This window comes from Furipterus horrens, unplaced genomic scaffold (assembly GCF_987537825.1).
Source record: "Furipterus horrens unplaced genomic scaffold, mFurHor1.1.pri manual_scaffold_9, whole genome shotgun sequence".
NCBI classification, from domain to species: Eukaryota; Metazoa; Chordata; class Mammalia; order Chiroptera; family Furipteridae; genus Furipterus; species Furipterus horrens.
This window is the reverse complement of record NW_028327179.1, coordinates 74,105,163-74,393,520: the sequence shown is the minus strand read 5'-3', so window position 1 is coordinate 74,393,520 and position 288,358 is coordinate 74,105,163. Positions and strand designations below refer to the sequence as shown.

Below are 288,358 nucleotides of genomic sequence, written 5' to 3'. Positions count from 1 at the left end.
TTACACAAAGGTGGCTTCTAGCCAAGTGGTTACATCACCTGCTGAATTAGCCACTGGAAGTGGTTTCATTAGTGGTTACACAACACCTGCTGAATCAGCCACCGGAACTTGAATGCTGAATCATCTAACCAGAGGTAGGCCCAACTCCATTTTGAAACCTTGGCCACATATAGCCAGGACCTTCCCCTGACCAGGATAAGTGGCAACTATGGTCCACTGGAAAGCAATTAAAGGCTAAATGTGAGAGCCAGAGGCACCTTTGGTAGATTCTAATGAGGTCCTTATCTCTTATAGTGGAAGAACAAAGACAGGGCACAACTAAACTTGATAGTTTTGAAGAGACCCATAGCCATTTAAATGTTCAGCTAATTCAGGTCTATTAGGGTGAAGTCAAGGACTCTGTTTTAGAAAACCTGGGATACTTTACACATGGATAAAAAATATCTGATTATCTGTTCCTTAGGATTTTGGGAATGTAGACACCATTGGACACTCAGAAGTTTTTAGGTATTCCCACTATTTTCTGTAAAAGCTAGGACATCTCCCACCTGGAAGATGATATAGAGGCCAATCTCTTCTTTCTTGGGTGACAGGCTGATAACAAAAGTTAAATTCCAGCAGGACCTAGATGGGGACATAATAAACATGATAAAAGGGGAAAGAGATTAAATATAAAAGTAACAGGAAGAAATTGACTAGATAGAATAATAGCAGATTATACTTACATCAAAGAAATGCAAACCAAAGCCACAATGAGACACCACTTCTCACCTTTTAGAATGGTCATCATCAAAAAGATAAGACATAGTGTTGGTGAGGATTTAAAGAAATAGAACTGCTTTGTATTGGTAGTGGGAAGATAAATTGCTATAACCATTATGGAAAACAGTATGGAGTTTCCTAAAGAAATTAAAAATAGAACTAAACATAATATAGCAATCTCACGCTAGGGTATGTATCCAAAGGAAGTGAAATCACTATCTCAAAAAGATGTCTATACATCCATATCCCTTGTAGCATTATACACACTAGCCAGAACATGTAAACGACCTAAGTGTCCATTGATGGATGAATGGATAAAGAAAATATTATTATATGTCTATATTGATATAGATATTATATACATATATTATTTAGCCAGAAAATCCTGCCATTTATGATAACCTGGATTAATCTGGAGGGCATTATGCTATGTGAAGTAAGTCACACAGAGAAAGACAAATACTGTATGTTCTCACTTATGTGGAATCTAAAAAAAGCCTAATTTATACAAGTAAAGAATAGACTGGCGGTTGCCAAGGACTGAGGAATGACAGAAATGGGAATATGTAGATAAAGTGTACAAACTTCCAAATGAGTAAGTTGAATAAGTTCTGAGAAATTTAGCATACGGTGTGACTACAGTTAATATTTTATATTATGTACATACTTGAAACTTCTTAAGAAAAGTAGATTTTAAATGTTTTCACAACACACACAAAATATAATTATGTGAGGGGCTGTAGGTGTTAACTAACCCTGTTAGGCTAATTATTTCACAATATATATGTGCATCAAATAATTACATTGTACAGCTTAAATTTACATGTTATATGTCAATAATATCTCAATAAAGCTGGAAAAAATAACAGATTAGACACTGCAGATAAAAAGATTAGTGAACTTGAGAAAGTAATCATAAAATCTACTGAAACAAAACTCAAAGCAGAAAAGGTATGGAGGGGTAAGAGAAAGAAAAAAAATGCTGTAGGACAACTTTGAGTGTCTTGATATATATGTAATGGGATCCCTGAAGGAGATAGGCTGGTGAGGAGGGGAAGGAACAAAAAAACATTTGAAGGCATTTTTTAAAAAGGTGGTAGGCTCAGTACATAAATGGATAATGTGTGATACAACCATACAATGAAATCTTATTTAGTGCTAAAAATAAATGAGCTATCAAGCTATGAAATCACATTGAGAAATCTTAAATGCATATTACTAAGTGAAATAAGTCAATCTGAAAAGGCTACATACTCTATAATTGCATTCTATAATATTCTGGAAAAGACAAAATTATGGAGATATTAAAAAAAATCACAGTTACCAAAAATTGGGGGCTATGGATAATTATCAGGGCAATAAAACTATTCTGTATGCTACTGTAATGGTAGATACATGTTATGATATACTTGTCAAAACCCACAGAATGTATATCACCAAAAGAGTCAATCCTAATGTAACTTATAAACCTTAGGTAGTGGTAGTGATCCGCTCATGGTAATAAATGCATTGATCTGGAGCAGGATGTTGATAGTGGGGATGGTGCTGCATGTGTGGAAATGGGAACTGTATGAAAACTCTGTATTTTCTGTTCAATTTTGCTGTGCATCCAAAACTATTCTAAATTTTTTTTTAAATAATGGCAGCCCTTGCCATGTGGCTCAGTTGGTTGGAAGGTTGTTGTTCTGTGCACTGAAAGGTTGCAGGGTCGATGCCTAGATCAGAGCACATGCCTAGGTTGCAGGTTCTATCCCCCATTGGGTTAGAACTTTCTATTAATGATCAGTCATCTTCTGTTTTTGTTCAGATCCACTGAGAAGCTGACACCAAAACAGGGTTAGATGCACCATAGATTTATATTATAAATGCTCATGAAAGAAAAACGTATATAGCTGAAGAAGGTGAGAAGATTCTTTGGACACTGTAGAAGGTCTGACCTGTAGTGGAGGAGAGAGGCCAGGAGGAAGATTGAGTAGCAAGAGTCTCAGACTGCAGTACAGTTCTATGAAAGTTTCAGTTAGGCCAATGAGGAATCGTCAAGTCATAGTTGTACTGTAAAGGTGTCTCCTGTCTTGCAGGAATGAGACATAATTTTCAATGTTCTAAGCTTTTCCAAGGCTATTCCTAACTTCTTGAAAATATCTGCCCATTATAGCAAAGGGAACCAGATGAAGGAATGTGATGGACAGCTGCTTGGAAATACACCCCATGTTGGGAAAATAATTCAACATGAATGCTATAATGGTGTTGAAACCACAGAAATCTCTTCATGAAGAAATCCAGCACCTGCCTTAACACAGATAAAAGTTGCCACTGGTGGCAGCTGGGCCTTGTGTCTGGACTATATATTGATTCATTCATTATTTCATGGTCAATAGTGCAAGATTTCATTTAACCCAACAGATAAATTTGTAAACAATATCATGGAAGTAAAATGCAGTGCTAGTGAGGAAAATAAAAATAGTACTTGAGAAAAAAATGTCAATTAGGCTTATGAAATATGATAATAAATAATATGTTGCTGATTTGAATATCCTCTCAGATTAGATGTGTACAAGATGTTCTTTCTTTCTCTTCTGTTGTCATGTGCTAAAATAGCACATTTTTTCAAATTACCTTGTAATGCAATGAACTGACTAGAAAAAGTTTATCAGAGGATAAATTTACTCATCCCTCACCTCCTCCACTCATGTCAGTCTTTTCCTCCAGGTACTTGACCCAGTTTTCAGTACTCTTTATTTTCATCCATTTTCCTTGGTCTCTCTCCTCTTGTGACTTCTTCATTAGCTCCTTCAGCAATGGTAATGCTACCATACTGTAGCAAAGCTGTCTGATAATTTTTCTGTGCCTAACCTTCCCTGTATAGTTCATAGGTCACTTAATGGCTGGACACCCAGACTTTTCCTCTTTTATTTCTTTTTATTTACATTTTTCTTAACCCTCAATTCCCCAACTAACCATAATGCCTAACCAAGTCTTTACAAAGGATATTAGTAATTGTTCTTATATCTCTATTCTTCCAAACAGCTCAAGAAAATAGATTTCTATCCCCTTTCTGAGACTATGCTCTTCACTCCTCTCCTCTATCTCATCCTTTCCCATGTACCTTGGCTTTCTTTCACATTTTGTTCTTTCCTTTAAAAACATTCTCTTTCTATCTCCAGAGACTTTCATACTCTAAAACATCCTCAACATTCTCAGATGGTAAAATCAAGACAAATAAAAACCAAACAACTAGAACTAAAATTACATAAAACCCAAAAAATATTTTTGGCCTTATTCAAGCGCTCATCTTTTTTTATTTTCAATTACAGTTTATATTAAATATTCTCTTGTATTATTTTCAGTTATACAGCATAGTGGTTAGATAATCATATACTTTACAAAGTCCTCCCTTCAATATTTCCAGTTTTCACTTGACCCCATACATAGTTATTATAATATTATTGACTATATTTCCTATACTGTACTTTACATCTTCATGACTATTCTGTAACTACCAATTTGTACTTTTTAATCCCTTCACCAGTCCCCCCATCCCCTTTTTCCCTTGGCAACTATCAGTCTTCAACCTCTAATCTTTTAATGTAAAACTCAGGTGTGTAAACTCCTTTGACATTTTTGTTTTTTCTTCTGTTCACATTTTATACTTCATTTCTTTTTCAGCCATTTGCCTGAAAATCTGAAATTACTCACCAGTATATCACCAATTAACACTTTCTGACCTTCTTTTATTTTGCCCCTAATAAATTAGTGAGTGTCTGCTATATCAAAGGACTATAGTAGGCAGTGTGAAGGGAGGATAAGACAATGAACACACACACTTGCTTCAAAGGAGAAAGGTTAGGCTACTTATTGAGTGCCGAGTAGAAAAATATAACTGGATGTAAAAAGCAGAAGGTAAGAGAAATAAGAATTGTATGTGTAACAGTATAAGAAACAAATGATAATTACAGTAAGTGAAGAGTGTTACAGTACAGTGACAGAATTTCCTGGTTTCACCACTTGATAGTTCTGTGACATTAGTCAAATTTTGTATCTCCTTATATATTTTTTATGGGAATACAACCTATTATATTGGTTGTATAAAGGTTGGCTTGAGGATTTTAAAAATTTATGTAAATAATTTAGCTCATTTTCTAGCATTTAGTAAAGACTCAATAAATGCCCATTATCTTTATTATCAAATTGCCTAAAACAAATATTCCTAAAACAAAAGAATATTTGAAATAGGTATTTTGGTGTGTGTGCTATAGCACCTAGGCTGATACAATTTTTTCTGTAGTTCCTATTGTTCATCGCATTCTTTACATAGTTTATCTTACATATTTTTTGGAATTTGTGATTAAGACTGTTAGTTGCTCTCAATATCTATTTCCCCCTCCTTCTGTAGTAGCATAATCTTGATTTTCAGCTGGTCACCCTGAAGTCTATTTAAGAGACTGTATTCCCTAGACTCCTTTGCAACTTACACATGACCATATAACTAAATTCTGGCTAAAGAGATGTAAACACAGATAATGTGTAGGGTTTCAACAAATTCCCTTTCTCCATCTTGTTGCCTGGAATGTAAATATAAGAGCTGGTGCTCTAGCAACCACAATGGCTCATAAATCAGCCTGCTAAAGCTCCTAAGGCAGCATCAGTGAGGTGCAAGAAACATGGGCCCCCAATGACCATGGAGCTGTCATTTCTTCAAAGACTGCTAACATTTAGAGTCCTTTTAGGAAATATATAAACTACATTACTCAAGACATTATTTTTGTTGCTGTCTTTATGTGCAGCTGTGCCTAATTTTGACAGACTACTTTTCAATTACCCTCCTTTGATAATTTACTTTAATTTTCTCTATTTTACTTTACTTTTATCCAAGATTTCCCAAAATTTACTCACAAAAGGCAGCAGGCACTCCAATAGAGTTGAATTGCCATTTTTATTTTCAAAACATTTTCTATTAATTAGTGTGATAATATCCTATTAATTTGGTACCACAACCTCATTAATCTGTTTGTTATTCTGGTAGTAACACAGACAAACAATAGTTTTGCTAGATGAGAAAATAGAAAAGTGGATGATTAATCATACATTGGGGAGAACTGTGAAAAAACAACATTGCTAAAGGAGGTTTAAAAAAATGTTACTTTCCTTAAGAATAACTTGAAAAGGGGCCAGTTATTTTAGTATAGACTTCATCATGAGAGATAAGAAATTTTGAAAAAGTGGTGTTTGTGTTCACAATGCAGGAAGACTGCCTCCTTTAGAAGTAATTGTAGTGTATAAGTAAGAGGACAACATGAATGGAGCATAGTAATCAAGATTTAATAAGCATAGGTCACAAAGGCTGTGTAAGTCATGAGCCTGAATTTGGAAAATGAACAACACAGACCTGTAACCATGGAAACACAATGGGATAACTATAATTCTAAACCTTTGATCAGTTTTTGTTTAGTATTAAATGCCACTTGGAAAAGAAGGAAAATGGAGTGCTGAGAATATCCAGATATACACTTCATAAACCTTTTTAAAGTCAAATAAGCAGAGATATTGAATGTTTGCCATGACTAAAGGCAGGCTCATATTCCAATACTTGTCTAATCAGATACCAGAATGAGTCCCTACAGAGAAAGTGACAAGACTAGCAAAGTTTTCATTCATTCTTCTGTTGGTTTAAAAGATAGAAAATCAAATTTACTAAAGACACATGACCAGGTATGTGAAATGATTGATATAAATAAAATAAAAGTGTAGACACTTACAGACTATTTAGTCTATTTCATTGTGTATCACACTGAGAGAAGAGGGCCATGATGTTAATAAATTTCAACTTATTTCCATTCTATTCCATTAACATTCATTCTTTGGCATCTTCTATATGCTTAAGACTGTAGTTAGCAACTGCAACCTGCCTGAGACTCAGTTCTGATGGGGAAAAATCACTGTCAGGAGGCATGTGAAGATGGCCTTTGGAAAGTACAGTGCACTTCATAGAAGTCTGTGTACTCATGTTGAACACTGTGCACAAGGAAAGTCTTTCAGACCCTCATTCATAATATATTTATTATTTTACACACAGTTTGGTTAAATTTGAATCTGTAGTGACCAAGCACCTAAGCATATTAGAAGCAAAATCTAAAAAGAAAGAAACAAAGACACTGACAATGGGCACATTGACTCTGGTAAGGATGACAAGCATGACCCCTGAGTACATGAGTGATGAATGACAACAACAAAAGAGATTTAAAGACTTTTTAAAATCAATTTTGAAAACCTTGAGGATAATTAATCACAGTTATTAGTTTTAGGAATTGATGGCCCTGCTTAATTTGTCAGCCATGAAAATATATTATATAACAGAAAAATAATTGATGATAATTAACATCTACGAGTTCTTATTATGTGCTAGGCACTGGGTAGGTATTTTGAATATGTTTGTTATCTCATTTTGTTCTTGAAACAAGCATATGCTATAAATATTATTTAAAGCAAATTTATTATCTTATAGTTCTGGAGGTCAGATGCTAAAATGGGTCTGCAGGGCTGTGCTCCTTCTGAAGCTCTAGGGAGGACCTATTTCATTACCTTTTGAGCTCTTCAGAGGCTTTCCGCATTTTTTTTTTTTTTTTTGGCTCGTGGCCCCTGCCTCCATCTTCAGGGCCAACAGTGTGACATCTTCAAATGCATGTCTCTGTATCCTCTGCTTCAGTCACCACATCTTCTCTGCCTCTGTTGTCACATTGCCTTCTTTGACACCTCTTGCTTCCCTTTTATAAGGATTTCTGTGATTGTTGGGCTACTAGAATAATCAGGATACTCTTCCCATCCCAAGATGCTTAACTCAATCACATCTGCGACTTTCCTTGGACCATGTAAGGTAATGTGTTCACAGGTTTTGGGGATTAGAACAAGAGCATTTTGGGGGATCGTTGTCCTGCTTACCACAGTAGTCTTAATAGTAATGACAGAAGTAAGTTAAAACAATAAGCATTTAAAAGATATATAGGCATTCCATGTTTGTCTGGTGGGAGTATAAATGGTTAAATTCTATAAGACATTTTAGTACTATGAACCAAAGAACTTCGAAATAGCTATATCCTTCTGGTCTCCCATAATATATATTCACGATATTGTTTATAAGAAAGAAATTTAATTACAATAAATGGGCACAATGCATCATAGGATAATTAGTTAAAAACATTTGATATATCCAACAGTATTTTTAGTAAAATAATTTTGAAGGATATTAAAAGATATTTAAAAAGCCATTATGGTATTTTCATAAGTGAAAAAGTTTCACTCTACTATATACTACATGACCCCAGTATGTCAAAGTTACATATTAAAATATTTACGTACATGCATATATAAAAGTTGAATGGATATATAGCAAAATTCTTACTCTTCACATTTCAGTAGTGGAATAAGAATAACTTTAATTTTTGTATGATATTCTCTATATTTTCCAGTTTCTAAGTTGAATATGTATTATTGTAATAATAAAAAGAATACATACATTTTAGAAATTTCAGTGACCTGGCCCTGGCTATTGTGGCTCAGGGTATTGAATGCCTGAGGACCAGTCAGGGAACATGTGTGGATTGCAGGCCAGGTCTCAATTTGAGGACTCATAAGAGGCAACCATACATTGATGTTTCTCTCCCTCTCTATCTCATTCCTTTCCCTTGTCTCCAAAAATTAATAAATAAAATATTTAAAAAAAATAAGAACTTTTAGTGATCTTAATCCACTGGACTGAAGATTTTTTAGAAGTAAGTTTTACATATGTCAGCACACTAATCATAATTTCTAAGATGGGACAGATGGATGAACACACTATAGCATTTTAATTATGAGCATCAGAAATACTTTTCAGGCCTTTGTATTTCTCAGAAACACCTCAGACTTATTCTTCTGACTTTTATTTTTATATTATTATTATTATTATTAATTCTTTAAGCTTTCAACTTATGTAAAATTTAGATAATTTATTTTTCCTGTATGCCTACTTAATTAAACTCCTTTAACATATGTTAATATTGTTATTCATTATATTGCTGTCAGATTTTAGCTTGTACAATTACTATTCTAAGAGCACATTGTTTAAAAATAAAACCATGTAATTATACAGACATGGAAGAAAATTTCTGTGGCAAATCCTTGCAATGCCCCAACAATTTTATTACATAAGGAGATGAATTCTCAATTAGCCAGAAAACTTGAGGAGTAATCAAATCTTATTCCTCAATGATAGCAGATAATAAATATTTGTGTATTTAATATTTCTTTGTACCAAGTGCTTAGAAATACACTTTAAATATATAATACTCTTTCTTTATTACAGTATTCCATATAGTCTATTTTTAGTAACTGGGAGGCATTCAAGACCTTTTAATAAATCATTCAGTTATTCAGTAGTTAAGCAGCAGAGACTCAACAATACTCTTGCAAGTACCCTCCCCTGGAAGCATAATGCACGGTATCATTTGACCTCTAATATAGACCCAGAGAGTGTTAGAGCTATAGTGATCTTGGAAGTGATTTTCCTTGAAGTGAAAACATTGCTTCTGTGGTAACCCTGATACTGTTCAGTATTCAGCCCCCCAAAATAGGTATACCAAATGACCGGTTTGCTGCAGAATTAACTGAGAGTATTGTTTCATTAATTGTTTTAACATTCTAGTGACTTTCCAGCATTTTATATTTGCAGGTCTAAGAAGAGAGAATCATTAGGAATATGATAATAATAAAATAATATTTACCAGAGACCATTCAGAGTCCTGTGCCATGACTTCTATGTCCTTAGACAAGTCACTTAGCCCTTTGAGTTTTGATGTTCTCATCCCTTGAGAAATGGTCAGGAGACGGTGGTTAAGATTTCAAAGATCTAAGTGATTCCTCTAATGTCTTAGAGAGAAGAGATTTGTGATTTCTTCTGGGTCCTCTTTTGACAATTAAAAAATGTCCAGAAGAGAAATGTCCATACTAGAGAGAAAGCAGGTAAATGTCTCAAATGAGGATTTGGGGAAATTTACCTGAGAGAAGAGAAAATACAGGGAAACCTATTTTGAAATATATGCAGAGACATGGCCTGGTGGGTTGGTTGGTTGGAGCATTGTCCCATACACCAAAGACTGCGGGTTTGATCCCTGGTCAGGACAGATACTTATGTTGTGAGTTCGGTCCATGGTCAGGGTGTGTATGGGAGGCAAATGATGGATGTTTCTGTCTTATATAAACATTTCTCTCTCTCCCTTTCTCTCTCTCTCAAATCAATAAGCATATCCTTAGATGAGAATTTAAAACTTTGCATATATATCCTTCATAGAGCTGCTATCTGATGGGTCAAGCTACAAGGATCTGGAAAACATAAGCAAGTGCCAGATAGAAGATGCTACACAGACAGGACAAATGGTGCAGGTGCTTTGAAGTTGAAGGGAAGAAGATAAGACAAACTGACAGTGGAACAGGCTGCCTTACACTGGTAATAGGAGGAATACAGAGGATCTGCTATTTTATCAAAAAGAGGTATGGATCGAGTAAGAGACTGAGCTATAAGACTTTTCTAGTTTTTTTAGTCTATTTTTTAATGATCAGAACAATATTATCTTATAAATGAAGATAAACAGATTTAGTTAAAATTTATTTCATTTTACTTTTATTTTAAAAGCATAGAAAGACAGCTTGGGGAGTGGAATCAGATGGCATTTTAGTACCGGTTTTGATTCTTCCTCCTAAGTGTGTGACCTTGATCAAGTTACTTGAAGTGTCTGTTTCCTCATCTGTAATAGATAATAGCTATCTAATTTTTGAGTTTGTTGTGAGGTCAAGTTAGAAAATACACATGTATGAAACTTTCTTGTGAAACCCCCTTGCATTGCAGAAAGTGCTAGACAATCATTTGCTTCATGTTATTAATATTTTTATTAAAACCTCTTTTATTGATTATATAACAGGATTTTTCTCCATTCTCATAACCACTCCAAAAGGATTATTCACCTCTATTTTACAATTCAAAACTGAGACTAACTGCAGGTTAAATTGCTAGTCATATCTAAACCCAGAAAAAGCACAGATTTTCTTCTCAGTATAGAAATGAAGATGCTCTTTTCAGGTAAAGAAGACATTTCTATGAGCTTCTTCATTTCAATTCATGGTGCTAGAAGTTGGTGTTCAAGGTTACTGGTGTCTGATGTGTAATTTGATCAGCAAATAAATGGGTGAAAGCTGAAAAATGACAGAGAAGTAATGGGGCTGAAACTGAGGGGTAATTCATGGGGAAGAGGGAAGAGAATATTTGTAAATTGCACAAGATGGGCTGACTCCTAGGTAATCCTGACTGAGTTCAACTATTTGATGAGCAATTATGGGTTAGGGGATACTGAATTTGACATAGATTTTGTGAGACTTTAAGCTATCTCTCTATATGTCTCTTGGAAAGGTCATATTTTCAATTTCCTCAGAGGGTAAAAGAAAAATTGCCTTTCATTAACTTCAGACATTTTTTTCTTTTCTATTTGTGAAGCACTGAAAGTTCTAGAATGAAAGTAAAAGACACATTCTCTGTTACAGTAGTCCATCTCTATATCGCAGTTCATTTATTGTGGCCTCACTGTATCACAGGATTTTTAAAAATATTATATTTAATTATTTACCGCAGATTTTTCACTATATCGCAGGATTTTGCAATACTGTGTACATATGTTGTTAAAGTTACGTAGGTTTAAGAGTGTAGGATATGTTTAAGAACATAAGTAGTGTTTATAAAAATGTGGAAAAGATTAATAAGGGACTGGGAACAGTTTATAAATGTGTGGGAAGGGTTTATAAAGCCTTAAAACATATATAAATACTAAAATAAATGTAAGGTTCCTACTTCGCAGATTTCACCTATTGCAGTGAGGAGGAGTCTAGAATGTAATACTGCGATAAGTGAGGGAATACTGTACTTGCTGTTGTAACTACAAAAAACAGAAGACAAGAAGAACAGATAAGCCCCCGAGAAGATGATACGAATCCTGCCAAAAGCAGTAAAAAAGAAAAATCTGAGTTTCCAAGAATATTTACCATTTGAAAAACGTAATCGTCATTCTTAAGGAACTGAAAAAAACCATAGGACATTGAGCACTCAGCTAACCAGAGATGTTGGTCAGCTTAGAGAAATCTATGGCATGTTGTCCTTGAGCTGAGAAAATACACAAAAATATAGGGAATGGCTCCATTTACTACACTACTGGGATTCTTGGTGGATAATTTCCTTTCAAAAGATTGTCAGAGGACTTACATTTGTCACTAAGTATTAAATTGAAAGGTAAATAGGGTGGTAATTGAAAAGGAAATATTAGTCACAAAGGAGAAATGTTGAAAGGAGAGGGTAATTGGTGTGTATGATATTTTTAATGCAGAAATTTCAAGAGTTGATCTGTTTATATAATCATGATCATAACAAATACATTTTAGTTAATGGGCAGTTGCCTAGACAAGGAATATCAAATGGTTTTTTGGAAGAAAACAAAATATTTAGCAAATTTTGTTATTGTATTACTTTTTTTTCAGTTGAGAATGCCAGAGTACAAACCAAGAAAATTGATCTACAGGGGACATTTACCTGCAAACAAAAACCACGCGTGGACAAAAGGAAAGAAAAGGTCACTAGGAAAAAGACCATATTTTTATAGGGTCACTTTTTTTCCCTTTCTATAATGAAAAGGCCACCAAGCAACACTTCTCTATTTTTAAAAAACGTTCTTAGACTTCCTTTCACCAATGCTGGCAAGCTTCCAAAAATTTATGAGGAAGATATCTGACCTCTAATCTGACCAAGACAGTGGGGAACATTTCAGTTTTGTTTCTCATCCTGTGACGCCCCTTACATTGTCATGTGCTCAAGTCTTGGCTTGTCTAAAAACCTATCCCAGCTATAACCAAGACGTTTAAACTCACTGTCAACTGGAAAGAACCTTTAATTTCAGAGGTAGGACAACAATTTGGCTGTAACCACAGATGTGAAGATTAATATTGCTAACATGTGGCAAACCAAAAAGAACCCAGGCCCTGAGTCTGTGAGAAAGGTCACATCTTCCAACTTTTTTTTTCTTTTCCCTCCTCCAACTGAAACTTGTACTTGTAAAAACTCAATATATAGGTTACATCAGTATTTCTACTTTCTTAAGGTATGCTGAGATATAGAACAGAAAGGCATTAATAAACAAGAATAAACAATAATAAATTTTTGATGACTCAATATTTAGAAACTATTTTCAATTATTTATTATTTTATTTTGATCAGTGGACTTACTCATGCTCACAACATCTAAAAATGAAGTTGTGCAGTCCATTATGAGAAAGGAAACAAATTAATGACTAGCTGACTCAGATGCAAATGAAGGCTTATAGGTGGGTAAAAGTTTACTTTTTACATCAAGTTGTCTTTCTGTACATACAAAGGCTGCCTCCTATGGGGATACCTTCTTTCTTCAGTCTCCTGCCCTCCTCTTCTCCAGATTGTCCTCTGACTTCTCTAGCCTCTGTGACCCTGACAAGGTCCATTTTTTTTTTCTCAAGGCAGGGTTCAATGGCTCTGAGGTAAGGGTGAGTGACATTTCCCATGGCCAGATAGTGATAGGTTCTCACCACCCCTCAGATGACCAATAGATATATGAGAAGATGCTCAACATAACTAATCATCATAGAAATGTAAATTAAAACCACAATGAGGTATCACCTCACAACTGTCAGAATGACTACTATCAATAAATCAGCAAGGATGTGGAGAAAAGGGAACCCTTTTGCATGGCTGTTGGGAATGCAGACTGGTGCAACCACTGTGGAAAGCAGTATGAAAATACCTTAAAAAATTAAAAATGGATCTGCCTTTTGACCCAGCAATCCCACTTCTGGGAATATAGCTGAAGAAACCCAAAAAACTAATTGGGAAGAACAAAAACACCCTTATGTTATGTTCATTACAGAGTTATTTGCAATTGCCAAGATATGGAAGCAGTCCAAGTGTCCAACACTAGATGAGTGAATAAAACAACCAAGGGATATTTACACAATGGAATACTACTTAGCCATAAAAGAGAAGTTTTACCCTTTGTGACAGCATGGATGGTCCTGGAGAACAATATACTAAATGAAATAAGCCAGTCAGAGAAAGACAAATACCATATTATTTCACTTCTATGTGGAATCTAAGAAACAAACTGAACTAGCAAACAAAATAGAGACAGGATGACAGCTATTGGGGGTGGGGTAAAGGGTGGAGGGATCAAGTAAAAAGGAAAAAGGACCATGGACATGCACAACGGTGTGGTTGAGAGGGTATAGGGGGTTAGTTGCTAATGGAAAAATACAATAAAAGAAAAAAAGCAACAGGCTTTTTCCCCCCAGTCTCTTCTGCATGAACCATCAACGGCATATATTCAATTGTGTCTGATGGCAACATTATTAAACAAAGCAAACAAACAAAGTCTGTTTTACCAAAAACCTCTTCCCATCACAGAGGGAGATAGAACAAATCGTCTGATCATCCATTCTCCTGACATCTCATTACCTCGTCACATACTTGATAAGCATCTACTTCAACAGACTTTGTGATGCCGTCCTAATATTGGTTCTAGAATTATTTAGGCAAATTATAGAGTCTTGTTTTTAAGTTGATGTCATCTTGAAAATAAACTGCTATAATTTCCTTTATCTTCTGAGGATGGAGAAATTGGACCTACCTAATATTAAAATACCTTGTCAATTTGGTTAAAAAGCAGTCAGTCTTATCCCTTATTATAATGGCGAAAGCCTTAATATTATAAAATTTGTTTTTAGTTTTATTTTCACTGCTTACAGTCTCTCAATAAAGCATTTATGTTCCACTCTTTCACTGGGTTGTTTTAAGGACAAAATGAGATGATGTAGGAGAAAGTGCTTTGAAAAGTGCAAAAAAGAATTATGTAATAGTGGAGTAGTGTGTTCTTAAAATAAGCATTCAGAAGATTTTTCCCCCATTGTAGGTTGAGTGCGAGAGAATACTAGCAATGCCATCGGTATTTAATATCCCTTTTCCTTCTTAACAGAACTTTGATTTGGTTGAGATAGCAATGTCCTCAGCTTTATAAAAAATCACATTCTCAAGCTCCTTTTTAGATGAAAGCAACCACATGTCACAGTTCTGATCACTCGGGTATGGATATAAGTTACTTGTTAGAAGCTCTGGAAAATCTTTAGAATAACTAAACTCACTGGCTTGTGTTCTTTGTCATCTTCTCTTGTTCCTTTCACCTTCATTAAGTGTGGGTGCTTTGGATGGAATCGTAGCAACCATTTTATGACCTTGTGGTAACTTTAAGGCTGGAAAAAATCAGAAATACAGTACAGTGGAAAAGCCTAGAGTACCCTGGCTCACTGATCATAACCAGGAGCTGATACACCATGTCTTGAAATATCCAACTTCAGATTGGTCATGCTACATAGAAAAACAACCTTCTATCTTGTTTAATTAACTTTTTCACATATTTGTTTTTCACAATCAGAACAGTTTTTACTGGAAACAGAGTAATTGTACCATCTATAGTTTCTATAAGTTGAGTTCTTTTTTTCCTTTTTAAAAAAAAAAAATGTTTTATTGATTATGCTGTTAAAGCTGTCCCAATTTCCCTTCTTCTGCTCCCCTCCACCTGGTGGCCCCCCTTCCTCCAGTTGTCCCCCTTTTTTAGTCCATGTCCATTGGTTGTGCATATAGTTCTTTTCAACTGCTTTCTGTCTACTTAATTCCCTCCTACTATGCTTCTTAATTTCTGTACCGTCTTCTTCCTTTTCCCCCTTCCCCCTCCCTGCATGTTCTTCATACCTATAGTTCTTTTTCCACTCTCGTTGCCTATTTAGTTTGCTTTGTTTTGATTTCCTAGCTTCTGTTGTTGGTTCTTGTGATGCAGTTTTCATTTCATTTTATTTATTTTTTTAATTTTATTTTTTGATTTTTCAATTACAGTTGTCCCATTTTTCCCCCATTGCTCCCCCACCACCCAGCCCACCCCTTACCCCACAATCATATCCCTCCCCACTGTCCATGACCATGAGTCATTTATACGCATTCCTTGACTAAACCCCTCCCTCACTTATCCCCCTTCTCTCCCTCCCCACTATTGACTGTTATTCTGCTCCTTGTCCTATTTAGTTTGTTTGCTTATGTTGTTCTTTAGTTTCCTGTATTAGGTGATATCATATGGTATTTTTCTTTCTTTGCCTGGCTTATTTCACTAAGCATAATTCTCTCTAGTTCCATCCATGTTGTTGCAAATGGCAGGAGTACCTTCTTTCTCTCTGCTGCATAGTATTCCACTGTGTAATGTACCACAGTTCTTGGATCCATTCATCTACAGATGGGCACTTAGGTTGTTTCCAGCACTTAGCTACTGTAAACAGTGCTGTTATGAACATAGGGGTGCATAAGTTCTTTTGAATTAGGGTTTTAGGAGTTTTCAGGTACAATCCTAGCAGTGGAATGGCTGGTTCAAAAGGCAGTTCCATTTTTGGTTTTTTGAGGTAATCCCATACTGTTTTCATAGTGGCTGCACCAGTCTGCATTCCCACCAACAGTGCAGTAGGGTTCCTGTTTCTCCACATCCTCGCCAGCATTTGTTGTTTGTTGTTTTGTATATGACGGCCATTGTGACTGGTGTAAAGTGGTATCTCATTGTGGTTTTTATTTGCATCTCTCTGATGGTTAGTGATGTTGAGCATTTTTTCATGTGTCTATGGACCTTCTCTATGTCCTCTATGGAGAAGTGTTTGTTCAGTTCCTTTGCCCATTTTTTAATTGGGTTGTCTGTTTTCTTGATGTTGAGTCGTATCAGCTCATTATATATTTTGGAGCTCAGTTCCCTGTCTGAGATGTCATTGGCAAATATGTTTTCCCATATGGTTGGTTTCCTTTTCATCTTGCTGATGTTTTCTTTTGCTTAGCAGAAACGCTTTAGTTTGATGTAGTCCCATTTGTTTATTTTTTTTCTTTATTTCTCTTGCCCTAGGAGATGTATCCGTGAAAATATTGTTACGTGGGATATCTGAAATTTTCCTGCCTATGTTTTTCTCTAGGACTTTTATGGTGTCATGGCTTACATTTAAGTCTTTGATCCATCTTGAGTTTATTCTCGTGCGTGGTGTAAGTTGGTGGTCTAGTTTCATTTTTTTTACACGTCCCTGTCCAGTTCTCTCAGCACCATTTGTTGAAGAGACTCTTCTCACTCCATTTTATGTTCCTTCCTCCTTTATCCAATATTAGTTGACCATATAGTCCTGGATTAATTTCTGGGCTCTCTATTCTGTTGCATTGATCTATATGTCTGTTCTTCTGCCAGTACCAGACTGTTTTGATCACAGTGGCTTTGTAGTATTGTTTGATGTCTGGTATTGTGATTCCTCCTGCTGTGTTCTTCTGTCTCAAGATTGCTTTTGCTATTCGGGGTCTTTTTTGGTTCCATATGCATTTTTGGAGTATTTGTTCTAGGTCTGTGAAATCGTTGGCAGCCGTCCGTCTGGAGAGACGATGGTGTAGCTTCTTAAGAGTCTATCTGCACCGCCGAGAATGGCTGTGCAGTCTGACTCGGGAGTGACATCGTATCTGTCTCCTCCTGTGTTGAATTGACATCTTGCGATGACACTGAAGCTACAGAGCCTGGGCAGGGTGATATGGAGGGTCTGCTGTTGCCCATGCAGCAGACCCCCCCTCTCTTCGCAGCTGAAGGGTCCAAGGGAAAGACGGAGTCAATACAGCTTGGCTTCAGGTGCGCCGCAGGAGTTGCCGGTGTTGACTACAACGTCAAACCGCCTTAGGGACTCCGGCTCCGGATTTTCTGTCGGGGTTTACTCCCTTAGCCTTTCCCCTGAAGAGGTATGCCGCAAGGCAGCGGAGGTTTTTTGGAATCAGAGTTTTCCTTCTCTGATGTGCCCTGACTAGAAGATCGAACCAGCGACACTTAGCTCGCAGGCCGACGCTCAATCCACTGAGCTAAACCAGCCAGGGCCATCTGTGAAATATGTCATTGGTATTTTAATAGGGATTGCACTGAATCTGTAAATTGCTTTGGGTAGTATGGCCATTTTGATGATGTTGATTCTTCCCTTCCAAGAACATGGTATTTGCTTCCATTTATTTGTATCTTCCTTAATTTCTTTCTTCAATGTTACGTAATTTTCAGAATACAGGTCTTTTATCTCTTTGGTTAAGTTTATACCTAGGTACTTCATTTTTCTTGTTGCTATAGTAAATGGTATTTTCTTTTTTGTCTCTGTCTCTGATATTTTATTGGTGCTGTACAGAAATGCCCTAGATTTCTGTATATTTATTTTGTACCCTGCTATTTTGCCGAATTCACTTATTTTATCGAGTAGACTTTTAGTGGAGTTTATAGGTTTTTCTATGTATCCTATCATGTCATCTGCATATAATGATAGTCTTACTTCTTCTTTCCCAATTTGGATGCCTTTTATTTCTTTTTATTGTCAGATTGCTGTGGCTAGGACTTCCAACACTATGTTGAATAGGAGTGGAGAGAGTGGACATCCTTGTCTTGTTCCTGATCTCGGGGGGTAATGCTTTCATTTTTTGTCCATTGAGTACGATGTTTGCTTCAGGTTTCTCATATATAGCCTTAATTATATTAAGGTATGCTCCCTCTATTCCCATTTTGCTGAATGTTTTCATCATAAGTGGGTGTTGTACTTTATCAAATGTTTTTCTGTATCTATTTATATGATCATGTGATTTTTGTCTTTCATTTTGTTAGACGATGTATTATATTTATTGATTTGCGAATATTAAACCATCCTTGCATCCCTGGGATGAATCTCACTTTATCGTGGTGTATGATCTTTTTGATGTATTGCTGGATCCTGTTTGCCAATATTCTGTTGAGGATTTTAGCATCTCTGTTCATCAGTGATATTGGCCTGTAGTTTTCTTTCTTTGCTGTGTCTTGACCTGGTTTTGAAATTAGGGTAATACTGGCTTCATAGAAAGAGTTTGGGATTTTTCCCTCTTCTTGGAATTTTTAGAATAGTTTGAGGTGGGTAGGAGTTAGTTCTTCCCTAAATGTTTTGCAAAATTTGCCTATGAAGCCATCTGGTCCAGGGCTTCTGTTTGCCGGGAGATTTTAGATTACTGTTTCAATTTCCTTCTTAGTTATTTGTCTGTCGAGACTTTCTACTTCTTCTTGATTCAGTTTTGAAAGGTTATATGTTTCTAGAAATTTGTCTATTTTTTCTAGGTTGTCAAATTTCTTGCCATACAGTTGTTTGTAGTAATTTCTTACCATTCTTTGTATTTCTGTGGTATCAATCGTGATTTCTCCTTTTTCCTTTCTGATTTTGTTTATTTGGGTCTTCTCTTTTTTTTCTTGATGAGCCTGGCTGAAGGCTAGTGGATTTTCTTTATTGTTTCGAAGAACCAGCTCCTAGCTTCGCTGATCTTTCGAATTTTTTGTTTGGTCTCTATGTCATTTAATTCTGCTCTGATCTTGATGATTTTCTTCCTTCTTTTTGCTCTAGGCTTTGTCTGTTGTTGTTGTTCTAGTTCTTGTAGCTTTAGGGTTAGATTTTTTATTTGAGATTCTTCTATCCTTTTCAGATATGCCTGTATTGCTATGAACTTCCCTCTTAGGACTGCTTTTGCTGTGTCCCATAGGTTTTGGGCTATTGTGTGTTCATTACCATTAGTTTCTAGAAATTTCTTGATTTCTTTTTTGATGTCATTGTTAACCCATTCATTATTTAATAGAATGTTATTCATTCTCTATGAGTGTGGATGTATTTGATTTTTTTTCTCTGAGGTTGATTTTTAGTTTCAAGGCATTGTGGTCTGAAAAGATGCTTGATATGATTTCAATTTTCTTAAATTATATGAGGCTAGTTTTGTGTCCTATCATGTGGTCTATCTTTGAAAATGTCCCATGTGCATATGAAAAGAATGTATATTTTGCTTCTTTGGGATGAAAAGTTCTATATATATATATATCAGTTAAGTCCATGTGGTTTAGTGTGTTGTTCAATGCCTGTATATCCTTGGTGTTTCTTTGCTTCGAAGATCTGTCTATTGTTAATAATGGAGTGTTGAAGTCCCCTACTATGAGTGTGTTGTTGTTAATATCCTTCTTGTGGTCTTCTAGTATTTTGCTTTATGTATTTGGGTGCTCCTATGTTGGGTGCATATATGTTTATCAGTGTTATATCTTCTTCATGGATTGTTCCTTCAAGTATTATGAAATGTCCTTCTTCGTTTCTTTTTATTGCCCTTGCTTTGAAATCTGTTTTGTTTGATATGAGGACTGCTACCCCAGCTTTTTTTTAAATGTCCATTTGCTTAGAATAGTTTCTTATATCCGTGTAAATCTTTTATTTTGAGGTGTGTTTCTTGTAGACAGCAAATATGTGGGTCCTGTTTTCTTGTCCATTATGTTACTCTATGTCTTTTAATTGAAGCATTTAATCCATATATGTTTAAGGTTATTATTTACATGTATTTATTTATTTCCCTTTGTACCTGTGTTCCTCTCCTCTTTTTTTTTTTTTTTCCTTTTCTTAAAACATTCCCTTTAACATCTCTTGCAATGCTGGTTTGGTGGAGATGTATTCTTTTAGTCTTCCTTTGTCTGGGAAACTTCTTATTTCACTTTCCATTTTGAATGAGAGCCTTACTGGGTAGAGTATTCTTTTTTTTTAAGTATATTTTATTGATTATGTTGTTACAGTAGTTCCAATTTTTTCCCCTTTACTCCCCTCCACCCAGTATCTCCCTCCCCCAGCATCCCCCCCCAAGTCCATACCCATGGTTCGTAAAAAATAACTATCCCTCCCTCTCAGATATTAAGACCCTTTGTAATCTTGTAAAGGACAATGGGCGAAGGTCTCAAGCTCCTCTAGCTGCTTCAAGCTGGACATGGTCGTCGTCCTACCTACCCTTGGGTCCAGAAATCCCTAATAAGAGTGGGGGTGTGGAGGGGAGGGTGGCCTTCCCACATGGGGAAGGATCGTGCAGACTCCAGGTCAGTTGGCTGTCTCCGGACAACGGCGTGCTTGGTTTAGCAGGCTGGCATCCTTGTTGTGTTCTGGGGGCAACAGATTTGGCAAAAAGGGTTAAAAAGCATCATTCAATCCATAACTACTAGGTGGCAAAAGGCAGGGATTAATTTTTCAATGTTCCACATTAGGAGAGAAAAAAAAAAAAAAAAAGGGCTTCTTTGGAGGAACGTGTGCTAGGCACATCTCTCCTGACCAAAACCCTTTTGCCCATTTTATTTAGTTTGGGCTGAGGGAAATAGTTTATGTTTCCCCCCTCTCAGACCTCTGGGCCCTTTCTGTCCAAGCCATTAGGATAGAAAAGAGAATTCAGTTTTAAAGTGAAGCCCACAGACCACCTCATTCTTCACCAACTCAGCCATTTAGTTCAGCCAAACTGTTGAGTCTCCGGAGGCAGCGCTGCAGAGAGGATTAAGTGAGGTTTATGCGTACAGACAATCACTCAGGTAATGCGGTCATAGGCTTATGCCCTTTGAAAACAGAAAACACATGTTAATTTATGTAACATAACCAACAAACAAGTCTCTAAATCTGTAAGACTGTCTTATTGGGAAGACATACAGTTGCAAGGCACTTGACATTCTACTTGCCTGCAAATTGAATCTCTTTGGTGATATCACAGATATGGTTTAATTTTCAAGTGAAACCATTTTTTAAATGAGAAGAAACTTTTAAGACGGTTAGCTGCCCTACTTTACAGTCTGCCACTGATCATTGTGATTTTCCTTGAATACTGATTTTTCTCCCTAAGATTACTCTCCTTGTCTTTAAAGGGACTACATTAAGTCCATTTTTAATTTATCCTGTTCATTTGCATAAGCATAACAAGAGCAGCAAATGATCACTTATGATCTTTAGTTCTGTTTTGCTGGAACTTACCCAAGGAACATTTAGGGTGGCCCTCAGTCTGCTCTTCAGTGCACAGAAGCTGGGCCACATAACTGGCATTCATCCTTGCCTGTACACACCTGTCCTTTCCAAGTCTTTCTGGTTTTCCATTGTGCCTTAAGGTCCCTTCTAGCCATCTTTCAGGAAAACAACCTTCGTTCCTTCCCTGGAGAGATTGCTGTGGACCGCACAACCAACCATGGCAGCAGGCCTTTTATTTCGCGGGCTTTTATTACCTTTGAAAGTCATTCCCAGTTCCTTAGGGCTTTTTGGTAACAACATGAGCCCAAGCATGTCTCCTTTAGGCTTGACATTCCAGTCAAAGGCTTGTTCAGAAAAAGGAACCTCTATTAACAACTGGTCTTATTAGTTCTATGCAAAGAAACTTAAGTCATTACTTACTTGTTTAGAATGCCAAACTCTGGAGAGATCAAATAGGGAGAAAAATATACAACGTGAAGGAAAATCTTTGTCCTAATATTCACTGAACTGGCATTTCCATTCTTCATATTTTCATTTTCCCCCACTAAAAAAAATTTTTTTGTTTGTTTTTCCATTACAGTTGTCTCACTTTTTTTTTTTTCCCCTCTTGCTTCCCTGTATCCTGCCCCTCCCTTCCCCCACATTCAGTCCCCACTCAGTTGCCCATGTCTGTGGGTCATTTATACATGTTCTTTGATTTGACACTTCCCCTTCTTACCCCCTTTTCTCCCTCCCACCTCCCCCCTTGTTACTGTTAGTCTACTCCTTGTTTACATACCTCTGGTTCAATTTTGCTCATTTGTTTGTGTTGTTCATTAGTTTCCTGTAATAGGTGACAGCATAACGTATTTTTCTTTCATTGCCTGGCTTATTTCGCTAAGCATAATTCTCTCTAGTTCCATCCATGTTGTTGCAAATGGTAGAAGTTCCTTCTTTCTTTCTGCTACATAGAACTCCATTGTGTAAATGTACCACAGTTTTTTGATCCACTCATCTACAGATGGGCATTTAGGTTGTTTCCAGCACTTGGCTATTGTAAATAGTGCTGCTATGAACATTGGAGTGCATAGGTTCTTTTGGATTGGTGTTTCAGGATTTTTCGGATATAATCCCAGTAATGGAATTGCTGGTTCAAAAGGCAGTTCCATTTTTAGTTTTTTGAGGAAATTCCAAACTGTTTTCCATAGTGGCTGCACCAGTCTGCATTCCCACCAGCAATGCACCAGGGTTCCCGTTTCTCCGCATCCTCTCCAGCACAAGTTGTTTGTTGATTTGTTGATTATGGCCATTCTGACTGGTGTGAGGTGGTATCTCATTGTGGTTTTTATTTGCATCTCTCTGATGGCTAGTGATGTTGAGCATATTTTCATATGTCTATGGGCCCTCCGTATGTCTTCTTTGGAGAAGTGTTTGTTCAGGTCCTTTGCCCATTTTTTAATTGGGTTGTCTGTCTTCTTGGTGTTGAGTCGTATGAGTTCTTTATATATTTTGGAGATCAATCCCTTGTCTGAGATGTCATTGGCGAATATATTTTCCCATATGGTTGGTTTCCTTTTCATCTTGCTGATGTTTTCTTTAGCTGAGCAGAAACTTTTTAGTTTGATGTAGTCCCATTTGTTTATTCTTTCCTTTATTTCCCTTGCCTTAGGAGATATATCAGTGAAAATGTTGCTACGTGGGATATCTGAAATTTTCCTGCCTATTTTTTCCTCTAGGACTTTTATGGTATCACGGCTTACATTTAAGTCTTTGATCCATTTTGAGTTTATTCTGGTGTATGGTGTAAGTTTGTGGTCTAGTTTCATTTTTTTGCATGTCCCTGTCCAGTTCTCCCAACACCATTTGTTGAAGAGGCTCTTTTCACTCCATTTGATGTTCTTTCCCCCTTTGTCAAATATTAGTTGACCATATGAACCTGGGTTTATTTCTGGGCTCTCTATTCTGTTCCATTGATCTATATGTCTGTTTTTATGCCAGTACCAGACTGTTTTGATTACCGTGGCCTTGTAGTATAGTTTGATATCAGGTATTGTGATTCCTCCTACTGTGTTCTTCTTCCTCATAATTGCTGTGGCTATTCGGGCTCTTTTTTGGTTCCATATAAATTTTTGAAGTATTTGTTCTAGGTCTGTGAAATATGTTGCTGGTATTTTAATAGGGATTGCATTGAATCTATAAATTGCTTTGGGTAGTATGGACATTTTAATGATGTTGATTCTTTCCATCCATGAGCATGGTATATGCTTCCATTTATTTGTATCTTCTTTAATTTCTTTCTTCAATGTTATGTAGTTTTCTGAGTACAGGTCTTTTACCTCCTTTGTTAAGTTTATTCCTAGGTATTTTATTTTTCTTGTTGCTATGGTAAATTGAATTTTTCTTTCAGTTTCTATCTCTGAGTTTTTATTGTTGGTGTATAAAAATGCCTTTGATTTCTTAATATTGACTTTGTATCCTGCTATTTTGCCGAATTCACTTATTAGGTCGAGTAGTTTTTTTGTGGAGTCTATAGGGTTTTCTATGTACACTATCATGTCATCTGCAAATAATGACAGTTTTACTTCCTCTTTTCCAATTTGGATGCCTTTTATTTCTCTTTCTTGTCTGATTGCGGTGGCTAGAACTTCCAAGACTATGTTGAATAGGAGTGGGGAGAGTGGACATCCTTGTCTTGTTCCTGATCTCAGGGGGAATGCTCTCAGTTTTTGCCCATTGAGTATGATGTTGGCTTCAGGTTTCTCATATATGGCCTTTATTATGTTGAGGTATGCTCCCTCTATTCCCATTTTGCTGAGAGTTTTTATCATAAATGGGTGTTGTACTTTATCAAATGCTTTTTCTGCATCTATTGATATTATCATGTGGTTTTTGTCTTTCATTTTGTTTATGTGGTGTATTACGTTTATTGATTTACGAATGTTAAACCATCCTTGCATCCCTGGGATGAATCCTACTTGATCGTGGTGTATGATCTTTCTAATGTGTTGCTGGATCCGGTTTGCCAATATTTTGTTGAGGATTTTAGCATCTATGTTCATCAGCGATATTGGCCTGTAGTTTTCTTTCTTTGTTGTGTCTTGACCTGGTTTTGGAATTAGGGTTATACTGGCTTCATAGAATGAGTTTGGCAGTCTTCCCTCTTCTTGTATCTTTTGGAATAGTCTGAGAAGGATAGGAGTTAGTTCTTTCCTAAATGTTTTGTAGAATTCACTTGTGAAGCCATCCGGTCCAGGGCTTTTGTGTGCTAGGAGTTTTTTGATTACTGCTTCAATTTCACTAGCTGTTATTGGTCTATTCAGACTTTCTGCTTCTTCTTGATTCAGTTTGGGAAGACTATAGGTTTCCAGGAATCTGTCCATTTCCTCTAGGTTGTCAAATTTCTTGCCATACAGTTGTTCATAATAATTTCTTATAATCCTTTGTATTTCTGTGGTATCAGTTGTGATTTCTCCTCTTTCATTTCTGATTTTATTTATTTGGGTCCTCTCTCTTTTTTTCTTGATGAGCCTGCTTAAAGGCTTGTCAATTTTGTTTGTTTTTTCAAAGAACCAGCACCTACTTTTGTTGATCTTTTGAATTGTTAGTTTAGACTCTATGTCATTTAATTCTGCTCTGATCTTGATGATTTCCTTCCTTCTACTTGATCTGGGCTTTGCTTGTTGTTCTTCCTCTAGATCTTGTAGCTGTAGGGTTAAATTTTTTATTAGATATTCCTCTAGCTTTTTTAGGTAGGCCTGTATTGCTATGAACTTTCCTCTTAGGACTGCTTTCGCTGTATCCCATAGGTTTTGGGTTGTTGTGTGTTCATTATCATTAGTTTCCAGAAACTTTTTGATTTCTTCCTTGATGTCATTGTTAACCCATTCATTATTTAATAGCATGTTATTCATTCTCCATGAGTTTGAATGTTTTTGAGTTTTTTCCTTGAGGTTGATTTCCAATTTTAAGCCATTGTGATCTGAGAAGATGCTTGATATAATTTCAATTTTCTTGAATTTGTTAAGGCTTGTTTTGTGTCCTACCATGTGGTCTATCTTTGAAAATGTTCCATGTGCACTTGAGAAGTATGTATATTTTGCTTCTTTGGGGTGAAAACTTCTATATATATCGACTAAGTCCATTTGATCTAGAGTGTTGTTCAGTGCCTCCATATCTTTGGTGTTTCTTTTCTTCGAAGATCTGTCCATTATTGACAATGGGGTGTTAAAGTCCCCTACTATGAGTGTGTTGTTGTCTATATCTTTCTTGGAGTCTTTCAAAAGTTTCCTTACATATTTGGGTGCTCCTAAGTTTGGTGCATATATATTTATAAGGGTTATATCTTCTTGATGGATTTTTCCCTTAAGTATTATGAAATGCCCTTCTTTGTCTCTTTTTATGGACTTTGCTGTGAAATCTGTTTTGTCTGATATAAGTATTGCTACCCCAGCTTTTTTTTCATGTCCATTTGCTTGGAATACATTTTTCCATCCCTTTACTTTCAGTCTGTGTAGATCTTTTGTTCTAAGGTGGGTCTCTTGTAGACAGCATATATGTGGGTCATTCTTTCTAATCCATTCAGCTACCCTATGTCTTTTAATTGGAGCGTTTAATCCATTTACATTTAAGGTTATTACCGATAAGTACTTATTCATTGTCATTTTTCCCCTTTGTACTCGTGTTCTTCTCTGTCTCTCTCTGTTTCTTTATCTTCTTAGAGCAGACCTTTTAGCATCTCTTGCATTGCTGGTTTGGTGGAGATGTATTCTTTTAGCCTTCTTTTGTCTTGGAAGCTCCTTATTTCACCCTCCATTTTGAATGAGAGCTTTGCTGGGTATAGTGTTCTAGGTTGTAGGCCTTTGTTTTTCATTGCTTGGAATACTTTTTGCCATTCCCTTCTGGCTTGTAGTGTTTCTGCTGAGAAATCTGATGATAGCCTTATTGGAGTACCCTTGTATGTTATTAGTTGTTTTTCTCTTGCTGCTTTTAGGATCCTCTCTTTGTCTTTGAATGTTGCCATTTTAATTATGATGTGTCTTGAGGTGGGCCTGTTGGGGTTCATCTTCATTGGGACCCTCTGTGCTTCCTGGACTTGCGTGACTCTTTCTCTCGTCATGTTAGGAAAGTTTTCTGTCATTAGTTTTTCAAAGAGGTTTTCTATCCCTTGCTCTTCTTCTTCTCCTTCTGGAATTCCTATGATACGGATATTATTACGTTTCATGTTGTCCTGCAGCTGTCTTAGAACCTCTTCAGTCTTGTTCAGTCTTTTTTCATTTTGTTGCATTGTCTGGGAGTTTTTGTGTAGGTTGTCCTCCAGCTCGCTGATCCGATCTTCTGCTTCCTCTAGCCTGCTTTCAATTCCTTCTACTGTGTTCTTCAATTCAGAGATCGTATTCTTCATTTCCTCTTGGCTCTTATTGATAGCTTCTATGTCCTTTTTCATGCTCACGTAATTTTCTGTGAGTTCCTTGTAGTTTTTCTGGAGTTCTTTGAAGTTTCCGCTGAGCTCATTCAGCTTCTCCATAATCCATGTTTTGAATTCCATATCTGATAGTTCGCTCCCCTCTATTTCATTTAGCACTCTTTCTGGGGATTCTACCTTTCCTTTTGATGGGAGGTTGTTTCTCTGTCTCCCCATTTTTTTGACTCCTATTGTTTGTTGGTGCTTCTTGGAATGATCTGCACTTCCTGGATCTGCCTCTGGTGGCGTCAGATCATGTACCAGTCTGGCCCTAGGCAGCCTGTTGGAGACTTCCAGGGATCTACTGCTGTTGTCTGTCTTCTTTGATTGTTAATCTATTCAATCTGTGATTAGCTGTCAGGCTTAAGGACTGTGGGTGTGGCAGCTTAATTCCTGTAGGCAGGGCTTTTGCTTCCCCTCAGGCTGACGCCACTTGGAGGGGAATGGTCTACCCGCAGTACTGGGGATGAGTCAGCACTAGGACCCAGTCAGCTGCTCCTCCAGTTCTCCCCTCAAAGCCACCGTGTCAAATTCTCCCCAAGTGTCTCCAGTCCTCTCTGCCTTCCCTCTGCTTGAGCCCAGGGTAAGTGGTGGCCAAAATATTTTCGTATGTGAGCCACTTAAGAGCTCTTTTTCTCCTGCTGTTTCTCTCCGGCTAGCAAGAAAGCCTGTGGCTTTTCGCTTTTCACAGCTGATACTATTTTACTTTCCACTCTGTCGCTGTAGGCTGGGAAGCCCAGCTGGGGGTTTAGACCCTGCCCTTCTCAGGGGGAATCCCCGGCTGCTGAGCTGTTTCTCAGTCCCTTCAGCAGCCACCCGTGTGAGCCCAGCCAGCCCTTCCGCGTCTCCGCACTCCCTACCGGTCACGTTGTGATGTAGCGGCCTTTTCTGTCTCTCCGTGGTTATAAGACTTCTTTCCAGCTAGTGTTCCGTTGGTTATTCCAGATGATTTCTCCAAAATTAAGTTGTAAATCCAGACTGGTCCTGGGAGGAGGTTAGTGTAGCTTCCACTTACTCCTCCGCCATCTTGGATCTCTCTGGGTAGAGTATTCTTGGTTGTAGGCCTTTGTTTGTCATTGCTTGAAATATTTTTGACCATTCCCTTCTGGCTTGTAGTGTTTCTGTTGAGAAATCAGTCGCTAGCCTTATCGGAACTCCCTTGTATGTTATTTGCTGCTTTTCTCTTGCTGCTTTTAGGATTCTCTCTTTGTCTTTGAATGTTGCCATTTAAATTATGTGCCTTGGAGTGGGTTTTTTGGGATTCCTCTTCCGTGGGACTCTGTGTGCTTCTTGAACTTGCATAACTTTTTCTCTCATCAGGTTGGGAAATTTTTCTGTCATTACGTCTCCTATCAGCTTTTCTATTCTTTGTTCCTCTTCTTTTCCCTTTTTAGTTCTGATGATTTGGATATTATTTTCCCTCATGCTATCCTGCAATTCCCTTTCATCTTCTTCATACTTGTTCAATCTTTTTTCATTTTGTTGTATTGTTTGGGAATTATTTTCTACATTGTCCTCTAACTCACTTATCTGATCCTCTGCTTTGTTTAGCCTGTTTTTGATTGATTCTACGGTGTTTTTTTAGTTCAGAGATAGTGTTCTTCATTTCTTCCTGGTTCTTATTAATAGTTTCTATGTTCTTTTTTATGCTGGTGTAGTTCACCATAAGTTCCCTGTGATTTTCTTGGAGCTGTTGGTAACTTCCCTGGATGTTGTCATAGTTGTTTTTGAGGTTGTCGAGTATATTGAGCTTCTTCACCACCATTGTTTTGAATTCCATGTCTGACATTTAGGCTATGTATATTCCATCTACCTCTCTTTCTGGGGATTCCTCTTTTCTTTTCATTGAGAGGTTGTTTCTCCATCTTACCATGTTGGATTCTTCTTCTTTTTTTTTTTTATTTTTTATTTTTTTTTATTTTTTTATTTGTCTGCTTTGACTTCCCACCTTTGTGGTATGAGATTATTTATAGGAGATCTGGGGGTTTTGGTGGTGCAGTCTCTTTGCTCTCCTTAGCCTAATGTTCTTGGGTTACCCTTTATGTCATTTGTTTATGCTCTCTGGTTATATTTCAGATGCTCTTTGGTAGGATCTTCCCTCTGGCTAGTTGATTGAGAGTCACTCTATTCATTTTGTCTTGAGTTATTTTGTGGAGATGCTGTTAAAAACATAAACACACAGCCCAGGCAGGAGACTCACACTCTCAAAAATATCCCCCACCCTCTATCCGCTATCATCAGCAAATGAGCCACTATTAATATATATGTAGAGAGATTAGGGCTTTTATACTATAGGAAGAATAGATAAGAGTTGTTTTTAAAGAGGAAAAATATGATTTTTGAGAGAGGGGATGATAGATTAATAATAGTAGCAAGTAGTGTCGAGACTATGCAAGATAATAGGTAATATTTACATTGTATGTTAATAATAATAAAAGAAAAAGAGGGAAAATGCGGAATATAGTAAGAAAGTGGAATTGTATAGTATTAGATTTATATAGTAGTTATATTCTATTTATTTAGAGTGAAAGGGAAGCTAAACTAGACAGACAAACAAACAAAAATTAAAGAGGAAGGATGAGAAGGAGAAATGTTGTGAAACAAATTAAAGAGATAGTTTAAATTTTTTTAATGTAAAAATTAAAATTAAAAATACTGTATTTAAAAAAAATTAAAATAAAATAAAATACAAATAAAAAACTAAAATAGAAATAAAAAATTTTTAAAAATACAAAAGGAAAGTTTTTACTCAGTTCAGCCTTTGTGTGTTGTCTTCTTTTTCTGGATCCACAGCTGGTCTAATGAGGCGGACCAGAGCTTCCTGATCCTTGCAGCAACGGTGTGTGCCCGCAGTGGCCAGTGTGTTCCTTTGGCGCCTGTGGGAGCCGGCGGGGGTGTTTGTGCGCTCTCAAGGTCACCTGCGCACTAGCCTCAGGCCTGCCAAGCTGCGCACCGGGAGCTGGTCTCTCTTCCCTTGGTGCGGGGCCTCGGACACTTGTGCACAGTGGAAGTGAGCGTCTGTGAGTCACCGCTGCCCGTGGTTCCAGCGCAGAAGCCGCCCGCTGTTCCCGCACCCGCCTGGGCGGGCATGAGCAGACCCCGCGCAACTGGTATGCGCTTTGACCTGGCGCCCACTGGGACTGGCCAGGGGTGTCTGCACATGGTCTTCTGCGTGCCCAGTGGCCCCTCCCTGTGCCCATTGGGGCACAGATCTTATGTCTGTTGGGGTGTGTCCAAGAGACACCTGGACATACGGCCCCGCGCACCTGGACCAGTGAATGAGGGCACTTCCCTGTGCGCGCCCGTGCAACCCAAGCGGAAGGTTGGAGAGTCACAGTTTTCATTTCAATGGTCATAGTTTTGATCCTCCTTCTTCTAAACAAGACCCTTTAACATCTCATATAACAGTGGTTTGGATCTAATGAACTCCTTCAGTTTTATTTTGTCCTAGAAGCACTTTCTCTGCCCTTCTATTCTGAATGACAGTTTTGCTGGATAGAGTATTCATGGTTGTAGTTTTTTTTGATTTTCATTACTTTGAATATTTCTTGCCAGTCCCTTCTTGCCTGTAGGGTCTCCCTTGAGAAGTCAGCTGATAGTCTAATTGGGACCCCTTTATACATTCTTTTCTTCTTTCTTGCTGCTTTTAAGATTCTCTATCTTTAACTTTTGACAATTTGATTATAATGTGTCTTGGAATGGTTCTCCCTGGGTCCAGTTTTTCTGGAACTCTCTGTGCTTCCTGGACCACTAAGTCTATTTCCTTCCCCAAGTTAGGGAAGTTCTGCTTCATTATTTTTTCACAGAATTTTTAAATTTCTAGTTCTTTTTCTTCGCCCTGTGTCAATCCTATAATCTGAATGTTCTAGCTCTTATAGCTGTCCCAGAGGTTTCTGATCCTCTACTCACTTTCTTTTCTTTTTGTTTCCTCTTTCTGCACTGGTTGACTGTTTGTTTCTTCTCTATGTTCTGGTTTGTTGATTTGATCTCTGGGTTTTATTTCCTCACCACTTGTCTCATATGTGTTTTTGTTCTTTTCAGTATGAGTGGTTTTCTTTCCTTCCCTGTCCTGTTCCAAATCTTTTGTTAATTCTGTAAGCCACCTTATAACAATAGCTCTGAACTGAGCCTCTGACAGGTTTCTTATTTGTTCATCTGTCAGGTTCTTCTTCTGCTGCTTGGTGAGCTGCATCAGTGGGATTTCAATCATTGTCTCCTTCATTTTGACAGATTTGTGTTTTGCTTTGCTTTCTGGGCAGGCTGTAGGGGGCAGAGCCCCATGTTCTCATTACTACCTGGCGACTGGTGGTGATCCCGACCTTTTTTGCTGCGCTGAGGCGCTTTGTGTGGGGGCGGGGGTTCAAGATGGATTCCTGCCATTGTTCTCTGCTGGGAGACTGGGATCCGTCCTCCTACCCTCTGGGCCTCATCGTCCAATGTAAAGGTGGGTATGCCTTTCCCCACGTTGGGGTCATGAGCTGCTGGGGCTTGACTGCAGCTGAGATTGCTCCCCCTGCTGCTCTCTCCACTGCTACTGCAAAGAGTCCCACCCAACCTTTCTGTTCTGGTTCCAATTTTGCCCCTCCTACCCATCCAGGTGAGCACTGCTGGTTTATAACTTCATATGCTGGGCTTCCATATAGTTTTATTTTCTTGAATTTCTTGTTATCTTTTGTTTTGAGGTAGTTGTATTCCTTTCTAGTTATAGAGGGAGACTGAGTGTGTCCATCTAAGCCTCCATCTTGGCCGGAAGTCCCCCAGGGGTATCTCTATTAGTTGAGTTTAGGTATACATATACCCAATGTTAATATCTGATATTTCTACTTGCAACTCACATGTATTTTATATGTCCCATTGACATTAGACATGCAAGGACTCTAAGGTTTGAGGCTGACTTCTTTCAAAAACTCTTTCTTATCTTTCACTCTTATACTCACTGAAAAGCATCATTATTCTCTTTGTCAGATAAACCAAAATATGGTGTCATCTTCTCACCTCTTTAAAGATATTAATTATACCTTCATGTTATCAGTTCTTAACCCATACTTGGTCTTTAAACCTTCTTTATTTTTTATGCAGTTTCTAGTGATCCTTTTATACTGCATGCATGTCACTAACTTAAATTGAATTTGAACTCTTTACTACCTAGAAGAGTATATCTGTACTATTTCCTTTTCTCTTATCATGGCATACATAGAATACATATATATGAAATCTTGGGGTAAATGGATGAGATTACTCGTCTAGAGTGAGATCTCTGGGAGCTTCTATTGCACCTTCATCCCCCAAGAGCTGAGTTGTTCATGGACTGTGTACATGTAACAGATTCAACGTATCAGTTGAACTTGGTACACTGTTTAGGAAACTTTGGCTTAGAAAATACAAAGTCAGAATATTTTAACATGTCATACAAAGTTCTCCCAGGACCTAGTCTTTGCCTTCCCTTCCAACCTTATATCAAACCTCATTATTTTTCTGCTCCTTCTCTTACCATGGTTTTGTTCCTTCCCCTCCCTAATCCATAGTTGTATATGTATAAGTATATATGATATATTATATATGTGTATAAGTACATGATATATATGTGTGTTGTGTGAATCTTTCACTATCTATATCTACACCTGTACCTCTCTAGCTATTATAAATTTTTATCATAGAATGTGTCAATTTTTTCTTTATTCTCCTGGCCTCTGCTTTCTCATGTCCTCCCCATTTTTAATGTATAATACATGTTAAATATCTTTTCAAATTTAATTCGAGTTGTCTCTACTAAAAAGTCTTTTCACCTCCCTCGATATAATTGATCTTTTCTTTTGTATATCCATTGGTCCTTGTTAACACTTTTATAACACTTCACTGCTTTTTAAATTAACATATTCTCCCTGTATAAGGCTACACACTAACAAAAGTCAGGAGCCACGTATCCAGTATATATTTACAAGAGTGTCTGATTCATAACAGATAACGTATAAGTATTTTTCAAATATTGTTTATTGACTTAAACACATACTTTGGGAAAATGTTTAGAAAAAGTTGTTAATCATATTTATAGATCTTACTGACAGAAAAAATTTCAAATTTCCTCTGCTTAAGACCTTATCATTAATTAAAAATATCCCCCCCCAATTTTTTCCCAAATGTATCCCCTGACTATATTACTCTGTGGGCTGTGGCTCATTTAAAAGACAATGCTTTATAAATTCAGGCCATTAACCTCTCATCAGATGCATTAGAGAATATGTTCTCCCATTCTGTGGGTTGTCTTTTTATTTTGTGGATGTTTTCCTTTGCTCTGCAAAAACTTTTTAGTTTGATGTAATCCTGTTTGTTTTCTTTTGGTTCCCTTGCCTGGGGAGATATATCTGATAAAATAATGTTAATGGTGCTGCCTGTTTCCTTCTAAGATTTTTTTTTATGGTTTTGTTTCTCATATTTAAGTTTTTAATCCATTTTGAATTTATTCTTGTATGTGGTGTAAGAAGGTAGTCTGTTTTCATTTTTCTGCATGTACCTCTCCAATTTTCCCAATACCATTTATTGAATAAGCTATCTTTAGACCATTGTATGTGCTTGCTTCCTCTGTTGAATATCAATTGACTGTAAAGGTGTGTGTTTATTTCTGGGCTGTCTATTCCATTCCATTGATCTATGCATCTGTTTTATGCCAGCACCATGCTGTTTTGATTACTATGGCCTTATAATATAGTTTGATATTAGGTAGAGTGATTTCTCCAACTTTGTTCTTCTTTCTCAGGATTTCTGTTGTTCTCTGCAGTCTTTTGTGGTTCCATATAAATTTTTGAAATATTTGTTCTAGTTCTGTGAAACATGTCATTGGTATCTTGATGGAAATTGCATTGAATCTATAGATTGCTTTGGGTAGTATGAGCATTTTGATGATGTTAATTCTTCCTATTCATGAACACGGTATGTGCTTCCACATATTTGTACCTTCTTCAATTTCTTTCTTTCATGTCTTATAATTTTCTGAGTACAAATCTTTTATATCCTTAGTTAGGTTTATTCATCTCAGTATTGTATTCTTTTTGGAGCAATTGTGAATGGGATTGTTCTCCTAATTCCTTTTTCTGTTAGTTCGTTATTGGCATATACAAATGCAACTGATTTCTGGATATTAATTTTGTATTCTGCTACTTTGCTAAATTCATTTATCAGTTATAGCAGTTTCTTAGTGGAATCTTTGGGTTCTCTATGTACGGCATCATGTCATCTGCAAATAATGACAATTTTACTTCTTCCTTTCCAATTTGGATGCCTTTTATCTCTTTTTCTTGTATGATTGCTGTGGCCAGGACTTCCAGTACTATGGTGAATAAGTGAAGTGAAAGTGGACAACCCTATCTTGTTCCCATGGTTGTAATTTTTACCTGCCAAGATATAGAAGCTGCCCAAGTGTCCATTGGTAGATGAGTGGCTAAAACAACTATGGAACATTTACACAATGGAATACTACTCAGTCATAAAAAAGTAAAAAATTTTACTCTTTGTGACAGTATGGATGGACCTAGAGAACATTATGCTAATTGAAATAAGCCAGTCAGAGAAAGAAAAATACTATCATGATTTCATTAATATGTAATCTAATAAACAAACTGAACTAAACACAAAATAAGGAGAGACTCATAGATAGAGAGCAAAACAGTTATTGAGGATGGGTGAGCTGGGGGTGGATAGATTGAGCAAAAGGAAAAAGGACTTATGAACATGGACAACAGTGTGATGATTGCAGGGAAGGAATAAAGGGCTATAGGGGACTAAATGGTAATGGAAAAAAATACAACAAAATGTATGAAAGGAAAAGTAAAATCTGAAGTAAAAAAAAAACCAAATGTTACATTTGAAATAATTTTTGTATCATTTGGCCTTTACCACTCTGGTTATAGACATAGCTTTAAAATGTAAGGCTTTGAATCAGTTGTCTCTTGCATACACAAACAGATGCTCAATTTGCTTAAAGATCTGTATATCTCTGGTATTTGGTATTCATTGAACACCATGAATTTTACTGTTGACAATTGAAAAAATTATTTAGCAGTGCTTTAAAATCTTCAGCCCACCCCAAGAATGACAATGACTTTGGAAATAAGAGCAAATGGAAGAAGAATTTGATGAGCCACAAAATATCTGCATATTGAGTTAATTAACTTTTATAAAATACATGGGAGCAAGTAATTTTCTACCCCCCTTTCCACATTCTTTTTATAGTTTCCAATGCATTGACTACATTCTAAATGTGACCTCTCATTAACACAAGGATGTTTATATCTCTAAAGAACAGGAAAGTTTGTTCTGACAAGGTAGAAACACCTCTCATAGATTTGTGATTCTCATAAGTAATCTACCATTAAAGAAATTTATTGCTGGAGGGAAAATGACTATCAAAACTTAAAATGCACCTCCCTTTAATCTAGCAGCTGCACTTTATCAAAAACATTGTTTTTACTATCAAGAGTTGGAAAATAAATGTCCAATAGGGGACTAATTAAATATGCATTATGGCATATTCACTTTTATATAAACCAATATGGAAATATCATAATAATGCTATGTTATGATATTTGGTGAATAAAACAGGTACAAAAGAGTGTGCATAAAGTGCTGTGGTTTATATTAAAAAGCAGAGTTTGTATGTATAGTTTGTAAAGGCATAATATTTCTTTAGAAAGACACACAGAACCTGGTCAAAAGCATTGGCTCCGAGGAGAGGGGCCTGGTAACCAGGGAAGGGAAAAGAGATTAAAAATCACCTTTTACTGTTTATATATGTTATCTTTTGAATATCATATGAAGTACATTTATTTCCATTGAACAAACAAACAAGCCAACAAACAGGAATGTATTTCACAGAAACCATGTACTTATTTCAAAAAGAATGAAATTCATATATCTATAACCAGATCTTAACTAGTCAGGTTTGATAAGCTACATAGAGATTTGGTGGCAAAATATTAGGATGACAGAATTTATCTGTGAATGATTACTAATCAAGAGTCTATGTTCTTGTGTAAGCAGGATGTACATATTGTTTAAAAGTCTACCATAGTTTTATCAATTCTGTAAACTTGGAATATATTTATTTATATTTATATTTATTTGTATATATATGGTTTTCTTCCCAAACTAGATGGTATCTTTAAGTTAGTGACTTTATTTTTATTTTTAAATGCATTAAATACCTAGCATAGTTTTTTATATATGCATTTATTGATTGGCAAGAAAGAGATTAGCAATGGGCACAGCATCTAGCTGTGTGGGATCAAAATGTAGTGGTTTATTTCAACGCCTGCAAATAAACACTTTACATCTGCCACCTTCTTTAGCAATTAAGTGTCTTTGAGAGGTATTAGCTCTTAATTGGATTTATTGAGTGTACTCCTCAAATAGACCTCTATATATATTCATAAAACTATGAAATAAAGGTAGAATAGTTGCTGATTGTAATAAAAGTCCTCTAGAGGTTAGCTATAAAGGCAGCTGGTGATATAATCTGGCATGTATATCCTACTGCTACTTATCTAGTTTAGAAAGGGAAATGAGCTTAATGTTCCTCTTACTGGCATGCTTATCTTTCTTAACATATTGTCTTTACTCTTCATCCTATATAGCTTTTTAAAATGGTATATTGGATATTTTGAAAAGCCTCAGTAAGTGCTCATTGAAGGAATTAATGTGTACAGACTACTTCCCTTGTGATTTAAGGTTCAAACAAGCCCTTTTGGGCACACTCTAAAGGGATTGATCTGGATTGTTTGGCATGAGGATTTTTTGTTTATGACAATAAAGGGAGAAGACTTCAGTGCCAGAGGGGCTCAGGTAAGATGGAAGAGAAAAGGAGGAAGTGAAGGAGACAGTGCACTGTGAGTCTATAGCCAAAACTTCTATGGGAGGAGGGATGGGCACAAAAGAAGAATGACCTATTTCCAGGAAGAACACATGAAATGACAGATCTACAACACTGTGAGAAAGTTGGTGTCCCTTGGCTCCCCTGGCCCTTTCTAGGGAAAATTCCAAGGGGAAGAAATGTGGTGAGGCAGCAGTGATTTCTTAAAGAATTAGAATTGTTTAGAACATATGTTATTCATGAGAATCCCAGAAGTAATGACGAAAATCTGTATGGTTGAATTTTAGTTGATGGGTTGACAGGAGTGAAATGAAGCATTACCATCACTCTATCTCCATCAAAATCATAAGTTGGACATTTATAAATAAGTGTAGTTAAGGCATACTCAAACATATGAATGAATTCAGTTAAAATATAGCACCACGGGCTTATATTCATAACATATTAACTATTTTTTCTGAATAAAAAATATTAGCCTGTTATTTTGGCATAAAATCAGGCTAGGTTTCCTGTTGTATAATCAAGTGTTAAAACTCCTGATAAATAAATTAATTAATTTATTTCAATTACAGTTGAAATTCAGTATTGTTTTATAATAGTTTCAGCTGTACAACATAATGGATAGACATTTGTATAGTTTACAAAGTGATTCCCCCAATATCCACCTGTCTTCATACATAGTTATTATAATATTATTGACTATGTACTTTACATCCCCATGACTATTTTGTAACTACCAACTTTTACTTCTTTTTTTTCTCATTAAACTTTGTTTAAATGGTTCTCAAAAATTCTGTGACAGATTTTGGTCAAGTTGTTTCTACTAAAAAGTACTGATTTTAAAAACTAATAACTTAAATGCCACACACACACACACACACACACACACACACACACACACACACACACACACACACACACACACACACACACACACACACACACACACACACACACACACACACACACACACACACACACACACACAAAATGGTCCACAAAATTCTCCTTTCCTTCTGAAGGTTTTACGATGCATTGTAATCATTAACCAGTCCTTTACTATTAAACTTAAATGGCCAGTTGAGACAAACAGTTCTGAGACTGTTCTTCCACCACTGGGGTGGCAGGTGTTGGAGATAATATTCATTTAGCCTTCTGAGCTTTCGGGGCAGACTTAGTGACTTTGCCAGCTCCAGCTGTCTTCTTGTCCACTGCTTTGATGACATCCACAGCAACTGTCTGTCTCATGTCACAAACAGCAAAGTGGCCCAGAGGAGGATAGTCAGAGAAGCTCTCAACACACATGGGCTTGCCAGGAACCATATCAACGATGGCAGCATCACCAGATTTCAAAAACTTTGGGCCATCTTCCAGCTTTTTCCCAGAACGACGATCGATCTCCTCCTTCAGCTCAGCAAATTTGCAAACAATATGGGTTGTGTGACAATCCAGAACAGGAGCATGTCCAGCACTGATTTGGCCTGGATGGTTCAGGATAATCACCTGAGCTGTGAAGCCAGCTGCTTCCATTGGTGAATCATTTTTGCTGTCACCAGCCACATTGCCACGACGAACATCTTTGACAGACACATTCTTGACATTGAAGCCCACATTGTCCCCAGGAAGAGCTTCACTCAAAGCTTCATGGTGCATTTCAACAGACTTTACTTCAGTTGTAACATTGACTGGAGCAAAGGTGACCACCATGCTGGGTTTGAGAACACCAGTCCCCACTCGACCCACAGGGACAGTACAAATATCACCAATTTTATAGACATCCTGGAGGGGCAGACGCAGAGGCTTGTCAGTTGGATGAGTTGGTGGCAGGGTGCAATCCAGACCTTCAAGTAGTGTGATTCCACTGGCGTTGCCATCTTTACGGGTGACTTTCCATCCCTTGAACCAAGGCATGTTAGCACTTGGCTCCAGCATGTTGTCGCCATTCAAACCAGAAATTGGCATGAATGCTACTGTGTCAGGGTTGTAGCCAATTTTCTTAATGTAGGTGCTGACTTTTTAAACAATTTCCTTGTATCTCTTCTGGCTGTAGGGTAGCTCAGTGGAATCCATTTTGTTAACACCAACAATTAGCTGTTTCACACCCAGTGTGTAAGCCAGAAGGGCATGCTCATGGGTCTGCCCATTCTTGGAGATACCTGCTTCAAATTCACCAACACCAGCAGCAACAATCAGGACAGCACAGTCAGCCCGAGATGTGCCTGTAATCATGTTTTTTATAAAGTCTGTGTCCTGGGGCATTGATGATGGTCACATAATACTTGCTGGTCTCAAATTTCCACAGGGAGATATCAATGGTGATACCATGCTCACATTCAACTTTAAGTTTATCCAAGACCCAGGCACAGTTGAAGGAGCCCTTGCCCATCTCAGCGGCCTCCTTCTCAAATTTTTCAATGATTCTTCTGTCGATCCCACCACATTTGTAGATCAGATGACCAGTAGTGGTAGACTTGCCAAAATCTACATGTCCAATGACCACAATATTGATGTGAGTCTTTTCCTTTCCCATTTTGGCTTTGATTTAGTAATGGTGGTTTTTGCAACACCTGTGTTCTGGCAGCAAACCCGCTGCAAAAAAACCAAAAAACAAAAAAAACCCAATTTTTACTTCTTAATCCCTTCATCTCTTTCACCCAGTGTCAACTCCCCTCCAATCTGGCAGTCATCAATTTGTTCTCTGTATCTATGAGGCTGTTTTTGTTTTGTTTATTTATTTATTTTATTGTTTAGATTCCACATATAAGTAAAAATCATATGGTATTTGTCTTTCTCTAACTTATTTCACTTAGTGTAATACCCTCTAGGTCCATTCATGCTGTCACAAATGGTAAGATTTCATTCTTTCTATGGCTGAGTAATGTTTCATTGTATACATGCACTTCCTCCACTTCTGGGTATTATCTGAATAAGTCTAAAACACTAATTCAAAAAGATTATATTTATTGCAGTATTTTTTACAAAAACCAACATATGAAAGCAACATAAATACCCATCAATAGATAATTGGATAAAAAATATCATCCTTGTAATAAACTTCATAGTATTTTCCTACTAAGAATGTTTTTGTATTCATAGGAACAAATGTAGTAATGAGATCCTGAGTTTTTCTAGGTTCTTCTATTAAAAAATATTGTGCTTAAAACATACATACATACATGTATATTTACACATCTGTGTATCCTTTTGTTTACAAAATGGGAAAATGTAACATTTATGTTCTATGCTGAGCTTTTGGGTAAAATTCTCTTCACAGTGTGAAAGGAGTTGCTTTCAAAGCAATGCTGTATTTTTTGTATTTTTCTTATTTAACCATCAAGCATTCAATGTTTCTTTGAAGTATCAAAAAACTTATTTGAGATGGCAACTGACATTTTCTCATATTAAAAAAATAAATTCTTGAGTTGACAGACATCCAACAAAAGAGAAGGTTTAGGCTGCCAGTTGCTTCCTTGCACAGGCTTTTAATTACAGAGCCAGCATGCAAGCTTCAGAAGCCCTCAGGAGTCCAGAGCTGACATTGACTGTCATTTAACCCATTGCTAGAATGGTAGCAGGAAGAAGTGTGGCAATTAAAGGGTTTCAGCAGGAATATAGAAAGTATATACCCGTTCTAGGACAAAAATCTTAATTTCTCTTTTTATTTACTTATTTTTTTTTTATTATTGGATATGCTGTCACAATTGTCCCAGTTTACCCCCTTCGCTCACCTCCACCCATCCTGCCCCCCACTTCCATAGCCAATCCCCACACCATTGTCCATGTCCATGGGTCCTTCATATGTGTTCTTTGACTAATCCTTTTACCCTCTTTTAAGCTGTCCCCCCTCTGCCCTCTCCCCTCTTACAGCTGTCAGTCTGTTCCATGATTCTATGCCTCTGGTTCTATTTTGCTCATTAGTTTATTTTGTTCATTATATCCCTGTTATAAGGAAGATCATGTGGTATTGGTCTTTCACCTACTGGCTTGTTTCACTTAGCATAATAGTAGGAGTCTTAATTTCATTTAGAAAAAAAAAGACCATTCACTATTATATTTAGCCATTTAGATATTTAAGTCAAATATTTTAAATATATGTTAGATCTTTTCCTGTCCTATTAAGTATAGTATTCTGAAGAAAATATAAAGTTCTTTTATGGAACCCTTCGATAAATTTCAATTGGTCCAGTTTTACTATGAACATAATGCTGTATTATTCTAGCTGTGAGTCTTCTATCATCTGTTATTTCTCAGCATAAGTTTCTAGCACAAGAGTTCAGTTGGTCTTTCTAAAAGATTGTTTCAGTAGTGTAGGAACACCGATGACCAAGTTAAATATTTTAAAAAGGTTCTTCATCATTGTACTGTAAATCAGTGGGTTTTTTATCTAAGGAACACTTCTTTTCCTGTGGATACAAGCATTTTATTATTGCCACTTTTCCAAAATATGTTCAGGGCATGTATTATGTGTCAGACATAGGGGAGTTTGCTATAAATGTGTCCTCTCGATGATCTAAATATTACTGAAATTAGATACTTTGGGAGGCCAGGGGGTGGTTTTCAGTATTTTTACCCAGGCCCTTCACATCTCCAAAAACAATTAGAAACTTTTGCCTTTTAAGATTTTCTACCTTTTGCAGCTTCAGCAGGGATTGAATATGACCTCTCCAGACTTCCAATTTTAGAGTCAAAAGCATAGTGCTTTCTGTGGCATGTCATCCTTTACAGTCCTGAGACCTTCCTGGGTCTGGTCCTGAGATGACAGTATAAAGAATTCTAGTCCACATCACCACACAAGGATATTCATCTGTGAGTTTCACATCTAAATTAAGATGGCTCATTCTTAGTTTCTCTAAGTTTGTCTCTTCCATATGCTTGCTCAAAAATAAAGCCCCACGTGAATTTTGGTAGACCAAATTTATGAAAATACATAGGAGTAACAAACATGAAAGGAGATAGGGATTTTTGCATCATTAGTTTATCTTAAAATTTTCACGGAATAAAAATACATAAACAGACTCCTGGTCCTATAGCTTTCCTTGACTCTTCAATGTTCCCTTTTAGGAAAAATCAAGGTTTTAATCTTGGCTCTTTTTAGAAGCAACACTCTAGCCCAATTAAGTTAAAATCAGAGATAGGTAGATAACTAGGTAGATAGATAGATATAGATATTCCAATTAAAACTTCCTAGGTGACTCTAATATATGGCACCGAGTTCAATTAATTTAAAAGGCACAGTGGCTAGACATTGATTTTGCAAAGTCTCATTCCAAACAGACATCTGATATTTTTAACTAATCTAATTTCTGAGACAACTCTATTTAAACAAAGTAGAAACAAGTATGATTTTTAAAAATACTTGGAAAATTTGTAAATCAAAAGCAACATATCAGGGGCATACTTTTTTCTCCAAACTGGCTAATCATAGATTGTAAAATTTGAAAGCAGTATACCATAATTTTACCCTGGCTGGTTTGGCTCAGTGGATTGAGCATCAGCCTGCGAGCTAAGTGTCGCTGGTTCGATCTTCCAGTCAGGGCACATCAGAGAAGGAAAACTCTGACTCCAAAAAAACTCCGCTGCCTTGCGGCATACCTCTTCAGGGGAAAGGCTAAGGGAGTAAACCCCGACAGAAAATCCGGAGCCGGAGTCCCTAAGGCGGTTTGACGTTGTAGTCAACACCGGCAACTCCTGCGGCGCACCTGAAGCCAAGCTGTATTGACTCCGTCTTTCCCTTGGACCCTTCAGCTGCGAAGAGAGGGGGGGTCTGCTGCATGGGCAACAGCAGACCCTCCATATCACCCTGCCCAGGCTCTGTAGCTTCAGCTTCACTGGAGAGGACACTCCAGCATCATCGCAAGATGTCGATTCAACACGGTAGGAGACAGATACCGTGTCACTCCCGAGTCGGACTGCACAACCATTCTCGGCGGTGCAGATAGACTCTTAAGAAGCTACACCATCGTCTCTCGAGACGGACGGCTGCCGACGATGATGATACCATAATTTGACATTTTAATAATGGTTATTAATCATAGCCTTACATTTTTACTATTGAAAAACTACCATTTAAATAGGTAATGATGGTTTTACATGTCTATACATATGTAGTCTAAAAGTAGATATAGTTCATATCCTAACTTGAATTAACTTCAAATTGAAAAATCTTTTGCTAAAAGTAATCTGGAACAGAAGAGATATTGTGCAAGGCACTAAAAATGTATTCTCTGGAAAGAAAAGTAGGTGAGCTAGTTTCCACCTATTTTAATTACTTTTTCTTACAAGGATTTCATATAATAAAATGGTGATTTATAAAATAATATTTCAGGAAGAAAGTGACATTAGTTATTTTTTACTATATGGAAACTTTAAATGAAAGTGTTATGACCTTCTCCAGGGTACTTAGGATTCCTTAACTAATAAAAGTTTAAGACTGTTTGAATTGAGAGAAAATAATTTTCTAGCTTCTTTAGAGAAATCTATACAATATCCTTAAAAATAAAAAAATCACATTAGAAAGCATCAGAACTATTTTTATGGTAGTTCATTTACTTTCAGATCAATTTTTGGAACTCTTTTGGGTAGAATTAAAGTGGCTCCATACATTTAAAAAAACAACTAAAAACTGAGAGTGTCACAGATGGTTTTCCATGTGAATAATAGTGACTTGAAATTATTTAAATTTCAGGAAGAGATGTGTCTAGTTTAACTCAACAATGAAGGCTTGTCTACAGACTAATGGGGAGAGGTAGGATCTCAGAATATCATTGTAGCTGAGCATCTATTCCTGATGCCATTGCCTCTAACTGATCATCTGTCATATAGAAATGAGGCACTGAGTGGTTGTTAACCTGCTACTGAGTGTCTCAGAACCTGCCTCATAACCGTTGACCTATACTGCCTCTCTAGGCCATTCAGAGATCCAGAATCAGATAACAGGAGGGCCAATGGGGAGCCTAGAAAACCCAAGTCAGGAAAATAGCTGTTATCCACTTAGGAGCCAGGGCACAAGCTATAAAACTTTAGAATTTTTGTACATTTGAACTTATCTTGTTTATTTACCTTATTTCATTTACTGAAGTTATTAACTGCAAAAAAAATAGAATAAAAAACAGCTACTTTACAAATATACTGTTATAAAGTGCAACTAAGTGAGGAGAAAATATCTCCAATTAGAATCACTGGGGTGACCTTGAAGCAGAGGGAACAATTGGGCTTCTCCCTATTGCCCAAAAGGTAAATAAGAATATCCTTACACTTGACTCAAGAGAGCCAAAATCTAAACTCTGCTTCACAAGTTCACAGTGGGGAATTACAAGTAGGATGCTTTCCCTTCCTTCCTTCCTTCTGCCTTCCTTCCTTCCTTCCTTCCTTCCTTCCTTCCTTCCTTCCTTCCTTCCTTCCTTCCTCTCTCCCTTCCTTTCCCAGCCTAAGCAAGAGGCTGTTTCTTCACCCAAGGCAAAAGCTTGTTGCAGGGGGTGGCTCATAGATTGTCTGGGGCTGGGATGGAGAGCCTTGACAAAGAAGAAAGTAAATGGGAGAGATAGATCAGGTCTTAAAAAGGATTGTATGAAAAGAGGGAAAGGGTCCATTTTTGACCAGTAGTCTGAGACTCTTGCTACTCAATCTTCCTCCTGGCCCCTCTCCTCCACTACAGGTCAGACCTTCTACAGTGTCCAGAGGATTTCCTGCCTTCTTCAGCTACATCAAATTTTCTTTCATAGGCATTTATAAAAACTAAATATATCATGCATCTAACACTATCTTGGTGTCAGCTTCTCAGTGGATCTAAACAAATACAGGAGATGAGTGATCCTTAATATAAAGTTCCAACCCAACAGAGGATGGAACCTGCAACCTAGGCACATGTCCTGACTCAGGAATCAAACCTGTGACCTTTTAGTGCACAAAATGACACTCCAAACAACTAAGCTACCTGGCCAGAGCTATCATTTTTAAAATAGATTTATTTTTTTAAGAATGGTTTTGGGTACACAACAAAACTGAACAGAAAATACAGAGTTCCAATACCGTTACTATCTCCACGTGTGCAGTTGCCTACCTGCAACACTGATTGAACTGGTATCTTATAACATCGCATTTTCCAGGATAAGTGATTTATGGCTTTAAAAAAAAAGAAGGTGATCACTTTAGACTGAGAAGGAGATTATGGAAGCTAGTCTGAAATAGGTATTATATCTACTTGAGAATGCAATGCCTTGAAATTGATGTGTTAGACAGAGAAATGAAGAGGAAACCAACCTTCTTATAATCAATGAAACTTCATCACATTTCTAAAAGTTAAAAACTCAATTTAAAAAATAACCTTAATGGTTTATTCCCTTGAATAACCAACAAAACCTGTTTATAGACTTTCAATGTCAATCTCATCTTTGTTCTTGTTTCTCTTAATTCCCTTCTTTTTAAATGTTCTTTTTTGGTAAAAGGCTCATATTCCTAAGATGTATGTGGCAAAACTTGGGTTACACTGTACACTGATAAGTTAAGAAATGAGATTTTGTGGACCCTGGTCTCTTCCTGATGATCTCCTTATTTGTTTGTGAGTACACAGAAAAGCCAAATTAAATTTTCTAGTCTACTTCCCCCCACACAGGTGAATTAGATTTAGGCAGTGTTATGTGAGATTCCTGGAATGAAAGCATATAAGAAACTCTACTTGAACTTGCCAGCTGAAAATAATTTTTATCTTTCATCCTCAGACATACAATTTATTTAGATATTAGAGTCCTTCTTAAAAAGACAGCTGAGTTTTGTTATGCTTAGAATTAGAACAGAACCTTGACACTAGGTCTCATGAAAACTGGGCTGCCAAGATCAAGTAGGTTCATGTTACACTGCCATAAGACATTTTTCCCAAGAATTTCACACATAACACTGTGCCAGGGATGAGGGAAGAGAATATTGTTTTATGGTTAGAAAATGCACGTACAGGGCTTGTAGATTTGGGGGCTAAGCAGAAACCTAGGTTAAGCAGAATGCAGCATTAGGAAATACTATTAATGTCGACTTTGATTTTTATAGGAGAATACTCATCAATCATAGAGGATAAAGGAAAGGGTGTATTTACTAGGTTAACATGTTGACAGCATACCTGCATGTAGAAAGAAAGGTCAGCACCTGGTCTACCAATGTGTTAGACTTAGGGGACATTGACAAGGGTCCAATCAGCCAGGCATTGTGAAGTGCAGTTTAGTGAAAGTGAAATATTAAGCCAATGCAGCCCTCAAAGATGGGTGGGAGTTTCTACAAAGTGCAGATATTCCTCTTAACTCCGGAATTCTTGCTATTAGTGAAACTACTCCTTAAGTATAATAATAAACCAGCAATGCCTCAGGTCATACAAAACATTATGACTGGAGCTGCAATCTAAATGTGAAGGTCCAGAGGTGAGGTAGACACAAGTCAGGCTGCTGAAGTCAGATCCCCAACCAGCTAGATCTTGGTGAGGTGGGAGGTAAATCCTTATCCTGAGTCAACACCCCCAACTATCCTGGCATCTGGGTTGTACCATGTACCCCCCAGATTTGCTTTCCCAATAGCAGAATGTTTCCCAATTGAGATTGTTGATAGCACTTCAGCACAAGTCTCTTGACACTTCGCAAACTTCAGCGTGATTAGCATATTTGGAAGCAAATCTGAAAATAGCAAGACTCAAGAGAGGGAAATACCCCTTCATCCAGCTCCAATTTGTTCACACAGCAGTGAGGAAGGACAACTAATGATAGTGTGCAATCTGTCATTCTCCCATGGAAGGAAGCTAGACCCATTAGCAGAGAGAAATTCAATGATGTTGTTGCCATGTTGGTTTTCTGGATAGTTCTCCATTTCTAGTCTCAGTGCAGGTTAATTTTCATGTAAGTCCTAAACAGACACATACATACAAACACTCAAATATAGACTACATATACATATATTCATACCTGTGGGTATTGTGCATCTACGCCATAGTAAATGTTTGTATACAATATTGTATTATGTAATATATATCTAAAGTATGGGTACTTCCCAAGGTAACAAAAGGGTATTTATTTATTTGTTCACATTTTTTTCTCAACAAATATTCACTGAACACTTATGATGATTCAGATACTGTTTTGGGTGCTAAGAAGATAAGTCAGACAAAGTCTCTCCTCTCATACTCAATTTTGGAGAGACATAAAATAAACAAAGGAATGTTAAAAGAAATTAATTCCAGGAATGATAATTTCTATGAAGAAATTGAAACAGAACCATAAAACTGAGAATGCCTGACATGAGATGAGCAAGTACTGAGATGAGTCTGACAGGTTAGGTCAGACCTTGCAGAGCAAGATTTTACTTGAAATCTGAATAATAAGAGTCCACACATTCATGGGTCTGGAGAAAACAGATGTATAGAAAGTCTGAGGCAAGAGCGAGCTTGGCCTTTATCAGGAACTGAGAAAAGGTCCTGGACAGAAGGAAATGAGTGAGAAAGTTGAGGAGGTCAAGTGGAAGAAGTAAGAAAAGTCAAATCACTGAAACTCAAAATTTGATGACTATTATAAGGGGGAAGGATTTTATTCTCACAGCCCTTAGAATCTAATGAAGAACTTTAAGCAGGAGAGTAATATGTTCCCATTTATGTTTTAACAAGTAAGTCCTTTTAGTTGTACAGGATAGAAAGAATGGAATTGGGGAGATAGCACTTGCAGTTTCACACACACCACACTAGAGGTGCTTGGAAAACATTATGGACACTTGAGATTTATAAGAAAAAAAAAAGAAAAGTAAAAGCCTGCTCAAATTCAAGGTGATCAGGCTACATGTGAATGATCTAGTCACAGGAAGATGACAGAATCCAGAGTTTTTATAATGTATCATCCTCAAAGCCCAGTATAAATTATTAAACTTGCAAAGAAACAGAAAAACACTAAAAAAATGTCAGTGACATTGTCCTCCAAACAGCCCACATCTTAGATTTAGAAAACAAATATGTTTAAGTAAGATTACAAAGGTTATGGAAAATATGTTCAAATAATGAAAGAAAAATATTTCTTCATAAGGAAACAAATAAGAAATCTCAGCAGAGAAATAAGATCAATTTAAAAATGGCAAATTCTAAAATTGAAAAGTTTAGTAACTAAAATGAAAAATTATTTGACTAGGCTTTATCTGAAGATTTGAGAGCGAAAGAACAAGTCAAAAGTCTTTAAAATATATCAACAGATGTTTTCCGGTCAAGACTATACTGAGAATAAGATTGGAGAAAAATGAGCTGTCCCTTGGAAATATGTGGGACAATATTACAGAGTCTAATATTCATTTTACTGAAGTCCCAGGATAAGAACAGAATAAGAATTGGTAGAAGAAAATATTTTAAGACAATGACCACAAGTTCTCAAACTTGATGGAAACCTAAACATCCAAGAAACCCAGTCACCGCAAGCTGGATATTTTTTTCTTTCAACTACTCATTCAGCAATTTACTTAATATTTGTTGAGTGTTTATTCAGTCAATATTCTCCTATCAGAGAAGGAAAACTCTGACTCCAAAAAACCTCCGCTGCCTTGCGGCATACCTCTTCAGGGGAAAGGCTAAGGGAGTAAACCCCGACAGAAAATCCGGAGCCGGAGTCCCTAAGGCAGTTTGACATTGTAGTCAACACCGGCAACTCCTGCGGCGCACCTGAAACCAAGCTGTATTGACTTTGTCTTTCCCTTGGACCCTTCAGCTGCGAAGAGAGGGGGGGTCTGCTGCATGGGCAACAGCAGACCCTCCATATCACCCTGCCCAGGCTCTGTAGCTTCAGTTTCACTTGAGAGGACACTCCAGCGTCATCGCAAGATGTCAACTCAACACAGGAGGAGACAGATACCGGTTATAAGCTCATCCGATTGGCGAAGGAAACGAGCGCCAGGGGTCTCCTCTGACGGTGGGAGAGGTCATCGCACCTCACTGGACAGCTACCGTCTCGCCATGGCTCGCCTGCCCCACTGGGTGCGTGGGGATCAGAGAGGCGCCTCTCGAAAAGTGGGCCACAAAACACCCGCACCAGTTAATTCCAAGCAAACAACAAGAAAGAAGCCTCTGGCTCTTCGCCTCGCTAGCTGGAACATCAGGACCATGTGCCCCGGACTTACTGCAGACCTTCCGTGGATCAAGGGTGCCAGGAAAACCGCTGTCATCGATAGGGAACTGGCACGACTAAACATCGACATTGCGGCTCTACAGGAGACCCGGTTGGCCGACAACGGAACTATCAGAGAAACCAACTACACCTTCTACTGGCAAGGGAAGTCTCCGGACCAACCAAGACAGCACGGTGTTGGGTTCGCTGTGAAGAACATGCTTGTTAACTCCATAGAGCCACCCACAGGAGGCACAGAGAGATTACTTACCCTCCGATTGTCAACAACTTTCGGCCCAGTCAGCATTCTTAGCGCGTACGCCCCAACCCTCTGCGCCACCACCGAAGAGAAAGAACAGTTCTACCATGCACTGGACGAAGCGTTATCCAAGATTCCCAGAAGTAACGCTCTCTATCTCCTTGGAGACTTCAACGCAAGAGTAGGAGCCGACCACATGGCCTGGCCCACCTGCCTTGGAAACTTTGGGAGAGGAAAGATCAATGAGAATGGTCAGCGACCGCTTGAGCTTTTGTGTCACCACGGCCTGTGCGTGACAAACACATTCTTCAAGTGCAAAGAGATCCACCAGGTGTCATGGAGGCACCCCCGCTCCCGTCATTGGCACCAGCTTGACCTCGTCATCACCAGAAGAACGGATATTGGCAGCACCCTCCTCACCCGCAGCTACCACAGTGCAGACTGCGACACGGACCATGCCCTCGTGGTAAGCAAGGTGCGCATAATGCCGAAGAGGTTGCACCACTCCAAGATGAAGGGTCGCCCACGCATCAACACCAGTTGTGCCAGCAACCCAGTTAAGACCCAGCAATTCATCAACAAGATGGAAGATGCACTCGGCGAGGGAGTGGCGGCAGATGACATTATCGAATCCAATTGGCCACGTCTCCGCGACGCCATATACAACTCCGCCATTATTGCTTATGGGAAGAAAGAGCGGAAGAACGCTGACTGGTACGAGGCTCACTGGGAAGAAATGGAACCCGTGATTGAGGCTAAGAGGAAGGCCCTACTGGCTTACAAGGTCACGCCCACTCCCAGTACACTTCAAGCTCTACGGGCTGCCAGGAACAAAGTCCAGAAGACCGCCCGCCACTGTGCCAACACCTATTGGCTAAACCTGTGCAGAAGCATTCAGGAAGCCGCCGATATAGGCAACGCACGAGGAATGTATGAGGGTATCAAGAAGGCAACAGGCCCAATCCCCTCCAAGATCGCCCCCCTTAAGTCCAAGACAGGTGAGGTCATCACTGACCAGGAACAGCAAATGCGGCGGTGGACCGAGCACTACCTCGAGCTGTACACAACGAAGAACACCGTAACAGACACTGCTCTTAAAGCCATCCCAGACCTACCAGTCATGGAGGAGCTAGACACCCCACCTACTGCGGCAGAGCTCAGCAAAGCCATCGACCGCCTTGCTTGCGGGAAAGCACCAGGAAGCGACGGAATCCCTCCAGAAATCCTAAAGAGCGGGAAACCAGTCCTGCTACAGCCGCTCCACCATCTACTCTGTCTCTGCTGGAAGGAGGGTTACATCCCCCAGGATATGAGAGACGCCAACATTATCACCATGTACAAGAACAAAGGAGACCGCAGCGACTGCAACAACTACCGGGGCATCTCTCTCCTCAGCGTCGTCGGCAAAGTATTCGCCCGGGTCGCTCTTGCCCGCCTGCAGACCCTTGCTTCCCGCGTCTACCCAGAGTCCCAGTGTGGCTTCAGAGCTGGCCGATCAACAGTGGACATGATCTTCTCCCTATGCCAGCTGCAGGAGAAGTGTCACGAGCAGCATAAACCACTCTACCTCGCCTTTATTGACCTCACGAAGGCATTTGATCTGGTCATTCGAAGCGGACTCTTCAGCTTGCTACGGAAGATTGGCTGTCCACCACATCTGCTTGCTGTGGTCATGTCCTTTCACGATAACATGCACAGCACGGTGTCCTACAACGGCGCAACCTCTGAGGCCTTCCCAGTCAGCAGCGGAGTAAAGCAGGGCTGCGTCCTCGCGCCTACGCTGTTCGGAATCTTCTTCTCCATGCTCCTCCAATACGCCTTTAAGGACTGCAGCGAGGGTGTCTTCATTCACACCAGATCCGATGGCAAGCTCTACAACCTGGCCCGTCTACGAGCCAAGACCAAAGTCAAAGAGGTGCTCATCCGTGAGATGCTCTTCACCGATGACGCAGCTTTGACATCACACTCCGAAGAGGGACTCCAGCAGCTAGTCACTTGCCTTTCCCACGCATGCAAGGAGTTCGGACTAGCCATCAGCCTGACGAAGACGAATGTTATGGCTCAAGGCACAGGGACTCCCTCATGCATCACCATCGACGGGTACACCCTGGAGGTTGTCAACGACTTCACTTACCTCGGGTCCACCATCTCGAGCTCTCTGTCAGTCGACTTGGAGGTCAACCGGAGAATCGCCAGGGCAGCCACAGTTATGGCCAGACTGAACCGGCGAGCGTGGAACAATTCCAGCCTCACTGAGAAAACCAGACTGCGCATCTACCAAGCCTGCGTACTCAGCACTCTCCTCTATGGCAGCGAGACGTGGACCACCTACGCAAGGCACGAAAGGAAACTCAACAGCTTCCACATGAGGTGCCTGCGACGCGTCCTGCAGGTCGCCTGGCAGGATAAGGTCCCCAACACCGAGGTGCTGAAGCGAGCCAATATGAGCAGTTTGCATGCAGTTCTTAGCGAGAGACGCCTCAGGTGGCTCGGCCATGTCAAAAGAATGGATGCAGGCCGTATCCCCAAAGACCTCCTCTACGGCGAGCTAGCAGAAGGCAAGAGGATGACAGGGCGCCCAAAACTGCGGTTCAAAGACATCTGCAAAAAGGACATGACACAATGCTCCATCAATCTCAACACATGGGAAGTTCAAGCAGACGACCGCCTAGCCTGGAGGCTCGCGGTCAGGCAAGGTACGTCACGCGCGGAGGCTGCGCGCAACGAGGAGGCGGTCCAGAAAAGATCGAGGCGGAAGCAGCGTCAGCAGCAGCAACAACAGCCATCTGCCTTCACCTGTACCAAGTGCAGCAGGGATTGTCACTCCTGAATCGGACTGCACAGCCATTCTCGGCGGTGCAGATAGACTCTCAAGAAGCTACGCCATCGTCTCTCGAGACGGACGGCTGCCGACGACGACGACGTTATACAAAACAAAGAACTAGTACAAAAAGAGGGGGTTAGGTATCAAAAATTAAAAATACATACTATTAACTAGACCACCAACTTATGCCACACACCAGAATAAACTCAAAATGGATCAAAGACTTAAATGTAAGCCGTGACACCATAAAACTCCTAGAGGAAAAAATAGGCAGGAAAATTTTAGCAATCCCATGTAGCAACATTTTCACTGATATATCTCCTAAGGCAAGGGAAATAAAGGAAAGAATAAACAAATGGAACTACATCAAACTAAAAAGTTTCTGCTCAGCTAAAGAAATCAGCAAGATGAAAAAAATACATACCATTACATTTTTTAAATTAAGAGAAATATATTTATTAAAGCAATTTCATCAAAAGTATTACATATTAATATGAATTAAGTAATGTTTTCTTTGTCATCACTACTAAGCCCCATTAACTAAATGCATTTTCTTTTTGAGAAGATATCATCATCCTCTGAAATTTCTCCAGCATTATCTTGATTTCTAAACCCTATTATTTGCAAAAAAAATCTGTTATTTTAGATTGCTTGCTTTTAGTTGAAAGATCTTTATAAATTTCATTATATGGTGCTAAGCACTTTTGAAGTTCTCTCTTAAACTTTGTGCTCCTTTCAGTGCAAAGAACTTCATTTAAGAAATATGACTAACTGTTTGGCTAATTCTAGGCCTTTCTTTATGCTTTTTAGAGTAAACTGTTTAACTTCTTCTTTTTCATCAGTGCTATCATACCCTAAGTTATCTTGGCACATTGCAGATGTCATTTCCACCAAAATTGCTTCATCAGTTTCTTCTTCTACCAGCAATTCTTGGATATCTTTTACAGTCATATCATCAAAACCTCCCCCTCCTAAAGGCTTAGCAAGTTCTACTAATGCATCCATTCTGTTTTCTGCTGGCTTGATTAGATTTTCACTTTGAATTGACTCTGGCCATATATTTTTCCAACAAGCATTTAATGTTGTTGGTTTTATTTCTTTGATGGATGAGTTTATTAGACTAATACAGTTCAAATTTTTATCACATTCAGTATTGTATGGGAATTTCCCTACTCTCCTGTTATATGGGACTTTTCCCCAATTTTCTAACCATGTTAGAGCAAAACCATGTTATAGAAGTATCATGTTATATGGGGTTTTCCTAATTCTCTAATCCTGTTATAGAACTACCATCTTATATGGGGGATACCTGTACCTTCTTCTGATTAGATGGACATTGTCATAATTATTATGGAAATATTAATACTCGAGTTGAGGGTGAATATGCATAATCAACATTCTTAAAAAGTTGCAATCTATGAACACCAATTCAAGTGAGTAGCCAAACATACACCAAAGGAATAGACTTTCCTCTCAAGAAAATACATGAGATGCAGGAAAAATGGAATGTTGTCAGTCAAACAGTATAAACTTTAAATTTTAAGGTAAATAAGCTCTGGGGAATCTAACAATACTGTATTGTGTACTCAAAAGTTACTAAGAGCGGCCAAGATGGAGGTGTAGACAGACACACTGCATCTCCCTCCACAACTAATAAGGAATACAACTACCTCAAAACTAGAAACAACCAGAAATTCCAGAAAATCAAACTGCATGTAAGTCCAGCAAACAAAGATATAAAGAAGAAATACTCATCCAGACAGGTAAGAGGGGCAGAGCCAGGGTGGAGAAGATGCGGTGTGGTGGTGGCAGTGGCAGGCCAGCAGAAAGTGCAGTCACATGTTTTAAAAAGTCAGGAGGGACACCTGGCGAGCATTCCCAGCTCCTCACTGGACCTTTCAGCCCAAGGTCCCAGCACCAGGGAAAATCAAGCCTCATTGCTTCTGACTGTGCAGACCAGTGGGGGTTGGGGTGAAGGCAGAAACTGCCAGTCTCAGCAGAGTCTGCTTGTTTAAAAGGCCCCCACAGTCCTAGAACATTCGCAGACCCACACACTCTGGGAACGATGGCCAGGGCAGCAGGTAGAGGGGTGCCAGTCTGGTGTGGAAGTGAGAGGGGTGCCTGGAAAAGGGCGAGTGCTGGCCAAGCGGCATTGTTTCCCCTCGGACCCTTCCCCACATACAGCACCACAACATGGTGAAACAGGTCACCTTGCTCTGACAAATCCCTAAGGCTCTGCCCCTTACAACATAATGGGAGTAACAGCTCTACCTGAAATGTGGAGGCAAACAAACACAGTAGCCTGTCAGAATGAGGAGACAGAAAAATATGGCCCAAAATGGAAAATGGATCAAGCTTTCAGTGGGAGAACAAAGCGAGAAGAAGATAGCCAACCTAACAGATGAGGAGATAGACAACCTAATAGACGCAGAATTCAAAACACTGGTGATAAAGATGCTCACAGGCTTGACAGATATGCTTGAATATGGCAAACGCATAAGAGAAGTGAAGTCTATGTTAAGTGAAATGAAGGAAAATCCACACAAAACCAATGGTGAAGGGAAGAAAACTGGGGTTCAAATCAATAATTTGGAACATAAGGAAGAAAAACACAGTCAACCAATGCAGAATAAGGAAGCGAGAATTGAAAAAAATGAGGAAAACTTTCCAAAATTTGCGAAGGAGATGGACATACAGGTCTGGGAAACACGGAGGGTCCCAGACAAGTGGGATCCAGGGAGAACCACACCAGGACGCACCATGACTGAGATGCCAAAGGTGAAATATAAAGAGAGAGTCCTGGGGGCAGCAAGAGAGAGGTGGAGACAGGGGGGTGCCTATAGGACTATCAGCTGATTTCTCAGAGGACACTTTGCAGTCAGGAAGGGACTGGCAAGAAGTATTCAATGTGATGAAAAGCAACCTACAACCGAGATTACTTCATCCAGCAAAGCTATCATTTGGAATGGAAGGGCAGATGAAGTGCTTCCCAGACAAGGTGAAGCTAAAGGAGTTCATCATCACCAAGACATTATTATATGAAATGTCAAAGGGACTTAAGAAAAAGAAGATCAAAACTATGAACACTAAAATGACAACAAACTCACAACTATCAACAACTGAATCTAAAAAAAAAAGCAAAACCCAACTAAGCAAACCAGAATCGTAGGTATGGGGATTATTTAGAAGGTTATCAGCTGGAAGTAGGGAGGGGGAGAAATGGGGAAATGATGCAGGGACTAAGAAGCATAATTGGTTGGTACAAAATAGACAGGGGGATATTAAGAATAATATATGAAAGGGTGAAGCCAAAGAACTTATATGCATGACCCATGGGCATAAACTAAGTGTGGGGGGGTGGGATTGCTGGAGGGAAGGGGGTACTAGGCAGATGGGAGCAAAGGGGAAAAAAATTGGAACTACTGTAACAGCATAATCAATAAAATATACTTTAAAAAAGTTACTAAGAGAGTAAATCTTGAATATTCCCACCAAACACACAAGAAAAGGTTACTATGTGAGATGATGAAGGTGGTAACTAACTTTATTGGAGTTATAATTTCACAATACACACATACATTGTACACCTTAATCTTGCATCATATTATATATAAATTGTTTTGCAATAAAGCTCAAAAAAGGAAGAAAAAAGCACATAGGAATACTAAGAAACCACACTTTTTAGGAAACATAGCAGTTCTGTGAGTGGTTGTCTCTGAGAAATTCATAGAGAAATAGCAATTAAGGCAACTGTCTTGCCTAGAGGGTGGGTAATTTTTGATGACTGCTGCTAGAAACAAAAATTCTATAGGCTACAATTTGTGCAGAGGTCTCATGGATGACTGCTAGGAAATGAAAGATCTGACTATTGGGAAGTGAACTCCTTTCTAACTTATACTTTGCTTGTATGATTAGAAATATACAGAGTGATTTATACACAGAAAATTGTTCCTTAAGCAGCAATTCTTTTATTTGTTAGGACAGGTGTTCCAATTGCATGGATGAGAGTTGATTTCCATTCAGACGCAATTCATCTTAGTTTCCATTAACCAGCTTGGAGCCTGGTTCAAAATGCAGTTAATTTTATTTATGTGATGCTTTCTGGCTTCTGGGTGCCTAAAGAAACATAACTCAAATCATGTCTTAAGAACAAGGTATTAAATAAGCTTCTCAACTGCCCCCGGCCCCAAAGAAGTGCCAGGGTTAAAAAGTGGGAGAGTTTAAGCTGAGAGTGAAAACCAGCCTTTGATTTTTGATGAGAAAATTCATTTGTGATGTATGAAGGGGGAAGAAAATTAGCACCTCCATCGTTGCATATCCTTAAAAAGAAGAAAAATTTCTAGGGTTTCTGCTCTATGTCTGAGCATAAAGCTAGTGTCTACAAACTACTTACCCTTCATAATATCACTTGAACCTTATGGTGACTTGGTTTCTTTTGAAAATGAGTTTTGTGCCTTCATCACGGTAGTCAGTGAGATTGGGAAACCATACTGACATCATATAGTTTTCAACAAGTACTAGGGTGAAGATCTGACTTAGAGGAAAAACTTCTCAAGTGAGATAATCCTGTGGCTAAACCATCTTGTAGGAAGTAAAATAAGTCAATTTTCCACCAAATTTTGTTTGGTAGAAAATCATACTGTGGAGACATTATTGTTCAGCAGTAACCAAAATGGACCCAGGACCAAAATGGCCCTAACTTTCCCCCCAGTATGCCCGACTTTAGACAAGATTCTTTCTCTCTCCTTCCAGATTCATAATCTCTTTTCTTGTAGCATTTACTTAAAATTTTTTAAAAATAGTTTCTCTACCCCTTTGAGATATAAACATTTTCAAAGCCTCTTGCCAATTGTAAAACCCAGGACCTCACCCCCATACCAGTGTCTTCAGCACAAAGTATTCTTTTAGAGCCGCATGCACATTTATGCTCCTTAAGAAAGCTCTTAGTAATGATCCTTTAAGAATTACAGCATAATGGTTTGCTTTCAAATATTCTCATTATAAATTAAGTCTAAAATCTAATGACATTGTTTTATCCTGGTGTTTAGTAAATTTCTTTACACCATTAGTTTCTATGGAAAATGAAGAATCACTCAACCATTATAGTTTTTATAAAAGTTTCCTTAGATTTTTTTCTAAGTATGAAAGTATTTCTACCTACCCAACTAAAACTTTAAAGAGTGTATTAAAATCAGATTCCTTTCTATCATAAAAATTAGATACTTGGAATCCAATAGTATGTTGAAAAGTAAAAACTGTATTGCGACCTGGAAAAAAATCATCCAACTTTAATAAAAAAGAAGAATGGGAGAAACTTGATATCAACTATCATATGATATCTGAAATAGAGGACTTCATGAAATACTTTTTTCTAATTTTTTTTGTAAAAAATGCAATTAAGCAGTTAATCTGTGTCTCTGAATTAATGAAACAAGCATAATTGTGTTGTCACCTATTTCTAGAGCATTGGAGCAGGATTAACAGGATAATGGTAGCAAATTTCTCTGAGAACCTCAGATGAAGGCATTGAGTAAGAAAGTAATTAGCTAAGTACTGGACAAAATACACTCACACAAATGCAAATGTGCACACACTCAAAACACACACATCTGTGTATATGGTGATGTCTGTCCAGAAAAAGGCCAGCCATTATTAATACAATGAGATTGGCTTGTGTGACATCTGGGTAACCTGGCAGCCAAAGACAGTGAACTGGAATGCTCTTGTGTGAACAATGAAGACTTCACTGTACTAGTCAGTGGGGACAGTAGATGCCATTGAGTGAGCATGTGTACCATGTGGCTATCGCATTCAAAATGACTGAGTGATTAGAGCAAGAAATCTGCAACAAATTTTGCATTAAGCCTGAACACTCCTCTGAAAAATCTATTGGGATGATTCAGAGGTCTGTAGCTATGGGCAACTGGGGATTGGTAGCTTCATCATGACAATGCACTCACTCATGCATCATGTCTCATGCAGTTTTTTGGTGAAACATCAAATCATCCAGGTGAATCAGCCCCTCTACAGCCCAGATTTGATGCCCTGTGATTTCTGGCTTTTCCAAAAACTACAATCACCTTTGAAAAGGAAGATATTTTAGATGAGATTCAGGAAAATATGTTGGGACAGCTGATGGTGATTGGGAGAACTATGTGAAGTCCCAAGGTGCTTACCTTGAAGGCAGCATTGTCCTATGTTCAAGGTTTCTTGTTTCTTGTATCTTCTTCAATAAATGTCTCTATTTTTCATATCACATGGCTGGATTCCTTCTGGATAGACCTTGTACATGTGTCATAATTGCTTCTACATGTCCTTGTGTTATCTGGAGCAGGATTTCTCAACCCCAGCACTATTGATACTTTGGGTCAAATGATTTGTTGTGGGATTTGTCCTATGTATGGCAAGATGCTTAGCAGCATCCCTGGTCTCTATCCAGTGGATCTAAATGGGCATAATAAAAATAATAAAACATTTTTAAGGTGATAGTTTAAAGAAGATTTTTTGAAACAGTATGGTGACCCAAAAATTTATATTGGAGAAAAAATGGACAAGAATAACTTAAAAATTGGAATAAAATTTATAGGGAAATTTCCCTTTTGATTAGTTTTTATATTAATGAAGGCAGTGTACTATTGAAACAGGAATAGTCAAAAAGACCAATGAAACATGATAAAAAACCTAGAAAAACACATGACCACAAAACACCCTAACATTTGTGAAATCTGGGGCAAGGGTATAAATGAAGATCCATATAATATCCTATATGTTTAAATATTTCATCAAACTAGTGAACAATTAAATGAAATATGTTTTATCTTTTTATCTTGACATATACATTTTTATAGTGACCTGGAAGGCAAGGTTTGGGTTTATAATTTTTGGATTCCTGGAGTTCCTATGGTGGCATAGGAAAAGCAGATCTCTAAATCTAACTCCTGAGCCTTAGCCTGACTCTGTTTTGTTTCTGTTCCCAAAGATCTCATGCCAACCCTCATGCTTTTTGCTGGTATGGTCTGCTCTTGGTGGAAGTATATTGTGCAGGTCCTATAAGTAGTCTAAGAGTAGCTTGGGCAGGAAATGTTAGGATACAGGCCATCTATCACTAGGTAGGCTTAAAAATAAGACATGGGCTCTGGATGAGAAAGACCCTTGCCTTGCCACCTCCTCTCACCACAGGCAGTATATGGTGGGAGAGGGACCAGAGCAGACTCTTTTAAGTATGGGTCCTAAGCTAGAGGTTCCTGTTCTTGGAGTCTATGGGTGGTTCTGCACAAACACATAGGGAAATATTTTTATATGACAAAATCTTTCAAACCAGTGGGGAAATATGGGAGCAAACAACAAACAGCATTGTGATAATTAATTATTTATATAGAAAAACTATCTTTTCCTTATATCAGTACAAAATAAATTCAAGCTATATTAAATACCAAAATGCTAAAAGCAAAGTTTAAATCTTTCTTTTTATTTTTTTAAGTGTAAGAGAATAAATATAATCTCAGGGAGGGTAATATGTTAAACCACAGTGGAAAATAATATGAAGAGAACCAAAACTATTACCAGAGGTTTATAATCAATATCCTGGTGAGACAAATAAAGGAATATTCAGTTATTCTGCAAACATTTATTAGAATAAAGTTTAGAATCTCAATGCAAAAAAGAGAAGTCTTAATTTGTTTTAATTAACAATGTAATTGTGGCCACCCTACTGAGGTGAGATTGACTATCTCTCCTCCCCCCAGATTTGGATCTGACATCAAGCTGATCAGCCACACAAGCACCTAGAGGGTATGGAAAGTTGCACTACTCACCTAATGAAGCCTTCTGGAGAGAGCAGGGTAGGCCCCCAAACATATTTTTAAAGAAGAACCCCATCTAATCATGAAAAACAAGCTCTAATAGAGTAACAACCTACAAAATGCCTGACCCAAACTTCTCAAACTGTGAACATAATCAAAACAAAGAAAGTGAGAGAAACTGTCAGCCAAGAGAAGCCTAAAGAAATATAATGACTTATTGTAATGTGCTCTTCTGGATGAAATTCTGGAACAGAATGAGGATATTAGCTAAAAACTAAGTAAACATGACTTACAGGACTTTAATTAATAATTATCTACCAATATTGGTTTATTAATTACAATAAATATATCCTACTAAAAGGTGTCAATAATAGGTGAAATTGGGTACAAAACATATGGGAACTCTATATTTTATGCTATCTTTTCAATTTCCTGTAAATCTAAAATTATTCTGAAAGTTTATTAAAAACTTTATTAAAACTTTCTACATTCTTTATAAAAATGAAGTATGTGTATTATCATGTCATATTATATATATTATATATATTGTTAAGGTTAAGAAAAATATATAAATTAAAGAAATATATATGAACATGAACAAATGATAAGCCAACTTCAAATCATGTTTATTTAGACATATAACAGATCCTTAAAATTTGCATTAATTTAGTTTAAATAACAATAGAAAATGCAAGAAAGATTTACAAAAAAAAGAAAATGCAAGAAAGATTTACTAAATAATTTCTAAATATTTACAAAAATCTTCCTTTCATTGACTAAAATAGGTGAAATTTTACTGAAAAAGTATACAGTAGTCTGAAAAAATTGAGAAAATGACAAAACTTAGAATTAAACTAATTCATACGATGTCTATATTCCTTAAGTTTGTAAAGATGATAGCAACATTTTACTTGAAGAAAAGGACTGTTGTGTCTTGCTTTGTTTTTGTCTCTGACATTCCTGCCCTCTGCGCAGTTTCTAGAGCAGTCACTCTAAGACTGCTGACGAAAGAATGAGTATTGCATCTCAGTCACTGTAACACAAATGCTGAACAGCTAGCTGCTACGCCCTGGTGGCTATAATGCAGTGTTCTTGGTCACATTAACATTATCCCCATGGACTTAATTATTTAATATTTTTGTCAATATGATCATTATTAAAAATGTTACTTGTGTTTAAATATAGAATTTCAAACCATATTTTGTTATAATAGCCATCCTGCTTTCTGCAGTTATCTTTTATAAAGTAGATTAATTAATATTATCTATAACTTAAAATAAACATAATATCTATCAGTGGTTCTCAAATGGAGGTAATCTTGTCCCCCTGGGGACATTTGACAAAGTTCAGGGATGTTTCTGCTTATCACAAATGGAGGACATTTGCTAATGGTATCTAGAGGGTTAAAAGATACAGATGCTGCTAAACATCCTACAATGTAATAACAGCCACACACACACACACACGCAGGACTTATCTGGACTAAAATGTCAATGGTGTTGTTTTTGAGAACCTTGATTTATATTGAAGGGAAAGACATTCAAAGACTAACTAGTAAGCTAGTTCTTCAAAGTGAAAAAATGGGTAACAGAAATCAGCATCTCCTAGAAAAAGAGATTCCAGTGCATGTTTCTTTGATTGGTTGAGATGCCCCTGTCCTCTTCACTATTTTGTAGGATAATGGGAAGTGGGGTAGATACTGGCTGAGGGCAAACACTTATACCTGTAGTGATTAGAAAGGAAAAAGTTTTGTCCAGACTAGAGAAAACTAAGAGCAAGTCTAAAGAATTTGACTCAAAAGAGAGTTAAAATCCTGCATCCCTTGGCTCTGCAACCTGTAGATATATCATGCAGCTAAAAAAATGTAAGTGGAAGTACATAATTATCAACATTAGGAAATAATCATCTATTGGAGGTCTTAGTTTACAGGAATAAGGCCAGATCCTGCTTCCACAGAGTATATGAGATTACATATGTTCTTTTCCCTTATCTAGTTGAACATGAACAAAAACTATTAAATAAGCATGCAAAGGCAGGGGAGATAGCTTTAATAAACAGTACCAAATGGATGGAGAAGGAAATAATTTTAAAATTGGACAGTTATTTATAATCTTGTATGGTCGACGGAAAGACTTTAAGTGTACTAATGGCAAAAAGATAAATTACTTTGGCTGACTTTTCATATTTTCCTATAGCCTATGCAAAAAAAAAAAAAAAACAAAAAAAACTAAACTAAACTAAAATTAGGCTACTCTAAATGTTATGGCAATCTTAACTTAATTTTAACCATAAGGGCAAGTAGAAAATGCCAAAACATGTTTATAACTAACTTTGCTGACATTGAATCTGAACTAAAATAATTTTTTCACCTTTAAAATATTGGTAGGACAAACATCAAATATATCACACTGTAGGAAGAAGGTTAAAAATGTTACTATGACTACCATGTAAAAAATATCCACATCCAAAATATGTGAGTAAATACATGCAAATCTCCCAGAACCAGGTCTTCTGCACAATAAACACTCTGTAAGTGTGAGCTATTATTATTACTAATGCTAAGATCCATTATAGCTTTGAGTGAAGTATCTTGTATACTGAACGAAAGAAGTATAACTGAATAAAGGAAGCATAATGAAGAAATATCTCAGCCCAGGAGTCCTCATCTTGCTGATTCTGAATATTAGAAAAAACATCTGAGGAAAATCCATATATATAGAAGAAGAATATATTCTTCTAAAATATCAGTACCAGCAACAGCAATGCACAATTGTCATTCTTTGTGTTCAACTAATGTTTTTCAAGCAACCCCTTTTCAGAGTCAGAAAAAGAATAAGTAATCTGAATAAGAACAGAAATCTGAGTAAGAAAAATCAGTGACACATGCCACCTCCCAGGAAGAACAGATGGGATGACAGTTTTTAGCCATGTTGAAGCAAATGAAGAGAGAATATACTGAATATAGTGGATCAGTTGAACATTATATGGAAGTCCACAAAAAGAGTGGCTCAGTTGAAAAGTATTTGTTCTGCTAATAATAACATCAAAAACAAAAACCATCATGAGACCTATAAGAATAAAACTGTAGAATCTTATTAATGCATACAAAACAAGAGCCAAACAAATGTAGTGGAAAAGAAAATGCATATTGAATGTACCCACAAATCAGTTGGAAGCAATAAGTGCCAAGAGCATGAAGATGTTATTGGCGAGTAACATATAGAACATGTGTAACATACACAACAGCATAAATCATATGACTTACATTGCATTGAAGTTTATTAGAAATGTTTTTAAAAGTCTGAATATATGAGGTTATTGTGAATTGTCTCTTTGCTATTAGCTACTAATTTTATTGCATTGTAATCAGAAAACTTTGCATGCAGTTCTTAGTGAGAGACGCCTCAGGTGGCTCGGCCATGTCAAAAGAATGGATGCAGGCCGTATTCCCAAAGACCTCCTCTACGGCGAGCTAGCAGAAGGCCAGAGGATGACAGGGCGCCCAAAACTGCGGTTCAAAGACATCTGCAAAAAGGACATGACACAATGCTCCATCAATCTCAACACATGGGAAGTTCAAGCAGATGACCGCCTAGCCTGGAGGCTCGCGGTCAGACAAGGTACGTCACGCGCAGAGGCTGCGCGCAACCAGGAGGCGGTCCAGAAAAGATCGAGGCGGAAGCAGCGTCAACAGCAGCAACAACAGCCATCTGCCTTCACCTGTAACAAGTGCGGCAGGGATTGTCGCTCCCGAGTTGGACTGCACAGCCATTCTCGGCGGTGCAGATAGACTCTCAAGAAGCTACGCCATCGTCTCTCGAGACGGACGGCTGCCAATGATGATGACGATGAATCAGAAAACACTGTATAAAATTTGTTTGTTGTAATTTATTGAGACTCATTCTGTAAACTAGTTCATGATCAATTAATTTGTTAAAAAAGGGAGACAAGTTATAGCTTAATACAGTAGATAAAATAACAAGGATTATATAAAACTTTAATAATGTTTGATAACTTGAATTTATTTATAGCATCAAAGTAGAATTAACATTTACTTACTTACTAACCAAAAATGTAGTTGAAGAGAGGGATGGACAGAAAGACATATATGTGATAAAACAAGTAGACTAAAATGTTAATGGTAGAATCTGGGTCATAGGGGTGTTCCCTAAAGGTCTGTCAACTTTATTATTTATTTGAGAGTTTTTATACTAAAGTGTTTGGAAATATTTTTAGATACTTATGTAGGCATTTTTCTCATATTTTGGAAGAAAAACAGTCCATATCTAATATAAATGAGTCTAGAGAATAATAAAAGTGGGAAAGATACTCAACTCACATAATAAGAATAGTAGAACCTTGATAACGAAATTGGGCAAGAGTTAAGCGCCTTTATTATGACATTTAACAGAGAGGGAAACTGGGCATTAAGGAGTTAAATAACTGAGCCAAAGTTATGCAAGTAGAAAATGGTACTATTCAAGACCTGGTATTTCTTACTCCAAAATCAGGCTCTTAACTCTTATATTTTACATTCTTAATCTCAAATTAGACAATGGTATTCTGGCAAATTACCTAAGTGCAAAGGCATTTTGATAATATTTTAGTACTATTGTAAAAAATCTTCCTGTTGCACTTTTTATAAGTCTCTTTACCTTGCTTCCCCTCCCTCTGGCCTTTACACTCCACTCAGACATTCAAACCAAAACCTTGGTCAGACCTTCTTTAAAATCAACTGACCAATGAGCTTTTTATATCAAAGATCTTAATGCACTCATTTTTATCCAAGAAGTATAAATGTGGACTAAATGGTCTTTTCCAGAAGCCCATTGTTGATTTTTTTGTCCCTAGGAGTAACAAGAATATTTATTACAATGATGCATTGTCATGAAGAACTAGAACACATCACAAGGTCTTGCTTTAAAACAGTGCTTGGTACGTTGGGTTATATCAGCTTACAACTAATTCTAACCTCTGAACAAGGGGAAATACCTGATTTTCCAACTCTTCCTAGAATCTTTGGACATACTCTCAGAAGAATTTAGAACACTAACTTGAGAGAGAGAGCACACTCTTAAATCATCATTTGTTATATTTTTCCCCCAAAGGACTAAAAAGAGTGATTAGAAAATGTCAGCAGGACATTTTTAGAAAAACTCCTAATTCACAAGTTGACATTTCTTTATAGAGAAGTTAGAAGATATACTAGCAATGATTGCTTTGATAATATCAGATACTGTTGCTTTACCTCTTAGAAGGCACTCAGTCAGACTATAATAAAAATGAACAATGTGAAAAGTCCTTGAGAACATGCAATTATGGTGTGATGCATTTTTCAGTTCACACACTGACATTCTGAGTGCTTTAAAAAGCTACTCCATCAGTCATTCAGATAGCAGGAATGAAAAACAGATGGATTCAGAAGAACAAAAAAATAAAGAGAAAAATAAGGCTCAATATCACTCCTGCATGTGCAGAGTATTGCATCCCTTTCTTCAGCTCACAGAAAGTTCAGGTGTGGCTGGGGAGTGTTGCTGAACCTCTAAGAGCCATCCTTTGTTAACCATAATTGATGTTTGTAGCGAGAGGCATTAGAATGATGTAAGGAATAAATATGTACAGCTACTCTCACAAAACTCTTTTCACCTCAATAATGCAAAACTTCACCAACACTGAAGAGGGACTCAAGGCATGCCTGGCCAACTTGTGTCACCAAAGACACTAAGAATTACACTAAACCTGAGACTTTAAAAGGATCCAACATAATACAAAGCAAAGTTTGTTCTTTTCAAATGCTGATAAGAGTCCATGGTATGAATGTTTCACAATGTGCTAAACCATTCACATTGTGAAGGATACCTGGGTTGTTTCAAATTTTCCAATTTTTGTTTTTTACTAATAAGCTGCTATAAATATCTGTAGGTAGATTTTTGTTTGAGCATACATTTTCATTTCTCTGGAATAAATGCCCAGGATTACAATTGCTGAGTTATATGGCAGTTTTATATTCAGGTTTTGTTTTGTTTTGTTTGTTTTTTGGTCAAGAAATTGACAATTTGTCTTCCATATTGGCTGTGCTACTTGTATTTCCATCAACACTGTCTGAGTGATTGAGTTTCTCCACATCCTTGGCAGTATTTTGTGTTCCCACTATTCTTTATATTTGTCTTTCTATCAGGTGTGTAGTAATGTCTCATGTAGTTTTAATTTGCATTTACCTAATGGATACTGTTGTTGAACATCTTTTCATGTGTTTATTTAACACCTGAATACATTTCTCTTCAAAATATATATATTATTTTTCTGCCATTTTCTTTTTTCCTCTTTATTTTTATTTTTAATATTTTTTTTCAAATTTTTTTTATTTTTGGTTTTTCAATTACAGTTGTCCCATTTTACCCCTTGCTTTCCCCCACCCAACCTACCCCCTCTCCCGCAATCATATCCCTCCCCGTTGTCCATGTCCATGAGTCATTTATACAGGTTCTTTGACTAGACCCTTCCCTTACTTATCCCCCTTCGCTCCCTCTCACCTTCCCCCTATTGACTGCTATTCTGCTCTTTGTTCTATTTAGTTCCTTTGTGTTGTTCTTTAGTTTCCTGTATTAGGTGATATTATATGGTATTTTTCTTTCTTTGCTTGGCTTATTTCACTGAGCATAATTCTCTCTAGTTCCATCCATGTTGTTGCAAATGGCAGGAGTTCCTTCTTTCTTTCTGCTACAGAGTATTCCATTATGTAAATGTACCACAGTTTTTTGATCCACTCATCTACAGATGGGCACTTAGGTGGTTTCCAGCACTTAGCTATTGTAAACAGTGCTGCTATGAACATAGGGGTGCATAAGTTCTTTTGAACTGGTATTTCAAGATTCTTCGGGTATAATACTAGTAGTGGAATCGCTGGTTCAAAAGGCAGTTCCATTTTTAATCTTTTGAGGTAATTCCATACTGTTTCCATAGTGGCTGCACGAGTCTGCATTCCCACCAACAGTGCAGTAGGGTACCCATTTCTCCACATCCTCGCCAACATTTGTTGTTTGCTGATTTGTTGATGATGGCCATTCTGATTGGTGTAAAATGGTATCTCATTGTAGTTTTTATTTGCATCTCCCTGATGGCTAATGATGTTGAGCATTTTTTCATGTGTCTATGGACCTTCTGTATGTCCTCTTCGGAGAAGTGTTTGTTCAAGTCCTTTGCCCATTTTTAAATTGGGTTGTTTGTTTTCTTGATGTTGAGTCGTATAAGCTCTTTATATATTTTGGAAATCAGTCCCTGTCTGTGATGTCATTGGCAAATATGTTTTCCCATATGGTTGGTTTCCTTTTCATCTTGCTGATGTTTTCTTTTGCTGAGCAGAAACTCTTTAGTTTGATGTAATCCCATTTGTTTATTTTTTTCCTTTATTTCTCTTGCTTTAAGAGATGTATCCGTGAAGAAATTGTTACATGAGATATCTGATATTTTCTTGCCTTTATTTTCCTCTAGAACTTTTATGGTGTCATGGCTTACATTTAAGTCTTTGATCCATCTTGAGTTTATTCTCGTGTGTGGTGTAAGTTGGTGGTCTAGTTTCATTTTTTGCAGGTCCCTATCCGGTTCTCCCAGCACCATTTGTTAAAGAGGCTCTTCTCACTCCATTTTATGTTCCTTCCTCCTTTATCAAATATTAGTTGACCATAGAGGACTGGGTTTATTTCTGGACTCTCTATTCTGTTCCACAGATCTATATGTCTGTTCTTATGCCAGTACCAGACTGTTTTGATCACAGTGGCTTTGTAGTATTGTTTGATATCTGGTGTTGTGATTCCTCCTGCTGTGTTCTTCTGTCTCAAGATTGCTTTTGCTATTCGGGGTCTTTTTTGGTTCCATATGAATTTATGGAGTATTTGTTCTAGGTCTGTGAAATATGTCATTGGTATTTTAATAGGGATTGCATTGAATCTGTAAATTGCTTTGGGTAGTATGGCCATTTGGATGATGTTGATTCTTCCCATCCAAGAACATGGTATTTGCTTCCATTTATTTGTATCTTCCTTAGTTTCTTTCTTCAATGTTATGTAATTTTCAGAGTACAGGCCTTTTATCTCTTTGGTTAAGTTTACTCCTAGGTACTTTATTTTTCTTGTTGCTATATTAAATGGTATTTTCTTTTCTGTCTCTGTCTCTGATATTTTATTGTTGGTGTACAGAAATACCTTAGATTTCTGTATATTTATTTTGTACCCTGCTATTTTGCCGAATTCACTTATTATATCGAGTAGTCTTTTAGTGTTTATAGAATTTTCTAGGTATACTATCATGTCATCTGCATATAATGATAGTTTTACTTCCTCTTTCCCAATTTGGATGCCTTTTATTTCTTTTTCTTATCTGATTGCTGTGACTAGGACTTCCAACACTATGTTGAATAGGAGTGGAGAGAGTGGACAACCTTGTCTTGTTCCTGAATTCAGGGGGAATGCTTTTAGTTTTTGTCCATTGAGTATGATGTTGGCCTCAGGCTTCTCATATATAGCCTTAATTATGTTAAGGTATGCTCCCTCTATTCCCATTTTGCTGAGTGTTTTCATCATAAATGGGTGTTGTACTTTATCAAATGCCTTTTCTGCATCTATTGATATGATCATGTAATTTTTGTCTTTCATTTTGTTTATGTGATGTATTATATTTATTGATTTGCGAATATTAAACCATCCTTGCATCCATGAGATGAAGCCCACTTGATCATGATGTATGATCTTTTTGATGTATTGCTGGATCCTGTTTGCCAATATTTTATTAAGGATTTTAGTATCTATGTTCATCAGTGATATTGGCCTGTAGTTTTCTTTCTTTGTTCTGTCTTGACCTGGTTTTGGGATTAGGATAATACTGGCTTCATAGAAAGAGTTTGGGATTTTCCCCTCTTCTTGGATTTTTTGGAACAGTTTGAGGAGGATAGGAGTTAGTTCCTCCCTGAATGTTTTGTAGAATTTGCCTGTGAAGCCATCTGGTCCAGGGCTTTTGTGTGCAGGGAGATTTTTGATTACTGTTTCAATTTCCTTCTTTGCTATTGGTCTGTTGAGACTTTCTACTTCTTCTTGATTCAGTTTTGGAAGGTTGTATGTTTCTAGAAATTTGTCCATTTGTTTTAGATTGTCAAATTTCTTGCCATACAGTTGTTTCTAGTAATTTCTTACAATTCTTTGTATTTCTATGGTAGCAATCGTGATTTCTCCTTTTTCCTTTCTGATTTTATTTGGGTTTTCTCTCTTTTTTTCTTGATTAGACTGGCTAGAGGCTTGTCGATTTTGTTTATTTTTTCGAAGAACCAGCTCCTAGTTTTGTTGATCTTTTGGATTGTTTGTTTAGTCTCTATGTCATTTAGTTCTGCTCTGATCTTGATGATTTCGTTCCTACTTCTTGCCCTAGGCTTTGTTTGTTGTTGTTGTTCTAGTTCTTGTAGCTTTATGGTTAGGTTTTTTATTTGAGATTCTTCTATCCTTTTCAGATAGGCCTGTATTGCTATGAACTTCCCTCTCAGGACTGCTTTTGCTGTGTCCCACAGGTTTTGGGCTGTGTGTGCTCATTATCATTAGTTTCTAGAAATTTCTTGATTTCTTTTTTGATGTCATTGTTAATCCATTCATTATTTAATATCATGTTATTCAATCTCCATGAGTTTGGGGGTCTTTGATATTTTTTCTCTGAGGTTGATTTCTAGTTTCAAGGCATTGTGATCTGAAAAGATGCTTGATATGATTTAAATTTTTTTGAATTTGTTGAGGCTTGTTTTGTGTCCTATAATGTGGTCTATCTTTGAAAATGTCCCATGTGCATTTGAAAAGAATGTATATTTTGCTTTTTGGGGGTGAAAAGTTCTATATATATCAGTTAAGTCCATGTGGTTTAGTGTGTTGTTCAATGCCTGTATATCCTTGGTGTTTCTTTGCTTGGATGATCTGTCTATTGTTGATAATGGAGTGTTGAAGTCCCCTACTATGAGTGTGTTGCTCTTAATATCCTTCTTGTGGTCTTCTAGTATTTGCTTTATGTATTTGGGTGCTCCTATGTTGGGTGCATATAAGTTTATCAGTGTTATATCTTCTTGATGAATCGTTCCTTTAAGTATTATGAAATGTCCTCTTTGTCTCTTTTTATTGCCCTTGCTTTGAAATCTGTTTTGTCTGATATGAGGACTGCTACCCCTGCTTTTTTTTCCGGTCCGTTTGCTTGGAGTATTTTTTTATATCCCGTTACTTTCAGTCTGTATAAATCTTTTGTTTTGAGGTGTGTTTCTTGTAGACAGCAAATATGTGGGTCCTGTTTTCTTATCCATTCCGTTACCTTATGTCTTTTATTTGGAGCATTTAATCCATTTACATTTAAGGTTATTATTGATGTGTATTTATTCATTGCCCTTTGTACCTCTGTTCCTCTCCTCTCTTGTTCTTTTCTTCTTTTTTCTTAGAACACACCCTTTAGCATCTCTTGCAATGCTGGTTTGGTGGAGATGTATTCTTTCAGTCTTCCTTTGTCTGAGAAACTCCTTATTTCACCTTCTATTTTGAATGAGAGCCTTGCTGGGTAGAGTATTCTTGGTTGTAGGCCTTTGTTTTTTATTGCTTGAAATATTTTTGACCATTCCCTTCTGGCTTGTAATGTTTCTGTTGAGAAATCAGTTGATAACCTTATCGGAGCTCCCTTGTATGTTATTTGCTGTTTTTCTCTTGCCGCTTGTAGGATTCTCTCTTTGTCTTGAAATGTTGCCTTTCAATTATGATGTGCCTTGGAGTGGGTTTTTGGGTGTTCCTCTTCATTGGTACTCTCTGTGCTTCCTGAACTTGTATCACTTTTTCTCTCATCAGGTTCGGAAAATTCTCTGTCACTATTTCTCCTTTCAGTTTTTCAATTCCATGCTCCTTTTCTTCTCCCTCTCTAATTCCGATGATCCTGATATTATTTCTTATCATGCTATCCTGTAATTCCCTTACATCTTGTTCATATTTTTTTAAATCTTTTTTCATTTTGCTGTATTGTCTGGGAGTTTTTCTCTACATTATCCTCTAACTCACTAATCTGATCCTCTGCTTCGTTTAGTCTGCTTTTGACTGATTCTACTGTGTTTTTCAGTTCAGAGATTGCATTCTTCATTTCTTCCTGGTTCTTGTTGATAGTTTCTATGTCTTTTTTTATGCTGGTGTAGTTCTCTGCAAGTTCCCTGTAATTTTCTTGGAGCTGCTGGTAACTTCCTTGCAGGTTGTCATAGTTGTTTTTAAGGATGTCGAGTATATTGAGCTTCTTTACCACCATTGTTTTGAATTCCATGTCCGACATTGGGCTATGTCTATTTCATCTATCTCTCTTTCTGATGATTCCTCTTTTCTTTCCATTGAGGGGTTATTTTTGCGTCTTACCATGTTGGATTCTTCTTGTTTTTATTTATTTATTTATTTATTTGTTTTTTTTGGGGGGGGATGGTCTGCTTTGACTTTCCTCCTTTGTGGTGTGAGATTCTTTATGGGAGATCTGGGGGTTTCAGTGGTGCAGTCTCTTTGATATCCTGAGCCTGATGTTCTTGGGTTACCCTTTATGTCATTTGTTTATGCTGTCTGGTTATATTTCAGAAGTTCTTTGGTAGAATCTTCCTTCTGGCTAGTTTATTGAGAGTCACTCTATCCACTTTGTCTTGAGTTCTTTTGTGGATATGCTGTTAAAAACATAAACACACAGCCCAGGCAGGAGACCCACACCCTCAAAAAAATATCCCCCACCCTCTATCCCGCTATCGTCAGCCAACGAGCCCATAGTAATATAAATGTAAATAGATTAGAGATTTTATACTATAAGAAGAATAGATAAGAGTTGTTTTTAGGGAGGAAAAATATAATTTTTGATAGAGGGGGTGATAGATTAATAATAGTTGAGACTATGAAAGCCAGTAGGTAACATTTACATTGTATGTTAATAAAAATAAAAGAAAGGATGGAAAAATGCATAATATAGTAAGGAAGAGAGATTGTATTGTATTGGGTTTATGTAGTAGTTAAGTTCTATTATTTAGAGTGATGGGAGGCTAAACTAGACACACAAACAAATAAAGATTAAAGAGAAAGGATGAGAAGGAGAGGTTATATGCAACACATTAGAGATATAGTTTGTTTTTCTTTTCCTTTTTTCTTCTCCTCCTCTCCTCTCCTCCTCTCTCCTTTTTTTTTTTTTTTAGAAGGGGAAAAGAAAACAAAACTAACAACAACAAGAAAAAAGAGAAAGAAAATAAGAAAGAAAGAAAGAAAGAAAAGAAAGAAGAAAGAAGAAAGAAAGAAAGAAGAAAGAGAGAAAAAAAGAGAAAAAAAAAAAGGAATGTTTTTACTCAATTCAGCCTTGGTGTGTCGTCTTCTTTTTCTGCATCCGCAGCTGGTCTAGTGTGGTGATTCAGAGGTTCTTGTTTCTTGCAGCAATGGTGTGTGCCCATGGTTGCCGGCATGGCGCACTCCCTTGCTGCCCGCTGGAGCCAGCCGAGGTGTCCTTGTGCACGCGTCCCTGCACGGGCAGGGCAGCCGAGAGCTTGCCCCAAGATTGGCGGCTATTGTCGCCGGGCTGAGGTGTTTTCGCGCTCACATGCCAGTATCCTTAGTCCTGCTGAGCCGAGCTCCGGGAGTTGGTCTCTCTCCTCTTAGGGCGGGGCCGCGGACACTTGTGCTCAGTGGAAGTGAGCATCTGTGAGTTGCTGCCGCCTGCTGTTCCAGCGCTACAGCCACCCGTCTTCCCTCACCCATCTGGGCGGGCTCGAACAGAGCCTGAGCAAGTGGTCTGAGTTCCAACCTGGGGCCCGGCGCCCACGGGAGCTGGCTAGGGGTGTCTGCACACGGTCCTCTGCGTGTTCAGTGGGCCCTCCCTGTGCCCGTTGGGGCACTGATCTTATGTCCATTGGGGAGTGTCCAAGGGATGCCTGGACTCACTGCCCCACGCACCTGGGTCAGTGAATGAGAGCACTTCCCTATGCGCGCCCGCATAACCCAAGGGGAGGGTTGGGAGTGGATGAGCGCGCCTCTGCACCTGTGCTCAAGAACGGCCTACCACCCCCTAACTTTCCTTCCCTCTCCACCATCCAGTAGAGAAAAATATAAAGGAGAATTATGTTTTCACTTGCCTGGCAGCACGCTGTCTCCTGTCCTTCAGCACCAATGCCACTTGGTCGAGTCCCGTCTCTGCCAACGGGCAGAGATCCGCTCTCCTCCCGACTCTTCTCTGGTATTTTTAGCATGTTATTGTTTATGCTAGTACACTTATCCCACATTTTCCCCCTTTGTTTCCTCCCCCTAGCCCATACCCCACTTCCATAGTCAGTCCCCACACTTTTGTCCATGTCCATGGGTTTTCCACATATGTTCTTTGATTAATCCTTCTTTCAATTGGTCTCCACCAGTCCTCTCCCCTCCTACAACTGTCAGTCCCTTCCATGATTCTATGCCTCTGGTTCTGTTTTATTAATTAGCATATTTTATTCATTAGATTCCAGTTATAAGTGAAGTCATATGGTATTTCTCTTTCACCAACTGACTTATTTCACTTAGTATAATAGTCTATAGTTCCATCCATGCTTTTGCAAAAGGTATGACTTCTTTTTTCTGCTGTGTAGTATTCTATTGTGTAAATATACCACAGCTTTTTAATCCACTCACCTACTGATGGGATTTAGGCTGTTTCCAAATCATAGCTATTGTAAATAGCACTGCTATGAACATAGGGATGGATATATACTTCTGAATTTTGGGGTTTTTAGGCTATATTCGCAGCAGTGGAACTGCTGGATCAAAATGTAGTTCCATTTCTTATTTTTTGAGGAAATTCCATACTGTTTTCCACAGTGGCTGCACCAGTTGCATTCCCACCAACAGTGCACTAAAGTTTCTTTTTCTCTACACCCTCACAAGCACTTGTTCTTTGTTGATTTTTTATTATTGTTTTTCAATTACAGTTGTCCCATTTTCCCCCATTGCTCCCCCCCACAAGCCCACTCCTTCTCCCACAGCCATATCCCACCCTGTTGTCCATGTCCATGAGTCATTTATACATGTTCTTTGACTAAATCCTTCCCTTACTTATACCCCTCCTCTCCCTCCCCCCTCCTTCCTGATAACTGTTATTCTGTTCCTTGTTCAATTTTGTTCATTTGTTTTCATTGTTCCTTAGTCTCCTGTATTAGGTGATATCATATGGCATTTTTCTTTCATTGCCTGGCTTATTTCACTAAGCATAATTCTCTCTAGTTCCATCCATGTTGTCGCAAATAGCAGTAGTTCCTTAAAAGTGTGAGGTGATATTTCATTGTGGTTTTAATTTGCATCTCTCTGATGGCTACTGATGTTGAACATTTTTTCATATGTCTATGGGCCATCTGTATGTCCTCCTTGGAGAAGTATCCATTCAGTTCCTTTGCCCATTTTTAAATTAGATCATTTGTCTTCTTGATGTTGAGTCATATAAGTGCTTTATACATTTCAGAAATTAACGCTTTATCACATGTATTTTTGGCAAATATGTTCTCCCATACAGTGGGTTCCCTTTTGATTTTGTTGATGGTTTCTTTTGCTATGCAAACCCTTTTTAGTTTGATGTATTTTCATTGTTTATTTTATCCTTTGCTTCTCTTGCCCTAGAAGATACATTGGCAAAAATATTGCTGTGAGAGATGTCTGAGATTTTACTGCTTATGTTTTCTTCTAGGATTTATATGGTTTTGCAACTTATGTTAAAGTATTCAATCTATTTTTAATGTATTCTCATATATGGTGTAAGAAGGTAGTCTAGTAATATTGTTTTGCATGTACCTGCCCAATTTTCCCAACACCATTTATTGAAAAGACTGTCTTTACTACATTGTATTCTCTTTCCTCCTTTGTCAAATTTTAGTTCACTAAAAAGATGTGGGTTTATTTCTGGGCTCTCTGTTTTGTTCCATTGATTTATATGCTTGTTCCTATGTGAAATCCTGGCTGTTTTGACTGTAATGGTCTTCTAGTATAATTTGATATCAGCTGTGATACCTCCAACTTTGTTCTTCTTTCTCTAGATTGCTGAAGCTATTTGGTGTCTTTTTTGGCTCCATATAAATTTCTGGAATATTTGTTCTAGATATGTGAAATATATATTGGTATTTTCATATGGATTGTATTAAATCTATAGATTGCTTTGGGTAATACAGACATTTTAATGATGTTAATTCTTCAAATCCATGGTTAATTTTATTCCTAGGACCTTATTTTTTTCCATAATAGTAAATGGGATTGTTTTCTTAATTTCTCCTTTGGATATATTATCATTTGTGTATAAAAATGCCACCAATTCACCAATTTCTGAATATCAGTTTTGTATCTTGACACTTTGCCAATTTATTTGTTAGATCTAATAGTTTCTTTGATGGCATCTTAAGGTTTTCTATATACAATATCATGTCTTCTGCTAATAATGACAAATTTACTTCCTCTCTTCTAATTTGGATGCCTTTTATTTCTTCTTTGTCTGTATTTTGTGGCTAGAAATTCCATTACCATGTTGAATCATAGTGGTGAAAGAAGACATCCATGTTTTGTTCCATCTGGAAACCACATAGTCTTTGCACCAAGCAGACAGTTACAGACTACATCAGAACATCATTCAACCACCTCCACAAGCCATGGAGGGAGGTGATTGTGGGGCAGGGGTCACAGCCAGTCTTACCAGTTCTCTAGATTGGGTAAATCCCTCCCATTGACCTACTGACAACAATCAAGACTCATCTACAAAATGAGAAAATACTCAGCCCACATGGAGGGTGTATGTCAAGTACTCAGCTTGGGAATAGGGGAGACTGTGACACGGGACCTTACAGGACACCTGCCACATTAGGCCACACTAGCAAGACACAGAGTCAAAGCAGCTCTACCTAATAAATAGAAACAAATACAAGAAGGCTGCCAAAATGAGGATACAAAGAAAAATGGCCCAAATGAAATAATAGAACAAAACTCCAGAAAAAGAACTAAACAAAATGGAGATAAGCAATCTATTAGATGCAGAGTTCAAGACACTGGTTACAAGGATACTCAAGGAACTCAGTGGTTACTTCAACAGCATAAAAATGATACAATCATAAATGAAGGAGACACTAATTGAAATTAAAAAAAAATTACAGGGAATCAACAATGGAGTGGATGAAGACAAGAATCAAATCAATGAGTTGAAACATAAGGAAGAACAAGACATCCAATCAGTACATCAGTATAGCAAGAAGAAAAAAGAACCCAAAAAATCGAGGATAGTGTAAGGAGCCTCTGGTACTACTACAAATGTTCCCATATTCACATCATAGGGGTGCCAGAAGAAGAGAAAGAGCAAGAAAATGGAAAGCTATTTGAAAAAAATAAAGGAAACTTCCCTTCCTTAATTTGGTAAAGGAAATAGACATACAAGTCCAGGGAACACAGAGAGTCCCAAACAGGATGGATGCAAAGATGATTACATCAAGACACATCATAATTAGAATGCCAAAGGCTAAAGATAGAATCTTAAAAGCATCAAGAGAAAGCAGATAATTATCTACAAAGGAGTTCCCATGAGACTCTCAATTGATTTCTCAAAAGAAACTTTGCAGGCAAGATTTTGGCAAGAAGTATTCAAAGTGATGAAAAGTAAGGACCTACAACCTAGATTACTCCATCCAGCAAAGCTATTATTAACAATTGAAGGGCAGATAGAGCTTCCCAGGCATGGTAAAACTAAAGGAGTTCATCGTCACCAATCCATTATTATATGAAATGTTAAAGGCTCTTATTTAAGAAAAAGATAAAAGCTATAAAGAGTAAAATAGCAATAAATGCATAACTATTAACAATTGAATCTAAAAAACAAACTAAGCAAACAAACAGAACTGAAACAGAATCATAAATATGGAGAACATCAGGTTGTGGCCACTGGTCTGGAAAATGAGGGAAAAGATACAGGGATTAAGCAGTACAAATTAGTAGTTACAGAATAGGCAGGGGGGTGTTAAGAGCAAATATAGGAAATGGAGTTGCCAAAGAATTTATATGCATGACCCATGGACATGATGATCAAAAGAGGAGGGACCACTGGAGGGAGTGTGGGGTATTGAGTGGAGGGGGACATAGTAGGAAAATGGAACAGATGTAACAGCATAATCAATAAAAAAAATTAAAATTAAAAGCCAACAAGAATTATATATTTTAGTGAAAGCCAAAAACAACTGCTGATAACAAAAACCAGATGCACCTCACTCTCCCAGTGAGGGTTTCATATGTAAGGTGCACAGAACTTCAATTAAAAACTATAAGAAGAAGAGAATAAGAGAGGGGATCTAAAAAACAACTACCTAAGTTGAAGTTGACTAAGTTAAACTCTGAAATTTCTTAAAATATTGAAATAACTAAATTCACTTTGATTTAGTTCAAGTATTCTGCTGCCAGGAGAAATGGGTGCTTGAGAGCTAAATTAAAAGTCCTTTGTCTCCTTTGAATTTGCATCTTATGCTTTTTCCTGTATTTTAATTATAGTTCTTTTTTAAAAATCTTGTTAAAAATATTTCTTCAGTAGGACTTGAGACAAAGATGGAGGCTTAGACTGACACACTGGGTCTCCCTCTACAACTAGAAAGGAATACGACTACCTCAAAACAAAAGATAACTAGAAATTCCAGAAAATAAAACTACACAGAAGCCCATTGTACAAAGTTATAAGCCAGCGGCGCTCATCAGACAGGTAGGAAGAGTGAAAGTGGATGGTGCTGTTTGTGGTAGCACCAGGGACAGTGGCAGGGAGAGCAATCCCAGCTGCAGTCGAACCCCAGCAGCTCCCTACCCCAATGCTGGGAAAAGCAGTCACCGCATTGCCTTGTACGGTGAGGCCCAGAGGCGGGAAGATGGATCCCAGTCTCCCAGCAGAGAATAATGGCAGGAATCCATCTTGGACCTCCGCCCCCACATAAAGCGCCACAGCGCTGCAAAATAGGTTGCAGATCACCACCGATCGCTGGGTAATGACAAAGCACCACAGTGCGGCGAAAAAGGTTGCGGATTGCCGCTGATCACTGGGTTGTGACGAGTACACAGGCCCTGCTTCCTATAGCCTGCCCAGAAGCAAAGCAAAACGCATATCTGTCAAAATGAGGCAGACAAGTATAGAAATCCTGGTGACGCAGCTCACCAGACAATAGATGAAGAATCTGATAGATGAACAAATGAGAAACCTATCAGAGGCTCAATTCAGAGCTATAGTTATTAGGTGGCTTACAGAATGAACAAAAGATTTGGAACAAGACGAGAAAGGACTGAAAGCCACTCATACTGAAAAGAACAAAAACACATACGAGACAAGTGGTGAGGAAATAAAATCCAGAGATCAAATCAACAAATCAGAACATAGAGAAGGAACAAACAGTCAACTAGTGCGGAAAGAGGAAACAGAAAGCAAGGAAAATGAGGAGAGGATTAGAAACCTCTGAGACAGCTATAAGAGATCGAAAATGCAAATTATAGGATTGCCAGAGGGTGAAAAAGAACTAGAAATTGAAAAATTAAGTGAAAATATAATAAAGCAGAACTTCCCAAACTTGGGGAAGGAAATAGACTTACAGGTCCAGGAAGCACAGAGAGTTCCAGAAAAACTGGACCCAGGGAGAACCACTCCAAGACATATTATAATCAAAATGTCAAAAGTTAAAGATAAAGAGAGAATCTTAAAAGCAGCAAGAGAGAAGAAAAGAATTATGTACAAAGGGGTCCCAATTAGACCATCAGCTGACTTCTCAAGGGAGACCCTGCAGGCAAGAAGGGACTGGCAAGAAATATTCAAAGTAGTGAAAATCAAAAACCAACAACCACGAATACTCTGTCCAGCAAAATTGTCATTCAGAATAGAAGGGCAGAGAAAGTGCTTCCAGGACACAATAAAACTGAAAGAGTTCATTAGATCCAAACCACTATTATATGAGATGTTAAAAGGACTGGTTTAGAAGAAGGAGGATCAAAACTATGAACATTAAAATGAAAACTGCATCACAAGAACCAACAACAGAAGCTAGGGAATTGAAACAAAGGCAAACTAAATAGGCAATGAGAGTGGGAAAAGAACTATAGGTATAGGGAACATATTGGGGGGAGTTCCTCAAGGAGGGGTAAGGGGGTAAGGGAGAGAGATGGTACAGGAATTAAGAAGCATAGTAGGAGGGAATGGAGTAGACAGGAAGAGGTTGAGAAGAACTATATGCACAACCAATGGACATGGACTAAAAGGGGAGGACAACTGGAGGGAGCGGGCGCCACCAGGTGGAAGGGAGCAGAGAGGGAAGGGAAATTGGGACAACTGTAACAGTATAATCAATAAAACATATTTAAAAAATATTTCTTCATATTTCAATTATAGTTAACATACAATACTATATTAGTTTCAGGTATACAACATAGTGATTAAAGATTTATACAACTTACAGAGTGATCACCCCAATAAATCTAGTACCCATCTGACACCATAAATAATTATTACAATATTATTAACTATTCTCTATGCTACACTTTATATCCCCATGCCTATTTTGTAAATAAAATTTGCATATTTTAATCCCTTTCCCTTTTAAACTCACCACCCCAACCCTCCTCCCATCAAGCAACCATCAAAATGTTCTCTGTATCTATGAGTTTTCTTATGTTTCATTTGTTCATTTATCTTGTTCTTTAGACTACACATGAAAGTGAAATCATATTGTATTTGTCTTTCTTTGTCTGACTTATTTCACTCAGCGTAATATCCTTTAGGTCCATTCATTTTGTGGCAGATAGCAAGATTTCATTCTTTTTTATGGCTGAGTAATATTCTATTATACAAAATCTGTCCAGAAAAAGTCAAGCCATTTTTAAAATAATGAGAATGTTTTGTGCAACATCTATGTAACCTGGGAGTGAACTGGAATGCTCATGTGTGAACAATGATGACTTCACTGTACTAGTCAGTGGGGTGGTAGATGTCATTGAGTATGTGTACTGTGTGACCATCACATTCAAAAGGACTGAGTGAGCAGAGCAATGAATTTGCATCAAATTTTGCATTAAACTTGAACATTCCTCAGTGGGAACTATTCAGATAATTCAGAAGGCCACAGCTATGGGCAATTGGTAATCGGCAGCTTCATCATGACAATGTTCTTGCTTATGCATCATGTCTCATGCAGAGTTTTTTTTTTTTTCCTATTTTTTGAGAAATATCAAATCACCCAGGTGACCTAGCCCCTCTATGGCCCAGATTTGGTGCCCTGTGACTTCCGGCGTTTCCCAAAACTACAATAATCATTGAAAGGGAAGTGATTTCAGATCATTGATGAGATTCAGGAAAACACAATGGGTCAGCTGATGGCAATTGGGAAAACTGTGTGAGGTCCCAGGGTGCCTACTTTGAAAGAAACTGAGGAATAATTGTCCTGTGTACAAGGTTTCTTGTATCTTGTATCTTCTTCAATAAATGTCTCTATTTTTTCATATTACATGGGTGGATACCTTCTGGACAGCCCTCATTTATATGTACCACTTATTTATTTATTTATAGATGGGCACTGAGGTTTCTTCCCTATCTTGGCTATTTTAAATAATGCTACAGTGAAAATTGGGGTGCTATGTCTTTTCGAATTAGTGTTTTGGGAGTCTTTGGATAAATACTCAGAAGTAGAATCACTGGGTCCTTCTTTGTCTATTGTTATAGCCTTTATTTCAAAGTCTATTTTGTCTGGTATAAGTATTGCTACAACAGCTTTTAAAAAAAATCTATTCTAATTAAGTATCTTTTACCATTCCTTTACTTTCAGTCTGTGTACACTTTAGATCTGAAGGGAGTCTTTGATATACAGCACATATAGGGAACTTGATTTGTTATGCATTCAGCCACCATATGTCTTTTTAAAAAATCCTCACCCAAGAATATATTTATTGACTTTAGAGAGAGAAGGAGGGGAGAGAGAGAGAGAGAGAGAGAGAGAGAGAGAGAGAGAGAGAGAGAGAGAAACACTGGTGTAAGAGAAGAACATCAGTGTGATAGAGAAACATTGATGTGAGAGAAACACATCAATCGATTGCCTTCTGTACGTGCCCTAACAGGGCACCAAACCTATACTCTTGGTATGCGCTCTGACTGGGGGTCAAACCTGAAACTTTTTGGTGCATAAGATGATGCTCCAAACAACTGAGCCACCTGGCCTGGGCACACCATATGTCTTTCAATTGGAGCATTTAATCTCTTTGTATCTAAAGTAATTGTTGATAGATATGTAGCTACTGCCATTTTATTATTCATATTATTTTATCATTTTTTTCTCCTTCTTAAAGAAGTCCCTTTAACATTTCTTGTAACACTGATTTGGTGGTGATGAACTCCTTTAGCTTTTTCTTGACTGAGAAGCTTTTTATCTGTCCTTGTATTCTAAATGAAAGCCTTGCTGGGTAGAGTTATCTTGTTTTAGGTCCTTGCAGTTCATCATTTTGAATTATTTTGTGCCAGTCCTTTCTGGCCTTAAATGTTTGTGTTTAGATGTCAGCTGACAGTCTTATGGGAGCTCCTGTATAGGCAATTCACTGCTCTTTTCTTGCTGCATTTAAGATTCTCTCTGTCTTTAACCTTTGGCATTTTAATTATAATGTGTCTTAGTGTGGGCCTCTTGTTTGGAACTCCCTGCACTTCCTGAACTTGTATGTCTGTTTCCTTTGCCAGGCTAGGGAACTTTTATGTCATTATTTCTTCAAGTAGGTTTTTAATTCCTTGTTCCCTCTCTTCTCCTTCTGATACTATCTATGATGTGAATATTGGTACCCTTAATGTTGTTCCAGAGGTCCCTTAAACTATCCTAATTTTTTAATTGATTTTGCTGTTTCAATTGGGTGTTTTCTGTTTCTTTATCTTCCAAATCTTTGATTTGATCCTGTGTTTCACCTAATGTACTGTTGATTCCCTCTAATGCATTCTTCATTTTGATTATTATATTCTTCATTTCTTTTTGTTTTCTTTGTCTGTTTCTATTTTAATGTTTCCTATCTCTTTGTTGAAGTTCTCACCGAGATCATTGAGCATTACTATAACTATTGTTTTGAACTCTTCATCTGTTAAGATTGCTTATCTCCATTTTGTTGAGTACTTTTTTTGGAGTTTTGTTTTGTCCTTTCATTTGGGACATAATTTTTTGTCTCTGCATTTTGGCTTCCAAATATGTTTGTTTCTATGTATTAAGGAGAGCTTCTGTGTATCCTGGTCTTGGTATGGTGGCCTTATGCATTAGGTGTCCTGTGGATCCCAGTGGCACAGTCTGCCTGGTCTCCTGAGCTGGCTGCTCCAGGTGTGACCATTGTGTGAATTATATGTACCTTCCTGTCATAGTTGAGCCTTGATTGCTGTTGGCACATCAATGGGAGGGATTGGCCCAAAGGTTGATTGCTTGTGAGGACTTCCATGACTATAGTTGGGGAGCTGTTGTGTAGGGGCTGACCTTACAAAGCAGGATTCACTTTAATGGGGCTCTGGTGCCTGCTGAGTCTGCCTTTTGGGTGTGTCATTTGTGGAGATGTTGAGTAGTGCTTTGGTGTGATCTGAAGTTGCCACCTAGTATGTTGGTTTTGGGGCTTCTTGGGAGAGGCTCTGGTGCAGACCAAGGTTAGCCTCTTCCTGTGCCCTGCCTGGGGCCACTTGGTATGAGACGCAAAGTGATTTTCAGATGTTGTCACTTGTGCTGGGATCGGAGGTGCCTGGGAGAGCCTAAGCTTTGAAGTGAGGCTGACTATTGCTAGTCCTGGGTTTGGGACTACTTAGCAAGAGATACAGATACTACTTGTTTGGGGTTTGTGAACCTTTGAGAGATTTCAGGTAAGTCTGCAATATGAGCCAAGACATGTTGTTTGTATGGAAAAGCCACTGGAACTGGCTTGGGTGTGTTCACAAGTTGGGTGGGGCAGGGTATCTGGGAATCTCCACAGTAGAGTGAATGATGTTAACCAGATTAATGGAGACTCAGATATGGTGTCCACCTGTGTCTTCAAGGGAAGGGCTCAGCAAAGGAACAAGGACTTTAGCCAGCACTTCTGTCTGGAAGAATGCTGCTTCTCCAGCCTTACCTCTGAAGGCAGCCAATTCAGTTCCTCTCCATATGGCCCTGGCATCTTTTGAGCTGCTGCCCCAGCACTGGAGCTCAGAGCATGTGAGTCTGTCAGCAAATAAGTCCATGTGTGGGAACCTTAAGAGAAATACCTGGACTCCAGAAGCCCTCTGTCTCATCCAGCCCCAATCCCTGCTGGTTTTTACAGCCAGAAATTATGGGGATTTCTCTTCTCAGCACTGTAACCCAAGGCTGGAGAGCCCTGTGTGAGGCTGGGACCCCTCACTCCTCAGAATGACCACCATGGCAAGATATCCCTTTTGATTTTTAATCCTTGCCCACTTTCATTGCTTTTAGAGAAGTGGGGAGAGAGAAGCATTGATTGGTTGACCTCTTGATTTTTAACCATTACATATGGATGTGGGACCAGCCTGTCTGCATCCCTGTTCCACCTACCAATGTCAATGTGGCCTCTTTTTAAATAAGATTTTATTTATTTAGTTTAGAGAGAGGAGAGGGGAGGGAAGAAAAGAGGGAGAGAAACATCGATGTGAGAGAGAAGCATCAATCACTTGCTTCTCACACACAGGGACCAACCCTCAACCCAGGCATGTGCCCTGACTGAGGATTGAACCAACAACCTTTTGCTTTGTGGGACAAGGCCCAAAACTGAGCTACACCAGTCAGGGCTAGATGTAGCCCCTTTTTTATGGGAGACTGTTCAGCTAGATGTCAGATGGTTCTTAAAGATGGTTGTTGGTGTTTTTAATGCATGTGTTTATGAATTTGGTTACTCCACATTTTTTATTTTCATGCATCTTTCTTTAATTATTTTTCTTTTTCCTTTGATACATGCATTAGAAGTACATTCCTAAGCCTTGGTCCATGGTAGCTATTTCACTTTTTGTTGGCCTGAAAATTCCTTAGTTTCCTTTCATTCTTGAAACACAGATTTTTTTAGATAAATAATTCGAACTTGACAGTTTATTGTTTTATTACTTGAATATACTTAACTGTTTTCAATTTTTCTTGAGGAGGTAGCCTTAGTCTACATGTAGTTCTTTATATGTAGCCTGTCTTCTTTCTCTATTATCTCTTCTTTTTCTTGAGTGTTCTACTATTTTATTATCATGTAGGTAAGTGTAGATTTCCATTTTTTAAAATTTTAAATCCTGCTTTGGATTCATAATGCTTCTTGAAAATCTTGATTTCTTTTAGTAGTGTTAAAAAATTGTCAAGGAATGAGTATAAATGACTCATGGACATGGACAACGGGGAGGGATATGATTGTGGGAGAAGGGGTGGGCTGGGAGGGGGGAGTAATAGGGGGAAAATGGGACAACTATAATTGAAAAAGAAAAAAATAAAATTAGAAAAAAACTTCACCATTGTATCTTCAATGATTGTGTCTTTCTCATTCCTTTTATTTCCCTCTTTTCAAATGCAGATTAAACAAGTCATAATTATCACTCTAGTTTGCATTTTTCATAACTTTCCTCCCCGAGTTTCATTTCTTTGTCTATCTCTGCACTGCATTCTAACTATTTTTTGAAATGGGTCTTCAAGTACACGTACTTTCTTTTCTGTCTTTTATAGTGTGCTATTTAACCTATTCATTATTTTTTTAATTTGTCACTATACTTTTTATATCTAAAGTTTTTATTTGATACCTTTTCATAGCTATCTGGTCACTTTTCAGTCTCCTGTTCCTTATTGTACTTGTTTGTTACTGTTGCCTTAACAAACTTCCACAAATTTAGTGGCTTAAAACAGTACTTATTATCTTAAATTGCTACAGTCCAAAACAAGTCTCATAGGACTAAAATCAAGATGTCAGCAGAGCTATGTTCTTTACTGGAGGATCTTAAAATGAATATACCTTAAGGCTTATCATGTTGTTGACAGAATTCAGTTCCATGAAACTGTAGGACCAAGGCCTCAGTTTCTCCTTCCTTTCTCTGAGAGGTAATTCTCAGCTTCCTGAGGCTGCCTGGATTCCCTAACTTGTGACTCTGTTTTTGATATTTGAATTCCCAAAAATTAGTAAATTTTAATTTTGACTGAAGTGTTTCATTTGGGAATAACATGGTTCACACTGCCCTTGAATAAGAATTTTAACTATTTCCTTTTTATATTATGTTAGAGTAATAAAACAGATACTATTTGTTTTCATTTACTCTTTAACTGCTAGTACTACCCTGCCCTCCTGAAAATAAAAAAAATTTAATTTGGTGAAATCCACAAGGTCTAATAAGATTATAGTCATTCATTAACTAAACCAAGAAAACTCTGGAATGTGTAATTACAAAGTTTTTATCAAATATTTAGGCATGTCAGAGATATTATATATCTAACAATAACCTTTTATATATATACATATCAAGATACAATTAATATACCATGGTACTATTTTACCAAATTTTGTGAAAAGGTTTAACTAGTATTATTGGCTAAAAGTGTACTCCTCACCTCCCAGGCTGAAGAGGACAAAACAAAACTCTGCATACCAAATAAGGCGGAAACAATGCACGCATCTGAAAGAAAGTCTGAAATCTAGAGATGCTGACATTACAGAGAGAGCTGAGGTGAGTGAAGGATGACCATAGGCCAGTAAAACCCTTTTGGTACTCAGATAAACAGATGGTACATAGGTACTTAGTGAAATTGCTACTCTTACCTAGACAAGATCTAATCCTAAGTAAAGTATTGGGATTTACAGTGACAGAGGTTTCTAGTTAACCCTAAGTAAGGATCAAGATAACAAAAACGCTATCTACCACAGAGTGAGAGGACAAAGATTTGTTTGATCTTCTGTTAAGGCTGTCTTTTGGAAACTTTCAAAGACAGTATGCAACTCTCAACCTAAAAGAGCTTGAGAACTTAATGTAAATTGGGGAAATGTGAAATGGGTGAATTATGTCATTTTTGATATAGCAACCAAACATAAAAGATATAGCAAGAGAACTAGGTAGCTCACTTAAACAAATTTTGACTGTTATTTTTCCTGTACTCAGCTGGCAGCTTTTGGAAGTAATTCATTAAGATAATTCAAGCTAAAATGTTTATATTATTTTCTTGAGAGCAAAATTTATTCATTATAATCTGAAAAATCATTTTATCTTTTCATCATAAAAATGAATACATCATATAATTCAACAGTGATAAATTGAATGGCTAGAAGAGAGTAGAAATGTAATAAATACTATTGATCATAAATAAATGTGTAACATATGATAGGGAAAGGAACAGGTGAACGAACATAGAAAATATACACAAAGAAGCAATATTATATTTTAAGGTTTAAATGGACAAATTTTTCCTTGAAAGAAATGATTAAGTTTACATTGATTGATTAATAAACAAATAATAAAAATGGGTAATCTATCATATAATTTCTCAAATAATTGTATTCCTTTTTAAAAAATTCATCTTTATCTAGTTTACAAAAAAACTAAAGCAGGTCTGATAACTTTCATAAAAATGAAACAATGACAAAGGTTTTTTTTTAATCATGTTTTTATATTAATGAGCCAAGTATATAAGTAAACTTTATTTTTTTGTTGACACTATTACAGATGTTCCCATTTTTACCCATTTTGGCCACTTCCACCCAGTCCCGAATCCCCTTTCCTCTGTCCATTACCACATGGTTGTCTGTGTTTATGGGTTATGAAAATATGTTCTTTGGCTAATCCCTTCACCTTCTTTCATTCAGTTCCCTCTTCTCTGCCTCTCTGACAGTTGTCAGTCTATTTCTTGTATCCATGCCTCTGTTTCTATTTTATCAGTTTATTTTGTTCGTTACATTCTACATATAAGTGAGATTATATGGTATATGTCTTTCTTTGACTGGCTTATTTCACTTAGCAAAATAATCTCCAGATCCATCCATGCTGTTGTAAAAGGTAAGAGTTTCTTCTTTTTTATGGCTGCATAGTATTCCATGTGTAAATGTACCACAGCTTTTTTATCCACTCATCACTGATGGGTACTTGGGCTGTTTCCAGATCTTGGCTATTGTAAATAACACTGCTATCAACATGCATGCATATATTCTTGCAAAATGATGTTTTGGGATTCTTAGGATATATTTCCAGAAGTGGGATCACTGGCTCAAGGGGCAGTTATAAAACATAGCAAAGGTGTTTTTTTTTAACTGTACACAAGTCCTTTTTGTTTTTGATTGTCATTTTTTTCCTTTAGTCTAATTTTGAAATGCCAATAGACTTTATTCTTCCACATCTTGAGAGCTAGAAGGCTACTTCTTTCTACTTTTGTTTGAGTGTTCATTTCTTTTCTCTTTTTGGTTTGCCCATAAATAATTTATTTTTCTCTTTGTAAATACATTAATAGTTTTAATTTTTCATTCTTTGTATTCCTTCCGTTTTTTCATTTCAATGTTGATATAATGGAATTATGTGACTTTTTTCTACATATGTAGACTGAATGATAATTCATTTAAATTTCAGAATCCCCTTTTTTATATAAGATGATATGTATTTATAAAATAAACACAATATGTATTTCTAAGATAAACACACATAAAATTGTTATACATATATACATAGGTGCATTAATAGTTTTACAGTGTTCAGCTTTTTTTTCCTAACAATACTGTATTAATCGTGCAAATCATACATGTACAAAATGTATTTTTCAGTGCACTGAGATCATATTACTCTAACCATAGGGTCAAGTACAAATTGGTCCTTATATATGAGTTTTCTGTTGTTTAGTGGATTCACATTTATTTAACTTAAACTTTACTTTTGTACCACTGGATGACCACAGCTTTGGTTTTTCAGAAAATTCCCTTTAACAACACTAGAGAAATAATTTATCCTAGTACCTAATTAACTTGCATATATTATTTTCTACTTAATAGCTTCATTAGAAGTTTCTCAAATAATAAATTGGTATTTGAAATGTTATACTGAACCCAAACTGTAAGATGAAGCAAATGACCTAAACTCTTTGAAGGTTAAGTTATAAATCATTCTTATGATGAAGCAGGATACATAGTGGTCCATGAGCAAAATCACACCGTGGGCTTCTTGATGAAGGCACTCAGAAACTCTGGCTACATGTCAAAGGAAATGTGGACTCTGAGTTATGACAACAGGTTTTGGGGGTTCATTGAAACTGCAGCAGCTACACCAGGACTGATTTCAAATGTCAGTTTTTCAGAGATAAATTCTTCAGTGAATCCTCAATGGTTCCCAAAACTCACCACAGGATGGCCATAGCACTGATGTTATCATGGCATGGTCTCATTACTAATTACAGGAGCCCAAGAAGGGTAAGTATGGAGGTCAAATATGGGCACAGTCCAGGTGAACATGCCAAGCATCACCACAGCAACACCCACAATTTTAATGCCAAGTCCAGCTTTAACCTTGAACATGAAAAAGAGCATAAATGTCAGTCTTCCAAAAAGAAAACCTATGGGAGAATTGGAATACCATTACAGAAGGTATCTGTCATATTTACAGGTGTACTAAATGATTAGTATAAAATGTTGATTTCATAAAACAAGGAGTTCTTCCACTCATGTCACAAGAGAATCTGTCCCCAACTAAATGCCACTTACCTGAAGAGTCTCAGAGAGGTTCCTGTTAGGAATATACTTACTGGTCATTCTGATTAGAGAAAAATCCCTTTAAAAATCTACCACTTCATGTTAAATCACAATTTGAGTTTTGTGGTTTTGTATTTTGTGGATAAAGTTCAGATCACTATATGAAAACTGGATCCTTCAAAGTCAGTATTATTAATAGTTTACCCTTCAGTATTCTCTTATTGAGATTTAATAATGCCACATCTATTCATCTTTCTTAGAGTTCCCATTTTTCTAGCTCTGACATCATGATTCTGGTGTTCGTTAAACAATCTCAAAGTTGCTTCCTATCCATTAACAGGCAAACTACTGCCCATGAACTGTTTTTGTGAATAAAGTTTTGTTTACATATTGTTGTTGACTGCTTTGTGATACAATGGCAGAGTTGAGAAGTTGTGACAGAGACCATATGGCCCACAGAGCCTCAGATATTTACTATCTGGCTCTTCAAGAAGAAAGCTTATCTTTGCATTCTCTGAATTAAGTTATGGAGACTCAAAGCAAAAGGAGGGTATCTAGCAGTGATTACTACAGAGAGGCCCTTTTCTGTCCATGCAAGCTACCCATTTATTTCCAGAACCTTTTTCTAAATTCACATACATAGAACATTGCTTATGTTATGCACATTTTCTTTACCAAAATGATATTACATAACTTCTGCATAGAGGCATTTCCAGAATTTTTACCTTGCAGGATTTTTGCAACCCATGTGGAAGAAAGGGAGCTGGATTTAACTTGGAATTACATTTGCATGTCAAACTCATAGAATTTACTTTGGTTATTATATTCTTGTTTGTTTTGGTTTGGAAGTTGGCAATCAAAATTGAAGGGAGACTAGAATATTCTCAAGCTAGTTTTTGACTATCACAATGTTTGTATTTGGCAAAAATGTGCGTGTTTTGTCACTTAAATTTTCTATTATTACTTCTCTGTGCTTGCATTTTAGGTGTTGCCATTAGAATCAGAACAAGATGACTTCATCAGGCAGGCACTGAATCTCATGTCTCTTTCAGAGCAAATGTCAATTGCATAAATATTTGTGATAGCAAGTCACAGTGCTTGACTGCTAAATTTCATTAACCCTATATCTTCATTTGCCTAGGTCAAGTTAAATCTAATCTTGCTGTGTAAGTTTAAGCCGTTGTGTTTGGCATACTTTATGCTCTCTTCCTTCTTTCAGGGCATTACTGATACATTCTATATCTCTGTATTCTTGAATGTAAATTCAATGACATGATTGCTTCTGTTATCACTCTTAAAAATGATTCTGTGGCCCATCATACAATCACTCTCAGAAGCAGAACTCAAGCCATGCTTTTATGGTAGTTGGTTAATTTGCCAAAGGAGAATTTAAGACATCACACACACACACAAAAACCAGCCACTGAATCTAACAATATTCTTTCAGCTTACTCACCATGTCCATAACTTTTAGATGGCCATAGGAAAAAACAATAGCATTTGATGGATTTGCTACTGGCAGGAGGACTGCAAATGAAGTACACAGAGTGGAAGGTATCAAAATATAAAGAGGGTTCACGTGAATGGCTTCAGCCTGTTAGAAAAGATAAAAAGGAGTCTAAGTAAAATTTTGAGATGCACCAAGCATCAAAAGGAACAAAATTATAATAAGCTTTCCCAGAAGCAGATTGAAACCTAGAGACATAAAATTATATATATACATGCAGTTATAACTTCAAGGATATTTTTTAGAATGCATCTCTTCTTATTGTTCATATGTTTATTATTGTCCATTTAAGTATTATAGCTCAGTTTATTTAGAAAATAATGTTTTATTTATTCAAAAAAAACTAAATAAAAACAACCATTTATTATTTATTGAATACTAAGTGCTATGCTATGTTCACATATATAAAATATGTGTTTATATAATATACCAAGTTTACATATATTATAAATAATGTATAAATAATATAATAAACTGTATATGTACATTTATATAACTCAGTTTTCACAATGACCTTATGAAATAGCTAGTATAGCCCCAAATAACAGATAAAGAAACCAGGGCTCAGAAAGTCTAAAGTAACTTGATAAGCACACGGCTGACAAGCTCTTCTCGTCATTTCATTAATTTTCCTGCCTCTGTGACAGATATAATTTAAAATTTGCTTAGGGATCATCACAGAAGAAGAATTACTATGATTCTTAATTCATCACATAATTTTCTAAATGCTCTATACTGAGAATTAAAAACCAGAAAAAAATATATTTTGACAGTTTAAACTCTGAACAGTTTTCTAATTTGAAGCAGCAGCTCAAGAACGCCAACATATGCCCCTTGAGCCAGTAGCAGAAAAGTTTCTGAAGGGCAATTCTTCTTAATTTAAAGTGTCTTCCTTTCACCAAACCCATCTATCCTAATAAGAAAAACATTTACTTAAAGCTATTTCTTGCAATTGCTAGCTAGGTAGGGAGAAGGAAAGACAATTTCTCCCTCTCTCTCCTTGCAAATCTGCTTCTTACTTATCTTTGAAAAATTTTCCCTGCGTAATAGAGAACTATCTCCAAGATATTTAAGCTTGAAGCCTGAAGTATAAGCCTAGATCTTCATTCACTTGCAAATCATATGAAGCACTTCTCAGAAATAATCTTCTGAAGAAGTGTCAGAGTTAGACGTCTAAATACTGAAGTTGCCAGGAAACATTGAGGCCCAGAGTCTTATAGCTGGAATATATATAGGTTAATCTTCCCTTTTCCCTGCAAATAAAAACCTGGGTGGAGAAAAAGTAAGTGGTTAAGATCCTGCTGCTTGATGGAAGAAAAGAGTTTTCTTGAGCTGAGGTGTCCTAAAAGGTATTAATGCAAACCAAGACCACTCTATAAGTTACTTCCAGCAGGATCATTAGGGCCCGAAATGATTCTATACCACAAGATGAGAACAAGTCAAGTAGAACATTTTTCTTTTGATGAAGAGTATAAATGGGATAAATGAGATACTCACCAATGGAGCTAATATTGGGAGAAGGATAGTGATGGTAGCTGCATTGCTGGCTACTTCTGTTAAACATGTGACGAGTGAAGAGGAGATCAGAATTATTAGCCATACTGGTAATGATCCTAGAGGTGATAGTTTATTTCCTATCCACTGAGATAGTCCTGACTCCTAAAAAAACAAGTTTGCAATATTTGTTATTCATTAATAATTCATTTTAAGAGATACAATTTAAATGTATAAAAAGCATTATTTGCTCTAAGAACTCAGTTTCTAAACCATAATTTTAATTTTTCACATATTCCTTTGGTTTGGTAGATCTAAGGGCTTTGGCATGTAGAAAATATCAGTTATTCTTATTTTAACAGTACAAATTCTTTAGGAAGTTTAAATTGTCTCCTAGTTTTTTCAATTAAATTAAATTTTATCTAGTTAATATATGTGGACATTTTAACAAGTCAAGTAGTATTTATTATAGGGCTTGAAGAAAAGAGCAGCCCTTCTGATCTACCTCCCTCCACTCCTATATAGTTTCCCTAGAGACAACAGCTTTGACCCAATATGTTATTTAGAGATATTTAGGTATTTATAGTAGTTTTCAAAATTAAATTTTCCTAATTTTCAAATTCAGACATTATTTACTGACTTATGTAAGCATTCAGCTTTCTTACACCATCCACCATACATACATTTCCTCTCCCTCCATTCCTTTACACTCATATATCAACATTTTGTTAACTCAATATTTAAAGCTTACCATTATGATTATATGAATATTGTTCACACCCAATCACTTAGTGTACTGTGATTATATTTACTTTTCTTTTTTTTTTTTATTATTGTTTGTTTTTCCAGGGAATAATGGCCTCATTCTTTGCTTGCTATTCTAAGTACCTATCACTAATTCTTTAGCACACTCTCCAGTAAAATTGGAAAACCAGGCTCAAGCAGACAAACACATAGGTCGTTTTTCTTTTTCAATTTCCCTCGTGGAGATGTCCATCGTGGAGTACTCCCTCCTTCTACTCCATCTAGATTAGTTGCCCTTTATATCTAGTCTGCTGCTGTTGTTCTGAGACCTCTCTTCTCAAGTGTACTACGTACTCTCTTTACCTCCTTCTCGCATGGGAATCCTTTCTTTTTAATGCTGGTGTGTTGGTGGAGTGCCTTCTTCTATGCCCTTCTGAGAACTGGTGCATGGGGAGTAATTTTTTTTTTTTTTTTTTTTAGTTTCTGCATGTCTGAAAACCTCTTTATTTTCTTTTCAAACTGTTTTGATAGTTTTGCTTTTATAAAATTCTAGACTTGAAAGAGTTATCACTCAGCCAGAAAGTCTGATGACCTTCTGATCTTTGATTCATTGTAGCAGTACAAAGAAATCAGCTGTTCTCAAGTTAATAGTTCTGTTATTCTGTTCCTTTCACCCCTCCTGACAAATGGAAGGGAAAATCCTCCATTTATGACACTTCAGTGAGCTACTGGATGTATGAATTTTTATGCCAATGTCAAAGTAGTATTGGCATCCTTTAGAAAAGCTCTAATTACAAGCAGATCAAAAGCTGGTAAAACATCCCTAGATATGGATACCAGATATTATATATGTTATTTGTCATTTTCTCGCCCTGGCTGGTTTAGCTCAGTGGATTGAGCGTCGGCCTGCGAGCTAAGTGTCGCTGGTTCGATCTTCCAGTCAGGGTACATCAGAGAAGGAAAACTCTGACTCCAAAAAACCTCCGCTGCCTTGCGGCATACCTCTTCAGGGGAAAGGCTAAGGGAGTAAACCCCGACAGAAAATCCGGAGCCGGAGTCCCTAAGGCGGTTTGACGTTGTAGTCAACACCGGCAACTCCTGCGGCGCACCTGAACCCAAGCTGTATTGACTCCGTCTTTCCCTTGGACCCTTCAGCTGCGAAGAGAGGGGGGGTCTGCTGCATGGGCAACAGCAGACCCTCCATATTACCCTGCCCAGGCTCTGTAGCTTCAGCGTCATCACAAGATGTCGATTCAACACGGGAGGAGACAGATACCATGTCACTCCCGAGTCGGACTGCACAGCCATTCTCGGCGGTGCAGATAGACTCTTAAGAAGCTACACCATCGTCTCTCGAGACGGATGGCTGCCGACGACGACGATTTGTCATTTTGACATATTTTTGTTAGTTTTTTGGTTTTGACTTCTAGATGGAAAAAAGTCTGCCTAACATTTAAGTCATATTAGCACACATTTATCCTATAATATAACTACATGTATTTTAAGAATGGATTTTTTCTATGTCTGATTAGATGCTGCTGGAATAGGTTTCTTCACATATTGTCACTCCATCTCTGGAAACCATTGGGATTATACCATCACGTGAAATGCTTTGGTATGGGGCACTCCATAGCTCTCTCAGTTCAGAATTTCAAAGTCTTCAGTTCTGGGAAATTTCTTTTATTACTTTTTTTGAAATGTCTTTCTACTTCTTTTATTTTTTTCTTCTTTTTCTGAAATTCCTAGTTGTTGGCTGTTGGATATTTTGGATTGATGCTCTAATTTTTTAATCTCTTTTGTATGTTACACTTTCTTCATCTTTTTGTTTTATTTTCTGGGATAAGTTCAGACTTCATCTTCTAACTCTGCTACTGAATTTTCAAATTTCTGTTACAATATTTCTCATCTTCAGTGGGTCTTTCTTATTTTCTATCCTTTATGTAAAAAGTAACATTCTCTTTTAGTTTCATGTCATTAATGTTTTTAAAATCTCTCTGAGGCATCAATGATAATTTTAAAAAACTTTCTTTTGTTTCATACATCTTCTTTGCTTTTATGTGTTTCTTTTCAATTTTTCTTCTTTATTACTGATTATTGTATCAGAGGCTTTCCCAAGTATCTGATGACTCCAGACTGTCTATTCATGTGTAAAGGGGAGGAAACAAAATAATGATTGAAAGCTCTTGGTGCCTGGGCAACGATTATGAAGAGCATATTTTATGGTAGGGGACTGAGCTGTGAGTCAGTGTCTCATTGATTTAATTTTGTTACGGAGTAAATTCAAATTTTCTACTAAGGAGGATAAAGAGTAGTTGCCTGTCTATTCAGGACTGGAGAGAATATTTGTGACGCTCAAAGCTCTTTATACACTTTTGAAACCATTTTCTACTTTTAGTACTGGTTTAAACCCTAGCTTTCTGTCAAAATGTTTCCAGTTTCTAAATTCTTCCAGTCTCCAATGGATGAATCAGTGGATGAAATAGTTTGTTACTTGTTGGCTATCCTTTTTCAGGCCCATAGATTTCATCTTTGTTTACTATTTCTACAGAACAAAGTTAGTTGCCCCTCAAATATCCTCTTTCCATCTTTTAAATTTTATTAACATATCTTATATGTTACTATTCTTCCCAAAAACTCTTTATCTTTATAGACTGACAATATTTTGGTTCTGTTATTGCCATTTCAGTGGGGAATCTGAGAAAAATAGTAGTCTTCCATGTTTGACTCAGGAGACAAATTTTGAGGACTGTGTAGAAAAAGAAGAGGAGGACTTATTCACTGATAAGAATTTGAAAGTGACTATAAGCTCATCTGAGAGTCTAATCACTTTAAAACATATTAAGCAGCATTTAAGAGAGAAGGAATTGCAATGTTGTGAATTTTTTAGTAGCTGCTATCACACAGTTCCCAATTAGAAGTGTTCTTTACTTCTGGACATTGCCAAACTAATGATAATATGGGAAAAATATTTTAAAAATTAATTGTCTTCAAATCTTAGTAAAATTAGTTTCTAGGGGCATACTTGCCCATAACCAGATTTTTGAAGCTCGTGGCTTCAACCTCACCTCTCAGGGATAGGGTTATTCTGGGGAACCCACAGAAATCTGAGTCAATGTAGTACTAGGATTTTCATAGCAAATTAGACCTCCTTCCATGGTTTTCCCATCCTTCCAGCAAGAGAGCCTACTGCATCAGGCTAAGTCCACACCTTTTCATTTCCTTAGACTTTGCTAGACTATGGCCAATGCTTTTACAATGACTATGAGTGTCCAGTCCACGCGGATACTCTGGGAAGGTGAGATAAAGTTCACAACAATGTCAGAACTGCTGATTCTGATTACCTGACAATTCAGATGAGCAGGCACAGAAATGAAAGTTATTGATTCAGAGAACTCAGATCTCATTACTGCTGGGCTAGCAGAAAACTGTATTTGTCTTATATTTCTCTCATTTATATTTGAGCAGTCTCTAAGGCAAGCCAAATATAGACTGGAAACAACTTTGCAAGTGGCACTCAGAATTTCACCTATTACTAAGTTTTATTGCTGAAAGCTCAGTATCCAAATACAATACAGAAAAATTGACAATAAAGTCAGAAGCAAAAATCAGTCTCCCTATAGGTTATTAAGATGAGACAGAATAGGTAGTTTTTTTTTGTTTTGAGAAGTATAAAGATTTAACTTCCCAGAAACTGAACATCTAGACACAACATCTCTCACAATCTTTTTTACTTTGATGACGGAATAAGAAAATAGAACAGCTAAGAGCCTTGAGTATTTCACAGAAGGCTATAAAATACAGAAATGAGGGGTTTTTAATTTGCCAAAGACAAGAGGATTTTCATGGAATTTTTGAAGCAACCTCATGAACCAGGACAATTTTGAGAGACAATGACCTCCCCAGACTTCTACTTTATATCGACAAGGTAGATAGGCCAAAGAAATAGCCAACTCTAATCCTCATGGTAGTTTTACTTCTCCCTAAAATTAGACAGAACACAATATTAGCCATGGTTATGTAAAATTCTTTCAGGAATTTATTCAATAAATGTGTATTCAGTAATTTTAATATACTTAATATGTAATAAATAATATAATAAACAAATAATGTAATAAATTACTATTACTTCTTATTCTCCTTTGAAAACATTAGATCCATGATGTATTGCAGAGAACTAACTCTGAGAGCTGCTCAAATTCATCATGAAAAAATGTAAATATATAAACAAAATAATGTTTCACTAGGAGTCACTCTATGCATGACTTTTATGATTTTCTGTATTTAAATCCTTAACTGAGGAAACATTTTCATTGATTTTAGAGAGAGAGAAAGGGAGAGAGAAAGAGAGAAACATTAAAGTGACAGAGAAACATTAATTGGTTGCCTCCTATATGCACTCCAACCAGGAACAAAACCTCCAACCTAGATATGTGCCCTGACTAAGAATTGAACCCACAACCTTTTGGTGTATGAGATGACACTCCAACCACTAAACAACTCAGCCAGAGCTATAATTTTTTCTTATTAAGTTGGTTTTTTGGTACTATTTAATAGATTAATAATTTTAATCTTCACTGGCTGGGTGGCTCAGCTGGTTGGAGCATCACACCCATACACCAAAAGGTTATGGGTTCAATTCCCTTTCAGGGGACATACCTTGATGTTTCTCTCTCCCTCTCTCTTCCTTCCTCTCTCTAAAATCAATAAAAATATATCTTTGCATGAGGATTAAAAATAAAAAGTATTCTAACTTTCTTTTCTTTCTTTTGACATGCTGGTACATTATTGAAAATTGATGTTTTATTCTTGTAGCCTGTAAAATGTTTTGAGCTATGATCTCACCTCATCTGTGTGCTGTACTTATGCATGGCTATTGGAACCTGCATCGTTAAAATGATAAGATAAGGTAGAGTATTGCAAAATCTCAAATGTCTCTGTGTTCTCCTTTGGAACAGCCTAGTTAATTGTTAAATATCTTAGACACAGATTATTACCTTACAGCCATCTGCCAAGGCAAACCCTCCACCAACAAGAATGGCTATATCCCACGGCATGAATGACTGGAATTCTTTCCAAGTAATTAGTGGAGAGTAATCAAAAGCAACTGCAAAACAAAAAACTTATAGTTACTATTGCTTAAAATAATAGGATACTTTTTCTTCATTATCATAATAGCCATGTAACAAGAAGGTTTTAACATTCTTAGATTGTTTTTAGGTAGGGGATCTGGACTTTAGCAATTTCTACCTGGCCTAGGTGGAACATATATAACTTAAAAAAAATTATAACTTGGGGAAGTCCTTTAGATTATATTATAAAACAAACATAGATACATTATAACATTGTCATTTATAATGCTATTCATTCACTTGATTCCACTAACATCTTTGCCTACCATTAGTAACATAGTGCATTGGACTATACTATTCTTTGTTATGCAAAATGTCTGGCATAGTCCAGTGGTTCTAATAGCATTGGTATAGCATTATTATTCACTAGTATTTATTTCAATATTTTATTTATGTTTTTCAAATCATAAGGGGGTTTATAAGAGATTCATCGGGATTCTAGGTTAATTCAAAGTTCAAGTTAAATAATTTAAGTATCATTTAAGAGACCCCTAAAATGCTCATAAAGCAATTATCTTAAAGATTTCTCTTGACATTTAGGTTCTGATGGCTCCATAGATTTGTTGAAAAATAAGGTCATCCATGAACACATTATGCCTATTCAACATTTATGTGTACAGGAAGCCTTCTAAGTGAGATTCTATAGTTACTAATAAGCTTCCTTCCTATCACATTTCCCCAAACCTAGCCTTTATGGTTGACTGAATTTTGCTTTTTCTTACTTGAATTAAGGCTATATAGCCTGTTAAAATACAAACATCTTTGAAATGTACCATTCATGTAAAATTTTACATATTATGTATCATTTGCCATTTTTAAACCTACTATGAATAAGTTTATCAGGGAGAAAAACTGTTGAAGAAAGAGAATGGCAGACAAGAGGCAACACTCTCTCTGAGTGGGATTCAGATGTGGGAAACAAGGGTGTTAAGTCAAGCATTGGTTCCTCAACAGTTGCCCCTACCAGGCCATGGGGCTCTGACTGCAATGGTCAGAGTTCTCAGGGTCTCATAGGAATCATTACTCTGTACTTCAACATCTCCTTATAATATACTTTGAGATGTTCTAGTCTCAGTGAAGAACAAAAGGCATTTATTTCTATGTTATACTGTTTACACTTATCATGGCTTAGAAATATGACTCATCAGTCATTTATTGATTCTGATTCAAGGAGCCAGGTGAGTCAATCCAAGAAGAGCATGAATCCCAGTTCCATCTCAGTAAAAAAATAAAATAAAATAAAAAAGAAAGTGAGCCTTTAACTAAGGAAGACTTCTTTTCCTGTGGATTCAAGCATTTTATTATTGCCATTTTTCTGATCAATTTCCATAATATTTACAGAGCATATATGATGTGCCAGGAATGGGGTAGTTTGCTATAAGTGTGTCTTTTGAAGCAGCAAAGTGCTGCTGAGCTCAGATACTTTAGGAAGCTGAGAGGCAGGTTCAGTATTTTTTCCCCCTGCCCCTCCAAAAGAGAGAGAAAGCAAGGGAGAGAAAAAAAGAATGGTAGAAAAGAATAGAAAGAAAGGAAGGAAGGAAGGAAGGAAGAAAAGGAGGAAAGGAGGAAAAGAAGAAATAACAGTGAAAAACCACACTCTATAGTGGTTGTATCAGTATGGTGGTTCCTCAAAACACTAAAATTAGAGTTACCATATGATCCAGCAATCCCTCTCCTGGGAACCTACCTGAAAAATTCAAAAAAATTTATTCACAAAGATATATGGACCCCTATGTTCATTGCAGCATTATTCATGGTGGCCAAGGCATGGAAACAACAATAATGTCCTTTGACAGAGGATTGGATAAAAAGGATGTGGTACATATATACTATGGAATACTACTCAGACATAGAAAGGATGAAATACTGCCATTTGCAACAACATGGAAGGACCTTGAGAATATTACACAAAGCAAAATAAGTCAGTCAGAAAAAGCTAAGAACAATATGATTTCACTCATATGTGGGATATACATAGAACTGAAACTTATAGACACAGACAACAGTATGCTGGTTATCAGAGGAAAGGGGGTAGGAGTGGCAGTAAAGGGTAAAGGGGGCCAAATATATAGTGATGAAAGATGACTTGACTTTGGGTAGTAGGCACACATAATTGGTAAGTACAAAATAGGGAGGAAGTCAAGAATAATATAGGAAAGGATGAAGCTGAAGAATGTATATGCACAACCCATGGAGATGAATTAAGGGGGGTGGGATTGCTGGAGGGAAGGGGGTACTGGGCAGAGGGGAGCAAAGGGGAAAAAATTGAAACTACTGTAATAACATAGTCAATAAAATATACTTAAAAAAAAAGAAGCATGTGTGTGTTGTGGGGGGGCGGGTATCCTCACATAAACATGCACAGCTCTTTGTCCATGTATTATAAAGACAATGAACATTCCCACTGAATATTTTTTTCAGTTGTGACACTAGGATATGGGCTAGGTTAAGGGCTGATTTGCATTTTCTCCAGGACTACTATGAGGCTGTAAATGCTCTTTTCCTTGAAACTCCTCACCTTAGTAGATCCTCGGCATCTAGTACCAAGGGCTCACATGAAGTAATAACTTCCAAGTTCTTGTTCCTATGTTGTCATCAATAGTAAGTTTGTTTTGATTATGATAGAGGGAGTGGGCTTACCATGGACTAAATAGTATCACTCATAGCAGAGTTCTACCCATGGAGTGTAAGAAAATCTACTTCTCACTTCTGCAAAGTAAGGTGATCCTTCTTATAACAGAAGGATGTGTAATGCCTGAAAAAGAGGAGCAGGTGTTTGCAGTACACAAACAGGATGTATGTCAACATGGCCGTGCTCTCTGTTCAAAGTGCTAACTGAAACCAGTGGAATTTTGTGTATAAAAAATACACAAATTCTGTCAAATTCATTCAGAATAATAAATAATACTCAACCAGTTTCTCCTGTAGGTGTAGTTTTAGTCAATTTCTTAGCTGGGATAAGAAAGAATAGGAGTCCTATAAGTAAGGCAACAGTTGAATCTGTAGCAAAACCAGGATACCTGAAAAAGGACAAATGTGTACATTAATAAGTGGCATCCTGAATTTGTGGGAACTAAACACTAATTACTATGCTAATAGCATACAACTAGTAGTGGTGGTATACAGTGTTTTTTTCTGGAGACTCTGCTCTAAAATCTATGGATTTCCCACTAAATTAGTGGAACTGAATTGAGACCCTGTTCCCATTGTTTCCCTATACTTCTCTTTATTTTTAAAACCATGTATACATATGATGACCTTAGGTAAAGCTTACAGATCTGGTAAACCACCTTTTCTTTTAATTATTTCTTTTAATTATATTGGCAGAGAATTGATGTTGAAACAATTGCTAGCCTAGGCAAAGCCTCCTATAATTGATTTATAACATCCTAGTATTGAATTGTGGCAACGCATGTATATATTTCTAGAGTCCTTGGAAACTCTTCTGTAAATTGTGAAAGTGAATGATATGTTTTTCTAAGATGTAACATCTGCTTCTCTGATTATAAGCCCTAGCCATAACATATAGATCAAATCAACACACTTAATGCTTTGCACCATATGAAACTTAAAAATATTAATTATTAGAATGGTTTATGAGATGCTTATAAGTGATCATTGTTAAGAGTGATTCAAGAACAGATGAGGTCTTAAAATCAACAGGCCATTCCAGCAAATAAGACAGGTTCCCAGAAACCCCAACAGTTCAGAAGCTCCTGGAGATTAGATATGAATGAAACAGGCATAAATAATTAGAATTCAGTTTTAAAAGTCAGAAATATTTTAACTAGTATATCTTTGGATTCTGAGAAGACCTCCTTACATCCTAAAGGTTATTTTGCTAGCTTGTAACTCAGTAATGCATACATACTGTAGAAGCTCTCTCCTCCTGTAATTTACTTGAATTAAATAATAAAAAAATGTATTATTTTATTCAACTTGAACATTTTATAAAGCAGTTTGTTTTCCAGAAATATAGATTTTCTTCATTTCATTACTGAGTAAAAAAGCTACCTTGGTGTAATTTATTTGATAAACTTAACCAATATTTATTATTTTATTGTTCCTTATTTCTTTTATCTCAGTTATAAATTTTAGTTGGATTTTTGTCAAATTGGGTCAGGCATCATGTAATCTGATTTTGTTTTTATGAAAAGACGCACTGGATTCAGTCCAATATCAAACAGATGGAATGCAAACATTAGGTGGTAGCTATAAATCTTGATCTATCATTCTAGCTTTGAAACAACTAAATGCCTAAAACCTCTACATTACAAGTATATTCCACAGAATATATACATAAAATAAAATAAAGCTACAAATACTAAAATAATTTATTTTCAAAAAAGACTTAAAATATATTATTATGTTTAGTGTAATTTTAGTTTTAGTTCATTATAAACTAATTTAGGTTGTCTCAGTAATATAAAATATTAAGGTTATATAAATTTTATTTACCTTAAGTTATATATTTTTAAGTCTCTTCTTCTCTCAAACTTTTGTTTCTTTTCTATTGTTTTTGCTCAGCATTCTAGGTATCATGCACACCTGCCCATAGCAAATACACTCTGTTTTCCTGCTTCAAACAAAACATCTCCTGAATTACATTTTACTCTTATAAGGAATACAAATTAGAAACTGATTATATTGAGTTTCCTATTAGGATTTCTGCCTGGTTTTTATTAGCCACTGCTTGATTTCATTTAGTTTTTATATATTGGTGTTTGGAAAAGACTCTCCTTACTGAGGATGGTAGAAGTGGTTATTTTTAAAGGAGGAAGAATTATTTTTTATGTTGGCCTAGGTCCTATTTCAAAACTACATGGTACCATCAAACTTTAAACAACAGTTTACTTTAAGCAGCTTGCATTGAGTAATTGGAAGCTGTCATTTGTTTAGACCTCTCAAAAGTAAAAATTTTTAGTCATAAATGAAACAGAAAGTTTATAAATATGAAGCTGGTTCTTTGAAACATGCTCCCACCTTGTATTGCTACATTTGTGTGCTCACTAGGAATTTGGACTCAGATTCTGTGTCTTTAAAAAGTTCTGACAATGTCTGTATAACCAGAAGGCTCTGGCTTAAGAAAAAGAAATTTTTAAAAATCTTATCTGGGAAGAGTACATTTGTTTCAAATAATTTTCATTTCTGCCCCTAAATACATGGATTCTTGCTGGGGAATATGAGACACGAAGTCCAAATCAGAGATCTTCTGAATTTAGCAAGCAGATTAATTCAGTGAAAGATAGATTGGGAACACAAATCTCAAGCCCAATTTATAATGACATTTAGGGTGGTCCTTAATTTAGAAAATTATGCTACAATTTTCCTCCTCATTTCACATGACTCAGCAATGACTGCTGGTATATAAGATGCTGGGAGGTAAAATTAACTCTAACCCAGCTTCTAACATTAGTTTGTAAAAGCAGACACTAAATCAGGAATCCTTATCTACACAATAGGGGCAAGCATGGGTTTATGGTGAGTTAGTATTTAATGGACATAAATAGAGAAAAAGACAAGATATTGAACCAAATAATTCCCTATAGAAGTAAAAGAAAATAAGTTGGCAAAAATCACAGAATATGAATTTGTATCAGGTTATTAAGAAACATTGAGTGAAATTTTACATAATAATCACTTATATTGCACTTCATATAGCTAGAAGGGCAAGCACTGTTCTCAGTGCTCATGAGCTCCATTTCACAGATAAAATTCAGAGATGTGACTTGTCCAAAGTGGAAGAGGTAGAATGGAACCCAAGTGGTATGGATCCAAAATTTACACTCTTAACTACCACAGAACATGGCTTTCTTGCTTACTATATTTCTAATTGTGTAAGGATGGAAATGGCCTTGTCTAAAGGCACCTGATTTTTAGTTACACAGTAGTTTGGTTATCTTGTCTGAGGCCTGATCTCAGATTTCATTCGTTTTTTTTTTTTTCTTGAAAAGATTAGAATTTAAAAAATCTTTTAAATGGAAAGGAAGAAGAAAAATCTCACACAACATTTCAGAGTTATAAGAATCACTTAGGAAGAGGATCCAAGATGGCGGAGGAGTAAGTGGAAGCTACACTAACCTCCTCCCAGGACCAGTCTGGATTTACAACTTAATTTTGGAGAAATCATCTGGAATAACCAACAGAACACTAACTGGAAAGAAGTCTTATAACCACGGAGAGACAGAAAAGGCCGCTACATCACAACTTGACCAGTAGGGAGTGCGGAGACGCAGAAGGGCTGCCTGGACTCACGCGGGTGGCTGCTGAAGGGACTGAGAAACAGCTCAGCAACCGGGGATTCCCCCTGAGAAGGGCAGAGTCTAAACGCCCAGCTAGGCTTTCCAGCCTACAGCAACAGAGTGGAAAGTAAAATAGTATCAGCTGTGAAAAGCGAAAAGCCACAGGGTTTCTTGCTAGCCAGAGAGAAACAGCAGGAGAAAAAGAACTGTTAAGTGAATCACATATGAAAATATTTTGGCCACCACTTACCCTGGGCTCAAGCAGAGGGAAGGCAGAGAAGACTGGAGACACTTGTGGAGAGTTTGGCACGGTGGCTTTGAGGGGAGAACTGGAGGAGCAGCTGACTGGGTCCCAGTGCTGACTCATCCCCAGTACTGCGGGTAGACCATTCCCCTCCAAGTGGCCTCAGCCTGAGGGGAAGCAAAAGCCCTGCCTACAGGAATGAAGCTGCCATACCCACGGTCCTTAAGCCTGACAGCTAATCACAGATTGAATAGATTAACAATTAAAGAAGACAGACAACAGCAGTAGATCCCTGGAAGTCTCCAACAGGTTGCCTAGGGCCAGACTGGTACATGATCTGATGCCACCAGAGGCAGATCCAGGAAGTGCAGATCACTCTAAGAAGCACCAACAAACAATAGGAGTCACAAAAATGGGGAGACAGAGAAACAACCTCCCATCAAAAGGAAAGGTAGAATCCCCAGAAAGAGTGCTAAATGAAAGAGAGGGGAGCGAACTATCAGATATGGAATTCAAAACATGGATTATGGAGAAGATGAATGAGCTCAGCGGAAACTACAAAGAACTCCAGGGAAACTACAAGGAACTCCAGAAAAACTACAAGGAACTCACAGAGAATTACACGAGCATGAAAAAGGACATAGAAGCTATCAATAAGAGCCAGGAGGAAATGAAGAATACGATCTCTGAATTGAAGAACACAGTAGAAGGAATTAAAAGCAGGCTAGAGGAAGCAGAAGATCGGATCAGCGAGCTGGAGGACAACGTACACAAAAACTCCCAGACAATGCAACAAAATGAAAAAAGACTGAACAAGACTGAAGAGGTTCTAAGACAGCTGCAGGACAACATGAAATGTAATAATATCCATATCATAGGAATTCCAGAAGGAAAAGAAGAAGAGCAAGGGATAGAAAACCTCTTTGAAAAACTAATGACAGAAAACTTCCCTCACATGAGGAGAGAAAGAGTCACGCAAGCCCAGGAAGCACAGAGGGTCCCAATGAAGATGAACCCCAACAGGACCACTTCAAGACACATCATAATTAAAATGGCAATATTTAAAGACAAAGAGAGGATCCTAAAAGCAGCAAGAGAGAAACAACTAATAACATACAAGGGAGCTCCAATAAGACTATCATCAGATTTCTCAGCAGAAACACTACAAGCCAGAAGGGAATGGCAAAAAATATTCCAAGCAATGAAAAACAAATGCCTACAACCAAGAATACTCTACTCAGCAAGGCTCTCATTCAAAATGGAGGGTGAAATAAGGAGCTTCCAAGACAAAAGAAGGCTAAAAGAATACATCTCCACCAAACCAGCAATGCAAGAGATGCTAAAGGGTCTGCTCTAAGAAGATAAAGAAACAGAGAGAGACACAGAGGAACACGAGTACAAAGGGGAAAAATGACAATGAATAAGTACTTATCGGTAATAACCTTAAATGTAAATGGATTAAACGCTCCAATTAAAAGACATAAGGTAGCTGAATGGATTAGAAAGAATGACCCACATATATGCTGTCTACAAGAGACCCACCTCAGAACAAAAGATCTACACAGACTGAAAGTAAAGGGATGGAAAAAAGTATTTCAAGCAAATGGACATGAAAAAAAAGCCGGGGTAGCAATACTTATATCACATAAAACAGATTTCACAGCAAAGTCCATAAAAAGAGACAAAGAAGGGCATTTCATAATACTTAAGGGAAAAATCCATCAAGAAGATATAACCCTTATAAATATATATGCACCCAACTTAGGAGCACCCAAATATATAAGGAAAATTTTGAAAGACTCCAAGAAAGATATAGACAGCAACACACTCATAGTAGGGGACTTTAACACCCCATTGTCAACAATGGACAGATCTTCGAAGCAAAGAAACACCAAAGATATTGAGGCACTGAACAACACTCTAGATCAAATGGACTTAGTCGATATATATAGAAGTTTTCATCCCAAAGAAGCAAAATATACATACTTTTCAAGTGCACATGGAACATTTTCAAAGATAGACTACATGGTAGGACACAAAACAAGCCTTAACAAATCCAAGAAAATTGAAATTATATCAAGCATCTTCTCAGATCACAATGGCTTAAAATTGGAAATCAACCTCAAGGAAAAAACTCAAAAACATTCAAGCTCATGGAGAATAAATAACATGCTATTAAATAATGAATGGGTTAGCAATGACATCAAGGAAGAAATCAAAAAGTTTCTGGAAAATAATGATAATGAACACACAACAACCCAAAACCTATGGGATACAGCAAAAGCAGTCCTGAGAGGAAAGTTCACAGCAATACAGGCCTACCTAAAAAAGCTAGAATAATCTCTAATAAAAAATTTAACCCTATAGCTACAAGAACTCGAGGAAGAACAACAAGCAAAGCCCAGATCAAGTAGAAGAAAGGAAATCATCAAGATCAGGGCAGAATTAAATGACATAGAGTCTAAACTAACAATTCAAAAGATCAACGAAAGTAGGAGCTGGTTCTTTGAAAAGATAAACAAAATTGACAAGCCTTTAACCAGGCTCATCAAGAAAAAAAGAGAGGACCCAAATAAATAAAATCAGAAACGAAAGAGGAGAAATCACAACTGATACCACAGAAATACAACGGATTATAAGAAATTATTACGAACAACTGTATGGCAAGAAATTTGACAACCTAGAGGAAATGAACAAATTTCTGGAAACCTATAGTCTTCCCAAACTGAATCAAGAAGAAGCAGAAAGTCTGAATAGACCAATAACAGCTAGTGAAATTGAAGCAGTAATCAAAAAACACCCTGCACACAAAAGTCCTGGACCGGATGGCTTCACAAGTGAATTCTACAAAACATTTAGGAAAGAACTAACTCCTATCCTCCTCAGACTATTCCAAAAGATACAAGAAGAGGGAAGACTGCCAAACTCATTCTATGAAGCCAGTATAACCCTAATTCCAAAACCACATCAAGACACAACAAAGAAAGAAAACTACAGGCCAATATCGCTGATGAACATAGATGCTAAAATCCTCAACAAAATATTGGCAAACCATATCCAGCAACACATTAGAAAGATCATACACCACGATCAAGTAGGATTCATCCCAGGGATGCAAGGATGGTTTAATATTCGCAAGTCAATAAACATAATACACCACATAAACAAAATGAAAGACAAAAACCACATGATAATATCAATAGATGCAGAAAAAGCATTTGATAAAGTACAACACCCATTTATGATAAAAACTCTCAGCAAAATGGGAATAGAGGGAGTATACCTCAACATAATAAAAGCCATATATGAGAAACCTGAAGCCAACATCACACTCAATGGGCAAAAACTGAGAGCATTCCCCCTGAGATCAGGAACAAGACAAGGATGTCCGCTCTCTCCACTCCTATTCAACATAGTCTTGGAAGTTCTAGCCACAGCAATCAGACAAGAAAGAGAAATAAAAGGCATCCAAATTGGAAAAGAGGAAGTAAAACTGTCATTATTTATTTGCAGATGACATGATAGTGTACATAGAAAACCTTATAGACTCCACAAAAAGACTACTCAACCTAATAAGTGAATTTGGCAAAATAGCTGGATACAAAGTCAATATTAAGAAATCAAAGGCATTTTTATACACCAACAATAAAAACTCAGAGATAGAAACTGAAAGAAAAATCCCATTTACCATAGCAACAAGAAAAATAAAATACCTAGGAATAAACTTAACCAAGAAGGTAAAAGACCTGTATTCAGAAAACTACATAACACTGAAGAAAGAAATTAAAGAAGATACAAATAAATGGAAGCATATACCATGCTCATGGATGGGAAGAATCAACATCATTAAAATGTCCATACTACCCAAAGCAATTTATAGATTCAATGCAATCCCTATTAAAATACCAGCAACATATTTCACAGACCTAGAACAAATACTTCAAAAATTTATATGGAACCAAAAAAGAGCCCGAATAGCCACAGCAATTTTGAGGAAGAACACAGTAGGAGGAATCACAATACCTGATATCAAACTATACTACAAGCCACGGTAATCAAAACAGTCTGGTACTGGCATAAAAACAGACATATAGATCAATGGAACAGAATAGAGAGCCCAGAAATAAACCCAGGTTCATATGGTCAACTAATATTTGACAAAGGGGGAAAGAACATCAAATGGAGTGAAAAGAGCCTCTTCAACAAATGGTGTTGGGAGAACTGGACAGGGACATGCAAAAAAATGAAACTAGACCACAAACTTACACCATACACCAGAATAAACTCAAAATGATTCAAAGACTTAAATGTAAGCCGTGATACCATAAAAGTCCTAGAGGAAAAAATAGGCAGGAAAATTTCAGATATCCCACGTAACAACTTTTTCACTGATATATCTCCTAAGGCAAGGGAAATAAAGGAAAGAATAAACAAATGGGACTACATCAAACTAAAAAGTTTCTGCTCAGCTAAAGAAAACATCAGCAAGATGAAAAGGAAATCAACCATATGGGAAAATATATTCGCCAATGACATCTCAGACAAGGGATTGATCTCCAAAATATATAAAGAACTCATACGACTCAACACCAAGAAGACAGACAACCCAATTAAAAAATGGGCAAAGGACCTGAACAAACACTTCTCCAGAGAAGACATACAGAGGGCCTATAGACATATGAAAGTATGCTCAACATCACTAGCCATCAGAGAGATGCAAATAAAAACCACAATGAGATACCACCTCACACCAGTCAGAATGGCCATCATCAACAAATCAACAAACAACTTGTGCTGGAGAGGATGTGGAGAAATGGGAACCCTGGTGCATTGCTGGTGGGAATGCAGACTGTTGCAGCCACTATGGAAAACAGTTTGGAATTTCCTCAAAAAACTAAAAATGGAACTGCCTTTTGAACCAGCATTTCCATTGCTAGGATTATATCCATAAAATCCCGAAACACCAATTGAAAAGAACCTATGCACTCCAATGTTCATAGCAGCACTATTTACAATAGCCAAGTGCTGGAAACAACCTAAATGTCCATCTGTAGATGAGTGGATCAAAAAACTGTAGTACATTTACACAATGGAGTTCTATGTAGCAGAAAGAAAGAAGGATGTTCTACCATTTGCAACAACATGGATGGAACTAGAGAGAATAATGCTTAATGAAATAAGCCAGGCAATGAAAGAAAAATACCTTATGCTGTCACCTATTACAGGAAACTAATGAACAACACAAACAAATGAGCAAAATTGAACCAGAGCTATGTAAACAAGAAGTAGACTAACAGTAACAAAGGGGGAGGTGGGAGGGAGAGAAGGGGGTAAGAAGGGAAAGTGTCAAGTCAAAGAACATGTATAAATGACTGACGGACATGGGCAACTGAGTAGGGACTGAATGTGGGGGAAGGGAGGGGCAGGGTACCGGGAAGCAAGAGGGGGAAAAAAGTGAAACAACTGTAATGGAAAAACAAACAAAAAAATTTTTTTAGTGGGGGAAAAATGAAAATATGAAGAATGGTAATGCCAGTTCAGTGAATATTAGGTCAAAGATTTTCCTTCACGTTGTATATTTTTCTCCCTATTTGATCTCTCCAGAGTTTGACATTCTAAACAAGTAAGTAATGACTTAAGTTTCTTTGCATGGACCTAATAAGACAAGTTGTTAATAGACGTTCCTTTTTTTTGACCAAGTCTTTGACTGGAATGTCAAGCCTAAAGGAGACATACTTGGGCTCAAGTTGTTACCAAAAAGCCCTAAGGAACTGGGAATGACTTTCAAAGGTAATAAAAGCCCACGAGATAAAAGGCCTGGTTCCATGGTTGGTTGTGCGGTCCACAGCAATCTCTCCAGGGAAGGAACGAAGGTTGTTTTCCTGAAAGATGGCTAGAAGGGACCTTAAGGCACAATGGAAAACCAGAAAGACTTGGAAAGGACAGGTGTGTACAGGCAAGGATGAATGCCAGGTATGTGGCCCAACTTCTGTGCCCTGAAGAACAGACTGAGGGTCACCCTAAATGTTCCTTGGGTAAGTTCCAGCAAAGCAGAACTAAAGTTCATAAGTGATCATTTGCTGCTCTTTTTATGTTTATGCAAATGAACAGGATAAATTAAAAATGGACTTAATGTAGTCCCTTTAAAGACAAGGAGGGTAATCTTAGGGAGAAAAATCATTATTCAAGGAAAATCACAATGATAAGTAGTCGACTGTAAAGTAGGTCAGCTAACTGTCTTAAAAGTTTCTTCTCATTTAAAATATGGTTTCACTTGAAAATTAAACCATGTCTGTGATATCACCAAAGAGATTCAAGTTGCAGGCAAGTAGAATGTCAAGTGCCTTGCAACTGGATGTCTTCCCAATAAGACAGTCTTACAGATTTAGAGACTTGTTTGTTGGTTATGTTACATAAATTAACATGTGTTTTCTGTTTTCAAAGGGCATAAGCCTATGACTGCATTACCTGAGTGATTGTCTGTATGCATAAGCCTCACTTAATCCTCTCTGCAGCGTTGCCTCCTGAGACTCAACAGTTTGGCTGAACTAAATGGCTGGGTTGGTAAAGAATGGGGTGGTCTGTGGGCTTCACTTTAAAACTGGTTTCTCTTTTCTATCCTAATGGCTTGGACAGAAAGGGCCCAGAGGTCTGAGAGGGGGGAAAAATAAACTATTTCCCTCAGCCCAAACTAAATATAATGGGCAAAAGGGTTTCGGACAGGCGAGATGTGCCTAGCACACCTTCCTCCAAAGAAGCCCCTTTTTTTTTTTTTCCCCTAATGTGGAACATTGAAAAATTAATCCCTGCCTTTTGTCATCTAATAGTTATGGATTGAATGATGTCTTTTAACCCTTTTTGCCAAATCTGTTGCCCCCAGAACACAACAAGGATGCCAGCCTGTTAAACCAAGCACGCCATTGTCTGGAGACAGCCAACTGACCTGGAGTCTGCACAATCCTTCCCCATGTGGGAAGGCCACCCTCCCCTCCACACCCCCACTATTATTAGGGATTTCTGGACCCAAGGGTAGGTAGGACGATGACCATGTCCAACTTGAAGCAGCTAGAGGAGCTTGAGACCCTCGCCCATTGTCCTTTACAAGATTACAAAGGGTCTTAATATCTGAGAGGGAGGGTAGTTATTTTTTACGAACCATGGGTATGGACTTGGGGGGGGATTGCTGGGGGAGGGAGGTGCTGGGTGGAGGGGAGTAAAGGGGAGAAAATTGGAACTATTGTAACAATATAATCAATAAAGAAAAGCTGGAAAAAAAAGAGAGAATATGCCTAGGGAAAAAAAAAAGAAAAGAATCACTTAGGAGAAAAGCAGAGTGCATTGGGTTGGCCAAAAAGTTTGTTTGTTTGTTTTATAAGCTGGGTCTAATAATGCTTAGGTATCTTCAACTTCATTCAAAACAATTTTGTTAGATTGCATTGTGATAGTTGTCATATCAGCGTGCGTTTAAAAAAGTTATCAGAACTGGCGAATTTTTGGGTAGCTGTTTTAATATTTAGGATGGAAGAAAATAAGCAACATTTTCAGTTTTATTATTTCAAGAAAGGTGAAAATGCAACCGAAATGGAAAAAAAAAAGAAAGATTTGTGCAGTGTATGGAGAAGGTGCTATTATTGTTCAAATGTGTCAAAAGTGGTTTGTGAAGTTTTGTACTGGAGATTTCTCACTGGATGATGTTCCATGGTTGGGTAGACAAATTGAAGTTGATAGTGATCAAACTGAGACATTAATTGAGAATAATCAATATTATACAACGCAGGAGATAGCTGACATACTCAAACTATCCAAATCAAGCACTGAAGTTAAGAATCATTTGCACCAGCTTGGTTATGCCAATTGATTTGATGTTTGGGTTCCACATAGGTTAAGCATAAAAACCTTCCTGACTGTATTTCTGCATGTGATTCTCTACTTAAATATCATGAAAATATTCCATTTTTAAAACAAATTGAGACAGGTGATGAAAAGTGGATACTTTACAATAATGTGGAACGGAAGCGATCATTGGGCAAGTGAAATTAACCAACAACAACCACACTAAAGGCCAGTCTTCATCCAAAGAAGACAATGTTGTGTATACTGTGGGATTGGAAGGGAGTCCTCTGTTATGAGCTCCTTTTGGAAAATCAAATGATTAATTCCAATAAGCACTGCTCCCAGTTAGACCAACTGAAAGCAGCACTCGATGAAAGCATCTGGAATTAATCAATAGAAAACGCATAATCTTCCATCAGGGTAATGCAAGACTGCATGTTTGATGACCAGGCAAAACCTGTTATAGCTTGGCTGGGAAGTTCTTATTCACCAGCTGTATTCACCAGACATTGTACCTTTGGATTTCCTTTTATTTTGGTCTTTAAAGAATTCTCTTAAATAGAAAAAATTTCAATTCCCTGGAAGACTGCGAAAGGGACCTGGAACAATTCTTTGCTAAAAAAAAAAAAAAAAAAATGTTTTGGGAAGATGAAATTATGATGTTGCCTGAAAGATGGCAAAAGGTAGTGGAACAAAATGGTAATAAGCTGTTCAATAAAGTTATTGGTGAAAATGATTAATACATCTTATTTTACTTAAAGAACAAATGAATGTTTTGGCCAACCCAATAAAACCCTAAGTGTTGACAAACATAACATGTAAGGCTTACTTGTAAAAAAGTGTAGACCAACCAGAAACAAAACCAGGATCTCGGCTAAACCACAGAATGGACATCACAAAGAAGAGGGCCAGGGTGATAATTTCCTGATACCTGTGGAAAAATTTCAGTCCTTTCATTTATTTTCTCAGTTAGGATGTTTGTAGAAACTCCCTGAGCTATTGTGAGGAGTAATCTTACCAGAATACTAAACACTAAAAACTGCATGTGTCAATAATTTGAGAGAATCAGTGCAGTTAGAAAAGGACTTTCTTCTTCCATGAGTCTTTCAGCTCCTTGTCATTCCATCTGGTAAATTTTATTTAGAAAACATATGTATTTGGTCATATTGAAGTTAGCACCTACTTTTTTACAAAGGATAGCACACTTGGGGCCCTTATCAAGTATTATAAATAAATTATGTACTTATTTGCCTTTAATAAATACAGTGTGTGTATGTGTGTGTGTGTGTGTGTGTGCATGCACACACATCAATCTTACCTTATTGGCCCAAGTTTTTGGTATTCTTGTTTAATCACATCAGCACAAGCCTTTTGTTTGACCGTCTTGGTCTTGCCACAGTTAAACATCGCCTTAAAACTGAAAAGAGTGATTAGGCTGGTTAAGCAAAGAATTCTCACTTTATAGAAGATACTTGTGTGAAAACTTCATAAAACAAAAACCCTCCTAATAATAGAAACCTGTGCCTTTTGCCTACACCTCTAAATCCTTCTTTAAATATTCTCTACCCTCTTTTCTATATTTGCCTGATTTGTTCAATTTTCAATGCTTTATTTTTGTTCCATGTTTTCCATGCCATATTCCACTGATCTCTTCCTTTTCCAAGTCCTTCTGTACCATTAAAATTTTGCTATGTTCCATTTATCTTTAACACTTTATGTATCTGACTGTTTATATATTTTAATATATTTATTATATACCTTGATTGTTAATCCTTGCACATGACTGAGTTTTATCTCACTATTAGATAAATTATTTGAGGGTAGAAGCAGTGTCATAGATATTTTCTTTGGCCTAACATCTCTAAACACTGGCACATACAGTAAATGTAATTCAACAGTACCTTTATCAAATTTATGAGACACTTCATTGTTAGATCCATCAATTGTCACAAATGTGCTAAACTCAAGTTATACACTAGGACAGGGAAGTCACAGGAATTGATCATGGATGTAGTCCAAACTGGGTCTTTTCTCAAGACTAAAACCAATGTTATTACATTTTTCTTCAAGTTTCTTCACCTCTTATGCCCTAATAGCCTCCACTAGATAATTTTCCAACTTATTTCCAATAGTAACTGCTAATTTCTATTCCTTTTAGCTGCTTATTTTAGTGACCTTTTCTCCTGATAACTAACTTTTTTGTCCTGAAGTTCAGGGTCTTCAAAACTTTCAACAGTTTTTTGTGAAGTACTTTCTACACCTATATTAAAAAAAAAAAAAAATCCCTCCAGAGGAAGAAACAAATGAAAAAATGTTTAGATTCTTGGGGATTATCTCTTGAAATGTCTATAAGCAGCTCAGTTAGATTATATTATATGTAGGTATAAAAAATACTTCCAAATATATAACCAAAGGAATGGAAATCTGAATTGAAAAGAGATGTCTGCATGCACATATTCAGTGCAGCATTATTCACAATAGTCAAGGTATAAGCAACTTAAATGTCTATCAACAGACAAACGGATAAATAAAAAGTGGTATATACATACAATGGATTTTATATAGCCATAAAAGCGAATGAAGTGCTAATACATGCTACTATGTGGATGGACCTGAAGGACATCATGCTAAAGTGGAGTAAGCCAGATACAGAAAAACAAGTACTGAATGATCTTATTAATATGTGGAATCTAAAATACTCAAACACATCGAAGCAGAGAGGAAACATATTGGTTGCCAGAGGTTGGGGGAGGGGGTAAATAAGGAGGTGTCAGTCACAGGGTATAAAATTTCGATTATGTAAAAGAAGTTCTGGAATAGGGCCCCTGATTAAAAATAACTTATAGTATACTTATAACTTTACTAAAGGGTAAATGTTATGCTAAATGCTTTTACCATGAAATGAAAATAAAAAATAAAAGGGCGCAAGAAGAATCTTTTGGGGTTGGTGGATAAGTCTCTCGGCAGCCTTCCGTCTCGAGAGACGATGGTGTAGCTTCTTAAGGGTCTATCTGCACCGCCGAGAATGGCTGTGCAGTCCGACTCGGGAGTGACACGGTATCTGTCTCCTCCCGTGTTGAATCGACACCTTACGATGACGCTGGAGTGTCCTCTCCAGTGAAGCTGAAGCTATAGAGCCTCGAGAGACGATGGTGTAGCTTCTTAAGAGTCTATCTGCACCGCCAAGAATGGCTGTGCAGTCCGACTCGGGAGTGACACGGTATCTGTCTCCTCCCGTGTTGAATCGACATCTTGCGATGACGCTGGAGTGTCCTCTCCAGTGAAGCTGAAGCTACAGAGCCTGGGCAGGGTGATATGGAGGGTCTGCTGTTGTCCATGCAGCAGAGCCCCCCCTCTCTTCGCAGCTGAGAGATCCAAGGGAAAGACAGAGTCAATACAGCTTGGCTTCAGGTGGATAAGTATGGCATTGATATTAATGATGGTTTCATGGATGTATAATTATCTCCAAACACATCAAGTTTTGTATATAAGTATCTATAGCTCTTCCTATGTCAATGATATCTGAATAACACCATTAAAAAAATAAAAGTAGGAGCATTGTCTTCTGTAAAATTGCTGGGGTAAACATGGATGTTTATGAGGGAGTAAATAGGAAGACTGAAGTGGCATGAATGTAGCTATCACACATTTTATTTATGTATTTTTCTGTAACACTTATTTAAACTTTTTTGCACTATTATAACTTTGGAGCAGCAGAGTTTCTTCAATTCTTATATCATCCACCCTACACATTCATAATCACTGTCCTGCAGACCCTCCAACCATGAACATCCATTTAATTATAGGATGTTGTCACATTTCAGATCAACTTAATTTCTGACTAGTGTTGGTATCAAAATTTTACCCATTGTCACAATACAAATGCTATTATGAAAAACTAATCAATGGACTACTTTGAGAATCATCTGTAGAATAGAAAAGTAGAGTTAAAGAAAGAAATGATTCTCCTTATAAACTGATTCCCACCCTATAGACTGCATTTGTATTTTGTCACTTTGGTTGGGGAACATAAATAGTTAAGTCAAAAGCCAAATTGGCTTTGTTATAAATGAAGGTTAATGCCTTTGCAAAGGAATTGATGAAGCATATGACAATGCATCAACCACTTCATTTAAATGAGTTTGGTGGCACTGATAGATGAGCTTCTTCTTACCAAGTATGCTGGGGTCATTTATAATGTGAGAGTTAACTGTGTTAACAGCCAACACACTAATCAGAATATATGGGGCTTGCCAGGGGAGTGGCTGATCATTTCTGTTTGTCGATCTAAAACCTCTGGAGGTGGACACCCTGAGAGACTGAAAAGGACACTGAAAAATGAGCTGGAGCATGAAGCTGTGCAGTGACTAACCAATAGTGGACAGCAAGGGGACTGTTTAAACATGCCACTGGTTGTGATTTATGGACTTTGCCTAATGTATGCACTTCACAAATTTTTTTTCCTCATGGAGAATACATTTGAATACATCTTCCCTTTATCTTTTTAATTTCTCCTTTTTAAATAGGGAGGCCATTTCCAAATAATGACAATAATTATATAGATATTTTATAATGTCATTTATATATAGCAGAAAAGAAGGACCCCTGGTTGGGTAGCTCAGTTGGTTGAAGCATTGTCCCATACACCAAAGATTGCAGGTTCAATCCCTGGTCAGGGCACGTACCTAGGTTGTGGGGTCAAGCCCCATTGAGGGTGTGCATGGGAGGCAACCAATCAATGTTTCTCTCTCACATAGATGTCTCTCTCTCTCTCTCAAATCAATAATAATAAAAAAAAATCTCTGGTGAGGATATAAAAAAAAAAAGGAAGCAGCTATGGGTCTGTGAGCTGATGCTTTCTCTATTGGTGTAGCTTTCCTGTCCCCTGCAGCTTGCATTGCTACTCGTACAGCTGAATAGATCCCCAAAGGCTGGGATTTTCCAGGAAGGAGCATTTACTATGCAGCAGGCCTCTCCCCACTGATGCCCATCTGCGGAAGTCAGTGACATTCCACACATTTGTTTCAGCAGGAGCACTGTCACATGCTGTTCCCACAATCTGGACAAATAGATTTTTTAAAAAATCATCAGTACCATCTCCCCACTACTAATGAAATAGCAGCAGTTCTGGAGAAAAACAAGGAAGAGGAATGGAGAGGGAAAAATATCAGTCCTTACATGACTAGATTTTGAAAATTTGGGCGCGGGCATGGAACAGCATCCAATCACGGTATTCTGTTTTTCAAGGGAAGTACAAATAGCTGATGTCAGTATCACCTGCTTGGTGGATAACATGCTATTTTATACATTGACCCTTGAAATTATTTAAATAAAATGCTATAAAAATGAACTTCAATTGCTTTATTTTTCAGGAAAAAATCCTCAAGATTTGACATACAACCTTTTCATCTTCCTTTTTTTGAATATTGTTATATGTGTTGAATATATAATGCTACATTTTTATGTTCTGTGGAACCCTTCATAATTTTAACTACTGGCTGTTTTTTATGTCAGGTAACTCATTGATACCTATGAATCACCAACTTCAGTCCCAGGCAAGGTAATGTTTGCAAATTCTCCTTGAATACATACATTTGACATTTTAGCAGCTCTTTATTGACCAGTGTTTCTTACCTTGGCTTCTGTGTGTTCAACTTGGACTCATATGTGTTAGAATTACAGAGTTGGGAGTGATGTTACTGATATTCCAGCTAAATTCCACTGTTTTACAGTTGAAGATGCTGAGACAAAGAATGGATCAGGACTTGCAGAGGTAACTTGCCTGGCTTGTAGAAGCCATGACTTTGTTCCTGGTCTCCTGATTCCAAAACCAATGTTCTTTGCACAGAGCACACTCTGAGATCTTTATTTTTTCAAGGACATATCAGTTTTGGTGCTAGGATAAAGCAGGGAGCCCTGCATGTTATAGTTTAAAGTAACTTAATAACCTGAGGAATTTCCCATGTTAAACGAAGAGATAAAACCTCTTACAATTTCACTCTCATCATAATGAGCTCCTTATGCTTCTCTGACCTGTTATTGGTTTAGGACTCAGATTTGGGAAACCAAGACAGAATTTCTTCCACAAACTTTTTCATAGCCAATGTTGTTTACATGGTATTCTAGAATATCTTCAAAATATGTGTTTGTACGTGTCAATTTTGTGAGAAATAGAAATGCAGAAATACAGCCTTATTAATAGGTGAAAGAGCACCACATGAGGAGCTGAGGACTCAGAACATAGACACCCTCATTTACCTGATAAACACAATTTACTTACTTGAATCCTAGGAAAAGCCACTGAAGCCAGATCCAGGACAAGAGTAGAATAATAACAGCAGCCGGAAAGGAAAGCATAAACCACGATCCAAAGTTGATGCACTGACACTTAGGGTAGCGTCTGTGTGGAAACAAGAAAAAGTGTTCAGAGAAGCACAGTGGAATCCCTCCTGACAGTCATGGGAAGTGTCAGTGCACAGCTCTCCTGTGCTACCAGCTGCAGGAAGATGTAAGGAGGGTTCACCAGCCAGAACAGAAGTGCTTCTCCTTATCTCTTGATTCATTAGTGCATACTTGTTGCTACTTCTTACAAAAATGCGAGTTGCTTTGTTATGATTTTTGTTCCCTTGACTCAATCTGTAAGTACATGCTTAGAAAGAACTTAGCACAATACCTCTTGCTCATTTAATGCACAAGAAATGGGTATGCATGTGTGTGTCTGTGTTTTGTTGTTAGTACTAAAATCATGAATGCATGACTGAGGAAAGACAAATAAGCAAACTTGGGAACAGATGAAAATTAACGTAATATTTCTGACTGTCTGTTACCATTGCACATTGGTGGCGAGCCTGCCAGCTACCTAGGAAGCTGTTTTCCTCTTTTTTTTTTTTTTTTTTTGCCCCCAAAGCAACTGCAACCATCAGGCCAGACATATGTTAGTCCTTTCTTCCTAGAATTAGACAGTGCTTTGGAGCACAGTCAAATGGAATAAATCTAGACCAGTTAAATTAATTAAAAGTGGAAAACATCAACTTTTCCTTTATCTCTCCTAGTTTTTTTCCAGCTTTTTAGCTCACATTATAACAAAATAGCCACAACAAAGAAAAAGGTCAGGTACAAGCACAGTGTCTTTGGTAACCTCACACTTGTTGTTTTAAAATGTAATCTAAATTCCATATAAATTCTCATATAGTTATCTATTTTATTACTTTGGGGAATAAAAACAGGAAAATTGAGAAAGACAGAGTTGGAAATCCAGAAAGTACAAAAATATACAGCAATAATAAAAACACCATTAACATATTTGTATTATTTTTGAAATCACAAAATACAGAAAGCTTTATAGACATAATAAACTTTTAAATTAATATTTTATTTAAAGCACATCTGTATTTTGTCATTTAAAAGATTTAAATAAAGAGTTTCATGATAAATACATCAAAATAAGCCAAATTTATGTATTATATCTTAAAGCATTTTTTGTTTTATTTTGGGATGATTCCTAAGTAATGCAAAAACATTTTTAAAAAATATGTTTTTAAAACTCAAGATTTTTACAGTTTCTTTGAGTTTATAAAAAGTTGCTGATCTCCCTAAGTCCTAGAGATTTTATTGATAACTTGAGGATGATTTTTATCTACCTTGAAGAGATCCAAAGACTAGCTTGCATATTTATGCATTAGAAAGTGACAAATGATAAATAAGAAATGCAAGAGAATGCAAGGAATTGGTGAATGGAAAGATGCTTTATCATGTCCATGAGGTTCTATTGAGAATTGCTTGCTTAAAAAAAAAATGTTGTTCCCAGTAGAAAATAAAATAAGGGGAAAGGCTTAAGCTTATTTCCCATAACTTTGTTAGACTTGGATTACAGGTTGATGGCCTATGTTATCCTGTTCAGCTAAAAGACATTTAGAAATGCTACCTGGTTCGGGGTCAAAACAGTACCCCAACCCAGTTTTATTTCTACTACCTGTGGCTCGTACTATGCAATAAGGCTGCATTTCCCCCCACACACTGCAGAGAATCCTGTACGATTTGTTTGGCCGAAAAGGGGTTTTTCAGAATTTTTGCCTGGAAGAATAGTACATTTAGAAAAATTAAAGCCTGCAAAAGCTAAACTCTGTTTTGTTTTTGCTTCTATCTTCAGTAGTAAGAAAGTAAACACCACACTGGACTATTACCTCCATTATTACAACCCTTACACTTCTACCCAGGGTGAATATTTTGGATAAAAATGGAATGAACAGCATACTGTAAGGGATTAGTTTCACTGTGGTGCCTTTTCCCACTTCCTCATACCCTAAAGGTGGAGTGAGTGTGAGTATCTGCCTAGAGCAAATGTAGATCTCTTCCATCGTGAATCACATAAGTATATGTTCTGATAGATCCTCTTCTTTCACCCTACACTATGTTTTGGGTGTCCACCATGTGCCAGGTACTCTTCTAGCTATTGGAGATATAGTGGTAAATTAGATGGACATGATCCAGGCTCTCTTAAAGTTTATGTGTAAATGAGGAGCACAGATAATAAACAGGTAAACATATAATAAATCAGAAAATAAAACAAAAGTAATGTAATAAAAATTATTAGGGGGAGGGAGAAATTTTACAGAATGTGGTCAAGGGAGGCGATATTTGAGATGAGATCTAAATGGCAAGAAGGATGCAGTCATGTAAATAACTGTGAAACAGCATTACAGACAGGAAACTATAAGTGCAAAGGCCCTGAGGTGCGAATGAATTTGGAATGTTTGAGGCTTAGACAGAAGCCAGTGTGGCTGTGGGTAGTGAGCTAAGGTTTCAATGAAATAAAGTCTAAGAAGTAGCCAATAGAGGTCAGATCATATATAAACTTGTAGGCCATCAGAAGAAAGTTGAATTTTAGTACAAATGGAATTAGGAGTAGTTGAAACATAGTAAGTTAGTGGCATGATATAATTTAAAATCTAGGTAAAATTGTTACTTACATAAAACATGTTAGCTAGGTGAATTCTCAAGAGTAGAAAGAACAAGAGTGGAGGCCAAGGTGTGGTAGGCAGAGTTCAAGATAACCCCTAAGATATATGCCCCTGGTATACATGCCTTGTATAATCCTCTCCCCTTCTGTGCAGACAGAACTTGTAAATATGCTGAGATTTCAGCTCTGTGATTAGATTCTTTCAAGGCTAAAGTGAAGGGATTTTGCAGTGGTAATAAAAGTCCCCATCATTTGACTGAGGTAATTTTAAAAAGGGGGTTGGAGCTCTCTTGGTTAGGCCTGGCTTAATCAAGTGAGTCTGTAAAACATATTTTCCTGCTGACTTAATGAAGCAAGCTTCCATGTTATCAAAGGAAGGGTCCATGTGGTAGCTGGTAGTTTCTTAGAGTGACCCCGTGCCAACAGTCAGCAAAAAAAAAAATAGGCGCCTTGGTAATCCAACCACAGGAAACTGAATTCTTTCAACAATCTGAAAGGACTTGGAATAAAACTCTGCACTTCTGTGTTTATTACAGGCTCAGCTGACATTTTTCAGGCTGGCAATATGTTGAACAAAATACCCAGCTAACCTATGCCTAGACTCCTACCCTGACCCACAGATATGATGAGATAACGAATGCGCTGTTTGAAGCCACTAAACTGATAGTAATTTGTAACATAGCAATAGAAAACAAACACATAGGGGAATCTATTAGCAGACAGAGGAAGTTTTGCATAGGAATACAGAAGAGTGAGAGTATAGTCGATTTTGCTTTAATTTATATTGATAGCGGTGAAGAGGAACAGAAGGCAATAGACTTTGATATATTTGTGATAAAATGTAGGAAATGGAGAAAAGGTTCCATTTATTGAAGTGATGTCTGAAGGAAGAATGGGTTGGTGGACGTGTAAGGGAGTGGTGATCAGAAAAATTGCTGTGGGCCTGTGAAGTTGAATTGTCCCTTATTTTCCAAAGTGGCCATGTCGAATAGACAGTTGATAAATGAGTCTGGAATTGAGAAGAGAAAGCAAGTTATGGATATAAAATTGGTAGTTACCAAACATATAGTGGTTTCATAAACCATAGAAATGGGTATGATAATTTGGGGAGTAAATGGAGATAAAAGGAACCAGGAATGCACCCTGGGCCAGGCAGAGGTGTAAGAATGAGCAGATGATCTAACAAAAATCCTGTGATAAAAGTATTGTATTTCCATTTTACACAGGAAGACATTGAGTCTCAGAAGTTTAAGTGAATTGCTCAAGGTGACGGACTGTGCCATTAAGCTGGATTTTTAACTGAGGAGGAGTGTTTAAAACACAACCTCTTTTCATTAAAGCATAGTGCCCTCAACTGCAGCTCCAAGGTGAAAATAGAAAATTCCATATATATTGAAAAATATCCAGGGACTAGAGTACAAACTTGATGTTTTAAGGACATTTTAGAGAACTATAGAAATGATTGTTCCCTAACAGAGATATTCTTTAACCTAAAGCATATATTCTTGTCAATGTTGAAACTTAGGAAGATAGTACTGTCATTGCAGATCTGTGTCCAACTACAGATGATAAACAATTCTAATGAAAGACACAGAAATGGTCTCAAAAGCATGAATGTAGCTATGAAAATTTACAGCCTGGAAACAGATTTGGGTCACTAGAAGCTCATGTCAACACAGATCATAGTCTTTTTGATTAGTGACTGTTTTGATTATTTCTGAGTCAAAGCCACTTTTCAGTTTTGTATTTGTGTACTTTCAGAAGTCCCTTTTCAAATAGTACCTACTTATTATTTATAAACCAGGCTTATATTTCTAACAGCAATTACAATAGTAGAAGCAGCAGCAACAACATTACAATTATTGACAGTTTCCTATGTGCCAGGCCCTTCGCTTAGAGCCACATATGCATTATGTCATTTAATCCTCACAATACTGTTTTAAATTAGTTTTGTTCCCATTTCACAGGTGAAGACATAGATGTTCATAGAAGTTAAGCTAATTATTATATAGCAAGATTGAAATCTGAATCAAAGCCTGAGTTCAAACTCTGTAATAACCAAATTTATTCTATAGTATTGGCTAGAGAAATTATTTCTGAGAAATATATATTGCTCATTTCTTCAGGGGAATATCATGGTAACTTTTGAAGGTAGCTATTGCTAGGTAACTAGTTCACTTTTCCTTGTGTAACTAGCCAAGAAGAGAGGTTAGGGATGTGGACTTTTAAATTTAGGGCACCTATAAACTCATTTCTTTTACCATGTATGGGTCTGTGAACCTATAGTAGTTATTATTTAACATGTAATTAGTAACTGACTTTACTGATCATTGATAATACAACTACCTTCCAATCTGCTTTGTACACCCACATATTTCACAGCAGACACCCACAAACTGAATAATATACTTTTTAAATCAACAAGCTATGAAATTTTATTTGTGAGAATCTTTCATTCTTAATCTGGTAGATTTGGTTTTTTGTATTTAACTAATAGCTGAGATATTTGTTAAGTAATATTGATTCATCAACGCTACTCTTGTGAAAACAGTAATTGTCCCTAATATGATTTCCTTTTATAACTCTATTTTATTATCAAAAAGTTACTTAGTTATTTAGATGATTCTCAAAGGTAGTCAGCAATTTGTTTATGCCTTGGTACAGTTCATCTCAAGCAATATTTATTAATCTCCTGCTGTTCCCTTGTGGGCTAAAAGAATAGGAATGAAGCCTTTACAAGCTTACAGTCATTAAGTGTGGTGGTTGTGCATGTGTGTGAAGACAAGTTTATAGACATGTTAATATAGTTTATGATAAGAGGAGATGGGAATAGCAATGTAGGAGGAACTGAACAGTTACCAATGGCACAGCATCCACACAAGTTGAGAAAAAACTTGGCAGAACTGGTGGGTATTTCAATAGCCAGAGTAAAAAGAAATGGGTTAATTACAGAGTGGTATTTATTAACAATAGTGTTAGTAATGAAAGAGATTGGGTGATGATTGAAAGAATTTTCAGTGGAGCAGTGGATAAAGATCAGGAGGTGACACCCTCCCCTCCACACCCCCACTCTTATTAGGGAATTCTGGACCCAAGGGTAGGTAGGATGACAACCATGTCTAGCTTGAAGCAGCTAGAGGAGTACAAGACCTTTGCCTATTGTCCTTTATAAGATTATAAAGGATCTTAAGTCTGAGAGAGGGGAATTGTTACAGAGCAGGGTTCCCCCCCAAAATAAATAAAATAAATAAATAAGAAGTAGGAAAAAAGATCAGGAAGCAATCATTTTGAATTAGAATTTTGCCAACATGCCCCTCTCACATATGGTCTGTGAGGCAGTGAGCCTACAGAGAGAGTGGAAAAGGCATTGGGCCTTGGGCGACCTCCTTCACCTCCCACTTCCTCACTGACAAGTGAGCATCACATTAACGCTCTGAGATTCAGCTTCCTCATACAGGAAATGGGGGAGTTGTCTACATGATTTGAAATTTCTGTCTTCATGTGTTTTCTTCTTCCCTCACATTATCACTCAGGAAGCTACGTCTTTCTTTTCCAAGACTAATATTTCTACTCTTTTTAAAAAATAACTTTTTATTTTTCAATTACAGTTGGCATACAATGTTACATTAGTTTTAGGGTGATCATTTCATTATGTTTATATAACTAATTAAGTGATCACCCTGATAAATCTTGTACCAATCTGATACCATACATAGTTATTAGAATATTATCAACTATATTGCCTATGCTGTACTTTACATTCCTGTTACTATTTTGTAACTGCTAATTTGTACTTCTTAATCCCATCAACATTTTCACCAATTCCCCTAATCCCCTCCTCTTTGTCACCTACCAAAATGTTCTTTATACCTATGTCTACTCTTGTTTTTAATTCCATGCTACTTTTACCAGACTCTCAGACAATCAATATTTTCTATCTCTTTTTTTTTTCAAAATTTTACATCTCTGTTTTTTACTGTCTCCTTTCTCTGAGTGTAAAACCAAACTGATACATCCCCCTCTGCCTCTAGTTATACCATGCTTGTTATTTTCTTCTTTGTCAAATTTGAAAGAATCATTTAAACTAGCTGCCTTCCCATCCCCACTATGAACTTTCTTCAGTATGAATTCTGCCTTGATCCCCATCATTCTACTGAAACTGCCCTCTTATAAGACACTGATGAGAACCAAAGCCATTTCTCAGCTGTTACCCTATGCGACCCTTCACCCACATTGCATGCTCCTTGCTCATCCTTCAGTTTGGAAATGCTGTTCTCCAGCAGCCTTAAATGACACACTAGATCAAGTGGATTTAATTCATATCTTCAGAACATATCACTCAAAGCAGTAGAATATACATACTTCTCTAGGATAGACCACATGTTGGGACACAAAACAAGTCAATAAATTTAAGAAAATCAAAATCATATCAAGTATCTTTTCTGATCACAATGCTATGAAACTAAAAATCAGTCACAAGAAGAACATTGAAAAATACATACATACATGGATGCTAAATAACATGTTATTCGACAATGAATGGGTCAACAATGGGATCAAGGAATAAATCACAAGATACCTTGAAACAAATGAAAATGAGGACACGACAATTAAAAATCTATGGACACTGGGGATGCAATCCTAGGAGGGAAATTATAGCACCACAGGCCCATCTTAAAAAACCAGAAAAAGCTCAAATAAACAATCTAACTTTACACTTAAAGGAACTTGAAAAAGAACAACAAAGCCCAAAGTGATTTGAAATATCTCTAGGATTTTGATATCTGTACTGTTATATAGCCCTACATTGATAACAAACTTGAACAATGCATTTACAAATGCCTGCTAAAAATCTCCTTATGGACAGGTAAGTAACAGGCCATTTCGATATATCCAAAAATGAAATTTTTATTTCTCTTATAAACCTGCCTTGTCTTCTCTAGAAGTTCATGGCATCACTATCTATACAGCAATACTGGCAAAAATTGCCTTGAATTTTCACACCTGATTACTCACCACCTCTGACTTCATAGTGTCCCAAGTCTAAGTCCTATCATTTCACAACTAGCCCTGTTCTGTCCCATCATCATTTGTCAACACTTGGTAATAGACTCCTAACTGGTCTCCCATCCCAGGCTCAATCTGCACACGGCTGTTCTAACCTGTGCAAAAAGATGCTGAGATTATTCTACTACATCCCTAAAAAAACTATTATAGACTTTTTGTGCTTTGATTTTATGAATTATTTGCATTCATTTCTTCATAAACGTGGTGTTTGCCTCAATTGGATCACGTTATAAGAACAAGTTTTCTCTAGTGATCAAAGGCTGTTGCCACATCAAATAGCAGCTACAGTTACAGTCCTCTTTTAGGACACATGTTCCATTATGTTTCTAGGGAGTTGGTTTTTAGGGAGACAAACTATGGGGGTCTGATTGATCTTCATTTGGTTCTCTCTCTGCTAAGCTGAACCTCAACTATCTCAACTCAAATAAAAATAACAAGCATTTATTGAGCACATTCTCTATGATAGGCACTGCTCTAAGTGCTATTTATTGGGTTGGCCAGAAAGTCCATTTAGTATTTTTCATAAAATAAAAGTCACATTTAAAATTTCCCCCAATAGTTTTATTGATTTGGATATTTTGTGTATATTGGCTATCTCCTGCCATTGGCTTCCAGTGAGTAGAGGCCAGGGGTGCTGCTAAACATCTTCCAATGTATAAGACAGTCCCACAGCAAATAATTATTTGGCCAAAATATCAATAGTACCAAGAAACTTCACAAACCACTTTTGACATATTCAATCAGTCACAGCACCTTCTCCACATGCTGTACAAACCTTTTTTGTTTTTGCAATTTTACCTTTCTTGAAACAATGAAGCATAACACACTGAAAATGTTGCTTATTTTTTTCCATCTTCAATATTAAAATGACTACACAAAAATTCACCAATTTTGATGTTTTTAAAAATGCATACTGATATGACAGCTGTTACTATACAATCTAATAAAATTGTTTCAAATGAAGTTAAAGACAACTAGGCACTACTAGAGCCATCATATGGAAAAAAATTAATGAACATTTTGGCCAACCTAATATTTTATGTAAAACACAAAATATTGCTAAGACAGGAATATTATTATCCTCTTTTTTCTGGCAAGGTTAACAAGCTTAAAGAGATTTGTCCAAAGTCACCTACTTTGTAAACTGAAGACTGGGATTTGAACATAGATATTTTAACCCCAGAACCTCTGCTTTTAATTACCATTATACACAATTTCCACAGCAAAGATATATAGGACATGTGTACACTAAAACGATGTAAATTGTCTGGCAAGAGCTCAATACATGTCACTTTACCTTCTCCTCTGTATGTCAAAAAACCAATGTTATTAAAGTTTATTATAAATTAATTAGCTTAAAAAATAAATGTTATGTTTTTTAAATTTAATGGTTTTCACATATATATGTTTTGTCTAGGCAATTAGATGGAATCTTCCTTCTGGCAGGTTTTACGTTTTTCATTCTCCAAAAGAATTCCAAACAGTGCCTTATACATTGTGAGTCCTCAACAAATGTTTGTTGATTGGCTGAGTGAATGAAAGTCTCTTTTTATTTGTACTGAATAAAATTTAGTGTTCTCAGAATTCATAGTTTTTATTTCTTTTAAAAAAATTTATTTATGTATTTACTTGTTTGTTTGTTTATTTTACTTTTGGAGAGAGGGGAAAGGAGAAAGAGAGGGAGAGAAACATCACTGTGTGGTTGCCTCTCACTCGCGCCCCCAACTGGGAACCTGATGTACGACCTAGTCATGTGCCCTGACTTGGAATCGAAGTAGTGACACTTGGTTCGCAGGCCGACGCTCAATCCACTGAGCCACAGCAGCCAGAGCTTATTTCTTATGTGAAAAAAAAAGAACAAAAACATTATATGTAATATATATAAAAATAGATGACAGAGAGATAGATAGATGATAGGTAAATATATAGATGATAGATGGATAGGTAGCTAGATAGGTAGATAGATAGGGCTTTGAAATTTGTTATCCTACCTTTTCCTCCCATAGTTTATTTGTAAAATGGTGCCTTTCTCTAAATGCCAATGGTAGAAAATCATTGACTCTCAGGCTCATGTACCCTTTTAAACTGGGCGAGATCCAAAATGAGTTTGTACAAAATAATCATTGATATTGCTCAAAAATATGTCAAGAGAAAAAGGTGAGATTATTGTACTGGATTCGGAAATAAAGGGCAATTTCTCTCCAGCTTCAAACATCCAGACAACAAAAAAAATCCTTTTTTTCCTGCAGTTTTAAGTTTGTGAAACTTTTCCTAATAAAATTAAACCACTTATTTAATTATTGTTTTGCAATGCTGTTATATTTTTAGGGTCAATATTTAAGAAAAAGTTTAGTTTGTTTAATAATATCAATTATATTTTGTCACATAAGTTTATTTTTCCCTTTCCTAGCCTAATATTTTCTATCAAGAGGGGCACTTTAAGGTTTTTTTTTAGTTTGAATAAAATTTCTAATGTTAAAACAAACTTTGAAGGAAATTTAAAGTACGTTTTAAGCATTTTCTAAATTTAAAGACTATTTTGGCCAAATTCCCAGGGAATTTGGAGAATTAGAAGATTAGACAATTAGGAAAAATAGTCATTGAAACATTTTGCTGAAAATGATATACAATGGTTTCAATGTGTCATTACAAATGGATTAATGCATTCAAAATGTCAAGGGTACAGTTAAATAAAAGAAAAAAAATTTGGTTGGTACACTATGCAAGAATACAAAAACCAAAGGCAAACTCAAATGATCTGCCATAGGAAAACAAATTTGGCCAAGCAAAGATTGAAAATTATAAAAACTTACTTTACAATAAATATTTTAACAAGTAAAAAATATGGAATCTGTTGATGATATCAAGTACACAGGAATAGAGGAAACCATCAGTTATCTAATATCAACATAGATAAAATAATAAAAATTTGGTCACAATTTTAGAAAAAAAGAGATTGTAGAGAGGACTAAGATGTGGGATCTCCTTGGGGGAATTCATGTCAAAGAACAGAAATCTACTTTCAAGTATACTTCCTGATTTGAATAGGAAGACAGATCATTTCTAGCACTGTAAATTTCAGATGTCTCCCACTTTTAACCCAAATGTCTTTCAAAGGTTCCTTTCTAAGTTACCTGTTGAGTATACATGATGAATGTGTACTCATAGAAACAATAAGTACACATGGAGGTCTGTGTTGTATGGTCCCTAAACTGCTATACTAGTTTTCTTTCTATGCAAGTTCTCATTCTTCCCAGAACAAAGACTGATGATATCTTTTGAATCTTGGATTTCTTGGAAAAGCTATGAATGCATAACATTTTGAAATAATTTTAGTAAGTTCATAGTCTGTGAATCTACTTCTTAAAGTGTAGATTTCCTGCCTCAAACTTTAATCTTTCTGTGATAAGTTCCTAAATCCTGTTTCAGGACTTCTCAGTGCTGCCCACCTTCCTGGAACTCTGACAATAGTTTGTCCTATTAGTACTCAAAAATATAATTGGGGTGCAGAAACAGTTTCAGCTTTCACATAAAAGCATGGACTTTCAAACTATTGTTTCAATAGTTCTTACACAATGCCAAGTGTTTTTACATAGTTATCTCATTTAATTCTCACAATAATCATATAAACTTTGTGTATTTTATATATTTAAAAAAATTAAATCTTGGAGAGTAATGTACCTTTTCATGGTTCAAATTCAAATAGTAAGTGACTGAATATTTTGGAATTTCTACTCCAACTGATCTGATTATATCCACAAATCCCCCATTTTCAGGAATGAAGTGATAACATAGTTACAAAATTATATTTAGGGTCATATATCTGTCCTTAGAATACTTTATTACTGTCATTACTTGTAATTGCTTAATTTTTCAAATTTTTTTTAGTTCAAAGCCATATTTTCTGTAATTAGTACCTCTGTTTGGCATTCATCATTTAAGTTCAAATGCCAGTTTCCAAACTCTATATAAATTGTACCATACAAATAACCCTTTTTTATTTCCTGTAACTACCATTTGCAGTATTATTTTTAACTTAAAATAATTTCCCTGTTTGATTAGAATGGTCAGCCAGAAGTTATTTCTTCTAAATTGACCTGAAGAAACTATAGGCACCTGTTAATTTACTATGTCTTCTATATTTAACTCTCAGTAGAAGGGAAGGTCTCTAGACCTATGAATGCCCTGATGGGGAACAGAGGAGAATTACTTCAATACAGCATTTCTGTCCCTGGATTTTCTAAATGAGGTTAGTTGCATGCTATCCATTTATTAAATCACCAGTCCAATAATATTACTTACGTATTGAAATGCTCGGCGAAGATCAAGTTGGTGGTGGTACCAGTGATTGTTGTCAGTCCACCAACAGTAGAAGAGTAAGTAATGCACAAACACATAAGTTTACACATCATGTGGTTCTCCTTCGTTCGATATTTAGTTCTTGTATCTGAATTCTGTCCAACAAGAAAATGTACCATAAGAACAGTTCTATTTGTAGTCATGACAGCAGTAAAAGCTTTGTTATGAACTGAATGTTTGTGTCCCTGGAAATTTCATATGTTAGAGCCTTACCTCACAATGTGATGGTATTTGGAAATGCGGCCTTTGGAGGTCAGTAGGCTTAAATGAAATATAATGGTGAGGCCCTAGTCTGATAGAATTAGTGCTCTTATATGAGGAGATAACAGAGAGCTTGATTTCTCTCTGCCCTGTGAGAAAACTGAGAAGGTGGCAATCTGCAACCCAAGGAGAGATACCTCACCAGAAAAAGATCCTGCTGTATCCCAAGCTTAGATATCTATTTCCAGAATTATGGGAAATAAATACATGCTGTTCAAGCCACCAGTGTATGGTATTTTGTTATGACAGCCCAATAGTTTAGCATTTCTTTCCATTGAAAGAAATGTAACAATAAAAATATTTAACCTGAAACCATTGGAATATTTTATAACCTGTTTTATTCATTTGCTCATACTTCTTTCTTATTTCCCAGCCAACCCACTCTTCCTTTCTATCCTTCTCACCATCACTCCCAAATCTTTCTACTGTTTTTCTGCTGAACTGGTAGTATATGGCAGTAAGTTCCTCAAACACTTTTTGACTGGATAACTATAACTTGCTAATGAATAATTATTTAAATGTACTGCTCTTACAGATTTGTTTTTATCTCATTTCCAGAGACCTTCAACTCTGCTCTGCCTCAGTCACTGTCCCCTATAGTCTTCTCTGGACAGTAACACATCCTCAAATGGCTCCATCTTGGAAATCCTATTTCTAATGTGTTTTAGTTAAGAATAGGACTTCCTAGGGTGAAAGACAAGTGCAACTTCATTCCTTTTCTCACTGATAGCCTATATAAAAACACTCTGTTGGTCTGATTTTTGCTGTCCTTGGGGTGAAATCTAGAACAGAGTCTATAATTTTTCTGGTCACTTTGTTTAATAAATTCTTTCAATTACATTTAGTAAAAAAGCAACCTTATTTGAGTAGTTTAAATGAAAATTCTTTCATTTAATAGTAAAAATCCCACTTTTAAAGTTAAACCTTCTCCCTTAGATCTGACCTGCTGAAAAGTTGGAAAGAGGTTTGTGGGTTTGGCTTTCACTCTCTCTTCTGGCTCAGTTCCTTTCACAACTTCCTACTGTCAGCTTCTAAATCCTTCGTATTTGGAGTGGCAGAGGTTGGACAGGATCAGGAGAGGAGTGGTAAGGATTAGAATTTATTTGACTGTTATAATAAATATATAACATTAGTACTCTTTAATCTTGATGGATGGTCAAAATGACTCCTACATCTGATGGTTTCTTTTATGGGTTCTATCACGCAAATAGAAGTATTAGAGTCATGTTCCTCCTTTGTAAGTAATGTATCTCTTCCACTTGGTTGCTAATGATACACCTATGGTTTCTGCATGGGATGGTCCACCCACAGCTCTTCATGCTGAGGTCAACTTTCCCCGTCAAGATGCTCTATTGGAGAAAGTTGCTTTTTAAATGACCACAAACACCACTTTTGCCATATGTTCCTGACATTTGATCCATGGAAAATGGGCACCTCTGCCCCATTGGCAATGAAAGTGCAGCTGAAACTCCATTAGGTAAGGAAATTCAGCCATTGCCTTTCACTTTCAAATTCTCCAAGTGCGTGTCAAATACTAGTCCATTGATCTCTTCTAAGTCTAGGGAACAGATTCTCAAGTTCTCCAAGTGGCAGTTTCTCTAACTCACTATCTTAAGATAAGTAGAGGACTCTTCCTTTCCCTTCCCCTTGGTGGTACAGGTTAGACAGGGTTTGGGAAAATATTCCAACTTGCTCCAAAGGTAGACTATCACTCAACCTTCTCTCATTTTAAACACCAAGTTTAAGAGTCTAGAAGTTATTTTTGGTCATTTTTTTTGCAAGTGTTGTGTAAGTTCAATATGGGGATACTTATGGTATGGTATGTGCTTGATATTATAGTTCCTCAGGGATATGAAAAGTTTTATTTTACTACCCTACTAACAAAGTCTGCTCCTTTACCACAGCTTTATCTTCCAACTTTGCTGTTGAATTACTTATATCTCTTCTCTTCTTAACTCTATTGGCAAGTCTAGGTCATAGAAGCATCTATTTATTCCCAGTAGATTGGTCCACTTCCTTTCTTATCCAGTTCATATTCTGTGGTAGACAAATAAAATACTTTTTCAGGCTTTTAAAGCCATTTTGTTGAAGTATGATTGACAAGTAAAACACTATACATACTTAATGTATACAATTTGATGAGTCTTGGAATAAGCATACACCCATGAAACCATCACCACTATTAGTAACTTTCTTAACAAAATCCTAAACTTTCTTTCTTGTTTCTCTTTAAATGGTAGTTATTTAGCAAAATTTCAACTTTGGATGAGCCCAACAATTTACTTTTTCTGTGTCATGTCTGCCCCTGAGCAGCCACGTACTATTGGTGGGAATGACACACATAGCAGAGGAGATTGGGTTCCCTACATTCGACTGCAATGCCCTTGCTGCCCCTCTACCTTACTGTGTTTCTCTGTCTTCACCAGAAAACTAAAAATCTCCCCTATTCTCTTTATACCTCCCCCTCAATGTTCCCCTAACTCTTCACAGGTAGCTTTGCCTCCAGAAGAAAAAATAGATGTCAGCAGCCAGAGGCCTCACTGTGAAATACAGAAGCCAACCTGCATCTGGTCTGCCTTCTCATCCTTTTCTACATACATAATGTCTCCCCTCCATTTTTTCTTTTTTAAAACTTTCTGGACCCTAATCAGTCCTTTTCAGAAACCTTATACAATAGACTTTACTGAAATTTTCCCATCAACATTTAATCACTTTCAAATAATCTTTACAAAAGGAAGCAAAAAACTTCTTAATTCTCCTCTCAATTAAACTGCAGTACTAATCCACCTACATTTGCACAGCTAAACTACTCAAAAGAGTTGTGTACCTCACTGGCTCCATTTCTGTAACCATTGCAATCTAATTTCTGTCTCCACAATCCACCCAAAATGCACTTGCTATGATTATCAATGACCTTCGTATAACAAAATGCAACAGATACAGTTCTGTCTCAATTTTGTACACCTGTCGGCAGTACCTAAAAGAGTTAATCACTCCTTCCTGCTGGAAGCTCTTCTTTGAACTTCCCTGATATTTCACCCTTCTGGTTTTTCTTCTACATCTCTGCCTGTTCCTCTGTCTCTCTTGCCAGTATATTTTCCTTTATCTTTCTTCAAAACTGGAAGTTTTTGAAACTCTGTCATGGGTACTTATTGCATCGCATTGTAATATTTCTTTTTAAGAAAACTCATGTATTTTTATTGTTTTAATGAACATAAATATACTAGGTGAGATTTCAATATGACTTCAGAGTAGATGGAAACTACACTCACATGCTCCCAGCCCCAAATCAGATTTACAGCTAAGTTATAGAAGAGTCAACCTGAATAACCAACTGAAGGTTAACTGAACTTCAATGTTACAACCAAGGATTTACAGAAGAAGCCACATAGAGATTGATATACCACCAATTCTAACCTGAAGGAAGCCGACCCTTATACACAGATTGGCCCCTTCACACAAATATGGATCCAACAGATGCAGCCATAAACAGTGAACAGCATGGTAGCTCCTGACAGGTAGCCCAGGCCAGTTCTACACAACATCTGACATCAATCTGTACCTAAACCCCATCCAACTGGACTCAGAACCAGAACAATCAGTGGTAGGTTTCAGACTACACTAGAGCTTGACCCAACTAGCCACACAAAAGGCATACCCAGAGGCGGATTCTGGCAGGCACCAGACCCTGCTGGGAACAACTCTACCTCAGAGGACATTTCCTGAACAGCATCTCACACATGATTATTAAGGTTTACTCTTTATAGTCAGCCAACATGAAGGGTTAACTCCACCAATGAAAGAGCTAAGAGCACTTAAAACTTAACTACAAGGTGGTTATGTGCACATAACCCACAAGAAACATTCCTGGAGCAAGGAGCTCAAGTGATCTGGAAGATTATGCCACTGAGCCCAACCAGACGCCTTCATCATAAAGCCATCATAAGAAGTTTGGGAGTCAGAGAAGATTTACTTAATACACAGAGACTAAATGGGGAGACAAATAAATATGCCCCAAATGAAAGAACAAGAGAAAAAAAATTAAATGAAATGGAAGCAACAAAGGTACCAGATGCTGAGTATAAAACAACGGTTACGAGCATGCTCAGTGACCCTAGGGGAAGAGTGGTTGATCTCAGAGAGAACTCAAAGAGATAGTAAACATTAAAAAGGACATAGAAACCATAAAAAAGATCCAGTCACAAGTGAAGAATACAATATCTGAAATGAAGAATACACTAGAAGGAATCAATAGCAGGTTAGAAGAAGCAGAGTACTGAATTGGTGGTTTAGAGGACAAGATAACATTAAGCACACGAACAGAGCATCAAGAAGATTTGAAAATTTAAAAAGAATGAGGAAGTCTAAGGAATGTCTGAGACAACATCAAGCTTAACAACATCCACATCATAAGGCTACCAGAAGGAAAAGTGAGTGAGCAAAGGATAGAGAATGTGTTTGAAGAAATAATGGCTAAAAATATCCCTAACTTGGTGAAGGAAAAAGTCACACAAATTTGGGAAGCACAGAAAATCCCAATCAAGATGAACACAAAGAGGTCCACAACAAGACACATCATAATTAAAATGAAAAAGGCTAAAAACAAAGAGATACTCAAGGCAGCAACGGAGAGACCTTTAGTTACCTAAAAGGAAGTTTCCATAGAACTGTTAGCTGATTTCTCAGAGGAAACACTTCAAGTCAGAAGAGATTGACATGAAATAGTCAAAGTGATGAAAAGAAAGGACCTGTAACAAAGACTACTTGTCTAGCAAGCCTGTCATTTAAAATTAAACGTGAAATAAAGAGCTATCTCAGACAAAAAAAAAAAAAAAAAAAGGCTAAAGGATTCCATTACCACCAAACCAGTATTGTAAAAAATTGTAAAAGGGCCTGCTTTATGAAGAGGAAGAAATAAAGAGAGAGAGAGAGCAACATAAATATAATTTATAAAATGGTAATAAATAAGTACCTATCAATAAAATCCTTAAATGCAAATTAATTAAATGCTCCAGTCAAAAGACATAAGGTAGCTGAATGCATTAGACAACAAGACCCACGTTGTATGTAAGAGACTCACCTCAGAACAAAAGATACACACAGACTTAAAGCAATTGGATGGAAAAAAGAATTCCATGCAAAAGAAAACAAAAAGTATGGGTGTAGCTATATTTAAATCTGACAAAATAGTCTTCCAAACAAAAGCCAAACATAACAAGAGACAAAGAAGATCACTACATAATACTAATGAGATCAATCCAATAAGAGACAACAACCCTTATAAATATATATACCCAACATAAAAGCAACAAAATATATAAAGAAAATCATGGTGGACATTAAAAGAGAGATAGAGAAAAAGATCATACAGGGGATCGAAGATGGTAGAGGAGTAAGTGGAAGCTACACTAACATCCTTCCAGGACCAATCTGGAATTACAACATAATTGTGGAGAAATCACTTGGAATAACTAACTGAACACTAGCTGGAGAGAAGTCCTAAACCATGGAGAGACAGAAAAGCCTACTTCATCACAATGTGACTGGTAGGAAATGAAGAGATGTGAGAAGGCTGGCTGGGCTCCCACAGGTGGCAGCTGAAGGGACTGAGAAACAGCTCAGTGGCTGGGGGTACCCCCAGAGAAGGGCAGGGTCTAAACCCCCAGCTAGACTTCCCAGCTTATAGTAACAGAGCAGAAAGTAAAATAGCATCCAGCTATGAAAAGTGAAAAGCCACAGGGTTTTTTGCTGGCCTGTAAGAAACAGCTGGAGACAAAGAGCTCTTAAATGGAACATGTACAAAAATATTTTGGCACCCACTTACCCTGAGCTCAAGCAGAGGGAGGGCAGAAAGGACTAGAGTTGCTTAAGGAGAGTTTAGGGCAGTGGCTTTGAGGAGAGAACTGAAGGAGCAGCCGACCAGGTCCCAGTGCTGACTCATTCCCCATACTGTGGAAAGACCATTCCCTTCAAAGTGGTGTAAGCCTGAGGGGAAACAAAAATCCTACCTGCAGGAATTAATCTGCCCCACCCTTGGGCCTTAAGCTTGATGGCTGATCACGGATTAAATAGATAAACAACTAAAGGAGACAGAAAAAGGCAGTAGATCTATGGTAGTCTCCAACAGGCTGCCTAGGCCCAGACTGGTATGTGATCTGATGCCACGAGGGAGAGATCCAGGAAGAGCAGATCAATCTAAGATGCAGAAACAAACAAGAAGAGTCACAAAAATGGGGAGAGAGGGAAAATATCCACCATCAAAAGGAAAGGAGAAATCCCCAGAAAGAGTGCTAAATGAAATAGAGGAAAGCAAACTGTCAGACATGGAATTCAAAATATGGGTTATAGGGAAGCTCAATGAACTCAGTGAGCTCAAAGAAAACTACAAAGAACACCAGGGAAACTACAAGGAACATACTGAGAATTACACCAGCATGAAAAAGGACAAAAAGCTATCAGTAAGAGTCAGGAGGAAATGAAGAATACAACTTCTAAATTGAAGAACACAGTAGAAAGAATTAAAAGCAGACTAGGGGAAGCAGAAGATCAGATCAGCAAGCTGAAGGACAACATATAAAAAAATTCCCAGACAGTGCAACAAAACGAAAAAAGACTGAAAAAGAACAAAGAGGTATTAAGAGAGCTGCAGGACAACATGAAATGTAATAATATCCATATCATAGAACTATCAGAAGGAGAAGAAGAGGAGCAAGGGATAGAAAACATCTTTGAAAAACTAATGACAGAAAACTTCCGTAATTTTACGAGAGAAAAAGTCATGCAAGTCCAGGAAGCACAGAGGGTCCCAATGAAGATGAACCCAAACAGGACCACTCCAAGACACATCATAATTAAAATGGCAACCTTGAAAGACAAAGAGAGAATCTTAAAAGCAGCAAGAGAGAAACAGTTAATAACATACCAGAGAGCTCTGATAAGACTACCATCATATTTTTCAACAAAAACACTACAAGCCAGAAGAAAATGGCAAAAAATATTCCAAACAATGAAAGACAAAGGTCTACAAGAAGACTGCTCTACCCAGCAAGGCTCTCATTCAAAATGGAAGGTGAAATAAGGAGTTTGCCAGACAAAAGAAGGCTAAAAGAATTTATTTCCACCAAACCAGCATTGCAAGAGATGCTAAAGGGACTGCTTTAAGAAGATGAAGAAACAGAGAGAGACAGGGAGGAACACAAGTACAAAGGGGAACAATTGTAATGAATAAGTACCTATCAATAATAACCTTAAATATAAGTGGACTAAATGCGCCAATCAAAAGACATAGGGTAGCTGAATGGATCAGAAAGCATGACTCACATATATGCTGTCTATGAGAGACCTACCTTAGAACAAAATATCTATGCAGACGGAAAGTGAAGAGGACATACTGAGGGTCCATAGGCATGTGAAAGAATTCTCAACATCACTAGCTATCAGAGAGATACAAATAAAAACCACAATGAGATACCATTTTACACCAGTCAAAATGACCATTATCAACAAATCAACAAACAACATGTGCTGGCGAGAATGTGGAGAAAATGGAACCCTAGTGCACTGCTGGTGGGAATGCTGACTGGTGAACCCACTATGGAAAACAGTATGGAATTTCCTCAAAAAACTAAAAATGGGACTGTCTTTTGAACCAGCAATTCCACTGCTAGGATTATACCCAAAGAATCATGAAACACCGATTCAAAAGAACCCCTGTACCCCTATGTTCATAGCAGTGCTATTTACAATAGCTAAGTGCTGGAAACAACCTAAGTGCCCATCTGTAGATGAGTGGATCAAAAAACTGTGATACATTTACACAATGGAGTACTATGTAACAGAATGAAGGAATGAACTCCTACCATTTGTGACAACATGGATGGAACTAGAGAGAATTATGCTTAGCTAAATAAGTCAGGCAACAAAAGACAAATACCATATGATATTACCTAATACAGGAAACTAATGAACAACACAAACGAATAAGCAAAATAGAACCAGACACAAGTAAACAAGGAGCAGACTGACAGTGACCAGGGGGGAGAGGGGAGGGGAGAAGGGTAGAAAGAAGGAGAAGGGTCTAGTCAAGAAACTAGTATAAATGACCTATGGATATGAACACGTACAAGGGGGTGGGGATTGACTGTAGGAGAAATGGTGGGCAGAGTGGAGGGAAGAAATAGGGGGGAAAGTGGGACAACTATAATAGAAAAACAAACAAACAAAACATTTTGTCCCTCTTTTGTCTGGGAAAAAAGAAAAAAAGAGATTGACAGCAATATCATCATAGTAGGGGATTCTAACACCTCATTAACATTAGTGAATTTATCTTCCAGACAAAAAATCAACAAGGCAACAGCAACCCTAAATGACACAATGGATCAAATGGGTTTACAGAATATTTCATCCCAATGCAGAAGAATATATACTTCTCAAGTACACAAGGAACATTCTCAAAGATATATCACACGTTAGGACACAAAATAAATTTTAACAAATTTAAAAATATTAAAATAATATCAAGAATCTTCTCTGACCACAGTGGCATGAAACTAGAAATCAACTACAAAAAACAAAAACAAAAAAATATTCATGAACTTGGAGATTATATCGTCGTCGGCAGCCGTCCATCTCGAGAGACGATGGTGTAGCTTCTTAAGAGTCTATCTGCACTGCCGAGAATGGCTGTGCAGTCCGACTCGGGAGTGACATGGTATCTGTCTCCTCCCGTGTTGAATCGACATCTTGCAATGACGCTGGAGTGTCCTCTCCAGTGAAGCTGAAGCTACAGAGCCTGGGCAGGGTGATATGGAGGGTCTGCTGTTGCCCATACAGCAGACCCCCCCTCTCTTCGCAGCTGAAGGGTCCAAGGGAAAGACGGAGTCAATACAGCTTGGCTTCAGGTGCGCCGCAGGAGTTGCCGGTGTTGACTACAACGTCAAACCGCCTTAGGGACTCCAGCTCCGGATTTTCTGTCGGGGTTTACTCCCTTAGCCTTTCCCCTGAAGAGGTATGCTGCATGTTATTAAACAATAAACGATTTAACAATGAGATCAAGGAATAAATCAAAAATTATCTGGAAACATGAAAATGAACACACAAAAACCCAACATCTATGGAAAACAGTGAAAATTGTCCAGAGAGGAAAGTTCATAACATTACAGGCATGCTTCAAAAAGAAAAAAATATCAAATAAAAAAATCTAACCCTACACCTAAAAGAACTAGAAAAGGAACAACAAACAAAGCCCAGAGTAAATAGAAGGAAGGAAATAATAAAGATCAGAGTGGAAACAAATAAGATAGAGAATAAACAAACAATACAAAAGCTCAATGAAACCAAGAGCTGTTTCTTTGAAAAGATAAGCAAGATTGACAAACCTTTTTTTTTTTTTTTTCACTTAAGGATATGTTTATTGATTTTAGAGAGAGAGAGAGAGAGGTGAGAGAGAAACATCGATCATTTGCCTCCCATATGCACCCAAAACTGGGACTGAACCTGTAACCAAGGTATGTACCCTGACTGGGAATCAGTCTCACAACATTTTGGTGTACAGGATGATGCTACAACCAAGCCACCCAGCCAAGGGAAATTGACAACCTTTTAACCAAACTCATCAAGAAGTAAAAAGAGAGAAGATACAAATAAAAATAATAAATAAAACAGAAATAACAACTAACATCAAAGAAATACAAAGGATTGTAAGACAATACTACAACTATGTGATAACAAATCAGACAACCTGAGAGAAATGGATAAATTCCTGGAAACATATACAATCTTCCAAAATCGCATTAGGTAGAATCAGAAAACCTGAGTAGATTTATTAAAACTACTGAAATCGAAGCAGAAATCAAAACAGTCAGCAAATAAAAGTCTGGGACCAGGTGGCCTCACAGGTGAATTTTACCAAGTACTCAAAGAACTAGCACTTACTCCTCTCAAACTAATCCAAAAAATTCCAGAGAAGGGAAGGCTTCCAAGTTCTTTTTATGAGGCTAAAATCCTCAACAAATTATTAGCAAACCAGCAACACATTAAAAAGATCATATGCCATGATCAAGTAGGATTTATCCCAGGGATTCAAGGTTGGTACAAGATTCACAAATCAATAAACGTGATACATCACATAAACAAAATGAAGGATAAAAATTACACGATTACATGAATAGATGCAGAAAAAGCATTTGATAAAATCCAGCACTCATTCATGATAAAAACTCTCAGCAAAGTGGGAATAGAAGGAACATACCTCAATATAATAAAGGCCCATATGACAAACCTACAACCAACATCATACTCAATGGGAAAAAATACTAAAAGCATTTCCCTTAAAATCAAGAACAGTACAGGGATGTTTGCTTTTACCACTCTGATTCAACATAGTACTGAAATTCCTAGCCACAGCAATCAACCACAAAGAAGAAATAAAAGTCTTCCAAACTGGAAAGGAAGTAAACTGTAATTATTAGTAGGTGACATATTGAATCGGTAGATAGAAAATGCTAAGACTCCACCTAAAAACACTAGACCTAACAAATAAATTGGCAAAGTATCAAAATACAAAACTGATTTTCAGAAATTAGTGGCATTTTAACACACTAATAATGAACAATCAGAAAGAGAAATTAAGAAAATCATTTACTATTTCGGCAAAAATAAAATAAGATAGCTAGGAATAAATTTCACCAAAGAGGTAAAAGCCCTGTACTTGGAAAATTATAAGACATTGAAGAAATTGAGGAAGATACAAATAAGTAGAAGCATATGCGGTTCACTTATTGTGGACGCACTGTATCGTGGGATATTTTTAAATATTAAATTTAATTATGTATCGCGAATTTTTCACTATATCGCGGGATTTTGCAGTACTGTATATGTATGCTGTTAAAATTACGTAGGTTTAAGAGTGTAGAATAAATGTAAGGTTCCTACTTCGTGTGGGGGGGGGGTGTCTGGAACATAATACCCGCGATAAGTGAGGGAATACTGTATGCCATGTTCATGGATTGGGAGAATTAACATCATTAAAATATCCACACTATCCCAAAAAGTTCATAGATTCATTGTAATCCCTATTAAAATATCAATGATATATTTCACAGATCTAGAACAAATATTCCAAAAATGTATATGGGACCAAAAAAGACACTGAATAGCCTCAGTAATCTTGAGAAAGAAGAACAAAGTTTGATGTTTCACACCTGATATCAAGCTATATTACAAGACTATTGTAATCAAAACAGCTGGGAACTGGCATAGCAACAGGCATATATTTAGATCAATGGAACAAAACAGAGAGCCCAGAAATAAACCTTTATGGTCAATTAATATTTGATAAAGGTGACAAGAGCATACAATTGAGTAAAGACAGTCTCTTCAATAAACAGTGATGGGAAAATTGGCACCAGCTTGACCTCGTCATCACCAGAAGAACGGATATTGGCAGCACCCTCCTCACCCGCAGCTACCACAGTGCAGACTGCGACACGGACCATGCCCTCGTGGTAAGCAAGGTGCGCATAATGCCGAAGAGGTTGCACCACTCCAAGATGAAGGGTCGCCCACGCATCAACACCAGTTGTGCCAGCAACCCAGTTAAGACCCAGCAATTCATCAACAAGATGGAAGATGCACTCGGCGAGGGAGTGGCGGCAGATGACATTATCGAATCCAATTGGCCACGTCTCCGCGACGCCATATACAACTCCGCCATTATTGCTTACGGGAAGAAAGAGCGGAAGAACGCTGACTGGTACGAGGCTCACTGGGAAGAAATGGAACCCGTGATCGAGGCTAAGAGGAAGGCCCTACTGGCTTACAAGGTCACGCCCACTCCCAGTACACTTCAAGCTCTACGGGCTGCCAGGAACAAAGTCCAGAAGACCGCCCGTCACTGTGCCAACACCTATTGGCTAAACCTGTGCAGAAGCATTCAGGAAGCCGCCGATATAGGCAACGCACGAGGAATGTATGAGGGTATCAAGAAGGCAACAGGCCCAATCCCCTCCAAGATCGCTCCCCTTAAGTCCAAGACAGGTGAGGTCATCACTGACCAGGAACAGCAAATGCGGCGGTGGACCGAGCACTACCTCGAGCTGTACGCAACGAAGAACACCGTAACAGACACTGCTCTTAACGCCATCCCAGACCTACCAGTCATGGAGGAGCTAGACACCCCACCTACTGCGGCAGAGCTCGGCAAAGCCATCGACCGCCTCGCTTGCGGGAAAGCACCAGGAAGCGACGGAATCCCTCCAGAAATCCTAAAGAGCGGGAAACCAGTCCTGCTACAGCCGCTCCACCATCTACTCTGTCTCTGCTGGAAGGAGGGTTACATCCCCCAGGATATGAGAGACGCCAACATTATCACCATGTACAAGAACAAAGGAGACCGCAGCGATTGCAACAACTACCGGGGCATCTCTCTCCTCAGCGTCGTCGGCAAAGTATTCGCCCGGGTCGCTCTTGCCCGCCTGCAGACCCTTGCTTCCCGCGTCTACCCAGAGTCCCAGTGTGGCTTCAGAGCTGGCCGATCAACAGTGGACATGATCTTCTCCCTACGCCAGCTGCAGGAGAAGTGTCACGAGCAGCATAAACCACTCTACCTCGCCTTTATTGACCTCACGAAGGCGTTTGATCTGGTCAGTCGAAGCGGACTCTTCAGCTTGCTACGGAAGATTGGCTGTCCACCACATCTGCTTGCTGTGGTCATGTCCTTTCACGACAACATGCACAGCACGGTGTCCTACAACGGCGCAACCTCTGAGGCCTTCCCAGTCAGCAGCGGAGTAAAGCAGGGCTGCGTCCTCGCGCCTACGCTGTTCGGAATCTTCTTCTCCATGCTCCTCCAATACGCCTTTAAGGACTGCAGCGAGGGTGTCTTCATTCACACCAGATCCGATGGCAAGCTCTACAACCTGGCCCGTCTACGAGCCAAGACCAAAGTCAAAGAGGTGCTCATCCATGAGATGCTCTTCGCCGACGACGCAGCTTTGACATCACACTCCGAAGAGGGACTCCAGCAGCTAGTCACTTGCCTTTCCCATGCATGCAAGGAGTTCGGACTAGCCATCAGCCTGACGAAGACGAACGTTATGGCTCAAGGCACGGGGACTCCCCCATGCATCACCATCGACGGATACACCCTGGAGGTTGTCAACGACTTCACTTACCTCGGGTCCACCATCTCGAGCTCTCTGTCAGTCGACTTGGAGGTCAACCGGAGAATCGCCAGGGCAGCCACAGTTATGGCCAGACTGAACCGGCGAGCGTGGAACAATTCCAGCCTCACTGAGAAAACCATACTGCGCATCTACCAAGCCTGCGTACTCAGCACTCTCCTCTATGGCAGCGAGACGTGGACCACCTACGCAAGGCACGAAAGGAAACTCAACAGCTTCCACATGAGGTGCCTGCGACGCGTCCTGCATGTCGCCTGGCAGGATAAGGTCCCCAACACCGAGGTGCTGAAGCGAGCCAATATGAGCAGTTTGCATGCAGTTCTTAGCGAGAGACGCCTCAGGTGGCTTGGCCATGTCAAAAGAATGGATGCAGGCCGTATCCCCAAAGACCTCCTCTACGGCGAGCTAGCAGAAGGCAAGAGGATGACAGGGCGCCCAAAACTGCGGTTCAAAGACATCTGCAAAAAGGACATGACACAATGCTCCATCAATCTCAACACATGGGAAGTTCAAGCAGACGACCGCCTAGCCTGGAGGCTCGCGGTCAGGCAAGGTACGTCACACGCGGAGGCTGCGCGCAACGAGGAGGCGGTCCAGAAAAGATCGAGGCGGAAGCAGCGTCAGCAGCAGCAACAACAGCCATCTGCCTTCACCTGTACCAAGTGCGGCAGGGATTGTCACTCCCGAATCGGACTGCACAGCCATTCTCGGCGGTGCAGATAGACTCTCAAGAAGCTACGCCATCGTCTCTCGAGACGGACGGCTGCCGACGACGACGACGATATATAAAAAACACATAGACACAGTGGGGGGTGCTATTTGGAAGTGGGCAAGGGGGCAAAACAGGGATGAAAAGAGACTTTACTTGTGGCTTTGAGTGGACAATGCAGTGTGCAGATGGTGTTTTATTGAGTTGTACAGTTGAAACCTGTATTGTTTTGCAAGCTAATATTAGCTTAATAAATTCAATTAAAAATTAATTAATTAATATATCAGAACACTAAACCCCTGTCTTAAGCCCAGACTTCTCCTTTTAGACCTATATATCCAATTTTATGTTTAACATAATTTGAATGTCTTAAATAACACTCTAATCCTCAAATGTTCAACCAAACTTATTTTTTATTTTCTCAAACCTAGTACTTCTTCGCCATTACCCATGTATGATAATAGCTTCACCATCATAATTACTAACTCTTATAATGTGCTTAGTATGTAATAAACATTATTTTAAGTTAAAATATTATAAATATCTTAACTCATGTTATTCTTACAACACAATGAGGTTAACATTATTATTATGCCACTCTACACATGAAGACGTGAGACCCAGAGAGATTAAGTGGCTTGCCCAAGGTCACTGAGCCTAGAATGACCAGCTTAGATTATGAAACCATGTAGAGCTCAGCCACTATACTAGATTGTTTGTACTTCTTGAAATCATCCTCTTCCTCACCCCACCAACTCCTCTCAATTTTATCTATTTAAATATTTCTGGACTCTGTTTGAGTTTTTCCATCCCCATTATTGTGTTGGTCTAAGTTGACATCATCTGTGATTTGGGTTACTGTAATAGCCACCATATGGGCCTCCTTGCAACAATTCTGGCCTATTTCAGATCTTTTCTATACAATGCAGCCTTGCAAAAAAAAACCCAAAAAAACCCCACTAGATTTATTTAAGAAATATACAAACAGGAGGATCACCCTGTTTCATAGCTGAATGTGACATTGAAACTGAAAGATCTTTTTGAGGAATCATGATAGGGAAAATTCCTGCTAACTAAAAGCCATCATGGATAGGGGAATGGCAGTTAGCATGACAGGGGCAGGTACATTAAATTGTAATTTGCCTTTTGCTTTCTAATTAACTTAAAGGTTAGCCCCCAGGGTTATCTATTGTTTACCCCAAATAAGTTAATATACAAATGTCTCCTTTTCTAGATGAAAATGATTTGTATTCCATATGGTAAAAGTTTCCATTGAAAATTTGAGAAAAAAATGGTAAATAAATAAAATAGAAAATAAATGTATAAATTCTTATGAGTGAAACAAAGTGAAATTTACAGCTTAAGTATTATTTTACTATAGGGAAGACTTTAACCACAAACCAGAAAGTGATGTATAATTTGGATATTATTAAGTTGGTAATAAGAATGAAAACTTAAAGAGGTGAAGTTTATATAATTTCCCATTGTCACATTAAAACTTCCAAAAATACAAAGAAAAAATTAATTATATGTAAAAACTTAATGGCAAATATATGCACACATATATATATACAACAATCATTAAAATGAACTGGAAGATATAAAATTTAAAATTAAAATTAAAAATTTTAACATATTTGCCATGCTTTATCCCTTATGGATTTCCTACACTTTTTTCTTATATAAAGACCTTTAAAACATACACTAATGCACATAGGTAATATTTATGCAAATATCACAATTTAGAAATGTATTAAAAACTCAAGGTAAAATCAGATTCTACAGTAACTTGTAACAATGTCATCATAATGCATGGTTAAGTGGAGGTGTTTGGGAGGTGGGAGGGACATCCCTTATGTTATCTAGCCAGTAAACCTGAGTACCACACAGTCAACTCTATGGTTATTTTTGCTTAGGGCAGGTGATTGCTGGACTGAAGTATGTATTTGAAGAGATGATACTATAATAAGATGTAAAGACTGAGGACCAGAGGGCCAGTAGTAGAGGGCAATGGGCAGAAAAACTGAGCTCTTGGTAAGCCAGAGATGAGCCACTAATTAAGCTAACTATGGATACGAGAACCACAAAAAGAACGGGGAAGAGTCCTCTGCAGATTAGTGTTCCACTCCACAAGGCAGTAGTTTCCATCTGAGACCCAAGGTTTGACCATAGCCTAAGGAGTTGGAATGCCTTTTGGGGTAGAAAGCAAGACCTGACCTGAGGGCATGTGTTTGCAGATATCAGCACAACAAAATAGTAAGTACATTTCTCTGTAAGTGGAGAAGAAATTGTGTGTGTGTATATATTATGTTTTCTCCCTTATAAGTTTGGGAGAGGGAAAAGAATCCAAAGTAAAGTAGGAAGGAAAAGCAAAACGTGTAAAGGGTGAGGCTGAAGATAGTCAGAGGTGAAATGGCCAGAGAAAATCTCCCCTGCTAGTAACCTAAGGGCATAGCCATGGATATTTTGTGAATGGATATGTGCTTGTTTTGTATGTTTCACAATATAATTAAATATACATAATTATGTAATTTTCAAAAAACTATCCATATATACATGTGTGTTAGAATAAGATTTGAAATGAATTATATTAAAATATGAACAATGGGATTATGGGTGGGGGAGGATATCTGTTAGCTTCTTGATACTTTTTGTATCTTCCACAATCATAAAATGGTTTTTAATATATAAAAGTATCATAGACTAATAGGGCAGAGAGATATTTAGAGATTATCTAGTACATGGACCTAATTCTTCAGAACAGCAAAATGAGTCTCAATTTTGACATAGCAAATTGAAACCAGAATCCATGTATGAGTCCCTCTAAATGATTTCCCTTGTATCATCTTACCTCCCAGAACACTTTTTACTCATGTGAGTTTTTAAACCTACATCTGAGACTTTATATTTAATTAATTTCACATAGCTTTCACCGCAGCAATTGTAGCCTATTGTATTTTTATTCAATCCCAATTGTGTCGACATTCATATTTCACACAAAGGCATCTAAAACTTTTATGAATTCTATAAATTCTCCTAAGTGACTGAAAAAGTTTTGTCTAGGACATGACCAAATTCAGAATCCTATGCATGATCACATGTATGCTGCTCAAGGGACATTTCAGAACAGAAATTCTGCAAGTAAGACATAACTCACTATTGCCACCTGGTGGCAGTGACTGCAGATTCCAGGGGCGTGTTCCACATTTCCAACCTCAGGCACTGACATGAATCATAATTGACTTAACTAGTGGTCTCCACAGCGCTGTAGGAAATAACTCATTCGGGTGAGTGTGGTATGAAAACATTATGGTTTCTATTTATATTTAAATAATTATGTAATTAATTGCACAAAAAATTATGTTATAGTTGCCAAAGACAAAGACTTTAAAATAGTCTAGCTCTTTTTGGATATTTACTTGCACTTACCTTTATGATATTACCTCTCGATTTCAAAGTTGTAAGCATGACAATTAAATTTCCACTATGTTAGATGTGAATTGAGTGTCCTTTCACAGCCTCCTCCACCAAACACACTCTTGCTTTTCATGTCTCCATCATCCTCCCGTATGGCTAGTTTATAACTTTGCTTAGAGCAGAGTTCAACATTCAGAATGTTCAGAATGTTGTCTAGAGATATATTATCAGCCTAGCACTAGGATATATATTACTTTTCCTATTTTTCACTTCCCCCGCATCCTTACTTGCTTAGTTTTCTATGTATTACTAAAACACTGGATTTAGGTGATCTTTTAGAATATTCAAATGATAGGATACCTAATCTACCTCGAGGGGAAGGTGCCTCCAACACCCTAGGCTCGGTTGGAAACTGCTCTGTCCAACAGAGGTTTCATGACCATGGTAGAACAAATCTAACCAGGACACTTTATTATTTCTGGCAGGAAGGAAGGTGGCTGCTCTCTCTAGGGGAGAACAGCAATCAGATCTTCGTCTCTCATGCCTTTTATTGAGGAGGATACACACAGGAGATACAAGGTTAAAATTCATGAATCATCAATAGCTTTTAGGAGTTTGGATTACAGTTGACAATAACAGATTACATGTACCAATACAGAGGGCACAGTGACCAGTCTGTGTCAGGGTCTTTCAAACATCTTGATGCCACACTGGCATTAGGTGCAAGGTTTCATGCATTCCTTGCTAGAGATTGTTTATGTTACATTAAAAGATAAGAAAAGCAGAGCAAGTTCTAAAGCATAAGTATTCTTTAAATCCAATTCCCACAGAAACCCTGTGAGTGGCTTTCGGTTATGTCTCCCGTGCAGCCTTGAGACTGAAAGACAAGCACAACCGGAGTGCCGGAGTGCCAGTGGCAGGTTATGCTCAGGCCGGGGCTACAATTTCCTAAACCACAAGGAGTGGTTCCCTACACTACATCAAATAGTCTACTAATTTCATTGCCTTAAAGATATCACTTCCAGAGCCTTCCTGCCTTCTCTAAATCTAGTCATTTTTTTCCTAGGCCTGCAATGACCTATCTAGATATTAGTTTATCCTCTCACTTCATTGATAGCTTGATAGATATAGATATTTAGATTGGAAATAAATGTCACTCAGAGTTTTGAAGACATATTTTTCCCTATTGTCTTTGAGTTTCTAGTGATGTTATTGAGAACTCTTCAGCGATTTATATTTTTATCCTTTTTAAAGAATCTTTTTTTCTTCATTTCTGGAAACATTTAGGGTCTTCTCTTCACCCACAGTATTTTGAAATCTTAATGTCCTTTCTTATAGGGGACTCTTCCATCTCTTATGCTGACACCTAATATGTCTTGTAGTCATAAAAACCATAATCTTCATTATGGAAACTTTCTTGAATTTTTGATGCAAAAATTTTTGTTTTTCTCTATTGTTTTACTGAAACTCCTATTATTTTCTTATTTTCTCCTATTTTTTTCTACTAAATTTTCAACTTATATTTTATATATTTATTTTATATTTTATTTTTGTCTTCTTTTTTAGAATGTCATTCATTTCATAATTCATTTACCTTTCTGAATAGATTGATAGCTTCTTTTCTTGGATTTCCATTTTCTTGCACAGTCTTTGTTTCCTGCAAATCTCTCTTTTATTTTTGTTTGTTTGGGACTCTCTCTCTGTGCCTGAGGCTTTCTTCAGATTTCCAGGAATTCTTAATTGTTTGCTCTTACTTAAGCTGGTTGGAAGCTCTTTATATGTGTTTTGGGATTTGATGTTGACTGTGGGCTTCAAGGCAGTATCATCCGACTGGGCTTTTCTTTTTGAGATAACCCAATGCTGTATACTGTCATCTTACCTCTTGTGCTGATTGTCTTCCCCAAGGAAGAACCTTCTGGTCTCCTGTCTGCTGACACCTGCAGGGTATAGAAAGGCTTGGCTTCTGGACCAGGTGGAACAGAAGTCAGGGTTCTCACCTTCAGCATAGAAACTGCCAGTCAATGCCCCTATTTTCATTGTGAGACCTCCCCCCAGCCCTGAACTGCTTCTGGTTCCCCTTACCCTCTGCTTCATTGTCTCTAAAGACTGCACTTCTCTTTGGTGAGGAGGAACAGTTTCATCCATGCAGAGTTGGGAATGAAATTTGGGGATTTAACTGCTTCATAAGCAATTTTTTACTCACCTCCACTTTTCAACATTTTAAAAAACTTGAGGGCTCCTGCTGTGTTAATTGGATTATTTGTTGTCATTCCTCCCTGCTGATTTAGGATTCTACTTTTGTGGGATAACTGAATCATTTCCCACCCATTCGTTTACTTTACAACTTCCAAAAGGATTATGCTACCATCTCCTCTCTTGACATTTATATAATCATATCTTAGGACCTAAAAGATTTGCCTGTTCTTGTTTTAATGGAGATTGAGGACAGTGTGAAGGTAAATGGGCCTATCCAATCTGTGATCTTATTGCAAGATGCAATATTTCTATTTTTATATTTTAAAAAAAGAAATAAATGGACATAAACAAATAATTTTTGCACAGATTGACCTTGGTGGTGCAAACATTGGTGGATGATGTAGGTAAAAGCGAAGTGAAGAGTAAAAGCTGCAGGTGTGCAGAGGATTGACACTGGGACACTGTCTTCTTTGTTTGCTCTCAGTTTATTGAGTTTACAAGTGCTTGGTTAAGAGGTTATGGATAGCAGATTATGTTTTCTAATTTTAATTAAACCAGCCCTCCCATACTGTGCATATGGCATTAAGTGATTTCTATAGAAAGTGATCTATGTAAAGAAGTTTCAGAATGAAGATAATAAGTGAACAGGAGAAAATATAAGAGGAGATTCTCTAACTCTTGATATGATCTCTTCATGAAGATCTGGTAAAGCTGTAATTGATAATAACCTGAAAAACTCAGGGAAGTTGGTAACAAAATTTAAGTTATCAATAAAACTCCTTGAAATGTGATTTATAGCCACTGTAGTTAAGAAAGAATTATGTTGCATATTGTGAATTATGATATTAGCTTATACAATATTAGTATGATGAATAGACAGATATTAAAAACTTAGCACTCCAGACATGAGGACTCTTCATAAAAATTCTGCTTTTTCAACAATGCTGAAAGTCAATTAAATCCAGAATTAATTTTACAAAATGATATTAGTCTAAATGTTAAATATTTAGAAGCTTCATTTGTCATTTCTTAGTGAAGAGCAAAAAACAAAAATATATCTGTTATTAGGGAAAATTTCATGTGTTTTTATAGTGGTAAAAATGACTGAAATAATATATAAATAACATAGTAGATATTTTTATCCAGCTGCACGATGAAACAGATTCCATGTTAAATGAAATGCTGTTTAAATTATTTAAAAGTACCTTTTAAAATGTATCACTAATCTGATACAAAAGTAAGAAATTGGCCTTGATCTCAAAAAAGTGAAATTGGAATCTTACTGACTGAAGAGGCAGTGTTTTGATCTCAGGGTTTCAGTTTATTCTTTTGCAGGCAGAGCTGGAGACAGCAGACGATGCCTAAGGCTCTTGCTATGCAGGGATCCTTTGCAAAAGGATAGACAGCAAGGAAATCTAATGCTGATTTGGGGAAAACATAATGAACCCTGAAAACCTGTAACTACAAGCATTTTTTACTTTAATTGGTTTGTGTATTAAAATTAAACTTAAAATTAAAAAGAAAAGTAATATAATTCAAAGCTCTTCCATGCAGCTGCAACCCAGGACTTGAGGAGTTCCCATAGAAGTTTCAAGGAAAATTAGCATCTCAATATTTTAAAGCACAAAACACACAGGAAAATCAGGTAACAAAAAGGAGAACCAACAGGAAACAATAGGTTAAAGGGAGAGACCCATGAGACTTCAAACACTAGAGTTAGACACAGACTATAAGTACATTTATTTATGATTAACCAAATTAGAGAAGAGATGGATAATATGGAAGAAGAAAGAAACTATAAAAATTACTAAGCAAATCTTTAAAAAATGCAAACAGAATTTAAGAAATTAACATTTAAATAACTGACTTTAAAACTCAGTGAATGGGTTAAACAAAACACACATAGCTGAAGGAAGAATCAATGAACTGAAAGATAGATCTGAAGTTATTATTTATGGTGTAGTCCAGCAAGCTTATAACCGGTATCTGTCATCCGATTGGCGAAGGAAACGAGCACCAGGGGTCTCCTCTGACGGTGGGAGAGGTCATCGCACCTCACTGGACAGCTACCGCCCGCCTCAAGCTGGGCAGCCCCAGCCAATTAGGTGCCGTCTCGCCATGGCTCGCCTGCCCCACTGGGTGCGTGGGGATCAGAGAGGCGCCTCTCGAAAAGTGGGCCACAAAACACCCGCACCAGTTAATTCCAAGCAAACAACAAGAAAGAAGCCTCCGGCTCTTCGCCTCGCTAGCTGGAACATCAGGACCATGTGCCCCGGACTTACTGCAGACCTTCCGTGGATCAAGGGTGCCAGGAAAACCGCTGTCATCGATCGGGAACTGGCATGACTAAACATCGACATTGCGGCTCTACAGGAGACCCGGTTGGCCAACAACGGAACTATCAGAGAAACCAACTACACCTTCTACTGGCAAGGGAAGTCTCTGGACCAACCAAGACAACACGGTGTTGGGTTCGCTGTGAAGAACACGCTTGTTAACTCCATAGAGCCACCCACAGGAGGCACAGAGAGATTACTTACCCTCCGATTGTCAACAACTTTCGGCCCAGTCAGCATTCTTAGCGTGTACGCCCCAACCCTCTGCGCCACCATCGAAGAGAAAGAACAGTTCTACCATGCACTGGACAAAGCGTTATCCAAGATCCCCAGAAGTAACGCTCTCTATCTCCTTGGAGACTTCAACGCAAGAGTAGGAGCCGACCACATGGCCTGGCCCACCTGCCTTGGAAACTTTGGGAGAGGAAGGATCAATGAGAATGGTCAGCGACTGCTTGAGCTTTCGTGTCACCACGGCCTGTGCGTGACAAACACATTCTTCAAGTGCAAAGAGATCCACCAGGTGTCATGGAGGCACCCCCGCTCCCGCCATTGGCACCAGCTTGACCTCGTCATCACCAGAAGAACGGATATTGGCAGCACCCTCCTCACCCGCAGCTACCACAGTGCAGACTGCGACACGGACCATGCCCTCGTGGTAAGCAAGGTGCGCATAATGCCGAAGAGGTTGCACCACTCCAAGATGAAGGGTCGCCCACGCATCAACACCAGTTGTGCCAGCAACCCAGTTAAGACCCAGCAATTCATCAACAAGATGGAAGATGCACTCGGCGAGGGAGTGGCGGCAGATGACATTATCGAATCCAATGGGCCACGTCTCCGCGACGCCATATACAACTCCGCCATTATTGCTTACGGGAAGAAAGAGCGGAAGAACGCTGACTGGTACGAGGCTCACTGGGAAGAAATGGAACCCGTGATCGAGGCTAAGAGGAAGGCCCTACTGGCTTACAAGGCCACGCCCACTCCCAGTACACTTCAAGCTCTACGGGCTGCCAGGAACAAAGTCCAGAAGACCGCCCGTCACTGTGCCAACACCTATTGGCTAAACCTGTGCAGAAGCATTCAGGAAGCCGCCGATATAGGCAACGCATGAGGAATGTATGAGGGTATCAAGAAGGCAACAGGCCCAATCCCCTCCAAGATCGCCCCCCTTAAATCCAAGACAGGTGAGGTCATCACTGACCAGGAACAGCAAATGCGGCGGTGGACTGAGCACTACCTCGAGCTGTACGCAACGAAGAACACCGTAACAGACACTGCTCTTAACGCCATCCCAGACCTACCAGTCATGGAGGAGCTAGACACCCCACCTACTGCGGCAGAGCTCAGCAAAGCCATCGACCGCCTCGCTTGCGGGAAAGCACCAGGAAGCGACGGAATCCCTCCAGAAATCCTAAAGAGCGGGAAACCAGTCCTGCTACAGCCGCTCCACCATCTACTCTGTCTCTGCTGGAAGGAGGGTTACATCCCCCAGGATATGAGAGACGCCAACATTATCACCATGTACAAGAACAAAGGAGACTGCAGCGACTGCAACAACTACCGGGGCATCTCTCTCCTCAGCGTCGTCGGCAAAGTATTCGCCCGGGTCGCTCTTGCCCGCCTGCAGACCCTTGCTTCCCGCGTCTACCCAGAGTCCCAGTGTGGCTTCAGAGCTGGCCGTTCAACAGTGGACATGATCTTCTCCCTACGCCAGCTGCAGGAGAAGTGTCACGAGCAGCATAAACCACTCTACCTCGCCTTTATCGACCTTACGAAGGTGTTTGATCTGGTCAGTCGAAGTGGTCTCTTCAGCTTGCTATGGAAGATTGGCTGTCCACCACATCTGCTTGCTGTGGTCATGTCCTTTCACGACAACATGCACAGCACGGTGTCCTACAACGGCGCAACCTCTGAGGCCTTCCCAGTCAGCAGCGGAGTAAAGCAGGGCTGCGTCCTCGCGCCTACGCTGTTCGGAATCTTCTTCTCCATGCTCCTCCAATACGCCTTTAAGGACTGCAGCGAGGGTATCTTCATTCACACCAGATCCGATGGCAAGCTCTACAACCTGGCCCGTCTACGAGCCAAGACCAAAGTCAAAGAGGTGCTCATCCGTGAGATGCTCTTTGCCGACGACGCAGCTTTGACATCACACTCCGAAGAGGGACTCCAGCAGCTAGTCACTTGCCTTTCCCACGCATGCAAGGAGTTCGGACTAGCCATCAGCCTGACGAAGACGAATGTTATGGCTCAAGGCACGGGGACTCCCCCATGCATCACCATCGACGGGTACACCCTGGAGGTTGTCAACGACTTCACTTACCTCGGGTCCACCATCTCGAGCTCTCTGTCAGTCGACTTGGAGGTCAACCGGAGAATCGCCAGGGCAGTCACAGTTATGGCCAGACTGAACCGGCGAGCGTGGAACAATTCCAGCCTCACTGGGAAAACCAGACTGCGCATCTACCAAACCTGCGTACTCAGCACTCTCCTCTATGGCAGCGAGACGTGGACCGCCTACGCGAGGCACGAAAGGAAACTCAACAGCTTCCACATGAGGTGCCTGCGACGCGTCCTGCATGTCGCCTGGCAGGATAAGGTCCCCAACACCGAGGTGCTGAAGCGAGCCAATATGAGCAGTTTGCATGCAGTTCTTAGCGAGAGACGCCTCAGGTGGCTCGGCCATGTCAAAAGAATGGATGCAGGCCGTATCCCCAAAGACCTCCTCTACGGCGAGCTAGCAGAAGGCAAGAGGATGACAGGGCGCCCAAAACTGCGGTTCAAAGACATCTGCAAAAAGGACATGACACAATGCTCCATCAATCTCAACACATGGGAAGTTCAAGCAGACGACCGCCTAGCCTGGAGGCTCGCGGTCAGGCAAGGTACGTCACGTGCAGAGGCTGCGTGCAACGAGGAGGCGGCCCAGAAAAGATCGAGGTGGAAGCAGCGTCAACAGCAGCAACAACGGCCATCTGCCTTCACCTGTACCAAGTGTGGCAGGGATTGTCACTCCCGAGTCGGACTGCACAGCCATTCTCGGCGGTGCAGATAGACTCTCAAGAAGCTACGCCATCGTCTCTCGAGATGGACGGCTGCCGACGACGACGACGACGACGACGACGACGATGACGACGACGACGAGTCCAGCAAGACACAGAGAATAAGGACATAGCCCTGACTGGTGTGGCTCAGTTGGTTGAGCATCAACCCTCAAAGGGAAGAGTTGCCAGCTCGATGCCCAGTCAGGGCACATGCCTGGGTTTCAGGTTTAGTCCCCAGTTGGGATACACACGAGAGGCAAACTATTGATGTTTCTTTCTCACATTGAGGTTTCTCTCCCTTTTATTTTACATCCTTTCCCCTCTCTCTAAAATATAAATAAATAAAATATTCAAAAAATAAAAGTACATAGAAATATTAAAAGTGAAAGAATATAGGAGATGCCAGGTAAAAGCCTAAAAAAAGGCTGGCATGCTACATTATCATCAGACAAATAAACTCTGAAACTCCAAAACATTAGTATAGATTGAGGGGGCACTGCAAAATGGTAAAAGTGTTAATTAATCAGTAATATACAAACACTCCAAATTGGTAAGGACATGACCACATAATCTAAATAATATAAAAATATATAGAAACTAGAACTGACTGAAGAAATAGACATATCCATATAATAAAGGAAGATCTTAACAAAACAGTTTCAGTAAATGCTGGATTAAGCAGGAAAAAAATGGTTAAGTCACAGATGGTTTGAAAAGCATAGCTAGCAAACTTGATGGCACAGATTTTGAGGAGGGCAGAGCAGAGGTAGAAAGAGTCAGGGTCATCTTAATTATGAGGCCACCATACAAGCCTATTTTTATCTTCGTAGAACTATTGCTCTTTAGAGTCTTTGTTGTAGTGAGCAAGTAACTAGTATTAGTGTTAATACTGAAAAGAAAACAGGGGCATGATTAACACAAAATTCTAGACTGTGGCTATCTTAATAAGGGGATGGATGTAATTGTGTGAGAAAAGGAGTTGGAATCAAAGAAGGGTTCACAGGACTCTCTAGAAACTATGTTCTATTGCTTAAGCTGAGGTATGACATATTGCATTTTATTCATTTTATTAATTCTTAATTATTTTTGTTTTATTTTATAAATATGTATAAAATATTTCATAAACAAAATATATAGAAAAACAATTTGGTGACAAAATAATGTATTTATTTGCTAGGAGATACCATTGAAAGATACATAGAAAAACATTGCTGAGGATTTTAAGAAACAAAATACAGTATTAGAATACCTAATATAGTGTGGGGGGCTTACTGTATAATTAGAGGAAAAGTACAGATACTTCCAACATGGCTGAGCTTATGTTATTTGCTTGAAGATATATGGAGACAAAATATCACCAACAGTCAATTACTTCTTTAACAACAAAATGTTTTGTGGAAACAGCTAGTTATAGTCATCAACAGAGTTAGGCTTTGACTAAAATAGAAACTTAAATCTGGAGTGAGGTCATATCTACTGGTTGCTGCTATGATTCCTTTACTTAATGAATGTTAAATAAACTCTTTATTCGGAAGTGAATTTACCTCACCAACTGTTGCCACCACTTCTTTCTCTTTCTGGAAAATACACTTGGCAGAATTTCAGATGGATTAGGTTTTACCTACTGGTCTATATCCAGGTATTTACCTTCACTCTAAATATAGACTCCATGCAGAGCAAATTGCATCCCCATTATATTTCAGAAATGTAATCATTTCTCCTGATATAATACTATTGAAAACGAAGCTTCTAAGTTCTCAGTTGAATGGATTGAGTTTTCTCTCTTAAATTGGATTAGTGAGAAGAGTCATTATTTCCTTTAAAAGTTTAACTTCATCTTGTGTTCCTAGAGGCACAGAAAACTGCCACGTTAAAAAAAAAAAAAGTAAAGAGAGCAAATTTTCAGGTATATGATGAATGTGGACTGAGGAACCAATGCAAAACATGGCAAGTACAGTTGACAACACTACATTGCACATTTGACACTTCCCAAGAACATACAACTCAAAATTTCCAACAAAATAAACAAATAAATAAATAAATGAGGTGATGTATGTGCCAATCAACTAGGGAGGGGTGGGATCCTTTTATCATGAATGAATACATCTATTATCATGATGTACACTTTAAATATCTCACAATTTCTTTATTTCTTTTTTTTTTAGGACTTAACGTGAATTTTATTTATTTATTTATAGTATATTTTATTGATTATGTTATCACAGTAGTCCCAATTTTTTCCCCTTTGCTCCCCTTCTCCCAGTACCCCCCTTCCCTCCAGCAATTCCACCCCCTTTAGTTCATGTCCATGGGTCATGCATATAAGTTCTTTGGCTTCACCCTTCCTTCCCTATTAAATATCTCTCAATTTATGTCAACGTTATTCAGGTATAATTGACAAATAAAATTGCAAGATATTTAAAGTAAACATCATAGTGATCTGACACGGTTATACATTATTAAAGGATTACCTTCATCTAGCCAATAAAACACCATCACCTCACATCTCTTTTCTTTTTGTTGGTGAAACATTAAAGTACCACTCTCCTAGCCAATCTGAACCATACAACAGTGTTATTAACTATAATCATCATATTTTACATTAGATGCTCAGACTTTATTTTATAGCCAAAAGGTTGCACCCTGTTATAAACCTCTCCCTATTTACTCCACCTACCAGTCCCTGGCAACAACTTTTTGTTTTATAAATTTTCCTTTTAAAAAATTTTTAGGTTACACATATAAATGATATCAGGCATTATTTGTCTTTCTATGGCCTATTTTACTTAGAATAATGTTTTCAAGGTTTATTTATCTTGTCACAAATGACAGAATAATATCCCATTGTATATGCATAACATCTTTTTATCCGTTCATCCACAGGTGAACACCCAGGTTGTATCCATGTCTTGGCCTGTGTGAATCATGTTACAAGGAACATAGAAGTGCAGATATCTCTCTGAAATGGTGATTTAATTTACTTTGGATAAATACCCAGAAGTGCAATTGCTGGATCACATGGCAGTTTTATTTTTAATTTTTTGAGGCACCTCCATGCTATTTTCCATAGTGGCTGCATCAATTTACATGGATTCTGTTTTTTCTACATCCTCACCAACATTTGTTATCTCTTGTTTTTTTTCCTGCAGTTGTGATTACTAAGGGATGTATAGTAGTCTCTCTGTCTCATCACCTCTCTATAAACCATAGGAATTGGCTGGATGTGTAAAAGGAGACACCTAGGATGTGTCAGGTGAGGACTGAGCAGCAGCAACTATTGGCTTTGTCACATGGTTTTACCCAGTCTAGGAAAAGGAAATAGTAATCAAGGAGAACTAATTTTTGTTTGTAGCACGTAACTGGCCTGATCTAAAATACCTTTATCATATTTAATCCATGGGCTAGATATTCTAGAATTGATATTGCCTTACACATTAATGTTTCCCTCCCTCTCTTCCTCTCTCCCTTTCCCTCCCTCTAAAAATAAATAAAATTTTAAAAGTAATAAAATAAAAGCATGCTGATGTTTCAATTCCTCTTATTCAAAGATGGCTAGAAGTTTAGAAATTAAGCTAGTACAGAAAATGTGAGGCATCTCTTTGAACAGTAGTGCTTCTAAGGAAGAGGAAAATATAACAACTTGGTTCTTCTTTTGGTATGTAGAAATTAACTTTTGGATACCTGGAACTCAGTTCTCATGGAAATGATGGAAGTGATGATTGGTCTCCCAGTTATTCCACTGGAACCTGACAAATAGTTGGCCCCATGTACTGTCAGTGTCCCTTTTGGGTCTTCTTTTCTTTTCTTTTTTCTTTCCTTCTCTAAAAATATTTCAGCTACTTCTGGAGTTATGCAGGATCTATGGGCTACATACCTACCCACCACTTTTATTCTGGGCACAAGTGAAGAGCTCTGCTAATTTGGGGGCTGTGGAAGCTTGGTGAGTCATGGAAAACATCTCTTTCTAAGTATGCTGCATAGAAATCTGACTTCTAGATATGCATACTCCTTAATCAGTTCCTGGAATCTGAGAAACTACTGAATATTCATCATCTTCAAACTAATATATAATTATCACCATCAGCTGCAGTAGCAATGGCAAAATTATCTTCATTATCTACAACAGAATTTTGCAATTCTAGTAACAAGAATTTTAGGGCAGATAAATTTTAGTTCCAGATCTTTATTTCCTTTCAATCAAAAATAAAATTAATCTCCTCAAATTGCCAAAGCAACATTGAGGAAAACAAAGCTGGAGATACCATACTTTCTGATTTCAAAGTATATTTAAAAGCTCTAGTAATCAAAACATATTGGTACCGGCATAAAAATAAACACATAGATCAATGAAACAGAATTGAGAGCTCAGAAATAAACCCTCACATATATGGTCAACTAGTATTTGCCAAGCAAGCCAAGAATACTTAATAGGGAAAGGATAGTTTCTTCCATAAATGGTGGATATCTACATGCAGAAGAATGAAATTGGACCCTTATCTTATCCCACTCACAAATGTTAACTTGAAGTGGATTACAGACTGAAACATAAGAACTGAAACCATAAGATGCCTAGAAGAAAACATGAGAAAAGCTCCTTCACATTGGTCTCAGCAAGGATCTTTTTGATATGACACCAAAAAAACAAAAAACAAAAAACAAGCATAAAAACAAAAGTTAATAAGTGGGACCACATCAAATAAAAAGCTTTTTCACAGCAAAAAAACCCATCAACAAAATGACAAGGCAAGCTATGTAATGGGAGAAAATATTTCAAATCATATATCTGATAAGGTGTCAATGGGGAGTAATATCCAAAATATGTAAAGAACTCAAACACTTCAATAGCAGCTAGAAAAAACAAAAACAAAAATACCCAGACAAATTATATGTGGAATCTAAATAAGCCAAACTCATAAAAACAGAGTAGAGTAGTAGTTACCAGGGGCTGGGAATAAGAGAAATGGGGCGATGTGGTACAAAAGGTACAACTTGCAATTTAAGATGAGTAAGCTCTAGGGATCAAATGTGTAACAGTATAATAATACTTAGATACTTGAAAGTGTTAAAGAGATTAGACCTTAAATTTTTTCAACACACACACAATTAATTATGCAACATAATGGAGGTGTTAACTAACACTAGGGTGATAATCATTTTACAATATTTAAGTGTATCAAATCAACACATTATGCACCTTAAACTTATACAATATTATGTCAATAATATCTCAATAAAGCTGTAAAAAGATGATATTAGTCTAATCCATGGTTTTATCTTTCAACCTTTATCAATTTGCTTCTTCTATTATTAGTTTATATTGAGAATGAGTTGTTTTAATCTAATTGTAATTATTTAAGAGAGATATTACTGAACTTATTTACTCAACAAATATTTACTAAATGCTTACTCTATGACAATTAAGTAGATATTTGAGGTACACATAAACAAACAGACATTTTAGTGGAAAAAAAACAGTGTAAAAGAACAAATAAAAATTAAGTAAACTATAGTTTGTAAAAAGGTAATATATCCTTTGGAAAAAGTAGGGCAGGTTTAGTGGGATTAGGAGGAGGCATGTATTGCCTACAGTGAAAATGGGTTGTAAGTGCAGGCCTCATAAAAGGCAATATCTGAGCAAATGTTAAGTGTATATTTCTTAATCAATATTATTATAATAACCCTGGCTGGTTTGGCTCAGTGGATTGAGCGTCGGCCTGCGAGCTAAGTGTCGCTGGTTCGATCTTCCAGTCAGGGCACATCAGAGAAGGAAAACTCTGACCCCAAAAAACCTCCGCTGCCTTGCGGCATACCTCTTCAGGGGAAAGGTTAAGGGAGTAAACCCCGACAGAAAATCCGGAGCCGGAGTCCCTAAGGCGGTTTGACGTTGTAGTCAACACCGGCAACTCCTGCGGCGCACCTGAAGCCAAGCTGTATTGACTCTGTCTTTCCCTTGGACCCTTCAGCTGCGAAGAGAGGGGGGGTCTGCTGCATGGGCAACAGCAGACCCTCCATATCACCCTGCCCAGGCTCTGTAGCTTCAACACGGGAGGAGACAGATACCGTGTCACTCCCGAGTCGGACTGCACAGCCATTCTCGGCGGTGCAGATAGACTCTTAAGAAGCTACACCATCATCTCTCGAGACGGACGGCTGCCGACGATTATTATAATCACTAAAATAAGAACTTATCTGGTGGTAACTCTTAATTTTCTTCTACTATTGGGAACTTTCTGCTTACTACACACCTAATTTTATATAAATCATTGTGTAAGTTATTGCTTTAAAGCAAAATATACTGTATAATTTTTAAAAATGAAGTAAGAATATGATTCTAAAAGATGAAGTGAGCTTCTTGATCATCTTGGATTGATTTAATTGTATTAGCAAAAATATTTTAATTAAATTCAGGAAAAGTCCTTAATTTTTTACTAAGCAAATGGTGATTAAAATGTATGAAATTGTAGTAATTTTCATGAGAAATCAAACCTAATTTTTTTTAGTAGGAACATGGAAAAATGATGCAAATTACCAAAAATCTAACCCCTTCATTTTTCTCTCTTTAAAATTTATTTGAAAGTATTCCCCCTCAGAAGCAGTAATGTTTTAATTTTTTTTGACTTGTAGTTCAAATTCAAAGCCAAACCAAATATCATTTATTTTTGTTCAACAGAATGTCTCATTTACTTCAAGAAGAAAACAGACCAAAACATTTTAAATGCAAATATTCCTTTCTTTTATAGCTACATGGAATAGATACAGATTTTTCTACATAACCATTTTGTGTTAAATTACCTAGTATAAAAACCTGCAAGAACAGGTATAATTTATTATAATCATAACACAAACCATATAATATGTTGATTCATAAAAAGAGATTTATAATTGTTAAAAATCAAACCATATCTTACTTAAATGTGCAATATGGAAAATACTTTCATGATATTTCTTATAAAGAACATTTTGTAGAGCAAAAAGTTATCCCTTAATTTCTTTTTTACATAGGGCTGAATTTTTGTACATCTGGTTCTAGAAAGACCATAGAATCATTGTTCAAAGGCCTTACTCTCCTCTTCTAAACTCAGATCTCAATTTATATTTCCTCAAGTGTACCCAAATTATCTTACTTTTCTCCATTAAAAACATATTCCTCCATCTGTGCTCCCCATCTCATTCAGTGGCATCACGAACGATCTTTACCCACTTCACTGCAGCAGGGGCATCTTCTGGTCTTCTCTTTCTCTCATCTCCAAAGTCTGATCAATCAAAAAGTCCACTTAGGTCCAGACTCTCCTCCCATGTGGCCCACAGTAAGTTTCTCAAAGGGCAGAACTTACATGTCTGCCACCCATTTCAAAGCTCTCTATTCCCCCTGGGATAAACTAAACTTTTCACATTACAAATAGCTATTTTTAACTTGACCCAACCTAGCCAGACATTTCACTTACCACAACATACATCCCTAGCACCTGCACTAGAAGTGTTTCCAAAACAAACAAACAAAAGCCCTGTTCTCTACATATTCGGGTCTTTGATTTCATTGTATTCTCTGAATAGAATACTTCTTCCTTTTTCACTCATTCTTAATTAATACAAATAAACAGTCACTGAATATCCTCTCTGTATCAGGCAATGGATTCCTGCCAGGGGATTGAATGGAGAACAAAGCAGACATGATTTCGCAGGTGTGGAGTTTGCACTCCTGACTGCACAGGCCCCTTCCTTTCAGACTCCGTTCTCTTTACCTCATGCTCCCCCTGCACTAAGCCCAGAGTGAGCTAGTTGTGCCAGTCTCTGGAAGACTTGGCCTCTGCACATGCCTTTGTTGTGGTATTTATGTCACTTTTTTAAAAGTTGATATTCCCCACTAGACTCTAAGCTGCTTATAGTAAGGAGCAGATTTTTCCATTAATAGACCTGTCTATAATGCCTAGGACAGTGTTGGCTGTCGAAGCAACTTGAAGGGATCAAACCCAAACTTTAGGCACCATGCCAGAAAACAGGGTTTCTAAACATGACTACAGAAAGTTAAAGAGTGTAAGTATATTCTTTCTGTTTAGGCTTTCCAATTTTTATAATGGTTTTAAAAGCCTATGAGTAATGTATTCTTCTGCAATCTACCTGGCATACTGTTAATTTTCTGTTTTAGAAGAATTACTTCTATCCCTAAAGATGCTAATGGTTTTAAATATATATTCAATTCCAATCTTAAAACCCTTATTGTACACTATAACTAATGGCTTAAAACATATCTTTGTATTTGTTTTCTCTAGACAGAGAAATCACTCTTTCCTTGAAGATTTCTGTAAGTAATATGGGGGTTTTCTCATTGCTATTGAGTTGATGGGAATGCATTACAGCTTGAGGAAGGAGCATATGCCCCTCTCTCTTATTCTTAATGCCATGATTACCTTAGGACTATTTCTATGCAGGATTATTTTTCAATGGTCTTGAGATATATCATTGTCAATACAACCTAGTATAGTATTTTTATATAGATTTATTCTGGAGAAGTATATCTATGGGGTAGTTTACAAGAGTCTCCTTACTTCCTTTGATAACTAGAATGGCTAAAACAACTTTCCCAACTGTATTTGAAAGTAGCAACTCATGAATTCTGCATTGAATTTTTTAGTGGCAATGGACACACTAAAAGACAACTGGAATTGCTTTCACTTCTTAAGGTGGAAGAAATGAGGATGCACCTAATGAAAATCAAGCTATCAGGCCAGCAAGGTTTTAATTAAAAAAAATATTATCCTGAGACTGAAATTACATTTCTTTAAACTACATATGCTAAATGCCACCACCAAGAACCTAGTAAAAGGAGAAAATAATGATGCTAATTTTCAGAGCATAATGTTTTCTAGTGAATATTGATTTTGGTCTATGCATGAAGGCCTATCCAACCATTACACCAGGAGCTTCCAAAATGTATGTAATCTCCTCCCAGGAACACATCAAATTTATACCTACAGACAGAGCAATTCCTCCTGAAGAAGAACTGAGAGCTGACTGAAAAGCTTCTGCACAGCAAACAAGAGAGAGAGCACACAGGTAGGAGAGCCATAGACAGCACACTGTGGACACCCCACCCAACACACTGGCCTTCTGTCCAGAGGGATCCTGGAAGTTCCCACACAAACTTGCCTGCACTGGGGCACAGCAGAAAAAAACAGTGGTTTAAAGGAGATCTAGGCTATACAGGAAGAAAATCCATTTACTAACCATAGAGTATCTGCCAACTGGAAGGGGAGCTGTGGAACTCTCCCTAGGGATAGAAACACCAGAGCACTATTTGTACCCCTGCCTTCCCCGTTGATTGCAAAGGCAGAGGTTTGATCCAGGGACTCTATCTGCAGGCCCATGCTGTCCCAGTGTTCCCAGGTCCCAGGCCCATGGCAAATCTAATACTTATCCCCAGGTCTCCTGCAGCCTGCTCCAGTTCCAGTTTCTAGCCGGCCTGCCAAGACTGCCAGGAACTACTTGTTCCCAAGACTCCTCAGCTTCGCACCAGCCCTAGTACAGCTCCCCACCAAAGTGTGGCTTGTTCTGGGTCTTTCTGTGGCTTGCTCCAGCTCTGGCTTCCTGGAGGAGCAACTTGTATCCAGGACTCTCCTCAGTTTCACACCTGACCTAGCTACAGCTCCTGCCCAGGTACCAGTGTGTCTCCAGGGCTTCGTGCAGACCCACCCACTTCAGCTCCTGGCCACAATGCGGCTTGCTCCCAGGACTACCTAAATCCTGAGCCCACTTCAGCTACAACTTCAATCAGCCTGCCAAGGTGTCCCATGCAGCTTGTCCCCTGCACTATCCTTGGCCCGTGCTCATTTCAGCTAGCTACAGCTCAAAGCCCAAGTGAAACTTGCCTGCCCCCAATTTCCTTTGATGCACAAATGCTCCAGCTCCAGCTTGCCTGCCAAAGACACATGGCTTGTGCAGTCTACAGAGTGGTTGGTCCTATATTAGGCCACTCCTTCAAGACCAAGAGAGGTTGTTGTCTTACCTAATTAATTGAACACAGAGAGCCAAAATTATTAGAAATATTTTCCAAATGAAAGACCAGGACAAAACCCCAGAAAAAGAACTAAATGAAATAGACAAGAAAAATGTCAGATAAAGAGTTCAAAACAATTATTATAAGGATGCCAAATAAACTTCAGAAAAAAATAGATGAACTCAGTAAGAACTTTAATAAAGAGATAGAAATCATAAAAATAACCAGTCATAAATGAAAACTATAATAACTAAAATGAAAAAACATATTAGAAGGAATCAATAGCAGATAAGTTGATGCACAAGGAGTCGGTGATCTGTAATGCAAGGAATTGGAAATCATCCAATCAGAACTGCAAAAAGAAAAATGAATTTTTTTAAATGGGCATACTTTAAGGGACCTCTGGGACAACATCAAGTGTACCAACAATGGAATCAGAGGGTTCCCAGAAAGAGAAGAGAGAAAGAGACAGAAAACCTATTTTTTAAAACATCATGGCTGAAAACTTCCCCAACCTGGTGAAAGAAACAGACATCAGGTCCAGGAAGCACAGACAGTCCCAAACAAGATGAACCCAAAGACACACCAAGATATGTAATTAAAATGCTAAAAGTTAAATGAACAAGGATTTTTAACTTCAAAGTTGGAAACAAAGAGAAACAATCTATATGTAAATAACTATATATAAAATGGTAACAAACATATTAAAGAAAAATGGAAGAGAATCCAAATAACTTTAGCTACAATACTTTCACTACCCTCAGTCTGAAGATAAAAGGACCAAGAGGACTGCAAAGAAAACTTACATTTGACTTAATAGGTTAGTAGGGTTGTTGTTAATAGTGGCGTGGGTGTAGCAATTCTGAAGCAAGTTTATTTAATTGTAGAATTGAACAAAGGAGTAAATATAGTGATAGTGTTGGGATCCAGGCTTCTCACAGTCAGAGAAACAAGTTACAAATATAAAATGGTGAAAGGCAAGAATGATATTAAATGGCTATTTTCCCCAGTCTGCCCACTGAAAGGACATGAGCAATGACACCTCAGTGGCAATAAGCACACCTAGCTTCTAGATCTTGTGTTGTAATATCACAACCCACTAAAAAGTACAACAGGTCCTTAGCAAAATGACTGAATCCAGGGCTGGGGCTAGAGAGAAAGCTTGGACCATCTTGTGTGCAAGTAAGAATGATAGGCACAGAAGCCAGTTTGAAGAGGCTCCTATTGACCAAATCTGGGACAATCTGAGCATCAACATAAGTAATAATACTAATGAATTATAATCCATTGAATAATATAAAAATCCATGCATCCATTGACAGAAGTAAATTAATAAGGGAAAAGGAAAACTTTTATGGTAATAAATGTGAAAGGAATGACAGAGTTAAAATCACCATTTGGCAACATTATAGTAATTTGATTCAGGCAAGAGTCATCAATTACTATAAGGAGCAGAATATTCACACAGTTTAAATAATCTCCCCACAGGTTATTAATTACAAAAGGGAAAATTGTAAACTTGGAGGACAAGTCCAGAACTTGTTGATCAAATTTAACATCACCAATAAGGAACAAGTCACAATCACCTGCCGCCTGACAGGATCATTGTGAAGAACATAGTGTCACTTCTGGGGTATTCCTGCTACTTAAACATGACCTGAATCTAATGAAGTGTCAGATGAACCCAAATCAAAGGACATTCTGCAAAGTAACTGGCCTCATCTCTTCAAAATGTCAAAGTGGAGAACAAAGAAAAATGGATGAAGACTGATCCAGATGAAGGAAGGCTAAAGAGACATGACAACTGAAACACAACAGGTGATCTTGGATTGGGTCCTGGACCGGAAAAATTCTTACTACAGAGGCCAACTAGGGCAATGGGTGACATCTGAATAAAGTCTGTTGGTTCGATAACAGTGATTTATCAATGTTAATTTCCTGATTTTGACACATTTACATGCTGGTTATTTAAGAGAATGCCCTTGATTTTAAGAAACACACTGAAGTATTTAGAGGTTAAGAAAAAGAAAAGCATTACAGGCTCTGGCTGGGTAGCTCAAGTTGATTAGTGTCCTTCAGATAAGTCAAGGTTGCATGTTTGATCCCTGGCCAGAGCACATGCAAGAAGCAGCCAATGAATGCATAAATAAGTGAAACAGCAACTTGACCTCTCTCTCTCTCTCATCAATAATTTTTTTTAAAAAGAAAGAAAACCATTAAACTGAGGTTTGACTTAGGCAAGCAAAGTATTTTATAGACAAGGAAGCAAGTAACAGTTTTCAAAATGTGTACATATCTAATTATAGATCTAATATAATTTCATGTATCATTATTTAGAAAAAAATTTAATGTACCTCTTCCAACTCCATCTTGCTTGAAGTTTTCTCTGCATCATTACTGTGTCTGAAAAATAAATTGATAGTTTATAATTTTATTAAAACATAATTTAGAAAATCCTAATAAAAATATCTATATTCTTTACCCTGGAACTGGTTTTGTTTCCTCTTTCTTCTCATTTGTTTCATGTCCACTAACACATTCTGGAAAAACATTAAATAAAAAAAAAATTTTTAATGAAGTGTTATTAGTGTGTGTGTGTGTGTGTGTGTGTGCGTGTGTGTGTGTGTGTGAAAGAGAGAGAGACAGAGAGAGAGAGACAGAGAGAGAGAAAGGTAAGCATTACTAGAAAATGAAAATAAACACATTCACTTGTTCCGACACAATATTCTTCTTAATAATGTATTTTATAAACACTTTTCACTGCATCAGAGCAACTTACTAAAATGAGATGCCATTTCCAAATAGAATGTAGGAATTAAAGATTTCCAGTATTATGCAGGAAAATAATTTCAATACAAAAGAGTAACCTGGAAGTATACTGATAAAGATATGAGAGAGAGTTCTATCTGACTGACTGGCTGCAGGATGAAAAGAGCATGCTTTCTTTTGCTAGAGACTGTAAATTCAATCATTAATTAAGGTAAATATATAGGTAATATAAGTCCCTTGTAGAAATAAATATAGAAAGAGGAAGGTTAAATTCACATCATGTGTGTATGGACAGTTAATTCAAAACATAACCCAGAATTATTGAGTTTATTGCCCATGTGACTAGACCCCTGTGGCCGTAGCTACAAGTGATACCATCCATTTCCAGTCCATGATTGATTGATCCACTGGCACAAGTCCTGTGAGTGGCCTCGACCAGTGCTTCAGCATTGATGATCTGCTGCACCACAGCCTCCACGATGGGCATCACCATGGCAGCAGTTGAGGTGTTGCTAAGCCACATAGATAGGAAGGCAGTACTGCACATGAAGCCCAACGTCAGCCTGAAATGAGAGGACTTGAGTACGGGTTGTGCTCCTAGCTTAACTCTGTATTATTTCATTTTAAAGGATACTGTTCATGAGTTGAGAATTCATTTTTCCTCCCAGATGACAAACTCTAGAAACAGTCATAGCCAATAGAAATCAAAGTGGCAGAGGTAAGAGTGGTGTTCTTACAAGATTTGTTTCCCAGGAAACTATAAAAGCTTTCTCTCTCAAAATAGAATAACGATTAAACATATAACCAGAATGCATGGTGTTAGATAGTGTAACAGCTTCTAATATTACACCAACATTTAAATGCCCTTTAGAGATGACATATGCCTTAAAATCCTAGTAAGATAAGCTGCAATACACTTTTGAATTTAGGATACTTTATTCTTTCTTTTACCTTTTGGTCATATCTCTGTTTATTAGTATGTTGCCAAGGAGGCATAGGACAAGGAGAGAGATTAGTTTTTATAAATCTGCCTTTTACTTGTTTACTACTTGGGTTTAATATGTGGTGGGTGAAGGAATTGGTTAAAATCAATGGCAAAAATGAGGTTTCAAAATTTTCTGTACATTCTATTATTTATGCTCTCTTGAATCTGACATTCCTGCCTATTGTCAAAAACTGGGTATATTACATTGTCCTCTCTTATAAATACAGTAGTTCTTCTCCCTTAAAAATAGTGTACCTAAAACTATAGAATTTTAAACCATGTCTATAAACTTTCAGAATCACACTGGAGATAAAACATGATCTCTTTTGAGTTGGCAATTCCAGAAAATCTTTCAAAAGCACATCTTTTCATAATGAACCAGTTATTAAATTCCAATTCCTTTTAAAAATAGATCTACAAGAAAAATTTTACACTATAAATTTCAACTTCAAAAGATTACTGTTAAATAAAACTTCCTACAAATCTGCTTAAACAAATAACTTAATAAAAAGAAAACAATAAGAGGATATAGGGGAATAAATGGTAATGGAAGGAGTCTTGACTTGGGGTGGTGATTACGCAATACAATATACAGATAATGTATTATAGAATTGTACACTTGAAACTTATACAATTCCATTAACCAATGTCACATCCAGTAAATTCAATTTAAAAAGAACTAGAAATGCTTTTAACATAATGCATTGGCAAGACACACTATTTTCCAATAAAAAAAGGTTGGGATCAGATAAGGTTTCTGTGTGATAAAAAAAAACAAAACAGCAACCTTAAATTGAAAAGCCATTTAGTAGCATAAGGGACAGGAGTCTTGCTCCATTGTGTAATGCACTACACCATCCCCTGGGGTCAAGGGAAAGAGACATTTCTATAGCACCCCAAGGAGCATGGAACACCATTTCACTCTTAAAGAAGTAAAATGCCCTTAATACATACATATATGTTACAAAAATTTTTAAGTAAATTTTTAAAAAATGTGTCTCATCTGAGTTATTTAATTTCTTTGTATTTAACAAAACAATTTGTTCCATAAGTGATAAGCACAGATGTGGTTATATCCTAGAATTAATTATATAACAGAATCCAACAACTTTTTCATGTTTTCAAAGAAAAATGAGAAGGGAAGACCACCTAAGGTTTTAGAACATAATACCATGATGCAAATAATTCTGACACTGGAAAGTTTTTTTAGCTTACATCTATAGTATTAAAAACTGCAATTAAAATTAAAATATCCAATTAATTTAATTGAAAAACATTATTTCGGTGGGGAAAATGAGACAAATGAGTGATTTTACATTTTATAGAGGAAATTTCTTAATTGATTATTTCACTTTGCAACAGTTCATTTAAAAAGAAAAATATTCACCTTGGAATTTTTCTGCACATATTTGCATTTTGTTGGTAATATCTTTGTCTTTAGTTCCTACCACCCTCCCTGTGATTAAAAATGCTCTTGAATGTGTAATCAGGAGAATAAACAATATGAAATCTACTCTGAAGTCTATCGATCTTGTCTGTTGAGGTTCAAGGTTTCTCTCAGCTTTGATTCCTGTGGTGCAAAAAAGGTGAGAGAGTTGTGTGCAATTTCCCTGTAATTAGACCTTCAGTGAAAAGAAAGTTTTCTTTTTTCTCCTACAACTCAAATGCACTTTATATCACTTTCATATTTTCAGAAAAAAGTCATGAATTATTATACTGCAATACAAATGATTGCCTAGATATGCATTACTTTCTTTGGTTATTTGCTCTGCAAAAAAATGATCTGTTCAGCATATAAACTGGAAACAGTAAATGCAGTGCTTACCATGCTGGGTTCACACCCACCATCATCACCATTTTCAGAGCAATCCTTTTGTGCAAATTCCATTTTTCTATTGATGTTGCTAAACAGATGACTCCAATTAGCAGTAGGTGAAAATCTTTGAAATAAGAAGATGCTACCTGAAATTACAATTAAACTCATGATTATTTAGGTTGGTGGGGAAAAAATAACGTTACACAAGAAGGACATTATTTTGTTGCTCTTAACTCTGACTTGCTACTACATAACTTTTCTCCTTCGTTGAGAGATATGTAGATGTGTTTGACTACAAATTTATATTTGTTCTATATCCTACCCAGAAATAGTAGCGTTAAGGGAAAATGTACAGGAAAAAAAGAGTATCCAGGATTCCAGGTTTTTAAAGAGCAGAATAACATCAGACAAAGGACTTCTATGCGTTAATTTCTCCATCTGTAAACCAGGGTTAATTGGTTTTATGCTCTTATCATAGAATGTAAATGACTGTGATTTGAGGAAGTCCTGAGTCAAGCTTCCAACTCACCAATATCTTCATTTCCATTTGTATTTTAAACAGTTTCACCTTCAAAATTATTTACTATAAAATAAATACCCTTGAATGGGGTCAACATTTTAAGCCATTTTTAGGTAACATCATTCAGATTTAGTAGCTGTACAGACAAGGTCAACCATTTGAGTCAGTATTTACCAAAGAATGCTCTGAAGTATGTCAGATACAAAATATTTTCCTTGAATAAGCTTAGAAAACAGAATTCTGAAACACTAGACTAGTCTTTCTTGTAGGCCTCTTCAAAAACCTTTAAATATTAACATGTATTGTCATTGTCAAAGAACAAGATTCCACATATAACTTTTTTTTCCAAACTTATCTAACCCTAGAAACTTTATTTTTAAATTTTTAGGTGGAGTACCTCATGGGACTGAAATTTAAGAAACTGACTTTAGGAAATGCTTGGTTACACTGAATCACAAGGCTGTGCTGAAATAAAAGGACTATGAGAGAAATTATCGCTTTTAAAAAATCAAATAATATCTAATAAAGAATGGAAGAGTTGGAACAAAACTATTCTGATATTATGAAACCATAGATAAATAGGACAATCAACTCTCACAATTATTTTACTATTTTAAACTGCATCTGCATTTTTAATATAGCTTACTAAGCTTGGCTTCATTTTAAAAAAGTAAAAATTGAAAATTAGCCTTGCATAGAAGTGGACAAGTGGAGATTTTTATGTTTTACAAAAAGTTAATCTATCATGTTTTTAAAGTTTATATTTACCTCTTTACATTTTGTAGTGATTTCATAATAAAAAGTAAATAATTACTTAAATTTTCTTATTTCATTTATTAATTACTCTATCATTGAATAAATATCTACAATGAATCAAAACTGCTATATGAGCAGGGGATATAGGTTTTCCCTCTTCACACCTCTTTGATACTCAAATATCAAACTTTTCTAAGTAGATCCTACTATTTGACTGTATTGCAGAGCCCTGTTTATTTTCTTCCTAGCACATCACATTGTGTAAAGACAGTTTGTTTACCTGCTTGTTACATGCCTTCTCTATTCCACTACACATTCTGTCTTACTAGCCATTGCTCTTTTGGCACCTAGCACAGTCCTGCTGTGGAGCAGGAGCTCAGTAAATAGTATTGGATAAATGAGAGAGGGAGGCAGAGAATCAATAAATAAGCTATGGTCACTGAGCTCCTGAGTCCCAATCATCTACACTCTCTTCCTGAAGTTCTATCCTCCTAATTCCCTCAACCCTTACTCTCAGTATAAGTATTCTTTCAATTTATTAACCTACTAATGCTGTCAGACCATTTCTTCTCCCTTGTTCTATTCCTGCCTCTCTGAATTTTTCTTCTTGGCCTTCTTAGAAAATTACTTTTCTTCTGCCCTTTTCTTAAATGCTGATATTCAACAAGGTTTTTTTCTGCAGTCATGTTTTATACACCCATGGTTGAATCTTATGATTTCAATTTCTATCTCTATGTGACTAAAGTAATGTCTGGTCCACAGTAGGCATTGAATACATACTCGTTGAATGAATGCTGAAGACACTAAAATCTTTATATCCAGGCTATACAAAATTCTAAATTTCTAAAAACTCAACGTACCCTTTTTGTGGTGATTGAAACTTTCATCTACTCAGTTCCTCAAGCCAGAAACCTGAGAGTCAGCCATGACTTCCTTCTCAATTTTCAATATGTGTGTATTAGTCACCAAATCCTATAATTTCTAACTTATTCAAATCTTTTAAATTTTTCCACTTCTTTCTCTTTACACATGGCTACCTTCATTAAGCTTCTCACCATTTCTCATTTGGTTACTGTATGATTCATCCTTGTCTAATCCATCCCTTATGATTGTCATAGTCACTTTTCTAAAGTGTAAATCTGATCACATTATTGCCCTTCCTATATTACTTCAGTGGACCCCTTATCTTTTAAAACCAAATCTAATCTTCTCAATGTGACTTACAAGACTCTTCATTATTTAGTCCCATCTCATCTCTCCAACTTAATCTTTCAGCTCCACCAGACTTTTCCTATGTATCCAGTCCCCAAACACAGAAATGTTTTAATACCTGCTTGCCATTTAACTGGAATGATTCCTTTCTCTCACCTTGGTTACTCCTCATCTTTCTTCATGAATGAACTCAGATGTCAATTTTTCCAACATGCCTTCCTTCACCACCCCAGAATTGGTGGGATGGTACTTCCTCTTATTATAACACATCTTAATCTATATAGATATCATTTCTTTACCTAACCATCCCTTTCACTTGACTAGACATATTTTGAAGCCACAGATGTGTCTTATTGATAACTGTATTTATAGACTTAGTACATGCCTGGCACACACTGACACTCAACAGATGTTGAATTAACAAATCTAAACTCAAGGAGTTTACAGGTTATTGGATGAGAAAAGAACAAGTTAACAGAGAACTCAATAATGTATCACAGGTGCATGAGAGCTACATCTTCAAGGTATAGTTGAAGTTTCAAAGAGTAAGTGACTACTTTTTCCTAGGGGAATTTGGAAAGTCTTACAGGACCTAATACTTGATTTGATAATTGTAAGATAAATAGACATTTGAGCATTCTTCTGCCCTTATCCCTTTTGTAGTTCTGCTCATTGAATTAAGCCCCACTGACTATCTCAATAGTACTCTATACTTAAATGAGAGGAAAAAGGCAGTATTACTTAAAAAACAAAAAGGATTCAAAGTGATGAAAAGCAAGGACCTACAACCAAGATTACTTTATCCAGCAAAGCTATCATTTAGAATAGAAGGGCAGATAAAGTGCTTCCCAGACAATGTAAAGCTAAAGGAATCCATCATCACCAAGCCATTATTATATAAATATCAAAGGGGCTTACTTAAGAAAAAGAAGATAAACATTATGAACAGTAAAATGACAACAAACTCACAACTATCAACAACTGAATCTAGAAAACAAAAACAAACTAAACAAATAACTAGAACAGCATCAGAATCATAGATATGAAGACCATATGGAGGGTTATCAGAGGGAGGGGAGTGGAAAAAATGGAGGAAAAGGTAAAGGGATTAAGAAGCATAAATTAGTAGGTACAAAATAGACAGTGGAATGTTAAGAATAGTAAATGAAATGGAGAAGCCAAAGAACTTATATGCATGACCATGGACATAAACTAAGGGGGTGGAGAATAGCTGAAGGGAAGGGGGTACTGGGTGGAGGGGAAAAGGGGGGGGAAAAGTTGGGACAACTGTAATGGCATAACTAATAAAATATACCTAAAAAAAAACAACCCACAAAGGAATACACTGAAACAAGCCATTATTAGTAAATAATTAAACACAGAAAGAGGTCCAGAACTATGGTGGATGTGCCTGACACACCCTAGGCTTGGTTGGAAGCTGCTCTGTCCAGCAGAGGCTTTGTGAACACGGCAGAACAAACTTTTACCCAGAACATTTCATTATGTCTGGGGGAAGGAAGGTGGCTGCCTCTCTGATGGAGAACAGAGATTAGACCTTCTTCCCTCATGCCTTTTATTGAGGAGGGTACACATGAGAGACACAAGGTCAAGATTCATGAATCATCAATAGTTTGGAGGCATTAGCATTACAGTTGACAGTAACAGATTACATGTACTAGTACAGAGGGTACAGTGACCAGTTCTGTGTCAGGGTCTATCAACATCTTGATGCCACATTGGCATTAGGTGCAAGGTTTCATAATTCCTTGCTAGAGGTTGTTTATGTTACATTAATGATAAAGAAAGCAGAGCAAGTTCTAAAGCATAATAAGCATTCTTTAAATACAATTCCCACGGAAACCCTCTGAGTGGCTTTCAGTTATGTCTCCCGCACAGCCTTATGTTGAGACTTAAAGACAAGCACAGCCAGAATGCCAGTGACAGGTCATGCTCAGGCATAGGCTACAATTCCTTAAACCACAAGGAGTGGTTCCCTACACAGAACCATGAGATTTGCTATTATAATCTCTTCAGTTTATACTAGCAGTTGAAAGATTTTATCTACAAAAAATTAGATAATAAATAGTTTTGGTGTGAGTCTTATAGTTTCTATCATAACTACTCAGCCTGTCTTTGTAGCACAAAAGTAGCCAAAGATAATATGTAAATGAATGACCATGGCTGTGTGTGCTTCCAATAAGACTTTTATTTTTCAAATTGGGTCACAGGCCCCCTCAGACTCATGGTTTATCAATTCCATAATAGAATATGTAAATAAATTATGGCTTGCAGCCCAATTGTCTAAATGAAATTAGTTGTTAAACCTAAGAAAGGATTTTTTGCATTCTCTGTTATTCATTGTATTACACATTCTTTGTTTTTCATCAGAGTTAGTATATTTGAAGAACATTAGCCACAGGCAGATGTGTATGTTTATAGTCTATTGTATAGGAGGTAATAAGAGAAAGTGTTAATGGTTTATAAGTGACACTGATAAATATAACTATTTTCCAGGCAAAATTGGTATGTTAAATAAAATTCTTAATAAAATTTGAAGTCCATTTGCAACATCAAGATAGTCATATTGTGACTTCCGGCCAAGATGGAGGCTTAGACTGACATGCTTGGTCTCCCTCTACAACTAAGTAAGAATACAACTACCTCAAAACAAAAGATAGCCAGAAATTCCAGAAAATAAAACTACATGGAAGCCCAACATATGAAGTTATAAACCAGCGGTGCTTGTCCGGACAGGTAGGAGGAGCAAGAAACCACGGTGCTGTTTATGGTAGCAGCGGGGGTAGCAGCGGGACTGCAAGAAACACCAGGAGAGCAATCTCAGCTGCAGTCAAGACCCCGCAGCTCATGATTCCAAAGCTGGGAAAGGCAGCCCCCCCACCATTGCCTTGGACGGTGAGGCCCAGAGGGCAGGAGGACGGATCCTGGTCTCTCAGAGGAGAGCAACAGCAGGAATCTATCTTGGACCCCTACCCCCACACAAAGCGCCACAGTGCGGCAAAAAAGGTCGCCGATTGCCGCCAGTTGCTAGGTAGTTACGAGTGCATGGGGCTCTGCCCCCTATAGCCTGCCCAGGAAGCAAAGCTAAACACAAGAATGTCAGAATGAAGCAGACAATGATTGAAATCCTGGTGATGCAGCTCACCAGGCAGATGCGGGACCTGACAGACAAACAAATAGGAAATCTTTCTGAGGCTCAATTCAGAGCTATAGTCATAATGTGGCTTACAGAATTAACAAAAGATTTGGAACAAGACAGAGAAGGAATGAAAGCTAGTCCTGCTGAAACAAATGAAAACACATACGAGACAAGTGGTGAGGAAATAAAATCCAGAGATCAAATCAACAAATCAAAACATAGCGAAGGAACAAACAGCCAACAAGTGCAGAAAAAGGAAACAAAAAGTAAGGAAAGTGAGGAGAGACTCAGGGACCTATGGGACAGCTATAAGTGAATGAACATTCAAATAATAGGATTGCGAGAGGGTGAAGAAAAATAACTAGAAATTGAAAAATTATGTGAAAAAATAATGAAACAGAACTTCATGAACTTGGAGAAGAAAATAGAATTACAGGTCCAGGAAGCACAGAGAGTTCCAAAAAAAACTGGACCCCGGGAGGACCACACCAAGACACATTATAATCAAAATGTCAAAAATTAAAGATAAAGAGAGAATCTTGAAAGCAGCAAGACAGAAGAAGAGAATTACACACAAAGGGGTCCCAATAAGACTATCAGCTGACTTCTCAAGGGAGACCCTGCAGGCAAGGAGGGACTGGCAAGAAATATTCAAAGTAATGAAAATCAAAAATCTACAGCCACGAATACTCTATCCAGCGAAACTGTCATTCAGAATAGAAGGGCAGAGAAATTGCTTCCAGGACAAAGTAAAACGGAAGGAGTTCATCAGATCCAAACCACCGTTACATAAGATGTTAAAGGGACTGGTTTAGAAGAAGGAGGATCAAAACTATGAACATTAAAATGAAAACTGTATCACAACAACCAACATCAGAAGCTAGGGAATTGAAACAAAGGCAAACTAAGTAGGCACCAAGAGTGGAAAAAGAACTATAGGTATGGGGAACATATTAGGGGGAGGCCAGCAGGAAGAGGGAAGGGGGAAAGGGAGGGAGATGGTACAGGAATTAAGAAGCATAGGAGGAAATGGAGTAGACAGGAAGAGGTTGAGAAGAACTATATACACAACCAATGGACATGGCCTAAAAGGGGGGGACAACTGGAGGGAGGGGGGCTACCAGGTGGAGGGGAGCAGAGGGAAAAGAAATTGGGACAGCTGTAACAGCATAATCAATAAAACATATTTAAAAAAAGATAGTCATATTTCTATTTCAGATGAGTTTCATCAAAAAACATGGGGTTTTGTGATCAGAGTACCTGGGTTCCCTTAGTTATGTAACTTATACCAGTTTAGCCACCTTCCTACAAATCAATATATTTACTCATGAAAGTCAATACTTTAAGTTTGTGAAATAAGTGAGATGTTTTGAGTACTTTGTCAGTTCTAATGTGTATGATTATAAAGACTATATTTTGATAATATATTTAAGAGAATATTTACTTGTGTTGGTAAATCTAATGGTCAATTTCCAGTTTTCACATTAATTGATCTCTTAGAAGATTTGACATATTGGATAATTGCCTCATTCTTAAAACATCTATTTCACTTGCACTTCAGAACCCCACACTCTTGGGGTCTTCCTCCTACCTTTCATTTTCAGTCTTCTTTGCAAACATTGTCTCTTCTCACCAACCTCTCAATGCTGTAGCTCTCCAGAGCTCAGTTCTTGGTCCTTTTTGCTTTTCTATCTTCACTTGTGCCCTAAATGATCTCATCAAATCTTAGGCTTTAAATACCATTTATGTGCTGATGACTCTCAGTTCTATATTTACAGCTCAGTTATGTCTCATGAACTCTGGACTCATTTATATCTAACTGCCTACTCAATATCTTCACTTAGATGTAAAAGAGGTCATTCAAAATTAATGTTCAACACTGAACTCCAGGTGTCAACCTCTCTCTTGCAACAAGCCTACTTTGTTTATAGTCTTCATTCCAATTGATGGCAACAACACTTTTACAGTTGGAAGGTCAAAAGCTGTCAGGATCTTAAATTTTTTCCCTTCTTTCATATGCCATATCAAATCATTCAGGAAATTATTGATAAAATATATCAGTAAAAATAGATATAATATATTCAACATCCCTATTACTATCTCGGGTGTAAATTTCCATGTTCTCTCACCTGGATTATTGCAAAAACCTACTAGGTACTAGTCTCCTTTCTAACTTCTTTTTTTTTTTATTTTAAATGTGTTTTATTGATTATACTGTTACAGTTGTCCCAATTTCTTTTCCCTCTGCTCCCCTCCACCCAGTAGCCCCCCTTCCTCCAGTTGTCCCCCCCTTTTAGTCCATGTCCATTGGTTGTGCATATAATTCTTCTCAACCTCTTTCTGTCTACTCCATTCCCTCCTACTATGCTTCTTAATTCCTATACCATCTCCCTCCCCTTTCCCCTTCCCCCTCCCTGCTGGCCTCCCCCCAATATGTTCCCCATACCTATAGTTCTTTTTCCACTCTCATTGCCTACTTAGCTTGCCTTTGTTTCAATTTCCTAGCTTCTGTTGTTGATTCTTGTGATGCAGTTTTCATTTTAATGTTCATAGTTTTGATCCTCCTTCTTCTAAACCAGTCCCTTTAACATCTCATGTAACAGTGGTTTGGATCGATGAACTCTTTCAGTTTTACTTTGTCCTGGAAGCATTTTCTCTGCCCTTCTATTCTGAATGACAGTTTCGCTGGATAGAGTATTAGTGGCTGTAGGTTTTTGATTTTCATTACTTTGAATATTTCTTGCCAGTCCCTCCTTGCCTGCAGGGTCTCCCTTGAGAAGTCAGCTGATAGTCTAATTGGGACCTCTTTGTATATAATTCTTTTCTTCTCTCTTGCCGCTTTTAAGATTCTCTCTTTATCTTTAATTTTTGACAGTTTGATTATAATGTGTCTTGGTGTGGTCCTCCCGGGGTCCAGTTTTTTTTTTGAACTCTCTGTGCTTCCTGGACCTGTAAGTCTATTTCCTTCTCCAAGTTTGGGAAGTTCTGTTTCATTATTTTTTCACATAATTTTTCAATTTCTAGTTATTTCTCTTCACCCTCTGGCAATCCTATAACTCAAATGTTCATTCGCTTATAGCTGTCCCATAGGTTCCTGAGTCTCTCCTCACTTTCCTTACTTTTTGTTTCCTCTTTCTGCACTGATTGACTGTTTGTTCCTTCGCTATGTTCTGATTTGTTGACTTGATCCCTGGTTTTCATTTCCTCACCACTTGTCTCGTATGTGTTTTCATTTCAGTATGACTGGTTTTCATTCCTTCCCCATCTTGTTCCAAATCTTTTGTTAATTCTGTAAGCCACCTTATAACTATAACTCTGAATTGAGCCTCAGAAAGATTTCTTATTTGTTCTTCAGTCAGATTCTTCATCTGTTGCCTGGTGAACTGCATAACCGGGATTTCAATCATTGTCTGTTTCATACTGGCAGATTTGTGTGTACTTTTGTTTGTTGGGCGGGTGATAGGAGGTGGAACCCCATGCGCTTTGTGTGGGGGTGGGGGTGATTCCTGCTGTTATTCTCCGCTGAGAGACCATGAACCTCTTTCTCCATCCCCACGCCCTCTGGGCCTCACAGATGGAGGCAATGGGGTTCTGCCTTCGCCAGCATTGGAATCGTGAGCTGACGGGGCTCTACTGCAGCCAGGATTGCTCCCCTGGCTTTTCTCACAGTCCCATTGTTGTCCCCACTGCCACCACAGGCAGCACTGCCCCGTTCCAGTTTCGGCCCTCCTACTTGTCCAGATGAGCACCACTGGTTTATAACTTCATATGATGGGCTTCCATGTAGTTCTATTTTCTGGAATTTCTAGTTACCTTTTATTTTTGAAGTAGTTGTATTCCACCTTAGTTGTGGAGGGAGACAGAGCATGTCAGTCTAAGTCTCCATCTTGGCTGGAAGTCCTTTCTACCTTCTTAACATAGCAGCCTATGTTATCCTTTTAAAGTAAAATTTGAATCAAATCAATCATATTACCCTTCTACTCCAAGCTCTTTAGAGCCTCTATCTTCATTAAGAGTTAATACCTTATTGTGGCCTACTTTGGCTCTACATAGTCCAGTTCCTCTTCATGTTATCTCTCTGACATCATCTTTTATTATTCCCTCCTTCACTCACTCTGCTCAGTCACACTGAAGGCATATGCCTGTCTTAATTAAGGTTCTTGCACTGGGTATTTCCCCTTCATCACTGGTTGTTCCCCTCATATGCAAATGGTTCACTTCCTCATTACCTGTAAATTTTCATTCATGCATGGATTCCTCATTGAGATCTACTCTGCTCATTCTATTTGAAACTGCAACCTTTTCCTGCTCTTCCTTCTCCTGTTGCATTTTTTATAGCACTAATTATCTTCTAACTCATTAAGTAATTTACCTATTCATTAAGTCATATTGTTTATCATCTCTTTTCTCCTAGGAAGGCAGGTATTTTGTCTGTTTTTTATTCATTGATATGTTTTAAAGTGCCTGACCAAGTCCTAGCATGTAAATATTTTTTAAATGACTGAGTAAGTATGTAATATAATATTTTATGATTTATATGTGTATCTTTACATTTAAATCTAAAATTTATATATACTTCTGTTTTTAATAGTAATAACAATAATTGTATTCTAGGATATCTACTGAACACACTAAATATTTAGCATTTCAAATGTTATTTAACCAATGAGAGAAATTGAATATTTGTTGAGATTTTGCTACACAACAATGGGGTCTGTAAGATACAGGTATTTAGCATAGACTTGATAAATAGGTAAAATTAAAAGTATAGTGGCTAAAAAGAGAGATATGTAGGGCTCTAAACTTAGATAAGGATATTATAGATATATTATTCTCTTCAGTGTAGAGAGCTGAGATTCCAAAATGCTGCCATAGGCTAGAATGATAGTTTTATATTATCAAACAAACTTTAACTATGAATATTAAAATGCATAAGAATACTTGATACTTAATTTGCACTGTTGTTTTACATATATGATTTGATTTGATTGTTATAATCCTTGGGTTGTGCGGCATTATCATTCCACATTTACAGATGAGAAACGAAGAGTTGTTAAGGGACATGATTAGGATAATACAAGTAATTACTGGTGAATATTGGTTTTAAGCTTAGGTCTTCTGACTAATTCTCTAGCCCTTTCCTTGTAGCTTGGGTCAGCTATTTCTGAGTAACAGGTCAGTTACCCCGTCTGGACAGAGGATCACAAGACTAAAAATATTTTCTCCATGAAAGGTCTTAAGAACTTTGATTTGTTTCAAGTTCCAGTTAAGCTTAAGAGGAGAAAAAAGTTACAAACTTTAAAACGAATTTAGGGTGAAATATCTGAAGGGAGATGATATGTTCACTTTGGCTTTGCAGCAATCAGAATTTTTCTAGAGGGGAACAGCGGGCAGCCCCCTGGGGATGCCATGTCCCTGGGCCTGTGGTGTGGTTGCATCCTATGGGGACATTGTCTGAGCCCATCCGCTTTTGAATGAAAGAGCCAGACTTCTCAAAGGTCAGTCTGTTCAACAAGTGGGACCTCTTATATGTTCAGCAAAGAGAGCTGAACTGTGACCTCCCCAAAGGATGGCTCCATCTGCATTCTGGGTTCTGATGATGCAACCCCTTGTCACATTGTGGTCTTGAGGCACACAGGTAATGGGGCTACCTGCTTGACACATTGTGATGGAACCTACACCAAAGCTGAGGTCCCCTTGATCATGAACTCCCTAAAATCCTTTTCCAGCCACACTCAATGTGGAAGACTGGAAGTGCATATCATGAGCAGCTTCAGTGATAACTGGCAGTTGTCACAAAAACTTACTCATCAACTTCTTAGTGAATTTGACAGACAAGATGATAACATTCCCTTAGTGCCATTATATGTAGCAAAATTAAATGACCTGGAAGAAAATGAAAATCACTTTCCAATAATTCATGGCATTGCTGTCAACATTAAAACTGCAGATATTTATGGAGCCTCCTTCTAAGATCAGGGGTCAGAGAGGAGCTGCATGATCATTAACAAGAGGACCAACAATTAGTATTCATGATGCAAAGACAGAACAACTTCATGTGGGACCGAACTCCTACATGCTACTTCCACATGTGGATTTCTGTGCAGCAAGACAATAAGCAAATACTAGATAACCTTTACAATTCACCTCTGGCCAAGACCCTCACTTTGTTGAATATATTATATCTACCTGATGTTTAAAAAAACACCTATCTCAAACAAATACACTATATCCTGGAAACAGTTTTACTGTACAAGAAAAAAAAAAAAAAAGAAAGTGGCTTATGGGAAAAAATCCTTTCTCCAGGAAGCTAAAAATAGGAATTACCAAAGAAAGCAAGTTTTTGGCATGACCAAGACCATTGGAGGGTTGGACAGGATATGAATTTAGGATTTACATCCATTGAGTCTTAGTCTCTTTCAAATGACTTTCAGAATAAAATCAATAAGATTTTGGCAAAGAAAAAACAAAAATATTTCTAAAGTGATCTATTCATTTTGTCAGTGTACAAATAATAATACTAAAATTGACTAATGTATATTGTGTGCTTACTATGTGAAAGACATTGCATTTATTAACTGTCAATTGACAAACCAGAAATAGTGTTAGCAAGGGAAAAGAAGATGGTGGTGATAATGGAGGTGGGGTGATGGAGTTGAAGAAGGGAAATGAGGTCTGGAAATCATAAAGCCTGGAGGTGGGAAGACTTGAAGAGGAGATGATATTTATTTTTAAATCTAAGCAGCAATATCATGTGAAAGAAAGATGAGGTTTGATTTGTGAAATCTTTGCTGTCAGAGAAGAGTTTAAAGAGTCAAAGTGACTGAGTTTCATACTTGGGCTCAATAAAGTTGAGACACTTAACTGTTCAAATTATTCAAAAATGTTATGGATTTTCTTGTGAGGTATATTAGGCCTACACAGAGGAAGCCTTTAAGTACTTCCTGAGTGATATCTATAAGAAATATTGTGGAGGAGAATCCCTGGCCAGGTTAGAGTGACTCAGAAAAGTTCCCTTCCCTGTTTAAGATTCTGCAACTCTTAAATTAGCCTGAGACTGACACATTGGGAGTAAAGGACTCTTGGAGAGCTATTAGCAGCCTGAGTAATGCAACTGTCATTGGAGCCTAGAATTTTCCTGCCTCTTATTTCTTTGGCATCTTCCACAAAGCCAGGCCTTCCTAGGTACCCTTTTCCTTCTGTCTCCCTCTAGCCTGCTTGCTATAGAAATGACCCATGAATCAAACTAAAGAGTTTCTGCTCAGCAAAAGAAAACATCAGCAAGATGAAAAGGAAACCAACCATATGGGAAAACATATTTGCCAATGACATCACAGACAGGGGACTGATTTCCAAAATATATAAAGAGCTGATATGACTCAACATCAAGAAAACAAAAAACCCAATTAAAAAAATGGGCAAAGGACCTGAACAAACACTTCTCCGAAGAGGACATACAGAAGGTCCATAGACACATAAAAAAATGCTCAACATCATTAGCCATCAGGGAGATGCAAATAAAAACCACAATGAGATACCATTTTACACCAGTCAGAATGGCCATCATCAACAAATCAACAAGCAACAAGTGCTGGCAAGGATGTGGAGAAATGGGAACCCTACTGCACTGTTGGTGGGAATGCAGACTGGTGCAGCCACTATGGAGAACAGTATGGAATTACCTCAAAAGATTAAAAATGGAACTGCCTTTTGAACCAGCGACTCCACTACTAGGATTATACCCGAAGAATCTTGAAACACCAATTCAAAAGAACTTATGCACCCCTATGTTCATAGCAGCCCTGTTTACAATAGTCAAGTGCTGGAAACAACCTAAATGCCATCTGTAGATGAGTGGATCAAAAAACTGTGGTACATTTACACAATGGAATACTATGTAGCAGAAAGAAAGAAGGAACTCCTGCCATTTGCAACAACATGGATGGAACTAGAGAGAATTATGCTTAGTGAAATAAGCCAGGCAAAGAAAGAAAAATACCATATGATATCACCTAATACAGGAAACTAAAGAACAACACAAACAAAGGAACTAAATAGAACAAAGAGCAGAATAGCAGTCAATAGGGGGGAGGGGAGAGGGAGAGAAGGGGGATAAGTAAGGGAAGGGTTTAGTCAAAGAACCTGTATAAAAGACTCATGGACATGGACAACGGGGAGGGATATGATTGCGGGAGAGGGAGTGGGATGGGTGGGGGAGAGAAATTAGGGGAAAAGGGGACAACTGTAATTGAAAAAAAAAAAAATGACCCATGATTCCAGTTAAACTTGCTTCTATCTAAGCCTCTTGTAAAAGGTTAATTTAGTCAGTTTGATTATTATTAAGTCATAAGAGACAAATATGGGACCATTAAACTTAATTATCTCTGACAGTGGGCCCACACAAGCCAGCAAGACAGAGGTTACTAATTTGACACCCTACTTTTTCAGAAATTTCCAACCCCTTCTTTTTATAGTTTTTTTTATTGATAGCCATATAACACCTTGGAACATTTGAAAAACTTCTTAGTTTATAGTTCCTGGATTTGTGGGGCAGCAAAGCTTCAGTTTGGGGGTGAGAGGAACTAAAGTACAGCCCTGATTACATTCTCCTAAATCAATGGTGCCTAGGAGGAGATGCAATAAGAGAAGCAAGAAGGATCATAAATGCAAAATGAAAAAAAAAAAAGGACTCCCAAATGGGGAGGAAACATGAAAATAAAGAAAGAAGTAATAGGTTCTCCCATAGAAAGAAAATATTGTATCATGGGTTAGTTACAAAGAAAATGTCCACCTACATCATAAAACAGATTAGCTCTATGATAATAATGTTGAACCCTGGCAGAAGAAAGAAGTCCCAAGGTAATAAATTACATAGACTAATGTCTCGTTCTTGACATCTTTCGTGAGAGAGTTTTGGCTGGGTTTAGGCAGTTGTGTGCTGGGTTGGCTGCAGACTGTGTAGAGATAAGATATTCTGGTTTAATCCATTTCATGCTTTCAATGGGAAACTGAATTCACTTTTTTAAGATGGGTACACTTAGATTGTATAAAGGTAAAAAGACCTTTCAGCACAACAAAATCCTCTCAGCAAGAACAAAATAGAAATACATATGAAAGTTAATTTGGCTTTATCTTTTTAAATAGAAGGTATCTGTAAAAGAAAACATGGAAAGTTCTTCTTCATTAAAAACAGAAATTACTTTTCTACACTGTGTGAGACTGAATTTTGCTATATACAAAATGCTTATGCAAGATATGAAAGAATTGGCCTTTTTGTTGAGAGAGATGCACCAGGCTAAGATGTCAGCCTGGAAAGATTGGATACATTTCTCCTACAGACATGCATAACTCAAGAAGCTGCAGCATGTGTTTTATTCTTGTCCATCTGAAGGTAGATACACATGTAGAATTATACAGAAGAGAAACAACTGAAAGTCTGGAGAACTTACATGGAAGCATTATTAACAAGATTATTACTCCCTTTGAATATAACTTTTCTCACTGAAAATATCTGCACAAAACAAGGAATCTAACTATGACAAAAATTTGCAAAACAACTTACCTTCTGAGAAGGCATGATCCCAAACAATGGCAACATTAGCCCAGGCAGCAAAGCTGTTATGGACAGAGGCAAAACTTCTGTAAGCCAAAATATGGCAATAACAAAGAGTATGTAGCCACATTCTGCTTCCTGGAAAGAGAAAAATACAAGGTGAAATAGTGAGGCTAGGGAATGATCATTCAAATCACAACCACATTTGTCACAGAGAAAGTAAGAAGAAACTCTGAGCCCTGACCAGTGTGGTTCGGTTGGTTGAAGCTTTGTCCCATAAACTGAAAGGTCATGGATTCAGTTGCTGGATGTGGCACACACTTGGTTTCTGGGTTTAGTCCCCAGTCAGGGGTACTCGAGAGAGGCAACTGATAGATGTTTCTCTCTCACATTGATTTTTCTCTCCCTCTCTCTCTCCTTCCCTTTCCCTCTATCTAAAAATCAATCAGCATGTCCTCAGGTGAGGATAAAAAAATAAAGTAATAAAATAATAAAGAAGAAACTCTGTGGCCTCTGCACTTTGATTAAGGCATTAAACTGTCAGTTCTTATGGGTTCCAAGAACAAAAATTTAATACACATGAAAAACCAAAAGCATTAAAAAAATCCTTATTCATTAAGTTTCCTTCACATTTCCTTCAAAACAGATAACAGCATATAGTCAACTTTCTGTGCTCATATCAGTGCATCCTGGTTTTCAATTTTATTCAGCAGATGAAATGCACTCCCAGTCTTCTAGAATACAGAAATGGTCAAGTTACTGCCTTTCCTCTGGGGGCAGGACACATCTTCCTTTTAATTACATTCCTTGGTGCCTGGTTATTTGGAACTCACACAGATCTGCTTTCCTTTCCTTCTACTAAAAGGAGGAAATCAACCTAGAGGAAAATTTTTTCTGTACTTTGTTTCAGAGAAAAAAGGACAGTGCCAACTTACATGGCATGGATGAGGCTGAATTATCTCCTAAGTGGTGTGAATCTGGAGGTGAAGAATCTTCTGTCTTGCCTTTTAGAAAGGCAGCTGACATTCTCAGGAGACATGGAGACTCACCAGGATTGAGATACTTAGTAGAATCTGCTGCTTTGCTAGGTATAAAACTGTAGGTTTCTCTTTTGGGGCATTGTTAGGAAATTGTTGTTATTGAGATCCAAAATGGCAGAAGAGTAAGTGGAAGCTACACTAACCTTCTCTCAGGGCCAAAATGGACTTACAACTAAATTATAGAGAAATCATCCAGAATAACCAACTAAACACTAGCTAGAGAGAAGCCTTATAACCAAGAACAAACAGAAGAAACCATGTCACCACAACAAGACTGGAAGGAAGTGCAGAGGAGACAAGAGGGCTGACTGGGCTCCCACAGGCAGCAGCTGAAGTTCCAGAGGGATATTTCAGTGGCCAGAGGGTTCCCCTTGAGAAGTGTGGGGTCTACACCCCAAGCTGGGCTCCCTAGCCTACAGCACCAGAGCTGAAAAGGAACCCAGATAACATTCAGATGTGAAAAGAAGCAGGGTTTCTGTCCACCAGGGAGAGATGGCTAGAGATGCAAAAGCCTCTTAAAGTGCTAATGTACACAATTTCATTTGCAACCACTTACCCTGGGCTCCAGCGGAGAGAGGGAAGAGTGGATTAGAGATGCATGAAAGGATCTGGGGTTGGTGGTTCTTGGGAGATAATTGAAAAATAGCTACCAGGATCCTTGTGTCGAGTCATTCTCTATAGAAGCCATATGTAGAAGCCATATTTCTTGGGAAGAGAACTTTTCTTGCAGCAACAGCCTAGGGGGAAGTAATAGCCCCACCCTCAGTAATCCCTCTCACCCCAAACTGTGGAACTAAAGCCTGGCTGCTGAACAGTACAGCTGGAGGCCATTTCAGAGATGAAGCCTAACAGAAAGCCTTCAGGCAAAGGTGGATATCTAGGAGTTCTGAGACTTTAGCTGGCCCAAGCTCAAGCCCTGTGCTGGTAAAAGCCAGCTTAGGTGCACAGCCTATTTTTTTCTGCATGCACCCAGGACCAGCAGAGGAAGCCATAAGCTGTGGATTGCTGATCGCTCTAAACAGGTTGTCCAGGGCCAGTCACAAGCAGCTTATGACATAGGACAGCACCAGAGTCTGTGCAGATCTACATAACACATAGAAAAAAATACAAAGAAGCCACCAAAATGAGAAAACAATGAAATGGACCCCAAATGAAAGAACAGGAGAATTCTCCAGAAGAATAACTAAGTAAAATAGAGGCAAGTGATTTATCAGATATAGAGTTTAGAGTAAAGATTATAAGGATACTCAACAGCATGTAAAAAGACATAGGAACAATAAAAAAGAACCAGTCAGAAATAAATAATGCATTATCTGAAACAAATAATACACTGGAATAAACAGTAGGTTAGATGAATCCATGACTTGGAAAACAAGGTAGACAAAAACACCCAAGCAAAGCAAAAAAAAGAAAAAGAAAAAGAAAAAAATTTTTTTTAAAAAATGAGGAATGCTTAAGAAACCTTTGAAACAAGATGAAGTGTAATAATATCCACATCACAGGGATACCAAAACAAAAATAGAGTGAGCAAGGGATTGAGAATGTATGTGAAGAAATAATGACCAAAAACTTCCCCAGTTCGGTGAAGGAAAAAGACACACAAATCTAAAAAGCACAGAAAGTCCCAAATAAGCTGGACCCAAAGAGGCTTACACCAAGACACATCATAATTAAAATGGCAAATCTTAAAGACAAGGAGAAAATTCTAAAAATGGCAAGAGAAAAGCAGGTAGTTACATACAAGGCAAATCCAATTAGACTGTAATCTTATTTCTCAACAGAAACCTTTAGGCCAGAAGGAATGGCATAAATATTCAAGATGATGAAAAGGAAGGACATACAACCAAGATTACTTTTACCCAGCAAGGCTATTATTTAAAACTGAAGGAGAAATAAACAGCTTCCCAGGCAAGAAAAAGCTAAAGGAATTTGTTAACAACAAACCAATACTGCAGCAATGTTAAAAGTCTTGCTTTAAGAAGAAAAAGAAAAAGAAAAAGAAGAAAGAAACAGAGGAAAATGGTTTTAAAATAAGATGGCAATAAATACATATCTATCAATAATTACCTTAAATGTAAATGGCTTAACTGCTCCAAAGAAAAGACTTAGGGTAGCTGAATGGATAAGAAAACAAGACCCATTAACATGCTGCCTCTAAGAGACCCATCTCAGAAAGATACACACAGACTAAAAGTAAAGGGATGGAAAGGAAAAAATAAGCTGGGGTAGAAATACTTATCTCACAAAATAGACTTAAAATCCAATACAATAGTAAGAGACACAAAAAGATACTACATAATGATAAAGGGAACAACCCAACAAGAGTCAATAACCCTAGTAAATATTTATGCACCAACAAAAGAGCACCTAAGTATGTAAAGAAAATCTTGATGGACATAAAGGAAAAGATCAACAGAAAGACAGTCGTAGTAGGGGATTTTAACACCCCATTGACTTCAATGGATAGATCTTCAAGACAGAAAATCAACAAGAAGACAGCAGCCTTAAATGACACACTAGGTCAAATGGATTTAATTGGTATCTTTAGAGCATTCAACCCTGAAGCAGAATATACATACTTTTCAAGTGCACATGGAACATTTTCTAGCATGGACCATATGTTAGGATACAAAACAAGTTTTAATAAATTTAAGAAGATAGAAATCATATTAATCATCTTCTCTGACCACAGTGCTATGGAACTAGAAATAAATCACAAAATAAACACTGAAAAATACAGTCATAGAAGTTAAGTAACATGTTATTAAACAATGAATGAGTCAACAACAAGATCAAGGAAGAAATCAAAAGACACCTGGAAACAAATGAAAATGAGAACACAACAATCCAAAATCTGTGGGACACTGGGAAAGAAGTCTTAAGAGAGAAATTAATAGCATCACAGCTCTCTCTCAAAAAAACAAGAAGCTCAAATAAACAATCTAACTTCACACTTAAAAGAACTTGTAAAAAGAATAACAAACAAAGCCCAAAGAGAGTAGAAGGAAGGAAATAATAAAGATCAGAACAGAAATAAGTGAAATAGAGTCTAAAAAATTATACAAAAGATCAATGAATCCAAGAGCTGGTTCTTTAAAAAGATAAACAAGACTGACAAAACTTTAACCAGAATCATCAAACAAAAAACAAACAAAAAAAAAAGGAAGAAAGAGAGAGAGAGAAAGAAAAAGAAAGAAAAAAAATCTAAATAAGTAAAATCAGAAATGAAAGCAGAGAAATAACTGATATCAAAGAAAAACAAAGGATTGTAAGAAAACATCATGAACAACTATATGCCAACAACTTGGACAAACTGGGTGAAATGAATACATTCCTAGAAACATACAATCTTACAAAACTAAATCAGGAAGAATCATAGAATCTGAATAGACAGATTAAACCTAGTGAGATTGAAGAAGTAACCAAAAAACTCCCAACAAACAGACACCCTGAAACAGAAGGCATCATAGGTAAATTTTACTAAACATTCTGAAAATAACACCTCTGCTTCTTAAACTATTTCAAAAAATTCAAGAGAAGGGAAGGCTCCCAAGCTTATTTTACAAGGCCAGCATTATCCTAATTCCAAAACCAGATAAAGACATTACAAAGCATAAAATTATAGGCCAATATTCCTGTGAACATAGATGTTAAAATCTTCAACAAAATATTAGCAAACTGAATACAGCAATACATCAAAAAGATAACATACTATGGTCAAGTAGAATTTATTCTAGGAATGCAAGTTTAGTACAGCACTGGCAAAACAATAAATGTGATTCACCACATAAATGAACCGAAGGATAAAAATCACATGATCATATCAATAGATGCAGAAAAAGCATTTGAAAAATCCAGCACCCATTTATGATAAAAACTTTCATCAAAGTGGAAATAGGAGATATGTACATAAACATAACAAACACCATATATGACAAACCCACTGCCAGCATCATACTCAATGGACAAAAATTACAAGCGTTTCCCTTAAGATCAGGAACTAGACAGGGATATCCACTTTCACTTCTCTTATTCAGCATGGTATTGGAGGTCCTAGTCATAGCAACCAGACAAGAAGGAGAGATAAAAGGCATCCTAGTTGTAAAGGAAGAAGTAAAACTGTCTTTATTTGCAGATGATATGATACTATACATAGAGAACCCTGAAGATTCCACCAAGAAACTACGAGAACTGATAAATGAATTCAGCAAAGTAGCATAATTCAAAACTAAGATCCTGAAATTGGTTGCATTTTTATATGCCAATAATGAACTAACAGAAAAGAAAATTAAGAAAACAATCTCATTCACAGTTATTTTAAAAATAATAAAATACTAAGGAATAAATAAAAGCAAGGATGTAAAAGATCTGTTCTCAGAAAATTAGAAGACACTGAGGAAAGAAATTGAAGAAGATACAAAAAAGTGGAAGCACATACCATGTTCATGGGTAGGAAGAATTAACATCATTAAAATGTCCATGATACCCAAAGCAATATATAGATTCAATGCAATTTCTACCAAGATCCCAATGATGTATTTTACAGGACTGGAACAAATATTTCAAAAATTTATATGGAATCACACAAGTCCCCCATAGCAACAGAAAATCTGAGAGACAGGAACAAAGTTGGAACAATCACGCTCCCTAATATCAAGCTATACTATGAGGCCATAGTGATCAAAACAGCATGATACTGACATAAAAACAGACACATAGATCAATGGAACAGAACAGAGAGCCCAGAAATAAACCCACACCTTTATAGCCAATTAATATGTGACACAGGGTGCAAACACATACAAGGGCTAAAGATGGCTTATTTAATAAACAGTTGGCAATATTGGACAAATACACTCATAAAAATGAACCTTGACCACCTTCTTAGACCACACACAAGAATAAATTCAAAATGAATTAAAGAAAAATATTAAACCCCAAACTATAAAAATGCTAGAAGAAAATATAAGTGCCAAAGTCATGGACATTGTTTGTAACAATATTTTATCTGATATATCTCCCCAAGCAATGGAAACAAAAGAAAGAAAAAAAAATGGTACTGCATCAAACTAAAAAGATTTTGCATAGCAAAGTAGACCATCAACAAAATAAAAAGTCAACCCACAGAATGAGAGAACATATTCACCAATACATCTAATAAGAAGTTAATATCCAAAATTTATAAAGAACTTATAAAACTCAACACCAAAAAAAAAACAAACAACCCAATTAAAAATGGACAAAGGACCTGAATAGACACTTCTTCAAAAAGGACATACAGTAGGCCAATAGGCACATGAAAAGATGCTCAACGTCACTAATCATCAGAGAAATGCAAGTTAAAACCACAATGAAATAGTATCTCACACCTGTCAGAATGGCTATCCTCAATAAATCAACAAACAACAAGTGCTGCCAAAGATGTGGAGAAAGGGGAACCCTAGTGCACTGTTGGTAGTAATGCACACTGGTGCAGCCACTGTGGAAAGCAGTATGGAGATACCTCAAAAAATAAGACATTTTGCAACAGCATAGATGAAACTGAAGAGTATTATGCTTAGTGAAATAAGCCAGGCAGCAAAAGGTAAATACCATATGATCTCCCCTAATACAGGAAACTTATAAACAAAACAAACAGGAAGAACAACAGAGGGGAAATGGGACAACTGTAATAGAACAGTAAAAAAAGAAATTTTAAAAAATAAAGAATGGATCTGCCTTTTGACCCAACAATCCCACTTCCTGGAATATACCTGAAGAAATCCAAAACACTAATTTGAAAGAACATAAGTACCTCTATATTCATTGCAGTGTTATTTATAATCTCCAAGATATGGAAGCAGCCCAAGTGTCCATAGGTGAGTGGATAAAACAACAACTGAATATTTACACAATGGAATAATATTCAGCCATAAAAAAGAAGAAAAATTTACCCTTTGCAACAGTACTGAGAGACTTGTGGGACATTATGTTAAGTGAAATAAGCCAGTCATAGAAAGACAAATACCATATGATTTCACTTATATGTGAAATCTAATGAACAAACTGAACTAACAAACAAAATAGATGGATTCATAGGTAGAGAGCAGATGACAGCTAGTGGGGAGGGTCAGAGGTGATGGGTTGGAGGGATTGAGTAGAAAGGAAAAAGAACTCATGGACATGCACAACAGTGTAGTGATTGCAGAGGGGTGTATAAGGGGGATTAAATGGTAATGGAAAAAACATCATAAAAATCTTTAAATAGAAAGAAATTGCTGAAATTTATGTTAGTTGGCTTACAGAAGTAATTTTCATATGAAATCATCTAGAACACACTGATTGATAAAGATTAGCATCTATTATATATAGCCTTGTTTTGTTTTCATACTGCTTAATGTCTGCAAATTCAGAGCTGAATTTGACCATTTACAAAAAGTGTCTGAGTTAAATCAGGTCTTTTATTTAAGATTTTCCTAGAGCAATACAATTTCTAGCTCTGTTGGCCTCTTATTCACCTACCTCATGGTGTCTCCTCTGGGCTTGGTATTTACTCACCCAGCATTCCTGCACTTTCAGTGGGTCTCTAAGAAATCCTTAATAATCCAGAATTGTGTCATGGTTTGTTTTTTTGTTGTTGTTCAATGATTTTTAAGTTTGTTTTTGTTTTATTTATTTATTTATTTTAATGTTTTTCTATTACAGTTGTCCCGCGTTTTCTCCCATTGCTTCCCCCCACCCCACCCACCCCTTCTCCCACAATTAATCTCCGCCCTGTTGTCTACATCCATGGGTCATTTATACTAGGTCCTTGACTAGACCCTTCCCCTTCTTACCCCAATCTCTCCCCCACTCCCTTGTCACCATTAGTCTTCTCCTTGTTTACATGTCTCTGGTTCAATTTTGCTTGAATTGTGTCATGTTCTTATTGTTTGTTATCTTTTCAAAGGAAAGAGAATAAAGGTGTTTTGATGTTCACAGTTTTTACAAAGTCCGACTCTATAATCTTGAACAAACAATAAAACAAAGCTAAGCCTTGACCGAATCTCCCTAACTTGTTCTGCAAAGAACTTGTGAATCCCAGCTTAATTTAAACTGCCTGTGGAGGAGAAAAACCAGGCTGCACTTTCTTTTAATAGAACACACACGAGTAACCCAATATTTCCTCCTGATGACTTTGTTTTCTATCATAGAAAAGTATCAAGAACCTAGATTTCAAAGACAAAAATGGACCCTTTTACTATCTTGCTATTTAGGTACATCAAATTATTCTCTTGATCCTCTATCTTCATATCCTTTTACCTCTCAGATCTGCCTCTCAGCCTTGACCCCACTTCTTCCACTGTGGGCAAGACTGTTTCAAAACCAGATCATCTTCCAAGAATCCACTTTGATTTTTGTCATTCCTTTGCATAAAGCCAGACTAAGAGGCTAGCCAACCTGAGAACTATGTGGAGCACCAATCCATAAGGGACTGCTAAAACATAAAAATAAAAAGGGAAGGGATGGAGGGAAAGGAAAAAGGAAGAAAAGGAAGAAAGGAAGGAAGGAAGGGAGGGAGGAAAGAAGGAAGGGAGGAAGGGAGGGAGGAAGAAAGAAAGAAGAAGGAAAGAAAGAAAGAAAGAAAGAAAGAAAGAAAGAAAGAAAGAAAGAAAAGGAGGAAAGAAGGAGAGAGGAAGGAAAGAAAGAAAAACAAAGAAAGAAAGAAAGAGAGAGAGAGATAAAGAAAGGAAGAAAGAGAAAGAGAGAAAGAAAAAGAAAGAGAGAGATAAAGAAAGGAAAAGAAAGAAAGAAAAGAAGAAAGAAAAAAGAAAGAAAGAAAAGGAGGAAAGAAGGAGAGAGGAAGAAAAGAAAGAAAAACAAAGAAAGAAAGAGAGAGAGAGATAAAGAAAGGAAGAAAAAGAAAGAAAGAAAGAAAGAAAGAAAGAAAGAAAGAAAGAAAGAAAGAAAGAAAAGAAAGAAAGAAAGAAAGAAAGAAAGAAAGAAAGAAAGAAAGAAAGAAAGAGAAAGAAAGAAAGAAAGAAAGAAAGAAAGAAAGAAAGAAAGAAAGAAAGAAAGAAAGAAAGGAAGGAAGGATGAAAGAAAGAAAGGGAAGGAGGAAGGAAGAAAAATATATATCGTGTTAGCTCATTCTGTTCATCACACATAACCCCTGCCATGAGGGATGAAATATTATTTCAACATTGATCTGTTTCATCTGGGCAGACATATTCTGCTCAGATAGAGCAACTTTGGGGACAGAATAAAAAGCATAACTTACAGTATTAAATTACTAGATTTCCTGGAATACTTATATTTTTTAACAGGCTTGGTCTGATTTAAAATAATCAAGTCAGTGATTTTTAGTAATTGACTGAAAACAATTCAATTTCCAGACAACTGTGTATTTTTAAAGAATCTTCTTTAAATGTTTTCTTGACATTTATGTTGTGATACCTTGTCTCATCATGCATCCTTTACTAAACTCTGGTCCATAATATTCAATAGGAAGTCATAGCAGTAAGTCCCCAGATGCTCTTAAGTGCCAGCTACTACTGCCTGTGACCATATTTTGGACTCCTGAACTATTTGACCTAGTGTGACTCTTTAGATGAAGCAGTTGCAAGCTCATGGCCAAGTCTAGCAAGAAAATACAATTTATTTGACTCAAAATAGTGTGTGTGCGCTTGAGTCAGGATTTAAATACCATATTTAAAATAAAATATGTATTTCTGGCCTCTTCCATGTCAATGATTCTCCAGACCTGAGAAAAGCTTACCCTTTACAGGCTGACATGTACTTGCCAGTTCTGTACAATACTACCACTCCATTCACACATTATCTTACCTGCTTGGCTTTTCTCAGTGTTTGGATAAAATCTTTGTTAAGAAAAATGCTTCCCACCTGCTCTGCCTTGGAAATCTTACTTCACCATCCCAGAATCAACACTTGGATTGATTGATTGAATTTCTCTGTGTAGCCGCTCCATGGACAAACAGCATTAGCATGATCTGAAAGCTGTGAGAAGTGCAGAATCTCAGGCCCTTCCTCCAACTTATTGGATCAGGAACAGAAATTTCCTGAGGTTATTCTTATATAGTGTAAAGTTTTAGAAGCATGGTCTACTTCCTTTTTCAAATCTTCCATTTTATCTTTAACTCTGTACTCAACTTTCAGACAGAAACTTGCTTCTAGGTAGTGTCCTTCCACCGAAGCTGAATCCCTAGATTAATAACCTATTTTGAAAACCTGCACATCCTTCAGATTTATATCTGAAGGAGCTTCCCCCAACCACTTATGTACATTTCATATATTTGCATATGAGTCACTGGTTAAGGCACCATAACTGCATCGGTCCTAACAGCTGCCTCCCAGGAATTTTATCCTGGATATTTCATTCATAGAGACAGCTTTGAGTTACAGGGGAAAAAATGTTTTATTTTTTCACTGAAATTCTTAGTGTGTCCCATGACCTCTAGCTATACTATCTTTGTTTGCTGTTGATCTTTTCAAATTTTTTCTCTTCTCTTTCTCCACCTTCTTAGGAGACCCACTACTCCTAAAGCAGGAACACATCACCATTACCACCACTACACACCACCACCACTACTGCTACCACAAGTAGACAAGGATAAACCAATTTTTTTAAAAAAGGCTAATTGTCAAGTACAATATGTTAGACTATGGGTGAACTGTTTTCCTTTTCTTCCAACTCTTCTCAAGACCAGTCAAAGTCACAGCTATATCTCATAGATTTATTTACATTAAATCTGCAACCATAACAAGTAAAAATTTAAATCAAGTTCTATTCTAAAAATAGCACAGCCTTTTAGTATTATGAATTCTTGAACTGAATGACAGCAATACAAATATCTACTTTTGTTTATTGTAAAGGAAAATATAGAAAGAAAGCTGATTCAAAATTATGACCAACACTGCTCTTACAAAAAGACTTTTTAAATCACGATTCCTTCTCAGAATACATGAAACAAAGGGCAGGGGGAAAGTCCAGGAAACTTCCTGAAAAATAAAAATACAATTTCCTGTTCAAAAATCTATATACCCCCTAACACTTTCAAAAGTTACATTGAGTTCAGCAAACAAACCACATCCAGTCAGACAGAAGCAGCTGTGCAGAATACAGATGTTGTAAATTTCATTACCTAGTATGAGGTGTGATGTCACTTAACTGGAGTTTTCTGTTCTGTATGTGTACATTGTGTCTCCCTGGGTCATTTCAGGCCATCTCAACTTTTCCTATTGTAAGAAGCATCTCTCATACTCCCGGGGAGATGATAACCAATATAGATAAAAATTTTCTGTTCCTACATTAAAATTTTTTCAAAATGTTAGAACCGTCTAACAGTATATTTTTTCAAAGAGTTTTTAAAATTATAAAATTTAAAAACATGGAAAAGTAAGGAACAAGCTTGTACACTTGATCATATTCTTTAAATGTTGACATTTTGCTACATTTGCTTGAATTTCATGAAGTAAATAGAACATTCCACATACACTTCAATATTTATATATACCACTCCTTCATTTCTTTCTCTTCTGTCAATCCCCAAAGTCAGCAACAATCTAAAATGTGATCTGTACTTACTATGTTTTTGTGATACTACATGTAGACATTAATACATTAATAAACAACATGGTTTTTAAATTAAATAAAGCTTATTGTATATATTTTTCAAGTTGTTAATTCAATATTTTATATATTTCAAATTCATGTTGCTACAAGTAGACCTATTATTAATTAATTTTGAATGTATATAGCCATTATTTTTATGGGTGTATTATAATTCATTTGTTCATTTTTCTCCTGATGGCTGTTTGGGGCTCTTGCCTCCAATGTTTTATTATTATAAAGCTATAAACACTTTTGTATCTAGCTACATATGGATAAAAAGAGATTTTCTAATCTGGAGTATAGAAGTTGTAGCAGCGAAGTTTCTCAGTGGAAGGGTGCATTTGAACTTTAATGTTTACTTTCTGTTATGTTTCATGTTTTTACTATCTTGCATAAGAAACTCTTCCAATATTATATATTCTAGTATTTTTTTAATGTTTAAAATGTTTAAGGGTAGGGCCTTAACTTATTTGTATAGAAAGAGGATTCCTCCCCTTCCCCTCAAGTGGGTAACAAAAATGACCTGACTTTTTAAAATTGGATGTTTCATTTTATGCCCACTGATTCATATTACTACATATGTCCTGTGCCAGATTTCTACAAATGCAGGCACATATGTATTTGGGCTTTTATTTTTGTCCCTCAATCACATTGCCACACTACCATTTTTTAAAATCAGTTATTTTTATTTTTTAATATTTTAATTAAATGTATTGGGGTGAAATTGGTTAATAAAATTATATAGGTTTCATGTATGCAATTCTACAAAACATCACCTATATATTGTAATGTGTTTACCACCTGAAGTCAAGTCTCCTTCCATCACCATTTATCCCCCTTTACCCTTCCTCTTCTACCTCCCCCAATGTCCCTACCTCTGGCCATCACCATACTCTTGTCCATGTCCATGAGTCTTTCTTTTCATCTTTGAGTGAGGAGGGTGAAGGGTTTAAGTAAAACTCAGTTCTTAAAACATTACTATAGCTTTTAAAAAAATGTTACCAACTGTATTTCAAGTCCCTCATCTTACATTTTTCTCAAAGTTGTCTTAATAGTTTTGGATTTTTTACTCTTGTGTTTGAACTTTAGATTTTTATTCAAATTACACAACATTTATAGAGTAAGACACGGCTTAAAATATTCCTATCTATGGGACTTCCAGTCAAGATGGAGGCATAGATAGATATGCTTCACCTCCTCATGCAGGCATAGAAAGAATTACAACTAGATGTCAAAAACAAATAACAACCAGAACTTTCAGAAAGTCAAGCTATATGGAAGTCCAACATTTATCACTTTATTTATATAAAGAAGCCACAATCATCCAGATGGGTAGGAGGGGCAGAGTCGCAGAGATGAGGTGAAGAAGTGGTGTGGCTCAAACAAGCAATGATGATGGCAGAATGGACGGTCCAATATTGATGTGTGGTGGGTAAAAATCAGGAGGGATACCCTGAAAGCAAGCGATCCCAGACCGAGGCCAGACCACACAGCCACTGGGAAACTAAACTCCATTACCGCTGGCTGTAAAAACCAGTGGGGGTTTGGGTGGCAGAAGAAACTGCTGGATTTTCACTGCTATAAGGGCCCACATGGTCTTAGAATGTACATAAACCCCAGGACAGCAAATGGAAGGATGCCAATCACACAGGAAGTAGGTGGAGTGACTGGAAATGGGGCGAGTGCTGGACAAATTGCCAGAAACCAGGCAGTACATTGTCCCCTCTCCAAGCTCTCCATCACAAACAGAGCCACAAGGGGAAGAAACAGATGGCCCTGCCCTGGAAATTACCTAAGGCTTCACCCCATAAAAATTACAGTTGCCTTTGCTACATAGGCCATGCTAGTAAGACAGGGAGTAAAAGCAGCTTTACCTAATATGCAGAAATAAATAGAGGAGGCAGCCAAATTGAGGACGCAAAGAAATATGGTCCAGATGAAACCCTGGAAAAAGAACTAAATGAAATGAAGATAGCTGACCTATCAGATGTCGAGTTCAAAACACTGGTGATCAGGATGCTTAGAGAACTAGTTGACTACAGCAGAAGAATAAAGGAAGAAATGAAGATTACACAAAGTGAAATAAAGAAAAATCTACAGTGAACCAACAGTGAAGGGAAGGAAGCCAATATTCAAATCCGCTATTGAAACAAAAGGAAAAAATTAACATTCACCAGAACAGAAAGAAGAGGAAAGAATGTTAAAAAAAAAAAAAAACAAGGAGAGGCTTAGGAACCTCTGAGACAACTTTAAATATACCAACATCTTAATTATAGGGGTGCCAGAAGGAGCAAAGGAAGAGCAAGAAATTGAAATCTTATTTGAAAAAATAATGAAAGAAAACTTTCTTAATTTGGTGAATGAAATAGACATACAAGTCCAGGAAGCTCAGAGTCCCAAACAAGTTGGACCCAAAGAGGACCACACCATGACACATCCTAATTAAAATGCCAAAGGATAAAGATAAAGACAGAATCTTAAAAGCAGCAAGAGGACTTCTGGCCAAGATGGAGGCCTAGACTGACATGCTCCATCTCCCTCCACAACTAAGAAGGAATACAACTACCACAAAACCAGAAATAACAAGAAGTTCCAGAAAATAAAGCGAAGTCCAAGGTATGAAGTTATAAAGAAGTGATGCTCGTCCAGACAGGTAGGAAGGATGAAGCCGGGGCAGAGAGGTCAAGCTGTGCTGGTGGCGGCAGCAGTGGCAACGGTGGCAGGATGGTGGCAGAACGGTGGTAAGCACAGACACCGGTATATAAGGGGAGGTGAGAAGCGCCTGGGGGGCACCCCTGGCTGCAGACCAGACCTGCCAGCTTGTCATTCCAACGCCAGAGAAGGCAGACCCCCATTGCCTTGGACTGTGAGGTCTGGAGGGGGTGGGGATAGAGCAGGAGGCTCCCAGTCTCTCAGCAGAGAGTGAACAGCAGGAATCCATCTTGGACTGCCACTCCCACAGAAAACGCCACAGAATGGTGAGAAGGGACGCCTGCTTGTGACAAGTGCATGGGGCTCTGCCCCCTATAGCATAGGAGATGTGACAGCCCTGCCCAGGAAGCAAAGGTAAACACAAAACTGTCAGAGTGGCACAGATCATGATAGAGATCCTGGTGATGCAGCTGACCAGACAGCAAATATCTAATCTAATGAAGCAGCAGATAGGAAATCTTTCTGAGGCACAGTTCAGAGTTTTGGTTATAAAAACGCTTACAGACCTAACAGCAGATCTTAAACAAGACAGGGAAGGAATGAGCAAAAACACATATGAAACTAGTGGTGAGGGAAAGAAAACCAGGGATCAAATCAACAAATCAGAACATAGGGAAGGAACAAGCAGTCAACCAATGCAGAAAAAGGAAACGAAAAGTGAGGAAAATGAGGAGAGGCTCAGAAACCTATGGGACAGCTATTAGCAGGCCAACATCCAAATCATAGGGTTGCCAGAAGGTGAAGAAGAAGAACTAGAAGTTAAAAAATTATGTGAAAAAATAATGAAGTAGAACTTCTCTAACTTGGGGAAGGAAATAGACTTACGGGTCCAGGAAGCATAGAAAGTTCCAAAAAAACAAAACAAAAACTGGACCCAGGGAGAACCACATGAAGACATATTAGAATCAAAATGTCAAAAATTAATGATGAAGAGAGAATCTTAAAAGTGGCAAGAGAGAAGAAGAGAATTATGTACAAAGGGGTCCCAATTAGACTGTCAGCTGATTTTTCAAAGGAGACTCTACAGGCAAGAAGGGACTGGCAAGAAATATTCAAAGTAATGAAAAGCAAAAACCTACAGCCATGATTACTCTATCCAGCAAAACTGTCATTCAGAATAGAAGGGCAGAGAAATTGCTTCCAGGACAAAGTAAAACTGAAGGAGTTCATTAGATCCAAACCACTGTTATATGAGATCTTAAAGGGACTGGTTTAGAAGAAGGAGGATCAAAACTATGAACATTAAAATGAAAACTGTATCACAACAACCAATATCAGAAGCTAGGGAATTGCAACAAAGGCAAACTAAGTAGGCAACAAGAGTGGAAAAAGAATTATAGGTATAGGGAACATATTGGGGGGAGGTCAGCGGAGAGGGGAAAAGGGAGGGATGCTGCAAGAATTAAGCATAGTAGGAGGGAATGAAATAGACAGGAAGAGGTTGAGGAGAACTATATGCACAACCAATGGACATGGACTAAAAGGGGGAGGTCACTGGGTGGAGGGGAGCAGGGGACAAAGAAATTGGGACAGCTGTAACAGCATAATCAACAAAACATATTTTTAAAAAAATGAAAACTGTACCAGAATAACCAACAACAGAAGCTAGGGAACCAAAACAAAGGCAAACTAAGTAGGCAATGAGAATGGGAAAAGAATAATAGGTATGGGGAACAGTATGGGGGGAGTTCAGCAGGGAGGAGGAATGGGGGAAAGGGAGGGAAATGGTACAGGAATTAAGAAGCAAGCCCTGGCTGCTGTGGCTCAGTGGATTAAGCATCGGCCTGCGTACCAATCGAACTGGTTCGATTCCCAGTCAGGTACATGACTAGGTTGCACATCAGGTTCCCAGATGAGGGTGCGAGTGAGAGGCAGCTACACAGTGATGTTTATCTCCCCCTCTTTCTCCTTTCCACTCTCTTTAAAAATAAATAAAAATAAACAAACAAACAAATTAATTAATTTTTTTTAAAAAAGAGGCATAGTAAGAGGGAGTGGAGTAGACAGGAAGATGTTGAGAAGAACTAAATGCACAACCAGTGAGCGTGGACCAAGGGGGGGGACAACTGGAGGGAGGGGAGTCACATGGTGAAGGGGAAGAATGGGAAAAGAAATTGGGACAACTGTAACAGCATGATTATGCATAAAAAAAAAAGCAGCAAGAGAAAAGCAGAGAGTTATCTACAAAGGAGTTCCCATAAAACTATCAGCTGATTTCTCAAAAGAAATTTTGCAGGTAAGAAGCATTCAAAGTGATGAAAAGCAAGGACATACAACCTAGATTACTCTCAAAACTATCAACAACTGCATTAAAAAAATAAAAAAAACTAAGCAAAGAACTAGAACAAGAACAGAATCATAGGTATGGAGATCATTTGGAGGTTATCAGCTGGGAGGGAGAAGGGGGAGAAGGGGGTGAAAGGTGCCAGGATTAAGAAGCATAATTAATAGGAACAAAATAGATCAGGGGATGTTAAAAATAGTATACAAAAGGGAGAAGTCAAAAAACTTACATGCATGACATATGGACATGAACTAAGGTGGGAGGGTGTATTGCTGGAGGGAAAGGAGTTACTGGGCAGAGGGGGGCAAAGGGGGAGAAATTGTGACAACTATAATAGCATAATCAATAAACTATACTTTAAAAATATTTCAATCAATAAATTTTTTCATTCATTTAGGTATTAATTAAACTCTGTTTAAAATATTTTCTGGCTTTCTACATGAGGGTCTTATTTATCTTTGGTATATTACTTCATTAATGTGAGAATAAGAAATTAATCTAAATGTCGTTCCTTTGTAGAGATTTTTTTTCCTGTTTGGTAGCTTGAAATTTTTTTCTTATTCTTTGATTGTCTGAAGTTTCATTTAAGATGTATCTAAATATGTGGTAATATTTAATTAAATTGTTTTTTACTTAGAAATGTATATTCACATACATTTATATTATATATTTTTTTAATTCTGAAGAATTCAATTATTATAACTTTAAATAATCTCTCCTATATTTTTCTCTTTTTTAGGAATGCCTTTTATATGTATTTTGGGAACTTTGGATAAATCCTTTAAATTATTTTTCACTTAAAATATATTTCTTTATTCTCTTGCCTGATTTTAGATTAATTTCTAATATTCTCTCAGTTCACTGATTGTCTTCAAGTGTACTCAGTTTAAACTTTGTAGTTTATTTCATTTGTTAGATTTTTTTTTTATTTCAGAGACTACATTTTTCATTTCCAGAATTTCTCATTAGTGCTTTTTTTTAATATTCACCTGTTCTTCTTTCATATTTTTTAAACCAGCTCTGGTTGAGGTATAATTGATGTACAAAAATATATACACATACTAAATTCATACAATTTGCTGAGTTACAAACATATACATCTGTGTGACTATCACCACAATCAAGGTAATAAACATATCCATCCCATCCAAAGTTTCCTCATGTCCCCTTATGCTTTTTTGTTTGGTTTGGTTTGTTTGAAGTAAAAACACTTAACATGAGATATACTCTCTTACAAAAATTTTAAGTACACAACAGAGTATTGTTAATTCTAGACACTATAGTGTGTAGTAGATCTCTAAAACCGAGTCATCTTACATAACTGAACTTTATACCTATTGAAGAATTCTCTATTTCTCTCTTCACCCAACCCCTGGAAACCTTCATCCTACTCTCTACTTCTATGAGTTTGACTGTTTTAGTTACCTCATAAAAGTGGAGTCATGCTGTATTTGTCTTTCTGTGCCTGGATTATTTATCTTAGGATAATGTCCTCCAGTTTTATCTATGGTGTTGTGTATGAAAGGATTTCCTTCTTTTTTTAAAGGCTGAAATATATTACATTTATATATGTTACATGCATATATACCATATATGTGTGTATATATATATCTCACATTTCTTTATCCATTAATCCACTGATATACATTTAAATTGTTATTTTGGATGTTGTTAATAATGCTGAAATAAACATGGGAATACAAATATTTCTTCAAGATACTGATTTCATTGTTTTTGGATATATACACAAAAGTAAGATTGCTGGATCATATGGTAGTTCTATTTTTAATTTTTCAGTGAAGCTTCATACTGTTTTCCATAGTGATTGCATCATTTTACATTTTCATCAACAGTATACAAGGGTTCTAATTTGTCTATATTATAGCCAAGACAATCATTTTACTTAATAAAAGCCATCTTAATAGGTGTGAGGTGATAATTCATTGTGACTTTAATTTGCATTTCCATTATGAAATCAGGACACTTAATGCCTCAATCTTTGTTCTTTTTGCTCAGATTGCTTTGGTCATTCTAGGTCTTTTGTGGTAACATATTAAGTTTCAGAAGTTTGCAGCTATGAGCAACTGGTGATTGGCAGCTTCATCAAAAAATGCACCCACTTGTGCATCACATCTTGTGCAGAGTTTTTTGGCAAAACATCAAATCACCCAGGTGACTCAGCCCCTCTACAGACAGCCCAGATTTGGTGCCCTGCAACTTCTGGCTTTTCCCAAATCTAAAATCACCTTTGAAAAGAAAGAGATTTCAGACTGTCGATGAGATTCAGGAAAATATGACGGGGCAGCTGATGGTGATTGTGAGAACTGTGTGAGGTCCAAGGTGCCTACTTTGAAGGCGACAGAGGCATCTTTGCCCTATGTACAATGTTTCTTGCATTTTGTATTTTCTTCAATAAATGTCATAGTGTATGGCTGGATGCTTTTTGGACAGACCTTGTTTTATTTAATCAGGAATTCAGACCTGTAATTTTCTTTTATTTTAATGTTTTTCTTTGTGTAGTTTTGGTATCAGGATCATAATGTTAGCCTCATAAAATCAATTTGGAAGTGTTCCCTCCTCTTCAAGTTTTCAGGAGAGTTTAAAGAGAGAGGGCAAAGTCTGTGGGGAAATGGAGGACATCTATAATAGTGTCAACAATAAAAAAATATTTGGTAGGATGCACCAGTGAAATTCTCTGGTCCTGGGCTTTTGTTGTTGTTTGGAGGTTTGTGATTACTGATTCAAGTTCCTTACTCCTTATTGGCCTGTTCAAGGTTTTCTATTTCTTTATTATTTAATCTTGATTGGTTGTATGTTTTTAGAAATTTATCCATTTCTTTTTTGTTATCCATTTTGTTGGTATGTAATTGATATATCTCGATTTGAAAAAATACTTTGTTACTATTTTTGTGGATTTTCCCCTTTTCTTACCTGCTTATTTTCATTTCATTTTGTGTTTTCATCTCTGTGTTGATTTCCTTGTTGGTCTTTCTTAATTGTCATATTGTAATGTGAGATTTAATTTTCAGATTTATCCTGGGTGGCAGTAGTCTTTTCAATGCATCTGTGTTTCTTTTTTCTGCATTCATTATTCTTCTCTAGAAGTTTTATAATTGCGTCCAACTAGTCCCTAGCTTCCAATCCAGAATCTGCTTTATCCTGGCAGCCTGAGTTCCTATCCTGCCAGGAAAATGCAAAACTGCTCTCTAGCCCTTAGTTTGTGGCATTGAACTTGATTCTGACCCCAGAATGATGGGGGAGCATTTGAGACCACAGTGTCTCACCTTTACTCCACTTATGTGCTTTTCTGACCCATTCTGATCTGCAGAAATATTTGTTTGCTTTGTATTTAGAGTGGAGAAGGGAGTTGGGTGTCGGGGGAATAGTAATTGTATAAACTTCATCTAGACTCCTGATCATAGCCTTTATAGATAGAAAAGCTTATTTAATAAGTGAAGATATTTGCCAAGTAAAACCAACCTTTTCTTCTGATTTATGGTTAAAAGAATGGATGCCTACTACATGCCAGATAAAATTCTTGGTGCTTCACAAGACTTATTTAGTCTCCACCAAAATTCCATGTTGAACTAGGGATCAACGATCACATTGCTCGTATGTGGTAGAGTTGGGACTCAATCTAAGCATAAATTCCCAAGAGTATACCTCATTTTATTTACTTCCCTATTGCCAGCACTTAAAACAGTGCCTAGGGTGTAGTAAATGTTCAGTAATACTTAATGAAGACCCTGGCTGGTTTGGCTCAGTGGATTGAGCGTCGGCCTGCGAGCTAAGTGTCGCTGGTTCGATCTTCCAGTCAGGGCACACCAGAGAAGGAAAACTCTGACTCCAAAAAACCTCCGCTGCCTTGCGGCATACCTCTTCAGGGGAAAGGCTAAGGGAGTAAACCCCGACAGAAAATCCGGAGCCGGAGTCCCTAAGGCGGTTTGACGTTGTAGTCAACACCGGCAACTCCTGCGGCGCACCTGAAGCCAAGCTGTATTGACTCCGTCTTTCCCTTGGACCCTTCAGCTGCGAAGAGAGGAGGGGTCTGCTGCATGGGCAACAGCAGACCCTCCATATCACCCTGCCCAGGCTCTGTAGCTTCAGCTTCACTGGAGAGGACACTCCAGCGTCATCGCAAGATGTCGATTCAACACGGGAGGAGACAGATACCGTGTCACTCCCGAGTCGGACTGCACAGCCATTCTTGGCGGTGCAGATAGACTCTTAAGAAGCTACACCATCGTCTCTCGAGACGGACGGCTGCCGACGACTTAATGAATGAATGAATGTTTCTCCTCTGTGTTGTTTTTACTGTTGTTTTTATTCATATATCTTGATCCCTATGTAAAACACTCAATCACTGCCCTAGACATAAAGTTCTTTAGCATAGGAACCTCTTTTATTTGTCTTGTTCTCTTTTCTGTTTTATCTCCTACTTGTCTGGCACCAGATATCTTGACCCTCTCCCCAGTGGAAGAATGTCTCTACATTTTTCCTGGAGCTCACATCTCTCTCGCCAACAAACTAGAATTGGAACTAAAATTTTTACCTGGATAGGCTAATTCCCCATAGTTGACATTCTCCCACTTCCCCAGACCCCATTTAATTGTATCATAGTCATATTTCATTTTAACCACCTCAACTACACACAGCCAGGGCACTTGCTGCACATGGGGAAAAGGCAAATGAAACTTATGACTAGGCAATTTGGGTAATGGTTGCCCTTTCCCACCAAGATCTGATTGTCAACTTACCTTGGCTGATAAGACTTAAAAATCACTTCGGTTCTGCTTTAAATTTTAGTTCCAGATGGAACTGAAGTAAAAATTTGGCTTTAAAATATAGTTTTTTAACTCTTGTCCCCATTTTTAATGATATAGTAAATGATATTAGGAAGTAATTTGGCTGATGAATTAGTATGTATGTGGATATGATCTTTCAGCACAGCTTGAGAAAAGTAGGACCAATCACAGGCCTCACTCATTGCAATTGTTTTTCTAAAGAGAATACAAAGAAAGAAAGGAGAAAAACCATGCATTCTTAATCCATGTGCTACAAGAACAACACTATATTATTTGACAGAGCCTGTAAAGAGCTCTGCATGGTTCGTGATACACCTACCTGCCACTAATGCTGCAATGATTTCTCAAGACCTAAACCATGTATACTGCAAAGCTTTAAATGACTCGAAATATCCTCATCTTGGATGACGGAGTGTAAGGAGGAGCTAAACTACAAAGTCAAGAAAAATTAACTAGCATTTCTTGTTAACTTTTAGCCATGATGGAAATCAAGGAAAAGCAATTGGTGGTTGCCAATTACAAGAAAAATTTTAACCTTTCTTTTCATTTCATCTCTGCAACTAATTAGCAATGAACACATACTATCTTTACTCCTCATGTGCACAGTGGAACCGGAAATAGCAACAATGATCATTTCGTTCTCCAACTTGATTACGCTGATCGAAATGTAGTCCATGGATTAACTGCTTCAGAAACGTTAGGAGTCTGTTAAGTGAGCAGCATCGTGGACTTCACATCTAGAGGCTGTGATTTTAAGCAAGTAGCTTGGGTAAATTTGGGGAAGCTGGTCCACACAGATAACAGTTAAAACTCTTTTATGGGTCCTGTTCTTTTTACTGAGGAAATGAACCAAGGGTAGCACAACAGAATCATTTGAGGAGGATTTTTTGTTTGTTTGTTTGTTTTAATTTTTTTCAGAATATGTCAGATAAAAGACAGTTGAGGCTACATGGTGGCAAAACTCCCTGAATCTCAGCAGTTTAAGCAACCAACGTTTATTTCTTGCTTACACTACTGGTCAGTTATGAGTTGTGGTGGCTGCGCATTCTAGGCAGAGGGAGCCTCATCTCAATACATGCTTTTGAAATTGCAAGCGCAGGAACAATGGAGTAAGGCAACCCATGCTCAAGCTTTGGAAAGGCGGATGTAAATACCACTAAAAAAGCAATGTCATCGATGGCATCGGGAGTCAGACAGACTTGTGTTTAAATCTTCCTGCTTCCTTTATAGACTGTGTGACATCGGTCAAATTTCTTAACCTCTTTGAGTCTCTGCTCATCTGTAAAATGGAGTGGAGATGATAATACTTACATTAATTACTGTTACCAAACTAAATATAAAAATATATTATGGAAGGAAAAGAAGACTGTGGAGGAGACACCCCCCTGTTACACCATCATTCTTGTCTTTCTTTCAGTAACTGTTCACTGTATTTGAAGTTCCTTCCTTTTATTACTTTCTCTTTCTTGCATGCTATCCTTCCTACAAAATCTGGCTTTATCCTCCATATCTTTCTGTCATGAAAGATCATCAGTTCACCTGCCCAGCAGAGTTATCTACTATCTACTATCTACCATGTGACAAGCACTGTGTTTGGTGCTGAAGAAACAAATTAAATAATATATTCCATGTTCTTTAGGTATCTTCAGTCTAGATGGGAAGCAAAAAAAGTAAAATGGAATGTATACTCTAATGATGGCCCATGGATCCATGATACAATGAGAACATGGAGGATGCTACTCAGTTCTGTAACAGCCTGAGCTGCCCTTCTCAAAAGGAGAGGGCATTAGAGGATGCAGCATGTGCAAGGATAGAGGCACTAGTCATGGGTATCCTAGAACTGCAAATAGGGAAATATTGCTAGCGTGGAAAATGTGAATTGGGGGCTTTGGAGAGGGCTGTTAGGACAATTAAATAGCAAAATCTTAAAAATCCATCCGTGTATACATGTTTGGTTTAAGTATTTCCTCCTGTATTTAGAAAGGATCCTCTGAAGAAGTTTAACCAGGGGTCTAATAGGACCAAGGTGGTATTTTAAAAGTAGTACTCCACCTGGAGACTTTGCAGGAAGAGTGTGCAAATCATCTGTTAAAGAGAGAAGTGAAGTTAGCCTCAAGAAGACAGTGCCAGCTGCAATGAAGATGGGGAAGCAGATTGGGTGGGGGTGGTGTACAAGTATGACAGGTAAATTAACACAGCCTGAGTGATAGGAGCTTAGAAATACCTAGAGCATAGGAGAGGACATGCATTTTTCAAGCCTAGAAATTGGGTGGTGGATAGAAGATTCTCTGAGATAAAGAAAATAGGAGCAGCAGGTCATGAGCAAGTAGAAATTTTAGAGGTTTATCCATCTGTTAATTACACATTTATAACACAAATGATTTGTATTTGTATACAACCTTATTGTGTGACTAACATTTTCCATAGTATATATTGACTTTTCAGCAATTGTATAGCTACTTGAAAGCATTAACATTAATTTAAACATTTGCTTAGGTCCCACAGTTCACTTAGCACAACACTTTGGGCTTAGCAATTTCTCATAGAATATTCACGAGATAAAAATATATCAAATGTAGATTTTCTTGGTTTTGTTTATCTATCACATTACTATTAGCATGAGTTCTATTTTCTCTTTTTTCTTGCCCTCCATCATTTTGATGTGCTCTTTTGTTTAAAATATTCACTCTTAGAGTTTATAGCATTTTCCCCCTCCCTTATATCCCTACCATATTTAAAATCAACATTTAAAATGATATCAGGAGGGAGAGAAGAGGGATAAGTAAGGGAAGGGTTTAGTCAAGGAACGTGTATAAATGACTCATGGACATGGACAATGGGGAGGGATATGATTGTGGGAGAAGGGGTGGGCTGGGTGGGGGGGAGCAATGGGGGGAAAATGTGACAACTGTAATTGAGAAATCAAAAAATAAAATAAAAAAAGATATCAATTGTTTCTAATTAAAATATTTAATTATTTGATTGGACCCTTTAAAAATTCTTTGTTTCCTTGGAATATACTCCCTCCCTCTTTTTTCACTTGGAGTTGATTTAATTCTTCTTCCCCTCATTTTCATGTTCTTCATCAGAGTTCTAAGCAGACATTTATCCCTTCAAAGTTTACAATTCTTTACAAGCACTACGTTTATCCCATCTCTTTAGTTTATTTAGATTCAGCACCATAAGTCTCTCATCGTGTATCATTTTGAAACTCATAATGTACAAAATAAATATATTATAAAGGTAACATGTGAAATAGACTTGGGCGTGAAAGCTGGATTCCTCCCTCCTTAACCCATGCCTTCTGGCAAATAGTTTTGTTATGTGACTTGTCTGGGCTTAGGGCTAAGGATTCAGGCTTGGTTAGGCTTCTTCCTTGAATCTTTTGGGGAGCACTAACGTCCTGCTGTGTTGACTCTCTCATTCTCTTATTTTTTAAAGTTTCTCTTGGTGTAAAATATTTTCTAGAGAAATCCAGATGTCCCTGAGAGAAAACTGAAACCTGGTCTTGGTTTCACAATGAGTCAACTAGGAAATGCTGCTCAATAACTGTGTGGCTGTTTCCCTATCTTCTTATCTCAAGAAGGGGTTCTAATTAATGGGTAGACTAGACAGATACAGACACATCTGGAAGAAATGTACTCTACAAACAAAAAATATTACTATTCAGCTTTTCTCCTTTTACCACTCCTCACACAAAACTTCCCTTCTTTTCCATCTTTTTGTTTCATTACAGAAACACAAAGAAAAGCCAAGAACTGAAAAAATAAAGTAAGGAAAAGTAGTAGAGAACTGAGAAGAGTAAAAATGAACAAGATGTTAGAAATAGTCACAAAGGAACAATGTTGCACAGAGAATATCATTGGAAGGATGAATGTAGCCTAGACCAGTTTTAACAAGTTTTTTATCTAGGAATATTTTAAAAAATTATCCCCAAAATGAGAAAAATTCAGTACAATTATTAATATCATTCAAATATTTATGTAAATAGCAAGTACATTACAGTCTTGTTTTACTGATCAGTAACTACTAATTGGGGGAGGACTAAGGCTACCTTGATGTCTATGTAACAATGAAAAAGACAGCATTTCTAACAATTCAGTGTTAAACAATAAGGGAATAGAATTCCATTAGTAAAGTGACATTTACACCAGTGTGTTGGGAGTATAATTATTACCACTCTGAAAGTAGTAAGGATACAGAATTCAAATGTGTTTGAGATCACTCACTCTAGAGTTAGACAGATGTTGATTGGAAGTGCTAGCTAGGATAAGAGTCTCATGGTGTGGGCCATTCTTACTAAATGCTATTCTTGCTAAATGTTAGATGTAGTGCAGTATTTTGTATATCAGCTGTAACCAGGATGAACTTGACAGGTGTAACCAACTGCAAAGAACAAATCAACAGGTAATTGACCAGTATACATAAGCGATGGTTGAGCTCCCCAAGAGGCCAACCCCTAGAGTTCAGTTACAGAAATATCTATATAGCCACATGTTGTCAACCTATTTACTTGTTTCTGTCTCTGTTTCTAATCTGTAAAATTTGACTAATAATAAAACCTAAATCATAAAGATAAAATTTGAGTTCCTATTTGACTTATGCCCATGGGCTTCTGGGGTGAGGCATACTCTCCTTTGCTATAAAATATCATTTCTATGAAAACTAAAACACACAGTTCTAAGGTCTCTTCCAGCTTAAAGATAGTAAGATACCAACTTAAATCCATGACTCATGGTGAGCATTTGATATGAAAGGGAAGGGGCATCATATCCTGACAAGCTGAAAATGACCAGCTTGTATAGCTGGGACTCTGGGACATTCATCAAATGCCACATAAGAAGACCAACCACTACTTCAGTTCTCATGGGCTGCTAGTGGAGAAATACAATGGAATAAACATTGCTAAGAGAGTCACTTTAAAAGAGTCAGGAGGCTAATAAGGAAGTGGGGCCAATGAACACCTTGAGTCTCAGTTTCAGGACTGCTATTAAGTTGCTATACCTTTTGCTACAGTCAGTTCAAGGCTGAAGTCATTAATAACCTGGAACAACTGCTGTATGGACACACAGAGACTTGACCTCCTTGTAATTTTCATCTTCCTTGTTTGCATATTGGAACTAACCAATTACTGTTAATCTAGTCAACAATCCCTCACTTGCATGAAAGAATTACTTTTTGTTCTCTTCAGAGCACAGTTTGATTTGCTACCTGAATCTGCCTCTCCTGGATTGCAATCCTTTTGCTAAAATAAATGCCTATGTTCTTTAGTACGGCCTGAACCTCTCCTCTGGTTAAAAGGCCCACCCCCAGTGATTAAACTTACTGCAATTTTCTGTCTTAAAGACATTGAGTAGCATGAGGTCAGTTGAGGAAATGGCTATGATATTAACTCTTCTGTGGCTTAAAGCATTATCATGAAGAGAAATGCCTGAGTGTTGATAAATGATTATCAAGCCATACTTTATGTAAAATTTCAAAACACAGAGTAGCCCCGGCCAGGTGGCTCAGTCGTTTGGAGCATCACCCTGTGCGCCAAAAAGTTGCGGGTTCAATCCCTGGTCATGGCACATATGGAGGCAACAAAGCAATGTTTCTCTTTCATCTCTCTCTCTTTTGCTCTGCCCCCTCCTCCCCTTCCTCTCTCTCTAAAATATATAATAAAACATATCCTTATTTAAAAAGATTAAAGGATTAAAAATATATAGAGGGAAAATCTTTAAAGATACAAAATATAGAAAAGACCAAAAGAAAACCACTGTTGAAGCATAAATTAGGAGTTCTGACAGAACCCAAGCTCAAATCCAGTTTCCACAACATCGCTGTGGCCTTTGTTGAATCACATGCCTTTGAGCATAATTTTCCTCAAATGTAAAGTACAAATGATTAAAACAGGTGATAGTCTTATTGTTTATAATAAGGTTAAATAAGATAATTTAGGTAAAGCTGAGTGAATCCCTTTTTTTCCCTTTGAATATTACATTGAAAAACCACGGAGGGTCTCTCATCACTGATGCCACCTTTTAACTAGAGATGGAATGAAGATAATAGTTAATGTCAGTCTATACAAACAACTCAATAACGAGTTGGAAAATGAAAAAAAAGTAAATAATTAATTGTTTGTTGGCTCTAGGTCATGTAGATTTACTGTGTTTTTATAAATCAAAATTGACTTTTTGTTTTGCTCAGATCTTTAATTGTTTTGTTTCTGTGTGTTTAGAATCAGTTTGGTAACCTGAAAGTTATAATAAATTGGTTTGTATCTATGTGAAAGTAAGCCTTTACTTAAATTTTATACCCCCCCCCAAAAGCCCATTATCTCTGGGGAAAGTTCTGTTTTCACTGTAAGCAACCACTAAAATAGTATTCTTTGAATTTAATTGGCAATTGATTAAATGATTAACTGCATTTAGATTAGCCAAAACATGAAATCATGCTATTGTACTAGGAAAAACATCCTCTCATTAACATTACTTGAGTTTTAACAAATGAGTCGATTAGAGAAAAAGGAATGAGGAACACAGTTCACTAAATGCCAGGCCCCTACTTTCCTCACAGACCTAATGTACTCTTATCACAGATCCTTGAAAAAAAATCAATGACTGCATTTCCTAGCAAGAATATACCTTCCAGTTAATGAATAAATCATGCACTGAGATCATTGCTTTTTATTTATTTACTTGCTTTCTCTTTCATTTTCTCTGAAAATTATGGAAGATAATCAAAGTGTCCTGGGTTTACATGTCGAAGAAGCAGCACAGATGTGCAATCATGGTCTAAGTTTGTTTTAACTAGTTTAATTTCTCATTTTTCCTGCTCTAAAGTAAGGACCTATGCTGAGACTAACAAAGAGATATTATACTATAGCAGAGGTCTGGATATGAACCAGGATGTGCTCATGGTAGGATCCAGCTAGGTGCAGGGGACTTCAGAACCAGTGGAGTCAGAAAGAGGCCATCATGCATGCTAGATGGAGTAGCAAGTCTTCAAAGAGGATTGGAGGCAGGCATTCAGATTAAAGCTCTATGTCTGAGACTCAAATTTTTCCTCTATTGGATGCCAGAGACTCATAAAGGAGTGATCAGAAGTAGCTGGAGTGGGACGGGCAGGGAGGAGAGAGGAGGCTCGTCACACAGAATTTGAGAAACAATACCAACCCAACTGAAAACAATCTGACTACTTGCTGTTTTCACTAGAAATCCTGTAAGAATCTGGGGGCTCAGAACAATGTTTGACCAAAGCAGGTGGGTAGTTCTTCCCTTCCTCCACTGAGGCCTTCTAGTTCTAGGCCTCAGTTCCTGGAGAGGCCCAGTCTGGGAGGTGACAGCTGGATGGTTGCCCCTGGCAGCAGACAATCTGCAGCTGCTGGCAGCAGAGGCTGGTGCCTTTGCCAGGTTTGCCAGTAGAGGAGACCTTGGCAGAGTCAAAAAGAATTTTTCATTAGCTCACACGGATTTCCCTCAGAGAGTCCCAGATTGGTGTCTAACTTCTGAGGGAGACCAGAAGATCCATGGTATTATAATTACCATGATTCTCTTTTAACTCAGGATGGTATAACCTTGATTAATACTTGCTTTTCTCTCCTTAGAGAAAAGGCATCATAGTGGGAATTGCACCAGCTGTGGAGTCAACACATTTGGATAGACTCACACTGCCCCATTTACTGTATACCAGCCACTGCTTTAGTGCTTGATGAGTCATTTAATTCCCACAAGAAGCCTGTTACTGTCCCAATCTTATATATGAAGAAACAGAAGCACTGAGAGGTTAAGTAATCTGCTCAGGTCATACAGCTTGGATATGATCAATCTGGGACTTAAAGCAGAGAGTCTGGCTCCAGGGTCTCTTACCAGCAAGTGACATTCGTCATGCCTGGCACAGAGAAGGTGCTCACTAATATTCACTGATTCAACTCATTTTACTAAAGAATTAAAAATGCACTGAGTTTATCACTTTGGACTTAACAGACTGACTACACTTAAAAGCAAACAGTAAAATGCTTACAAGTATGCCAAAATCTGAACCAACAATGAAGGACAATTAAATAAATCAGGAAATCCACCCATCTGTTCTCCAGGTTCACTTACCTTTGTTTGGAGGATAATAGGTAGGGGCAGGAAAATCAATACAGTGAAAACTATGAGGAGAAACCGGCGATAAACCAAAATATAACTGAAGAGTTTCATTGTCCTGAGTGGGTGCCTTTGATGGTGTGCTCCTCAAAATGAGGCTGAAGTTAAATAACCAGTCTGGATTAATATTTCTCTAGCTCATCATCTTCGCCTGCTGCCCTAGATTGACCAACTTGAGTTAAAATTAAATCTCAATCTTTATTGTTTTACTGTCATAATTACTATGGAGAGATAAGCTCAATAAAGTTTCCAAGAAATCAAAGACCATCTGCAGGTATGGCTATTGAAAGATAGAACTGTTCTGTCCCTATCTTCTATGTTCACATTAACTGGCCAAGTCTATGAGAAGGCAAAACAGTAAGGTTGGTTGAATTTGGCCAAAATGAGGCCCCTCCACCCTTTTTGATGTCAGCTAACTTCTAGGTGCCTAATGGGAGTAGATACCACACTTCAGTAGTGTCTTTGGCCGGGTGCCTCCAGTAGCCTGAGGAAGAACATTTTTGACATGTGAATTGACACAGCAATTCCAATAGTAGGAATTTCAGTGAAGGGGAAGTGTTTGGTACAAAGGATTTTTTCCAGAACTTCTCAGGTAAAGTTTGAGGCAATCTTCTACACTCCCAATGTGAAATTGGACCCACAGAACTCCTGATCTCTTTCATTCAGGAAACCTTGGTTCACATTCAAAAAATAAATAATGCTGCTTCCAAAATTGAGTAGCATTTTTCTCTCCCAAACTACACTCAATTGTGCAATACTTTCTTCATGATTTGTGTATTTCCTGGATACCATTGCCTCTTTTGATAAGAAACCAAAAGTTATTGTAAAGCCTTATATAAGCACTCCCCTGAAAGACTTTTTCAGGATTGAGTTGATATTATTCTATTGATACTAGATAAACACCAGAGAATCTGCACAGAGATGAGTCATGAGGGTGTGTGTACATGTGCATGTGTGGGTATCTGTGAAGATGGGAACTGTTCTGATAGTGATATGGAGGACGTACTTTGAAACTCCACAGGGCTAGGGACTCTGGTTTGTTTCTCACTGTGCTGTAAGTTAATCATCCAATAAACCTCAACTGAGCCACTACTGTGCACCCAGCCCTAGGTATAAATAAAAGAAATTTCCTTCTATAATTTATAGTCCATTTCTTTTGGCACAAATAAGAAATTGTTACCATTTTTATCTAATCTATGGTTACTATTTAGGTCTTATTTTTGATTCCACACTAATGTAACTCTACTTTCTTTTCCATCAAGGAAAATAATTATTTCACCAAAACCCACTGTATTTTTAATGTAAATGAAAAAGCATTTTTTTCTCTAAAAGTATAAATTTCTTGAGATATATTATACATACTGATTCAGGAAAATCAGAATAGTAAACAGAAAAAGTGTCCAAACTAGAAAGGCATGTTATATCTTGAATTTCTCAGATGAAAGACAGAGTAATTATAAATAATAATAGTCATAAATAATGAGTAGCAATAAATAGGCAGTAATAATAAATAGTGTTTAAAGTCACATTAAAGGAACTGAATTACTTAAAGCAATTTCAATACTTATTTTTTCTATGTAACAGTTCATTGGTTTATTTTTTTCTTTATTTTTATCCCCCACTACAATCTTTGTTTGTTTGTTTTTCTGTTACAGTTGTCCCACTTTTTTCCCTATTGCTTCCTTACATCCTCCCCACCCCTTCTGCCATAGTCAGTCCCCACCCAGTTGTCCATGTCCATGGGTCATTTATACATGTTCTTTGACTAGACCCTTCCCCTTCTTACCCCCTTCTCTCCCTCCTCCCTCCCTGCTTGTCATTTTTAGTCTACTCCTTGTTTACATACCTCTGGTTCTATTTCGCTCATTTGTTTGTGTTGTTTGTTAAGTTTTTTTAAACGCTGTTTTTTTGGAAGAAAACATTTCTGTTCTCAGATTCCCTCAGTCACCTGGTAAGAACATGTAAGCCTCACTCCCTCATCAGAGAGGATTTTACTTTGTGATATGACACCAGAAAAAAAATGGCATTTGTGTGACATTTAAGGAAAATGAGGAATTTAAAGTACAGGGAACAAAAATATTCAAACCAGACAGAGACTAAAGGAAAAGCACTTGACATTTGTCAGTGCCCCTTTTCTGTGCCCTACTTTCCTGATTCTGGTGCCCATTTCTCATCACGTGAAGGCTTGCAGGACCCTCATATTATGTCCTGTGGTTCTAGCCAGCTCAATCTTCTGTGGGTGCCCCTTATTATGGAATGGTTTCAGCTTTTCTTTCTGTCCAGTCAACCTCCTGTTCCTCAGCACTTTTCCCTCCACTGTCACAGAGAGATAAGATCTGAAAAATCACTCACACTAAACGTGAGTGACTGATATAAGTTCCATACCTCCGCACAAGTCAACAGGAGACTTTGGGTCTCTTGGAAACATATCTTAGGGTATCCTTTAAATCACATTACATTGTTAACCAGTTCCACAATTAAATTTCACCTCTTTTTTTCATACAGAAAAACATCAATATCTCTTAATACATCACAACTGTGTGGTTTTATCTATCTGACCTAAAATGAATCACACCATTGTGTAATCATGGATTAGTCCACTTAAAACATGTTCTTTACAAATATTAAAAATATTACAGATATTGTTCACTCATTAACAGATATATACTATGTGAAAGGTAACCCTGGCTGGTTTGGCTCAGTGGATTGAGCGTCGGCCTGCGAGCTAAGTGTCACTGGTTCGATCTTCCAGTCAGGGCACATCAGAGAAGGAAAACACTGACTCCAAAAAACCTCCGCTGCCTTGCGGCATACCTCTTCAGGGGAAAGGCTAAGGGAGTAAACCCCGACAGAAAATCCGGAGCCGGAGTCCCTAAGGCGGTTTGACGCTGTAGTCAACACCGGCAACTCCTGCGGCGCACCTGAAGCCAAGCTGTATTGACTCCATCTTTCCCTTGGACCCTTCAGCTGCGAAGAGAGGAGGGGTCTGCTGCATGGGCAACAGCAGACCCTCCATATCACCCTGCCCAGGCTCTGTAGCTTCAGCTTCACTGGAGAGGACACTCCAGCGTCATCGCAAGATGTCGATTCAACACGGGAGGAGACAGATACCGTGTCACTCCCGAGTCGGACTGCACAGCCATTCTCGGCGGTGCAGATAGACTCTTGGGAAGCTACACCATCGTCTCTCAAGATGGACGGCTGCCGACGACGACGACTATGTGAAAGGGAGTTTACATTTACCACCTTGATTAATCTTTGAAAAGTATAAGTTATGTATGTATATGTTGTTATTATTTCTATTTTACAGATTTGGAAACTAAAATTCAACATGGCCAGGTAAAATGTCCCAGGTATAAGTGGTATAACAATGATTCAAATCCAGTTCCTTCTGGATCCTAATGCATGTGTCTACTATACTGACTATTAATTTGACGCTGAACACTAAATCATCACATTTAGAGTTTGTATACAGGCACTGAGTTTGGCTGGCTTAGGGATTGTAGCCGTAGAGCTTGGTTTTTTAATGTCCATTGAACTTTATAATTAGACACAACTAATGAAACTCAAGTTCAAGCATAAAGAGAAAGAATGATATTTTTTTCTTTATATGCTCTGTTTAACTTCATAAAGAAGTTAGATTGTCCAAGATGCTTTACTTGTATTGACAATCAACATGAGGGGGGTGGCAACCAGCTTTTATGTGGCCATCTCATTCTTTCAGGCTTGTTTTCTGGTTGCCCTTTCTTAGTTCACATTTACTCCCAAATTTGGGCTTTTCTTAGATCTTTCCCTTTACCAAGAATATGTTTCCCTTTTCTGTTTTGAAATATCACCCATCCTTGAAATTAGGTCTTGTAGCCTCATCTCAAATCTCCTGCTTTCTATAAATTCATCCTGACAATTCCTGTCCTTTTCCAAACCCCGAATTCTCAACTTTCCATGCATTTACTCAGGAGGTTCCTTGATTCAACTGCATCGAGATAATCTGGGTGCTTGAAAAAAAAATGCAGATTTTCTGCACTATTGGATCAAAATGTGGCTTGGGAATCTTCATGTTTCATTGGCTAACTACATAGTTTTATGTGCACTAACTTACAGGAGTCATTGAATTAGTTTTTCTAAGTCACATTTTGGCCCATGAGGAGACTGAAATATTTTTTACTACTTTAATAATGCATGTAAGTCTTAAACCTTCAATAAGATTGCTAACTCTTTGATTACAGGGGACATTAATTTATTTCCCTTGTGTGCCTAGCAAAGTGCCAGGGATAAGTAAATACTCAGTGAAAAGTTTATCTAAAGTTAACTCTAAATATAGATAAAGAGAAACCAATTAGCCATACTGCTTATATATTATAGCTTACAAGAGTAGTCATCAATAGAGTATTTAAGTTTACAAAGAGATATGGCTGGTTCAGTGGGGTACTATTTGCTTCAATGCAAAATTACCCATAAACACTTAAATGAGAATGTGCATATTCAGTATACATTTTGTCTAAGGAGGAAAAAGGGTCAAAATGCTTTTACTGTTGGTGAAAGCAGCCAGGTGCATTTGTATATAAAGTCAATAATATTATAATAAATATATACAGTGTCAAGGGGTGGTCACTTTGTAAATTTTATAAACATCTAACCACTGAAACTAATATACTATTAAATATCAACTAATTGAAAAATAATATACACATAAACAAAGAAAAAAGACACTGCATTTGCTTCAATTATGCTGTTTTTTTTTTTCTGTAAGAATTTTTAGAGTTCAAAGTACATACCAGTTTTAGTCAATTGCTGATGTTGATACTATCAAGTCAAGGAATTTAAGTTGGATTTTCTCTTGACAGTCAGTTGTTTCTTAGCCTCAACTATTCATTAATTCTGAAAGTCACTCATGGTGAACCCCCATTTATATATCCAGTTACCTTCATAAATTCCATAGCTTCCCGACACTGTTCTGTGAAGGGTTTATTCTTTGAGGGCCATATGTGAGCTGTGCCCTTAAGCACTTTTAGATACTATAAAAATGAGATAGTTTTACCCTCTTTTTAACTGGCATCCAGGATCATTTACCTTGGTACTTTTAATGTTTCAATGTCTTCATGTTTGTCTCTCTATTTCTTAAAATGATGAATCTCCTTGATGAAAGTAAAATGTACAGATACTGTATACAGTAAAATTCCCAGGCCCTCGTCAATTAACTAGATCAGTTTTTATTTTCACTTCCTAAAATAAAGGATAAAGTCATTATCTAGGGTAGGATAATATACCCTAGAGACTCCGGATTCATGCACAAGTCCCTAAACACCGAATTAGTATCATTTATTATTAACCACAACTTCAATAATCATTTCTCCAATGCCTTGAAGTAAATGACTGACTGAACAGATGAATATTGAACTGTGTTCTGTGAAGTGAGGACCTTCCCATGAACTGATTCTCAGTTCATGAACTTCCATGAACTGAGGATCAAAGCAAATTCCAAATGAGGGGACCTGTCTCCAGCAAAAATAGTAGTTCTCAGAACACCTGAGCTCTAGAGCCCAGACAGGGCTGCTCACACTCTCCATCAGGGTGGGGGGTAGCCTTTTGCCTTGACTAAGTCTTATGGTGGCTTTATCTTGGGCTCTCTGGGGGATGAAAGAGGAACATTCAGGGATGGAAGGCGGAGGGATACTGGGAAAGGAGGGAAGAGGAAAAAGAATATTCTGGGATACATACCACACCATTAGGAAAAAAAAAATTGAATAAATCTACGCTAAAATTTCTGGAGCCCTCTTTACTCCTGCTCCTCTCCCTGCTTATCCCTCACTCCTCTGCCCAGTCACCTTACAAACTAGTCCTATGCCAGCATTCTGGACACATGGGACACTATTATAACCCTCACAGGTGCTTTTAGGGGATTAAAGGTTAACCCAGAACTCCTGGATGTATCATTTATTGTCAGCACCTGGATGTGAAAGCAGACCAGAGTTTAAGGTGCTCTAAGACGATTTCTATGACTCTAGGACCCTTAGAAATGGAAACCAAGGATCCACCAAAATAGATCAATGGAAGTACCATATGATCCCAGCTGATTCCCAGAGTGTTCACTCCTCTTCTAAAGTTGGTATAGTTCAAATTAGTCAGTCAGAAACTGCTTTTGGTTACAGCTAGAGAGACCATTTTAAAGAAACTAGTGACATTAAAAATATCCCCTGGTAATCTCAGTTCTGCTGTGAATTCACTTTTGCTCACAGCTGAATAGGTCCATTTTTCTGTCAGGAAAAAAAAAAGTATTTCTCTCATGATATTTACCACCCAAAATATTGGCTCTTCAAACCTGAAGCATCTCTTGTCCTGTATGACAATGAAAAGATAAAGTGTTAACATAGGTTTTAATGGTGATTACATTTTAAGTGTAGTAGGTGACATTTAATACAATCCAGTTTACTGTCAAGCTGACCCATCTTCCTTGGAAATTACTTTTCACTGCAGTGTAGAATATGTCATTAGTATGAATACAGACAGGTAGGCTGCTCTCTTGCAGTAATTATCTGTTGGTATACCTACAGCATTCACTGCTCTTCACCACTGGGCTTCTTTTATTATTTGGGCTTGGTGACTTCTGATTGAAAGTGGTTGCTTATAGAGGAGATTCACTGTTCAAGGAAGGAAACGTGTGCCCTGCGACTACTCCTGACCTACTGAATAAACACGGCACCATTTAGTCTAAGCTATTTACTCTTACATTTTGTCCATTTTCTTTACCATAGAGTCACAGAGGTCCATTTCAGAAAATATTTTCTTCTCAATGTATGTGATTGTATAGTTAAACCATGTAATTGACCGATCATGAGGTCGCTGGGTCAAAAGGCAGATCCATTTTTTATTTTTTGAGGTATCTCCATACTGCTCTCCACAGTGGCTGCACCAGTCTGCATTCCCACCAACAGTGCAGTAGGGTTCCCATTTCTCCACATCCTTGCCAGCACTTGTTTGTTGATTTATTGGTAACAGCCATTATGACAGGCTCAGCCTGTTCTCAAATGCCTCTAATCATGGCTGATTCATCCCTCATACCATATTTAAATATTCCCTCTACACTCCTTTAGATTTTTTCCCTGACATTGAGCCAAAATCTGTCTTCCTGTAGCTTCCATTTATTGTTTTAATTTTGCTTTTGGGGATCATTGGGGAAAAATAATCAAACTACTCTTCAATATGATAACCTTTATATATTTGAAGCCTTATCCATTTTCACTATTGCTCATGTCTCAAATTTTAAGTGTCTTCACTATCTTGGACACTCCTCTGATTAAGAACATGGACTAATTTTTTTTCATATCCCTGGCATGGTTCCTGAGTTCAATCCCATCTTGCAGTTACTGTTTGGCAGAGAGAAACAGGGCTGGACTATCACCTGCCTTATTCTAGATGTTGTGCTTATAGTAATGTAAGCTGCATTGCAGAACTTCTTTGAATTTCCCATTACCTGGCTGACATAGTTTGAGCTTACTTTCCAATAAAGATTCAAAATATTTCTCTATGTACTATAGCTAAGTAATCTAGATCTTGTCATACTGATAAATATGGTAGAATTTCCCTCTTAATTTCTGTCTTATCAGATTTTTACATATGCTTTAAATTGCCATCACTTCTATCATTGATCACATGCAAGTTATATATATATATATTTCATGATAGAGCCCTTCATATTTTTATCCAAAATCATTGATAAAATATTCAACAGTTTCCTTTCTCCATATGCCTTCCTTCGAGTTGACATTCTTACAATAGAAAGGAGCTGTTGGAGGCTATTATAAACTTAGGTCTACTGAATGGTCTCCTTTTAGTAGTCTATTCTAGAATCTTGTTCAAGATAAACATTTAACTCACTGATGTATGGTTAATAGCAATTGACTTTCACTTTGTTGACAATCACAATGGCACTTGGCTGTCTCCTGTTTTTGAGCACAAATCCTATAAAATGTTTAAATTTGGATTACATATCTGATTATGTCCATCCCTCCATTCCCTGGCTAACATAAACATACAAAATAGACACAGTTTTTTCTAAGATGTAAGTTACTCTCAACCTCACTAACCAGTTATTTCTCTATACTTTGAAATATGCATTTGTCTGAATAAGAAGAGTACTTAACATAGCATTAATATTTCCAAAGAAAAAGGACTATCCTTCAATAATTATTCAAAAATTAGAAATGTTCCTATTTTTTAGAAAGGAAATGCCTATGTATACCTAGGGAAACACATGTGGAGTAAGCATGAACCTAGTAGTATCAGAAATCACTTGTGTATTTCCTCCTCTTTTGTCCTCTAGGTATGTTACTCATGGGAAAACTCATCATTAGCCACTCAGGGATCTCAGTGGAGGCTTGTGGGAGACAGAATCTGGGCCAAGAAAGACCAAGGCTGAAAAGTGAATGGAACTCAGCCTTCCATCAAGAAAAGGAATCACCACCCAGAATTATAAAGATCCTAGGAAAGAAAGTCAAATTTCTTATGGCTAACATATATCGGTTATATTATTGATTTCCAACAACAACCTGATTTTTATAGATAAGGCTTCAAGAAATTAAGTAACATGCTTGAGGTCATTCAAATGAAGTCCAGTTCAGATTTCTTTGACTCCAAAGTTCACTCACTTATAATTCTGACTGCATATGGTTACTATAATCGAGAGCCATCTAATAGGAGGGCACAGAGCCCATGGCTCTAAGAATGAGGATATCTAAAGACAGAGGGACTAGAGTCACTTCTGAATAGTCTGTCTTGTTTGCTCTTTCTTGCCAGAATGTGGGAAGCAAGGTGCTGCAACTGGGAGGAGGGGTCTGTAGAGCAACCTGGCTAATTGCACTTTGGTCAATACAGCTGTCCTGGCCTGGTGAGAAATTTGTTTTTAGAATAGAAACTAAGAGAGCAGATGCATTAAGTAAGGAAACTTGGCAGAGATTGAAGAATGTTGTGGCAGCTTAATGACCAGGGAGGTGCCTGGTGGTGGTGACTTAAAGGGTCAGCATATCAGGTTCATGGCAAAGGCGACAATTTGTACCAATTTTCCCAGGGACTGAGAGTTTTCTTGGTCATGGGACTCCCAGGGATAAAATTAGGAGAGTCCCAGTCAAACTGGAATGTATGGTCACCCAGTCTTCATTAATCAGAGATATGAGCCTCATCCTTTGTCCTCTCATTCCCACCCCTCATTCCATGCATCATCAAGCCTCCTCATTTTACTGTTTGCAATGCTCTCAAATATCCCTGTCTCCCCCATCTTTGTGATCAGTGCTTTTTTTTTTTTCAGACTCTCATCATCTTCTACTATTACTGGCCTCCTTTCTGGTCTCTGTGTCCATTCCTGACACTGGCCTCAACGATGCATCTTCCACAATGCTGCCAGAGAGATCTTCCCAAATGAATCTGACTGAATTATTTTCCTGTTTGGACATATCAATGGCCCTTCACTCTAGAAAAAAAAAATCCCAATAGCCATATGTAACTTAAAAGGCCCTACACACTCTAAAGTTAGCCTGTACTCTCAGCCTTACCTTTCTGCATTGCCCTGCTTCACGTTTGATGTTCTTCTATAAAGCAGTTATCCCCAACAAATTATCTGCAGTCTTCTACCCTGCAAAAACCCATGTTCTCTTACACCTTCAAGCCTCTGCTTATAAATTTTCATTCACTTAGAGCATTATCCTAAGCTTTGGCCATGTACAAAATTCATCTTTGAATAGCCAATTTAATATCTTTCAACATCAAGATCTCTCCATATCTAAAACATTCAAGGCAGCCCTGGATGTGTAGCTCAGTTGGTTAGAGCATCATCCTGATACACCATGATTGAGGGTTCAATTCCTGATCAGGGCACATTTAAGGGTCAACCAATGAATGCATAAATAAGTGGAACAACAAGTTGATGTTTCTATCTCTAAAATCAATCAATAATTTTTTTTTTAAAAATTGAAGGCAGCTGTTTGCTATTCCCCACCCCACAATAAAAGACTGCTGCTTAGTTTTTATCTTTTATTGTGATATACTCTTGGTCAATAGCCTCACAGTAACTTTTCTCATCTTAACCTAGTTCCTGTTGCCTTAGCTAATGTATCATGATAGCTGACAGGTCAGCTCTTTCATATTGGGAGAAGCACTCTGTTGTTTACTAGATAGATTCTCTAAATATGTATTGTACCTGGATAGTCACTACTAGTTTGAAAGTTCCTTCATTTTCCAATGTTTTCAAGACCTTGAATATAGCCTCTTATCACCTTTTTCACTGCCTGAATACATGAGCATCCCTCAGATAAATAAATTTACCTTTGTAGATTTTCCTATTCTCCCTTTAAATATCAAGGATTTACATTATATAACCCCACATCTCTTCCAGCACTTACATTCTATATTTCCAGAAATTATTTATATTCAAAGAATTTCTTTTCAGTACACACATTAAATTTTTGCTTTCAATAAATGTAGAATCCTCAACAATTCTTTAAATAATTTAGAGATTTCTATTTATTGATGTTATATTTCCCCTAAAAATAAAAGTACTATTAAAAATATGAGTGCCCTCATCCACTGGCCCAGGCACGCAGCCAGGTCTCTGGCCGCATGTCCGGGTGCCCCTCAGAACCACCCCAACAGGCATAAGATCAACACGCCAACGGGCGCAAAATCGGCATGCTGGGCACGCAGGAGACCTTGCGCAGACACCCCTGGCCCGCCCCAATAGGCGCCAAGTTGGCTCACAGCCCACTTGCGCAAGCTCTACTTGTGCCTGCCCAGGCGGGTGCAGGAACAGCGTGCAGCTGCAATTCACAGATGCCCACTGCAACCGTGCACAAGTGTCCGGGGTCCCGCCCCAAGGGGCAAGAGACCAACTCCCCGGACATGGCTCGGCAGGCCTTAGGCTAGCACAAAGGCCACTGTGCCCATGCACGTGCACATGCATGGACACCCCCGCCGGCTCCAACAGGCATGAAATGAATGCCTTGGGTCACCGTGGGCATGCAGGTGTTACCCGGGCACGACCCAGCGAACACGAGGCTAGCTTGACCACACTGCACGCAGGAGCACACCGTTGCCGCCAGGATAAGAAACCTCTGGCCCACCTCAATAGACCAGCTGTGGATCCAGAAAAAGAGGACTGCACACAAAGGCTGAACTGAGTAAAAACTTTCTTTTTTTAAATTTTATTTCTATTTTAGTTCTTTTATTTGTATTTTATTTTATTTCAATATTTTTAAATTTCTTATTTTTAATTTTAATTTTTAATTAAAAAAAATTTTAAAACTAACTCTAATTTGTTTCATACCATCTCTCCCTCTCATCCTTCCTCTTTAATTTTTGTTTGTCTGTTTTGTTTAGCCTCTCTTTCACACTAAATATATAGCATATGACTACTATATAAATCTCATTGTCGGCAGCCGTCCGTCTCGAGAGACGATGGTGTAGCTTCTTAAGAGTCTATCTGCACCGCTGAGAATGGCTGTGCAGTCCGACTCGGGAGTGACACGGTATCTGTCTCCTTCCGTGTTGAATCGACATCTTGCGATGACGCTGGAGTGTCCTCTCCAGTGAAGCTGAAGCTACAGAGCCTGGGCAGGGTGATATGGAGGGTCTGCTGTTGCCCATGCAGCAGACCCCCCCTCTCTTCACAGCTGAAGGGTCCAAGGGAAAGACGGAGTCAATACAGCTTGGCTTCAGGTGCGCCGCAGGAGTTGCCAGTGTTGACTACAACGTCAAACCGCCTTAGGGACTCCGGCTCCGGATTTTCTGTCGGGGTTTACTCCCTTAGCCTTTCCCCTGAAGAGGTATGCCACAAGGCAGCGGAGGTTTTTTGGAGTCAGAGTTTTCCTTCTCTGATGTGCCCTGACTGGAGGATCGAACCAGCGACACTTAGCTCGCAGGCCGATGCTCAATCCACTGAGCCAAACCAGCCAGGGACTCTATATATAAATCTAATACTATATAATTCCACTTTCTTACTGTATTCTGCATTCTTCCCTCTTTTTCTTTTATTATTATTAATATACAATGTAACTATTACCTACTGCCTTGCATAGTCTCGACACTACTTGCTATTATTACTAATCTATCATCCCCTCTCTCAAAAATCATATTTTTCCTCTTTAAAAACAACTCTTATCTATTCTTTCTATAGTATAAAAGCCCTAACCTCTCTACATTTATATTAACACTGGCTCATTTGCTGATGATAGCGGGATAGAGGGTGGGGAATATTTTTGAGGGAGTGGGTTTCCTGCCTGGGCTGTGTGTTTATGTTTTTAACAGCATCTCCACAAAAGAACTCAAGACAAAGTGGACAGAGTGAGACTAGCCAGAGAGAAGGTCTCACCAAAGAGCATCTGAAATATAACCAGACAGCATAAACAAATGACATAAAGGGTATGTCAAGAACATCAGGCTCAGGAGATCAAAAAGATTGCACCACTGAAACCCCCAGATTTTCTATAAAGAATCTCATACCACAAAGGTGGGAAGTCAAAGCAGACAAATCCAAAAAACAAAAACAAACAAGAAGAATCCAACATGCATGCTAAGACACAGAAACAAACTCTCAATGAAAAGAAAAATCCCCAGAAAGAGAGGTAGATGGAATAGACATAGCCCAAATGTCACACATGAAATTCAAAACAATGGTGATGAAGAGCTCAATATACTCGACAACCTCAAAAATGACTATGACAACCTCCAAGGAAGTTACCGACAGCTCCAAGAAAGTTACAGGGAACTTATGGAGAACTACACCAGCATAAAAAAGGACATAGAAACTATTAATAAGAACCAGGAAGAAATTAAGAATACAATCTCTGAACTGAAAAACACAGTAGAATCAATCAAAAGCAGGCTAAACAAAACAGAGAATAAGGTCAGTGAGTTAGAGGACAATGTAGAAAAAAATTCCTAGACAATACAACAAAATGAAAAAAGATTGTAAAGTATGAAGAAGGTCTAAGGAAATTACTGGATAACATGCGACAAAATAATATCCAGATCATTGGAATAAAAAAGGGAGAAGAAGAAGAACTAGGGATCGAAAACCTGATAGAAGTAATGACAGAAAGTTTTCCGAACCTGATGAGAGAAAAAGTCATGCAAGTCCAAAAAGCACAGAGTCCCAATGAAGATGAAGCCCAACAGGACCACTCCAAGGCACATCATAATTAAAATGGCAACATTCAGAGACAAAGAGAGAATCCTAAAAGCAGCAAGAGAAAAACAGCAAGTAACATACAAGGGAGCTTCGATAAGGCTATCGACTGATTTCTCAACAGAAACACTACAAGCCAGAAGGGAGTGGTCAAAATTATTTCAGGCAATGAAAAACAAAGGCCTACAACCAAGAATACTCTACCCAGCAAAGCTCTCATTCAAAATGGAAGGTAAAATAAGGAGTTTCCCAGAGAAAGGAAGAAGAAAAGAATACATCTCCACCAAACCAGCATTGCAAGAGATGCTAAAGGGAATATTTTAAGAAAAAGAAGAAAAAAAGAGAAGAGGAACACAGATACAAAGAGAAATGAATAAATACATGTCAATAATAACCTTAAATATAAATGGATTAAATGCTCCAATTAAAAGACATAGGGTAATGGAATGGATAAGAAAACAGGACCCACATATTCGCTGTCTACAAGAAACACACCTCAAAACAAAATATTTACACAGACTGAAAGTAAAGGTATACAAAAAAGTATTCCAAGCAAACAAACATGAAAAAAAGCTGGGTTAGCAGTACTCATATTAGACAAAACAGATTTCAAAGTAAGCGCAATAAAAAGAGATAAAGAATGACATTTCATAATACTTAAGAGAAAAATCCATCAAGAAGACATAGCACTGATAAACATATATGCACCCAACATAGGAGCACCCAAATACATAAAGAAAATACTAGAAGACCACAAGAAGAATATTAACATCAACAGACCCATAGCAGGGGACTTTAACACTCCATTATCAACAATAGACAGATCTTTGAAGCAAAGAAACACCAAGGATATACAGGCACTGAACAACACACTAAACCACATGGACTTAACTGATATATATATATAGAACATTTCACCCCAAAGAAGCAAAATATACATTATTTTCAAGTGCACATGGGACATTTTCAAAGATAGACCACATGGTAGGACATAAAACAAGCCTCAACAAATTCAAGAAAATTGAAATCATATCAAGCGTTTTTTCAGACCACAATGCCTTGAAACTAGAAATCAACCTCTGAGAAAAAAATCAAAGACATCCAAACTCATGGAGAATAAATAACATGCTATTAAATAATGAATGGGTTAACAATGACATCAAAAAAGAAATCAAGAAATTTCTGGAAACTAATGATAATGAACACACAACAGCCCAAAACCTATGGGACACAGCAAAAGCAGTCCTGAAACGGAAGTTCATAGCAATACAGGCATATCTGAAAAGGATAGAAGAAGCTCAAATAAAAAATCTAACCCCAAAGCTACAAGAACTAGAACAACAACAAACAAAGCCTAGGGCAAGAAGAAGGAAGGAAATCACCAAGATCAGAGCATATTTAAATGACATAGAGACTAAACAAACAATTCAAAAGATCAATGAAACTAGGAGCTGGTTCTTCAAAACAATAAAGAAAATCCACTAGCCTTTAGCCAGGCTCATCACGAAAAAAAAGAGAAGACCCAAATAAACAAAATCAGAAACAAAAAAGGAGAAATCACGACTGATACCACAGAAATACAAAAGATTGTAAGAAATTACTACAAACAACTGAATGGCAAGAATTTTGACAACCTAGAAGAAATGGACAAATTTCTAGAAACATATTACCTTCCAAAACTGAATCAAGAAGTAGACTGTCTCAACAGACCAATAACAAAGAAAGAAATTGAAACAGTAATCAAAAATCTCCCAGCAGCACACACACAGAAGTCCTGGACCAGATGGCTTCACAAGTGAATTCGACAAAACATTTAGGAAAGAACTAACTCCTATCCTCCGCAGACTATTACAAAAGATCTAAGAAGAAGGAAGACTCCCAAACTCTTTCCATGAAGCCAGTATTACCCTAATTCCAACACCAGGTCAAGACACAACAAAGAAAGAAAACTACAGGCCAATATCACTGATGAACATAGATGCTAAAATCCTCAACAAAATATTGGCAAACAGGATCCAGCAATACATCAAAAAGATCATACACCACGATCAAGTGGGATTCATCCCAGGGATGCAAGGATGGTTAATATTCGCAAATCAATAAATATAATACATCACCTAAACAAAATGAAAGACATAAATCACATGATCATATGAATAGATGCAGAAAAAGCATTTGATAAAGTACAACACCCATTTATGATGAAAACACTCAGCAAAATGGGAATAGAGGGAGCATACCTTAACATAATTAAGGCTATATGTGAGAAACCTGAAGCCAACATCACACTCAATGGACAAAAACTGAAAGCATTCCCCCTGAAATCAGGAACAAGACAAGGCTGCCCACTCTCTCCACTCCTATTCAACATAGTGTTGGAAGTCCTAGCCAAAGCAATCAGACAAGACAAAGAAATAAAAGGCATCCAAATTGGGAAAGAAGAAGTAAGACTATCATTGTATGTAGATTACATGATAGTATAGATAGAAAACCCTATAAACTCCACTAAAAGACTACTCGATATAATAAGTGAATTTGGCAAAATAGCAGGGTACAACATAAATATACAGAAATCTAAGGCATTTTTGTACACCAACAATAAAATATCAGAGACAGAAATAAAAAAAGAAAACACCATTTACTATAGCAACAAGAAAAATAAAATACCTAGGAATAAACTTAACCAAAGAGATAAAAGACCTGTACTCTGAAAATTACATAACATTGAAGAAAGAAATTAAGGAAGATACAAAAACATGGAAGCAAATACCATGTTCTTGGATGGGAAGAATCAACATCATCAAAATGGCCATACTACCCAAAGCAATTTATAGATTCAATGCAATCCCTATTAAAATACCAATGACATATTTCTCAGACCTAGAAAAAATACTCCAATAATTCATATGGAACAAAAAAAGACTCTGAATAGCAAAAGCAATCTTGAGACAGAAGAACACAGCAGGAGGAATCACAATACCAGACATCAAACAATACAACAAAGCCACTGTGATCAAAATAGTCTGGTACTGGCATACAAACAGACATAGAGATTGATGGAACAGAATAGAGAGCCCAGAAATAAACCCAGGAATCTATGGTCAATTAATATTTGATAAAGGAGGAAGGAACAGAAAATGGAGTAAGAAGAGCCTCTTTAACAAATGGTGCTGGGAGAACTGGACAGGGACGTGCAAAAACATGAAACTAGACCACCAACTTACACCACACACTAGAATAAACTCAAGATGGATCAAAGACTTAAATGTAAGCCGTGACACCATAAAAGTCCTAGAGGAAAACATAGGCAGGAAAATTTCAGATATCCCACATAACAATATTTTCACAGATACATCTCCTAAGGCAAGAGTAATAAAGGAAAAAATAACAATTTGGAATACATCAAACTAAAGAGTTTCTGCTCAGCAACAGAAAACATCAGCAAGATGAAACGGAAACCAACCATATGGGAAAACATATTTGCCAATGATATCACAGATAGGGGACTGATCTCCAAAATATATAAAGAGCTTATACAACTCAACATGAAGAAAACAAACAACCAAATTAAAAAATGGGCAAAGGAACTGAACAAACAACTTCTCCGTAGAGGACATACAGAAGGTCCATAGACACATGAAAAAATGCTCAACATCACTAGCCATCAGAGAGATGGAAATAAAAACCACAATGAGATACCACTTTACGCCAGTCGGAATGGCCATCATCAACAAATCAACAAACAATAAGTGCTGTTGAGGATGGGAGAAATGGGAACCCTACTGCACTGTTGGTGGGAATGCAAACTGGTGCAGACAGTATGGAAAACATAGGCAGGAAAATTTCAGATAAACCACGTAACAATATTTTCATGGATACATCTCCTAAGGCAAGAGAAATAAAGGAAAAAAATAAACAAATGGGACTACATCAAACTAAAGAGTTTCTGCTCAGCAAAAGAAAACATCAGCAAGATGAAACGGAAACCAACCATATGGGAAAATATATTTGCCAATGATATCTCAGACAAGGGACTGAACTCCAAAATATATAAAGAGCATGTATGACTCAACATCAAGAAAACAGACAATCCAATTAAAAAAATGGGCAAAGGACCTGAACAAACACTTCTCCAAAGAGAATATATGGAAGGTCCATAGACACATAAAAAATGCTCAACATCACTAGCCATCAGAGAGATGCAAATAAAAACCACAATGAGATATCTCTCTCTTTTTTTTTTTGTTTTTTTCAGTTACAGTTGTCCCCTTTTCCCCTAATTTCTCTCCCCCACCCATCCCACCCCCTCTCCCGCAATCATATCCCTCCCCGTTGTCCATGTCCATGAGTCTTTTATGCAGGTTCTTTGATTAAACCCTTCCCTTATTTATCCCCCTTCTCTCCCTCTCCCCTCCCCCCTAAGATATCTCTTTATACCTGTCAAAATGGCCATCATCAACAAATCAACAAACAACAAGTGCTGGCGAGGATGTGGAGAAACAGGAACCTTATTGCACTGTTGGTGGGAATGCAAACTGGTGCAGCCACTATGGAAAACAGTATGGAATATCCTCAAAAAACTAAAAATGGAACTGCCTTTTGAACCAGCCATTCCACTGCTAGGATTATACCCGAAAACTTCTAAAACCCTAATGCAAAAGAACTTATGCACCCCTATGTTCATAGCAGCACTGTTTATAATAGCTAAGTGCTGGAAACAGCCTAAGTGCCCATCTGTCGATGAATGGATCAAAAAGCAGTGGTGCATTTACACCATGGAATACTATGCAGCAGAGAGGAAGAAGGAACTCCTGCCATTTGTGACAACATGGATGGAACTAGAGAGAATTATGCTTAGTGAAATAAGCCAGGCAAAGAAAGAAAAATATCATATGATATCACCTAATACAGGGAACTAAAGAACACCATAAACAAATGAACTAAATAGGACAAGGAGGAGAATAACAGTCAATAGGGGAGAGGGGGAGGGAGAGAAGGAATATAAGTGAGGGAGGGATTTAGTAAAGGAACATATATGGAGGACTCATGGACATGGACAACAGGAAGGGATATGATTTTGGGAGAAGGGGTGGGTTGGGTGGGGGGGAGCAAGGGGGGAAAATGGGACAACTGTAATTGAAAAATCAAAAAATAAAATAAAAAGAAATAAAAAATAAAATAAAAATATAAAAGAAACTATTCAAAATTGACTCAAATAAGTAGTCAAGTGATTTGCCACCCTGCCATCCAGAACCTCAGGAAATCCAATGTATATAGCATAAGGAAACATTAAGATGCTTTTCCACAGAATCATACATTCTTTCATAGACTTAGGAGTTTTCCATGATCACTTATCCTGGAAGATGTTTTCATAGAGATTAAGTAAACTGTTTCTCAGAATTGACTTCTTTGCAAATGTTTTTGTTACAGAACCCATGGGCTGCTCCAGTTGAAACAGAACCCACGGGCTCTTTAGTTAGGGGCCCGATTGCCCGCCGCCAAAATTATAACTCTCAATACCAGAGCTTAGTGAAAAGAAAAAGAATTGTTTATTTAACAGTTACATAGATTTAGATTATTTGCGGATTTCTGCTGTTAAGTCTTATGTTCTTTAAAACACCCATAAACACATATCCTAGCCTCCCCCTACCAAACCTGGCCAGTCTTAGGAAGGTCAGAAACACCGTTTCCCTACTTTCCAAACACAGTTCAGCTTTACCAGCAGCTGCCAATCACTCAATTCTGATTGAGGAGGTCCTTTCTGTGCTGTGGTGCCCTCCAGCTCTCAATGCAGAACCGCCTGGATTCTCAGCCTCCTTGTAAACTGCTTTCTTCCTGCAAACTGCATGGATCTCCTCTCCTTCTCAAAACCACATGACGAGAGCCTCTTAAAGCAGCCCGGAGACCCCTTCTCTAAGCCACATGGAGGGAGCGCACGAGAGCGAGAGAGCTAAAATGTCCGCAGCTGCTTATATATCCCTGACTGCATCGTCTGACGCAGTGGGCGTTGCAAACAGTTCTGACCATTCACAGAACCTTACATAGGCTCTGTGTGCTTTTTCCATACCATCCCCTGGTTCAAGACCCCTCCCATCTACCTGAGGCTTTGGATTCATTAAAGCCATTTTGCATAATAAAGACACTAGCCACCAGCCTCAGGCATGTGGAGGCATTCTGAAAGCTGCTTCCTTCTCCCATCCCCCAGCCGCAAACTCTGGGGATTTTTGGACTCCCCTGTTTCTGTAACATTTTCACTAATTACCTATCAGACACTGCTTTGTCTGGGAAAATGCACTTTGAACTTAGGTGAAAGGCACAACCAAGACTAACTTGGAAGCAAGAAAAATTAGAGCAAAAATAAGATTACTTTGATGAGTGAGTGTGCCAAGACAACTCATAGGGAAAGAAGAGTCTTTCCAGCAAATAGTGCTGGAACAGCTGGATATCCACATGCAAAAAAGATGACATTGAACCCTGTGTCACACTACAGACAAAAATTAACTCAAAATGGATCAAAAGATTAAATATAAGAGCTGAAACTATAAAACTCTTAAAGGAAACGTAAGTTTAAATCCTTTTGATTTTGGATTTGGCATTGGAATTTTTAGCTGTAACACCAAAAACACAAGCAACCAAAGAAAAACTAGACAAATGGAATTTTCTCAAAATTAAAATTTTTGTGCTTCAAAGACACTATCAAGAAAGTGAAAAGGTAACCCATATAATGGGAGGAATATTTACAAATCATGTATCTGATTTCTAAATAGAATATATTTTAAAAACTATTACAACTCAACAATAAAAAAACAAATAAGACATTATTTTTAATGAGCAAAGGATTTGAATAGACATCTCTGTAAAGACAATATACAAATGGTCACTATGCATATGTAAAGATGCTCAAGATCATTAGACAACAAAGAAATACAAATCAAAATCCCAATGAAACTACTTCATAGTCACTAGGATGGCTATAATAAAAAAGACAGAAACCAATGCATGTTAGGAAGGATATAGAAAAATTAAACTTCACACATGGTTAGAGAGAGTATAAAATTGTGCAGCCACTTTGAAAAACAGTTTGAAAGTTCCTTAAAAGTTAAACATAGAGCTACCATATGACCCAGCAATTCCACTCTTAGGTATATACCCAAGAGAAATGAAAACATGTCTGCGCTAAAAATCTTGTACATGAATGCTCATAGCAGCTTTTCTCATATAACGTTGAAAATTGGAAACAACCCAAATATTTATCAAATGATGAATTGATAAACAAAATGTGGTGTATCCATACAATGGAATGTTATTCAGTCATAAAAAATGAAATTCTGATACATGCTGCTACAATATAGATAAACCTTGCAAACATTATGCCCACCAAGAAAAATGAAATGCCCAGGAGAGGCAATTCCAAAGAGGCAGAAAGTGGATTTAAAAAAAAACAAAACAGGTTACCAGAGCTGGGGAAAGGGGAGAATAAAAAGAGTAAAGGGCAAGGGGTCTCTTTCTTAATTACGAAATATTCTGGAATTAGACTTTGTGATGGTTGCACAACTTTGTGAATATACTAAAAATACCTGAGTTGTTCACTTTAAGAGTGAACATTATAATATGTGAATCTAATTTTAGAGAAGGTTAAAGTCAAAATTACATAATAAATGTGAAATTATTTGAAAAGTTTATATAAAGCACTTCATCAGCAGATCTCAAACTTTTAGTCTCAAAAACCCTCTACACTTTTGCCTAAAAATTGTTTCTAATGCCTGATTAGAAAGTAAAGTTGAGAAAAAAATTTAATGTTTAGAAATTTGTTTAAAACAACAACAAAAAAAATAACTCCACTACATGCTAATATAAATAACATTTTTAAGAAACATAAATTTACTTCCCAAAAATATTGTGAAAATAGTGGTATTGTTTTACATTTTTTACAAATTTCTGCAGAGAATCAAAGCTATTAGATTCTGCCTACAATCTCTGCCATGTTATGTGTCATGTTGCTTCTGGAAAACTCCCCTGTATACTTACGGGAGAATGAGAGAGGAAAAAGCAAATAATGTTTTGACTTCCAAAAGAGTCTTAGGAAACCACATTTTTAGAAGTGCTGAACAAATATGAGATAAGCTATTGTTATTAGAAAGAAGTTTGTCTTATGAGAAGGCAGTTAGACATGTCCACTAAACTTGATGTTGATAAAATGAAATATTCGTACTCAAAGAAGACTGCTATTAAATAAGAAAATTACTATTGCTAAATTCTAGAACATGGCCTATTTTGTATTATAATAATTACACAGATATTATGAATCGAAGTAGGCAGGGGTAGGGTAGCTGTATATTTTATTGTTCCAACCTGGACAGTTTTGAGAATAAAAGGGATGCTGTTAGTAATTACTATGGGATTGTCCCAGGCAAATTGCATCATGTGGTCCCCTAAGCCAGGGGAGCAACTGAGAGTTAAGCTGAGTCTAGAAATAAAGATATTGTATAGTTGGAAGATGTGGGGAGAGTGTGCTGGTCAGAGGGAGAGACATATTGAAATGAATGGAAGCTGACCTGAGTGGTTAGTTCATGGTATAGAGGACTTTCAGAAATCCAGAGAGCTCACAGAATTTTAGGATTAACTACAAATTTTACTAAGAATTTTAAACACCTCAAGTATTCTATTTTTTTGTGTCAAATACTATTTTGAGTGACAAGACTGTTTCTATTAAAGAAGGATATTATCTATGATCCTGCTCGATATCCTAATTCTTAGGCCACAGGGCTTAATGGGTTAAGAGAATAAACACATTTGTGGTGAGAGTAACTGAGGACAGACCAGAGAAGGGAGTACTTTAATTAAGGCTGGTATCCTTTTCTGGATAACAAATAAAAGAGCCCTTAAGCAGAGATTGCAAACACAGAAGACTTCAGATACCAGACTGTCAGATACGGAAGGGAAGGCAGCCTGGGACATTGGTAAAATAACAAGTAGGTGGCACATGGCAGGGGGCCACCATCCTCAGGACCAGTTTATTGGCATGGCCCCAGGTTATCAGACTTTTCTGAATATTCACAAAATGTTGAAACATATTCTTTGATCAGAAAGACCCTAATAATTTAAATGCTGGCAACTGATTTAATATGATACTAGTAGAATTAAAGGGATGAGTGTGATCGTGTTTGTGATTTTTCAAAACAAAACTTTGTCTTGTGACCTGTAGGATGAATATAAACCTAGCCAGCCACACTGACTCCCAGCATTAATCATCACCATTAATTTACGGGTCAATAGTATCCTTGTATCCCAAGAGAAACACAGTTTATTGTACATTGTAGTTAAACAATCTCTGGAATATAAGATGAATCTACTGTGACTGATCCTTCCTAATGCTCTTATGGTTGCATTTGTATTGCAGCACTAAGAAGAGTTAGACAAAGGTTATAGAGGTCACACTGAAGTTGGAGCCATTTTCATCTTTGAATACAAACCCTTATGTTAAAGATGAGCAACTTGAGCTTCATGGATGAGAAGGGACTTAAGCCATGGTCATACTAAGAAAATGCTTTTCTCAAGTCTGTTTCCCACTGTAATTTAACATCACATTATAATGTAAGCGTTAAGGTACAAACATCCCAACAGTGTATCCTATGTCCATTCCTTACTTAATATTATAAGTTAAAATCATATCAAATATATACACATATAATAACATACATTAAGATTATATTAGAGTGCTCGCTTTGGCAGCACATATACTAAAATTGGAATGATAGAGAGAAGATTAGCATGGCCCTTGTGCAAGGATGACATGCAAATTCCTGAAGTATTCCCTATTTTTTTAACTGGCACAATACATTTCATATGTGCTTATATATGATTTGTTTATAATAAAAGTTAAAGAAAAAAAGATCATATTAGACAAAATAATATACTTTTGCAGGAAAATGTGTAATGTTGACTTTGTCCAACATTGGCCATTCTGACCTTTGCTCTAGACCACCCAGGACCTGAAACACAATGTTTCTTTCCACAGAGTATTTATCAGAACATCAGCAGGATTCTCTTACTTTATGGGACTAGACAGACTCAGTCAGCCAGTGAGTTTGATAATAGATTAAGGTCAGTCAGTACTTTGAAACTAGCCCCTGCAGGAAAATCTGAATGGACTAATCTAGGAAATCTCCATGCCGCCAGCAGCTTTAGAGAGAGGAAACATCTGTGCCCAAGTCACTCAATTTAAAGAAAAGAGGGGGAGGGGGAGAAAAGGGAAAGAACAGATTGAAATCCAGCTGTAGAATCATTCAACTCAACCTATTTTAGACTGAAATCTTTGCAGTTGCCCAAACAAACTCTTAGGAAGCTCTCTTTGGTACTCTTCGAAAGTACCAAGTAGAAATCAAAGCCAAACAAGCTTGGTTTGCAGCAAGGCCCTCTGACCTGCACCCTCATGTGCATCCAGGCTGAGGATACAAGCAGTGAGCCCTGGCTCATGTTGGAGCTGCTTTTGGTAGAGGGCCAGATGGAAGGCAACTCAGAAACCCAAGGAAATGGTTGCTACAGGGACCAACTGCTTTGACACATGATGGGTGCGCTTTCCACCAGAAAGGCAGAGGGATGAAGGAGCAGTAAATGATCAACTAGGTTTTAAAACCTTTTAAAAGTTTTAAAACATATCTGTTTGAATTTCTTTTGCTTTTATTCCATCTAATTTGCATTATTTCTTTTTGTCATTTCTAGTGCATTTTATAGCTTTCTATGTTCTTTTGGTGGCATTTCTTGGTTCATCTCACCTGCAGATATGACTTCAACTGCCTTCTAACAGTAGATGACTCTGCTCTTTCTCTTGGCTCTCTCTCCAACTGCCCGCCAGGGTGACTGGAACTCCTCTGAAGTTAGTTGGAAGTCTGCAAGTAGCAGCAAGTTGTTACTTCTTCCCCTTTCACCAGTTTCTGTTTTCCAATGACCACATAAATCACCATTTACTGCAAAGTTCTATAAAATATGGAACTCTTATTTCAGTTCGAGTTCCTTCCCATCCAGCTCTTTGGTGGCTTTCTTTCACTCATACCTGCTCTCACTTTCTGTGTGTGGTGTCAGGAGTATTTGTTTCCATTTCTACTCATAGCACGCTTCCCTTTGCATCACTCCAGTTCCCGTTTCATTCTAATTCCCAACATCTTGCTTACTGGGCACACTTTGCTATAAAAACATCCACTATGTGCTTGCTACTCTTGATTTAAAAGAATCTTCTCCTTATCAACTCCCTGGGCTAGAAGAAAGGCAGGGTCAAGTAGTAATTGGACTGTATAGATTATGCTATGATTTTGAGTTTTGGAAAATGTAAAACACAAATACTTTAAAAGTAATCTAAAGCAATAAGTGTTTAAGAATGCTAATTCTGCTGCAGCTTTCAGAATGAATTAGAAGGGAGCCTTTTATTTTTTAAAAAAAGTTGAATTTTCTCATTGTGTCATTTCTCAACTGCTTGTTTTCATGTCTCCCGTTTTTAACTTTCAGTCACTTGTAATTTTTAAAGTAACATTTTTTTTTTTTTTGTGATCCTGTCTCTCTGGTATTGTCTATACATCTAGCTAGCAAGCTAGCATCTATCCATCCCCTAAAAATATATGCTAAATCCTACTTCCTTTGGAAACACTCCCTTTTAGTGAAAGAGTAAGTAGGGGAATGGACAAGAGGAAAGAGAGATTGAAGACCAAGAAAAAAAGAAAAGCCAATATGTTACAGAAACAAGGGAGTCCAAAAATCCCCAGAGCTTGCAGCTGGGGGATGGGGAGAAGGAAGCAGCTTTTGGAATGCCACCACATGCCTGAGGCTGGTGGCTAGTGTCTTTCTTATGCAAATGGCTTTAATGCATCCAAAGCCTCAGGCAGATGGGAGGAGTCTTGAACCAGGGGATCGTATGGAAAGCACACAGAGCCTACGTGGGGTTCTGTGAATGGTCAGAACTGTTTGCAATGCCCACTGCATCAGATGACGCAGTCAGGGATATATAAGCAGCTGCAGACATTTTAGCTGAGACTCTCTCTGGCTCTCGCTCATGCTCTCACTCTGAGACTCTCTCGCTCTCTGACTCGGGCTCTCACTCGCGCGCTCGCTCTCGCTCTCTCGCTCTCTCGTGTGCTCCCTCCACGTGGCTTGGTGAAGGGGCCTTCTCCATGTGGCTTGGAGAAGGGGTCTCCAGGGTGCTTTAAGAGCTCTCGCCATGCGGTTTTGAGAAGGAGAGGAGATCCGCGCGGTTTGCAGGAAGAAGGCAGTTTGCAAGGAGGCTGAGAATCCAGGCGGTCCTGCATTGAGAGCTGGAGGGCGCCACAGCACAGAAAGGACCTACCCAATCAGGATTGAATGATTGGCAGCTGCTGGTAAAGCTGAACTGTGTTTGGAAAGTAGGGAAACAGTTTCTGTGACTTTCCTAAAACTAGCCTGGTTTGGAAGGAGGGGAGGCAAGGATATGTGTTTGTGGGTATTTTAAAGAGCATAAGACTTAACAACAGAAATCCGCAAATAACTAAATCTATATAACTGTTAAATAAACAATTCTTTTTCTTTTCACCAAACTCTGGTATTGAGAGTTATAATTTTGGCGGCGGGCAATCGGGCCCCTAACTAAAGAGCCCGTGGGTTTGTTTTCAACTGGAGCAGCCCAGGGGTTCTGTAACAAAAATACTGCTTTCATTAGAAAAGGTGTGGTAGCAACATTTGAGGGACTTATCATACTTTTATTGTTTTTTTTTTTTTTCATTTATGAGATGTTTTGGTTAGTCCTAAGGATACAAAGATTAAGAAGACATGGTCATTGTCCTTAAGATTAGAGTATAGTAAAGGGAAACAAACTGTGTGAACAATGACAAGAAACTACTTTAAAGACTCTGATCAAATACTCTTTAGGGGACAGTTCAGACACAGAAGAGAGTGGTCAAATACATTAGGGGAGGGAGAGGAAGGACAGAAATGCTTAGTGGGAAGGAGATAACTGAGTAATTATCTTGTTAACTGAGTAGTACTTCCAGGAGAGCATCTGAAGGAAGAACTTTTTATTTTATCTTTTTTTTTTTTTTTAGTCTTTTTAAAAATTGTTGTTCTATTACAGTTGTCCCATTTTCCTCTGTTGCTCTCCCCTGCCCCACCCACACCACCCTTCTCCCACAGTCTATCCCCACTCTGTTGTTCAAATCCATGGGTCATTTATATTAGTTCCTTGACCATCCCCTTCCCCTTCTCCCCCCACCCTCTGGTCACTGTCAGTCTGTCCCCTGTTTCCATACCTCTGTTTCTATTTTGCTCATTTGTTTATTTTGTTCATTAGTTTCCTGTATTAGGTGAGATCATATGGTATTTGTCTTTCACCACCTGGCTTATTTCACTAAACATAATACTTTCCAGTTTGATCCATGCTCTTGTGAAAGGTAGTAGTTCCTTCTTTCTTTCTGCTTTGTAGTATTCCATTGTGTAAATGTAACTTATAGACAAGAAATAGAGATATCAGTTTCCCTTGGTGATAGAGATGCTTAAGGAAGCACTTGGCTAAGGTAAGTGGAGTGTGAAGAGGGCACAGGAAGGGATAAAGCTGGATGAATTAAAAGGACTAGGTAAATTAATTCACTCATCTGTTCATTTATGATATATTAAGCTACTATCAAGTATCACGCACCGTGCTAGTGTAACAGAACCCACAGGCTGTCTGGATTAAAACAGAACCCACGGACTGTTCAGTTATTAGGGTCATGATTTCCCGCCACCAGAAGCATAACTCTCAATACCAGAGTTTGGTGAAAAGAAAATGAATTGTTTATTTAATGGTTATATAGATTTAGATTATTGGCGGATTTTTGCTGTTAAGTCTTATTTTCTTTAAAACACCCACAAACACATAGTTCTGCCTCCCCCTACCAAACCGGGCTAGTTTTTGAAAAGTCAGAAATACAGTCTTCCTACTTCCCAGACACAGTTCAGTTTTACCAGCAGCTCCCAGTCATTAGAGCCTGATTGGGGAGGTTTGTCTGTATTGCGGTGTTCTCCAGTTCATAATGCAGAACCACGTGGAGTTTCCAGCCTCCTTGTAAACCGCATGGAGTTCTCCCTTTTCTTTCAAAGCCTCGTGGTGTTCTCCCTTTCCTGCAAACCATGTGGACCTCCTCTTTTCTCAAAGCCACATGGAGATCTTCTCCTTCCTTTCCAAGCTGCATGGAGATCTCCTCTACCCTCCTAGCAAACTACGTGCGTGGATCTCCTCTCTTCTTCTCTTCCTCCCTAAAATGGTTGCCACCTATTTTTAAATCCCTGACTGTGTCCTGTGATGCAGCTGACATAGTAACCAGTTCTGACCATTCACAGAACCTCAGGCAGGCTTTGTATGCTCTTTCCACACCACTCCATGGTCAAAACCCCTCCCATCTTCTCGGGACCTTAGAAGAATCAAAGCCATTTGCAAAACTAAGATGCTATCTACTACCCATAGTCATGCAAAGGCATCTTAAAAGGTGTTCCCTTTTCCCCACCTCCCAATCAGCAGGCTCTGGGGATTTTTGGAGACCCCCACTCTGTAACACTAGGAGTGGGAATAATGCAGAAGAATGGTACATAGTTCCTGCCTTTGAGAGGCTTACTACCTGGTAGGCGAGGCTAGTGTCTAAACAAAAATTTCAACAATGTGATAAGTATTAAAAGAGATGCACAGAACACACTGTGGGAGGACAGAGGAAATATTTATACATAACTCTGCCAAGGAGAGTTGTGGGGAGTAAAGGTCAGGATTGAGCTAAGGCATAAAGGATGAGTGGTGTTTACTGGACAGACAAAAGTGAAGTTAGTTAGGGGCATTCCAAGAAAAGGGTGCAGCATTAGAGAAAATGGCATATAGTGAGTCTTACATGTTGCTTTATGTGCCTGGATCATAGTGTCTGCACCAGGAGAATAGGAGGGCAAGAAGCTTGAGGAGTGATGGAACCCAAAAGGTGATGAATGCAGAATGCCAGGCTTAGAACTCTGGACTTTATTCTGTGGGTAGTAGGGAGACCCGAAGAAGTGTAAGTTGTGGAGTGAAATGGTCAGGTGTACATTTCAGAAAGATTACTCTGGGGTTAATAGGGGTTAGAAAATGCAGCTGACTATACTAAAAGGATACTGGGTGATTCCTGGAACCCCTGGGAGAACTAAAGAACTAGGCTTAAGGCTACTTTGAAGAATGACACCCTAAATCATGTTTCATTGTGTGAGAAATGCTCACAATAAATCACCAGGACACAGGACTTGAGCAGCAAAACAAGGCATTTATTCACGAGCCTGCAGAGTCAGGTGCACTGCCAACCAGGAGCATGTGCATGTGAAGTAGACAAAGAAAACTGGTTTATAGTAACGTAATTAGCTCCTTCTCCCCCATTTCTCCATTACTGGTTAATCCAGGTTCATTATCTAATACAATTAACTACTTAACTCAGGGTGTGATTAACTAAGGGTAATCTAGTTATAGATCTATTTCCAATTTATTTGCAAAGTTATTTAGCTACATCTTCCCATTTCTCTGTGTTTGCTGATGACAATCTTCCTCCTTTCAATCACAGAGATATGTGTGAGGAGCTGCAGAATGTCAATTCCTTGCCCCCTTTCCATGTTAATTATCTCATATTGGTTTGAGAGTCACTGGCTTTTTTATCCCTAACAATAGGAGCCTGGCCATCTGAGCCATGCATAAACTTCCTCCTACAACACTCACCAGCAGAAGGAAATTCCTACTGAGCTTCCCTCCTTCACACACTCACTTCAAAATCCATGTATTGAATTAATAGAGCTCAAGTCCTGTGCTTGTGCCCTTGCAACCACGGAGCCAGAGAAGGTAGATTTCTGCATTCTACCTTAGGAAGATGGATTCTATAATGTTGGAAGTTTTCCAAGCACAGCAAGCCTGGCCCAAAGGTGTTGTACTGTCAGGGAAGACAGTTAACTCATCTTGAAATAGAATTAATGATGAGTTAGAAGTAGGTAATCCTGCAAAGAGTTTAAAGTATTCTGCAATGATTCAGGTAATACATGAACTCTGATGCCAAAAGTGGGAATGGAGAAGAGAAATCAAAACTAAATATGTAAATTTTAAGGAGGTGGGGTCTATAGAACACAGATTAGATTAAGGGATCTGAGCGACAATAGGGCCAAAGGGACTCTGCCTTGAGAGATAGGAAGAGAGCTAATCTTAACTGAAAGTGCAAAAAGAAAAGTGATTACATTAAAGAATGGTGAAAATGGAAACAAGATAATATATATTTTGACATTTAAAGAGTTTGCTTTTAGTGATCTTCAAATTTGCTTTTTAGGTTATTTTGCTTTCTAATAATACTGACTAAATGAGATAATCAGATATTCATAAAATCCTGTGTTCAAGGAATTGAGATGCTCACCCAAACTTTAAACTATTCACTTCATTTCTCTGGAATAGATATGTATTATATTTTTGCAAATTTAGGACACAGATAGGGAGAAGTGTTAAAAAAATTAACATTTTCAACGAATCTTCAGATGTTACCATTCCTGGCATTTAGTTCTATCTAGTTAGTGGCTTACTTACTTAAATATATAGTTTTTGTTCCAAATTAATATCTATAAAGAGCAATTCTCTCTGAATTGTTTTGTGGTTGTGAGAAACGCTCACAATAAAAACCGGGACACAGGACTTGAGCAGTAAAGCGAGGCCTTTATTCACGAGTCTGCAGAGCCGGGCGCACCCTCACAGCCAGGAGAATGTGCGCCCCAAGTAGACAAAGGAACCTGGTTTTATAGTCTTAGCTTCCCCACCCTAACGCAACTAGTTTCCCCTCCCCTCTCCTCCTTCCCCATTTCTCCATGACTGGATACTCTGGAGGTACAATCTAACGCGTTCATCTAAATGCCCCTATTGTGATTTGTGAATATGCTAATGTTATCCACTCCCTTCTCAGAGACCCTTCAATTACATTTGCCTTTTGTTACCAATGACTTTGCTACTGGTTTGGGAGTCACTATGACCTTGTTTCTAACAATTTCCCCCTGTCTCTTTTGGAAAATTGACTACTCAAACCATTCTATTTATTCCTCCAAATTTAAGGAGGATTTCTTGACTTTCTTCCTCATGGTTAGGATTCCCTTTGGTCTCTCGGAGGAGGAGATTATGAAAAGTTGCTGCATCTGTTTAGTTAGTGCAGTCTCAATTAGTCTTTGAACTAAACCTCTGATGCATGGAATACAGCAGCCTAAAGCTGTGAGGATGCCTGTTACCACTATGAGGGATACCAGAGCTGATGAGATTATTCCTTTCCAGTTGCCAAACCAATTTTCTAACCATTCTGTTATGGGATTGTCAATACCTGAGTTTTCTGCTAGCTTATTTGCTAAGGTAGTTAGTCCCTGCAGAGCCTTAGTGATAGATTCATCAGGGGCTGTATTATTAGGGATAAAGGTGCAACACTGCCCCCCCAAGCATTACACATACACCTCCCTTTTCTGCCAGCATCATATCCAGTGCCATCCTGTTCTCCCAAGCCACTCAACTGGTGGCATTTAATAAATAAATCAACAGAAGAGCACTGACTCAAACCCTGCTGCTATTTGATTTCTAGCTTTAAACTCATTTGGAACTCCTCTGGGGACCCCAATTGCGTCAATATAGATATGAGGATCAAAGGATCCACCAGGCACCACTGACCTCTTTTCCCTAACAGGGGCAGTCTAGTCTGGACCAGTTTTGGAAATGCTAGGGTAAATGGGATAGCCAATTGAACCAGGGCACAGGTTCCACTCCACCTGTCAGGTAGGATTTTCCAGAGACTCCTTTGCCCACAATACCACCAGACATCTGCTCTGGGGACTTGGAGGGGAATATAGTCGCCGGCCCCACTGTGAAGGTGGCTCGCATTTCTGGTATGAGTGCATGTTCGGAGTTCTTCCACAGGGGTACCCGAATTCGCTTCCCACCTAGAGAGGCAAGAAGAGTAATTCATGGGCCCCACTGAGTATGAAGGGAGGGATTGAGTCCCATTACTCCTTATAGAGGGAAGAGGAGAGACAAGCTTCTGCAAGTCCCATTTCCCCATGCATTCTCATCCTGGTAGAGAGCGAGCATACAGGCCATTCCCGAGGGGTCAGAGTCCCAGCCTAGTGGAAATGGTACGACTTGTGCCTGGGGTCTCCCTGTGGTACAAGCATAACAGTTGCTTTTATTCAGGGAATTAACAGCAAATTTGACCCATTCTACCCAAGCATTTGCGTCTCCGTACCCAGTCTCTATCTCTAAGGTTTGTCTGAGATCTAATACCTTAAAAACTTTTACCTTGGCTGGATTATTCTGGAGTCTTTTCTGAGGTGTAGCTGAGAGAAGTTAGATTTTCTAGGGAAGGAGTAGTTGTCACTAAGTGAAGACCTAGCCACCCTACTGGATTTATGTCAGATACATTAGCTTTTAGGCCATAAACTCTGGCAGCCACATGGGGTTCCTGACTTAAGGTCTGTGGCTTGTTCAGTGTCAGAAGAAGAGGGTTGCACTGGAGAGGCTGGCAGTTTCGGGAAGGAGCTCCTTGGTGAAAGTTATTTTAAGCAAAAGAGAGACCAGTTTAAAGTGAAGCCCACTGACCAACCCATACTTCGCCAACCCAACCACTTAGTTCAGCCAAACTGTTGAGTCTCAGGAGGCAGCAATGCAGATGGGCTTCTTAAGTGAGGCTTCTATGTACAGACAATCACTCAGGTAATGAGATTATAGGCTTATATCCTATGAAAACAGAAAGAACACACACATGTTTATTCACACAACACAATTCACAAACCAGTCTTTAAATTTGCAAGACTGTCTTATTGGGAAGACATCCAGTTGCAAGGCATTTGACATTCTTCTTGCCTGTAAATTAAGCATTGTTGATATCACAGACCTGTTTTAACTTTCGAATGAAAACAAACTTTGAATTAAAATGAACTTTATAGGCACAGTTAGCTGCACTAGTTTATAGTCTACCACTGAGCATTGTGATTTTCCTCAAATCATGATTTTTCTCCCTAAGATTACCCTCCTTGTCATTAAAGGGACTGCATTAAGTCCAGTTTTAATTTAGCCTGTTCATTTGCATAAACACAACAAGAGCAGTGATTGACCACATAAGATTTTTTTTAAGTCTGCTTTGCTGGAACTTATACAAAGACTCTTCAGGTTGACCTTCAGTCTGCCCCCTGGGCAAGAAGCTGAGCCACACACCTGCCATCTGGCCTTGCCTGTAAAACCCATGCTTTCCCAAATCCTTTGGGTTTTCCATTGTGCCTTAAGTTTCTTCCTAGCCATTTATTAGGGAAGCAATCTTCGTTTTTTTCCCTAGAAAGATTGCCATGGACCGCACAACCACCCAAGGTGCTAGGTCTTTCCCTCATGGGCTTTCACTAGCCTAAGCATGCCTGCTTCAGGCATGACATTCTAGTCAAAGCCTCGGCTGACATAACCACCATTAGCAACTTTCTTTTTAGTTTTATGCAAAGAAACCTAATGTAATTACTTACTTCTTTAAATTGCCAAGTTCTGGAGGGATCAGGTAGGGAGAAAAATATACAGTGTGAAGGAAAATTCTTGTCCTTCTAATATTCCCTAAAATTGCATTTCCATGCCTTATACTTTCTTTTGTTCACTTTCCTACATGTGAAGTTTTTTTAATTTTCTCTGGGAAACCTCAATTTTCCTTTCAGATTATATGGCCAGTACCAATACAGAGAATTCCAGATTCTTCCTAGGCCTCAGAGAATTCTAGGTCTCCAACAGCTAAATGCCAAACCAATACAGGGAATTCCAAATGACCTTTCATAGGTCCCCAATGGCTTAATGCCAATACAGAGGTACAGTAACCATACAATTAGACCACAAGTAGTTGAGGTTTCCCTTTTCCCAGGTTTAAAAACTTTCACAACCTTTCTATACATTTTTATGACTTTCCACAGACTTTCTGCAACATTCACAAACTTTCCATATATTTACCCATTCAGATTTAACCATAACCCATTTCCAATTCTTTTCCACACTGTAAAGGACTCTACCCAAACTCAGTATTTAGCAGCTAAAATTTCCCCAGATTTGTAGATATTCTGCAGTTTTCTGAAGCTTAGACCTTGCAAACACCTGTCATGCAGCAATGACTTGAATGTTTAGACATATACCATTTTGCAAACAAAGCACATCACATTAAGAGCATATCTAACCCACCATTTTGCCCACTTCAAAGATGGCGGCAGCATTACATGCAGCATCTTTGAAGACGGTGGCACCCATAAGTACCACCCACAAGATGGTGGCAAACCCACATGACTTATCCACCATGGTGGAGTACTCACGTGGCTTACCCTAAATGGCAGTATACCTATGAGACTTAGTGTCCAAATCACAACCTTCATGCAGGCTCTGGAGGGAGAGACCCATTTCTCCTCCTGCAGAAGTGGAGTCATTGGCTTTGCAGTCACTTCAGAGGCCATAACCAAAAGGCGTGCTGAGAGGGAAGTCCCTTGAATCTGCAGACGGGTGGGCACTGCAGAAGCCACGCTCACCTGCAGAGGGGGCTGCGCCCCAGGAGCCTCCGATGCGGCCGCGGGAACCGCCCCTACCTGGGGAGAGGGCTGTGCTGTGGGAACCGCCCCTACCTGTGGAAGGGGTGGTGCCACGGGAGGCGCCTTTACCTGGGCGCAGTTTGGCACCAAAACAGTTCCTTTGTCTCCCGGATTTAGAGAGTTAAAGAGGGCTACTTCCTCATTCTCCTCCTCTCTTCTAACATACACTTTCTGAGCTTCCCTGAAGAGTTTTTCAGTGGCTTTAATTGGCCCATTCACTTACTTTTTGCAATTTCTTACAAATATTTGGCCAGTTTCTGTTACAATGGTGACTTTTAAGAGTCCCTGTCCCACAGCATTCTCTGGGTTTAGACCAGAATACTTCCTCATTTTGTCCCTGAGCTTCTGCAGGGATCCGATGGAGCTGTATTTCGAATGCCTTGGAGACATTCTGTGCATGGGGAACGGACTCCTTGATTTCCCTGATGACGAAGCTCCTAAGGTCTTTCATTTGAGCCCTAGCCTCCAGCCTGTTATCCCAATCAGGGTCTATACTGGGAAACTTCTGTTAGGCCGGGACAATTTCCTGACCGGGGGGATGTTCCCTTTCCCATATCCTCATAGCAGCCCGTCTGATCACTCCCTTCTCTTCCCCACTGAAGATGTCTAGTATAGACATTAATTCTGTCCACATGTATATGCTGGGTCCGGGGAACTGATCTAATTATTCTGCCAGTCCAAGGGGGTCCTTTACCAAGCGCTTCATATTGCGTTTGAAGTTTCTAACTTCAGTGCTTGTTGAAGGAGCATTTGACATATCTAATATGTCCTGGACCCCTGGAGACTTCCCTAAGGGGAAACCGGCTGCTCTGAGGGAACGGGGAAGTTCTTTAGGTCTTGCTTACATTGTTTCAATTCCTTTCTTAATTTAGATAAGTTGCCATGGGGGCGGATACTGGTGGGGTATCTGCTAGGTGTTCCTGGCCTCTTTCATCTGTACTGTCCGTCCACGGTGCCTCTGTCCAGTTGGCTGCCGGCTGGCCAGGGCTATAAGGCAATGGGAGACAGGACAGAGGGTCCCAGGCCTTATCTTTTTCTTTTTTACTGGGAAGAGACCTGCAGATCTGCTGGTAGGTGGTGATCAGCAGAGAGTATATTCCCTCTCTTCCTTAAAGGCTGATGCCTGGCCCTGGCTGTTGTGACCCAGTGGACCAAGCACCAGCCCGCGAACCAAGTGTCGCCGGTTCAACTCCCAGTCAGGGCACACGACCAGGCCACATGCCAGGTCCCCAACTGGGGCACGAGCGAGAGGCAACCACACAGCGATGCCCCCTCTTCTCTCTCCAAAAACAAACAAACAAACAAATAATCCAAAAAAGCTGAACACAAATATAAGACCAGGGCTTAACAAACCCAACATTCATCAGACCCAAATCGGGGCTAGAAGACAGATTTCCCCTAAATGGGTTCCTTTGGCCAAAGGAAACAACAATAATTTACCATTGTCTGTTCTTCCTTACTTTTGGTCTCCACCCCTAGGCCTAAAATTTCCATTTCCCATCCTCAGCTGATTCCCGTGGCTGAATCCGGCTGTGTTCTCAACCTAACGGACCCAGCAGAGGGGCACTCCACACTCGCTTACTTGCACACAGACCGAGATGCTTCGTTCATCTCCGGCCGCTTCCCTCACAGGACAATGGACCCAGCGGAAGAGCACTCCGGCCGTTTCCCTCACGGGACAACGGACCCAGCGGAGGTGCACTCCGAGCGTCTCCCTCACGGGAGGACGGACCCAGCGGAGATGCACTCCAGCCGTTTCCCTCACGGGACAACGGACCCAGAGGAGGTGCACTCCGGCCGTCTCCCTCACGGGACAGCGGACCCAGTGGAGAGGCACTCCACACTCGTACCAGCCACACACACACAACTCGTACCAGCCACACGCACAACTCGTACCAGCCACACGCACAATCAGCTTCCCGAGGATGCCCAACCACCAAGGCAGTACTTAAGTCCAATTTTCCTACCTTGGCCCGTGCACGAGGTTGCCTGGTTGCCGCGGTGTTTGCTTTTGTTTCCCCCTGCGTCGATCCACTGCTGTCCCAACAAGAAGTCTCGGGTCGTTTCCGGACACTGAGGCGGGTGGGCCCTGGGTCAAGCGGGCCACCCAAAAGCGGGTAGGACGCGTCTCCCCACCTTGGCTCAGAGCCCTTCCCGCACACAGGCGGAGGATCCCGGACGAGCCCCCAAATTGTGAGAAACGCTCACAATAAAAACCGGGACACAGGACTTGAGCAGTAAAGCGAGGCCTTTATTCACGAGTCTGCAGAGCCGGGCGCACCCTCACAGCCAGGAGAATGTGCGCCCCAAGTAGACAAAGGAACCTGGTTTTATAGTCTTAGCTTCCCCACCCTAACGCAACTAGTTTCCCCTCCCCTCTCCTCCTTCCCCATTTCTCCATGACTGGATACTCTGGAGGTACAATCTAACGCGTTCATCTAAATGCCCCTATTGTGATTTGTGAATATGCTAATGTTATCCACTCCCTTCTCAGAGACCCTTCAATTACATTTGCCTTTTGTTACCAATGACTTTGCTACTGGTTTGGGAGTCACTATGACCTTGTTTCTAACATGGTGATAGCTAGTACAATCTAATCTAAGCAGTCTGAACTACAAAGACGAGTGACAGGAAGAATGAATTGTTATTTGTCCCATGTCTACCATGAATCTTTTCCACTCAGTCAGGCATTCTGTAAATTTCTTGGGAATATCACTGGGGAGATAATGGCCCTGATCTGCCTCACCTCCAGCAAAATGGCAGCCAATTAACATGATCCTGGGCCATGTAGAGTCAACACTGATTGGCAGACACAGCTTCCTTCCTGGCCAGATACAAAGAGAGAGTGAGTACCCAGAGCAGTACAGAGACCTTCTTATATGTTGGCTACTTCCTCAGAGCTCCCACTGGTTCTTTGATAAGCCAGTACTCTTTCCTTTTTATCAGTGGAATTTGGGCAGTGAGAAGCCTCTCTTCTTTATATATTTTTACTTAAAAAACAAACAAACTTTTTGGCCAACCCAATATTTGAACCTAGGGAGTGTAGGAGTTCATTTCCTCTTGGAAGCAATTACTGCATAAAGAAGTTCCTTCCAGCTCTGTACAAAGGTCTATCTTCATAGTTTCCTTTCATCTAAATGGTCCTTCCTAGCTATTGTGATATGGACTGAAAAAGCTATCCATTATGTTCGGATTCCATTGTTCTTATAAAACAAACCACAAAGTGTTCCCGACATCTTTGAAAATATCATAAAACCTCAACAAGTGATTCTGGATGTATCAGAACACCCTATATGTAGTTGCATACAAAATACACTCTAATGAAGAAAATATTAGCTGTGACATGATGGAAAGAGGCTCAGGTTTGGAGTCAACAGCCTTGGGTTCTAATGTTGATTCTGCAGATTGATTTTCAGCTACGTGAATGTGGGGAAGTCAGTTGGCATCACTGACCATTGTCTAAGAGACAGGACTATTCCAAGGATGTTGAGATATTGTGAAAGTATTTTGTTACCTGCCAGAGATGCACAAGCAGATGTGTCATTGATGCAGCACAGGAACAGACTGGATGTGACATACTCAGGACTCAGTATGCCCTACAAGTCTTGAGTAATTTGGCCACACTGAGGAAATATTGTCATCCTTCACCCTCCATCACCCTCTCCTAACTCACTATGCTCAGTCACACGCTGGCCATGCATTCAATGTCAGGGCATTTTACAGCTGCTCTCTTTGACCCAAGTTCTCTGCATTTCATTCTTGCTTCTGCTGCCCACCTGTTTCCCATCCTGCAGCTTATGGCCTAAATGTCAGTTCTTCAGATAAACCTTCTTGGATCTCCAGAATGAGCTTGGTCTTTCCCAACTGGATCCTCATAGTTTCTGTGCTTCAGCTATATGGCATTTCTCAGAACCGTAATTTAATGAATATTTTTGCAATTCATGGAATAATATCAGTATTTATAATCATATTATAATTTCTATAAGAGCAGACTGCTCTTAGGTATTTGGGTAGTGCCTGGAATATAGAAGGCACTCAACAAGTATTTGTTGAGTGAAGAAATGAATATACCCACCATGTGACCTCACACTTTCGTGTGTTTACATATACTAACACATCTGGTAGGGGGAGCCTCCTCCCTGCTTTAACTGGATATACCTTCTTCTATGAACAAATCAATTCAAGACTCTCTTCTGTCAAACATCTGTTCTAGGCTCTAGGTAACTCCTAACTGCTCCCACAGTAACTTGTTTCATATGCTACTATATTTACCTGAGTGTTGTTAAAAAATTACAATGTCTGGGCACCACCCCAGACCAGTTAAACCAGTATTTCTTCACTGTAGTCCAGTATTATAATTTTTTTAAAAAGTTTAATATTCTGAAGCCAGGATTTAGAACCACTGATTAGTATACTATATCCTTATCATCTTTTGACATATTTATCTCTGCCAGGATGGCTCAGGTCTTTAAAATAAGGCTGCCTTATTTATTGTTCTACTCTCAGTACCTAACATAGACCTGAGCATTTCGTGAGTACTCAAAAAAATGTTTTTGAATGAATGGTTAGATAAATGTACCTCGTAGAACTAGGAGTACATGTCAACACTGGACTACTATTGCATCAGATATGAGTGGTGAGGGAATTCTTTAATAAAAATATTGACTTTTATGCATTCTCATCAAGGCATTCTCAACTGAGTAAGAAAAACCTATAGTGACAAAATTAAAGATGCTCTTTTCCTTCTTGGGTAATACAACAGTATTCCAGTCATATACAGAGCTTTCCAGAAGTTTGTGTGAGAGAGAAATTATTTTGAGAACTACAGTGAATTGAAGCTGATGCATGTACAAAGTTTCACACACACAAATAGGCAAACATATGCCAGCAGAAAAACCATGTTTTCATTTTAGTACTAAATATGTGACAGTGGAACAGGATAGTGTTTCGAGAAAATAAAGGAAGTTCAGTTTTTCCAAAACCAATGCCAAGAACAACACTGATTTAATCAGTGGAGACTCTGGTCAAAATACAAATAAATAGGTTAATGTGTAGGGCATTCCACTTCCCTGAAACACTTGGAGTTTTCCATATCTTAGAGTAGGAAACTGTGAACTTTTTGAATTCATATCTATGTTCATTACTTTTTCCTAGGAAGACAAAATATGACTTTCATCAAATTCTCGAAAGAGTACATCATCCAAAAAAGGTCACTGCTAGAGGGAGTTTGGCAATAGCTTAGTGTGGACCTGGAAACCTGATCAGGTCTTCTGACCCAACCTGGGCAAACCTGAGACTCTTCAGACTTGTCCACAGTCTCTGGTTCAGCCACTCAAACACTCTGAGGATTGGTCTGCTTTTCTATGTCCTTATTTTACACATTTACCATTAGTTTCTATGCAGTTTAAATCTACCTTATTTAATTTAAATGTCCCTGGATTTTTATCATCCCAATACTCTTCCCTCTTCTTGTTCTTGAGCACTCTTTTTGTCTCTAAAAGAGCATCTTGTAGATTATGTTCATAACATACGTAGAAATATTTCACAACATGGTTTTTAATGAGCAGATAGAATAGGAAATTAACAAATTTATTTTTTTTTATTGTACCTATCATTTATTTTAGAAAATATTTCTCCTTCAAAGGAATACTGGTAAGCCAACTAGTGTCATGTTTACTTTGAATCTTCACTTTTCTTCCCTGGGAAGGGAAGAAGTTTGAGTACCATTAAATTTAAGAACATAAATGTGTAAAAGGAAAGAAAACCACCATCTGAGAGGTGGGAGAAGAACTGTAGAGAGATGAGGTCAAGAATAGGGTCAACCACCAAAGAATTAGTCCTTAGATGTGTTGTTAGATGGAGGTCATGAGTGACCTCATGTGAGAATACGTTCCTGGGGATATGAGGATGGAAGTCAGAGTGCAGGGGGTTGAAACGTGAATGGGAAATGAGCCAATAGAAATAGTGAGATGGTTATCTCTGAAGGGAAGCAAAAAGGGAAGTACAGGGCTATAGGTCTCTTATTTATTTGGATAGAAGGCCTGTGTATGCTGAAGAAAAAGATGCAATGGGGAAAAAACATTTTAGGGGCAAGAAGAGATATTTGATGGCACAATATCTGAACATGAGGAAAAAAGGTCTGTTTTTGTGTTTTGTTTGTATTTCATTGTATAGCCTCTTTGAAGATGAGCTGTTTATTTTTCTAAATAAAGTTATATATTATAAATGCTGTATCCATAAAGCATCATGAAATCAATATTAAGATTATATTGAGAAAATAAAGATACTTTATTCTATTCTCTTCAAAAATGTTTTTGAATCTCCACCTCTGCACTTCTTCTCTTTAATGTTGGTGGGAGACACATATGTTTTCCTTTATAAAGCAAACACATTCCTCACTGGTTTAAGTCCCACAGGTTATTCCTTCTTTTTAGCATTATCAATCTCTTTCTAGCTACATACATGTTTAATTCACCACTGAGTCCCCAAACCTTGAATTAATCTTTCAAATCAACATTCTGTTGCTCTCAACCCTTTATATCTAAAGTTCTTGAAAGAGTATTTTTGCTGTCCTGTTTCTCAGTTTCTATTTACTTATCAGCTCCTGAAAATCTGGCCTTTGTTCTGTTTGCCTTTGCATGTCTCTTAGCTGTCAATGAGGAGAAAGAGAATCTGCACCTTAACCTCCTCTGCCTCACTGCCTGCTCACTTCCCTGACTCTGTGTTGTTCCACTTGCTGCTTGCTTTGCACCATGGAATTCCTTCTATGTTTTTCATTATGGTCATTTACAAGCTTGGCTTTTGTACACAGAAGGTATTCACAACAGTGTAACCCACAGTACAGAGGTAGAGTGTATCATAACTGCACAAAATTAGTATGGCCTATTGAGTAAAGATTTTGTGATATTGTGATTTATAATGAGAAATATATATTTATTCTTCACCCAGCTTTCTGCCACAGAACTACTTAAACACTTGGAATTTCTTATGTGATGAGAGCAATAAAGGTGTCTTTTGAATGTTGTAGAGGTAACTTTTGGACTGCACTAAAGATGGGAGCTGATTGCCAGGAGAACCAACCACATCATTAGAGGGTTGGAACTTTCAGTCCCATTACACTCCACCCTACCCCCAACTTCCAGGGAGGTAGAGTTAATCACCAATAGGCAATGACTTAATCAATCATGCCTTTGTAATAAAATTTCCTTTAAAAAAAACAAAAGAACAGAGAGCTTCTGGGGTGGTGGATGCATGATTTGAGGAGAGTGGTGCACTCAGAACATGAAAGCTCCTTGCCTTCCCCACATACTTTGTCCAGTGTTACCTAGAGCCTAGAATAAATGTTTGGCAGAAGAGAGTCCTAAATTTATTTATTCATAGAAGAAGGTATAGCCAATTAAATCAGGGAAGGCTCTCCTTACCAAATGTGTCCCAAGTTATACCCCTTTATAAGAAGCTGGTGATCTAGGAAGTAAAAAGGGTGAATTCTGTGAGCCACTCACTCTAGCAAATTAATTGAACCTACAGAGGAATCCTGGGAACTCACATTCTATAGCAGTTCAGCCAGAAGCACAGGTAACAACCTGGACTTACTACTGGTGTCTGAAGGGGTGGAGATGAGGTGGCCAGACAGTCTTGCAAGAGAACTAAACCTATAACCTGTGAAATCTGATGCTACCTCTGAGTAAATAGTGTCAGAATTTAGTTAAATTGCAAGATACCCAGCTGGTGTTAGAGAATTGCATGGCAGTGGGAAATTCCTTCCTTCCCACACACACATTGGAATTGGGAGATCTTCTTTATATCTTTGTTTGCTGGACTATCACGCAGTTTGATTTTCTGGAACTTCTGGTTGTTTCTAGTTTTGAAGTAGTTGTATTTCTTCTTAATTGTGGAGGGAGATGCAGTGTGTCTGTCTATGCCTCCATATTGGCCAGAAGTCTCTGTACTTTCTTAATGTGGATTTGAGGCACTACTAGGACTCCCATCTTCTCAGTTTGGAAGTTCTCAATTAATATCCCTTTCTTACTCCAAACTCAGATTTTTGAGTTTTGAACTTTCAAAGCATCAGGCACATGGACTTTGGATCCTTCACATATTAAATGAATGGCTTTCATTTGCTTCATCCCAACAGGTTCTTGAGCTTCTTGTGAAGATAACCTGCCAGAGACTTTGATCTTTATGTTGATTGCACAAGTAAGTCAAGCCCACATTCTAATCCTGAGTAGATCCTGGTTCATTTGTTCATGATCAGCAAGTATGTTTTGAGTACCTAGTATATGCCAGGAATACAATAATGCCCAGATACTATTCTCATTAAATTTGCTCAAAAAGGAGAATTGCCTTTGAAATATTGATGAACTTTATATATATTTAATAGAATCTAGCAGAACTATTATTTTGTCTTTAAAAGTTTTTGCAATCTGTAGGTCCTGATACTTTATAACTTTATTTTTAACCTAAAATTGGGACATTAAAAGTTAGAAACTGTAGTTCTTTACATTAACACTTCTTTTTTTTTAAAGTATATTTTATTGATTATGTTGTTACAGTAATCCCAATTTTTTCCCCTTTGCTCCCCTCTGTGGGAAAGGGGCAGTAAAGATTCAAAAGACTGGACTTCCGGCCAAGATGGAGGCTTAGACGGACACGCTAGGTCTCCCTCTACAACTATAGAGGAATACAACTACTTCAAAACAAAGGATAACTAGAAATTCCAGAAAATAAAACTACACGGAAGTCCAACATATGAAGTTATAAACCAGCGGTGCCATTTGGGCAGGTAAGAGTTAAAGTGGGCAGTGCTGTTTGCGGTCGCACCCGGAGCGGCGGGCAGCGAGGAATCCCGGCTGCGCAAGCCCCTGGCGGTGCGCGACTCCGGAGCTGGGGAGAGCGGCCGCCGCATCGCCTTGAACAGTGAGGCCCAGGGGGGCGGGAGGACGGATCCCGGTCTCCTAGCTGAATAACTGTGTGAATCCATCTTGGACCCCCGCCCCCAAAGAAAGCACCACAGGGCTGCGAAATAGGTCGCGGACAAGCAGGCGCCGGTCGCTAATTTGTGACGCGTACACAGGCACTGCCCCCGACAGCCAGCCCAAGAAAACAAAAAGCATCTGTCAAAATGAGGCAGGCAACTTTAGAAATACCGGTGACACAACTCACCAGGCAGCAGATAGAGAACCTGACAGATGAACAGATAAGAAACCTGTCAGAGGCTCAGTTCTGGGCCATTGTTATCAGGTGGCTTACAGAATTCACAAAAGAGCAGGAAAAAGATATGAAAGAAGCGAAAAACTTTCATAACGAAAGGAACAAAACAGCATACGAGACAGAAGGAAAGGAAATAAAATCCAGAGTTCATTTCAACAAACTGGAATATGGAGAAGGAACAAGCAGTCAACCAATGCAGCGAGAGGAAATGGGAAGCAACAATGAAAGGATCAGAAACCTCTGGGACAGCTATAAAAGGCCCAACATAAGAATCATTGGTTTGCCAGAGAATGAGGAAGATGAACTAGAACTTGAAAAATTGAGTGAAAATATAATAAAGGAGAACTTCCCAGACTTGGGGAAGGGAATAGACCTGCAGGTCCAGGAAGCAAGGAGAGTTCCCAAGAGACTGGACCCAGGGAGAACCACTCCAAGACACATTATAATCAAAATGTCAAAAATTAAAGATAAAGAGAGAATCTTAAAAGCAGCAAGAGAGAAGAAAAGAATTATGTACAAAGGGGTCCCAATTAGACTATCAGCTGACTTCTCAAGGGAGACCCTGCAGGCAAGAAGGGACTGGCAAGAAATATTCAAAGTAATGAAAATCCAAAACCTACAACCACGAATACTCTATCCAGCGAAATTGTCATTCAGAATAGAAGGACAGAGAAAGTGTTTCCAGGACAAAATAAAACTGAAAGAGTTCATTAGATCCAAACCACTGTTATATGAGATGTTAAAGGGACTGGTTTAAAAAAAAAAACAGAAGCTAGGGAGATGAAACAAAGGCAAACTAAATAGGCAACGAGAGGGGAAGAGGAACTGTGGGTACGGGAAGCATATTGAGGGGAGGTCAACAGGGAGGGGGAATGGGGAAAGGGAGGGAGATGATATAGGAATTGGGGATCAAGGTAGGAGGGAATGGAATAGACGGAGAGAGGTTGGGAGGAACTGTATGCACAACTAATGGACATAATCTAAAAGGGGGGGACAACTGGAGGGAGGGGGGCCACCGGGTGGAGGGGAGCAGAGGGAAGGGAAATTGGCACAAATGTAATAATTTAATCAATAAAACACATTAAATCTGAAAAAAAAAAAAGATTCAAAAGACTTTGACAACTGCTGTGTGGAGCCCTGCCCAAAACAGGGAACCTGTATCTTAACCAGCTGTTTTTTGGTCTTCCATCTTATGAATCCCACCCCCCGGGGGTTTTAAAGGTAGAAGAGAAATGCAAAGTAACTTTTCAGAAAAAGGGAACCTGCTCTGTTTTTCTCTGAATAGTACCAAATTCTTGTCAGTCGAATGTGAAAAACAGAACGATTAAGTAAGAGGAAATGTTTTTGAACTTGTGTAAAATACCTGGTCCTTTCAACCATGTATTGATCTGCATTTCCCTTTGTCATTACTCCCAACCATTTGGTGAAGGGCTGCATGTTTTTCTTACGCATTTCCACATGTAGAAAGTAGGTAAAAACCCTGGCTAATAAAGAAAGGAGGGCGATTTTCCTCAGGAAAAAACAAAAACAAAAAACAAAACCTCCTTTCCTTCATCAGGTGGTGAGTGTCTGAGTAGTTTCTTCATCCATTCCGAGGGACCCAGAGTCTCTCTCACCCCTCTGCCTGATACACCCCTTCCCTCCAGCAATCCCATCCCCCTTAGTTCATGTCCATGGATTGTGCACATGTCTTTGGCTTCATCCTTTCCTATATTATTCTTAACATCTTCCTGTCTATTTTGTACCAACTAATTATGTTTCTTAATCCCTGCACCATTTCCTCATTGCTCCCCTCTTCCCCCTCCCAGCTGATAACCCTCCAAATGATCCCCGCACCTATGATTCTGTTCCTATTCTGGTTTGCTTAGTTGGATTTTGTTTTTACTTTTTAAATTCAGTTGTTGATAGTTGTGAGTTTGTTGTCATTTTAGTGTTCATAATTTTGATCTTCTTTATCATAAGTCCCTTTGACATTTCCTATAATAATGGCTTGGTGATGATGAACTCCTTTAGCTTTACCTTGTCTGGGAAGCACTTCATCTGCCCTTCCATTCTAAATGATAACTTTGCTGGATAGAGTAATCTTGGTTGTAAGTCCTTGCTTTCATCAATTTGAATACTTCTTGCCAGCCCCATCTCGCCTGTAAAGTTTCTTTTGAGAAATCAGTTGATAGTCTTATAGACACCCCTTTTTAGGTAACTCTCTGCTTTTCTCTTTTTTCTTTTAAGATTCTCTCTTTATCTTGAACCTTTGGTATTTTAATTATATTGTGTCTTGGTGTGGTCCTTTTAGGGTCTAGTTTGTTTGGGACTCCCTGTGCTTCCTGGACTTGTATGTCTATTTCCTTTGACAAATTTGGAGAGTTTTCCTTCATTATTTTTTCACACAAGCTTTCAATTTCTTGCTATTCCTCTTCTCCTTCTGGCTCCCCTATGGTTTGGAGGTTAGCATGTTTAAAGTTGCTGCAGAGGTTCCTACGCCTCTCCTCATTTTTTTCAATTCTTTAGTCCTCATTCTGTACTGGTTGACTGTTTTTTTCTTCCTTATGTTCCAAATCATTGATTTGAATCCTTGTTTCCTTCTCTTCACCATTGGTTTTGTGTGAGTTTTCCTTTGTTTCATTTAGCATAGCCTTCACTTCTTCCCTTCTGCATTTGCTGTACTTAAGCATATCTGTCAAGCCTTCAAGCATCTTTATCACCAGTATTATGAACTCTACATCTGTTAGGTTGACTATCTCCTCATCTGTGAGATTTGGCTATCTCTTTGTCAATTAGTTCTCTCACTGGAAACTGGATCCATCCCCCCTTTTGGGCCATACTTCTCTGTCTCTTCATCTTGAAAGGCTCCTGTGTTTGTTTGCCTCTGAGTCTTAGGTAGAGCTGTCACACCTGTTGTGTTGTAAGGAGTGGAGCCTTAGGTACTGGTTATAACAAGGCGACCCGTTTCACCACGTTGTGGCGCTGTATGTGGAGGAGGGGTCAGAGAGGGAACAATGCCAATTGCTCAGCACTTGCCCCTTTTCCAGGCATTTCTCCCTCTTTTATATGGGATCAGCGCCTCTCTAGCTGTTGCCTTGGCCATTGTTTCTAGAGTGGGTGTGACTGCGGATGTTCTAGGACTGTGGGAACCCTTTAAACAAGCAGACTCTGCTGAGAGACCAGCAGTTTCTGCCTCTACTCCAACGCCCACTGGTTTGCACAGTCAGAAGCAATGAGGTTTGATTTTCTCTGGTGCTGGGACTGTAAGCTGTGCAGTCTCGTCTGGTGCTGGGAGCGCTCCCCAGGTTTCCCTCCTGACTTTTTAAAATGTGTGATTGAGCTTTCTGCTAGTCTGTTGCTGCTGCTGCTGCTACTGCCACCACCACACTGTGTTCTCTCCAACCCCCTTTGGTTTGCACAGTCAGAAGCAATGAGGCTTGGTTTTCCCCAGTGCTGGGGCCATGAGCTGTGTCATCTGGTAAGAAGCTGGGAATGCTCCCCAGGTGTCCCTTCTGACTTTTTAAAACATGTAACTACACTTTCTGCTGGCCTTCCATTGGCCTGCTGCTGCCACTGCTGCTGTCACCACCACAGTGTGTCCTCTCTGCCCCAGCTTCGCCCCTCCTACCTGTCTGGATGAATATTTCTTCTTTATATCTTTGTTTCTTGGACTTCTATGAATCTCAATTTTCTGGAATTTCTCGTTGTCTCTACTTTTGAGGTAGTTGTATTCCTTATTAGTTGAGGAGGGAGACGCAGCGTGTCTGTCTACACTTTTATCTTGGCCAGAAGATCTTGAACACTTCTTATTCAGTGGGTACAAAAAGGCAATAACAAAGTTTTATATTATTTTCAACAACACCTCAATTGTTTCTCACCCCCAGGTTTAAAAAATTCTCTTCTCACAGGAGACTGATTTTCAAAAATTAAACCCTCAAGCTCAGACATTTTAGTTGTAAGTGCTATTCATTTTCCCAGTTCCTCTGTAAAGTCCAAATTTCCTGAAAAACAAAGCCAAGATTTAATATTTTCTCCCTTCCTTCCTTCCTCCCTCCCTGCCACCTGTTCTTCCTTCCTTCCGTTCTTCCATCCTTCCATCCTTCATTCCTTCCTTCTTTCCTCCATTGCTCCTTCCCTCTCTCCCTCCCTCTCTCTTTCTTTGATGCAACATGAGACTACAAGATGTCTGGGTTTTGGTACACTTCTTAAAATTCATATATGGGGAATTGATATATTATAGGAACCTATCTTAAAGACCAATTATTTTTGCCATTCACTTAATTCAGTTAATTTTTAATATGCTTTATTGATTATGCCATTACAGTTGTCCCAATTTCTTTTCCCCTTGTTACCCTCCACCCAGTGACACCCCTCTCTTCAGTTGTCCCCCCCCCTTAGTCCATGCCCATTGGTTGTGCACATAGTTCTTCTCAACATCTTCCTATCTACTCTACTCCCTCCTACTATGCTTCCTAATTCCTGTACTATCTCCCTCCCTTTCCCCCTTCCCCCTCCCTGCTGAACTCTCCCCATAATGTTCCCCATACCTATAATTCTTTTCCCACTCTCGTTGCCTACTTAGTTTGCCTCTGTTTTTGTTCCCTAGCTTCTGTTGTTGGTTGTTGTGATACAGTTTTCATTTTAATGTTTATAGTTCTGATTCTCTTTTTCCCAAACAAGTTCCTTTAACATTTCATATAACAGTGGTTTGGATCTAATGAACTCCTTCAGTTATACTTTGTCCTGGAACTGCTTTCTCTGTCCTTCTATTCTGAATGACAGCTTCACTGAATAGAGTAATCGTGATTTTAAGTTTTTGCTTTTCATTATTTTGAGTATTTCTGGCCAGTCCCTTGCCTGCAGAGTTTCTTTTGAGCAATCAGCTGATAGTCTTATTGGGACCCCTTTGTACATAATTCTCTTCTTATCTCTTGCTGCTTTTGAGATTCTCTCTTTATCCTTAATTTTTGACAGTTTGATTATAATGTGTCTTGGTGTAGTTCTCCCTGAGTCCATTTTATTTGGAACTCTCTGTGCTTCCTAGACCTGTAAGTCTATTTCCTTCCCCAAGTTAGGAAGTTCTGCTTCATTAGTTTTTCACATCATTTTTTAACTTCTAGTTCTTCTTCACCTTCTGGCAACCCTATGGTTTGAATGTTGGCCTGATAATAGCTGTCCCATAGGTTTCTGAGCCTCTCCTCATTTTCTTCACTTTTTGTTTTCTCTTTCTGCACTGGTTGACTGTTTGTTCCTTCCCCATGTTCCAATCTGTTGATTTGGTCCCTGGTTTTATTTCCCTCACCACTAGTTTTGTACGTGTTTTCACTCATTTTAGCAGGACTACCCTTCATTCCTTCCCTGTCTTGTTTAAGATCTGCTGTTAGGTCTGTAAGCATTCTTATAACCAAAGCTCTGAACTGAGCCTCAGAAAGATTTCCTATCTGCTGCTTCATTAGGTTAGGTATTTGCTGTCTGGTGAGCTGTGTCACTGTGATCTCTATCATGAGCTGTGCCATCTTGAGTGGAGCCCTGTGCACTTGTCACAACCAGGCAACACTTTTCACCATGTTGTGGCCTTTTCTGTGGTGGTGGGGGTCCAAGATGGCTTTCTGCTGTTCACTTTCCGCTGAGAGACCAGGAGCCTCTTCCTCTGTCCCCACTCCCTCCGGGCATCATAGTCCAAGGAAATGGAATCACAAGCTGATGGGTCTGGTCTGCAGCTTGGGGTGCTACCCTGGCAATTCTCACCTCCCCTTAAATACAGGTGTCTTTGCTTACTGCTGTCCACTGCTGCCACCAGCACAGCTTGACCTCTCCACCCTGGCTTTGCCCTTCCTCCCTGTCCAAATGAGCACCACTTCTTTATAACTTCATATGTTGGACTTCCATTTATTTTCTGGAACTTCTGGTTATTTCTGCTTTTGCAATAGTTGTATTCCTTCTTAGTTATGGAGGGAGATGGAGCATGTTAGTCTAGGCCTCCATCTTGGCCAGAAGTACTAATTCAGTTAATTTTTCTTCTATTTTTTCCTCCTTCTGGGTTTGAGGGTCATGATCTAACTTCTTGTTTGCTTTAACTGTTATATTTGTCATGGCTGCTATTTGCAACAACCAAGACTTCCAGCTGTTTCCCTCAGTTTTTGCAAGTCATCCCTTCAGGCTTGGTTTCTCAAAGTTATTGCCTATACCCAACCTTTCTGACATTTCCCAGCTCAAAATATATACTTGATCCTTTCTGTGTACATTTGTCTGTAAGCTCATTTTATTAATGCCCACCCTTCACCCACATTTAAGTTTTATGAGAAATTTCTATTTTCCTCCAACACCTAGTATAACATATGTGTTCAAAAAACAGACAAAGACAAATTACATATGTTTTAACTTTTATATAAAATTTATAAAACAAAATACATGAACAAACAAAACAAACAAACTCATAGATACAGAGAACAAACTGATAGCCTCAGGAAAGAGGTTGGAGGATGGGTTAAAAAAAAAGAAGACAAAGAAGATGTACAAGTTGCTAGTTATAAAAGAAAGTCACAGGGATGTAAAGTATAGCCTAAGGAATATAGTCAATAATATTATAATAATTATGCCTGGTGTCACATGGATACTAGACTTATTGGGGGGGGATCACTTTGTAAGGTGTATACATGTCTGATCACTATATTGTACATCTGAAGCCAATATAATAGTGTATGTCAAAAAATAGTTATTAGATCAACAAATGAATAAATTATTTTTCTGACTGAACCTTCTATCCACTCATAATGTGTAAGTCTCCTTCAAAGATCCTCTCCTGTTCTACCTTCTCCAGATTCTAATGTGCTTTAACAACTCCAGCTCAAGTCACCCCCTATCTAAACTGCATACTGCTTAAGGGAAGGAATCCTGAATTTTTCATCTTTACAGTTTTTGCAATTCCTAGTGTAATGTTGTCAATATAGTATATACTCAGATGCAATACTGTGAATACATGGAGAGTATGAATGAATGCATGACCTATAGTACCTGGTCTTCTTCTGTTACTCTGACTCTTGTGTACTTAATCCTCTTGGCCACCTATCTTGATGTAAGGTCTTTGTTATTTAATATTATTCTAATTTCTTGAATGGTACCACCTGTTGCCTGTGTGACCCAGCTTTAAACTCCACACCATGGTTTGTACAGATTCCCAGAACAGCACTATGCAAAACAGATCCACCCAGACTACAGTCCTCCATGGCATATACTCTTTGCTCTGGATGTGCTCTTTTCCATGGCTCCTTACACATGTCATGCTCCATCCTGTCTCAAGGTGTATCATATGCTATTCCTCCAGTTGAAATGCCCTCCCTTTTCTCCCTTGCCTTTTGGAATCTACTTATATTTTTAATGACTGACTTTATGTACTTCATCCTACTACAAAATTACAGCAGTATATATTGTGGTAATGTGTGTACTGGTTTGGGGTAAGACAAATTTGCACTCAATAGATTCTGGCATTGCTATGAGTTTGGTTGTATTACATGACCACTTTAAGACTCAGTACCCTCACCTATAAAATGGGAATAAAAAGCATATGTTGTTTTCTCTTTGTAAGTGGGAGTGATAAAAAAGTGTTGTTAAAAGGATTAAATCAGAAAAGGCACACAAAGTGCTTTTTTGCACAGTATTTGGCATATAGTAAAGACTTAATGCTCAATAAATGCTAGTCATTGTTATAATGATAGTGATTGATAATAATAAATTGTTGGCTATTTAGCTCACACTGATCTCTCTTTTCTCTGAGTATCTATTTCATTGAGAGTTAGCTCCAACCATTTTGGCTTTCGCTATTCTTTTATTATTTCATATGTGGAAGTTTTGCCTCCTCAATTCAATTGTAGGCTCTCAGAGGGCACCTTACAGAAAACCAACTGCATAATAGAGATGCTGTACAAACTTGAAGATTGGTTGATGGGTTTCACCTCTGGGCTGCTAAAATAAAACCCAACAATGTCATCAGGGAAACAATTCAGATCAGGAGTGGGCCCTTTCTGAATCCTTCAAAATCGAATTAAGTGAAAGTGGTTTGTACTGTAGCATCTGACACAGTGCAAGAGAGGAACAATTAATGTTCTTGTTGAAACCAGAATGAAAACCATTCCTCATATCAGATGTCCTAGACCTGGCCTGCAGAGCATAGCAGGTGCTGTTTTCCCTGTAAATGTGAGAGCAGTACCCTTGCAATGTCTATTCTGCTTTTTTAAACACTCATTTTTCTTCAGCTGTAACTTTCTTTGTTGAAGCCACAGATTTGTTTGTAGTCAATACCTGTTATATGAAATTCTTTCATCATTTTGATGAGGATAATTAAAAACATTCACCACATCCCATGGCAAACAGACTAGAGAGTGATAAAAAAAATCCAGAAAACAATGAGGAATAAAAATGAATAAAAGTCACTTCATTTGTTTGTTATTTGAACTTATTACAAATGCTCTCATGCTTTACCTATTAGAATATATAATTCAATTTGGCTTTAAAAGGATAAATGTGTTACTCAAAGCAGTTCTGGGAAAGTGAATTACAGCTTTTAGAAAAGAAGGAGCAAATGTCTTGAAGAATTTTGTGAGTACTTAGGAGGGTTTTACTCTCAAAGCAACCACTTATTTAAATTCTTCCCCAGTCATTGCTATTGCCACCATGTTCTCTCTCCTACTTGTTCTGCTGCTCTGTCCTGCTGGATCCACTTTTGTCCTCTATATGTTCTCAACAACTCATTTAGGTTTATCATCTTTGTCTTTCCATACTTAGGTTGTATCTCCAAGTTCCATGCTAATCTAACACACTGATTTCAAGTGTTACAATCTTTGGTAGCATTTCTTGAACAATTGCTTAGTACTTACTATGTGCCTGAAACTGTGCTAAACACATACATAACCTCACTTAATCTGCAACAAATCTATGAAATAATCACTCTTTCTTCCTCTCTACAAAAGGAAGTTATTCATTTTTATGCCACATTAGCCATTGTCACCCCAGCTAAACTCTGGGTCCTACTGTGGCAGACATTCTCCAGTGTCTGAGTCAGTTTGGGCTGCTGTAACAGAACACCAGAGCTTGGGTGCCTTAAACAACAGACATTCATTTTACATAGTTATTGGTGCTGGAAAATCTGAGATCAGGATGCCAGACTGGTAGGGTTCTGGTGAGAGCCCTTTTTCTAGTTGACAGATAGCCACCTTCTTGCTGGGTCCTCACATGATGGAGGAAAGACTCTTCTCCATTATGTCTCTTCTTATAAAGTCACTAATTTCATTCATGAGGGCTCCACCTCATGACCTAATTATTTCCCAAATGCCTCACCTACAAATACCACCACATAATGGATTAGGTCTTTGACATATAAATTTGGGAGGATATGAACATTCAGTCCATAGCACCCAGCATCCTGAATTTGATGCTTACTCAACTTGGGTGGTCATTAACTCCTTAACCTAGTTTTGTTTAACATCTGAATGTCTATTGGTACTCTGTGAGTCTACCTTTAAACGCTCTTATTCGTCAGTCTTTTCCTATTCATTGATTCCACCTCCTTAGTTTGGATGACACATTACTCCACAGCTGATTCCTCCATGCTGCTGTCACCACTATCTCCCACACCATTCTCGATATCCTGGCATTCCAACCCCTAACAAAACATCCCCAGGTTTGCTTGCTCCTACAGTCTAGCCCTGGTATAGAATTGTAAAATTATATATCATGTATCAGCCAGGTAGGCCAGGTCCCCAATACAGAATAATATATATACATTTGCTCACCTCTCACCAACCCTGTCTGTGGGCTTGATGGTGTTTGGCAATTCACTTATCCAGCTTTTATAAAGAGATGAATAAAACCACTGGGAAGTAAGTAATACAATTTGTTTTTTCTTTTAATTATTCCATTTTATCTATTGCATATGCTTATATACTTCCTAACCTAAATATTGTATTAATAAGCTTCTTGTTAACAGAAATAGTTGAGAAAATAGGCTCTGATATCAAAATGTCAGCATAAACTACCTGTGTGACCTTTAGCAAGATACTTATTATTTTGTGCTTCTATTTCTTTTTTAAAAAATCTATATAATGGCAATAAGAGTATTTATCCTTTAAGGTTGTTGTGAAAATTAAATTATCTTGTGCATGTAAAGTGCACAGTATACTACCCAGAACATAATAATTACAAAATAAATATTACCAGCCCATATTATTATTATCATCATTGCTGAGTCTATTGTTGCTCAATAAAACAACTCAGTTGAAATACAAAATGACTCATCTTCCTCAAATTGAGACCACGTCATAATGACGTATGATTAGATACAATTTTTAATCCAAATTGGTACACTTTTGGGAGTTAAACTGGATCCATTAATACTTATACTGGGACAGGAAGCATAAACAATATTTGCTCTCTGAAAACCAGAATGTATGGTCATGGGAAATAATATCCTTAGGGAAGGGTTTTTTACTTTGCCCTCTTTTTCCAAATTGGTTTTAAAGAGATAACCACTTGGGCAGAGCAGGAGGCACAGCACCTTGGCCAGAGGCAGCTGCAGCAGCTGCTGCCCTTGGTTCCACCGCCACCTCTGCAGCTCTTTTGTGATTACCCTTCCAGCTTCTAGGCACCAAAAAGAAAGAGGAGGTGAGAAACTTCCACCGACCCACAGAGGAAAAGATGGGAGCGCAGTAGGTAGCAGTGTTGTCTGCTTGCTCCCATTGTGGAAGAACTTGGAGTACAAACGTGGAGTGGAGTGAATCAATCAGATTTCAGATAGGATGAACAGGGACAAGGGCATGAGAGCGGCATGAAAGAGGGCAGAAAGCTCTGCCCACACTCTCCAAACAGACTGGCTGGGATTCCCAGCCCGATGCCTCTGCCTCACCCCAACAAAAGGGGCAACTGCTGACTGGCTAATTAGCCAGAATCTGCTTGGAAACTTTCCTCTGCCATAGGCATCCAGATCAGCAAAGTCCCAGAGGGAGTCAGCAAGAAGGTTTGGTTGAAGCAGCTGGAGGTGTGGGAAGACAGAGAACAACCTGGACTGTGAGAAACTGTGTGAATTGAGTCTTGGTGGGCTGGTAACCCTGGTACTCCCTGGGCTGGTAACCCTGTGCCTGGGGGCACTCACATCAAGGCTTCACCAAACAAAAATGTAGAACTGAGCCATGAAGAGGGGCCCATATGGGAAAGCTGCGACGGAACCCCAGTGGGGACCCTGGGCAGGCAACACTGTACACACAGGTGTGCAACAAAGCTCTGCCAGGCAGGGACACAGGGCCAGTGCTGCAGCTTGGAGGCAACACAGAGACGTTTTGCAGGAGGACTGGAGACAGGACACGAGGCTGGGCAGGGACTATGGGCATGTGCACTGGTTCACCATCGGAGTAGCATTGTTAGACTAGCCTGAGGAGTGCTGGAGGGTGCCGCAGGACCAGTGGGGGAATTCAACTCAATGTAGCTCACAGCAGAGAGCTGCGGCAGGCCCACAGGTGAGAGAATAGCAGCCTCATAACTCAGCTAGATCTCCCCACAGACAGATAGCCAGAAAAGAAGATTTGAAACCCATGGAATTTTGACCAGGGCCAGATCCAGAAAAAAAAGACAGTGCCCAAAGCATCTCCACAAAAGAACTCAAGATGTGGTAGGTGGAGTGACTCTCAATCAACAAGCCAGAGGGAAGTTTCAACCAAAGAGTAACTGAAATACAACCAGACAACTTAAACAAATGGCCTAAAGGGCGTCCCAAGAGAATCAAGCTCAGGAGATCAGAGACTGCACCACTGAATCCCCCAGGTCTCCTATACAGAATCTCATACCACGAAGATGGGAAATCAATGCAGGCAAATTGAAGAAACAAAAACAAACAAGAAAAGGCATCCAAAATGGGGAAACAGAGAAACAACCTCCCAATGAAAAGAAAAGAGGAATCCCCAGAAAGAGAGCTAGAAGAAACAGAGGTAAGCAAACTATCAGACATGGAATTCAAAAGAATGGTTATAAGGAAGCTCAAAAACTTGACAAACTCAGAGAAAACTAAAACAAACTCCAGGGGAACTGCAAAGCACTCCATGGAAACTAAAAAGAACTCCAGGGAAGCTACAAGAACTTATTGAGAACTACACCAGCATAAAAAGGGAAATAGAAACTATCAATAAGAATCAGGAAAAAGTGAAGAATACAATTTTTGAACTGGATAACACAGTAGAAACAATCAAAAGCAGGCTAAACAAAGCAGAGGATCAGACTAGTGAGTTAGAGGACAATGTAGAAAAAAATTCCCAGACAATAAAACAAAATGAAAAAAGATTGAAAAAAAAATGAAGAGGGTATAAGAGAAATACAGGACAACATGAAACAAAATAATATCCATATCATGGGGATACAAAGGAGAAGAAGAGGAGCATGGGATAGAAAACCTGATTGAAAAATTAATGACAGAAAATTTTCCTAACTTGATGAGAGAAAAGTCATACAAGTCCAGGAAGCACAGAGGGTTCCAATGAAGATAAACCCAAAAAGGCCCACTCCAAGGCACATCATAATTAGAATGGCAACATTGAAAAACAAAGAGAGAATCCTAAAGGCAGCAAGTGAAAAACAGCAAATAACATACAAGGGAGCTCTGATAAGACTATCAACTGATTTCGCAACAGAAACACTACAAGCCAGAAGGGAATGGCAAAAAATATTTCAAACAATGAAAAACAAAGGCCTACAACCAAGAATACTCTACCCAGCAAAGCTCTCATTCAAAATGAAAGGTGAAATAAGGAGTTTCTCAGACAAAGGAAGACTAAAAGAATACATCTCCACCAATCCAGCATTGCAAGACATGCTAAAGGGAATGTTTTAAGAAAAAAAAGAAAAAGAGAGAGGGAAAGGAACACAGGTACAAAGGGAAATGAATAAATCAATACCTGTCAATAATAACATTACATGTAAATAGATTAAATGCTCCAAACAAAAGACATAGGGTAGTGGATTGGATATGAAAACCTGACCCACATGTATGTTATCTACAAGAGACATACTTCAAAACAAAAGATCTACACAGATGGAAAGTGTAGGATAGAGAAAAGTATTCCCAGCAAAGGGACATGACAAAAAAGCTGGGGTAGCAATACTTACATCAGACAAAACAGATTTCACAGCAAAGGCCATAAAAAGAGACAAAGAAGAACATTTTATAATACTTACAGGAACAATCCATCAAGAAGATATAACCCTGGTAAACATATATACACCCAACATAGGAGCACCCAAATATATAAGGAAAATCTTGGAAGTCTACAAAAAGGATATCAACAGCAACACACTCATAGTAGGGAACTTTAACATCCCATTGTCAACAATAGACAGATCTTTGAAGCAAAGAAATACCAAGAATATTGACACATTGAACAACACTCTAGATCAAATGAACTTAGTTGATGTATATAGAGCTTTCACCCCTAAGAAGCAAGATGTAGACTTCCGGCCAAGATGGAGGCCTAGACTGACACACTCCATCTCCCTCCACAACTAAGAAGGAATACAACTACCACAAAACCAGAAATAACCAGAAGTTCCAGAAAATAAAGTTACATGAGAGACCAACATATGAAGTTATAAACAAGTGGTGCTCACTGGATGGGTAGGAGGGGCAAAGCCGGGGTGGAGAGATCAAGCTGTGCTGTCGGCGGCAGCTGCAGCAGTGGCAGTGGGACTGCAATGAGCCAGACACCCATATCTAAGGGGAGGCAAGAAGCGCCAGGGGAGTACCCCCAGCTGCAGTCCAGACCTGTCAGCTTGTGATTCCAACACCGGGGAAGGCAGACCCCCATTGCCAGAGGGTGTGGGAATGGAGTAGGAGGCTCCTGGTCTATCAGAGGAGAGTGAATGGCAAGAATCCATCTTGGACCCCTACCCCCACACTAAGTGCCATGGTGTGGTGAGAAGGGTTTCCCAGTAGTGATGAGTGTATGGGACTCCACCCCCTAGAGTGTAGGAGGTGTGACAGCCCCACTCAAGAAGGAAAGGTAAGCAAACCTGTCAGGATGGCAGGGATAATGATAGAGATACCAATCACGAAGCTGGCCAGAAAGCAAATACACAAATTAACAGAGGAACAGATAGATAATCTTTCAGAGGCTCGGTTCAGAGCTATAGTTATAAGACAGCTTACAGAAATAACAGCAGGACTTAATCAAGACAGGGAAGGAATGAAGGCTAGTCCTGCTGAAATGAACAAAAACATATACAAAAAAAATGGTGAGGAAAAGAAAACCAGGGATCAAGCCAACAAATCGGAACATAGAGAAGGAACAAACAGTCAATCAGTGCAGAAAGAGGAAACAAAGAGCAAGAAAAATGAGGAGAAGCTCAGAAACCTCTGGGACAACTATAAGAGAGCGAATATCCAAATTATAGGGTTGCCAGAAGGTAATGAAGAACTAGAAGTTAAAAAATTATGTGAAAAATTAATGAAGCAGAACTTCCTAACTTGGGGGAGGAAATAGACTTACAGGTCTAGGAAGCACAGAAATGTCAAAATTTAAAATAAAGAGAGAATCTTAAAAGCAGCAAGAGATAAGAAAATTATGTACAAAGGGGTCCCAATTAGACTATCAGCTGACTTCTCAAAGGAGACTCTGCAGGCAAGAAGGGACTGGCAAGAAATATTCAAAGTAATGAAAAGCAAAATGCTACAGCCATGATTACTCTATCCAGTGAAACTGTCATTCAGAATAGAAGGGCAGAGAAAGTGCTTCCAGGACAAAGTAAAACTGAAGGAGTTCATTAGATCCAAACCACTGTTATATGAGATGTTAATGGGACTTGTTTAGGAGAGAAGGATAAAAACTATGAACATTAAAAGGAAAACTGTATTACAACAACCAACAACAGAGCTAGAGAATTGAAACAAAGACAAACTAATCAGGTAATGAGAGTAGAAAAAGAATTATAGGTATGGGTAACACATTGAGGGGGGGTCCACAGGGAAGGAGAAGGGGGGAAAGGGAAGGAGATGATGCAGGAATTAACAAGCAGAGTAGGATGGAGTGGAGTAGACAGAAAGATGTTGAAAAGAACTATATGCACAATCAATGGACATGGACTAAGGGCAGGGAGAACTGGAGGGAGGGCAGTCACTGGGTGGAGGGGAGAAGAGGGAAAAGAAATTGAGACAACTATAACAGCATAATTAATAAAACATATTTTTTAGAAAGAAGCAAGATATATATTCTTTTCAAGTGCACATGGAACATTTTCAAAGAGAGACGACACGGTAAGACACAAACCAAGCCTCAGCAAATCCAAGAAAATTGAAATTATATCAAGCATCTTCTCAGATCACAATGCCTTGAAACTAGAAATCAACCTTATAGAAAAAACTCAAGGATATTCAGACTCATGTAGAAAGAATAACATGATGTTAAATAATGAATGTGTTAATGACTTCAAGGAAGAAATCAAGAAGTTTCTGGAAATTAATGATAATGAACACACAACAGCCAAAAACCTATGGTACACAGTGAAAACAGTCCAAGGAAAGTTCATAGCAATACAGGTCTACCTAAGAAGGACAGAAGAATCTCAGATAAAAAAATCTAACTCTAAAGCTATAAGAACTAGAACAACAACAACAAACAAAGCCCAGAGCGAGTAGAAGGAAGGAAATCATCGAGATCAGAGCAAAATTAAATGACATAGAGACTGAAAAATTCAAAATATCAACAAACATAGGAGCTGGTTCTTTGAAAAGATAAACAAAATCGACAAGCCTTTAGCTAGGCTCACCAAGAAAAAAAGGGAGAGGATCCAAATAAAATCAGAAATGAAAGGAGAAATCACAACCAATATCACAGAAAAACAGAGGATTGTAAGAAATCACTAGAAACCACAGTATGGCAAGAAACTTGACAACCTAGATAAAATGAAAAAATTTCTGGAAACATATAATCTTCCAAAACTGAATCAAGAAGAAACAGAAAGCCTCAACAGACCAATAACAAAGAGTGAAATTGAAACAGTAATCAAAATACTCCCGACACACAAAAGCCCTAGACTGGATGGCTTCACAGGCAAATTTTACAAAACATTTAGGGAAGAACTAACTCCTACCCTCCTCAAACTATTCCAAAAAAATCCATGAAGGGAGAAGACTCCCAAACTCTTTCTATGAAGCCAGTATTACCCTAATTCCAACACCAGGTCAAGACACAACAAAGAAAGTAAACTACCAGCCAATATCACTGATGAACATAGATGCTAAAATCCTCAACAAAATATTGGCAAACAGGATCCAGCAAGACATTAGAAAGATCATATACCACGATCAAGTGGGATTCATCCCAGGGTTGCAAGGATGGTTAATATTCGCAAATCAATAAATATAATACATCACCTAAACAAAAAGAAAGACAAAAATCACATGATCATATCAATAGATGCAGAAAAAGCATTTGATAAAGTACAACACCCATTTATGATGAAAACACTCAGCAAAATGGGAATAGAGGGAGCATACCTTAACATAATTAAGGTTATATATGAGAAGCCTGAAGCCAACATCATCCTCAATGGACAAAAACTGAAAGCATTCCCCCTTAGATCAGGAACAAGACAAGGCTGTCCTCTCTCTCCACTCCTACTCAACATAGTCTCAGGAGTTCTAGCCACAGCAATCAGACAAGAAAAAGAAATAAAAGCCATCCAAATTGGGAAAGAGGAAATAAAACTGTCATTAGTTGCAGATGACATAATAGTGTACATAGAAAATCCTATAGACTCCACGAAAAAACTACTCAACCTAATAAGTGAATTTGGCAAAATAGCAGGGTTCAAAGTCAGTATTCAGAGACTGAAGGTATTTCTTTACACCAGCAATAAAATATCAGAGATGGAAACTAGAAAAATATCCCATTTACTATAGCAAGTAGAAAAATAAAGTACCTAGGAATTAACTAAACCAAAGAGATAAAAGACCTATACTTGGAAACTACATAACACTGAAGAAAAAAATTAAGGAAGATACAAATAAATGGAAGCATATACCATACTCATGGATGAGAAGAATGAACATCATTAAAATGTCCATACTACCCAAAGCAATTTATAGATTCAATGCAATCCCTAATAAAATACTAGTGACGTATTTCACAGATCCAGAAAAAATGCTTCAAAAATTTATATGGAACCAAAAAAAAAAAAAAAAACAAACAAACCCTGAATAGCAAAAGCAATCTTGAGACAGAAGAACATAGCAGGAGGAATCACAATACCTGACATTAAACTATACTACAAACCCACTGTAATCAAAACAGTCTGGGACTGGCATAAGAAGAGATGTACAGATCAATGGAACAGAATAGAGAACCCAGAAATAAACTCAGGTCTATACGGTCAACTAATATTTGACAAAGGGGAAAGGAACATAAAATGGAGTGAGAAGAGCCTCTTCAGCAAATGGTGCTGGGAGAACAGGACAGGGACATGTAAAAAAATGAAACTAGACCACCAACTTACACCACACATGAGAATAAACTCAAGATGGATCAAAGACTTAAATGTAAGCCGTGAGACCATAAAAGTCGTAGAGGAAAACATAGGCAGGAGAATTTCAGATATCCCATGTAGCAATATTTTCATGGATACATCTCCTAAGGCAAGAGTAATAAAGGAAAGAATAAATAAGTAAGACTACAACAAACTAAAGAGTTTCTGCTCAACAAAAGAAAACATCAGCAAGATGAAAAGGGAACCCATCATGTGGGAAATATATTTGCCAATGATACCTCAGACAAGGCATTGATCTCTAAAATATGTAAAGAGCTTATACATCTCAACACCAAGAAGACACATAGCCCAATTAAAAAATGGGCAAAGGACATAAACAAACACTTCTTTAAATAGGATATACAGGTGACCCATATACATATGAAAGAACGCTCAACATTACTAGCCATCAGAGATGCAAATAAAAACCACAATGAAATATCACTTTACACCACTTAGAATGGCCATCATCAACAAATCAACAAACCACAAGTGCTGGCGAGTTTGTGGAGAAATGGGAACCCTACTGCACTGTTGGTGGGAATGCAGACTAGTGCAGCCACAATGGGAAACAGTATGGAATTTCCTCAAAAAACTAAAAATGAAACTGCCTTTTGAACCAGCGATTCCACTGCTAGGATTATACCCAAAGAATCGTGAAATTCCAAATCAAAAGGACTTATGCACCGCTATGTTCATAGCAGCACTGTTTACAATAGCCAAGTGCTGGAAACAGCCTATGTGCCCATCTATAGATGAGTGGATTAAAAAACTGTCGTACATTTACACAATGGAATACTATGCAGCAGAGAGAAAGAAGGAACTCCTGCCATTTGCAACAACATGGATGGAACTAGAGAGAATTATGCTTAGCGAAATAAGCCATGCAATGAAAGAAAAATACCATATGATATCTCCTGATACAGGAGACTAATGAACCCAAACAAATAAAGAAAACTGAACAAGGAATAGAGTAACAGTTATCAGTGGGGAGGGAGAGTGGGAGATAAGAGTAAGTAGGGGAAGGGTTTAGTAAAGGAACTAGTATAAATAACCCATGGACATGGACAATGGGGTGCGGAATGACTGTAGGAGAAGGGGTGAGCTGGGTTGGGGGGAGCAATGGGGGAAAAATGGGACAACTGTAATAGATAAACAATAAAAATAAATTTTAAAAAATATAAAAAGAAAATGAAAAAGAGATAACCACTTAGCAGCTTGCCTAAAATTGTATTATATATTATATTAGTAAGGCCAAAGTATTAATTATCAAATCAGTAATTGTTAACTGTTTTTATTCATTGGTGTTTTTGTTGTGAGTAACTGTCTATGTGTGCCTATTTATAAGTGAAACCTTACCCAAAGTACCTGGAAAATCAAAAGGTGAGTTCCCTACTCAGTACTGGGAGCTCCTGATTTCTGCCATTATTCACACATGATAATGGTTTCTATACATTGTCGAGTAACACGCATGTATATAGACTTTATCTTTGTAGTATTCCTCCTGTGTGCTTTGTTTTTTTGTTTGTTTGTTTTTTGTTTTTGTTTTTTACTCATTCTAGGCCAGGTCGTGAAAAAACAGCATTGATATGTGCTCTCCAGTTAGAAGAAAACATCAGATGTATTGATATCAAATAGAGCCTTATTAATTCTCTCTTTATTCTAACCTCCCTCCCATCTCAATCCAGTTACTTCAAGCACAAAACACAATAAGGGCTTAATAAATACTTGTTAACAGATACCATCAAGCTGTCATTGGCAAAAATTTAGGTTATGAGCAATAAAAAATATAATCCAACTCATACTGCCTTGTTTTCTGTAGAATCATTTTCATTCCTGTCAAATTGAATGAACAGAGCAATGAATTCTGTGAGTCTCCATATACAATTTTTCTAGAGGGATATTTACTTACAATGCCAAAAGTGAAAGGAAGACAAATGATTTTTTTCTCTTACAATAGTCCACTTCAGAGAGTGCCAAACGGCCATTTCATTTTAACCAGTAATTTGCAAATTTTGAAAAATGCCCTTCCTCTCTTGACATCTCCATTCTGTCCTGTCTCCAACCTCACCACCATCAAAGTAATGAGACAAGTGAGCCAATGAGGAGTAACCCCTGATTCTTGTCCTTATTTTCACTGCTAAAGTGTGGGGGAAATGAAACTTTCCACGCCATAACTAGTGCTTCCCTCAAGGCTGGTTAATGCTTTCTTTGGGATGAAAGAGACTTTGCAGGCCCATTATAAGGATGTCAGAGACCAGAGATGGATGACTTGTGCTTTCTTATTAGCTTCTTGATGACATAGATCAGCATCTGCTATCAGTATTTAGGATTGTCATCAAAAATAAAATGTAGGTTTTCAGAATTTTTATTAAAAGCAAGGTATTTTTTCCCTGTCTGAATAGATAAAACTACTGATCCAACTGATACAAAGCCCTACTCCTGGAGCTGTTTTTACTAATCATAAAGTTGAAATTATAGCCCTCCATCAACAGCCTCTCTTTATGGTTCTGTTGTGGCCATACAGAGAGAATACAAGGATAACAGCTGGTTTTAGGGCCACTCTGCACAAAGCTCATAACTCACTGTATTCATGGTAAAACCTCAACACTTGACTGCCTCAATGCTATAATGATTTTAAAGAACTGAACATCCAGGCAGGTGACACTGAGACCAACTGAAAGATCCAGGAAAAGGAAACACAAATAAACAACTCAAATGGTCACTACATCCCTAACTTTCTGTTTTGAGCATTATAAATTCCCAATTTGGGCATTATTTCTTGATGATAGTGAAAACCCTTATTCTTTACCTTTGTGCAATCAACTCTTCATATAGATTATGGGTTACAGATACATAAGGTCTAGGTAAGCATATAATGAAATAAGATGAGGCCTCACCCCTTTACAATAGCTCCTAAACATAAGTCCATCCACATTCCCATCCTACTCCTGACCACTTCTACTTCATCTTCCTGGATTGAGGTAAAATTCTGCCCCTTCTGGGAAGCCTTTCTTACTGCCCCTGCCCACTCTATTATGTGCTTCAAAATCTTCCAGTGTCCCCTGTCTGTAACTTCTTGTGGAGCCAGGGATGTTATAGCTCAGGCATTTAAGACATGTTCAGTTCAGGGGGCCCAAAGTACAGCTATGGCTCTTTCACACTCATGACCTACTTGGTTTTCAGGTTCTCTCCTTTGGATTCACAGGGGATCAGGGGATCTAATAAGAAGACTAAGAATACATATACTAAAAGTACAGCAAAAGATCACATGGCAGAGGTAAGAGAGAGAATTTCATCTTCAATTAGCTAGAATTTTGTAATCAAAACATCTGATATTTTAATAGGAGCAATAAGTAAGTTGAGTCATTTAAAATGTCCTGATTAGAGTTCTATAAAAGAAATACATCAAAATCTTATTTTTGAAGGACTCTCAAGATCTTGACCTGGTCATTAGAGGAGTATACATACACAGGAATGTTGACTGGAGGCCCAGACAAGTCTCTGGCTCCCACTGGCCAAGTTGTGGTGAGGTGCTAGTGCCATATCCTCAGGAGGGAAACCATCTTGTGTAGGTCCTGGTGTAGATGGTGAGCCATAACTCCTGGGTACAAGTGGGCAAACACTCATCCACTATAGGGTTCCTGGGAGCCTTGAGCATATTTCTTTTGGTGTTTATTCCATAAGTCTACTCACTCAGTTCTTCTAGAATGTTCTTGGACAACCCAGGAATCTTCAGCCCTTTATTAAGCAGACTTTTCTTAGTTTGCCCTTTTGTCTTTCTTCCTTTTTCTCTTTTATTCTTGTTGCATGTCCTTGTTATCTATCTTTCCAACACCCCTTTCCTTTGTTTATTTACAAAAGCCAACCCAGCAGAAGCACTGTTACATATTTAAGGAATATTTTGGAAGAGGTTATTTTGTGGTATTTTTCTCAAATTTCTGCTGCTAATAAATAGAAATTAAAAAGTACAGAAAGATTATTGACCATTACTTTGAATATTTATTCCTGATGTTACTTTCCACCTTACAGCTGGTAAATACACTTCATTAATGAATTAGGTATACAATTAGTATATATCATGTTATATGCAAAATTTACTAATTTGACATTTATTTGAGAAAATTATCTGAGCATTTTCTTGCCCTCATATAATTTACAGTCTGTAAAAACAATGGACAAGTGAATAAAAATACTTAATATATAAACACAAATCATGATAAATGCTATTATAGCAGGTATGAATTATAAAGAGCCTGAAATGTCAGATTAACTTTTTTAAAACAAAATTAAACCTACCTCTGGACACCTAACCTATCAGGCTTGTTGGAAAATTTAAACTCAGTCATTTTAGGGGCCACATCCTCTCTCTCCCTACAGTAAAAAAGAAACCCCCAAGGAAACTTTTAAATTGTCTGTAATATGGGAGAGGAACCTGCACTCTTCAGGCCAGCAGAGCTGGGACTGGATTGCTGATGTCACTGTTTGTCCCCACACAGTCCTGGATGGGCTGTCCCCATGCTACACTCGAACTCAGTAATCTTAGCTCAGACAATGAATCTAGTTCTAAGGGACCAACATTCCTATAGACACAATACAGAGCCCTGCACATTGGAATTCTGACCTTTTCCTGAAATACTGCCAGGAAACTAGAACAGAATCCACTCTTCTGTCCCTTTGCCAGAGCTTGGAAATATTCTCCTCCAACCCCCAACTTCAAAGGCATGAAAATTTCTACTCTCTCTGCTGGACTATCCAGCATAATCTTCCTTCTGAAAATAGGCCTTCAAAAAAACTGGAAGGGAACATTAAAGAAAGCCAAAAGGTATTCTGGACCCCAGTTGCAATGTGTGAGTACGTGGTTTCCACAGCATCAGCAACAGTGAATTCTCTGAACACCGGCTTGGTGTCCTACAATTCAACTCAATTCTGGCACTATCTGCTCAGAGTCAGCATCAGATCCCATAGGTTAAACGTTCAGTCTTAAAAGACTGCTCCCCATTCCCTCTTCAGAGAGCAGTCACAAGCCCAGGTTCTTATGTCTACTTTTGACCAACTGGCTGTAGAGCTATAGATCAGAAGTGCCAACGACCCCACCTTTATAGGTCAGAAGTTCCAATGACCCCACCTTGGGCTCACTAATTTTTGAGAGCAGTCCACAGAACTAAGGGAAACATTTACTTATGTTTACCAGTTTATTATAATAAGATACTATAAGGGATACAGATGAACATTCAGATGGAAGACATGCATAGGACATGTGTGGATGAAAAGAGCCGCATACTAAACCTCACAAGCTCAGGGTAGGCCTGCATGATGACCTTGCAAATGCAGAGACCTAAAGTAACCATGTAGGATGGTCTGAAATGAAAACTTTCTAACTAAAAGCAGGGCAGGGCAGCATGCAGTCGTGTTCTAGGTTAGACTCTTCCCAGACAAAAGTCAATCTTTACCTTAACTGAGCCTGTCTATTGCCTTTTTGCATCTACAATAATATCCCTTTGGAATGTCAAATTTCCTTTTTCTGGACCTCTCAAAGCACAAGCACCCACTAGAGTGGAGACCAAAAATTCCCTCATTGTTATTGTTATTGTGTTAATTGTTGACTGTTAACTATCCTGGACCCACCTACATGAAAGAAGTGTCTATCATTTTACTTTTTATCCAATAACTGAGGTTTCCCCACTTTCTCCTGCATTCCTAATCACCAAAGGATTTCATGTAATCCACTTACATCTTCTCTTTTGATTGTAATGTATAAAACAAGGTGCAAAACTGCCATTTTCCAGAGCATTTTCTCAATCTGTTGAGGTTTTGCTTCCTGACAATTGAGTCAGTTTGGCTCAAATAAACTCAAAAAATTCTTATAGGTTTGAACATTTCTTACATTGACATTTACTTGGCATAGTCAGGAGGAATCCAAAGAAGCCCACTCAGGACCACCTTGCAGACCCTGACTCATGCTAGATACCGGCAGAGGTCCACTGCGCCCACTGGCTCCTCATTTTGCAAAGGATGAACTAGCATAAATTTCAATTGGAATTCCAAACCTCCCTGTTTTAAGGTAAGAAGCCCTGATTTTATTTGAGCTGTCTTTTTAAAATCCTTGAGGTGGAACTAAAAGTTAAGGGTCAAGAGAGAACTCAGGCTAAAGCGGAACTGAAAGAAAAATGGGCAGCTGGTTTTTAACTTTGGCTTTTCAATTGGAACTGCTTTCTGAGGGTCTGAACAAAAACATTTTGTTGAATAAATGAGAGTCTGAACTCATTTGGCTCTGAAGAAGAAAGAGCACTTCCCTCAACCTGAATCTCAGATACTCTTAGGTGACTAAGAATCTTTCAGGCAGTGTCAGTGGGCATCCCCCACAATGCACAGTATCCCCATAGTGAATTTCAACTCAACTATAATTAAACAATTGACTCATTTGGGGATGCACATATAAAGGGTGGTCACCTAGTGCTCTGAGTCCTCACAGTTGTATTAGACAGCTAGGGAGAGAAACCGAGGCATGTAAGAGGGTTGATGTGACTCAGGGGGTGAGAGCCTCATGGAACTCAATCCATAAGCAGTATAATTTCATCCATTACACAAGATCCTTAGAAATTTGTGCAGGCTTTACAGATCCCAAAATAAAACTAAAATTAACATGGGAACTTGTGACTCCAAGTGATGGGGGGACTCAAATATTGGAAAATTTTAGTTTCAGGTAACAGCTAATCAGCTTAGTAATCAATGTATGTAAAAAGCTATTGTTTCAGGAACTGGAGGTATGACCTACCTTGACTCCTGGTAACCACAAGCAGTTCCACCTTTGTGCCTCAGAAGGACTGCAAGCAACCAAGATGGTATCTGAGCCATTGTGCTCCAGGGTGAGACGCCCTGCCCAGGGCACAAAGACAACAGCCCAGGGCACAAGGACCACCACCCAGAGCACAGATGAAAGAATGCTGCAGCTTTTATCCAATTAATTTTTCCCCAAATTCCAAACCCCTTACATATTTTTCTCCTTATAAAAAGTGTCAATTTAAAATGGAATTTAAGATGGTCTGTTAGGATACAAACCCTCTGTCTTCTCAGATCACAAACCATCTGAATAAAGTGCCCATAAAGATTCAATCCCTGTCTCTGCTTATTGGGGGGGTAGATGACAGGCAGCACAAACACTGACTCTTATGGTTCCACAAGGATGGAACCTGCCAGACCCTAGCTCTCATTAATACCCTTGGTAGGAAGCTTTTACTTGCCAGCACTTTACAGAAATAGAAAATTTAACTAGAAGTTATATCAACTTAAAGTGACCAAAATGCAGTTTTCTTTGGGGGCCTAAATTAAATGTCTGCATGAAAAATTAGAAAATGCCAGCTCTAAAATTAAACTGAGTGAATAGAAAGCATATCTTGATTTGGAAATTAAAAGTGTCTAGGAGGAGCGCAGTTAATTTTTTTTAAAGAAGTTAATAAGAAAGTTTAGAGTCTGTCTCTGTACTAAAGAAGGCTTCTGAAGCTAATAAATGCCAACACCCCATACTCCCCCTTCTACAGCTCCTCCACTGTATTTGCTTTCTGAGCTCCTTTTTCTGGACTTATCTTCTTCCTTCCCCTTCTAACTTTTCTATATATCCTCTACTACCACTACCTATTGACCTAGGGGAAAATGAGAATAGAAATTCAGACAAGAATAATCCAGGAATTCTAGCACCTCCCTTTAGGGAAAAGCTGGTCTCAGGCAGAGGGGAACCAACAATTGTACACATTTCTTGGGCTAGAGCAGAATTAAGCAATCTACCTAAAAATTTCCCCAATTTTCTCTGGGACTCTGACGGGTTCACAAAGGAATTTAACTTAACTGTTAGAATATGTAATTCTGGCTATTCTGACCTATTCCGATTAATATGCCTACTGATTTCTGGGAGCAAAAGCAACAGATTTACTAAATAGGGTTCACAGGAAAACTCCTGTAGAGGAATCCGCTCACCTTAAGAAGGATGATAGGAAACTGAAATGGGATTTAGTATGCAAAAAGAAACAGAAGCAAACATAGAGCTGCTCCAAGGACTATGAGGTGTTTCCCCCTCTCCTTATGAATAGTTTAGAAGAAATTAAAATTACCATAAAGAGGGAAAATTACTAAGGCCCTTGTAAATACTGGGGCTACTTTACCTGCTCTTAACCACCTAACTAAGTTGCCTCCTTCCTCAGAGTAAAGTTTCTGTGCAGATGATAGGAATACCTAATCAACCAATATCTGTTTTTAAGTCAGAATCAGTTCCCTTCCAACTAGGGAATGTTATGGAGCAATATATATTTTTACTAATTAAATCAGACCCAACTCACCTGATAGGGTGAAATTTTCTTAAAACCAATGATCCCATATATTCTTTTTCCAGAAGGGTAAAATGTATTTAGAAATAAGTAAATCAGATACTGGACCAATTAGGAAAATAATGACTTTAAAAGAACTTCCACAAAAGGGAAATAATCTTGAGACTGAATGTTGTTGGACATTCCAAAGCAACTTCAGGCCTTTTCCAGTCACTGATGTGCTTTATTTATTTATTTTTTATGCTCCTTAATTATTACTTTTATTTTTTAAATGTTATTATCATTCAATTACAGTTGCCCCAATTTTCCCCCCATTGCTGTCCCCTGCCCTGCCCAGCCCCTGCTCCCACAGTCAATCCCCACCCAGTTGTCCATGTCCATGAGTCTTTTATACTTGTTCCTTGACTAGCCCCTTCCCCTTCTCTCCGCCATTATCCCCCTCCCACTTCCCCTCTGGTTGCTGTCAGTTTGATATGCTTTATACATGAGATGGATTTGAGCCCATTATACAAGATTACTTAAAAAGGGGACTGATAATTTCATGTACAAGCCCCTGTAATCTTTCTGTCCTTCCAGTGAAGAAACTCAATGGGAAAGAATAGGGATTTTTATAAAATTTCATAGCTATAAATAAAATAGTTATTCCCAAACATTCTGTGGTTCCAAATCTACGTAACCTATTATCAGCTATTTCTGTGGACTGCTAATAGTTTTTAGTAATAGATTTATGTATCACCTTTCTCAGCATCTCTGTAAAAAGAAACAAAAAGAAAGAAAAAGAGGCAGAAATACCTCTTTGCTTTCACCTGGGAAGATTACAAATTTACTTGGGCAGTAATGCCTCAGGGATATTTGGAGAGTCCCAACTACTGTTTTAGATACTAAAAGCTGATTTAAATGATGTTAAATTTCCTAGAGATTCCACTCTGATCCACTATGTTGATGATTTACTTCATGCTCTAGGAAATTACTAGACTCCCAAAGAACACATTTAACTATTGCAACAGCTAATTATAAAAGGACGTAGGATATTAAGTACAAGCTCTGATTCTGTTTACTGCAGGTAAAATACTTTGGTTATCTAATATCTAAAGATGGGCTACTAATTAACCCTGAAAGACTCAGAAGAACCCTATCTTTTCCTCTTCCAACAACAACAAAGCAGCTTAGAGGACTCCTGGGTTGGACAGGATATTGTCACATTTGGATTCCAAATTTTTATTAGTGGCCCAGCCTCTCTTTACATGTCATATTAAAATCATATTGACCTGAGCCAATTCAGTGAAACCCAGAAGGGAAAAAAGCTATAAAAATCTCTAAAGAATTCTCTAAAGCTTCCACTCTGGGACACCTTAATTATAAACTTTAAAACTTTTTATACATGAAAATAAAGGAAATACTTTTAAAAGTTTTAACTCAGTGATGATCATTACAGTCAGCTCCCTCCTTGCATGTCAGCCATCTTTGCTTTAGACATGTTGTGTAAGCAGACGGTAAAGATAGTTATAGGCTCTCCTTTGTTTATATTCCTCATTCTGTTTACTCTTCACTGGATTCTCATCACATTCAACGCTTCTGTCAGTTGAGTGGCTTTTGTCTTCTGCACCTAATTTTTGTTGGGCTGACTAAAGAGTTCGTTTGGTTTTAAAGTAAAAATAAAAGACACATTTTTCATTTTAACCTATAATGTTATTGAACAATGTATTCACCATTTTGTTCCACTACATTTTACCTCTTTCAGGCATCTTCATAATTCCATCTTCCCAAAACATTTTGTATTTTTGAACAAAGAACTGTTCTAGGTGCCTTTTGCAGTCTTCCAGGGAACTGAAATTATTTGCATTAAGAGAATTTTGTAAAGACCAAAATAAAAGGAAATCTGAAGGTGCAATGTCTGGTGAATACAGCTGATGAATTCGAAATTCCCAGTCAAGGTGTAACAGTTTTTGCCTGGTCATCAAACAAACATGCAGTCTTGCCTTATCCTAATGGAAGATTATGTGTTTTCTATTGACTAAATCCAGATGCTTTTTATTGAGTGCTTCTTGTAGTTGGTCTTATTGGGAGCAGTACTCATTAGAATTAATCATTTGGTCTTCCAGAACAAGCTCATTATAGAGGACCCTCTTCCAATCCCACAGTATACACAACATCACCTTCTTTGCATGAAGCCTGGCCTTTGGTGTGGTTGGTGGAGGTTTATTTTGCTTGCCCCCTAATCTCTCCCATTCCATATTATTGTAGAATATCCACTTTTCATCATCTATCACAATTTGTTTTAAAAACAGAATGTTTTCATTACATTTAAGTAGAGAATTACATGCAGAAATCCAGTCAAGAAGGGTTTTTTTACTTAACTTATGTGGAACCCAAACATCAAAGTGATTAACATAACCAAGATGGTGCAAATTACTTTCAATGTTTGATTTGGATATTTTGAATATGTTCACTATCTCTCATGTGGTATAATGTTGATTGTTTTCAATTAATGTCTCAATTTTATCACTATCAACTTCAACTGGCCTACCCAACCATGGAGAATCATCCAGAGAGAACTCTCCAACATGAAACTTCATAAACCACTTTTGATATGTTTGATTACAAATATTTTATTTTTTTTGCATTTCAATTGTGTTTTTACTTTTCTTGAAGGAGTAAAGCATAATATGCCAAAAATATTGCTTATTTTCTTCCATCATCAATATTAAGATGGCTACATAAAAATTCAACCAATTTTTTTTAATTTTATTTTTTGATTTTTCAATTACAGTTGTCCGATTTTTTTCCCCTTGCTCCCTCCAACCCTGCCCACCCCTTCTTCCACAATCATATCCCTCTCCGTTGTCCATGAGTCCTCCATACACGTTCCTTGACTAAACCCCTCCCTCACTTATACTCCTTCTCTCCCTCCCCCTCCCACCTATTGACTGTTATTCTGCTCCTTGTCCTATTTAGTTCATTTGTTTATGATGTTTTTTAGTTCCCTGTATTAGGTGATATCATATGGTATTTTTCTTTCTTTGCCTAGCTTATTTCACTAAGCATAATTCTCTCTAGTTCCATCCATGTTGTTGCAAATGGCAGAAGTTCCTTCTTTCTCTCTGCTGCATAGTATTCCATTGTGTAAACGTACCACTGTTTTTGATACACTGATCTACAGATGGGCAGTTAGGCTGTTTTCAGCACATAGCTATTGTAAACAATGCTGCAATGAACACAGGGGTGCATAAGTTCTTTTGAATTAGGGTTTTAGGAGTTTTCAGGTATAATCCTAGCAGTGGAATCGTTGGTTCAAAAGGCAGTTCCATTTTTAGTTTTTTGAGGAAATTCCATACTGTTTTCCATACTGTCTGCACCAGTTTGCATTCCCACCAACAGTGCAGTAGGGTTCCCATTTCTCCCATCCTCAACAGCACTTATTGTTTGTTGATTTGTTGATGATGGCCATTCCGACTGGCGTAAAGTGGTATCTCATTGTGGTTTTTATTTCCATCTCTCTGATGGCTAGTGATGTTGAGCATTTTTTCATGTGTCTATGGACCTTCTGTATGTCCTCTACGGAGAAGTTGTTTGTTCAGTTCCTTTGCCCATTTTTTAATTTGGTTGTTTGTTTTCTTCATGTTGAGTTGTATAAGCTCTTTATATATTTTGGAGATCAGTCCCCTATCTGTGATATCATTGGCAAATATGTTTTCCCATATGGTTGGTTTCCGTTTCATCTTGCTGATGTTTTCTGTTGCTGAGCAGAAACTCTTTAGTTTGATGTATTCCAAATTGTTTATTTTTTCCTTTAT

General features: G+C 38.0%; 1 protein-coding gene, 1 non-coding gene and 2 pseudogenes across 2 annotated transcripts; 2 read left to right on the top strand and 2 right to left on the bottom strand.

Annotated features, from left to right (window-relative positions):
• Positions 1 to 38,118: 38,118 nt before the first annotated feature.
• LOC150001946 (elongation factor 1-alpha 1 pseudogene) lies at positions 38,119 to 39,528 on the bottom strand (annotated as a pseudogene).
• A 47,104-nt stretch (positions 39,529 to 86,632) lies between these two features.
• Positions 86,633 to 215,809, bottom strand: SLC13A1 (solute carrier family 13 member 1). The gene is made up of 15 exons (XM_090287415.1): positions 215,682 to 215,809; positions 186,172 to 186,300; positions 170,974 to 171,110; positions 168,539 to 168,726; positions 167,877 to 167,934; positions 167,749 to 167,797; positions 130,197 to 130,348; positions 118,149 to 118,268; positions 113,187 to 113,285; positions 112,698 to 112,799; positions 100,463 to 100,569; positions 97,415 to 97,524; positions 91,680 to 91,841; positions 90,132 to 90,269; positions 86,633 to 88,492 (listed from the first exon to the last, which is right to left on the bottom strand). Exons 1-15 carry the CDS (start codon positions 215,778 to 215,780, stop codon positions 88,355 to 88,357), a joined length of 1,788 nt encoding a protein of 595 aa, XP_090143541.1. The 5' UTR covers positions 215,781 to 215,809; the 3' UTR covers positions 86,633 to 88,354.
• LOC150001945 (protein N-terminal asparagine amidohydrolase pseudogene) lies at positions 182,313 to 182,923 on the top strand (annotated as a pseudogene).
• A 22,804-nt stretch (positions 215,810 to 238,613) lies between the features above and the next one.
• LOC150001943 (U6 spliceosomal RNA) lies at positions 238,614 to 238,720 on the top strand. Its single transcript, XR_016513256.1, has one exon. It is a non-coding gene; the product is annotated as a U6 spliceosomal RNA (small nuclear RNA).
• Positions 238,721 to 288,358: the final 49,638 nt, after the last annotated feature.

What these genes read in the sequence shown, in the direction of transcription:
- SLC13A1 (XM_090287415.1), bottom strand. Translation starts at nt 215,780, where the DNA reads ATGAAACTCTTCAGTTATATTTTGGTTTATCGCCGGTTTCTCCTCATA. An exon ending in CAAAAACTTGGGCCAATAAG is followed by an intron (nt 112,800 to 113,186) that starts GTAAGATTGATG and finishes ATTTTTCCACAG; the next exon opens with GTATCAGGAAATTATCACCC. An exon ending in ATCTAAAAGTTATGGACATG is followed by an intron (nt 88,493 to 90,131) that starts GTGAGTAAGCTG and finishes TTCATGTTCAAG; the next exon opens with GTTAAAGCTGGACTTGGCAT.